This window comes from Staurois parvus, unplaced genomic scaffold (genome assembly GCF_062004578.1).
Source record: "Staurois parvus isolate SC_StPar_1 unplaced genomic scaffold, SC_StPar_1.0 ptg000423l, whole genome shotgun sequence".
Classification (NCBI taxonomy): domain Eukaryota; kingdom Metazoa; phylum Chordata; class Amphibia; order Anura; family Ranidae; genus Staurois; species Staurois parvus.
Window position 1 is genome coordinate 3,619,110 of NW_028318219.1, and position 288,331 is coordinate 3,907,440.

General features: G+C 41.8%; 1 protein-coding gene across 2 annotated transcripts; it reads right to left on the reverse strand.

Annotated features, from left to right (window-relative positions):
• Positions 1-25,052: 25,052 nt before the first annotated feature.
• POU2F2 (POU class 2 homeobox 2) lies at positions 25,053-210,147 on the reverse strand. Of its 2 annotated transcripts, XM_089687331.1 has the most exons (18): positions 209,683-210,147; positions 165,560-165,579; positions 77,389-77,416; positions 60,429-60,488; positions 55,638-55,672; positions 55,513-55,557; positions 52,403-52,561; positions 49,756-49,950; positions 48,290-48,395; positions 47,917-48,008; positions 47,531-47,677; positions 45,066-45,207; positions 44,834-44,982; positions 40,956-41,135; positions 36,962-37,025; positions 33,819-33,981; positions 28,662-28,735; positions 25,053-26,163 (listed from the first exon to the last, which is right to left on the reverse strand). In XM_089687331.1, the coding sequence occupies exons 1-18, from the start codon at positions 209,777-209,779 to the stop codon at positions 25,880-25,882; spliced, it is 2,040 nt and encodes a 679-aa protein (XP_089543457.1). In that variant the 5' UTR covers positions 209,780-210,147; the 3' UTR covers positions 25,053-25,879. The 2 variants fall into 2 exon arrangements, with proteins under 2 accessions (XP_089543457.1, XP_089543458.1); XM_089687332.1 differs by lacking the exons at positions 77,389-77,416; positions 165,560-165,579 and having other exon boundaries at positions 209,683-209,808.
• Between the last annotated feature and the right edge of the window lie 78,184 nt (positions 210,148-288,331).

The window sequence follows — 288,331 nt, forward strand, 5'->3', positions numbered from 1 at the left end:
ACTTGTTTCCTCTCCTAGAAGCCCTTAGGACAGGGTGACAACATAAAAGATTGAAAACAATTTTTGAGATTAAAAAAGTTATGGGTATTGTTACCATGAGTTTGATGTGCTTCTCAAACATCTAAAATGGAGTTCAACAAATTTATCTGAGTGGTACAAACTTCTGGGGCTGTGTTTAACCGGCTTTGCATTGCCATTGCCTTTTTCTGGGCACACCATGTCCATACCCAGAACTTTCTGGACTTGACACAGTGCTGGAATTTTGATCTGACCCAGGTCATTACCAGAACCAGTAACGGGTAACTAAAGCACAGCATGCATGGTGACATTTCTCTGCATGCTGTGCTTTCAGTCAATGTTACCACAGAGAGAGAGAGAGGAGGAGTACACCATTATGTGCAGACCTTTGTAAAAATACGGGCTGTGCATTTGACATCATTCTTGTCAGTCACGCATGCTGTGATCTGAAATGACTGGAAACCTGGAGAGAATGAAGAATACTGTGTCAGAGCACAACAGTCCAGCACACAGTGGGGTTGGTTGGAGGTCTCTGAGAGTGTGGCCACCAGTGGCCATTCCTGATCTGGGTACCGCGAGCAACAAAGTAAGATCTCAGTGGATGGGAGGCCTGCTGTAGTTCAAGGGGTGGTCATAGTGGGCAAGTAGAGGGTCAGGGTTGGCCATCAAGGCAATGGGTCACTTACCGGGTGCAGCCATATACACTAGTAGTTTCACCCTAATGATGGGATGGTAGGTAGGTGCACCATATATGTTGTTGGAATGGTCCACACATAGTGTACCTGGCTCTCACCTATTCGTCACTTGCAGTGGTAGCTGTAGGTTTCAGGTGGGTATATTATCAGTGCAATGTGCATTGTTATACCTGAACTTCTTTGAGGTAGAATTGCGAGCCTTTGGCCCCGTAGATTTTAATGGAAGCATCTGAAAACAGCAAATGTACAGACATTTGTTAAAAGTCTCTAGATTGCCTGGTTATGCTCACACTCAAGTGTGAATAAGGTCTAAGGAGAACTAAGTGTGTTGCAATACCATTCGTTTTTTTATAGAAATCCAAGGCACCTAGCAAACAGACCACAACGCACTTATCTAAACAATTTGAGGACTAGGTTCAGGCAACATAGATATGCTGTCTTAACAAATTACAAACAAGGTTCATTTAGAATGGGCTGCCAGTGCCCAGCAACCTAAGAAAATCTGGATCTGCACCTTTTTATTTTCAATGCATTGTGATGGTTTTCAGTGCCAGTCCATTGGCACACACTGTACCTCTGCTATGGGTTGCCATGCTAAATTAAAGCAGAACTGAAACATTAATAACATGAACTATTTTAATCCTTATGCTGCTAGTATTAGTACATAGATAGGAAGATATATTTCCTTCTTTTAAACTTTTTTTTTTTTACTGTTCTTCAGTTGCTTCCTGGTACAGTATTTGGCCTAGGCCAAAACTATGTAATGCATCCAAGGAGTCTTCATGGGCATTTTTTAAATTTCACACGGAAGAGGGTAGGAGGGGCTTTCTCAGTTTAGCACACCCTCCTGCCTACATATCTGAGCAAGGCAGATGGATTCCAGGAAGTAAATGCCACATGAATTATCTGCCCTTACTCAAGATGGCCGCAGCAAGAACTGCTAAGGGAGTGTTTTTTCAATAAATGAAAGCATAGCAACATGATGGATGGACAAGTGAATTTGCTTTGAATATTAAAAAATTAATTAAATAGTGTTTTCAGTGTGTGGTGCTCAGCTACTGTTCGGTTCTGCCTTACAGGATAAATTCACCTTTTGTAACGTTACAACTATTTATTTATTTATTTCAGGTACTTATATAGCGCCGTCAATTTACACAGCGCTTTACACATATATATTGAACATTCACATCGGTCCCTAACCCTCAAGGGGCGTACAATCTAAGGTCCCTAACTTACATTCATACATATACATATTAGGGCCAATTTAGACAGGATCCAATTAACCTACCAGCATGTCTTTGGAGTGTGGGAGGAAACCAGAGCACCCGGAGGAAACCCACGCAAGCACAGGGAGAACATGCAAACTCCATGCAGGAGGCGCCATGGTCGGGAATCAAACCCATGACCCATTTACTGCAAGGCAGACGTGCTAACCACTAAGCGACTGTGCCGCCCAACTATATATAACACAACTATATTCAGGGTGTAACATGTAATATGTTACTATTGCAGCAGCCCCTGCACCCCCTTGATCCCTAGTTATGACAGTGACCTGGGGATCTTCTCCCTCCACCCGCCATCAAAATGTAAAAAATGTGGCTGTGCGTGGCTCCACCCACCTGGCATCATCATTCATTCACAGAGTTCTGTAAATGGGATAACTACAAGTACCAACAGCCTTTGGGGCTAACAGGTTGTATCTCTCAGTGCTCTAGGTAGTTAATTGATGCTTCCTTTGATTCAGTAACTGCTTGCCTGAACGAGCAGATATACTAAGTATGCAGGGGCCTCACATTGCACCCGCGGTCTGCTGATAGCATTTTTTTACCTGCAAAAAGATGTGCATTTTTGTTTTTTTTGCTTTACAGAAAGTGAACTTATCCTTTAACAGCACCACAAATATGAGTCCCATGTGTTAGGCCTCTTTCTCATGGGGCAGAATCTGATTTGCTTAGCAGGGGATTTGTCCGCTGATTCCTGGCTGATAAGAGCAAAGCAGGCAAATGACAGGTTAATGCCCGCTCAGTTTATACAGAGCGGATATGGACAGAGCTCACCACAATGCACAGTGAGCCCCGGTTCACATATATGCGGCCGTGCGGGCCGCGTTTTGCGCGGACACGAGAGCTCATTCATTTGAATGTACTCCCGTGCCCCGTGACACGCAAGGAAGAAGTCCGTGCACTTCCGAAAATGCCCGGTTCCCAGTATGGTTGCTTTTCCAGTGCGGGTGGAGTGCCATCAGAACTAATGGTACCCACCCGCGGGTCCACATTTCTCTGTGCGGATGGTGTGGCTGCATGGATTTTCGTGCAGATCCGCAGCAGCACCACCTGCACATATGTGAACCTAACCTAAGGCCCCTTTTACAGAAGTGTTCCAATCAGCTCTACCTGTCAGTTTTCCATTCACCCCTATTAACCTGCGGGTGTAAACAAACAGACTCGTGTCTGTTTACTCCTGCCTACCTCCAATCCAGTCCACTTAAACAGAAGGGGATCTGTTCTCCTCCGACTAGGCAAATCAGATCAGAGGGCAGTCAGATGTAAACAGACAGCTGGTCGGTTTACATCCAACTGCCCTCTGATCTGATCCACCTAGTCGGAGGGGAACAGATCTCCTTCTGTTTATTTTTAGCGGACCGGATTTGATTGGAGGTAGGTGGGTGTAAACAAATACAAGCCCATTTACACCCACCAGTCCAAAGGGATGAATAGAAAACTGGCAGGCGGATCTGATCAGAATGGTTGTGTGAAAGGAACCTTACTGTGCGTCACTACAATGCAATAGTGTGAAGCAAGCCTTAAAGATTTTTTTTTTTTTTTTACACAAAGGCCAAAATGGCTTCCTCAACTGTTGATGGGTTACAGTTTTGTTGACAGATTTTTCCAACAGCGAAGTGGTAGTATATATTAAATCTGTCACCGAAAATGGATCTTTAAATCTGTATTGTTTTCAAAATAATATTTTAGCACAATGTCTTACTGTAAGTGCAATAAAATACTATCACCTCATCTTAATGTTCCCCAGCTTTGGCGCTTTGCAGAAACACGACTCTGTATTCAGTCAGCAAGTCATTTGTGAGATTACACGAGTAAATTTTCTCAGCTGGTGATAAATTTAGATCTTTGTTAACAGTATTAGCAATTTTGAGGCAGCAAGGTCAAGCAGTTAGCGTATTTCATCTCTTATCCCCACTCATTCCAGTTTCCACAGACACAATAAAGGACTCGAGTCAAGAGGCAGCTTGCGGCTGGAGATTGACCTCCCGTTTCATGATTTAAGATATGTTTAATAACTTTTTCAAATGTAGGCCACACAGGCCTAACTCATAACAGAACAACGACAAATACCACAGAATATACAATACACATTGCTTTCTTTAGGGGCTAGAACATTCACTGAGGAACAGGTGCTGCGTCGATTTCCTTGGCATGGCAACCAGGATCGTGATGGCAAGAAGCAGCTCTTGGGTTATAAAAAGGAAAAAAAAAAAAAACAACCCTTTTTTTTTTTAATTTACCCCCACCCCAAAAAACTGAAAAAAAAGTTTTGTTGTTTTTTTAAACCTAGAAAAAAAATGAAGACAATTTTTTTCAATTAAGTCAAGAGAAGGTATTTATACAAAAACAGACAGAGGTCAGGCAGCACCATTAAAGTGTACATGAGGCCAATATCCAGTGGAGGCTGCCATGTTGGGGGTCAAAGTAATTCTCTGCCAGCTGAGGGGATGGCTGCCTTTGCTGTGTTTGGCCTACAAGCACACTTTAACCTTGCCTCCACCACCAAGGCTGTGCTTTGAAAAGTGCGACAGGACTCGGGAGCAGAAAGTCAAGAGTTCATTTGGCAAGTAACTACATTTATTTGTTGACTTTGGTACAACTGAACACTGTGGTCCATCGGCAGATCTTGTTAAATATTGCCTCATAAACAACCCTTTGCAGTAATCTGTTCATTTGTCCATTCGGAGTCATTTGTTTGGTCTAAATTCGGCACTTTCCTCCATTTCATAATACTGGAATGCACCTTAAAACAGTCAACGGGCTAAGGCAAAGTTTGTAGAATAAAATAAAGGCATTATACTGCCAGTGTATATATACCCCAAATCTGTTTGTTTACTGTTTGGCATCATGTAAGTACAGTTTTCAGGCTTAGTTCACCTTTGGGACCCGGTTTCATGTTATAGCCAAAATTAAAGTGGATCTTCACCCTCGATTTTAAAAAACTTCTTGTGCAGACATTTCCCCCCCTGCACATCACCTACCTAGTGCTCCCACTGTGCCTCCTGGGATATGCATGTCTTATATCCCAGGAGGCATAGTTCTTCACTAAGGATGGGGGGGGGTCTAGAAGCACATCATTGGGAGAGCCACCAGCTGAAACCAGAAGAATCAGCAGCTTCCCAATAATGTCGTGCAAGAAGATGGCAGCACGTGGCTAAGCAGGGAGGCAGAAAAGAAGCGCTCAGCAAGACAACGCTGTATCTGCTGGGTGGATGAGTATCTTAACTGTGCAGAACCTGTAACCAGGTAAGCAGTGGTTAAAGAAAATAGGGGAAGGGTGAAGATCCACTTTAAAAAAAAGGTAATATTTTCTAGTCCCCACACCCTTAAACACCTTCTCCCACACTTACCTGAATCGTGGGGTGCTTGTGCCTGCAACCCTCTGTACTTGAGTTTGGCATGGCTGAGTGTAGCTCTGCCAAAACAGCCATGTTATCTATTCAAAGGGATTTGTGAATGGAAAGAACTCAAGTCCCATGCGTCTCCTTAGCAGGAAGACTCATAGATCTCAACGGAGAACAAGTCTGATGATGCCACCACACTTATATATAACTATATATATATATATATATATATATATATATACAGTCAGGTCCATAAATATTGGGACATCGACACAATTCTAACATTTTTGGCTCTATACACCACCACAATGGATTTGAAATGAAACGAACAAGATGTGCTTTAACTGCAGACTGTCAGCTTTAATTTGAGGGTATTTACATCCAAATCAGGTGAACGGTGTAGGAATTACAACGGTTTGCATATGTGCCTCCCACTTGCTAAGGGACCAAAAATAATGGGACAGAATAATAATCATAAATCAAACTTTCACTTTTTAATACTTGGTTGTAAATCCTTTGCAGTCAATTACAGCCTGAAGTCTGGAACGCATAGACATCACCAGACGCTGGGTTTCATCCCTGGTGATGCTCTGCCAGGCCTCTACTGCAACTGTCTTCAGTTCCTGCTTGTTCTTGGGGCATTTTCCCTTCAGTTTTGTCTCCAGCAAGTGAAATGCATGCTCAATCGGATTCAGGTCAGGTGATTGACTTGGCCATTGCATAACACTCCACTTCTTTCCCTTAAAAAACTCTTTGGTTGCTTTTGCAGTCTGCTTTGGGTCATTGTCCATCTGCACTGTGAAGTGGCGTCCAATGAGTTCTGAAGCATTTGGCTGAATATGAGCAGATAATATTGCCCGAAACACTTCAGAATTCATCCTGCTGCTTTTGTCAGCAGTCACATCATCAATAAATACAAGAGAACCAGTTCCATTGGCAGCCATACATGCCCACGCCATGACACTACCACCACCATGCTTCACTGATGAGGTGGTATGCTTAGGATCATGAGCAGTTCCTTTCCTTCTCCATACTCTTCTCTTCCCATCACTCTGGTACAAGTTGATCTCGGTCTCATCTGTCCATAGGATGTTGTTCCAGAACTGTGAAGGCTTTTTTAGATGTTGTTTGGCAAACTCTAATCTGGCCTTCCTGTTTTTGAGGCTCACCAATGGTTTACATCTTGTGGTGAACCCTCTGTATTCACTCTGGTGAAGTCTTCTCTTGATTGTTGACTTTGACACACATACACCTACCTCCTGGAGAGTGTTCTTGATCTGGCCAACTGTTGTGAAGGGTGTTTTCTTCACCAGGGAAAGAATTCTTCGCTCATCCACCACAGTTGTTTTCCGTGGTCTTCCGGGTCTTTTGGTGTTGCTGAGCTCACCGGTGTGTTCCTTCTTTTTAAGAATGTTTCAAACAGTTGTTTTGGCCACGCCTAATGTTTTTGCTATCTCTCTGATGGGTTTGTTTTGTTTTTTCAGCCTAATGATGGCTTGCTTCACTGATAGTGACAGCTCTTTGGATCTCATCCTGAGAGTTGACAGCAACAGATTCCAAATGCAAATAGCACACTTGAAATGAACTCTGGACCTTTTATCTGCTCATTGTAATTGGGATAATGAGGGAATAACACACACCTGGCCATGGAACAGCTGAGAAGCCAATTGTCCCATTACTTTTGGTCCCTTAAAACGTGGGAAGCACATATGCAAATTGTTGTAATTCCTACACCGTTCACCTGATTTGGATGTAAATACCCTCAAATTAAAGCTGACAGTCTGCAGTTAAAGCACATCTTGTTCGTTTCATTTCAAATCCATTGTGGTGGTGTATAGAGCCAAAAATGTTAGAATTGTGTCGATGTCCCAATATTTATGGACCTGACTGTATATCCAGTGCAGGAGCCTGTGCATTGCACCTACTGCTCAGATTGTGATTTTAATGAGCTGCAGGCCTCAATACAAAAAAAAAATCAATAAATTAATATTTTTTCTTTCATTAATGTGGGTGCATTTAATGATTTTTTTCAAAAGCTGTATTTGTGTCTTTAAAGCTGAACTCCAATTCAGTCACTTCTAAAATGTGCAAAATTATTATAGGTTAAGTCCAAACAGGTACATAATATCTTTTCTTTACAATTTACATTTTTACTGCATGCTATTGCTATAGTTACAAACACCCAGATGCTAGACCTTCTGGTCTCAGCTACAGCAGGTGCAGAGTCGTATGCAGCTGCTCTGCATGTCCTTGCCCTCCTTCTGCGCAATCACAGAGCACTTTGTATCTAGTGAATAGGTTCACCTAATAAAACGTCTTCTGTGAATGGACATTTCAGGGGAGGGAGGTGAGTAGAGCTGCTGCTGTGTGAGTAATGCAGTGTTTCTCAACTCCAGTCCTCATGGACCCCCAACAGGTCATGTTTTCAGGATTTCCCTCAGATGAAACAGCTGTGGTAATTACTAAGGCAGTGAAACTGATCAAATCACCTGTGCAAAATAATGGAAATCCTGAAAACATGACCTGTTGGGGGTCCATGAGGACTGGAGTTGAGAAACACTGGAGTAATGAAACACAAAATATGCCACAGGCATAGGTAAAAACCTAAATATTAGTTCTCTGACTCACCATAGATAGTGGTGTGGGTTTAAACCGAAAAACTAGACTAAAGTGAAAAACAGCTGTAAAGAACAGACTGTATATAGTCGGTAATATTAATTCCCCAAGTAGAGTAACATTTAAATTAATTGCAAAAATACTTTATTATTATGTATAATCAAGGAGATTATTTGAAGAAAATTGCTCTTGCAAGGTGAACATACAAACGACAGCCAAAAACAATAAAAACCAGTGTATTAAAAACATGCGTCCGTACTGAGAATGTGTCCGGTAATCAATATTGCATCAAATTGGCTAGGAAGTCAAGATATAATCACATGCATAGCTTGACTGTGGGGACTATGCGTTGCAGTGGCTGAGGTACATCGATGATATCCTAATGCTATGGGGTGGACCTGTGGATCAACTTAAGAAATTTTTGACTTAATTGAATAAAAATGACAGGAATATTAAATTGACATTCTGTTATGACCATAATGAAATTTCCTTTTTGGACCTGTTTCAATCAAGGAAAATCAATTGATCACTAGAACCTTTAGAAAAGAGACCACAGCAAACACCTTGTTACATGCCAGCATCCATCACCCTGAATCTCTCAAACAGGGAATATCTGTGGGTCAGTTTCTCTGGATTCGGAGAAACTGTATGGAACAAACCCAATTTTTCTCAGAAGCCACACATACGTATCAAAGATTCAGGGAAAGAGGCTACTCACAAAGAACATTAAGAAAGGCTAAATTTAGAGCTTTAAAAATAGAAAGACTAGATCTCTTAAAAGACAACACCAAGAAACAAATGAGACCAGTCAGGTTTATTACTAAATGTGGTCAAAAATGGCATGATGTCAGGAATGTTCTACAAACTCATTGGCATATTTTAACTTCTAATCCCATCATTGCAGATCTAGTTTGTACCAGACCTCAAATGGTGTCCAAAAGGACCTCTAACTTAAAATGATTTACTAGTGAGGTCTGAATTTAAAGAGTATCCAAAAAATAATTGGTTAACAAAAAAATAACGAAAGTGACAGGTATGTACACCTGTGGCCATTGCCAAGTCTGTCCTTTTGTAGAGAAGTGTCAACAGTTCACCAATGTGGACAAAACAAGGACCTTTGAAATTAAGAATTTTATCAATTGCTCAAGTAGCAGGGTTATATATATGCTGGAATGTCCATGTGGGAAATACTATATAGAAAAACAAAAATGTCCCTGAGGGTTCGCATTGGTGAACATATAAGAGATATTAGGAATGGCCAAGTAGAATTGAGGAAAGAGAAAATCCTTTGACACAACATTTCAAGGCGGTACATCATGGACGGACAGAAGGGTTAAAAGTAAAAGGGATTTTTCTTTTAAATTTATCATCTAGGAGAGGAGATTTTGATAAAGTTCTACTACAAAAAGAAAAATACTGGATTTACACCACTAGGGATGTTAATACCCAAGGGATTAAACACTGAATTAAACTTTAAAGTTTTTCTTAATTAATTTCCCTTCTTCTCAGAGTAATTAAATTTGGTCCTCCTTGAGAAGTTTAAAATGAACACCTAACCACAGCATATGATTTTCCTCTCTTGAGTGCCTTCCTTTCTTGACAATTGGAAGGGTCTTGCCATCTTTTTTAAAATGAATTACATTGTAATGATGACATCTCAACACAAGATGGTGTAATGACAGATCCATTACGTAAGAGATAGGGTATATAAGGAAACAGGACTGTCCCCTCCCCAGGGGATGAAACGCGTCAACAAAGTGATGTCATCATGTCCGGAAATGACGTATACCGGTGTCTCCAGGCTGGAATTCAAATGGCTGGTTGGAAGCCAAGTCACATGGCATATTGCCTTGTTATTAGCCCTGCTAAGCATCAAAAAGGTACAACATTAGCAGCGATCAGTGGCAATGGGAAACAGCTCTACGTAGGAAAGCGAAGCATCCATACCCTCAAGTGGATTTATGCAGTGACCAGAGGTGGCAGTAAGTGACTATTTCAATTGAACTGATATATTCGGCTGTGGTTTCCTGCTACCTTGTTCAATACACACTGCATTGGACTTCCTTCCTACTATATATATGCTTATCCTTTCCCTAATGAGCTGTTTAAATTCATCAAATCTGAGTGGATATCTTGAATCTTCATCATTGCTAAAACAACCTTGTGCTTCTATCCATATACTGCCTACTTTGCACGTTCTGATCGATTTGTGTATATCACTGCCTTGCTCTTTATAATACCTCATTATCCATGATTGGAGAATGTTATTAGCAGTGGGGACTATAATTGAAACTTCTATATTCACTAATTCTTGCTATTTCACATTGCAGCAACTGGATGCAGGTGCCTTGAAGATATTTACATCTATATGTCATTGATTGCATGGGAACTTGATTGATATGTTTTGATGGGGATTTACTCATGCTATACCATCCACCATCAAGTTCTATGCTCTGGGACTTTAGTAGGATATTACTCTTCACTGTTTTACCAACGACTACTTATGTCATGTAGTCCCCACGTTCAAGCTATGCACGTGATTATATCTTGATTTCCTAGCCAATTTGATGCAATATTGATTACTGGACGCATGTTTTTAATACACTGGTTTTTATTGTTTTTGACTGTCGTTTGTATGTTCACCTTGTTAGAGCAATGTTCTTCAAATGATTTCTTTGATTATACATAGTAAAGTATTTTTGAAATTAATTTAAATGTTACTCTGCTTGGGGAATTAGTATTACTGACTATATCTTTACAGCTGTTTTTTCACTTAGTGCTGTGTGAGTAAGCAGCATCTTTCCTGTCAGAGCAACCAGAATATAGGGAAAGGTATACTCACGGCACTCGGTAACACGGGCAGTTGTAAATAAAAGAGATAAGTCCATACGGTTGCATGTATCTTGCTGGACTTAACCCATAGTAACCCAGCACATTTTAGAAACTGAACTGGAGTTCAGCTATAAGCAATTTTTTTTTTGTTGCAAAATTTCTTACCTGGAGATCCTGCCAGTAACAACACTTCCTGCTGCAGGCTGGCAGGCTATGCGACTCCTGTGCAATTAGTAGCAGCCCAATGGGCAACTAACAGAGCATACATGTTAGGCTGACAACACTGCCACTAAATGCAAGGCAGTGGCTTAGCGTGGTCAGTCCTCTACAGAAGATGCTGGTAATGGCATGTTCTCTAGGTAAGAAAATTTGCAACAGATTCATAAAAACTTTGCAAACTACAGTGAGGTATGATGCCATACATATTGAAAGAGATTTTGAGTATACATACACTTTAACATGGATGTGTGAAGCATCATTCACTTTGTATATAGATAGTATACTATGAAATTCATACATCCTTGGATTTAGTTAAAATCTTAGGCCTCGCATACAAAAATATGAAAAAAAAAAAAAAAGATATCTTTGCCTATAGCAACCAACAAGCCAAATTCAAGTGCAGCTTTGAAAAGGAAAGTAGACTTTTAAACGTTTACTATCTTAACACTTCCTATTCCCTTCCTTTCAGATTGAGGCCCCTGATTAAATTAAACAATCTCTGGATTTTTCCTGCGATTTGCTTGACATTTAGCAATGGTGGCAAATTCACAGTGGTGTTTCGTATTCGCACAATTTACAGCGACAAACAGTTATTTGTTCATTTTCATTACTATTAAGCAAAATGTATACATTTAGCACAGGTGGTCTCCTGCAGGATTATTTGTAAATCCCATAACTGCTGGTGGAGCATTATTGTACAATCATCATTGCTCTACGGCACCACTTGACGGAGTTATCTCAATAGTCTGGTGCCAGTTTCAGAACAAAGCTTGGCTTTCTGGGATACCGATCCTTATACAGAACAAAAAACCGGCTTACAAATTATGGCCAAGAGGAACGTACAAATGCATCAACCCAAAGACGCCTATCAGCAACGATCTTTAACTGAAGCGACTTCAGTAAATTAAAATCTGATTGGTTATTGAAGTCTGAACACTTGTACATAATTTTGTAATTATTTGGGCTACCCATACAAGTATAATAGAGCGGTCTTTAATCCTGTGCTCTGCAACCCATATGGCATCGGTTCACATGAAAGTTTCTTTAGAAGACAGTACTGCACAGAATTAATTGGTTGCTATGGATGATAATGCAGCACAATTCTGTAGACCAGGCAAAGACAAACTAAAATGTCATGGCTGTAGAAACAGGCATACAAAAAGCTTACAATTTAACAGTCATAAATGACCCAACACACAATACTTTATGGTTTTGGCATTTTTGCATTATGTTTTTTAGGTTTTAGAACTGCCTCGTTATATACATTCTAACATAGACCGTTATACAACTGTGCTTGCGTCAATTAAATAACTGGCCACCTGCTACCAATATTCCATGATTTAATATTTGAGAGGTGCCTTGATTTAAATGTTTGTTCAAATGGTCAAATGCAAGGAAGCTCTGAACTAAGCTCACTGGCTTTGGTAAGGCAGCTCCCAAACCAAAGAGGCCTCTCACGATGGGTACCAGGGTGTGACGCAAAATGTAAACACACAAAAATAGGTGCCAAACCATAAGGAGAAAAAGCTCATAAAGATTTTTTATTGTACACATTGCAGCCATATTAAAAACAGCCAACATGTTTTGGGAGCAAAAACACTACTTCAGTAGGCATCAACAGCGAGGCTCTTTCTGTCCATACATCATACATCAGCATCAGAGGTTGGTCATCAGCTCTGAGGAAAGGGATTCGTCCCCGAAATGCGTCAGCCATTTGACCGCACTGACAGTGAGAACACCTTGCCCGCCGCTGTGGCCATTGTCATTTTTCTATGCTTTTTAGATACATGCTTCGTCTGTGAGTATGTTTTTATTATGTCATTCCTACAATAAACCTTGGATAATGCACTAGGTGTGTGCGCCACCTGTTTTCTCTCTAACTACTTCAGTAGGGCCTAGAAAAAATCATTGAGGACTTCAAACAACTCAGAACATCAGAGGAAACTGTTAGGTCCCGTGCAGATATCGCTTTGCAGGAACAAGCATTCACGCTTGAGATTCTGAAATCACAATTTAAACATGTTTCCGTGTGTTGCATATAGGGCAGCCCATTCATTTCAGTAGGCTGCCCTATGCGTGTTTGTTGCCCAAAAAAAGCTCATGTTCCTTTTTTTTTAATCAACAAGCTTAGCACATATTTTAAACACACGTTTTGCCGTGATTGCTGTGCAATTCTGTCATGCGACAATCACAACAGACTCGCACTGCGTTTGGAGTGCTGTTAAGAATAAGGGTTCCCAAACACGTATTGCACGTTTGGTATGATTTAGAATCGCTGGCAGAATCGGGGCGATTCTTCCTATAATTACAAATAGCTTAATGTGAATGGACCCTTAAAAGGAGAATGAGAGCAAATATAAATCCCTTAACACTGCGGATATACACTGGGGTCAGCTGCTGACCACATTGTACAGTATATCCACAGCAGGACTAAAATAAAAAAGCAAACACCTCCACTCCAACAATCTGATATCTGCATGCTCCCTCACTGGTGCCAACATGTCCCTGGATTTTTCCCAGTGGCCAGTCTTTAGCTGTCCTGATTGGCCAGTACAGGTTGACAACTTCTGCACATGCACAAGCATCAATCCTGGTACCAGGGAACCATACCAAGAATGTACAATTTGATGTGCATGTGCAGCTCAGTGTACATCCTAAGGGAAACACTGAACAAGCAGGTAGGAGTGTTCTATTGCAAGAGACATAGCAGGTCTCTTCTGCAAAAAAAGATCTAGACTGGGTGCAATTTGTTTAGATTTTACCTTTAGTTCTGCTTTAAAATTAGAATCAGAGTTGATCATTCTCATTGCGATATGTTACTACCTCTTGTTAATTTTTATTTACTTGACATCATAAGTTGTGCTGCATTGTTTTCTTGACTCTTTCTCTCCTCCACTATATAAGGACATCGACATTGTACATATTTTTCCCCTGTATCTTGCTGTCAATATAATGTCCAATGCCTACTGTTAATGTCTCTCTCCCTATGTTATAATGCCAATAAAATGTTTGAACAAGAAAATTAGAATCAGAGCAAATATAGATCCCAAATTCATTGAATTTTAATTTGATGTTCTGAGTCCTTTAAAGTGTTACTAAACATGCTTGTTATACTCACTGTGGAACATAAGGGGTTAATCCTCTCCACTGTGTAAAAATACAGTTTGATCCTGTATTCTCTGATCCTCCCCTCTTTCAGTGCCCCCCTCATTTCCTGATAAGATAATATCGTGTGGAGACACTGCACATGCTCAGTTTGGTGTGTATTGCTAGAGAGGTTGTTTTTGTTTTCTAGGGAGTGTGCATGTGATCAGCACAGGGCCAATCAGCACTGTCCAGACAGAGGTCAGGGTTTCTATATCCTCCTAGAGCAGAAATAAAACTTCTCCAAGCTTTAACCAGTGCTCTGCTGGACACTGATAGAAGTCAAAAGACTGCTCTAACTGCTGATGGAAAAGGTATTTAGAAGTTTATATTTACTACAATAATTGCATTTCCATGTTGTAGGTACTGTGGGAGACCAGATATAGTGAATGCAGGGTCCTGGGTTTTGTAACACTTCAAGTCTTCATTCCAAGCCCTGATGAAGAGAGAGTGCTGTTGCCACCAAAATGCATTGAATATTTTTTTATATTGTTGAATTGTGAACAAATAAAATCTTCTTGAACTCTTTCACCTAATTGTTTGGCACCTATTTATTTGTTTACATTTTGGCCCAATATCGGTATTTCAGTTCTGGGTAGATGCTGGTGGGGTCACACACTATTCACTATTTGGGACTCCAGTAGTTAGATCATCAGAGCTCCTCCAGTCACCCTGCATAGCCACTATAGGGTATCATTCTTTCTGCAGAAGCTAGTGGGGTATATCAGCCTTCAAACAAACATCAACTGGAAATTTCAGTTTGGGGTGAACTAACCAATAAAGAGTGTGTCACTTTTATACCATAAAGGCAGATATTCTATAGGCTGACCCATCATTTAACCAATACATTCACTAGTATCTGAGGGATGGATAGGCTGCTTTTTCGAAAACAATTTTCTCTTGATTGTTTGCTTTTACCATGTAAGGTTGACAGGTCCCCTTTAATACTGGTTTGGCACAAGTTATATAGACGGATGCTGTAGTAGGCATCACAATATGTACAATCTGACACAATACCATAACAGGGCTTATATTCATATACATGTCTACAGAAACAGCAAAGGTGCACTGGATAATGTGAAGGTTGTTACATTCCACAACCATCATGAAGTTGTACTCCCAACAACTAAATCCATTTTTGGCTTGATAGGCACTGAACAAAAGTATTTGGCAAAGTGGGCAGGTCATATCTGAATAACTATATCTGGGGTTAAAGCTTAAAATGAGGCCATTTTAGCTTTTCTGATAATAGAAACTAAGCCTGTAAGGGTGGATAACCAAGCTGGGCTGTAACCGCGTCTTAATCAATACCTGCCAATTACCCGTAGTTGGACATGAAAACTGAGCTGTGACTGAGGTCACTGCACCAAGCTAATAAAACAAAACGCCAAATTACTGTGTTCCGGACATGTATAGAAATGGCATCGCTAATAACACAAGATACATCGATTTTTCTAAAGCACAAATGAACATTCAGTCTAAATCAGAAAAATGCATTTCACGTACATCTAAACAAAAAGTGTGCAAAGTTTTACCATTTGTTCTCTTTAGGAAATAGCCAAAGCCTAAGTAGCCGTGTCCCCTGCCAGCACGCTGTAGAAAAGGACATTTACTCTCTGTGTAGAATCAGTGGCTTCTCTGCAGAGGTTCAACACGCCTCTGCTGAATTAGAGCTCAACAGTCAGGTGGAAACAAGAGCTTTGCTGATTGGTGGTGTGTTGAGACCACTGCTTCCATGCAGAGCAAGGGTCCTACTCTAGAACACAGCCACAGTCTGGGTAGAAAAGCATGCTATTAAGAATGAACTGTAAGACTTTTGAGACCACTGCTTTCACGCAGAGCAAGGGTCCTACTCTATAGCATGCTATTCTACCCAGACTGTGGCTGTGTTCTAAAGAATGAACTGTAAGACTTTGGACACCTGGGGGTTTATTTACTAAAGCTGGAGAGTACAAAATCAGACTCCCTTCTGCATAGAAACCAATCAGCGTCTAACCTCAGCTTGTTCAATGAAGCTTTGGCAATGAAACCTGGAAGCTGATTGGTTTCTATGCAGAAGGGAGTCTGATTTTGGACTCTCCAGCTTTAGTAAATAAACCCCCTGTTGTCTGGATGCTCCTTAAATACATATAGCTTGGTCTTTAGGATCTAATTGGCACAGTTTACATTGTGGCACCCAGCCTAAAGCAATACAAGCACAGAAAGCTTCAATCAGCCCATGTGATTTGCTGCATTTAAATTAGATGGTGAAAACTCAATTGTCATCTGCTGCTACGTTACCATGCAAAACCAATTGGTATATATATACCAATATGGTTGATCACATAAGCATTTTTTGCTTTCGTTGACACATTCACAGTTACAATCAATGTGTCCATAGAACATTGTCCCCATTCAGTTATCAAATGACAACATGTGTTCCATATGTAATAGAACCAACCTTTGCTCTGCAGCAGAAAGATTACAAATAGATTTAAACAGTTTAGAGCTCATTCTATAGAACTTTCAGTAGAAGTGAACAACATTCACTGTGGCCAGCATTTATTATCCAGACTGAAAACTGGATATCTAGAAACAATGCCCAATCATTTACACAATGCTAGATGTTAGAATTACTTCTCTTATCTCCAGAATTATCTTCACACCAGCTAAGTTGTCCTATGAAACAGTGTAATTCCAGCCACACATATGTAGATTTCTACCCCCATGGACTAAACGAGAGAAATCAATTGATTCAGCCATCCATGCTAAACAGCATGGATGGAAGAATCTCCCCTGCTGGCTGTTGCATCAGAAAGCAGCAGTACTGCCAGCCGCCTGACTACCTGCTGGCAAGACCACCCAGGGTTCAATTTTGGCCGATTTAGCAGAATTTGACAGAAATTCAAGCCATGTATAACTAGTTTAAGTTGTTCATGAAAGCTGTTCAGTATCAACCCTTCCACCGATAACATTCCTCTGTCCTGACTCTTTGATGACCGACTTCTTTAAAGAGCAATTTCCAAAATGAATATATTTGAGGCAGATTGGTGCATGGTTCCATCCACCATCTGGGTCTTTACAGGAATCCAGGACACCAGTACAGTGGTCTCTTCTCACTTCCAGAGAGGCTTAACAGTCTAAGGTTGTCTTTTCAGCCAAAGTACTTATGCCACTACTTCACCTGGGATATCCATAGAGTTCAAGGAGCATGAAAATCATGTATCATACACCCTAGTGAAATCTACATCGAACGGTATAGAAAACATACAAGCTAGTGGCACAATTAAGTCTGCTAAAAAGAACAACCTAAAACAGAAATCGATTTTTGGGTAGCATTAATCTATAACTGCCAGCTGTAAGAGGAGCTGTCAGCTGATGAGGCCAGTCATAAAACAGTTATAGAAACTGTACCATGTTAATGGCGCAAGAAACCGCTTGGCATGTCTACATTCACACAGCAATGCTTGTGTTCACACTTGTTGCATTGAAGTACATTGGCATGCATTTAAAGCATATTGCATCACAATTTCCTTTTTAATTTACTTTGGTGACAAATTACAAGTCAATGCATCATGCACAACTTCTTCCCAAGGCACTGCAACATTAACAGGTCCTATAGAAGACAATATATTTTCTGCCTGTGCATTGTGGAAATGCAGCTAGATAAAAGGCAACTTATCCAGTGTGAAGAAGCCCTCAATTTAGCTAGAAGCAAGAAAATTGGCTGCTGGGCAGAGAAACCATTTATAGTGTGTCTTCGCGCATGACATTACACGAGTGTGTTAAGTGGTGGTTGTAGAGGCCTAACTACGATGGTGACAACTGATTATGAAATCCCTGTGATACATCACGACATATTAAACAAGCTGATCCCAAAGTGGCAGCAATGTATAGTCTCAAGTCTTTAGTAAATCATCCCCAATATTGGCAATGTGTAGATACAATTAGTGAATGTGTTGAAGCTTCACTTTGTAAAGATCACCTAATAAGATGCAAGAAAAAAAAATAATAATTTTTGCTTGCACATGATTGGTGATGGAAGTCAGCAGAGCTTCACCACATTCACTGAAACCAGCCATAGACGGATTGAATTTCGATCCGTCTATGGGCAGGCTGGTTGTACTGAGCTACCAATTGACTTCAGTACAACAAGCCTGTCAGGTCTTTTTCGTACAATCACTGCCAATGGCTATAGCTGCCAGCAGTGATCATTTTGGGAAACCTCCCACTGTCAGAATACAATAGCGCAGTGGGAGGGATTTCCCCATTAACACGGAATGTGTTGATGGGGGAATTGAGCAATTTTCTTTTCTTCAACTCATAGTTGAAGGAAAGAAAATTGCATCAACTATGGCCAGCCTAAATTCTGGGGAAAATTAATGCAACTGCACTTGCAAAGTGCACAGTCAATTTGCCTTTAGTAAATCAACCCCATTGTCTCCTACCTTCAATCTTATAAGTGGCAATCAGGGCCAAAACACATGGTTTTATAATTGCTATATCTATACATTCCATTGGCTTATTCAGTAAAGTCAGGCGAGGAGCTGTGAGCAAATGTAATCTTTAAAAAAACAATCACGATCTCTTAAGGCCTAACTTTTGGCATTGAAGAAATTTTTAAATGATTTAAAAAAAATGATGTAATGTTTGTTTTCTATGGAATTGGTAACATATCCCCTAATGCTTATGGTAACCCAAAGTCTGGCACTCCAACGCAAAATGAGCGCTAAATAATACTTCAACAGTAATGGAGGGGCTTTTTCATTATTTCTCAACTGCCCAGGATAAAGCTGGCCATGCACTATTCAAATTTTGGCCAGTTCCTGACTAACCAGCCAAAAATTCACTTAGTGGGTAGTCTTGTTTGCCACATCCCACCTGACATCCTTTGATGAAAATTCGAAGAAGCCAGGCAGAAGGCTGTCAGCCAAACAGGCCTTGCATCTAATGAGATGCAGATACTGTTAGTATATTCTGGTAGTCACTACTTACTGGTGGCTGTCAGAATACAACATATACAGCCAGCTTTGGGCTTCAAAGCCTAAACTCCAGTCAAACTTTTTGCAGTTTTGGATAGCGTAGAAGAGTTTGAGCCTCTGCCAGTTACTATTAGTGCCCTGTTTGGGAGATTTTCCATCATTTCCTGTCTATTTGAGGCAGGATATGATGGAGAATCTCCATAAACTTGGACACAGGCAGCAATAAAACTGACTTGCAGATAAGAATTAGGACTTTTAGCAAGTTGCTACTGCTGTCCATGCCCTCAGATTTCCCCTCACTTCCTAATTGACTATTTTGTATACAACAGGAAGTCAGGAAAAATATCCTCAATGGGAAGAACAGCAGCAATACAAATTTTTCAGTTGAGATTGGAAGGATTAAAACATCAGGTTGTTATTGTGTCCCAATTTTCTAGATTCCCCTTCACTTCCTGTGCAGTTGATGGGTGTCAGACAAAACGGCAAGTGAGAAAATCTCCTTAAATGTGGTCACATGCAGCATTTAAAACTTAAAAAAGGTCCTAACCCTTCTCTACTCTATGCAAATCTAAAGGAAAGTTACACTTTTACTGATCTGACTTACAGTGAAACTGTTAGTCATGGTAAACATTAGTAAATGTGCTGCCTAAAAAAAAAAAGACAAAAGTTGCTGTTGTCACAATATTTTGCCAGAAAAGCTCTCATGTGCACCCTCTGATTTTGTTACCAAGAATGAACTTTCTTGACTTTTGCCTCCATAACCTCAGCCCTACCTACCCATCATACTCCCTCGATCAATAGAAAATGCACTTATTCACCATGGAGGTGCTCTTAGAAGACAGTGGGTGGGGGCAGGTCAGCTTAGTGGTCAGGGAAGTTAGGCCTTTTAAGTTGGCCGTACAGAATTAGAATTTTGTCTGAATCCCACAGGGCTAACCAAAAAACAGAGTATGACCAAGCTAAGTGATTTTAAACACTTTCAGCAGCTGATTTTATCATGTTTGAAGTATGCAGCTGTGTTAGCTTTTTAATCCTTGCCTATGTTCCTTTTTAGGCTGGTGGCATGACTGCTGTCTCAGGTTTCGTTTTTCAGGGTGGCTCCTTTCTCTTGCAGTGTACTATGGTGTCCGTTTATGAACCAGCGGTAATAGATCGCTGCTCAGTTCTCCGGCATTCTCGGAGAACACAGTTCTCCTGTGAATTCCTTTTATGAAGCAGTTCTCCAAACGAAGGGAGAACTGTCTCCAAACGCTAGAGAACGGCTGATTTTACTATAATCTCGCGAGATTACAGTAAAAGATCAGTTTACTAAGCAGAGGTAAATTATCGCTGCTTAGTTTGCGGTCCCTCCGATTCTCCAGCTCTGGGCTGGAGAATCTGGAGGGAGAACACAGATCTCCAGTGAAGGGCTGAACATGTTCTCCGCTGATCTCCTGAGTGTCATAAACTGTGAATGACCAGAGAATAGCTGCGATCCTCTGAATCGCAGTTATTATCATAAACGGACACCTATGTAGCCACCGTTACATGCAGGGACTACAAATTTTCTCTAAGTTTGTTCCGTTAAGTTTTGTTCATTATCCGTGCTTTGTACTGCAATAAATGTTTTGTAATTTTCTATTAAGAAGCTGCAGTTTGTCCTCATTTGGACCCCCTTAACCTATGGGTTCTTTACCCTTGGTTTTTGTCCTTTTCTGTCTATTGGGACTACAGTTGTGTCTCCCCACACTGTGTGCATCAATAGAAACACACAGCCCATAACCCAGGGTGGCTAGGCACTCCCATACTCCTCCGAATTCCTCCCTTCTCCGAGCTATCAGTTAACTATTCACAGGAAATACCAGAAGTTCATGGAAGCAGCACAGAGAGCAAAAGCCAGCAGCACAGAATGTTGTAAACTTTAAAGTAGTTGTAAACCCTTACATGCTTCCAGTGAAGTGAGTGGCCTCAGGTGATACACAGAGAATAAACAAATCCTCCTACACAAGTTCTACCTGATTATCTGAAGTCTTCTCTTCTCTACATCCATTAAGCGTTATAAGTTCAGCACTTTTTGTCTGAGCTGTAAAAAAAAGGGTGTGGAGAGCTGAAAAACACTCTGCAGAGCTCAGTGAGGAGAACTCTGAGAGCTGATTGGAGAGGAGGGACACACCACCCTTCACAGGAACAGAGCCAAGGCTGTCAATCTGCTGGAGGTCCCTCTCGTCAACATTTTTTTCTGGTTGTTGGGAAAACTTGTCAGAAGTGATTCATATGGATAGCAGAGAAACAAAGCAGCAGACACTTAGTGCTCTTGATTGAGACAAGTACACACTATAGAGGGATATGCTTTGTTCATATTTCATGTGTATGGTTTACAACCACTTTAAGCGCTGGGGTAAGAAACGTAACAAATATTTACTGGGGAATGTTTATGTTATTGTGTTCAATATGTTAGGTTAAAATACGCTGAGGATTTAGTATGACTTTAGGCACAAACCGCCTGCTCTCCACTGCCTCTTTGCTCAGTAGGAGCACTCTAAATGGACAGAAAGATGGGTAAGTGAGCCTTAGTTCATAAGGGAGGTCAACCACTTGGTAACAAAGTTCACCAGATACAGAGAGGCGCAGAGCAAAGAGTTTTCTGGCACAGAGAGACATCAGGTTCCTTGCAATGCCTGCCCTTAGACAAAACGAATCACAACTTTGCCATTATGTGCTACTAGATATTAACCCTCAAAAAAAAAAATTTGCTATGAAATATAAAATAATATATTAGTATCCACATATAGTATAAAAGTAATAGATTCAAAGACCAAATATATTAAAGTGGTAGTAAACTTTGGAAATGCAAAATCTGCTGAAAGGCAATGCTTTTATAACAGAAGATACCCTACAGGAGGTTTCTTCTGTCATAAACTCCCCTCTGCCTGTCAGCGGGTAATGTGATCTGAGCTGCACATGCGCAATTCAGACCACATTTACAGCCTGCTCTACATGCTTCAGCAATGTGACCTCACCTCTGCCCGGCCATTCAAGCGGCCTTATATTCTGAACCCGGAAGGAAGACCAGGTGAAGATGGAAGCGTCGGGGAGCCATGACAGCGCAACCCTGGAGGGCTCAGTTTGTAGGCAAGTCTATCATAATGTACTATTGTGCAATGCATACTAGTACATTGCAGCTCAAACCTGCACAGGGGATCCATTGTTTTACATTGTAGAAGACTTTACTACTGCTTTAAGACTAAGGCATAACTAGAGGGTAAGCAGTCCTTGCAACTGCTCCCAAATCCATGACATCCTGCAACCCAAATATGTCAATTTATCAGCTCTATAAAAGTAGAGGTTCCCTTTCAATTTATATATGTGCTGTTTGAGCTGGTAGTAGGTTAAGTGATGGTTAGAGATTTTTATATGTGATATGAGAGGCCTGTGCTCAGATTTTCTACTCAAGCTCCATAACTGTTAGATTTGAGATAATGTTCTAATTCTAAAAGGATACATCTTTCAGCACTGCCTTGCTGTCAGCAATCAGGACACGCGGTCAGCCGCTCCTGCTATAAAGTTAAAAGGTCAGTTCCATTAGCTCAAGTTCTCTATAAGGGTAGCCATAGACCGAAAGGCCTTCCAGATGTTATCTGTCCCTAGAAACAAACATGGAACACCAGTAGCATGTTGGAAATTCTCTTCTACTGAACCAAGGTGGATCCGGTTAGTCACACCATACTCTATGTATGGCGCAGTTATCACAAGGGCTGCATATATCAGACACACTGACAAGGGAAAGGTATGGCAAGTCTGACATATATAACTGTGAATGGAATGAACAGCTCTTGCCTGTAAGGAAACTTTTAAAAATGTTTTAAAAATTGACATGTCCACAGCTGAAAACACGATCAGCTGAATTATCCACTCTAGAGTTTTTACAGCAGATCTCAACCAAAACTAAATTTTTCTGTATCTAGAAGATGCTGGACAACACATAATGTCTAGCGACTCCATTGGTGAGATCTCCAGATTTGGTTCCCCAGGTCTGTACATCTGCATCACTCTGAGGAGTATGGGGTTGTACCTTCACTTATATATTATTTTGTATTATCAGGAATGCAAAAGGAGGAATGGAAACATTGTAGGTTGTAACAAAGCCAAACCAGTGACAAAGATTTCACCGCTGGAGTCCCCAAATGATATACAAAATCAGGAAATGACTCAGCTGGGCAGACCCAAACTAAGACCTGGAATATCATTTTTGGGCGAACTGACCCTTTAACATTTACTTGTTCTTTAAATGTGAGCATGCGCTATATGGTTTTAAAAGAGAGGTAATGGTTTACACAGCAGGTTGTGGTATTAGACAAGTTTCTAGATTTAACAATAACTGTACCAAGCCACCAATATTTAAACCGACTGCTGCCACATGGGAGTAGACACAAAATTAGACCTGCATACAGTCCAGTATTTGGTTAAACTACCCCATTGGTTTTACTCTTACTGCCCTTCTCAAAAACAGTTAAAGAGATGAAGCAAAGAAAAAAAAAAAAGCAAACTAATTAACCCATTCACTGAAAGCAATTCTGCAAGACATTTCAAGGCAATCTTCCTTGGCAGCTAACGGGCCAAACAACATAATTTGGTAAGCATCCCCTTTCACAGTATCATCTTTCTTTTAACCCCTGATTACAAATCTTTACTTTTTTTTTTTCCATCACGTCTAAAGCTAAAGCTAGAATGAGGCCCATGTCCCTTTAAGAAAGTTCCAAGTTCACTTTTCAAAAATCAAATAAAAAAACAGCTAAAAAAAAAAAAGTTAAAAAAGGATAAAGAACAAGGAAAAAGAGTGTTTCTTTTTTGGTCTTATTTGATTCCTCTTTTTTCTTTAATCCATCTTTCTGATAAGTCCTCCACCCATCGTGGAAATTTTTGGTATTCGGTTTGTTCCCCCTCTCTTTACATGGCGCTTTCTCTGAAGGTTCGATAAGTCTATAGGTTTTTTTTTTTTTTTCAAAAACACTTTGGCACAGAGAAAAACAAGAGAAGAACTTTCTTTGTAAAACCCACAAATAAAAATTAAATGGAAAAATAAAATGAGAAGTCTTTAAAGAGGCCGTTAAAGCTTTTGTTGACGTGGATGCAGGAGGGACAATCTTAGCTCCTCGCACCTCACCGAAATTTTAAGTTTTTTTTGGTTTCAACAACATTCCCTCCTTGAGTTTCATTTCAATAAGATCGGCTTCTTCAGATGAGGTATATAAGACAGAGAAAGACGCACCCCTGCAGCCCTCACCCTTTGACCCCCATTTTATCATCATTCACGGGTGTCAGGGCACAGAAGGAGGGGGAACGTAAAAATTTTTGGTAACACTATTTCTTGGTATATATCCTCACTCTGCCAACACTCAAGAGTCTGTACTTTGGCACAGCGTCAGCAAAGATCAAGTTCTTGTTTGGTTGTTTTTTTGGTATCTTGGTTGTGTTTATTTTGGTTTCGTTTTTGGTTTGCTTTGTATGTTTTTTTTTTTGGTATTTTTTTTGTCCATCCGCGGAAACGTGATCCTGGATTTTTATCCCATGAGACACAGGTTAAAAAAAAAAAAACCTAAAATTTGGCATCATTATAAATAAATAAATATGAATAAAAGAGCAAAAAGATGGGGGCAAAAAGCAATGCTGCTAGAATACATCAAGCTTAAAATGCTATTGTGCACAGAGAGGGTTAAAATACATAAATAGATTTTTCTTTAAAAAAAAGGACTATTTAGCAGGGAAGTAAGGAATTAATACAACGGAGAAGAACGTAAAGTAGTCGTTTTTACAAAAGTAGTCATTAAAAAAAAAAAATCTCAATGGAAAATAACTAGGGGAAAAAAAAAGGGACAAGCTATTTAGGTTTGATCTGTAAAATTCTAATAGCAGTCGTCGTCTTCTTGCTACCAAAAAATTTGGATAGTTTTTGTTGGGAAGGATTTTCTGTATAAATAAATTAAATTACAAATGGGTTGGGAAAGGGAAGAGGTTTCAGTGCTGGCTAAACATAAAGAGTTATAAATAAATCTATGTGTGTCTTTTTGAATATGGACAATCACACATATACACAGAGTTACTCTGAGGTTCTAGGTACGTTAGGCTTTGGATAAAGCTGTCGTTTTGGTATTTGGTGTAGAAAGGGGGGCAGTGGTGGCCATTTTGAAAAGGGTGCAGTTCACCCTGGCCCATGTCACCCATTCACCCCACCTCATTGAGTGGACACTCTCATGTTGAGGCTTCAGCCGCTCCCTCCTAAAATTTATAACATTCATTCCCCACAATAAGAGAATGTAGAGGATGAGGAGGAAGGTGGATGGAGATACTTCCTGCCCCCTGTTATTAGCTCATACTTATCTGTAAATGAAAAACAAAATGGCACAAAGCTCAACATGACAAACAAGATAGAGCAGAGGGGTTAAGTCTTTGGGAATTCCTTTGGTCGGGGAGCTCTGTACACCCCCGCTGGGGGTGCAGAATATTTTTGGTTTCTCTGAAGTATTTCCGAGGTTTGGGTTTTTGGTTCTTATTTGGTTTAGGTTTCTGGGCTTGTTTGGTTTTTTTTTTTTTTTGGTTGTTCTGTTGGAGTTCCAATCCCCCCCTCCACGCATATCACTTCTTTGCTGGGAGGAATAAGGGGCCAGAGGCAGCGCCTTCTGAAACACGCTCGTGCCTCTAACCCCTTGTGGTATCCAGGAGCCCCCAGGTACGTAGAGACTCAGCATGGGTGCTGGTGGAGGTTAAAGGGGGGAGAGAGTGCTCCTCTCTCAGTCGCTCTCCCCACTGTGTTGGGAGCCCCCTGGGCTGTGCTGGAAGGAGGTCATGGCAGCGTCTCCAGAGGAAGTGGAGGAGGCCGGGGAGAGGCTTGGGGTACCACCAGCAGATGCAATGCGTCCCATGCCAGGGCAGATGAGGGGGAGACCTCCAGGGTTCAGGAAGAGCGGAGGACTCACCAAGCTAGGCGAGTTGGAAATGCTGGAACCGCTGGCAAGGATGAGGTTACCGCTGGCATCAAGACCGGAGATTGGCAGAGAGCCACCACTGGTCAGAGCTAAAAGAAAAGAGAGGTGAATTAGCGCAGAAGAATATAGCAAAGTGTACAAATTAGGAGATGGTATTCTATAAAAGCCTCTGCAACAAAAATGTGTAGGAACATGTGGTTCTTAAAATGTCCTATTCGAAAAATCATGCATACAAAATAAGTTTTCTTACTGTGGGCACTGGAATGTCCTACATGGTTAAATTTGAGCTTGTACTGCCATCTTTTCAAGTGTTTGGCACAGCTTCTTTTTTTTTTTTTTTTTTAAATGGTCTTTCTTTGTAAGCTGACCATCCCATTCTGCCAATTTTGCTAGCCTTTTTGATTTTTGAAGGGTAACTTAAGAAGTGCATCAAAATAATACAAATGCAGTGGCCTACAAGAATAGTTGCAACACACCAGAATAAAGTCTACAACTTTTATAGAATACACACTCATCATGAAGTGAAAGAGAAACTACACACACAGAAAAACACAAGACACAATTTGGTTGAAATATGGATGAGTAGAACTACCTAGGACTCTACAGAAATGACTGTCAACTTTTCAACACCCCATTTGTAACTTAAAACCCCATAGTAATATGGTACAGTTGTATGCCATGAGCAGGGGCGGACTGACCATTTGGAAACTCGGGCACTGCACAAGGGCCCAGGGTCAGTAGGTGGCCCCATTAGATGCCCCTGGTACCTCTTTCATAGGCTTTTTTGAGTTTGGGCAAGGACACAGGGGCCCCATGATCCCCTATTGCCCGGGGGCCCCATGAGTTGTCAGTCCGCCCCTGGCCATGAAAAATTATTTTTATCCCCTATTGTAGATGACATTTTTGAAATCCAAGTCCTGGAATTGGTTCCCTGCAACACAGGTCTTTTGTGGAGACACCAAAAGAACCAGTAATTAGAGATCTGATGGTAGATCTATGGATCAAGGGTGTCGTTGAAAATGCTTGTTGCTGTGTGGTTAGGCTTCTGGACCACTGAGCTAAAATGTGCAGATCTGACAGTTCAAACTTATTGCAGATCAGTTATAAATTGCTGAAAAGGACATTTTATATATATATATATTTTTTTTTTTTTTTGTTTTAATTATTATTATAAAGAGAACTCAAAATGACATACTACATATTTCCTCTTCAGAGAGTTCCTTTAAATTACCTACAGTTGACACTAGAGGGCATTAAAAGCATGTTATTTGATAGATGAACAGTACATTACAAACCTTGAATAAAATTCAGACTATGTGCCCTTGTACACTATCATGTATCACTATCCTTGTACACATCACACCACTGCAATAAGCCACAGCACATTTTAGTGTGGAGAGTCGTGGTGCCACTCATTCTGAATGACACCCTACAGCACTTACCTAGTGCACCACAACTGCAATGGAAAGACATGAGCCATCTTTGTGTTGTACTGCCCTGCGTTAAATAAAATAGTGCATGTCTCTGTTAATGTGCACTGGTAGCCCATTCAAAAAGAGCATCTTGCCTTGATGCAGCTCACCTTAACATGTGTTAAAGCAACACACTGGGATTGATTTACTATATCTGGAGAGTGCCAAATCTGGTGCAGCTTTACATGGTAGCCAATTGGCTTCTAACTTCAGCCTGTTCAAATAAGCTTTGACAAAAAAAAAAAAGGGAAGACTATTGGTTTCTATGCAGAGCTGCACCATATTACTCTCCAGTTTTAGAAAATCAACCCGTTTGTGAATGGGTGCACAAAAAGTATCAACATCATTGGAAACACTTATTCAGTTTTCCATTGTTTAGGCAGACTTGGCGAAAAAACACAAATGGATACGTGCAGTGGACAGTTATTTATCAGCCTCTGCTTTTTGCCTTTGGGTGCAGCGTTTGAAAGAAAAATGTACTGCACCCTAAAGGGATTGTACCAGGAAATAAAGTTAAACATAGCCTGAGATGTATTAGTCATGTTGGCAGTCAATGCACATACTGGCAACCTTTAGCGGATTGAATAATCTACAGATGTGTGTACAGATTTATGTGTATTTGTTTTTCTTGTTTTCTCGTGCAAGCTCCACAAATTGTTTGCACAAAAGTTTGGCACTCCTGCACTTCCAGCCCTCAGAGTCTACTCTTGGGTCAGATCACATTGACTAATGGCAGCATTGACTACAGTCTTACATATCTTTGATGGAAACCACTAGCAGGCCAAAATCAGATGTAGATGATTAGCTTTGCTGACAATCTATGCAACTCTAATCTATTTTATGGCTACCTTTCTTAGTTTGCTGTTATCCCTGCAGTTCTATTTTAAGGCCCCCTGACTTCTAATTTCAGTTAAGTTTCCCAAAGCCCCAGCTAAGAATTAGGGGTTTTATAGTCAAGACAACTTGTGGCAACTGCCAAACAGCTGAATGTTTGGTAAACGGTAATGTGTCCACAGTGACATGTAATATGGTGGCAATGTCACAGACATCATGACAATGGTTAATGAGATGAAGCATGCCATGATTCATCATGGGACTCGTCGTTTCCTACAAACCTTGTATGGTGGCCAGTGGGTTTCCAGCCATGAGGGCCGGGTTCAACCCCGGACTGACCCCGAGCACTGTGCCCCTGTAAAACCAAGAATACGGAGAAGATGGGAAGGTTTGAAAACTAAAAAAAAAAATTAACTTTTAATTTGCCATGTAATTCAACACAGGCTTTTATGTTCTCACATTGCAATGAACAATGTTGTGCTGTAACTCATAACAACCAAGGATTAAGAAGTGTATTCTTTCAGTTGCTGTGCAGTTGGTTGTTCTGAATTACAGGACGCTAGTGATCTTTGAGCAAGTTATCAAGTCACACTTGTAGAATGTTGCAAACCTACCTTCCACTCGTCAGTTATGTGTACAACCATCATTTGCAGACACAGTTTTTTGTGGCACATACAGCCTACCTAGCGATATGCAAATGGTTTCTTCTGTGGTGAGGTCTCCTTCAGTAAAAGATTGTCAGGTCTAATGTATCCTAATTTAAATGGCAGGGTGGTCTTAGGGTGACCATTAAGTTATAAGGATTGGCATGTTTCACTATGAACAATGTATGGTCAGACAAGTCCCAATAACCTTCCAAGACCAGGCAATCATGTGTGCAACTCAACTGACATGAACAGCAGTGCTATGGTTGATGTGACCATCCTTAACCCCTTCACGCCTAAGGGTAAAACAAATCTAAATGCCTAAGCACAATTTTGCAGTGTTGACATGTGTCAGTAAAAACGTACATATCATCACAACTACTTTGTACATTCAGGTGAATTATACCTTGTTTTTTTCAGGACAAATTGGGCTTTCTTTTGGTGGTAAATGGTAATGGATATCTCCTGATTTTTTTTTTTATTATCAAAAGGAATACTGGCCCAAAATAGTAAAAAAAAATATTTTTTTTTTATTTAGCTGTGTGTTTCTTGTTACTACCTTAACCTACCACCAAAGAACAACCCAAAATAAATTCTCCAGCTCTTGACGATCGCAGAGATACCATATATGTGTATGTTATTTGTACCCGTAGTACAGCCCAGAAACAATAGTGCACATTTTGTTTTTGTCTTTTTTTTTCCTAAAACACACTGACACTAACTGACACTGATACCAATTTTTTTTTTAATCCTGAGCTTTGACCCTGACCTTTTTTACCTTGAACTTTGACCCTAACCTTGACCCAAACACTTACCCTGGCACTGAACTAGATCAAACTTTGATCTAGGTACTTTTTCTTTTATTTTTCAATATTTATTTATCTTTTTTGTTTTTGCCAGGAGTTAGAGAGATACAATGTATCTTTCTCCTCCATTCATAGAGAGAGAGAAAAAAAAAAAAAAAAAAGGGGGGCCGGGCTGTACAGTGATGGATCACTGTGATAGCCAATCAGAGGCTATCACAGCGATCACGTGATCCGGAATCGGGAGTCCAGGGTCCCAATCGTTAGAACGGGACCCGGTGCTCTCAGTGACACCGCGGTCTTTGTGCTGGGAGAGAGCTGTGCAGCCCCACAGAAAAAAGCCCAGTTCTGTGAGGACGCATATTTGTGTTACACTTTGGTGTCAAGGGGTTAAAGTAGTTCTAAAGTCTAAGTGTTTTTATCTTAATGCATTCTCTGCATCAAGGTAAAAAAACTCCTCACTAACTTGTTCTTCCTCCACCCCAATCCTTAAACACTTACCTGCCTCCTCTCTCAATCCAGTGCTGTCCCAGCTGCAGCATCGCTCACCTCTCTTCCTGGTCTCACAGGAGACACAGAGGGCAGCGAGAGCTATAGGCTCCTGCTGCTGTCAGTCAAACTCCTGTGAGAAGTGAGAAGGGGAAGATCTTTCTGGTGTTGTGTGAGTCTACAGACAAACACAGCGTGGATTGGGAGCGTGCTTACAGAGTTGCCCACTCAGCATCTTGCTTGCTGAGGGAGCACCCGGAGGAGAAAGGGAGTGAGTAGCACTGGCAGGGGACCGCCGAAGGCGAGGTAAGGGACTGCTCTGTACAATATCGTTGCACAGAGCAGACAAGTATAACTGACTGCTAAAGAAATATCGAAACAGAACCCAGATTTGGAATGAAGCCAATAATGTACAGTATCCTGTTTAGATCAATATGATGGCTGGACCAGCAAGTACAGACTTTAAATTAAAACATGCACATATGATAAAGAGATCTCTGTGGTAAATGTAACATTTTATATATTTTTCTTTCCATATTAATGGAATCACCTTTTAGCAAACCTGTCCATTTAGCTGCTAAATCTGTCTTTACCCTCACTGCCCAGTAATTTCCAACAAAACCTGGAAAAAAATCCCTATATAATTTCTGGGTGGAAGCTTCCCTGCAGCAATATTTGGGCCTGGTGATTGGCATCTATAGTGGTGCATCATGGTAAGAAGAGAAGCTATTTAATGGGGCATTGGGAGAATGAAAAATTATTGGCACTGAAGGGCGTGTGCTAGCAAGTGAGTCTGTTACTTTGTCATGAATATGCAAAGTAGAGGTTCGATTTAAAGCCCAACAGGAAAAAAAAAAGATTTTTTTTTTTTTAAAGGAGCACCAGCCAGTATTTATAATTAAAGAATGTCTCTGGTTGCATTACCCACCTCCTTTCTAGTGCTGTTCCTTGCAATACCTTTTCAACTCAGTCTTCCAGAATGAATGATGCTTGGCCTCATTCAGCTCAAACTAAGGACATGCTATGAGTACAGAGCATTATGGATCCTCCCCCTAAGGGGTTGTGATCATGGTAGCCTGCACTCAGCCTGTTCCTTGATATGTATTACACTCTAAAGGGTACGCAAAAGAGGCAGTCACCTTGGGTTCTTCAGAAGGAGTGGGATGTAAAAAGTGCAGGACCGGCAACTTATGTTACCAAAGTAGTTCACAGCTCATGGAAGGGGGAGAGTGGGGCGCCCAACCCAAAGCAATAAATTCCTCTTTCGTCTTTTCGCCTTCAGTGCTGAAGGACCTTGTCTGGACACTGAGTATATCTCTGTGCTATCGAAGACCACCCACCACTGGAGAAGATTAGAAGTGGAGTAGGACCCACATGTCGTGCGACCAGCCCAAAGGCTTTGGAAAGAGATGAAATATAAAAAAAATTACTTTCTGGGGATGGGGTGCCACTGGGAAGGAGAGCTGGGAGCCCATAATTGGGCTATAAGCTAGTTATATGCTAGAGGATCTCATTGCTTCATCAGACTGCAGAAATCCTAGACTTTTTTTTTTTTTTTTACTTCTGGATGATGTATACGCTTCACCATATCTGAAAGGACATTTTGACCGTTGTAAAGGATTGATGGGACAAGCAGTCCCTTTTGTACCAGAAGGAACAGCTATTAAACCTGCTGTAGAACTTTATTTTTTCTAACTTGTACATGCTTTAAAAAATCCTCTCGTTTGCAGAGGCTGCTCCATGTAGTGAAGTGAAGCAGCTGTCTAAGGTGATTATGTAGCAGTACTATGACATGCCACTAATAAGATCACCGCTCGCAGCTACCCATGCTGTCAGACACATTACAAGGCATCTATGTGATCCTCTCCAGCTGCTGCCAGCATCATGTAATGCAAACTGAGAAGCAGCGTGGCACAGAGTGAAGGTTCTTTCTTATATGAACAATACAAATGTGTCTTCTGTTCCATCTTAAACAAACATTACTATAGAACAGAAAATATATAACATTTAAAATAAACTTGATACAGAGGTCAATGTACCAAATCCGTGTTTCTGGTTTAATAAAAAGTTGCGGTTTTTGGTATATTTATCATATAGTTCTACACATAAATAATTGTTAAATGCCACCTTCAGTTCTCCAGTTCAGAATAGAAAAATAAAAGAAAACCATCACTGTCATTAATTTAACGTATTTCAGGTATGGTATATTTTTACATAGCTACATTGGTCCAAGGTAGATACCATAGCAACCTGTATAAACCTTCATGGAGCGCTGATAAGAGTTGCTTGGGTGATCCACCGAAATGGGTTCTGGCACCTAAATTGCTCATCCCAGCAGCCTAATGAAGTATCTATGTATACTACGCAGTAAACTATGCATTATACCAAGATACTATGGGGGTTTTTAATTACTAAAGGAAAATAGACTATGCACTCTGCAACTGCAATTACTATAGAGCTTAGTAAATGAGCAGAAGCTTTGTTGACTTCCATCATCCAATCATGTGCAAGCAAAAATGCTGTTTATTTTATTTTCCTTGCATGTGATTGGGTATACTCTGCAAAATGAAGTTGTACCTCATTTACTAAGCTCTGGAGCTACTCCACTTGCAGAGTGCACCTGCACTTTGCAAAGAGCACAGTCTATTTGCCTTTAGTAAATCAACCCTATGTATATACCAGAGGAAGATGTCCCAGAAAGGTGGAAATCACTGTAATAGAAAACACAACTCCTGTAATTTCCACTTGCTTCGGGGTCCCATGCTGAGCAGGAATACAGGAGGCCGGATGCACAGCACAAGTACCATTCATAAACTGCTTTGAATTTTCTGAATGGATGCAAAGCATTCTCTGATTGGACATCTCAGCTTTGTCCAGTCAGAGAAAAACAAACAAACAAACAAACAAACATTCTCTGAATGGCTCCTGTGCTAAGCAGCTGACCTCCTGTATTCACAATGCATCAGGATGGCCACTCAACACAGGACCTAAAGCAAAAAGGAGATCATTAGAGTAGAGGTGTCTACCTCAGTGATTTCCACTTTCCCAGAGCATCAGTCATGCATGGTATACACATGGATACATTGGTCCAAGCTGAACTATGTACAAATATTCCATGCCTGGAATTCTTTACTGAAAATGCTGTAACATGAAAGAAGGATTGGAAATGGGATACGCTGAGAAGTTTTTTCTTGTTGCCTATAGCAATCAGAATCATTATTTAATTTTTAAATCTGGCCGTTGGAAGGGTACTGGCTACTATGAGCAACAAAAGACATCCATTCCAAAGTGTAGTAAGAGGTCAGCCTGCCATAAACTGGATTCCTCAAAGGCTCCTTGTATCTTTTGCCAGCATAATCCCTGCACCCAGTTCCCAGCTCCACCCACTTTCTGCGGACATTACGACAGAGTCTTATTTTCCATTAAAGCAAAAAAACAAAATTAAAAGCATCTTGTGGTTGTTGCAAGCATATCTGTCCCCATCCGGTTTGCCATCACTTACCCTGTACTGGGGCTAAGTCCTGTCAGGCTAAGCCCAGAATGAGTGCTGCTTTGGGGGCTGGTGCTTGTGCTGTTGCTCGGTGGGGGTGTGGCAGAGGGGGGTGCTGTGTTGGAAGGTGGACGAGGATGGACAAGAGACCCCAAAGCGGAAGGTAAGGTAGTCACTGAAACACAGAGAAAGCGAGTGAGGCACAGACCCTTTGATTGGGTTACAACAGGGTACAATAAATCAAGAGCTCATCATTAAAAGGGAAGTGATAATGGTTTTAGAAATGTTTTCATGTTTATTAGTATTTGTATAAAATTCTTTATTTTGAACACCAATCTACCAATAAGGACATTACTGTCTCTACTAGCAGAGGGAAGGGTCCTCTTCTAACTCATTCAGGTCTCTGTACAGCACAACAGCTGCTATGTAAAACTTCAGATGCTTTTTAGACTTTCTTAGAGCTCTGCCTGCTAGCTGCAAGAAGTAAAGAATACATTTTTAACTGTCCATATTTGCATTATTAAACAAAATGCATACCTTTTTGTATTTGTGTTAAAAATACAAATACAATACATAAATAGATTTTCACGAAGAATCTAAATATTAAAGTCTGGTTCTGAAGTTGAACCATTTTTTTTACCTTAATGCATTCCCCGCATTAAGGTAAAAATGTTAAGGTAACAGCATCACCCTCTCCCATACTTACCTTAGACCTCACTCGATCCAGCACTGTGCCCATATGTAGTTGCTCTCCCAGCTCTCACAGGCCTTCCTGAAGCAGCAGGAGCCATTGGCTCCCACTGCGGTCAATCAAATCCTGTGATATGGTAATGCAAGGTGGGGCAGAGTTGCGCTGTCTGTGGGCGCAGTCAGCGCGGTTCAGGATGGAGCCTGAATGTGTGAGACCACAAGAAGCGGATTCCTATGGTGGCACACAAAGAGGAGAAGGAGCCAGGGGCACTGGCATGGGACCCCAGAAGAGGAGGTTTGGGGTCACTTGTGCAATTCATATGCCTTTTGTTTTATTTTTTAAATTAACTTTATGATCATTTTAAATAGTTTTTCATATATATATTATACATGAAGTGCCTGAATTTGACTTGGTATCAGCCTCTTGTACAGCACAGCACAGAATGAAAGCAGCACAAGGAACTAATCAGGTGTGCTGCAGTGAAAGAAGCATGCCGATAGGAGGAGGGAGCAGAGTGACAGATGCGCTCATCAGTGTGCTGCTTCTCCTTGCACGGTCCAGAAAAAGGGTGGGGGAGAGAAGCTGTTCGTGAAAGTTAAACTGCAATAAACAAAATCAGGTCCCCTCTCCTGCTAGACTAGTCTGTGCTGTGGGGCAGAGCTGTGTACATTTCATGGCTGGATGGACAGAAATATGAATCCTTTGGAAGGTAAAACAGCTTCTATGTATTTATTTTATGTGTGTATTTAGCTGTTTGCCTGGAATTCAGAATAAAACATTTAAAGTGGTTGTAAAGGCTCAGGTGTAAAACCTTCTGTGTGCAGCACTGCCCCCCAGCCCCTTCAAAACTTACCTGAGCCCCATCGCGATCCATCAATGTGCACAACAGCTTCGGCTGTCCTGGGTCTCTGCCTCCTCATTGGCTGAGACAGCGAGTAGGAACCATTGGCTCCCACTGCTGTCAATCACAGCCAGTCAGCCAATGAGTAGAGGGGGGGGGCAGAGCCAACCCGCAGATCGGTGTGCAAATGGACACACGGAGCAGCGGCTTGGGAACACATCTGCTCAGGTGCCCCCATAGCAAGCTGTTTGCTATGGGGTCACTCGACAGAAAGGAGGAGCTGGGAGTACCGGCAGGGGGCCTGAGAAGAAGAGGATCCAGGCTGCACTGTGCTAAACCATTGCACAGAGCAGGTAAGTATAATAGGTTTGTTATTTTACAAAAAAAAATGAACCTTTAGTATACTTTTAGTGGACAACAAGTTCATTTAATTCATTCATATAGACCAAATGGAAAACAATTAAAAAAAGAGGATTCATCACACCTCCCAATCAAACTACTCTGCTTGAGAAACAATTTAGTCATCAATGCTTTCTGTGACCACAATTAGATCTTGAGCTACAGTGCTCAAAGTAATGCCATGTTAATTAACACCACCCTGTACAATTAAGGCTGAATTCCAGCCTACCTTTCCTTTTCACAGTTGCACAGGCTCCTCTCCTGGACTGAAATTGCTTCCTCTGATTTCACTGCACACTGTGAGCTTCCCACTGCACACTGTGAGCTTCCCGCTGCACACTGTGAGCTTCCCATAACGGGCTTTAAAAGCTGCAGCAAGTCAGGAGTCTGCCTCATTACCTGGCTGGAGGACCTTCATCATTTAGCCCTTTCCTTCTCCACCTGACTGTCCCTGGTTGGCCCCTTTTATTCAACGGATTTGAGTTCTGTCAATCGTGAAGCCTCCATGTCCTACTTGGGTGTCATCTAGGGCAGTCTGTATGCAAATACAGTCTGCCTAAGAATACCCACCCCTCCAGACTGACATCCATCCATCAAGGCAATTTGATATTTGCATTATTTCTCCCAAGCCCATTGCCTGAAAGAGGGCTAAGGGTATTGGAAGAAGTACTGAGGCAGGTCGATGTGATGTTTTCAAGAAGCTGTATACAGCACCTTTCCAGCTAAACCCACCAGTCGTGATCTGCCTGCATTGCATAGAAAAGCACATCACTGGGTGTATAATATGGTATGCAATGAAAACCGGAAAGGTTTTTAGTTAAAATTTTCATTAGCTTGTTGATGTGGGGGTAAAGGAGGAACTAGGAAAGGCATAAAATAAGCAGATTAAACTTCAACTTTAAAAGGTCACTTCCACCCAAAAATGAAAATGTACAAGTATGGATGGAAAGCTAAATCATATACTGGAATCTTACATCTCTCCAAATGGATTCCTTAACATTTAGAACAAGCATATTTCTGCAGAATCCAGTTGAACGTGACACTTTGTGGGGAAATCCCACCACTGGAGAGTCTGAGAAGCCAGGGGATAGTTCAAACTTTAGATGCCTACCCAAAACCCAGACATATCAGATTTGGGTGGAACTAACCTTTAAATAAAAAACAGCAGAAAATGAAGTGAGCATGGAGGGTTATACGGTGCAAAGAGAATGGGTGGCTGGTTACCTGTTGTGCTGAGAATACTGGAAGCCTGGGAAGTGAGCGTGGGGGCAGACACCGGGGGGGGCACCTGGAGCAGATCAAGGAAAGGAGGAAATATGAGACTGACGGGTGGATGAGGAAAACAGAGGAGAGACAGGAGGTAAAAATTGGGGTAACTGTATGGTGCAGGACATGTGGATCATTGGCAGCGTCTGTACTGTGCATGTCCATGCCTAGCATTAATGCACACATAACCGTCAAGTGGAATTTTTTATAAAATAAAACCCCAAATTTTCTTCTTCCCCTTCAGTACTAATAAATATATGTACAAATATATACAATGTAGAATGCATCTGCCTAACATTAAAGTGTATGTAACCCTAAATTCTATCAGTACTTCCTGTCACAGACTAAGAACACTAGCACACTTTTCAATTAACAGTGCACTGCCAGCCTGCCATGCATGCTCCTTCAGACAGCCATTGGCCTGTCTACCTGACAGACCTGGTACAGTTGCAAGAAAAAGTATGTGAACCCCTTGGGATTACGTGGAGTTTTGCATGAATTGGGCATAAAATGTGCTCTGAACGTCATCTAAGTCACAACAATAGAAGAACACAGTCTGCTGAACATAATACTACACAAACTTTAGATGTTGCCATGGTTTAATTGCACATAACATGTAAACATTCACAGTGCAGGGAGGAAAAAGTATGTGAGGCCCTAGCTTAATGACTTCTCCCAGAGCTATTGGAGCCAGGAGTGAGCCAACCTTGACTCCAATCAGTGTGATGATATTGGATGTGTTGCTGACAGCTGTCCTGCCCTTAAAAAACACACACCTGTTTTGGGTTTACTGGTTTCAAGAAGCACTGTCTGATGTGAACCATGCCTTGCAGAAAAGAGCTCTCAGAAGACCTACGATCAAGAATTGTTGACTTGCATGAAGCTGGAAAGGGTTACAAAAGTATCTCCAAAAGCCTTGATGTTCATGTGTCCACGGTAAGACAGATTGTCTACAAATGGAGAAAGTTTAGCACTGTTGCTACTCTCCCTAGGCGTGGTCATCCTGTAAAAATGACTGCAAGAGCACAGCGCAAAATGCTGCATGAGGTAAAGAAGAATCCCAGAGTGTCAGCTAAAGACCTACAGAAATCTCTAGCACATGCTAACATTTTTGTTGACACATCTACAATAAGGAAAACATTAAACAAGAATGGAGTACATGGGAGGACACCACGGAGGAAGCCATTGCTGTCCAAAAAGAATATTGCAGCACGTTTGAAGTTTTCAAAAGAGCACCTGGATGTTCCACAGCACTACTGGCAAAATATACTGTGGACAGATGAAACCAAGATTGAGTTGTTTGGGAAGAACACACAACACTATGTGTGGAGAAAAAAAGGCACAGCACACCAACATCAAAACCTCATCCCCACTGTAAAACATGGCGGAGGGAGCATCATGGTTTGGGGCTGCTTTGCTGTCTCAGGGCCTGGACGGATTGTTGTCATTGATGGGAAAATGAATTCCAGAGTTTATCAAGACATTTTGCAGGAAAACGTACGACCATCTGTCCACCAACTAAAGTTCCACAGAGGATGAATGATGCAACAGGACAATGACCCAAAGCATACAAGTAATTCAACAAAACAACGGCTGCAACAGCACAGAATACGCCTTCTGGAGTGGCCCAGTCAGAGTCCTGACCTCAACCCGATTGAAATGCTGTGGCATGACCTTAAGAGAGCGATTCACACCAGACATCCCAAGAATATTGCTACACTGAAACAGTTTTGTGAAGAGGAGTGGTCCAAAATTACTCCAGATCGTTGTGCAGGTCTGATCTGCAACTACAGGAAACGTTTGGTTGAGGTTATTTCTGCCAAAGGAGGGTCAACCAGTTAAGTCCAAAGGTTCACATACTTTTTCCTCCCTGCACTGTGAATGTTTACATGTTATGTGCAATTAAACCATGGCAACATCTAATGTTTGTGTAGTATTATGTTCAGCAGACTGTGTTCTTCTATTGTGACTTAGATGACGTTCAGAGCACATTTTATGCCCAATTCATGCAAAACTCCACGTAATCCCAAGGGCTTCACATACTTTTTCTTGCAACTGTAGATCAAGTGCTCATCGCAAGCTGACAACAATGCTCCTAGTGCCTTAGCGTTTTCAGTCTGAAACAGGAAGTGCTGTTACTTTCAAGATCTCCAGATAAGAAACTATATGCAATATAGTCATAGAAAAATATTTATTTACGAAAATTGTATACAGTGAGGCATGATGCCAAACATACTGAAAAAAAATAGATTTAGGGTTTACATACATATTAAGGCAGCTGTCACTTAAAAACAAAAAGTTTTAAAAGTTGTTTTTAAGAAAAAAATTAAAAAAGGCTCTAAGGGGTCTATTTATAAATGTTTTTCAGGATTTATAGAACATTCACCCAGGATTTACACATTTATCCAATTAGAAAAAATGTGTACAACAAAACATTTATAAACAGTCTTCTACTTCTGCTTAATAATTAGCTCTTTGGCCACGGGTCTCCAACAAAATCTTTAGGCTAGGTTCACATATGTGCGGGAGGTGCCGCTGCGGATCCACACAAAAATCCCACAAAAAGGAATGCGGACCAGCGGCGGGTGCCATTAATTCTGCGTTTTCAGAAGAAGTGCAGGGACTTCTTCTCCACGCGTCCCGGGGCACGGGAGTCCATTCAAATGAATGGGCTCTCATGCCCACGCAAAACGCGGACCGCAGGAACGTGGATATGTGAACCAGTGGTTAGTATCTGTGCCACAGAAGTGCTGGTTGCCTACATTCCCCCCTCTGCACGGTGTGGTTCCAATCTCCAGCCCTCATCTTACAAGACACAGAAGGGAAATAGTGACCAGTGGGTGGAACCACAGCACCCAGCGGTGGGGACCAATTATCTGACACTCTCTGAAGTGTGTCAAATGCAAAAGATTCTTTGGGTGTTTTACAGGTACTGGAAGTATTCAGCATATTTTTTTGCAGGATACATTGAAAGGCAAGAGTTACTTTAAATCCCAACTCTGAGAAACTTGGAAATTACCCCTTACAGTGGGGCTGTGCCTGCACTACAAGGGTTATATACTTGTTTATGTCTAGTGGGCAGAGAAAATGTCCTTATCTGATCCTCTGCACTGCTAGACCAGACTGTTCAGCATCTTCTCCTCTGTGCTCCAGAGGTCTAAGGTCTTGATGTCATTGAGACCAGTATAGGGTCCAAAGCCCTGCACTGGACGTGAGGACAATGTAGGACAGACAATTCAATGCATCGGAAGCACCGTCTGCTGGGGGTGTGGAGGATCAGACAAGAAAATTGTTTTTGCTCACCCGTAGACTAATGAGCAGTTAATCCTTGCAGTGCATGCACAGCCCCACTGCAAAAAGGATTTTTCAGAGTTAGGCTTTAAGAGAGAAAACAATCTCGTCCAATCTCCAATAAGGTTTAGAACACTGCCCAGTTACAACAGAAATTTATGTCCAAATCGGCACTTTCGTGGAACAGGACAGTGTATAGAGATCACCCACATATAAACGATGGAAATCAGTCCCGAGGGCTGGCTAGAAGACCTAGGCTTTATCCAGCTATGAACTCAGTATGCCAGTCAAAATATTCCATCAATAATTTCTCATGACCTTAGATGGACAAAAATAAAAACTCCTGTGTTCAGTACCGGGAAGTGGGGTGATTTTATTTCTCTTACTTCCAACCCTCTCCACGCAATCCAAATGAAGATAAAAAGTTTCGCCTGCAGTTGGGTTACAAACAAGGTGTAGAAGTGGAGTTAGTGTGGCATGTCTTGATTTACAAAAAAATTTAACATGCAGCTGGACATGGTGAGCCCACTTCTGCTGCAGGAGTTAGAGATCTATTTTTCTGGCCACTATGTATCCTAGTGTTTGAACTAAGATTGTGGTCACCACATGTGCCCCATACAGCTTCCCTGTGTCATGCGGAGAAGACAGGACATCTCATTACCATATGCGTCCCATATAGCTGCCCTTTGCCGTGGTTGGAGGGGATAAGTGGCATACTGCTACATGGGTTGATGCGCTTCTCCTTCTGCCGACGGTTACAGAACCACACACGGATCACTTCCTTTTCCATGTTCAGCTGCTCAGCAATCACAAGGATCTCCTCGGAGGTAGGTTTCTGGTTCTGGACGGCACAATGAAGAAGAGATGACACAGAGGAATGCAACAAGAGTACAGCAAGAAGAGTGAGGGAAAACACTAACTGAGAAATGATCATCAAAACCTACATTTTAATACATTGCCTAATGCAAACCTGGCCGTTGCCCATGCAGGACAAAGTAATATGCATTTTTTTTCTTCACACATGGTGTACACTTCACTGGCAGTATATTAGGGTCCATTCACACCAGATGCAGTTGGATGCATTTTTGACTGCACTCCAAATACATAGACAGTCCAAAATCAATGTTATCCTATGGGCATAGTTCACACTATTGCAGTGCAGTGAAACAAAGTGCAGCAATCTGCATTTTCTGCACTGTAACAAATGTGCACAAATGCATGTAAATGCGGTGCAATGCAGTGTAGTGCACATAAAAGCCCAAAGAAAAAAAAAGACAGACATGACCTCAAAAGGAAATGTAAGCGTGTGTCAAATGCATGTCATTGTGCATGCAAAAACACACAGTAAACATTCAGTTTCTGGTGAGAAAGGTCCCTTATTGTCCCCCTTCTCAGCAGCGCACTCTCATCTTCACACGCTGCCATACCAGCCAGTCTCCAGGAGTACCCAATACTTCCAAATACGGTGGAGCATGTGACTTAGGCTTGGTTCACACTGATGCTCTGTGGAAACACACTGTGTTCATGCGATCTGCTGCGGGTGTCAATTAATCAGAGTTTGCCTGAATCAGATCACATGGGTATGAACACTCATGCGGATGGATTCCTGTGTGGCTACAAAAAAGGTACCTGCACCTTTTTCGTGCAGATTCAGTGCGATTTGAGCCATACAAAAATGATGGGCTCAAATTGCACCGCACAATATTGCATGTGATTTGCACAGGAATGCACTGCGATTCCTTTGCAAATCACATGTGATCCGACAGTGTGAACCGGGGCTTACTGTCTGCCAGGAGCGGACTGACAACTCATGGGGCCCCCAGGCAATAGGGGATCATGGGGCCCCTGTGTCCTTGCCCAAACTCAAAAAAGCCTTTGAAAAAGGTACCAGGGGCATCTCATGGGGCCTATACTAAGATAATTATTTAAGAGGTTATTGGATAAATTAGCGTGTCACCCAATGTATGGTCTCCATTCAGTAGCCAAAAGAGGCATACAAAAAAAGAGGGTTGTGAAAAGAGATTCACAGAAAAGCGGCTACATAATGAACAGAACGTGACACTCAGGAAATAATTTCCAAAAATTATGCTTTATTACACATATATAGATATGACATATGGGCATTTGCCCTGGTTTACCATCACCTCAGTATGAGACAATACACACAGACCTAAAACCATTTAAAATGGTTTTAGGTCTGTGTGTATTGTCTCATACTGAGGTGATGGTAAACCAGGGCAAATGCCCATATGTCATATCTATATATGTGTAATAAAGCATAATTTTTGGAAATTATTTCCTGAGTGTCACGTTCTGTTCATTATGTAGCCGCTTTTCTGTGAATCTCTTTTCACAACCCTCTTTTTTTGTATGCATCTCATGGGGCCCCCTACTGACCACGGCCCTCGGGCAGTGCCCGAGTTTCCAAATGGTCAGTCCGCCCCTGCTGTCTTCTTTCTCCCATAATAATTAAAAAAATGCCCTTGGTGTCAAACACTATATATTAATTATTTTTAATGAGAGACCTTTGGCTTTCATCATTTTAGTTACTGGTGTGATTATAAACCTTGAATATTCTTTAGGTGGGCATAAAGCGTTTCCAGAGAATGCTGCGAGCTGCACTGTGAATAAAAGTATCAGACTAAAGTATCTGTACAAAATCACAGATGGCAGCTAGTAAACTGAGAAACTGTGGAAACGTGGCAAGATAAAGATTTATGTGAAGGGGAAGGAAGGTTTACAAACTTAACCTGTAGAATTTATTAGGCGCAGCAATCATGGTGCAGAAAAAAAACTCAAAAACAAAAAATATGAGGTTTAGTGAATGCACCTGAACAATGATTCGATAACCACAACAAAGCATGCTCAGTTGTAGCATTCGTAGTTATATATATTATTAATGAAGGATGACTGGCTCTCCCAGTTAACCCGCTTTGTTGTTAACCGTATTATACTCTCACCAGGAAGTGAAAGTAAGCACCTGCTGGTGGCTGCACACATCGCTAGTCAGCTGCTCAATGTCAGGGGAAAAAGTCAAAAAACTTTGGACCGCCCTCTTTCACCTCCAGCATCCCACTACTGGGCATCAAGACTGCCCATCACTCTATAGGACAAATAGTGAGATGCTGGGGGATGAAGGAGGCCTGGCAGATCTTAACTTTTTCCACCAATGTCCCAATTACCATATTGAAGTCCTCCAGTTTTCAGATACCCCGGGAGCTTGAGCATATATTTCCGGACATGCAGCTGCCTACTATTTGTTCCTGCCAACAGTTTAAAGAGCATATATGTATAGCCAAAACTACTTTTTTTTTAAGCTTTGGATTTAATAATAATAATAATAATTTAAGGGTTAAAACATCTTCCTAATTTTTGCTGGCTGTGTACTATTGGTTGCCATATATATCACCTTGCATTTATGACAGCTGTAAAAATTGCAACTGCAGATTGAGATGAAAAAGCAATTTTTTGGAACTTTAAAAATCACAAAAATGGCTGGTGTAGCAATTTTATATGCTATATTTTTTGTGCTTGATGTTCCCTTTTAACACACCAAAACAGATTTTCATTATTATGATTCTTAATACGCTTTAAAACAGTAAAAGAGTAGACTAGTTAATTTTTATGTACAGGGAAATGGGCATCTTGACAGGATATATGTAATATTATACCATATAAATACAGGCAGGTTTTTATCTGATGCCTATGTTGCAAATACAGGAAGTGCCGAGAGTACAACTATCCCGAGATCGTGCCACATGCTGGCAGGACAAGCTGAACTTATAGTCCAGCAGCAGCTGGCACAAAGGCTTGTCCTAAAAACAGATGGTTTCTCTTGGGTCCGTCATCCTTCTCTACATCTGCTCCACTATTTACAGGCTAAGTCCATCTTTTAAAAAAAATAATAAATGCACTTTTTTTTTTCCCTGCAAAAATAAGTGCTTTTACTATTTAATTATTTTAGAGGAGCCTACAGAACATTACGTCAGGCTCCTGCAGACACTGCCACCAGCTGTAACATGGTTCATAAGGTGAACTTAGGTTTTAAAGCTCTCATTAGATGCATTTGCATTTTGCTACATTTCCCAAAGATGCATGGTCAAGAGCAGGGGCGGACTGACAACTCATGGGGCCCCCGGGCAATAGGGGATCATGGGGCCCCTGTGTCCTTGCCCAAACTAAAAAAAGCCTATGAAAAAGGCACCAGGGGCATCTCATGGGGCCCCCTACTGACCCCGGGCCTTCGGGCAGTGCCCGAGTTTCCAAATGGTAAGTTCGCCCCTGGTCAAGAGAAAAACGATTATTTTCAAAAGGACAGGATCATACACATTACACCACAAAAAGTCCTGCATACTTGTTTTGATGCATTGACCAGTACTCTGTCACTCCTGTCAGCTGAAAAAATGATACAATGCATCACATCTAAAATGCATATCAACTCAATCTGTACTGATGCATGTGTATTGCAGTGGCCAAGTCCTCACACCATCTCTTTACAGTATGCATGTAAGCCATTATTGTTAATTACGTCTGTCTCACCGCAATAAAACTTTTCTCCAGTGCAAAGCGCACGTTGGTCTCAATGCTGGTGCGTTTCTTGCGTCTGCGGCCAGGGAGTCCTTCATATCCTCCCCCGGGGCTGCTCAGTGGGTTGGGGCTAGGCAGAGTGCTATCCACAGACATGGATTCTACGCAAAGAGAAAGATAATTAGTAGCCGTAAACAGGGCTATAAAATATAACAGCTGTGCATCAAAGACAGATCTGCTTTACCTGCATCGCTCAGCCACTTCTGTAACAGCGGTTTAAGTTTGCACATGTTTTTGAAACTTAAGTTAAGTGCCTCAAATCGGGAAATGGTTGTCTGAGAGAAATCGTTGCCATACAGTTTGCCCATAGCCAAGCCGACATCCCCCTGCAAATTAACAAAATTATCATGATCCTCGGTTAAAGCTCATTGGAACATAGCACTCCCTACATCACATCATAGTGATGCATAACACCAACCACCTACATTACAGTACCCCCTACATCATACTAAAGTACTGCAGGGAAGCACAAATCATAGCATCTTTTTTGGAAAACACCCCCTACATCATATAAACAGAAACTGAGAACTACATCTTTCATAATAAAAACAGGACAGCGATGGGGACTTAGACAAGCTATACCAGAGAATACAAAGATATATATAAGTAAGCAAGCAAAGAAGGGGCGCACTCTCCTCGTGCATTACCGTGATAAAAAAGGAATTTATTTGATAATGACAAAAAAATGTATACTCACAAACCAAGATTCATAAAACCAGCTAGAAACCAATGTGAAAGTCCAAGCAAACGGTATTCTAACAGCAGAGTGTGCTAATGCGTTTCGGGAGATGTACTCCCTTCTTCAGACCTAAAGCAACTATATAAAGAGCAAACTTATATAGAGGAGTACGATAAAATGGGAGACCACTAGAGCAGATCATAGATCTAGTGGCCTCCCATTTTATTGTACTCCTCTATAGAAGTCTGCTCTTTGTATAGTTTGCTCGGACTGTCACATTGGTTCCTAGCTTGTTTTATGAATCTTGGTTTGTGAGTATACATTTTTGGTCATTTTCAAATAAATTCCTTTTTATCACGGTAATACACGAGGAGAGTGCGCTCCTTCTTTGCTCTCTTCCAGTAATATCAAGATTCCCTGATCTTTAGAGGGCTGCACCTAAGCGAGTGACTGTTCCTGTGGTCCTGGGATGCTCACGGACTTGAGCGCTTGTGTTGTGTTTTTTCTTTTGATAAAAAATAAAAGTGCAGCGCTAACAATTGTGAATAATATATAATATCTTAGTTGATAAATTGTTCCTTTTTTTGATTTATCAACTAAGATATTATATAATTCTCACATTTTTTTAGAGCTGCGCTTTTATATATAGAAGCATAATTATGGCTGGTGGTAGGGGCTGACGGGCTGCTGTACATAGCAGGGGCGGACTGACCATTTGGAAACTCGGGCAGTGCCCGAGGGCCCGGGGTCAGTAGGGGGCCCCATGAGATGCCCCTAGTACCTTTTTCATAGGCTTTTTTGAGTTTGGGCAAGGACACAGGGGCCCCATGATCCCTTTTTGCCAGGGGGCCCCATGAGTTGTCAGTCCACCCCTGGTACATAGCCTCCTGAAACCATCACAGCACCCTACCTCAGTACTGCTCTCAAGAGCCCTCAGCCCTGATGTAAGCAGTGGACTGTCCTTTGGGAGGAGTTATGCAATATCTACATCCCTTGAAGGGTGGATGTCAGTCTGGAGGAGTGGGAGTTCCTAGACAGACTGTATTTGCATATAAAGCACACTAGGTAATGCCCACATGTGATGCAGAGCATCATCATTGAAAGAACTGAAATCCAATGGATGAAAGGAGCTGGTCAGGAAGGGGCTAAATGATTACAGATAAACAAAGTGCAGCACTTAATAAATATACATAGTTAAAAAAGTGTGGTAATATGTATATCCAATAAATTAAAATAGTTTGTGGTATATTAAATGAATGATCCACTTCAGCAGCAGATTTCAAAACAGGCTAAATGATGCTGGATGCCCTCCAACCAGGTAACCCGGCAGGCTGTATCTGATTTGCTGCAGCTTCTAAAGCACACTGTCAGAAACTGAGTGTGCAGTGAAACCAGAGTAAGTAATTACTAGCCTGTACAACTGCGCTGGAGCGAATGAATGCTGGAGTTCAGATTTAATTATTCTCCTCCTTAACAATACATACTCACCATTCCCTCACTGTTCTGCTACTCTGTTAAGCTGACAGGTAGGTGTGAGCTCTGAGACGCGCTAGTTGGGGCTTATACAGAGCTGTGGACTGCACCCCCCCCCCCCCTCCGCACATACCCACGTGACAGCATGACAGCAGGGGGCCAATCAACAAGCACAAGCATTGGTAAATGGGAAAAAGGGAATGAGTCAGATGCTCCTCCATTCTGCCCTTCCTTTCTTCTAGCAGCTAAACCCAGAAATGGGAGAGTGAAGGAAAGGTGAACATGTACCGCCGGGGAAGAGCTAACTTTTTAGTGAACCAATTCCTTTGCTCTGGAAGTGCAAACCACAACTTTGCAATAAGTCTATTAGCTCCTGTAATTGTCACATTACTCCTCAAGTAACACAAAAATAAGAAATTGTACTAAATACACATTGAAACAAACCAAATACAATTTTGTGTTGCAATACAAGATTACATTCACATGCCGTCTCCTACCTGAGTGAATCCCAGCTTGATCCTACGCTGCTTGAAGGTTCGAGCAAACTGCTCCAGCTCCTCCAGATCACTGGGCTCCTCGGGATGAGATGCTGGCTCTGTGTGTGACAGTATGGGGGGATCCTGGGGCCCTGGACGGGGCACAGCCTGAAAAAGTGAAATGGCTTCCTAAAAAGGGGCATGCACTCAGAGAAAAACAGGGCTGTCATTGAAGAACTCATGCTGAGAATACTAGTTACCTGGTTGCCTCTGGATTTGGAAGACATGCAACTAACATTTTCAATAGAAGTCAGCAATGGCAACCCCAATCATTTCCTAGAACATGTTCACTTACAGGGACAAATTCTTGCAGTTAAATATTTGCTTCGACTATAACATTCCCTCACCTGAGTGGGAAGTCCAGGCCTTGGCTGACCCGAAATGAGATTCCCCTGGCCTTGTTGAGGTAGCTGGAAGAGATTTGGTGCAGATAGGAGGCCTGGAGATGACAAAAATATGTCCAGTAAAGGAGCAGCATCAAATATGTTATTTCCAGAACTGCTCATGTACACCAGTCTGGTCTACTAAGGTGGGTTAAAAGCATGCACATTGCATTTTAAATTTATTTTCAATAAAGAGTGGAGAGGAACTTGTGATGGCTGGCACCCAGGTTGTCTATGTGCAGGAGAGGCCAGTCCTGAACAGAGCTATGGATCTATGAAGGTTTTATGTTCATTTGTGATAGAAACAGTTCAAGTTTAATAACTGACTTTCACTCACCTTGCTGGCCCTGTCCTGCCTGGGGTAGCAGGAACTGTGTGGGGGACTGGAGATGATGCCCAGGAACAAGAACAAGCTGCTGGAGTTGTAACAACTGCTGAATATCCTGAACAGTGAACAGGAAAAAAAGATATCATTAGAAGTGACAGTAAGAGCCTGTGTCACCGAGGTTTGGGCTTGTGTTGATGAACAAATGTGAAACACTTCTGAAATCAAACAGATTACATAGATAGGTGCATTGGCCTGTAGTTGACCTCCTAACCTGCATTTGTTTTGCTTCAGGCTACTTTTGCAACCTCATAGGCCTGTATGGGATAAAGGGTGGGGAGCAGTTCTTAAGTGAATAAAGCTAGTCAATACAGACCCTATAAACTGACAAGTCAATAACCAGGACAGACTTAGGATGGCCGCACATGGAGTGCATTTCAGGCCACCAGTGACCCTGTCAGCAAGCTCCTGCCTGACATCCCTCAATCTGAAAAATGAAGGAGCCTGGTGCAAAGTTGTCAGCTAAACAGAGGCTGCATCCAATACAATAACTGGTAGTGGAGATTCATCCAACCTCGTTGAGTGTGGATGGAGAAATCAAGAAAGACTTACACTGTATGGCCAGCTTGAGGCAGACATTTGATGAGATAAATAGTAGACAATTTTTTTTCATTGGATAGATCAGAAGGTAGCCGTTTGTTGGACAAACAGTAGACTGTCATATTGAATAATAAACATTGGACCCATATGTGGTAGGGTGGATTGTATGAATTTTGGTGGAACGAACTCTAGAAAGCCATTTTGTGGGATAACCAAAAGGGAGCCAATAAATAATTTTAGGAAAGACCAGAAGAGATGGGAAATTTCTCCAATAAGGATGTAAATTTTTAAAAATCTGCGGTAGAGTGAGAAAGGATTAAAACTTCCCAATGACAACCAAAGCCCTTATATCTTGTATGACTATTATAGGGACTGGAAGTGAGGGGTTAAAAATAGGTCACAGACCAAAATATAGACCTGTCAGAAATCTGAACTTTTCCAACTCTTTCCAAAGCTTCAAATTTTGGCTGCCGTTGGGCTTCAAGCATTATTAAATATTATGAGTCACTGACCCACGGCAGGTATAGAGATGAAGAATTCTGATTTCACTAACTGCATGCTTGTTCTAGCTCAGCAACTCCAAAAATACTGATAACAGAGAGACAGCTGACTAGAATTTTTCAGTAGAAGGTTGGCAATGACAGCTTCTCTCAGCAGAGGATTCCTTGGAGTGCTACTTAGAGTGTAAATGCGCATTTAGCAGTGCCTGTACTAGAAATACACAGAGGTCAGTCTTTTTTGCCCATAGGAACCAACCCAAGGATCAACAGAAAAGTAACAAAACCTGTCTGCCATCGGCAAAACCTCCAATGTTGGCTTGACCGAATACAGAACCTGATAAACAGCGCTGTGTGCCATGGCAGTCCAGAAGTGCTCACCTGTGCAGTAAGGTGGATAGGCTGGGATAAAGCAAGTTGGGGGGGTTGCTGTTGGCTGCTGGGGGTAGTCTGGGCATCAGACCCTGACTGGGAGGCGCTGGCGGCAGCTGCAACATTGGACTGCTGGACAGCGGCGGCAAGGAGCTGAGCTTGCTGGAGGAGCAGCTGCTGCTGTGCAGGGAGGAGGGCAGTGAGCTGTAGCCAGTAGGATGGAAGGGGCAAGGTGGGAGGGTTTGGAAAAGGATGGAGGGGTAAATGCAGGAGACAAAAAAAAAGTAAAGAGTTTTAGGAGCAGGTAAAAAGGTACAAAAAGGGAAAAAGGTCAGTAAAAGGCAATTAGAAAAGTAAGTCATTAACAAAAGCAAAGCAGACAGCATTAAATATAAAACAAAGCCAAGCATATCATACAGATTCATGCAGAATCCTACAGTGATAAAATGATATCTGTTTATACTCTAACATTGGATAAGGGTGTCTGTACTGTCTTGAGAAAAAAGAAAGAAGAACAAAAATCTATCTGGTTGATAGATTCTAAGAGATAGAACCCTAATTCTAGGCTATGATCTTCCTTTAAAGGGGCTGCCAATACTGCTGAGATGCAGCACCCTGTGATGCAGTTATGTCACTCTGATAACCTACTATTCAACGAACCTTGACTTCTGTCCAAGTCAGCACAAATGCTACCCTCTTCCATCACTAAGCCTCACCTATGCCATTTAACAGTCTAGTTCACAGAGGCATATAAAAACAGTGCTGGGACTTCAGGTTTTTTTTTTTTGTTAGATATTAAAGTGGAACTTTAGTCAGAAACTTAAGTCCTGCTAGATCACTTCAGGCTGGTCCCTTTGTAAATGTAAAACATTAAAAATAAGTGCATATACTGTTTAAAATACAGTAACACAGTCTCACCCTGCTCTGCACATGCTCAGTTGCTCTCTATTTATGGTATTGTGCTGAAAATCAATCTGATCTGCCAACAGACTAAAGATTTACAGCTGTTTAGGGACTCTGGGCGTCAGAAAAATAGCGGCCTCCAGCAAGAAGAAACAGGAGCAATGCTGAAGGCAAGTTACAGCAACATTAATTTTGGTAGCATAATTATTAATGTGGAATGGATGTTTCTTACTAAAGAACAGTTTTTAGCAAGTTGTTATGGGTAAAGTTCAACTTTAAGGAGATAGAAAATTTCAATGAGCTCACTGGCCCCAACTAGGCTGCTCCTCTCCAATGGGTACCAAGGCAGTGGTTCAAAGTAGCAATACACCAGGTGTGCCAAGACAAAATATGCATTCCAAAATACTTTAATTCTTTCAGCAGTTCTCTAGCTAAAGAACTGGTAAAGTATTTTGTTTTTTTGTGACTTGGCACCCTTGGTGTATGACATATGATTTAACAGCCTAGTGTCATAAACCCTACTGGCCGCTGAAGTTCTGGGAATGGGAATTAGTGCCAACTTCATCAGAGGTCTAAGCCCAGTATACAGCCTGAACCAGAAATCTAGAGGTCCCAACAGGAGTGAATTGAAGATCTTAACCGGGGGGGGGGGGGGGGGGGGCTGGAAGGCACTACAGGCTGCTACATTTCAGTAGAATTGTTGGCTCAGCTGGTTTGTGGGTCCAGATAAGATCATTAATTTAAACATCTATAGTGCTATTGTTAATTCTTCACAGCCACCAAACATATTCAGGACAGGCTTGCAATGGAGGATATAGAAAAGTAACTCAGATTCTTAGTAATGACACATCAGGACTTGCTTGTTCTCTACATGCAGTGACCCATATCACCAAATAGTTTGCCTCCACTACCAATACACTAAAGTGCCAGTTGTAGATTTCTGAACTCTTGCTATAGGTCAATTCACACCCAATAAGTTATTAAATAAAGTCAAAAGGTGCAAATTTATATTGCAGATTTGCACTCTGGGGCCAATTAAACTGAACTGCATCCATTAGATTCTCCCCCCTCCCACGCTGGTCTGAACTCCCACTGGGCTATAAGAAAGTGTTCCCGGGCACACTTTTCTGCTAACCAGCCTAGTGATCCGTGCTTCAATACATTGCCATCTATGGAGAGTTCTGTGCTTTGGCATGGTGTGATCTCAAAGTGAAGCAACCCACACTGGACCACAAGGGAACCATGCCTGGGGCCACCACTTCCAAGTAGTCCTAGGCACGGTACGCTTAACAGATTTCAGGTGTGGTTCGGAGTACTCACACAAATGAACCAACCCAAGGGGATGAACCATGCTCGGGACCAGTTAAAAGATTTAGTTTGAGGGCACTTTAAAAAGTTTGAGTAAAATAAGTAATATGCTTTAAAAATGTCTGCTACATATAACAGATAAAAGTGCAATAATGCTGTTATAGCAAAAAAATGACATTTTCCTGAATTGCAGATAATCAGTTTGGCATCATGGGAATACTGGCATAGTATTTGCCACAGGGCAATCCTATAAAACAGTTGGGAATATAATTATATAGTATGACAGTAGACATGGCTATTATGTGTACCAGACATGAAACTGATCATTTATATCTGTGGTCCAGCGGGACTAAATAAATGTATTGTGTGGTCAGCTGATGTGATACTAGGCTCCCCGTAAATGCGAAATGAAGAACAGCATGGAGAAAAAGGGACAAGTACTTACCCCAGCAAGCTGGCTGCCAGCAAGGAGAAGCTGTGTCTGTGGAAGGGAGGTAGGCGGTTGCTGTGGGGCAGAAGGAGCCTGTGGGGTAGGTGGGGCAGTTGGGGGAACTGGAGTGCCAGGGAGAGACGGGGATCTTTCCCCACATTCTTCATCTGTAATCTACACAGAGACAAAATAACTCAGAATGGATACTGTCCATCACAGATACTAACTGGGATAACTGCAGATGTGTATTCAATGCCAGTTTTGAGACTTACTGCCAAGCAGTACTAAAGAATAAACATCAAGAAGTCTATTTGCAAATGATCAAGGCCTATAAAAGCTGGTCAAATTCTATTCTCCGTGAAGATTGCAAATCTTTTGTTGGTGAAGGTGACAGGTTTAGCACAGTATCTTGACAATTAATATTCTAACATTGCTTTCAATGCCACGTAGGGAATTATTTGCATGGAGTTTGTATATTCTACCTGTGATTATGCGAGTTTTCCCCACTGTCCAAACACATAGACACAGCCAAGCTTGGGAGTAGACCCACAAGGGTGCTCTCATAGCACGAGGCTTGCTATGAGTGCCCCACACACAGGAAGAAAGAGCGGACAGAGCTGGCAGGGGACTCAGAAGAGGAGGTAAGGGGATGCTCTATGCAATATAGCTGCACAGAGCAGGTAAGTATAAGAAAAAAAACAACACACATAAAAAGCATATTTTTGCTGAAAAAAAAAGTGCGCTATTTACTTCTTCCTGCAGGAGCCTGGAAACCATTGCACTGCAGATCAGTAGATCATGGGTGAAATGTGGGTTCCTGCAGACATTCACCAGCTTTCAGCTTATACCTCTATACAGGCTGTCTGTTTGAAAGCCAAAGAACATGACAGTGCCCCCGCAGCCCATTGAAACTACAAATCTGTCTGTTGCGTGGCAGTTAGCCTTTTATGTCACTTTAATACCTGTGGTTTTAAAGTGAGATATTCAGCAAGCTCATATAGATATGATGGTCAGATGTTCACAAACTTTAGGCCATATAATGTTGTTCTCTCTCTTACTTTCACATTCATCTATATTAAAAGAGGCCTTTGAAATTAGGTTTAAATGAATCCCCCCAAAACAGATCATTTTCCCTGTTAAATGCTATTTGGAATGTTTTTCCCTCAACTCCCCACCCACCCACCTTTGGAAGCACTGTTACGATACACTAACTTTCAATACTCTGCTTTGCTCTTTCAGGCTCCAACTGTAAATTCAGAGGATTGTTTTATCAATATATGAGCGGTCGATAAAAAAACAAGACTTTAAAACTGAAGCTGGATGTAAACTTATTGAGACAGAAATTTTTAACTTCACATCTCGTTTATTGCAGTGTATGAGATACGAACAAGGTGTTCCGGGTTCACCACAAACACATTTAATATTTCATTTTCTGATGTTTTCCAGTATAGATTAGAACCAGACTGGTTGCCAAGAGGAGACACCGACCATTCTTATTTTAGATTCTGTAATAAAAGTGAATCTTAATTTTTTTGAGTTTGGTTGCATTTTATTAAATAGTTACCGGTATATAGGAAAGAAAAATGCAATGAAAGGGTTCAGAACTATCACAATGTTTCATAAATGTTATAATCTTAAATAGAAAAAATTACAACTGGAATCCCATTGGTTGTTACAGTCAAGAAAAATTTTTATACATCTTGCCTCATTTTGGCAGGGGCCACAAAACTGATTTTTTTTTTTTGTGGTTATGGTACTTTTTGTCCTATAGAATCCTTTGAATTATACTTTAATGACTTTAAAATAAACTTAGAATGTTGACTCATTTGTGAAAAAAGAAAAATTAGACAATGTGTTCAGAATCATGGTCTGGGGGAAGATATACCGTAAAATTGGTGTATGGGGAAGTAAAAGAGAGAAGTCAGAAAACGAGTTTGAGACTGTGACAGAACCGGGGTTTCCCCTCTTATGTCCCAGGCTACACTGAACCACACACAGCTCCCAGTGCTCCCATCATGCACTCACAAGCAATATGGCTGACCGGTGCATCTATACATCTGTGTCGGTATACAGAAAATCATGCAAAGGTGCTGCTTTAAAGGCTACTTTTTAAGTCAATAAATAAAGCATGTGAAGGACTGTCCTTACGTCTGTAGCAGTGCAGTCATTGAGTGCTGTATTTTAAAATCAGGCAGCTGGCCAAAGATCTTTCATAAGCAGGCTTTGCTTGGAATGCTCTAGTTTGCATTTTTATGACAATGAGGGGGAAGGGAGAAAAGTAGATGGACATTGCTGGTGCAACTTATCTCATGGAAATCAAAATATATAGTCAAACCTTTTTATTTAATCTTGCAAAGCATAAGCAAGGGTTAAAACTGTTTTTTTTTTCCCCCTTGTATGCCCCATTGCAGAGATTTCCCTTCACCTCTGGCCCCACAGACAACAGAAATGAGGAAATCTCTCCACCGTGAGAATACTTCTTAGAAAGGTGTTCCCATCAGACGATTTCATTTCTATTCCTGTTTCGGTGACAGTTTAAAATTTGGGTTTTTCCATCATTTTCATTCTCAGGGCAAACAGAAAATGGTGATTGGACAAGGTTTATAGGCTCAAAGGGCATGAATATAGTCAATATTACATACATGTCACATGTATTAATAAAAGTCCTCCCCTTGAAGCCTGCATCACCACTGGCTTACAGTTTACTTTTGATGTAGACAATAAGAGATTGAGAGTTTAATTAGTTAGTTGTATGTGGTTTGTGGACTGTAGCTCTGATGAGCAGGCAGTGCCAGAACCGTCCAAAACGCATTGAATGCGTATCGTAGTCCTGATGAAGGCACAGGTCCTGAACTGTCTGAAGCGTGTTACATGTGTATTATAGTCCTGATAATGGGGCAGTGCCTGAACCCCTCTTAAACACGTTGGATGGTTATTGTAGTCCTGACGAAGGGGCAATTCCTGATCCCAAAACACGTTGGTGTTTTGTTACCCCAATATAAAATACACCTTGGACTCTACAACCATCAGTACGAAGCCTAGTGTTGGATGAAATAACTGCTGGAGATTTTGTCTTCGAACTATGAATATTTTTGTGTTATAGTGAAAACTCTTGCTCTACATACCTTTGGAGAGAGGGAGAAGGGAGACGATCCCTTGTTTTGTTGCACCTGAAATACACAAACAACATGTCTAACAAGCAATTCTAAAGATGATTATTAGTAAAACAGAACAGAGAAAGATGGTTTACCTCATGTAGGGCATCTGCGCCATTCCTTTCATTGTCTGCAAGAAAATAATAAGATATAAATCAGACTTTGATATCTGAGGCTAGTAAAACCTGGGGCAGTCCACTATCTGACACACTCTACATGACTGCTACAGAATGTCAATGAGAACCAGCTACAGCTTGACATCATACTGGTAAACCATCTACTTTGCACCAAGATAACCATTCATGTGGTCCGTCTTCTCAAACCCACAGAAATATGTACAACTTTGTAGAAAACGGCATTAGCAGTGAAAAAGTTGCTTTCAGTTTCCTGGAAACTTCCTCAAATTAAATAGCTCAAGAGGGCATTACCTGAGCACCTTTAAAAAAAAAAAAATAAAAAAATAATTGTAAAATAAAAAATAAAAAAAATAACCTGAACAAATGAAAAATAAAATTATCCAAAATACCTTTACACAAAAGTTTTTAAAAGATCTATAATTATCATCTTCATTATTATGTTTAATGGTATTCAAATAATAAATAAATAATAATCTGAATGCCATTAATCATAATGATAAAAAATAAGAAACTTTTTTTTTCTTTTAAGGTTTTCTTGCTGTTAATGATAATAATAATAACATTAATATTATTATCAACAACAGCAAGAAATCCTTTAAAAAAAAAAAAGATCTTATTCTTACTTTTTATCATTATGATTAATGGTGTTCAGATTATTATTAAAGAATGTAGCATTAACCCCCGTAGGAGTTATTTGTACCTTGCCCAGACCCCCCCCCCCCTGCAGCCAAGCAAACCGCATTTCCTATAGCCAGGTGCATAAAACTGCCGCTCATTACTCCAATGATCAGTCTAGGGGTTGTAGTTTTTGTTGTTTTTATTTAGTTTTGGAACTGGGATTGGGAAGTGTTATGTTGGGATACTCCAAATCCCTGGGAAGGGCTGGCATGGTTGCTATACATAGATTCCAAAAAACATCATAGCACCCTTCCTCGGTAATCCTGTCAAGAGCCCTAAGCTCTTTTGCGAGCAGTGGGCTGGCTCTTGAAAGGAGCTATGCAAACTTCTAAATGCCTGGATGGGTGTCAGTCCGGAGAAGTGGGCCTTCTTAGGCAGGCTGCGTTTGCATGCACACCGACATGAGATACTGAGCCCCCAGTGTTAAAAGATTTGAAATCCAAGAATGAAAGGGGCTCATCAGAAAGAGTCAGGCTAAAGTGGAAAGGGGTAGAGAAGGCTGAATGTCCTCCAGTCAGGAAGTTAGGTGGTCTCTGACTTGCAGAAGCTTCTAATGCACATTATGAGAAGCTCACAGTGTGCAGTGAAATCAGAGTAAGCAAATTCAGTAGTGGAGAGGGGCCTGTACAAATGTGCATGTGCAAGACAGAAGGGAAGGCTGGAGTCAGGGGCGGACTGACCATTTGGAAACTCTGGCACTGCCCGAGGGCCCGGGGTCAGTAGGGGGCCCCATGAAATGCCCCGGTACCTTTTTCATAGGCTTTTTTGAGTTTGGGCAAGGACACAGGGGCCCCATGATCCCCTATTGCCCGGGTGCCCCATAAGTTGTCAGTCCTCCCCTGGCTGGAGTTCAGCTTTTAAGTGCAGCTAAACCCTAAATGGATGACATTTAGTTTGACAATACACTGTGTATCATACACAATTGTCTTTACTGCAATCAGTGCCCACTTTATCAAAAACACGCACTCTCTCTTTTAGACACTTCCTGCCTCCATGCTCCATCGTCAATGGCACATCATTGCTTTGGACTGACTTCCTGATAGTAACGATAGTGGACTGTGCCAGTATCATGTGTGTTTACGTGGCCACTGGTAGTTTCCATTAAGGGAAATGTGACATCCTCTATCAGGAGGTGTTTGAAGAAGGACCTTTGGGGCAGGACCACCAGGAATTATTCTAACTTAAGATGCAATTTTTTTTTTCTTTTTTGTTAGACAACCTGTGCTTTCACAAACTATTGGAGCCAGTTATTTGGAATGACTGATATTGTGAAAGAAGCTCGGGTATTTTTTTTCTAAGATCAAAATGTTTGAAATTTTTCCCAACGTGTGTTCTTATATAACCTTTTATTAGTATGCAGAAAGAAATTGGCTGTTTTTCAATACCTTTTAAACTATATACTGTATAAAACTTTCATATTTAATTTGCAACTAGCAAACGTGTGGCATTAGAAAATACGAGGGCTGTACTGAATGGAATACAAACTCTATTCACTTACATAGGTTGTTCAAATTTTTTTATTTTTCAACTTACATACAGTAGATTGTTAAAATTTCTCATGTTGGTAGAGTAACTCTTCCTCTATAGTAATTCTTTTCACAACAGATAAATATGAATTCCAAAGAAGAAGCAACATGCCCTCATTGAATTCTTGATGAAGGAGGGGTGCAGGCTGTCTAACATCGACAGAAGGCTACAGAATGTTTACAGAGATTACACCATTGGCAAGAGCACGTGTGTCATCTCTATAAACATTATGTAGCCTTCTGAGGATGTTAGACAGCCTGCACCTCCTTCATCAACAACTCAATGACAGAACGTTGCTTCTGCTTTGGAATCCATTATTTATCTGAAAGAAGAAAAAGACGATTAAAAAGAAGAAAATTAAGAAGAAAAAGAAGAATTAATCTACCAACATGAGAAATTTGAACAACTTATGTAAAAAAAAAAAATACAAAATAAAAAAAAGGAAGTATGTCCACTTTTGCATTACTTGGTACAGCAACCCTCATAAAACACTGCTAAATACAAAAAAAACCCAAATTTTAAAAAATTAAACAAAATGGAAGTATGTGTGAGAAATGTTGACTGACAGATTGCAGCAGCTGAGATCAGCAGAATTGTAGCACACACTGGAGGAGACTTCCTCATCGGGTCACCGAGAAGGGAGGGGGGGATTCCAGAATGATGAACAGGACTTCCCTTGCAATAAAACTGTCACATTTTACAGTAATGGGGTTTCCTCAGTGTGTGAAGAAGGATTTGGCAATGCATTAGCAATACAGGCAAATGGAGGAAGTGGATCCCGCTGTCACACAGAAGCCAAGGAGTCACCATAAGGTGCTCTTATGTCAGTTATATCACACTAGCTTTATGTTGTGGTTTAAAAGCCAAGTTCACCTTCTGGAACAAAAAAAAAAAAAAAAAAGGAAGACACTGCCTGACTGGCAACCTGTTACATCCACAAATCTTATGCTGTTATGTGCACAATTTTTTGTCCAGTTTTAATTTTTGTCCAGTTTTATTTGGAATTTTGAGCCAAGATGAAGGGGGAGCTTTGAGCCCCGAAACACGTTGGGTTATTTTTATGTACAAGAAAAATTGACTGGACTTTATTTAGTGTAGTGGGGCTCTCATCCCTTCTACATTCAGTAAACTAATCTTGAGGACATCCCTGGTAACAGAAGGTTGATTTGGAATCACAGCCTCACATTTGGTCCAGGGCTCTGCTATTATAATTTGGTGATTTGATATTTTAGCTACTGAGCAGAGAATAAGGCCTCGTTCACACCAAACGTGTATAAAACCGCACAGATTTCACTTGCAGAGACACAAGTTTACTTCAGTTTTCATGTACACTTCAATTAGTTTCAGACACGTTGCAGATTCCTGCGCAGAAGTCCTTGCAGAACCCATGCAGAAAAACTTGTCTCTGCATTGCTGTGAATGAGGCCCTAGGGCCAGTTCACACCATAGAAATGCAGTCCAGATGCGTTTCTGTATGCATGTTTTTGATGCATTCCAGTGCATTTTTTCCTCTTTTTTTCTTCAACTTAAATAAAAGGACATCTACGTTCTGGTGCATTCTGGATGTGTTTTACTGCATTCCAGTACAGTTCAGTGTAGAGAAAATGCAGCATGTTCTACTTTTTTTTCTGAAACTGGAACTGACCACACTGGTATGAACTGTGAAGCCTGACCACAACCCCAAATTTTAACTGCCATCAAGCTATCCCACAACTTTCGATTCTAACAAAACATTCATCATACTGCTGTGAGCTGTACAGTCTGGCAATTTCTGGAATATGTTCTCCATATACTCCTACAGACAGTGCACTAGAGCGGTGGTTCTCAACCTTCTTGAGACCAGGGCCCAGTAACTTCTTTCAAAAAACCATTCATGTCCCAGCAGTTAAAAAAAACACAAACCTTTATACTAACAAAATAAAAATATATGAATACAAAATATGTATTGAAATTAGAGAGGGCTTTGCATGGGGACTGGGGGTCAATGTGGAGGGAGTGAAGGTCCTGAAGACATTTAGGGGACTCTGCAGTAGACTTCGTGGCCTTTTAGGGGATGTGATTTCTGAAGGGAGCTGAGGGCAACTGCAAGGGATGGGGGACTCTGGAGAGGGGTAGGGGAGCTTTACAGGGGCAAGGTGAGAGACTAGGGCACTGTGGGAGGTTAGTAAGCACTGTGGGGACTGAGGGCTTTTAGGGAGATTGAGGGTAATGGGAGGCTGGGTGGCACTATGGGAGGTTAATGGATCTGCAGCTAACTGAAGGCCACAGAGAGCATGGTTGAAACCTACTGCAAAAGGAGGCTAGTGACACCATAATGGTAGGAGGTTTGGTAATCCCAGTAGATTTCCCTATAGGTGTATCCAAAAGGAAATCTAAGCCAATTATGAGTGTCTGCTTGCCTGAGGGTGAGGAAAAATGCTATGCTGCATGCTACAACAAACAATATACTGTGTCCTTCCAAAACTCAAACTCATGAGGAGTTCTGGGTGTAAACACACTTTAAAGAAAAATAAATAAATATTTTCATTTATTCAATCACATTACCTGTGACACCCCCTTCTGTGTGCAATTTCCCGAGATGTCCCGGTTTAGACATTCTTATTTCTATGGATAAAAGAGAGCAAATCCATCAGAACATTGTGTAAAGTATACTGAATATTGCATGAGCATACCTTAACTCAGTAAACATATGTGTTTAATCAGGTGCCCACTGACCAGGGAATACGAAGTTAGAATGCTAAAAACCTAAAGAGCAATTTCAGCTAAACAACAATATTAGTGAGTTAAAGAACCTTTTCTTTGTCATTTTCAGCTGTGGTAATGTAATTTGATATCCTGTTAAAGAGGCTAATTCAGGCTATTCACAGCATAGCAGTAAAATGGGTTTAAGAAACCTTGGAGAAATAGTCTTGTGCTCAACACCTACTATATTCAAGTGGTAAAAAGAAAACAAAACATTGTGTTTTTTTTGTCCTACACACAAATGAAAAGCTAAAAAGGAAAATGCATTATAAAAACAGTGTTTGGTTAATTGTTATATAAACATCCAATGACAAAAAACATAGCCAGCATACTGTATGTACAAATATAATCAGTTGAGGAATGTGACCATAACATGGGCATCCTATTGTTGGGTATTAGGGATGGCCATTTAATGGCCACCGCATGGTCTTGTTTTTAGTATTAATTGAGCATATGCTGTGTGTAGGTTTATGTAGCCCTGATAAAGGGAAGTCCCCTCTGCATCCTGAAATGGAACGACTTCTCTTCTCTTGGCAGAATACTTTATCAAACTTAAATCAGACTTTCAACATCTGTTGAACACTCCATTTCCAACTAATGTTAGAAGAGAGATAGCAATAAAGACCCAACAGAGATTCTAATCCTTCCAGGTGAAAATAAAGGGGAAAAAAGACACATCTTTTGGTGGTCATACATGCTCTGATTTTTTCTCCCGATCCAATCCTATTTCAAACTGACCACGTTGGCCATAGAAGCACATCCTTAACAGCATGGTCATTTTTCTGGCTGTGCTGGGAGCTCAGCCTGCCTGTCCTCCAACAGCCAAGACTTGTGCTGACACCCCACACACTTTGCACAGCCATTCACTGGGAAGATCAGTGTACTGCTGTTTCTCCTCCCAAGCTCTGAGCCTCTTATGCAAGAATAAAGAATATGTGATTTAAAAAAAAAAAAAAAAAAAAAAAAAAAAAAAAAAGGGGGGGGGGGGGCAGAAGATTTTCATATATACACATGCACACACACAGTATCTCACAGCAGTGAGTACACCCTTGATATTTTTGTAAATATTTTATTCTATCTTTTCATGTGACAACACTGAAGAAATGACACTTTGCTACAATGTGACGTAGTCAGTGTACAGCTTGTATAACATGTAAATTTGCTGTCCCCTCAAAATAACTCAACACACAACCATTAATGTCTAAACCACTGGCAACAAAACTGAGTCCCCCCCTAAGTAACAAGGTCCAAATTGGGCCCAAAGGTGTCAATATTTTGTGTGGCCACCATTATTTTCCAGCACTGCCGTAACCCTCTTGGGCATGGAGTTCACCAGAGCTTCACAGGTTGCCACTGGAGTCCTCTTCCACTCCTCCATGATGACATCACGGAGCTGGTGGATGTTAGAGACCTTGCGCTCCTCCACCTTCTGTTTGAGGATGCCCCACAGATGCTCAATAGGGTTTAGGTCTGGAGACATGCTTGGCCAGTCCATCACCTTTACTCTCAGCTTCTTTAGCAAGGCAGTGGTCATCTTGGAGGTGTGTTTGGGGTCGTTATCATGTTGGAATACTGCCCTGCGGCCTAGTCTCCGAAGGGAGGGGATCATGCTCTGCTTCAGTATATCACAGTACATGTTGGCATTCATGGTTCCCTCAATGAACTGTAGCTCCCCAGTGCTGGCAGCACTCATGCAGCCCCAGACCATGACACTCCCACCACCATGCTTGACTGTAGGCAAGACACACTTGTGTTTGTACCCCTCACCTGATTGCCGCCACACATGCTTGACACCATCTGAACCAAATCAGTTTATCTTGGTGTCATCAGACCACAGGACATGGTTTCAATAATCCATGTCCTTAGTCTGCTTGTCTTCAGCAAACTGCGGGCTTTCTTGTGCATCATCTTTAGAAAAGGCTTCCTTCTGGGATGACAACCATGCAGACCAATTTGATGCACCTCCCAAGAGCCAGCCCACTACTTGCATCAAGACTGATCATGAAGTATTGATGCAGGGTGCTGTGATGTTTTCAAGAAGCTATGTAGGGTGCTTGGATGGCCCCTCCCACCAACAATAATCTGCCTGCATTGCATAGAGAAGCACAGAGACCCAGTGATATTACCACAGGGTCTAAAATATGGTATGTAATGAAAAAAAAAAATTAATTAGAATGCTCTAAGTCGGCTGGAAAAATAACCAGGGATAGCAATAAGTACTGTAGATAAAACTTTAAATGTGTTAAGTGTTGTTGTGAGACGTGTTATTTTGTCCAACCTTTTTTATCCCCTTGCATCCAGCAACAGTTGCTGAGTGGCCGGCTGCACGGCACTGTGTATGAAAGGGAGCAATGTGAGAGGTGATGGGATAACCAGTCTAGTGAGAAGGTTAGTCAGGGGAGACTCTCACTTCTGCTTCTGGTTTCCCTGCTGAACAGACTAATTACCGAAATCAACTAAAAATACACACAGCATGCACTGAGAGTTCCACACATGTCCTATCCACAGATACATATAGCTTTAGTCCTCATGCACACGGGACGTTTTTACAGCAGCTGTTTCTGGCTTTTACATTTTTTCTACAGCCAGTAAACCCCCCAGCATGTTATCCTATGTGTCCATGCACACAGACTGTAATCAACGTTTTTTTGACTGGGACGTTTTTTGGCTGGAAAAAAAACTCAGAACTAGTGGGTTTCTAGAGTTTTTTAGCTGTGAAAACGCTCTAACGCTGAAAGACGCGGCAAAACCCAGCAAACCGGCGTTTTGCTACTTTTTTGGACCAAAAAAAATTATTTATTATCTGGTAAAAAAAAACACTAAAAAACGCAAACGTGAAAAAACGGGGCAAAACGCCACTAATCGCGGCTAAACGCGAATGCAAAAACGCTAAAAAACTCACGTTTTTAACGTGACTTTACACAGCTATTGTTACCAGCGATATCAAAGCGCCCCGTGTGCAGGGAGTCTCAGGCTTACAACACCAAGAGAACCTACAAAGCTCCTACACAGAAATGTTGTTCTACCCCATCCTCTCAGGGATCATTGATGGTGCCAGAGGGATAAACAATAGCATTCAAAATAACAATTTTATGGCACGATTAATACTAGAAGGTAATAGTAAATAGTATTCATCTTCCATCTTGTTCTAGTATTCCTGTACTGGCTCTTGAAGTCTCCACTGTGCCAATTGGAACCTCTGAAATTTTTGCTGTAGACAGGCCCAAGCTTTGGCCTGTGCATATGTTCCATTGTCACTAATAGGTAAAGTAAAACTTCAATCTTTTTTTTTTTTTTAAATTGAGGACCTTCGCCTCCCTTGTATTAAAAAAAATACATATAGAATAATATTGGCAATATCTACTTCTCAATATTCCAGAGCTTTCCCAAATTACTCCTTGGTCTCATGTTCCTTTTCTGGCAAAAGAACATTCGTATCACTCTGCTCACTTCTGTGAACCAAGCCTGTCATTTACACCCCACCCCCCATGATGCAGGCTGGGTTCACAGTACTCCAGGACTAAGGGGCACTCACACATCATGACATAGGCTGGACTCTTGATACTCCAGGACTGAGGGGCACTCCACATCATGATATAGACTCGGTTCTTGACACTCCGGGACTAAAGGGCACCCCCACGTCATGACATAGGCTGGGCTCTCGATACTCCAGGACTGAGGGGCACTCCCACATCATGATATAGGCTTGACTCTCTATAATCCAGGACTGAATGGCACTCCCAAATCATATCACAGGCTGGGCTCTTGATACTCCAGGACTGAGGGGCACTCCCATATCATGACATAGGCTGGGCTCTCGATACTCCAGGACTGAGGGAAACTCCCACAAGACATAGACTGGGCTCCCGATACTCCAGGACTGAGGGGCACTCCCACATCATGACATAGGCTTGACTCCCGATACTCCAGGACTGAATGGCACACCTAAATCATAACATAGACTGGGCTCTCGATACTCCAGGACATAAGCTGGGCTCTCGATACTCCAGGATTCAGATACCGATGTCACCAGACCAATCATTCCATTGACAGTTCCAAAAACTTCCATATCATGACAAACTGGACTCTTGATACTCCAGGACTGAGGAACACTCACATGTCATAACCAGGGGTGGACTGACAACTCATGGGGCCCCTGGGCAATAGGGGATCATGGGTCCCCTGTGTCCTTGCCCAAACTCAAAAAAGCCTATGAAAAAGGTACCAAGGGCATCTCATGGGGCCCCCTACTGACCCCAGGCCCTCGGGCAGTGCCCGAGTTTCCAAATGGTCAGTCCGCCCCTGGTCATAACTGGGCTCAAGCTACACTAGGACTGAGGGGCACTTCAAAAGCCGGCATACAGCCAAAGCAGAGCAGGACAGAGGACAAATAAAATCCATTTGTCTTGCCACTTTGTTGTTCAGTCATGAGGCTGCCACAGGTGACTTGAATGTCCAATTCGTGCCGACATTCCAGCCAGCTGGTGCTGACAGGGGCACCCAATGCACCCCTGTAAGCACCACCTGGCTTGACCAAATGTGATTGTTTAGTCGATTTTTGCAGAAGGATCTGGATGTAAAATTGTTGGGCCAAGCTGTCGTCACTGGTCAGAGTCAGCTGTGAGAATACAATAGCTTGCTGAGGAGTTTCTTCCATCTTGGCTATATAGCATGGATGGAGGAAGCTGTTAAAGATCTTTTGTTCAGTCCACAGTTTGAATGAAATAAAGATGTGTGTATGGCCAGCTTTAAAGCATAGTTTCCTTTTATATTATTTTCTATATCGAATATATTTGCTGTGTATTTTTTAATTCACCCTTTTTATCAATTGCCACCCCACCCCCAATTTTTTCCCCCCACATTTTGGCAGTTACTATCGGCTGATCACAGTGCAATCCTGCACTGAGGGAAATTAGCTGCAGGAATCACACTACTGACTATATCTGCCAGGAGTGCACAATGCAGCTTATAGCAGCCTCCGGAGAGCATCAGTAAATGATTTCCCATATTTACGGCTGACTGCGCTGTGCAGGGATCATGGGTAGATGATCTAATCTAACACAACGCATTAATGTAATAGCGCTAGGTAAAACCTTTCAAAACAGACATTTCCGAAACCTCCCACACAAGCGCACAATACTCTCACAATGCATTTTTATCATAACATATAATCACTTTATACTTTTCACTCCTAACAGACCGGGGCAGAATGTTTCTCTCACTTTCATTTCCCATTGTTCAGGTACAGCAGCACTCTCAATCTGCTTCTCTACATACAAGGAACCTGTGTCATTCAGGGAGAATTTAAAGCAGACTTGCTATTAAAATTCATTCTTTGCCTGAATCATTAGGGTGCATGGAATCCTTAGTAAATCAATTATTTGAGTCACAGCTGAACTCTGCGCACAAAAATTGTCATTGAAATAGATTCCTTAAAGTGGCAGTAAAGTCGTTTTGTGTATTTTTACCTACAGGTAAGATTTATTATATCTCCTAAACCTGCACCGTTTAGGAGATATTTGCTCTTTTTGAGAGCCGGCGCATGCGCTCTGAAGGAAAAGCATATCTGTGCCCAGTAGCGGACTGACAACTCATGGGGCCCCCGGGCAATAAGGGATCATGGGGCCCCTGTGTCCTTGCCCAAACTCAAAAAAGCCTATGAAAAAGGTACCGGGGGTATTTCATGGGGCCCCCTACTGACCCCGGGCCCTCGGGCAGTGCCAGAGTTTCCAAATGGTCAGTCCACCCCTGACTCCAGCCTTCCCTTCAGTCTTGCACATGCACATTTGTACAGGCCCCTCTCCACTACTGAAATTGCTTACTCTGATTTCACTGCACACTGTGAGCTTCTCATAATGTGTATTAGAAGCTGCTGCAAGTCAGAGACCACCTAACTTCCTGACTGGAGGACATTCAGCCTTCTCTACCCCTTTCCACTTTAGCCTGACTCTTTCTGATGAGCCCCTTTCATTCTTGGATTTCAAATCTTTTAACACTGGGGGCTCAGTATCGCATGTTGGTGTGCATGCAAACGCAGCCTGCCTAAGAAGGCCCACTTCTCCGGACTGACACTTCTCCGGACTGACACCCATCCGGGCATTTAGAAATCTGCATAACTCCTTTCAAGAGCCAGCCCACTGCTCGCAAAAGAGCTGAGGGCTCTTGACAGGATTACCGAGGAAGGGTGCTATGTTTTTTGGAATCTATGTATAGCAACCATGCCAGCCCTTCCCAGGGATTTGGAGTATCCCAACATAACCCTTCCCAATCCCAGTTCCAAAACAAAATAAAAACAACAAAAACTACAACCCCTAGACTGATCATTGGAGTAACGAGCGGCAGTTTTATGCACCTGGCTATAGGAAATGTGGTTTGCCTATGAAAAAGGTACCAGGGGCATCTCATGGGGCCCCCTACTGACCCCGGGCCCTTGGTCAGTGTCCAAATTTTCCAAATGGTCAGTCCGCCCCTGTCTGTGCCGGTCCTTGAGAGCACTGTGCTGTGGCCCAGGACACCCGTGCGCATGACGTCACCACGGCCTGTGCGGTCAGCCTGAAGGAAGGGATCCTCTGCAGCGATGACAGGGCACCATTTTAGTTGGTGCAATGCATACTAGCACATCATGACATTACCTTGCAGAGGATTATTTTTTCCTAATTGTTTACTACCGCTTAAATAGCCACAGAGGATAGCAATCTACTTTGTGTGCACTAAAAGCCTTTACAAACCAAGATATTACCCTCTATAAGTAGCAGTGAGATAGGCTGTGCAGAATGCAGAGCTGTGGGAGGGGCCCAGCAGGCTCCACCTACTAAAGGCTGCCTACCGAAAACTACAAGATGGGGCGGAGAAAAGACCAGTCACCCGGCACAAGGAGAGAGAGCAGCAGTGAGCGGTCTTCATTACAGGAAGGAAAAGTCTCACACTGGATTACTGCAAAGATCTTGAAGAAATACACAAAGCTCACCGGGATTCAGGAAAGAATATATGTACGCTTTAGGTGCCGTGTGTTAAAAAAATCCTGCTGGCTGCATCTTTCCTGCACGTTCATCAAAACGCGTGTTATAAAGAGCTCAATGGTAAATGCACATAAAGCACATGAAAAACGTACCTAAACACACTGCACAGATGTCACTAGAAATGTGAAAAGCACAATCATTATACAAACGCTGTACAACTTCTGAACACCGAAATACTTTCTGTGCCAGAAAACGATGTGGTCATTGCTTACATCCACCAAATGCATTGGTGTCCATTTGAATTCTAGTGTGTGTCCTCCAATCATAGCTGAGAAAGTCCTAACTAGGATAATAAAGGATCTTCAGGTGGACAAGTCTTCAGTGCCTGTGTTTAGCATAGAAGGCCTCATTCACATTGACATACCGATCTGTATACCTGTGGGAAGGACCTGGGGGGTTCCCACAGGACACACAGGGGTTCCATGCAGGCAGCCTGTTGAAATCAACTGAAGGTGAATGGCTGCACATACTTCCATGTGCATTCCAGAGGACACAATTGTGCAGGTCCAATGATTGGATCAGAACCCAGCCTGTCTGTGTCATGATCCATGCATGGAATCCATACAGGTGTGTGCTCCAGTATGCACGGGGAGGTCCATGCAGCCAAACGCCTGTCACTGATTTCAACAGGCTGCCTGCAAGGACTACCTGTGAATCTCAGGCAGCAGAAGAGTGCTCTACATACGAGCATACAGATTGGTACACCCAAGCAGGGTGGCTGTTAGAAACCACGGGGCCCCTTACAGCCAACCTAACAGGGACCCCCCACCCCCACAAAAAAACACAGTTTATTATGTTTCAGTTCTGAATGAACACAGTGAGTTATCGGTACTGATCACTCAATTGTGTTCGTTCGGGAAAGAAAGGGGATGTTAAATTACTGGAACTGATCCCCTGTATGTCTCTCTCTGCATCAGCTGAAAGGCAGCTGAGGGGGTAAAGGAGAATAAGACAGCTTTCAGCTGCTGCAGAGAGAGACATACAGGGGATAGGGTCCAGTAATTGTCCCCTCCCCCCCCCCCTGCCGTGCCACTCACACTCCCTGCCCACATCTGATTCACCCAGCTGCCTGGGCCCCCCTGCTGGCCTGGGCCCGGTACAGGAGGACTGATGGTACCCCCTTATCCACGGCCCTGGGCAGCAGGGGGAAACGTATGGTGCACAGGGACGGTGATGGGTGTGGTGGGAGAGGAGAAGGATCCAGCTTTCAGCTCTTGCAGGGAGAGCCATACAGGGGATCGGTTCCAGTAACCCCCGCCAATCACCCTCCCTGCCCACATCCGATTTAATAAACTGCCAGGGCCCCCCTGCTGGCTTGAGGACAGGTGGTACCCCCTCATCCACAGCCCTGCACCCGAGTGAATGCTTACAAGAATTTTGTTTATGCTTAATGGCCCAAAAATCATGAATTGGTCATGATATGACTTTAATGTAATCTGAGACTCACCACACACATTGCAATCTGACTGTACAATCTCCTTTAGAGCTACCAACTACAATGTAGTAAAAGGACCTACCCAACTGAACAGGAATTGAATGGATATATTAAGTAAGCTAGGATAACATAGCTTTGGTAAATCTAAAGTGGATTTTAAAAGATTGTACAGTGTATGGTGTCCATTAGAGCAGCTAAGCCAATACAGTTTGGTTAAGGTCTGTAAATTCAGTGTATCGGCTGAAGTTTAGAAGCTTTGTGCAATTTTCTCCTACTTCTTAGTATGCCGTAGTTGAATAGGTTTGGGGCCCATTCACTCTTCTGTGTTGAGGTAATGCATTATCCCTGCAACACACAGTCAAGCACGCAACATGTGTTCTTGCGTTGAGGTGCTATTCATTTTGACGGGCACCTCAATGCACTAAGGCAAGGCAGCTACACTGTGGTGTGTTGTGTTACAAAAAAAGGGTCTTTTTTTTTTTAACCATATTAGGATGCGTTGGAAGCAGGGGCGGACTTACCATTTGGAAACTCGTGCACTGCCCGAGGGCCCGGGGTCAGTAGGGGGCCCCATGAGATGCCCCTGGTACCTTTTTCATAGGCTTTTTTGAGTTTGGGCAAGGACACAGGGGCCCCATGATCCCCTATTGCCCGGGGGGCCCCATGAGTTGTCAGTCCGCCCCTGGTTGGAAGGCCTTTCATTTTCAATGAGCCGCCAAAGTGCATAAATGCACTGCAAAGACGTACATGGGTCCTTACTAAGGGCTTCCTGTTAAGGGGTGGTAATACCCCACAGTTCAGCCACGTTTTTACTGCTTGCCTGTCAGCTGCAGAGGCAGCAGCCAGGAGTGAACACATGCTTTGCTTTGTGGTAGGAATTATACCCCCTTTTGCTTTTGGAGGATGTGTCGCCTGCCAAGTGCGATTTTTCCAAGTGAATGGGGTTGTTCAGCAAACACCACGCAATTGTGTGCCATTCAGCTCCACACCTATGCAGTTTGCGTTTGATCAGTTTCTGCAGTGCTTTCTGCGGTCAGTTTTGCACATGCGTTTGACGCATTTTTGATGTGTTTTGCTTTTATTTTTTTTTCTTGTTGCTAGGCAGATTAAAACGCATCAAAAATGCACTACATGCTTTTCTGCAGCGTTTCCATTGAAGTCTATAGAACCAAAAACAAACTTTCCACAAAAAAGGAAGGGAAGATGTGAACATGCCCCATAGGAAATCATGTTAAATAGACTTTAGTGCGTTTCTGCAAAACGCTGCAGAAAATGCTTAGTTGTTAACCTAGGCTAAAAAAGAAAAGTTTTCTCTGCTCAGTTCTTGCATATGCTTTACCGATGCAATGGAGGGGGTAGGCACTGTGCACAGCTAGGGTCAGGGTCTCGATTTGTCTTTTTCTTACTCTGACTTAGAAGCAAAAACAGTAAAATGCATCAGTTATTACAGCTCCAAATGTTAAGATCTTACTTAAGGCCTCATGCACATTGGACGTTTTGTTATCTCTACTGAACGCCTTTCCTCCTGCCAGCAGCGTTTTGTTAGAAAAAATGCTTGATGCTTATAAATAGGATGCTTATAAATATGTGTAACGTGTAGGTGAGTCAAGCGATAGGACGTTAATTAGTTTAATTGGTCACAATAATAAATTTACTCTGACCACTGAAATGAGTTAACGCTCAAGCGCTAAATGTGCCTAACATTACCGCACGTTTAGGCACGTCAACTGCTTGCCAAAACACTGCTGCTCCTGGATGTGTTTATTTTTTCTGTTTCTAAACGCCCCTACCTTCAAATGCCTATGTGTGCAAGGACACATAGACTAACGTGCAGGGGCATTTAGAGGCAGAAAAAAAAATGCCAGATGCCCATATGAGCAGCATTAAAAATGTCTAGTGTGCAGGAGGCATTAAAAGTCAACTGGAGTCATTTATTTAAAAACCTTCTGAAAACGTCAAGCCTCTAATAATTCTAACCAATGAGATGACTGCATTCATTAAACTAGAAGCCGATTGGTTGCTGTGCATAAAATACAACCTGCCGTACTGGTTGCTCAGGCTGACCTAGATCAGGCACAAAGTTCTCCCCTAGCTGTAAAGCAATCACCATTGAACAGGTACCCTGCGAAGACGATGTAGCTGTGCTTCCCCCAGCATCACTCATCTAACCGCAGCATCCCAACATGCTGAAAATGCAATGCAGTGCCCGCCACCCCCTCCACCACTTTGCTCACCTGTTGCCCAATGATTAGAGATCACCATGATGGGAGCTGCGAGCCAGTACAGATCACACAGATCACACTGAATATGAGAGTGATGAGGCAGAGACCGGCTGTAGGAACTAACCCACCCACACCCAGCATTAACCCCAATCCTGCCACAGTCACTGTATTAACCCTTGAGGGAGTGGACTGAAACTGCTGACAGTCAGCTGAACTGCATTGCTGTCTGTGTACAATCATTCTCACTGGTGCGCTCTTTATTCTTCCTCTACATCTGTATAGTCTTCTAGTGCAGTAACATTATCATAGAGTCTTCCCCTTTAATAAAGCATTCCCAGCATTACAAATTACCAAAATTACAAAAATGACCCCTTCCTCATTATGCAGTGCTTGTTAAAGTGCCATTAAAAGTAAATATTTTTTTTAAATAACAAAACACATCATACTTACCTGTTCTGTGCAATGGTTGTGCACAGAGAAGCCCTGATCCTCCTCTTCTCTGGTCCCTTGCAGGCGCTCCTGACTCCTCCTCTTTTCTGAGTGCCCCCATAGCAAGCTGCTTGCTCTGGGGTCACTCGTGCATGCTCACTCCTGAGTTCTGCTCTGTGTGTTCATAAGACATACAGAACGGGGCTTGGCCCAACTCCTCACTGGCTGTGAACAATATATCATATAGGCATGCGCTAAATATATATATCACCAAATAAATAAGTGTCCATATTAAATCTGTGCAAGTCCAAAAAATCAGTCAAAAAATCCTTTGTGAACTGTGAATAATCCACCACCAAATGAATTAAATAAACTCACCAGAGCTAAATGCTGATCAAATTATAGACCAGCAATAGCACTTGTGCTCTGGGAGCGATGGGTGAAACGATATCCAGGTATTAGATGTAATAAATAATCAAATCCTGATGATCAATAGTGGCAGTCGGCATAGAGAACAGCATATCACTACCAGAAGCAATACTCTGCAGCCAAAGATCTCATAATATATCTCTCCATTCAAATCCATCCCTCCATAATGCATAAGGTGCACTCAGGGACAAAAGAAAAAACATAATGGTGCAATACGTTTTTTAAAAAAAAATATGTTTAATAAATTTTCCAAGGAACTCACAAAAAAGGTGTCCAGACAGACACCAGCTTAATCAGCGTTACACAGCAACTGAGCAAACGAAGATCCCCGCTCACCGCGGATCACCTCCAACACACATTGGGAACAGAACGTCCTGACGTCAGCATCGAGTAGGCCACGCCCAAATGCGTTTCGTTACCACGACGTCATCAAGGGGCGGTACACTCCTCACTGGCTGTGGTTGACAGCAGCAGGAGCCAATGGCTCAGTGTCTCAGTGTTAGGACAGAGCGACCCGTTGGAGCCGAGGCTCCCTTACACTGGATCATGATCGGGTTCAGGTAAGTATTACATACATGGAATGCATGAAGATATAACACCTTAAGCCTTTAGATCCACTTTAAGACCAGGGGTATAGGAATAAGGTATATACTAAGGAATAGATAATCCACCAATCGTTCCTCGTAAGGAAATTTTACTATGAGTTTCTTATGACATGTATGAGCTATAAGGTGCTCGAGCTGGCAGTATGCTGATGCCATCAAATACAATGCAGGGTCAGCAGCCCAGCATTGTATATGAAGAAGGCTAGGAACCACCCAAAGCCTGGATCACAGAGAAAAGAGGAGAGCGCAGAAGCACAACAATGAGGAATAAGATAAGTCAGCCTTTCTCAACCAGGGTGCCCAAGCACCCTGGGGTGCCATGAGCTTTCTTCAGGGGTGCCTTGGCAAAATGTCTAAAAATTGCCCAAAATGTGTATACAAGCCTGCCTTTTAGTTACACAAAGCCACAGGTTTCCATTGTGCTCCATTATGAGCTTCTAGCTGCCGGTGCCCTGACAACCAATGATATCATCAGTAGATAAGGAGGATGTTGGTTGCCTGTGCAGCATCCTAGTTTTCTCAGTGATGGAGAAAAACTGAAGGAGAAGAGAAACAATGGAATACTACTCAGTACCAGTGTGCAAAAGTGTATTTGCTTTGGAAGAATAAATCGCCTTTTAATATTGGGGGTCCTACATGTGTGGTCGTTATTGCATTTATATAAAACTTTTCACATTTAGAATGGTGTGCCTCAAGACTTTCCATAATTTTAAAGGGTGCCTCGGGACTGTGTATAATTTTTAAGGGTGCCTTGACTGAAAAAAGGTTGAGAAACACTGAGATAAGTATAAGGCTGCATTTGCACAGTCGTTTAGCCACGGTGCAAATCCCAGAGGCAGGAATCTGCTGATTCCGGGATCGACAGCTGCCTGCGCACAGCAGCAGACGCCAAACCAAAGCACCGCAATGACAGGCTGTCGGCGGCTGCAGATATTCATGCGTGTTTGCAAAGCCAGCGATTGCAGCCAGACGCACACAATAAAAGCAGTGCAAGCAGGCAAGAATGGCTGCAGTCACTGACAGCCTATCATTGCAATGTCCAGGCTCGGCAGCCACTGCTATCCACGTGCAATTGTAAATCCCAGCAGCAGGAATAAGTAGATTCTTGTCGATGGGATTCGCACCATGGCTAAATGCCCAATGCGAAAGCAGCCTTATAGCTTATTCCTTTATTACTAGACTTAACAAACATTTAACCCTTACAGTGTGGGTGGTGGGGGGGGGAGCAATGCAAGGGTGAATCTTGTGTAATTCCTGGAGCTGTGAAGCACCCCTTGATAAGGGTCCGCTTATAGTAAAGAGTATGTCAAGACAGACTTTTTTTTTTTTTTTCGAATGGATGAAAAACATGCACATCATTTTTTTCAAGATCTAACACAGCACAATGCACAATATGTGTTGTGGTGCACTGCAATGTGTTAGGCTCTGTTGTACAATGCTCTGGACTGCCATTCACAACGAATGGCACCAAAATGTACTGTAGACAGAGCAGGTGTAGTGCTTTGAATTGGGATACATGTGTATATTAAAGTTACTCTATCCAGCCAATATCGGTCAAATTGGTAAGTAGCCATAGGTCTACAAGCTAGCCCTGACCTGGGAAGATACCCCACAGTCAACCATTATTGCTGGAGAAATTAATTAACCAGGATGGACTTGCCTGGCTGATCACTACATATAAACATGCCAAGCACATTCTATAGAACAGGGGTGTCAAAATGGCGGCCCTCCAGCCATTGCGAAACTACAAGTCCCATCATGCCTCTGCCTTTGGGAGTCATGCTTGTAACTGTCAATTTTGCAATACCACATGGGACTTGTAGTTTGGCAACAGCTGGAGGGCGGCCAGTTTGACACCCATGCTATGGAATGATCACGCAGCTCTTTTGATGCTGTCCAATGTCTATTTTCCTCTACAGAGGTGGCTTCCTGCCCAGTGATCACAATGCAGGACAACACCGACAACTTCAGTGAAAGACCAGAAGGCACTTTTTTGCGCTCCATCTTTTCTATGACGTCTTTTCTGACGTTTGTGCTACAAAGTAATTAAACTGGCTGGCACGTTGTCAGCAGGTCACGTTAGAGGATCATTTTTAGAAAGACATTTTGTGGCCATCTATCACACGTTATTGAATAGAAATCCCCCTGGTCCTGTCACGTAGAACGTGTGAAACGCTCATAACAGGGCCTGAGGAAGCTCTAGTGAAATGCTTTTTAAGGTTTCCAATAGTGTTTAACCTGTCAGATGGCGCATAAAACCAACCACCTGACCGCACTCCTAGGGCACAATGCTTTCCGCTGCCAGCTATTATTGCAATCCTCTAATCTGAAAGAAACACAGACAAGAAAGTGCAGGTACACACAGCAGTCACGTGACCCCAGCCTTAAGCAGAATATGTAGTTTGCCTAGGTAGTGATAGGTTTGCTTGATATCAGGTGCCACTATAAATCAAAGCTGAAGTTTAATCTGCTTATATTTTGCCTTCCCTATGTCCCCCACCCATCAAGAAAAAACTTTCCATTCTCATTACAGACCTTATTTTAGACCTGCCAATATCATCACTGGGTCTCCATACTTCTCTGTGCGATGCAGGGAGATCATGGCTCATGGGAGGGGCCAGCAGGGTGCTGTACATAGCCTCCTGATAACATTGCAGCACCCTGTCCTAGTACTTTCCTCAAGAGCCATCAGTCCTGATGCAAGCATTGGGCTGGCTCTTGAGAGAAGTTATGCAAATATCAATAGGCCCAGCGAGGTGGGTGACAGTGTGGAGGAGTGGGTGTTCCTGGGAGCTTTACTGAGCTGTAATGCTTATTCAATCAAGTGAAAGAGCTTTAATACATTGATATGGTCCAAAACATTGCTATGAGCTTTAATATGTTGATATGGTCAAAAACATTGCTATGTGAAATTGGAGCCTTACTGATCTGTACCACCATGCTTATTCAATCAAAGAGCTTATAATATAGAGAAAGACCTGTGTGCACATGTGCTACATTTTTACATTTCTGAGGTTCTTCCAAGTAGCCAAAGGAGGTTCCATCCTGGCCTTCAGAAGTGGATTAAGGTGTGTGCTGAGGAAGTACAATGTATATGGTTTGATGCAGGGGCGGACTGACAACTCATGGGGCCCCCAGGCAGTAGGGGATCATGGGGCCCTTGTGTCCTTGCCCAAACTAAAAAAAGCCTATGAAAAAGGTACCAGGGGCATCTCATGGGGCCCCCTTCTAACCTCGGGCTCTCGGGCAGTGCCCGAGTTTCCAAATGGTCAGTCCGCCCCTGGTTTGATGATGATGTGTCTAGACTGGTTAACTATCAAGGTACCATATCCCTCAGTTATTTTCAAAAAATACTAATACCAATATTGGGACTTTAAATAGCAGAGCAGAACTTTTTTTTATTATTAAAAAAATATTGACCAATGAAAGAGCCCTTACTTGCCACTGAGTTTTATTGGACAGTGAAACAGCATTTGGCAGGACCTAGACATGATGCCCAAAAAGGTCAGGACCCACAAACAATGTGAAACTAAATCAAAGCGGTGCAAAGGCAAAAGCCAGCATCTTGTGATTTCTGTACTTAGACAGGACTACAAGTTCAATATAAATGAAGCTCATAAAGGATTGCTCTAGGTACAGGTTACCTTTAGAATAGTCATAGATAAACAAAGAAGGTTCATCGTACAGGCACAATCCAATTTCCCAGAGGCATATCCACAGGCCAACAGCCAACTAATTATGTATGGTCAGTTGAACATAAAGTATATCAACAAAATTTGTGAATACCAGACCATGGTGATGGTCAGGTGTTCACAATCACTTAGTCATATGATTGGGTGACCTGAGCTTGTTGAACATACCATTGCAAAACCATGGGCATTAATAGAGTTCCCAACCCCACCTTTTTCCTATTGCTACTCTTCTGGGGAAGGCATGTCTAAGGGTATCTGCACCCATTCAGCCAAAATAACATTTGTGAGCTTAGATACTAATATAAAGAAAAAGCCCAGGCCTTTCACTGTTCCAACTCATCCCAAAGGTGTTCAGTAGGGTTGGGGTCAGGGCTCTGTCCAGGCTACTCAATTTCCTCTACAGCAAACTCATAAAACCATGTCTTTATGGAATTTTTTTGTGCTCAGGGACACAGTTGTGATGTAGTTAGAAAGAGCCTTTCCCAAACTGTTGTCAATAAGTTGGAAGTGCACAATTGCCTAAAATATCTTTATATGGTGTAGCACTGATCATACCCTTTACTGGAAACACCTGAGGTGTATCCTCATACTTGGGCCATAATATACATGTCTAGAGGAATAAGGAATGAAGTAGGGAAGAGAAATTGCTAATTTCTGGAGGAAAAAAACAGCCATTGGGTAAGGCTTTCAAACTTTTCAACCAATCTTTTCCTCCTTTTCAATTCTTCAAGAGCCCACTGCTCTTTCACATATGTCCAACTGATCTTTCCCAAGAGCCCATTACTCTTTCATACTTGTTCAAAGGAATATTTCTCCTCACTTCCCAAAAAGGCTATTGCACTTTTAAAGATGCCCAACTGATCTGTTCTCTGCACTTCCCGCAAGAGTCCACTGCTCTTTCAAACTTGGCCAACCAATGTATTCTCCCCACTTCCCCAAGTGCCTATTGCTCTTTCATACTTGTCCAACCAACTTTTTCCCCAGTTCCCCGACAGCCTATTGCACTTTTAAAGATGTCCAACCAATCTTTTCTCCCCACTTCCCCAAGAGTCAATTTTTCTGTCAGACTTATCCAGTCGATCTTTTCTCATTTCCCCTACAGCAAGTTATTTGAAAGGAGTTCTCTGCTGCCATAAACATGACATCATCATATAATCTGGTCAAAAAGATAGTTGATAATGATAGTCTACACTTACTTCATAGCACTTGAAGTTCTGAACAGTTATTAAATGGAAACATGTATACCTATATTTGTAAATGATATCACTCTTTTACATGAAGGTGACTTGTACATTGGTCTTACCAGGCATTCAATAACACAGTGCAAAGTGATGCGACTGAAAAGCTGAATTGTGATTAACTGCATAAAAGAAACACACTTTGTGCTGTTATCAGATAAAGCCCATTGTCTCCCTGCATTATCTTGCTTCCCTACAGTATAAATCTCTACATACTACATTTACATTATAAAACCAAATTCCCAGGAGCTCAGTTCTGTTGTACTCATTGATAGATATGCTGCATAATTTATACCCCCTATACATTTATGAATAACTAGCATGTCACTTTATTGCAATGTATTCACTGTGACAGGCCTACAAGGTTAACTCTTACCTGCCTCTTAATACAATTCATTCACCCAATGCCTTCCACAGATTGGCAGGCGCCTACACTACGAGCAGGGGCGGACTGACAACTCATAGGGCCCCCGGGCAATAGGGGATCATGGGGCCCCTGTGTCCTTGCCCATGAAAAAGGTACCAGGGGCATCTCATGGGGCCCCCTACTGACCCCGGGCCCTCGGGCAGTGCCCGAGTTTCCAAATGGTCAGTCCGCCCCTGACTACGAGTCAACTTAAAAGGGATCTTTGGGCAAACTACAAAGTACAAAAGCATTATTAACACTTCCCAAACAGATTTAGTCACAAAGTTTTATTTTCTTTTTGTGTCGTCTTGTGGGACCCTAGTGAGTAATATGCAAATTCGGTGCACCAGTCTTCTGGCACTTGGTTGCCATGTGTGTTGATAGCGTGGGAAAAGGATCAGAATTTTTTTCTGTTTTTTACTGGCATCTGTGTCCCCATTAAAGAGATTTGCCTTCACTTCCTAGCCCAGTGACAATGGGGTTAGTAAGACAGGAAATTATGGAAAGCCTGTACAATGGACAACACATTTTCTAGCAGTGGGGGAAAAGCTTTGAAGCTCTATATGGTTTTAACTGCTGTCTGTAATTTCCTGTCCCTGTAGCCCTTTGCCTCTCCACTTTCCCTCTTTTCTTATTCTGATGTCACAGGGACACAAAGTAAGGGGTCAATCTCAGAAACTGAGTCACAGGCGGCAATAAAAACCTGCCAGGGGTTCTAACTCTTCCCCACTCTTTAAAAAAAAACATGTGGCTACAGTTGCATTTTAAATTAGAACACCTACAAGTAAAGTCACAGGTCATGAAGGATGACACAGAGCACACAATCAACCAACCAAAAGGAGAAGATTAAATGACATAACCTTTTCTGTCCTCTGGTTCCCACAGCGTTGTGGGATCTGAGTTGTCTCCTAATATAATGTGCTGAGGGAGAACGCAAGCTGCGTTCAAAGGGAAGGTTTGAATGGTCTCCAGCTGTAGAAGCAGTAAGGAACATGGGCAACTTCGGAGAAATCTTCAATAGGTGAGTTGCGTTAAGTCTACTTACCATCTTCAGTGATTGTGGGTTACTGTTATGTTCTCTTGGACAGTAGAAGCATTCTACGACTGCAGAGTCTCTTATGGCAGAAACCTATTATCATCAATACAAGTGAATGAGAGAATGTTGCGTAACTAGCTGTTCAACACTTCCCCAATCACCCAAGAAGCTTGAGACGACTCTGACCTCAACTCTGACCGTAGGGTGCAACAAGTTCCAGCATTATCTGTCAGCCTAAGGTAGACAAGTATTCAACAGTATTTATAGATTTATATTATGGGCTTATGATATGTAAAGGTCTGCACCTACACCCTGTTTTGATAAATATTCAACACAGGGAAACCCACTATATCTTAAGCCATCACCTCAATAAGCAAAAGCCCTGGTGCCCAATCTGCGGCCCAAGGGCCACATGCGGCCCTTTGTTTATTGCAGTGTGGCCCTCAGAACACAGCAGTCAGACTTTGGTTTGTAAGGGGGCTGTGATCACAGCCGTTTCCCCAATCACCAACTGTCTACTACAGCATGACTAGTCTCCAACCATTTGGTTAGCGAAGCCTCTGAACATCTCACCTAGCAAGTCTTCAGTCTTTGACAGTCTTTTGTAGCGTTACATACACAGTAATAAATATTATATGCAGCCCTGGTGTTATCAGGGGCCGCATACCTTGTATACCACCGGCTTAGAGCAACCTATCTCAGCAGAGGAACCCTTAAAATAATTTTCAGGTCTTGGGGAACCCCTGCTAAAATTAATTCATTGGTGGTCAGAGGCAAAAAATGCACCTTACATAGATGGTCAGTTGGTCATAAAGCAACCCTTACAGACAGTTAATAAGATGAATGGTGTCATGTCTCTGGCTCTGCCAAAAGATGATGCATCCAGAAAGAAGGAAGACCCTTGCAACTTTTGGAGAAACCCTAAGCCCTGGTTCACACTGGATGCGACTTGGCATGCGACTTGCAAATTGCATGCCAAGTCGCACCCTATTGTCTGCAGTTGGAGCGGTCATATAATTGTGATTCTGACTTGGTCGGAGCCGCATCGATTTCAAAAGTAGTACATGCACTACTTTTGGTACGATTTGCATAGATATCTGTATCAGATGTCTTGCAAATCGCACCTGAAATCAGCAAGTCCCCCAACTTTGAAATTGTGCAACTTCACTGTAAGTCGCACGATTTCAAAGTCGGGCTTGATGTGAACAGAGGGTAAATGAGAATGACTGGGCTAAAGTTACACAGAAGATTTCAGTAACTCAGTCGTGCTGCTGAAATTACTAGGAGTAGAAACTGGTTACTAAACAGAAGGAATAATTGGCTCCTTATCGAGTATCTGTCCATTTTACAGCTGGGATATGCAGAGATATGCGCTGTATTGTTCAGGCTTGTGGTAAAAAATAATTGGCATGACATAGCCCACCTCCCCATATCTCAGTCGAAGCCGGAGCTCCGGTAAGCCCTCATTTTGATAACGCTGGCAACGTTAGCTGCATAAACGCACATTAAAAACGTGAGTTTTTCAGCTTTTTTTTAGTGTTTTTGCATTGGGTTCAGCAGTGTTTTGCCGCGTTTAGCGGCATTTTTCCACATTTGCATGTTTTTTTATCAAAAATAATTTTTTTTGGTCAAAAAAAGTCCATAATCGCTGGTTTGCGGTGTTTTTCAGCGTTAAAGCGTTTTTACAGCTAAAAAACACTAGTCCTGGGTTTTTTTTTCAGTCAAAAAACATTGATTACAGTCTATGTGTGCATGGACACATAGGAGAACATGCTGGAGGGTTTATCGGCTGTAGAAAAAAAATGTCAAAAGCCAAAAACAGCCGCTGTAAAAACGTCCAGTGTGCATGAGGGCAAAATGAGGAGATGCAGAGCAAGGAACACAGGACAGGGAGACAAATATAGGTCAAACCATCTTTTTTTTTGTTTTGGCACAGAAAAAAAAAAAGATATAAAACATGACTTACCAAATTGCTCTAAATAATTTATTTTATGGCCTCCATCACTGACACCACCGCACTTAACTCTTTAACGTACAGATTCTCAGAACAAAGCTTTAGTCCTTACCTTGCGATATTAAACCATAGTCACTCTTACAATGACATTAAATGCTCTTGCGGCTTTTCATTTCAGAATAAGCAAAACTTTATTTTGTGTGTTTACTAAAGTAAATACTTTAGATGTGCTTTCAGTTACAGAAAGTGAAGTAGGGTGCGATATGACTGCATGTTCTAACGCTAAGGAAAGAGTCACAGTGCGATCGTTGGAGCGTGGGACTGTCCCGTAAACCACATCCTGCAATAACACAGCGACTTGGAACAGGTCCCTCCTAGATCTCGGTGGCATGCTGACACAGACGGCACCTGTTATACTGTGACGTACGTAGCGCAGGGCTTTCGCTGTACACTGCCATACAGAGAGGTAAACAGGATGTATTGCCTCCACTGCAGGATTTGTGTTGCTATCAAAGCCGAACTTCAGCCTTGAACTTTTGTACTGGCTCCTCTCATGTACTCAATTTGCTTACTCTGATTTCACTGCACACTGCAATCTCACAATGTGAATTAAAAACTGCAGAAAGATACCGTAGAGCCCGCTTATTTCCTGACTTGAGGATGTTCAGTATCATCTAGCTCTTTTCTCCCCAGCTTGATTGTCCCTGGCCCATCCCTTGCATTCACTGGATGTCATTTCTTTCAGTCATGGGGGCTCAGCATCAAGGTGGTCTGCATGCAGAAAAGCTATTAGGTTCCATTCACACCAGAATGCAGTTCAAGAAACCAGCATTCTATGCGTGTTTTCTGCATCATGTTCAAAACACACTGCAGCTGCGATTTGCTGCTGGTGCAAATGTTAACGTCACTTTAAACATAGGCCACAAATGCAGTGCATTTGTCTAGAATGGTACAGACGTTCCATGCGATCCGGTTACAGTGAGATTCCAAAAGTAGTACAAGCAAATCGCTCAAATCGCACTGCAGTGAACTGTATGTGAATCACACAGCAACAAGATCGTCGGTGTGAACCAGCCCATGGCCCCTTTCACACGGGACAGAATCTGCCTGCAATCCGCTTGCTTAACAGGGGATCTGTCTGCTGATCCTCGCTGAGCAGGCGGATCACAGGTCCATGTCCGCACCGCTTGTGCAGAGTGGGCACAAACACAGCCTGCTTTCCTCCATGGGTGGTCGGATGTAAATGGTCCACCTGTCCGTTTACAGCCTACTGCCATTCTATCCAAGCCGCTGGACAGAAGGGGAACGGATCCACATCTGTCTGTTTTTGGCGGATTGGATTGGATGTACATGGGTGTAAATTGACACACCCTGTGCTCCACAGAAGATTATGGAAATTCCAGTTGGGTCCTCCTGAAAAGCAGAACGGATGGGAATGTGAAACAGGCCTTAAAGTAACATACCGGTCTAACAGCTTTTCCAAAAAGGACACAAAAAGCATGAAATGGTAACATAAAAAATTGTTGATAGTCTTTTGATTGGCTGAGCCTCCTCTTTAGCAGAGATCATGCGTCCAAATGCCTAGGCTTCTAGACATGTGGTGAACAAAGAAAGGAACTTGGATTTGTATATTCTCCATGAAAGGTAAGTAGATCAGTCTTTCTATTACTTTATCCATCCTATAGCTTGCTCACGTTTGAGCATAAATCTGCTTTAGGTAACTTCCTGATCACTCCAGTAGCAACCCAAGCCCAGGAACTCTCAGTAATGGTAGCTTCAGCAGCAGATGAGCTTTGACATACAAATTAAACTGAACTTTCCCATTCCCCAGACATATGCAGAAATCTTAGTGGTACATTTGTAATCTGCTCTATCTGCTGTTTGATAAAAGCAGCTACAAAAACTGTAGCTGCTGACTTTTAACCACCTCCCGCCCGCCATATAGTAATATGACAGACGCAAGGTGGTTCTCTCGTTCTGGGATGACGTCATATGACGTCCTCCCATTCTAACCGCGAATGCGCGCCTCCCAGAGCGCGCAGTGTGGCGATCGGTGGTGTGCTGTGTCCCTCGGACACAGCGGATCACCGATCCACGGAAAGAGCCGAAGATTTCGGCTCGGTCATGTGATCAGCTGTGTCCAATCACAGCTGATCACATAAAACAGGGAAATGCCGGTTGTCGGCATTTCTCTCCCCATGAGCTGTCACGCTGACAGCTCGTGAGGAGAGGAGAGCCAGTAATCGGCATTCCTCGGAGGGGACATGTACACTGATCATCAGAGCACTGATGATCAGTGTGCCGTGATGATCTGTGTAGCCCCAGCAGCGCCACCTGTCAGTGTCCATCAGTGCCAGCTCTCAGTGCTCATCCATGCCACCTGCCAGTGCCCATCAGTGCCACATCAGTGCCCATCAGTGCCCATCAGTGCCACATCAATCCCATATATCAGTGCCCATCTGAGCTGCCTTTCAGTATCACCCATCAGTGCCAGTCAGTGCCACCTATCAATGCCAGTCAGTGCCACCTATCAGTGCTGCCAATCAGTGCTGCCTATCAGTGCCAGTCAGTGCCGCCTATGAGTGTGCATCAGTGCCGCCTATCAGTGCTGCCTATCAGTGCCAGTCAGTGCCGCCTATGAGTGTGCATCAGTGCCGCCTATCAGTGCTGCCTATCAGTGCCGCCTAACAGTGCCAGTCAGTGGCGCCTATCAGTGCCATATATGAGTGCTGCCTTTCAGTGCCCATCAGTGATGCCTGTCAATGCCCACCAGTGCCACCTACCAGTGCCTCCTCATCAGTGCCACCTATCAGTGTCCATCAGTGCAGCCTATCAGTGCCCATCACTGCAGCCTCATTGCCTCATTGCCAATGCAGCCTGTGACAGCTCTATCTGTCACAAAATAATTATAAAAATTTCATATGGGTACAGTGTTGCATGACCGCGCAATTGTCATTCAAAGTGCAACAGCGCTGAAAGCTGGAAATTGGCCTGGGCAGGAAGGGGGTATAAGTGCCCTGTAGGCTAGTGGTTAAAATACAGTCACTTACCTATCCCTCAGTCCGGCGGTGTCTTCACCACCGCTGATTTCACCGGCCGTCTTCTCTCCCTGGCACCGGCATCTTCAGTTTGGGCACCCGGCTGTGACAGCTGGGTGCCCACTGCGCATGCGCGAGAAGCGCTGTGTTTTGTGAATGTCCCCGTAGTCTTCTGGGACCTGTCATGTGTCCCAGAAGACTACAGGGAGGGAGGGGGGAGGACAACTTCCGCTTCTGATCGCCTAGGCGATCGCAGCAGAAGTGGGAGTGGGTACCTGTCAAATTCGGGTACCTGCTCCCCAAAGGTGTCAACCCTTAATGGGGAGCGGGGGACAAAGGCTTAAAGTGGAACTTCCCCTTTTGGGTAGAGCTCCACTTTAAGCTGGCCATGCATTATACAATTTTCCTTCAGATTTACCAAAGCCATATAATATGAGGTAAAACCTAAACACTTTCAATTTGTATGCAGTCAGGCAGGCCCTTGCATTACATAGTTGAAGGTAAATCTAAAGTAAATTGAAAAAGAAAATTGTATAATGCATCGCCAGCCTAAGCAGCATTGTTACTGATATTCAAATATTGAATTATTGTTAAAAGTCAACAAATCGTCATCTCCATTTTAAACTTCTGCCTCTGGACAGTGCTACCCGCCTTCTGCCCTACAGAAGCATGGCTGTCACAGGAAGGGCAGCATTGGCCTAGACACATGTGATTACTAACTTTGCTTGACTTTTTCTATGTTGTGTGAGAGTCAAGATAGTATTGACCAATCAGGTGAATAACTGGTTCTCAGTGGAAAGAGGTTTTGGTTACTGTTAGATGATACTTCAAATTTGGCAATGTTTTTCAGAAACACTGGAAAAAGAAAGGCTTGCTTTAAAGAAGGACATCAGCCAAAAATAACAAGATAAAATGTATTAACCCATTAAAGGATAAAACAAAAAACAATTTTGCTGCAATATTCACCTTTGATTCAGAGATATCCCCCGCAGTTCATTTTTTTCGGCCACTATGCCCACTTCCTCTGAGCCCTGGTCATCCATTCCTATGTATACTCATGTGCTCTGTTCTGTGGGCCTACAGTTGGAATATGACAAATAATTTGATATTTTCTTTTTTTGGCACAATTACAGAGATTCTGTAATATTAAAGCATAATATAACAGATAACAGATACCGCTCTGGAATTGTGTCTGGTTCCTCCTCTTGATACACAGCACTTAGGGTGGGTATGTGTTCTGCCTATGTTCCATAATACTAGCTGCTTCCAATAGCTTGCCATTGGCAACAGAGGACAATGCTGACTGTGTGTCTTATCTTGTCTTAGATATTATCAATAAAAACATTGTGAAAGAAAGCTGCACAGTGATACCTCTTTGTCACCCTGCTTTCTCTCCCTATCAGCAGGCACCTTTCATTCCTATCATTGGCTCCTTGTGCTTCTCCTTCCTCTCATACTCCAGCCCTGCTGTACAGGGACTGCAATGGGCTGATAACAGGTCAAGTTCGGGTACTTACACTACTTGTGTTTAAAATAATGAATGCAATGATGTATTAATCATTACCAATCTGCATTAATTTGTGTCTTTTATGTCCAAGTAGAGTTTAGTTTTAAAGTGTTACTAAACCCACAAAAGTAAAATCAGTCTGTATATGCAGTAAAGCATGCTTGTTATACTCACTGTGGAACCTACGGGGTTAATCCTCCGCATTGTGTAAAAAGGCTGTTTGATAATTTTTTCCTTGCCCCTCTTGTTGAAATGACCACCTGATACAGACTGAACCCTTGGTCACATGCACATGCTCAGTTTAGTTTGTATTGATAGAGAGGTTTTTTTTTTCTTGGGAAGGTGCTTGTGATCAGCACAGGGCCAATCAGCACTGTCCAGACAGAGGGTCAAAGGTTTCACATCCTCCTAGAGCAGAAAGAAAACTCCCCCTGCAAGCTTTTACCAGTGCTCTGCTGCAGTCACAAGACTGCTCTAACTGCTGATGAGAAAATGTATTTAGCGGTTTATATTTACTAAAATAATTGCATTTCCATGTTCTGTGTACTGAGGGAGACCAGATATAGTGAATGCAGGGTCCTGGGTTTAGTATCACTTTAAGTTTTTTTCTGTATATTTTTTTAATTATATTTTAAAAAGTTAAGAATTAAAGTAAAATAAAATTCAAAGTGTAGCTAGATGGAAATCAAGTATGCAAACAATGCTACCAATATCTCCAATTACAGAAACTAGAGCAATAGTAATCATATGCAAGATAAAGAGATGGGTTGGGGAAACCCCTGTTTGTTGTAGATGCATTTATATAGATATTACAGATAAAGAACGTGTGACGAGCACAGTGGGGTGAGTTTAAGCTTTTTGAGAAGAAACAGCAAGGAGATATGGGGGGGGAATGATAGGGTAGAGGAAAAAGAAAGAGGGTCTAATAAGGAGAAGCATGGACAAGAGTGAAGCATAGGTAGACGGAATGTGATGGGAAGGTACCTAAATAGGAAGATAAGGGGAGAGTAGGAGAGATAAAGGGGTTTGGAGAGATGGAGAGGGAACCTCCGTCAGAACCCACCAGAACTAAAGCCACTGAGTTTTATTTATTAGGATTTTAAAGCCTCTATTTGAATATTAGTTTGCCCTCCTCTGAGGGACCAAGAAGTGTACAGGAAAAGACTGTCAAGAAAAGTCTGTGCCAAACTTTGCAGTGCCTGTCTTTGGCCAGTTATGATACAATGATATGGTTAATTCTATCGTTTTATTCTAGGTACACCATGCCACATTACTGTATACAGTTCTCCAATTCAATTTAATTAGCCCAGTGTTCAGGGAACACCCAATACTGATCTCAAGATTCTACAGTCTACAAATTTCTAACTCCACTGATCTCTGATCCCATTCCAACACACAAATATCTACTGGAAGCACTGAGTGCAAAGATGTGTCAATTTAAACCTGGTTCACATATCTGCGTTCCTGCGGTCTGCGTTTTGCATGGGCACAAGAGCCCATTCATTTGAATGGACTCCTGTGCCCCGAAACATGCAGGGAAGAAGTCCCTGCACTTCTTCGGAAAACACAGCCCGCACAGGAACCTCAGTTCCCAGTACGGTTGTGATTTCGAGTGCGGGCGGCGTGCCATTAGAATTAATGGCACCCGCCCGCGGGTCCGCATTCCTCTGTGTGGGTGGTGCGGCTGCAAGGATTTTTGTGCGGATCCACAGCGGCACCACCCGCACCTATGTGAACCTAGCCTTAAGGTAGTTTGCTTGCCTGCTACTGATTAGTAAGAGGCTAAGGGGGAAATATTACTAAAACTGCAGCACTCAGAATCTGGTGCAGCTGTGCATGGAAACCAATCAGTTTCTAACTTCAGCCTGTTAAATTAAGCTTTGACAATAAAACCCAGAAGCTGATTGGTTTCTATGAAGAGCTGCACCAGATTTTGCACCATGCAGTTTTAGTAAATAACCCCCTAAGTGTTAGTTTATAGATATGTCAAGAAGTGGCGCTTGGAAAGGTTTTTAGCTTCTGTCAAGCAAACCCCAGCAAACAGGCCTGATAGGGTATACTGAGCGCCTCTTCATGTTGCACCAACCCAAACATAGCTAACTGCTGCTGATCTTGTTGGCACACCAATAATCTATCAGTAGGTTCTAGTTAGACGTATTACAGATCTGCCTGGCCACTAGCCCCTTTGAGTCCACAGATATCATTATTTTGTCATTTAAGTTCTGATAAAGAGGGACTTTTTTGGCCGTATTACATTGAATTTTACAGAAAATTACAGCGCTGCAGACTGAAAAGGAAATGTAATTTGTAATAACACTCAATTTCAATATGGCTTGCGTAACAATTGTAAAAGCTATATATTTTTTTTTGCTATTTTTTCCCCACAAAAGTGGAGCTACCCCTTAAGAAATCACAGCTGAAAGCTGATTGTTTGCTATGTGCAGCATATTTATTTCCTCTAAAATGTACTGTGTGAGTTCCAGAGCTCTAAGGGCTGCTTTACATCATGTATATTACGGGTTTCACATATTTTGATTTTAGTGGTCGTTTAAACATCTCTATATATAACTTCCTGTACGGGAGACAAGAATCCCACCACAGAAACCAGAATTTCACCACATGAATCACAATCTGTCAACTTTGACAGTCTACACAAAGCCTAACTGAAAAGGAGAGGCTTCAGCTACAAAGTAAGAACTATTGTGACACTGTTTGGTTTATTCAATGATGAATGTTATTATTCATGAAGAAAGACTGCATTGACCTATAACAACTAATGAAGGCCATGATTCTCTGATCTGACCAGTAACTGAAATCTGATTGGATGATATAGGTGGATGTCTTTGTGCTTTGACAGTATGCTGGCTTTGCAGCTTGAGCTGTTGATCTGTGCCTCTGACTCAGAAAGAAGTAGCCCCTAGCTGGAACCAGCAATGAGTAAGGCTCCATGCCTATGGTCATATACTATTCACGCAGCGTGTTGCTGGTAGCTGGATTCTGTGTACAAAATGGTCTGTACCGTATTTCAATTCATCCAGACATACATACACTTATGTATGAATCAAAACATTCTGCACACTCTACTACATTCTTCACGTGTCACCAGGGCCTGCACACTGTTGATATTTGCATCGCACCCCGAGTCATTTACGTAGCAAAGCTGCAGAATGACCCCAGTCTAGAATGGCTGAAAAATGATGTAATTCTGCATCTGTGCCACCATCCCATGAATGATTTGAGATGTGTGCATCAACAATTTGTAGGCAGCACATGAATAAATGACCCTGGCCTTCATTCAGAACAAATGAAGGCCAAGGTCATTCGGTGCCTGTGCTGTCACTGCTGTCTACACATTGTTTTTTCACATTTTGACCCCAGCAGTGGGGGCCGGCATGTATGGTCCATTTACGCAGTATACATATAAACACTGAAGAGCTTACTAGCTGGCAAAAGAAATACTGTATCCTGTGACCTCTAATAGCTCCTTGAAACCTAAAGTGGTTGTAAAGCCTGAAGGTTTTTTACCTTCATGCATTTTCTCCCCCCTCAGCCCACCTAAAATTTACCTGAGCTCGATCCAGTGATGTTCACAAGAGCGGCTTCTGTCCTGGCTCTTTGCTTCCTCATTGGCTCAGGGACAGCAGCGGGAGCCATTGGCTTCCACTGCTGTCAATTACAGCCTGTGAGGAGGGAGCAGAGGCGGGGCCGAACCCCTTTCTGTGTATTTTATGGACGCACAGTGTTGAGCTCGGGAAAGAGCATGCACGAGCGCCCCCATAGCAAGCGGATTTCTACATGGGCACTCAGCAGGGGGAAGGAGCCCAGAGTGCTGGTGGGGGATCTGAAAAGAGGAGGATCGGGACTGCTCTGTGTAAAACCCTTTCATAGAGCAGGTTTGCATAACATGTTTTTTTTTTTAAATTCAAACCTTTAGTATCACTTTAACTGTACCTGAGCACCACAAACTGTGCTGTTGCATTCATTTTTAATTATCAAAGCAAATTCACCCATCCCTCCATTTCTCCATGCCTTATGTTTTTGACAAACCACTTTGAAAAACAAATCCCTAGTATCTCTAGCCATGATTGATGTGGTTGATGTGTTTCTACATGATTCATATGGGTTTTACTTCCTGGAATTCATCTTCCCTTAGCTCAGGCAAGAAAGCAGGAAAGTGTGCTTAGCTGAGAATGCCCCTCCTCCCCTCCTTCAGATAAAAGAAAAAAATGCCCATGAAGACCTCTGGGATGTATGACATCATGTTGACCTAGGCCAGAAACCAGGAAGCACCTGAAGAAATGTAAAAAAAAGTTTAAAACAAGTAAATATAATATACCTTCCAATCTATTTAAAAATGCTAGCAGCATAAGGATTACAAATCGTTATTGATGATTGAGAGAGTTTAGTTCCACTTTAATAGGGATACAGTATATGGAGAACTCATGGACCAGTGACAAAAGTAGCTTGGCTTTTATCAAACTTCTCAGACTGTCATTGCCTTATAGGAGGTGGGGGAAGATAACCCTGTTATAGTCCTGGACAGCAGTGAAGACCCAGCAGGGTATTTAATCCCACCCCAGCCTACCTATGATGTATTTTATGTAAGTTGATAGATGTACCCAACTGTTACTATTACTGTAAACCCAACCCGCCAATATGTTCAGTAATTACAAACCAGTCAATTAAGTATACAGTATGCAGTTAATCTCAATAATTTCATTACGCACTTCGAGCATCGAAACAGCCGCTTGTCATATTAACCGCAAGACAGCCGCTGGATTTGTAAACAAGGCTATATTGCTCTAAACCTGTCCTTCTGCTGTATTGCCTGAGTGGGCGAATCAATGAAAGGCTGACATATTCGATCTGCTTATACAATTTTTACTGTTCTAATTTATGGAGATTGCTAGTTAAGCTGCTGGATGTCCGTATTGAAAGAGAAACCCTTTGTGGTTCCCAAATATGAGCAGCTGCCTGAACTTCCACAAAACAAATCACAGTTAATGATTAAGAGGGCGAAGGGGATGTGATATTATTTTTTATTTATTAGCATGCGATGTGAGCTGAATGTTGGTAAATAGCACAGCAGGAGGTTACAGATGAAGCAGAAAGCCCCATCCAGAGCTGTGAAGACCATTTGTTAATCACTAAGTTAATCCAAAACAACAGCATTCACACTGATATGTGAAAATTTAGGCAAGCCACATTTCTGGGCATAATTTAGATATAATTGCTTAACCATTAGCCGCCCGGTCAATGGCCGTTTGGCGGCTTCAAATGTGTCCCTGCATTCCGGGTGCACGCCATTTGGCGTGCTCCCGCACATGCGCCGTTTGCGCTAATGCAGAGCGGTGCAGCAGTGCGATCTGTCACCGGCCGTGCACCTCGGACACAGCCGATGACAGATCCGAGTACCGGCTCCCGTTGCTGGTACCATGTGACCTGTTGTGACCAATCACAGCAGGTCACATGACAGTTGTATACAATGGATGGCTTCATTCATGATGCCATCCATTGTATACTAGTGCCTAGCTGTGAATGGTCACAGCTAATCACATGCACATGTCATGTGATTAGCTGTGACCAAATCACAGCTAAGCACAAAAAAAAAAAAAAACCTGAATGAATCGATTTCATTCAGCTAAATGCTTGCTTATAGCAAAGTAATTCTTTGCTATAAGCAAATTGTGTAAAAAAAAAAAAAAACAAATACTGATCACTTCCCCAAAGTAGTACAATGTTACTATGGTAACATTGTACTACTTTGGTCATAGTAAAATATGAAAAAAAAAATCTTAAAAAAAATAAAAAAAATGTAATAAAAAATTAAATATAATAAAAAAATTTTAAAAAATTTTAAAAAAATATATATATATATTTTTTTCATACTGTCACCAGTCAGTGTCCCTGTTCACCGCCATGCCAGTTATATGATGACGCTGTACTGCACTGGTGACAGTGTGTAAAAAAAAAAATAGTGAAAATAATTTTTTTAATTTTTTCATTTTCAGAAAAATTATGACAAAAAAATACAACTTCAAAAAACTCGCCATGCCTCTTATGAAGTACGTCGGACTGTCTACTCTGCAAAAAGGGGTCATTTGGGGATATCTGTACTGATCTGACATTCTTGGACCTCAAGAAATTAGATTGGCTGTCAGTACTTCAGGATTGATCAATAATCAGATCTATACCATAGTTTGTGAACTCTATAACTTTCCTACAAACTAAAAAATACATCCTAATTTGGGTTATTTTCACCAAAGACATGTAGCAGAATACATCTCGGCCTAAATTTATGAAGAACAATTATTTATTTGTAAACTTTTATAACAGAAACAAAGAAAAATGTGTTTTTTTTTCAAAATTTTTGGTCTTTTTTTGTTAATTTAGCAAAAAATAAAAACCCCAGCGGTGATTAAATACCACCAAAAGAAAGCTCTGGTTGTGTGACGAAAATGATAAAATTTTAGTTTGGGTACAGTGTTGTATGACCGCGCAATTGTCATTCAAAGTGTGAGAGCGCTGAAACCTGAAAAATGGCCTGGGCAGGAAGGTGTAAAATTGCACGGTATTGAAATGGTTAAAGAGACTCTGTTACCTTGTCCATGCAAGGCAAAGTGGCAGGGTCTCTTTAAATGGCATCCCCTGGTCCTCTGATATCATTCCTTTGAAGTTCCTTGCTCTTCTAGAGCCAGTGACACTACCAGGCACTTCCAGGTACTGAGAATCATGTAGACTGCTTCCCTTCGATGGTGCCAATCTCTAGGCTTGAGCACTATCTTTTGACCAGGGTCCTGGTAGGTTTATAGTAGCGCTGGACCACTTGAGAATTGGTTTTGCTGTAAATCCAGAAGGGGGGGATACTGCACGGAGGAGGTAATACTGTTATCCTAGTGGAGTTTGTGTAGGCCTGGTTAAGGTCCTAGATTGCTACTTCCCTGATTATCCTAGATTGTAAGCTCGAAAGAGCAGGGCCCTTGAACCCCTCGTGTTTTGTTCTGTTACTGTATTGTCTCATGTTCTGTCCCCCACTATAATGTACAGCGCTGAGCAAACCTTTTAGCGCTATATAAATACTGTATAATAATTATGATGGTGAAATGACTCATCAGAAGAGCCAATACTGGATACGTGGTTGGGATCCCTTGAAAGTTTGTTTACTGCTTGAACCAAATACAGCCATCACATTTCAGGGGAAAGGGCTCTTCTATAGGGCTTGAACAATTTTATGGGGGGGATTTACTAAGACTGGTAAACTCAGAATCTGGTGCAGCTGTGCATGGTAGCCAATCAGCTTTCAACATCAGCTTGTTCAATTAGGCTTTGACAATAAAACCTGGAAGCTGATTGGTTTCTATGCAGATCTGCACCAAAATATTGTACTCTCCAGTTTTAGTAAATAAACCCCTATATAACTGGATCAGAATGAAATGTTCTCTATTGGCCGAATTATAATAAACTTATAATAATACTAATAAACTTTATTTTATATAGCACCTTTAAAAGGTAGCTTCCCAAAGCACTTTACAAAGAAAACACAAGAAATACACAGGATAAAACAAAGGAAAAAAGGGACAATTACATGAAAGCTTGTCTAAAGAAAAAAGTTATTAGATTTGATTTGAATGAGTTTAGAGAAGATGACTCTCTGATGTTCTTTGGAAGTGAATTCCAGAGTTTTGGAGCATAGCAGGAGAAAGCCATCGAGTGTAGATGAGTAGAGGACACACACAGAAGACCAGAATTTGAGGAGCAGAGGTTACAAGAAAGGGGGGGGGGGGGAGTAAGTTGATAAAAGTTTAGAGAGATAATGGGATGCCAAGCCATGAAGAGCCTTATAGGCAAGTAAGAGGAAACCTGGTGGGTAGCCAGTGCAAGAACTCCAGGATAGGAGTAATATGGTCACTTGTACAATGCCTAGTCAGGATTCTTACTGCAGAATTTTGTACATATTGAAGTCAACTAATTATGGATTTAAGTACAGCATTAAGTAGAGCATTGCAGCAGTCAAGTCGAGAGAACACAAATGTATGGATCAGCTTTTCAGCTACAGTGTATGATAGCATAGGACGCAGCTGAGCAATGTTTCTCAAGAGGAAAAAAGATGTTCTGACAACATTTTGTACATGTGCATCAAAGGATAAACTAGCATCAAATATCACCCCTATATTTTTCAATTTAGACTGGGGCTCAAGCACATTGCCATCATTAGATAAGCTATCAGGACTGGCCTTACATAATTGAAGGGGGGTGCCAATAAGCATGACTTCAGTCTTGTCACAGTTTAATTGAAGGAAACTGTGTGCCATCCAATTTTGTATATCACAAATACAGTTCGATAGGAGAGAAGCAGCAAAAATAGAATCAGGTTTAGTGTGGATGTATATCTGAGTGTCATCAGCAGAGAAGTGATAATCAAGACCATGTGATCTAAGCAGTTGGCCAAGTGGAAACATGTAAATGCTAAAAAGTAAGGGGTCCAAGACTGAGCCCTGAGGAACACCATACTTGACAAGACTAACATCAGACTGAAATCCACCACAAGAGAAACAAAGTGACAGCAATCGGTGAGATATGACTTAAAGCGATAGTAATCCGCAGGAGGGAAGAAAAAAAAACCCACTAAGGCAATGTCAACGGATAACTCATCAGCTGTCAGTGGGTGTCCCACTGACAGCTGAATGAAAACAAAACATGCCAGCAATTACAAATGATGAAAAAAACTGTGGGGCTCCTCCCTTTGGGTCTGGTATGGATTTTAAGGAAAACTCCACCAAAAAATTTTAAAAAAACACAACGTCCCTTAGGTCTGGTATGGATTTTAGGGAAACCCCACACCAAAAAATAAAAAATGGCGTGTGGGTCCCCTCACAATCCTTGGTCTGGTTTTGGGTGTGGTATGCATCTGGGGGAGACCCCATGTGGTTTTTTAAAAAATGTTGCCATGGGGTTCCCCTTAAAATCCTTACCAGACCCTTAGGGGTTGGGGGGACCCCCTTGCTGCATCTGAAAAAATACTGCATGTGATACCGCCAGCAAAACCTTGGTGATAAATATCGTCTTTTTTTACTTTCTGTTGTGTTTGTGAATTTTTGCGGCATTTACCGACACATTTTTAATTTTACGTTAAATACCGCAGAATCGGTTTTTTTTTGTGTGTGAATTAGACATTTTATTACCGCATGCAATCGTTTATGCAAATGAATCACATGACAGTGTAATCGCATGCGGTAACCTTTAGTGAAATGACCCCATAATGTTGTTTAAGCCCTGAAAGGGCATGTTTCTCACTGGAACTCTCAATCACATATTCAGGAGATGACAAGGGGAATGACCTCACTTTTCCCCAGGTTGCCACCACAGTACTGGCTGCAAGGATGCAATGAGAAGGGAGTACAGGTAAGGAGAGTATATCGTGGTTTGGAGATGCAATTTCCAGAGATGCTGTAATTTTCTTTGCATGAGCATGGTCACAGTGCCTATTTATAGTGAACCTTTGAAAGGAAAAGCAACAGGTTGACTTCAATGTAGAACAGCATTACATTCAGCTGTCAGGAGTAAAGAAGACCAAGATGGCTATCATAGTTTACACAGGGCTATGGACACCTCATGTGACACTTGCTCATTGGCTCAGTGATGTCATATGTAGTGTCACATGAGCCTTCATACTCAAAAGTACTAGGTATTTCTTCCGCCTTCTGGCACTGAACAGAGAAATATAGGAGGCAAAGGAAAGTTGAGTATATGCTGCTGGGAACAGAGCTATTAAAACAAACCTGTTATTTATGCCTCAATGAGCAAATTAATGGATTGCTGTAAAGAAAACCTGGTAAAAAAAACTGATATGCAAGGTGATCATTACTAAATTTTCTCTAAAAATGCAAATTTCCTGGTTTTCATTAAGAACCTCTGACTGTAATAACTTCTACATCACTCACCCGGAACATGTATACCAGAATATGCTTGTTCTGGGTAAATGATACAGAATGTATGAAGTTCCGATGGTCTTTTATCACAGCCAGGAACCTACCAATTTAAGGAGGTAAGCAACAGCATCTAATGTACCTCTGTTGTGACAGGTTTCTGTTAGTCCTCATGCACACTGGACGTTTTTACAACTGCTGTTTTTGGCTTTTGGCGTTTTTTTCTACAGCCAGTAAACTCCCCAGCATGATATCCTATGTGTCCATGCACACAGACTGTAATCAGCATTATTTGGCTGGAAAACAAACCCAGAACTAGTGGGTTTCTAGAGGAGTTTTTTAGCAGTAAAAACGCTCTAAGCGCTCGTTCACACTAGGCTGTTTTGCCAACGCTTGCCAAACGCCCCTATAGCGTTTGGCAAGCGTTGGTCCGGTGTTTGCGGAGCGTTTTTAACGCTCGGCAAACGCTCCGCAAACGCCGCATGCGCGGTTTAGCGGAGGTTGCTAGGCGTTTGCCGAGCGTTAATAACGCCCCACAAACGCCTATAATGCATTTGAGTGGTGTTATCGCTCCGCAAACACCCCGCAACCGCGTCGCAACCGCACCGCAAACGCCGGCCGGGCGTTTGCGGAGCGGCACCATAGACGAGAATAGGAGGCTTCAAAGCCTCCTGACTCGACCAGAGGCGTCCGTTTTGCCGCGACGCGACGCAAACGCTCCTGTTAGAACAGCACCATGTGCTGTAATGTGCAGAATTGGCAGAGGCGTTTGGGAAGCGGTAAAAACGCTTCCCAAACGCCTCTCTGCCGCCTGCACACAAGGCTAGTGTGAACGTAGCCTAAGACTCCATGCACACGGGGCATTTTGATAACGCTGGTAACGTTAGCTGTGTAAAGTCACATTGAGTTGAGTTTTTCAGCTTTTTTTAGCATTTTTGCATTAGCGTTTAGCGGCGTTTTGCAGTGTTCTTCCACATTTGCGGTTTTTAGTGTTTTTCTTACCAAAAACTAATTTTTTGGGGGTAAAAAAAAATCCAAAAACACCGGTTTGCGGCATTTAACCACAACTTCTCTAGTCCTGGGTTTTTTTTTCACCCAAAAAAGATCCCTGCTAAAAAATGTTGATTACAGTCTATGTGTGCATGGACACATAGGATAACATGCTGGGGGGTTTACTGGCTGTAGAAAATATGTCAAAAGCCAAAAACAGCTGCTGTAAAAACATCCCGTGTGCATGAGGACTGGCAAGCCTGGAAAAATGTGGCATAAAGCAGCAAACGTTTGGGCGTTTTTTTGAGCGAAATTTGTATTTTTTGTGTAAAAAACGCTAAAAATGCAGCTAAAGGCTAATGTAAAAATGCTAAAAGATGCTGAAAAATGCACATTTTTATTGTGACTTTATATAGCGAACACTACTGGCGTTTTTAAAACACCCAGTGTGCATGAGGACTTATAGAAAACCTGTGCTGCAGAAACACATAGGCTACTGTAGCTGAACTCCTGAAAATGCTAGTGGCCTGGCTGTGCAGCTGATCTTCTGACCTCAATACTTTATGAGTCCCTGACCTTATAAATATGCAAATATGCTGCAAGTGAAGTCACAATTGTTCACCTGCATAAAAGTTCTGCGTCCGTGTCTCAGAAAATATTCCATTCAAAGGTATCAGCTTGACAGACCAATACCTGGCAATGACAGCCTATTTAGTTCTCTCATCAATGACTCCTTTTAAAAGAATACTTCAATCAGAACAATAATCGACAGTTATCAAGGTATGTCTGTTTGATATTTGTTTTAAAAGGGCAACCCCAGCTGAACAGCTATAAGTGCAACTTATACAGATATGAATGACCTATTTAGCTACATCATTTATTAGTAAAGAATATTGCATATTTCTTTCTGTGAGCCCACCCCCTTCCCTATGTGCTATATGGCTGCGGTTATGCATGTTCTGTGTCACTGCCCCACCTCCCTCTTGCTCTCTGAACCACTAGGACAGGGGTCTCCAAACTTTCTAAACAAAGGGCCAGTTTACTGTCCTTCAGACTTTAGGGGGGCCAGACTGTGGCCATTGGGATTAGAAATTGTTCTGGTGTCAGTTAGAGTAAACAATGCATCTTTGACATTGGGGGAAGAATAGTGCCCCATCATTGATGTTAGTGGGAGGAACAGTGCCCCATCATTGGTGTCAGTGGGTGGAACAGTGCCCCATCATTGGTGGCAGTGGGAGGAATAGTTTCCATTGTTGGTGTCAGTGGGAGGAATAGTGCCCCATCATTGTTGTCAGTGGGAGGAATAGTGCCCCATCATTGTTGTCAGTGGGAGGAATAGTGCCCCATCATTGATGTTAGTGGGAGGAACAGTGCCCCATCATTGGTGTCAGTGGGAGGAATAGTTTCCATTGTTGGTGTCAGTGGGAGGAATAGTGCCCCATCATTGTTGTCAGTGGGAGGAATAGTGCCCCATTACTGGTGTCAGTGGGAGGAATAGTGCCCCATCATTGTTGTCAGTGGGCGGAATAGTGTACCCATCATTGGTGTCAGTGGGAGGAATAGTGCCCCATCATTGTTGTCAGTGGGAGGAATAGTGCCCCATCATTGTTGTCAGTGGGAGGAATAGTGCCCCATCATTGTTGTCAGTGGGCGGAATAGTGTACCCATCATTGGTGTCAGTGGGAGGAATAGTGCCCCATCATTGTTGTCAGTGGGAGGAATAGTGTCCCAGCATTGGTATCAGTGGGAGGAACAGTGCCCCATCATTGGGTTAGAGGGAGGAATAGTGCCCATCATTGGTGTCAGTGGGATGAGTAGTGCCCCATCACTGGTGTGAGTGGGAGGAACAGTGCCCCATCATTGGGTTAGAGGGAGGAATAGTGCCCATCATTGGTATCAGTGGGAGGAATAGTGCCCCATCATTGTTGTCAGTGGGAGGAATAGTTCCCCACCATTGGTGTCAGTGGGAGGAATAGCGCCCCATTGTTGGTGTCAGTGGGAGGAACAGTGCCCCGTTGTTTATGTCTGTAACAGGAATTATACCTCATTGCTGGTGTTAGTGAGAGGCATAGTGCCCCATCATTGGTGTCATTAGAAGGAATAGTGCCTCATCAGTGGTGTCATTAGGAGGAATAGTGCCCCATCAGTGGTGTCATTAGGAAGAATGTTGATGTCAGTAACAGGAATTATATCCAATTTTTGGTGCCAGTGGGAGAAATAGTGTCTTGCATTAGTAGAACGAAAAGTGCCCCAAAAGCCAGATAAAGGCAAGCAAAGGGCCGGATCCAGCCCCTGCACCGTAGTTTGGGGACCACTGCACTAGGGAATGTTTTTGAACCAAAGACACCAACTCACTCCTTAGCATAAGTGTATCAACATTTTTCCCCCTTCTCATCCATCAGTGTACAGAACCGGGATGTCTTCAGCTGGCATATGTTAAGCCAATATAGAGCAGACACATGATTCAATATACATGCAATGAAAACATATTGCATGATATTTGATTGGGTAGTAAATTAAAGGCTATTTCTTTATATATGCCAAAATGCCAACGCACAATTAAGATCCTGATATCAGCAGATTGCCACATGGTTACCTCTTCTACTTTTTCTATACAAACTGCCAAAATCCTTTCTGGTGTCCTAACTGGAATACTAGTTACTGGAATCTAGGAGTCCTTTGACCTATGCAATGAAATGGAACATGGCATCCACAGATGCAAGCCACCTATCAACTATGGGGTGCTGTGAAAGGTACTGGGGTCAATCTGGTCAATTTTACATGACACATGGCAGTCGTCATCAATACAGTACAGAAGTGAGGTCTTCATTTTTCTGATAATTAAATGGGACATATTCATGAAAAGATATTATCTAGGCGTGCTTACTTTCCAGGACATGTCTGTATTCCTCCTCATTTTTTTCTACAGCTAGTAATGTTTTTTTTAAACATTTTTTTAAACAGTTTCACTTTCTGATTTTTCTGACACAAAATATTTGTTTTTTCAAATGCATACTGAATACAGGGTACTAACATGGCAAGGAGTTCACAGAGCACTATGGGTTTTCTAAAGAGACAGGACAATAGAAGCTATTTGCCCTCAGATTCCATCTCTCTGATTAAAGTGTTTCTGAGCACCACAAACTGACATGCTATTCAATTCACTTTTAATTTTCAAAGCAAATTCACCCATCCATCCATGTTTCCATGCTTTATTTTGTTGAGAAGCATTTCTAGCCGTGGTCATTTTGAGTAAGGGCAGATGATTCATGTAGCATTTGCTCCCTGGAATCCATCTGCCCTTAGTTCAGGCATGCAGGCAGAAGGGTGTGCTTAGCTGAGAAGTTCCTCCTTCCCCTCTTTCAGATGAAAGAAAAAAAATGTCCATGAAAACTCATGCCCATTAATCAGGGAAGATTGTGGAATGCTCTGATTGTGGGTATAGCTTGCTGGTATCAACGACTGCTCTTTTTAAAAGCAAAATCTGCCTGTGTATTGTGTTCACACCGTTGTACTGCTGGAATGCGCACATTAGGGCAATACACAAAAACATGTATGTTGCACATTAGGGTGCTGTGGTGCCATCCATTCATATTGACACCCCAACTACCGTGCGATGTGGTGTGCTGCCTTTGAAAAATGCGTTTGCGCACCTTTTTTTGGCGCATTTAAATGCATAATAAAGTGGGTTGCCCAAAGACAGCACACATTTACATGCAAAGTAACATTTGTCAACGCGCTTTGTGTTAACGCACAAATTGTAAACCCAGCCCAAAACTCCATCTACAGATCCCAGAACAATCATTTTTATGTCCAGAGAGGCAGGTTAATAATATGGATTTCTGTAAACCTTCTGGCTACTGAGAAGTCGTACAAAACATTTGAGGGATTTTGCAACCCTCCACCACCACCCCCCCTTCCCCGACCAGGTCAAATAGGCTGTTTCCAATTTAAACTCACTTATGTGTTGGCAACATCATGTGACTTGATGTCCGCACAGGTCCTCTTCTATTGAAGATGTTACAGAAAAGCCAGTGACTACATCCTGGTGGTTTCCATAGAGACACTGCTGGCCAATCGCACAAGAGCGGCTGACCCTTCAAATACGCACACAATGACAAATACAGCCAGGAGATATGACACTCGGAGACTTGGACGTATTTGCTGGCATGTAGACCTACTCTTACACATAATCACTACTCTATAGATTAACACCTGACTACCTAGTTCTCCATGGGAAATCATATCTAAAGCCATTGCATTGGGTACATCAAGTATACACTACTTCCCGAAAAAATTATCTTCTAGCCCCATCATCATCATCCTCATCAATATTTAGAGCCTAGATACATTATTAATTAATATCAGGGCAGGTGTGGAAACTGGGAACCAGTATGACACTGGAAGGACTCGACTGCATATAAAAATAGGACAGTATGAGAAGTACAAAGAGTACCAGCCAACAGCAATCAGGAATCACCTTTCATTGATCTGCCTACACTATACTGGAAACAATTTGCTATGGGTTATTGGAGCCACACACGGTGTTCAATTAAAGTGGAACTAAACCTACATTTTCGAAAACAGCAGTAAGTTTTTTATTGCAGAAGAGACATTCTATGTTTATTCTGCAATAACACAAACATACCTACTTGCAGTTTTCTACCAAATGTACACTGAGCTGTGCGTTCACATCTCAGCGCGCACTACTGATACACTTCAGCTGTGCTGGAATAACTGACTCCTGTGCACATGCGCAGGATGACATCATCCCCCACTGCTGAAAACCTGGCACTGCTTCCTAACCGGTCGCTGACATCTTTGGACTGCCGGATTCTGGGTCTCAATTGCTGGCCGCTGTCACTGGCTAGACGGGAATGATGTCACTCCTGCGCAGGAGGGGGAGTTCAATCAAATTTGGTATTGCAGAATGCTGAATTTTTACAGTGAACTGTGCATGCGCAGCTCACTGTGTAGGGGTGGACAGGCAAGTAAGTAACTTTAGTGCAGAAGACACAAAGTATGTCTCTTCTGTTTTAAAATTCCTGCCAGTTCACCATTTCTTTTTTAATCTAAAGTTTAATTTTAAGTGGCTAGCATTACATGCTGTAGGAGCCCCAAGGGGCCCACTGTGCGCTCTCTGCACATACTGGGGATTGATTTGGGTCACGGCACCATACTTTCAGTTTCGGCCATACCTGTCACTTCCAGCTGCAGCTCAAAGGAGATCTACATAGGACGGCACTGTACCTGCCCACTGCAATGTCGACAATAAACTTGGTCAAGTATGCACACAAAATGAGCGTGGACCTCTCACATCTAGACTAGTGGATGCACAGGCCAGGCTTTACCTCACCAGTCCCTACAAACGATTCAAAATAATAAAAGTTTCTTTTTATTCAATAAAACCAAGCAATAGGCTGCATCGGTTTCCACCGGGTACTCCGGTTTCCTCCCACACTCCAAAGACATGCTGGTAGGTTATTCGGCTCTTGTCTAAATTGGCCCTAGTATGTGTATGTATGAATGTAAGTTTTAGATTGTAAGCTCCTTGAGGGCAGGGACTGATGTGAATGTACAATATATATATGTAAAGTGATGCATAAATTGACAGCTTTATATAGGTACCTGTGAATAATAAATATAATAAATAATAGTATGCAGTCTAAAGGTCTGAGAGGTATGAGAGGCACAGGTGTTTTTGTGGGCAAGTCAATGGCTGATGTTGGCACATGAGTGGTTACTTGTGATTGGAACCTCTGTTCAAGCCTGAACACAAATAATTTGCCCAAAGGATTGCATTCACTAGCCACATACATGGTGGATACTGCTAAGTACTCATAGCATAGAGTGCAGTATTTTGAGGACCCAAGCTATGATCTTGCACAGAGCCCCCTCAGCATTCAGAATACATGCCTGACTCCTGTGTTGCAACACTAGCCTCCTGAATTAATTTCCCACCACTGACAGTATCTGCATGGAGTTTGTATGGTTGGTTTTGGTTTTCCCCTACAACCCAGAAAAATAAGGACATCATAAAACTGACCTCAGTGTGTAAAGGTGAGAGTGTACATGTACTACGTCCCTTAGACTCTAAGCTCCTTCAGAGTCAGAGGCTGATGTGAATGGATCCATGTAGTCCATAAAGTACAGCGAAATATGTCAGCGCTGTACAAACACAGGAAATAAATCATTGCTCTTTGTATTGCTTTACAAAATAAGAAAGGGAGGAAATACCAGCACTGACCAGCAGAGGGCACTATAAGACTAGTAAAAGCCTCTGACATCTGCACACAGAGGAGGATGGAGATTGTGGTACCCAGTAGTAGTCACCATCACCATTGCTGGATGTGCCAGTATTTGTCTTCACCTTCCTTTCCCTTCCCTTCCCTCAATTATATTGTACTCCTTTTTATTGATTCTTTACCACACTATCTGCTTCATTTACTTTACAGCACACTTTTTTTGTATGTACAGCTTAAAGTAACTAGCAGAGACATACAACTAACGTGCAGACTCACAAGAGTGGATACAATCTAACGAGCTGGATCTGGTACAGACAGCGGGGGATAAGACGAGTGGATAGACACAATGTCGATATGTGGATTCTGTAGACACAATGTAATATTGAGCAGACACATACAACATTGATGTGGACCCAGACAAGCACAGACCTCTTGAATAACCCAATGTGAAAGACCACACTATGAAATGTATGAATTCTAGAATATACTACCCCTGTAGTCACGGTAACACTAGAATGCACCAATATATATATATATATATATATAAAACAAGAAACATCCACAATAATTCATACATTGTAACCCTTGGAGCACAGTCTTCATGTACAATGGAAGTCGCGTGTGATACAATTTAAAGGACACGTCCGCCCAAAAGTTATATTCCAGTTGTACGTAAACACCAGCATGATAAATCAGTGATAAGCACCTTTTATCTCTAAGGGCCCTTTCACATCTATGGTATGCACATACTAATGCACATATCAATGGGCCTTTGTAGTTCCCCTTTTAGTGCCGGTCATACCAGCACAATTTCAGGTGCAATTAGGGAATTGAAATTGCACCTAAAATCACATTTAATGAATGTGAATGTCGGGGTCTTAACATTTGCGATTTGCTGCAGCGTGATTTCTAAAGTAGTTCTTGCATTACTTTTTCTGCAGTTTTGTTGCGATTTCACATACATAGAATATAATGGAAATCGCACTGCAAATTGCATGAAATTGTTGAAAATCTTCACAAATAGCAAAAAAATCTTCAGAAATCGCACCTAAAATCGCACAATTTTAAATCACTGGCTGTGATTGACAGCAGCGGGAACCAATGGCTCCTGCCTCTAAGCAAATGAAGAGGCACACACCCGGGAGAACAACTGCTCTTGTGCACATCACTGGATCTTGATCACGCTAAGGTAAGCATTAGGGGAGCTGAGGGGGAATCTGCACATAGAATGCATGAATGTAAAAACATTCAGCTACTTTAGATTCCCTGAGACTGAATAGTTCTCTTCCTATGCTAGAATCAGCATTGAGATCTTTGTATATCGCTAACATATTCCCTCTTAAGAGTCTTTTCTCCAGGGAGAATAAGAGCACATATTAATGTAACATAAATAGAAAAAGCATAAGTGAGCAATTTATATGAGGCAATGAGATGTACAGTAGAGATAGATAGATAGATAGATAGATAGATAGATAGGAATTTCACCCCTTCCATGTTAATTTTTTAAAACACCTATTACCTTGTCCTGCTGCAATATGCCTCTGCATGCCAGGCCCCACATCTCCATCTTCTTTAGTTAGCATATTAGGGGGTGTTGTCTCCTCCAGGATCTTGCAGTTGGCCCTCAGATGATCCGCATGTACCATGGCACGTCATTAGGGGGCTGCAAGAACCAGGAAGAGACGTTTGCCCCCCACCCGATGACACCCATGCAGTACAGTCAATCGAGGCCTCCTAGGATGCATTTCAGTGTTCCAGTATCTGTGGGCAACTGGGATGTCATTCTTACCTAGGCAAGAATATCCAGTTGTGGTGGTGGTTTGGGGGGCAATGGTGTAAAATGGGTCGGAAGGGACAATATCCAATTTAATAAAACCTATAAAATCATATAGTTAAACATCATAAAAAAACAGATGAAAATAAAAATGTATCAAAGAAGGATTATTTGTTTTTTTCCATTTCTATTTACAAATGCCAAATCAAACATGGCATGTCCTCTATCTACCATACCTATGGCATATGTCACTTGTTACAACTTATCTCTGATGGTATGACAACAAAAGTCTTGCAAACTGCAGCTTGTCGATCTTTGTGACAAAAAAACATGTCTAACCGCAATGACTGGGAATCACTGGACTATGTCCTATAGATTATCTCATGATAGCATCCATCCCGACACAGGAAAATCTCTTTCGCTCCTTAAGACACTTAATCCGGGACTTCAGTCTTAGAAACAGTCTGCAGCCTAGTGCCTGCAGCTAAAATATTTGGTGCACCTACAAATGTGAATCAATGGGCTTTTCAGGATGCCGCAGAACAAAGAACAATGTAACAATACCCAGCAACCAATCAAAAATCAGCTTCAAAGGCAGTTTAGAACCATTGCTCTAATTAAGACAATGAACCTGAAAGCAATGTGGTTATGCTGCCATCGTTCTAAAGAAAGTTTTAAAATGAAAGCAGATATTTGGTTGCTTTTGATCCTTTTCAATGTCTTCCTTCTTTAGGACTTGTACACACGGAAAGTTGTACATGTGCCCACATGCTTTGATGTAATTTGGGGTTGTCATTTATTATTGCCCCCAGTCAGTGTAAAAACAAAAATCTGCAGCACTTATCTTTAATACGGCGCTGTCTCCTGCAGTACCTCTTCTTCCCCATTAGATGTCCTCAGTCTTTTAGGATGAATGATGCCCCAATGTCACTCAACCCAAAAGACTGAGCACATATTGTAAGTGCAGGGCACCATGCCCCCCCCCCTCCCCCCACTGAGAGGGCATCACCACAGCGTCATCATTCGCAGCGTAATGGTGCACAGAGCAGAACTGATGTCATCACTTCTGTGGTGTAAATGGCTGCTATGGGAAGTTGAAAGTGGAGTGTTCTCTTTGCTTGCTCTTTGTATATGCCAATGCCATTTTTTCTTAAGGTGAAACTTAAGTATGAATTTAAAAAGCTTTTTATTGCAGAAGAGACGCATATGCTTTTTTCTACCATAAAGGACTCAAGCTGCCCATGTATTGATGCTGACATGTGCAGGAGGTACAACATCCAGCTCAGCCAATTAGGAAGGGCGAAAATCCTATACCCGGATAAAGAGCGGGAGAAGTTGTCAGTGATGGAAAAGTTTCTTGCAGACGTTGCATCACGGGGGAGGTGAGTATATTTCCACTTTAATGGCACCGCAGCATCATGCACATACACACCAGTATTGCAAAACAAATATGTGAATGGGCCCTTACAGTTTTAACATTTTCCGTGTAGAGAATGTAAGTTTATGTTTAAATGAAAGTATCTATATATCTTAAAAGTACATTACAGGACACGGGACTTATACTCCTAAACCATTATTCCTAAACCATGTTATATGGCTATGCCATGGTCTAAGAATACAAATCCTCTGTCCTTTACTGTATTCCAGGATAAGTGATTTACAGGTACAGTATGTCCAAATTCCTAGTTTTCTTATTAGATGTGTAGTCTCTGCTTTGTGTTTGTAGAGAGATGCCTGTAGCGAAAAGGAAGAAAAAGAAAAATAGCGCAGGGCAGACATGAATAGGTTAAGAGGGGGGTAGGAAAGACAAGAAAGGGTTAAAGAAAAAAAGGTGGGAGTTAGAATATGGGCAAGTTAGCTGATTGGTGATGGGTGTGCAGGGTGGGATATCGTTTTTTTGTTTGGTGCCTTCGAAGACCAACAACTTCTCCTGTATGTTTCTGTTTTAAGGAATGTTTTGAGTATTGAAGTTGAATTGTTAATAAAAGGCCGTGTTGGCCATTTTAATCCAATCGGTGTTATGTTTTTCCTTTAATGGTATGTTAAGGGGGTATGTGAGAGAGTGAGACGGTGGTGTAGGGGGTCTTAAGTAGCATAACTCTTATGCACTAGTCATGTCTTTGAAAGCTATGGCTGCTGAAAAACTTTCAGCATCGGACACTTCCCAGTGTGTCGGATGCTTGGACCCGTTTCCCATTGTGATTACACCCAATGACTCCTACATCCATGCTGTCTTCTGTAGTAATGTACAGACGTTCGGATGGACCCACAGTAAACAACTGGGACACAGCCATCCGACACATCCAGAAGTGTCAGAGGATGTAGCTCTTCAAAATCCCTGAACAACCAAAGTAGGGGTGGCAAGATAGGTAAGTATAAATAACACTTCTGCAGGGAGCACTGGATCACATGACAGCCAGAATTCTAGCAATTTCAGAAGGGAGGTCCTTCAAAATCCAAGATCCTCATCAAAAATTACTTTCAAGTAAGCGTTATATTAATGACTCAAAATGTGCACTAAAAACCTGCTCCAGCTTCCCTTAAACAGTGCACAGAACCATCTGAGCATAATTCAGACGTGTCCCTGAGCTCTAACCTCCCAATTCTGTACATAGAATAAAAATAGCTGCCAAACAAATGTTTATACAGTAACATCTCCCCACAGAAGGTGTTACTGTCACTGAGGAACACACAGTGCTTTGTGTATTGACGCGGAATGAAAGCACATTGTACGATCATGATAGTCATTTATCTGTGTATTGATTGCACTTTATACTTAAAGGATACCTATCACCGAGCGGCAAGGCTTAATGTGCTGTGTCAAATTAAATACATGTCATTAGAGAAAAAAATAACTTGACTTGCTTTAATCATATTCTGCCATTTACTCCAGAATCACTAATGTAATTCATATTATTTCCAGCGGAAGGCTTTTTGACAGGGGCGTAACTAGAAATCACAGGGCCCAAACAGCAAAATTTTTATTGGGCCCCAACAGCAAGTATTCATGGTGTAGAAATAAATGGTTATAGTTCATACTCTTAAACAGAGAGGAAATGCAAAAAGGCAGCAGTCAGTAGATGGAAAAAATGCATCATTGTCAGTGGTCAGTAGGCAATAAAAAAGCCATAATGTCAGTAGGGAAGAGAAGAACAGCCCCCACATTGGTGGTCAGTAGAAGCAAAAATGTCCTATTGGTGGCCAGTTGAAGAAAAAATTGCCCTGACATTGGTGTTCAGAGAGGAGAGAAAATACCCTGGCTCTGGTGTTCAGAGAAAGGGGAAAATACCCCTACTTTGGTGTTTCGAGAGAAGAAAACATGTCTCAACATTAGTGTTCAGAGAGAAGTAAAAATGCCCCAGCACTAGTGTTCAGAAAGAAAAAATGCCTCAGCATTGGTGTTCAGAAAGAAGTGAAAATACCCAAGCTTTGGTGTTCAGAGAGAGGGGAAAATGCCTCAGCATTGGTGTTCAGAAAGAAGTGAAAATACCCAAGCTTTGGTGTTCAGAAAGAGGGGAAAATGCCTCTGCATTGGTGTTCAAAAAGAAGTGAAAATACCCAAGCTTTGGTGTTCAGAGAGAGGGGAAAATGCCTCAGCATTGGTGTTCAGAAAGAAGTGAAAATACCCAAGCTTTGGTGTTCAGAAAGAGGGGAAAATGCCTCTGCATTGGTGTTCAAAAAGAAGTGAAAATACCCAAGCTTTGGTGTTCAGAGAGAGGGGAAAATGCCTCAGCATTGGTGTTCAGAATGGAGAGAAAACTCCCCAGCACTGGTGTTCAAATAGAAGAGAAAGTACCCCAGCATTGGTGTCCAGAGAGAAGAGAAAATGCCCTGGTGTTGGTATTCAAAGAGAAGAGAAAATTCCCCAGCAATGGTGTAGGAAGAGAGAAGAGAAAATGCACTGGCATTGATGTTCTGAGAGAAGAGAAAATGCACTGGCATTGGTGTTCAGAGAGAAGAGAAAATGCATTGGCATCGGTGTTCTGAGAGAAGAGAAAATGCACTGGCATTGGTGTTCAGAGAGAAGAGAAAATGCATTGGCATTGGTGTCCAGAAATGGGACAAATGCCAAACCATTGGTGGCCAGTAGGTAGAATAAAATCCCCCGGCCTTAGTGATCAGTAGGAGGAATAAATGTCACTAGGAGAAAGAATGGCTGCTGACAAGGTGGTCTGTGGGAGAGAAAATATTAGGGGCACTGTGGGGGATTCTGTGAGGGAGGCTCAAGGTCTCTGTGGGTGGCTGATGGGCAGTGTGGGGAGCTGAAGATTCTGTAGATGCTCTGCTTCAGGAGAGGCATTGCTCTACAATGCCGTATAGAGCAGTGCTTTGTGCTGCAACAATCAGTGTTCCAATACTGGGCTTTTGCAGCTGCTTTGCAGAGTGTCCTGGACACTTGTCATGCTCTGCCCCACCAATGGGTGCTTTCTTTAGCCCACCATCCTCATCTCATGGGCCCTGACTGGGCCCTCTCCAACTCTCCTCCTATCAGCCATGATCCAACTGCATTCTATAGACATACATAGAAACCCAATAAGGGCATCACTGGGACTAAAATAAGGTATGTAATGAAATTGGAAAGGCTTTCGTTAGCATATTAGTAAAAGGGAGATAGAAAGAATTAGGAAAGGTAAAATATAAGTAGAATAGCTGTAAATTTCATTCATTAATAGAATTATTAGAATTATAAAGCCTGCTTTGCTAACCTCTGTTTTTGAGAATGCTAGTTTTCTGGCTGTCATGCTGATGCTTTGGCTTCAACACTTCCAGATTTAGTGACTTGGAACATGATTCGGAATTATCACAATTCTTTAACACTCATTGACAGCATGTTCTGTGCCTGTGCATTGTTGTTCCCTGTAGCTCGTATGTAAGACAATACAGATAAATGTACACATAACTAGACAGAATGTGAGTTGATCGGTGATATTTGCTTCATTAAATGTCTCCAATAATGGCTGACCTTAACTTCTTATCTACAAGGTCTGCTCCATAGAAACCATTGTTTTTTATATCTTCAATAAGTGCACTTTAAATCGGAGCGCATGATGATCGGAGCAAGTCCCATAGAAGTATAGGGGCTGTAATGCGCAGGTGTGGCAAGGACAGTGAAGACTGGCGGCACTGGATGTAAACAAACAGCAGAACTGCAGCCATCGGACTGAGGTAAGTATGTATTTGTGGAGGGAGGTTAGGTTACGTTAGGTCAGAGGAATGGAACAAAATGGAATAATGCACTTTGTGCACTTATCTTTTACATTGATGAGTACTCACAAGCTAAGAAAAAAGCAGCCGTACGAAGACTGGAAAAAGAGCTCTATAGGAGGGGCTGTATCTGTTATAAAACCAGTAGACCTGGATACAAGTTGGCCAGGCGACATAAAACAATAAAAATCAAGAGCTGACCCTTTCCTGAAGTTTCAATGAAAATCTAGAAATTTTAGCAAAATTTCTCTATCTTCTTGAATTGCATTGAAGTCAATAGGGAAGACCCAGCACAGTGCAGGGGCATCTTCTTGCAAGATTTGGGATACTCAGCATTCCCCTAGATCTCGCTGGATGGGTGGAGATGTTTTCCTCATCTAGGCACCTCAGGCAGAATGGGGAAAAGTAACTTTTTTATTCACGTTTTATTTCTATTTATGATGGGGGGAGGGGCCAGATTTATTAAGCAGGCCTTGTTTTTGTAAAGCAAAATCTGCTTTAGGAAAAAAAAAATATATAGGGTAGTAGGGACTTTAAGGGCACCAAAAAATGCACTTGTACATAATATAACCAAACTTCATTGGGTAAAACAGACACAGGCCTAAAATGGTATATCTCCCATAATATATATCAGATGGCAACAAGACAAAGAATCTTAGTTTCATCAAAGTCACACATCATAACACTCACTGCCTCCCATCATGGCAGAAGGTGAGCAGGAGAGGTGTAGATAATGATTGAATGTAGTAGTAGTGTCCAACTGTCCAACATGTTTTGAGACTTATGCTCTTCCTCAGGGACAATCCAAAGGACAACACCCCAGGATGTGACAAACGTATTGAAGTATATGTGGGGATGTGGCCTTTGGTTTTTTTTTCTTGAGAGGGTGCATGTGATCAGCACAAGGCCAATCAGCACTGTCCAGACAGAGAGTCAGGGGTTCTGAAGTCTCATAGGACAGTGAAAAGAGAACAAAAACTCCTCCTACACGTTTTAACCAGTGCTCTGCTGGACACTGATAGAAGTCACAAGACTGCTCTAACTGCTGATCAGAAAAAGTGTTTAGCAGTTTATATTTACTAAAATTATAGCATTACCATGTTCTGTGTGCTGTGGGAGACCAGATATAGTGAATGCAGGGTCCTGGGTTTAGTAACACTTTAAAACCTTAAAAATTACCATTGACTATAGCAACTGGAAGGAATTTTAATTCATGCTTCTTCTGCTGCATAGCAAAAAGAGAGAATCTGATTACTTTCAAGGAACCACAAGAACAACTCTAGACACTTCCTGTTATGAGGCCCACTGTTCTATAGGGAGGTTACAGCTCCCAGGAAACTTGCACTTCGTGAATGTACATCATACCTACTGCCTTTGGACCATCTGTAGTTTCAAGTGAATTTTGAGAGTCCTTTATCTTGAATATTGGTAAACAACACTACAAAATGAATTGCTAAAAGCCACAGAGCCCCAATGCAAAAAATATATGGGACCCTCTTCATATACATTTCTCTCCAGGGCCCCATTTAATGCCTTCAAAAATGTGGCCTATGTTTTCCGCCTTAGGAAGAAAAACCCAGCTGGAGGCTGATTGGTTGTTATAGGCACCAGCTTCAATTTCCTTGACTAAAGTTTTTATACATAAGGCCCACTGTGTATGGATTCTTTATATTCAATTTTATTCATGGGCATTACTTCCACCATTCAGCACTATATCCCTGCAGCTCTAAATATTAATACCTCAATCTATATGTCATTATATCAGCCTACATGTCGAGAAATAGCTTTGCCATTATATTTTTCCCAGAATGCTGCATGTTAATGCATCGACCTGTGTTTTAAAGGTAGTACCTCTAGCTCACTCATCTTATTATTGTGTCATTGTTCATGCCATTCAGTGTTTCTGCATTTTCTCATATCACTATGCATGTTCTTATGTTACGCTGTATTGTACTGTATCGCTGCTGGTGTTATTATACTGCGCTGCATGCTATTATATTTCTCTGCATGCTGTCTGGATAGCGTTCTGTGTTTCGACATATAGACTGCTTTGCAATGCATTGCTGGTAATCTGTCTGTGAAAAGGTAGAGAACTGGGGCATACAGGAAAGGAATAATTATTATTTAACTCACTCCATCGAACCCTGCTCGTCAGTCTCTGCTTTCTATCTATAGTCGTGCCTCTGACTTTCCCATATTCAATTACTGGCTCTTAAATAGCCAAATCCACTTAGGTTTAGGAAAGGAAATTTATTAATTTATGAATTTAAAGAAGGGATCTGGACTAATTAAAAAGCACTACGCTATTTGTTTAATGCTGTTGAAATGTCCTGCAATGCTAAAGCATACCAGTAAGTTAAAGTAGATCTAATCCCAGTCATTAAATCTAATATGAGCTTTAACTTGTTAATGTCATTTCAAAAGGTGTTTATACTTTTTTGCTGCTGTAGGCTGGAACACGGGAACCACAGGACCCAAACTGCAGTCCCCACAGTTTAAAGTAAATTCAATTGAAATGAATTAATTTTAAATTTACATTATTATTCATATATTATAAAATATTTAAAATAATGAATTACATTGTAATGCAGTTTAATTAGTCTAATTTAAACTAAATTAGTCTAAAGTGTATCTAAACCCTCAAAACAAGGAGGGGGGTACTTGGAAGGCAGGAAGAGCCAGGAGTTAAAATGGGGGCCCCCAGAAGAAGAGGATCGGGGCTGCTGTGTGCAAAACCTTTACACAGTGCAGGTAAGTATAACATGTTTGTTATTTTTAAAAATATGTAAAGGTTTAAAAAGGTTTAGAATCACTTTAATTTGTCACCTGGTGATTCTGTCAGTAATGATCTTCATATCCTCAGGTGGCAACATTCACTCACCCTTCTGTATTAGCACAATAAAAGCTCCAAGGAGCAGGGCCCTCCTAACCCTCTTGTATTGAACTGTATTGTTGCTGTATTGTCTCCCGTTATTTTGTAAAATGCTGATCAAACTGTTGGCGCTATATAAATCCTGTATAATAATAATAAAAGTAGATAGGACTATAGAACCCCATCCCTCTCCTATTGTCCATAATATAGAGGGGTGTGGTTGTGTTGTCCTCAGAGAGCAATTGAGATTGATAACAGTCAGCAGAGGTAGAGAGTAAAGAACATTATTAGCTTACAGGATTTATGGCAGGATCAACAGGTATTATTCTGAACATATTAAAGAGACATAACAAAATGCTCCCAATGGTATATTTAGTAAACCAAAAGGAGAGATCAAAAAAGTGAAGTTTTTGTTAGGATTTACATATACGTTTAACATGATCCAAAACCCTAAAAAAGAGAGAGTCCCAATCCCCCGAAATGCGTTGGTCGTAAGTAACAAAGTCTTCAGCTAAATCACTAAATTGCACTGTATTGTGGACTAGAACATTTGGTCTTTTCTTTTGTATGCTTGACCTTTGTCTCAATAAACCATTTCTTGAAAAAAAAGAAAATCACTAAATTGTATAACTCGGTATACAAGACACTCCTTACCTTGCATACACTGATGGCACAGGTCTGACGAACCAGCGCTCTGACTGATATTCGAGTAGTTGAGCAGCCAGGGACCAGTCTACAGTCCCGACACAAAACCACCGTCATACCCTTAATCTGAAATCCATATAACTTGAACAACCATTATAGAGATCCATCCAGTACAACCCACATGCCATGTACACATTTTATCTAGACTGCTATTCAGTAATGGTTCTTTCAGAGCCTAACTTGTATTGAATCCTATACCTGTCTGTCTGTGGTATTTGCCTCCACTACACCAACTAAGTGTGCAGCTCACACAGGACCAGAACATGGCATGCTCATACTCCATTGTAGGAGATGAGCCTCTGCATGCTGCAGAGCAGGGCCAGAGACAAAATATCGGCAAACAGAAACTAAAATGTAAATATCTGCACCTGGGTGTAATTACCATACAGTAAAAGTGTCTATCAAGACAAGGACTGTAAATCTGAGTTTCTGCTTTCCAACATTCCTACTCTGCTCACATATTTTTCATTGAAAAAAACATTTAAGTAGCAGAAAAAAAGTGAATTATGCCATGATCATACCAAATTGAGATAACCCCGATCTAGGCTGTATTGGTCATACCTTATGCACAGATTCTTAATCATCTTGGTTCTGCAGAGGATGCTTTAAACATTAATCAGCTCGGCTCAAATTACGTCAAGATTAGGCGGCTAATGCCTGCCTTAACTCTTTCTGCAGAAGATGGGTACGGTGTTAATGATCATCAATTTACAGGAGAGACCAAGCAGTTTACACACTTCCATGACAGCAAACACAAGCCAGAACAGAGGATACATTTCAGCACTGGGATTTCACGGACAGCACAGTTGAGTCATGTTAGGCAGTGGTGAAGGGTGGAACAAGACATGCCAGAAGGGTGAGCGCAATGTACAGCTTTTAGCTTTTCAGGAACTACAAGTCACAGCACGCCTTGCCAAATATGAAGTGGGAAGGCAATGCTGGGACTGGGTATTCTGTGCAGAATTGGGGAAAAGCAAAAAAATCTGCTCACAGGAAGGGTTGAAGTGACACTAAATGATATCCTTATACTCCAAAATTAAACTATACTCATCCACTACGTAAAGTGTTACTAAACCCACACCAGTAAAATCAGTCTGTATATGCAGTAAAGTATGCTTGTTATACTCACTGTGGAATATAAGGAATCCTCTGCATTGTGTAAAAACCCTGTTTGATCCTGATTTCTCTGATCCTCCCCTTCTTTCACTGTCCCCCTCTTATCGCCTAATAAGACATATTGTGTGGAGACCCTCTGCACATGCTCAGTTTGGTATGTATTGCTATAGAGGTTTTTTTCTTCTTGGGAGAGTGTATGTGATCAGCACAGGGTCAATAAACACTGTCCAGACAGAGAGTCAGGGGTCCTCCATCCTCCTAGAGCAGAAAGAAAACTCCTCTTACAAACTTTAACCAGTGAGGAAAGAACAAAGAGAGGGCGCACAGGCCTAGTGCATTACCATAAAAAATGTTTAATAAGAAATAAAATAGGTGTTGTACTCACAAACGACAATAAAGTCAAGGCACATCATAAAAGAACAGCTGGGTCAACACCGCGCTGAGTAACAGGACTTGCGGCTCTGAGGAAGAGGCAAGTCCTCGAAACGCGTCAGTATATTGGATGTCTACACTCCCTATTACGGACTGTTACTCAGCGCGGTGTTGATCCAGCTGTTCTTTTATGATGTGCCTTGACTTTATTGTCGTTTGTGAGTACAACACATACTTTATTTCTTATTAAACATTTTTTATGGTAATGCACTAGGCCTGTGCGCCCTCTCTTTGTTCTTTCCTCATTCAGTATATTTGGATTCCCCCGGTCTGTTGAGGCCAGCAAGGTGTGCATGTTCCAGGACATTCTTAATGTGGTTGTAGCCTGCATCGAGTCCATCCCCAAGCGCAGGAGCATTTGTGATTGCTGGTTCAAACTTTAACCAGTGCTCTGTGGAACACTGATAGAAGTCACAAGACTGCTCTAACTGCTGATGTGAAAAGGTATTTAGCAGTTTATATTTACAAAAATAAATGCATTTCTATGTTCTGTGTACTGTGGGAGACCAGATATAGTGAATGCATGGTCCTTGGTCTAGTAACACTTTAATGGCCCTGTAATCTATTTTTCATGAAATTGTTCTTACAGTGTTTTTCTTTTTCTGCATCCGTGTAACATCCTTCATGAGCTCCTGAACCTCTCCTTTTCCTCATGCTTCTGTTTGTAAAAAGCAGTACACATTAGTTGCAGTCATGTGCACTGCTCTATGCACACTACACATTCCATAGTCCATCTCAGGAGTGAGCAAGAGAGGGTGGCTACATTCCTACATATAGTGGGACCATGGAGAATAAATGTAGCCATCCTCTAATAGGAAGACAGATCACAGCAGCAAAAAAATGTAGAGATTTGAAGGAGGCTGAGAGCAATAGAAGAAACTTTTTTAAACAGAATACATGCTTGCAGAGAATATTTTTATAGAACAGAGTTTAGTGTCACTTCAAGTAATCTCTAAAATCTACTATAAACTTGAAAATGTTAGTCAAATTTCAAAAGTAATCCTCAATCCTTTTAATTTTTTTTACTACTGTAGGTTGGATCAGGAGTACCATTCAAACCCAAATGATCTTGACACCTAGTCCAGTCCCTACAGTTCACAGTTAAAAATTATCTAAAGCCCTAAAGAAAAGAGAGCCCCTATTCCTTGAAATGCGTTGGTTGTATAATTTTGTAAACAGCAATAATGACATGGACTTAATCGCTAAGTTGTACAACTCTCTATATAGGGTGCTCCTTACTCTAATGTCAGGACCTGGATCTGAACCTGCAACCTCTGCTGAGCCTGACAGTATCACTTCTTGCTGAGCCACCTGAGATGCTGCACAGCTCCCTGGTCAATTCCTTGGACAATCTGGTGTGGGACCTTGTTTCTGGCGAACCTCAAACTCTATGCTCCTCCCATGAACCTATTTAAGTCATGCCTTTGCACTTCCTGTTTGCCAGATTACTGTGCTCTCTTGAGCCAGTCTCTCAGTATTGTAACTGATGTCATCTGTACCTTTTCCACCACTTATTGCCGACCTTTGTCCTGTTCCTCAACTTCGCTTCCATTTAATCTCATTCTGCAACCATTTGTTACCATTCTTTAGCTTGTTTACTGACTACACCTCTGCTTGATCACTACCTGCTATATCTGCTACTGGACCCCTTTAGCTGAACTTTATTTAGCTGGGGTCAAAAAATGTTGCCCCTGCAAAGAAGACATGTATATAATACTCACCTCTCTGGCTACCTGTTCCAGTGATGAAGTATTGAAGAAAAACAATCAGCTGAAGATCCTACAGAATTCAATACTTCTGGGAGTGACGCATTCACGGTCCCCTGCAGCGCTTAATGGTTTTAACAGCTTGTCTCTATGTCATTACTGGGTCCACTGACATAGGGGGCTATGAGAGGAACCACAACACACATAGGGGGATCAGGTACCCAACATTCCTGAAGGCGTACAATTCTTCAGGACCTTCAGCAGCATTTTATTTTTATTTTTTTAATTCTTGCAGTGATTGAAGATGCGTGAAGCAGGTGAGAGAGATGTCTTTTTGCAAGGGCAACATTATTGTAGGGCTTTATTTTCGTGACAGATTTGCTTTAAATCACATTAAAAAAGTCACATATAAGAATTACCAATTTTAACAGTTGTCTTTAATTACATTTTTATTAAAAAATACCTGGTTAATCCTACCATAAAGGTCCTTGCTCAGGCGCTTCCTGTTATTAGGTGACAACATTTCATCTCTGTTGCCCTGTCACATGTGTGCCCGGTTGAGGCTACCTGTGACCGTGTTGACATATGTTACTATCAGGAAGTCGGTCCAGTGCAATGACATGCAGCCAAATATGGAGTTAGTGCATGTAGACAGGAAGTGGCTAAAACAGGCTGGAGGACATCAGTGGCACTGGGATGCAAAAGGAGGATGACAGTATTTTATGAAAAAAATGGCAATTTTTGTTAAGCTAAAGACAGGCTTTAACAAACTAGATGTCATCCAGTTAGGGTTTAAACCTAAGCACTGCATTTTTTATGAAAAGACTGGAAAATTGGCAAGCAATTATAGACAATTAGCACAGACGTTAACTAAGATAATCTACTGACTCGCTAAACCACCCTCTAAATATAATACCAAAGAAGAATATCTAGGTTTAGTTATATATGCTTCGGCAAAGTGTCTAAGATATGTTAGTAAAATTACAGCCAGAACCTGATTGGCTGTAATAACCAAGACCTCTGATTACCTTTCAATAATGTTGATGAACCAGTTACAGTAAAATACTGACAACATGTTTCAGTCATTTTTACAATTCAGTTAGTAAAGGAGACAATAGACTTCTGCACAACGTCCCTTCCAGCAGGACTGCCGCATGCGTCTGTGCAGTGGGGCTTTGAAATGCAATTTGTTCACCAATGGCAGGTTGTAATACTGCTGTTAATGTGACTGTGGAATATATACGGCAATGGGAGGGTGTTATATAGCTGCAAAAAACTTGGGGGGGGGGGGGGCGTGTGCAACCTCAATATAAAATATCCATCATCTGTGGTAATAAAAGATATAAAGTACAAACAGAACATCCCAAACACCTAAAACAAATACAGTGCAATCATCTAAGAGTCTGCTTAAAGGGAACCTGGAAGGATATAGTTACCACTGCTGACTTGATTTAAAAGCTGCAAGTTCTGGTGCTGTTGTTTTCCTTAAACATAATGTACTACAAAGGAGTCTACTTGCCTTTTGAAAATTGAGTTACTGACTTGGAACAAGCATGCAGTCAGTAAAGTCAGATCAGTGACTCACTAAGCAAGGATGAGAAAGAAAGCCCTGGGGCATGCACCTTTAAAGGTGATCTCCAGGCATATATAAAAGAGACAAATGGATCTGTGGCCAATAATATGAGTGGCACAGTGGCTTAGTGGTTAGCCCTTATGCCTTGCAGCACTGGGGTCATTGGTTTGAATCTGCATGGACTTTGCATGGGTTTGCTCCCACACTCCCAAGCCTATTAGGTCTATTGATTTCTGTGCAAGTTGACCCTACTATGTGTGTACAAATTGACTGTGCACATATGATATTACATTCTGCATGCCAGTCCAAACCCAAGCAACTGGGGAGGATTTACGGAAGACCTGGTGACCTACCTTGTAAAATAATCACCAAGAGAATTCTATGGAAAAGGCGAGCTTTCATATACATCAGGTATGGTGCCCAGACAGCTAGTCCATAGTACTGTCTAGAGTCAGATACAACAGTACATAAATACATTATTAAATATATTATTACACATATACTTTTTTACTTCAAGCAGTGTAAGCACTTGAACTTGACCTGTTATCAGCTACGTGTAATCCCTGTACAGCAGAGCTTAGACTTTGAGGTTGAGAAGCAGTACAAGGAGCCAATCAGTTGTGCGGCAGTGCTCATGTGCTAACAAGGGACCTACTAATAGGAGATGCCCCTTAACATCATTCCACAGCTGTGACAGATGTCAGGACAGGACATATGGCTTATTTAGCAATTTAGTAAAAAGAACAAGAATGATGTGCAAATTGCAGCAATCTAGAGTAACCAATCAGGGGAGGTTACAAAAATCAATGTGATTATCTGTAGCTGATCAGGATATTTTGCATTGTACTCTTTGCTTTGTCGAATAAGCGCGATACAGCGTATAGCTGATGTCAGACTTTCATGGTTCAAGAATTGGTACTAGTAAACAGTTCTAGAGACTGTAAAACAAAATGGGGACTCCCCTCAGGAACAGGGAGAGGACCCAACATTGAGAATCCACATATATACATTGTATATATACACATACTGTATATAGCCTGCAAAGTTTGCAACTTACCTGAACTTTAGTTTTCTCTCACAACAAGAGATGAGACACAAAGAAATGAATGCTGCATTTTTTAAGGCACACTATCTCCTTGACTCCAAGGATTTCTCCTTTCAGTATTGACTGATTTGTAACAAGTATGCAGTCAGTGAATTTAGGTCTCCTTATCTGCAAGACTGTTCTGGGACAGTCATTCAAAAAGCAATGAAGCCTCAGGATTATTGTGATAGCTATGCAATTAGCATTTTCAGAAGGAGCAATCAGCATATCATTGTAAAAGAGTTGAAGAGGGCAAATTTCATCTTGGTCAAGCAGGGCTTAAAGCTGAACCAAGGGAAAAATTCCAAAACTCCCCTTGTTTTTTGCTAGGTAAACATTAAAAAGCATTTTTACATACCTTATCCCTCCCTCCCCAAACAGCCATCATTCTCCTCTGGTTGCCAATTTTCTAGGTTGTGGGTGGGCCTCAGCGTCCTCACTTATACTGCAGGACTAGTGGTCCTGCATTGTACCTGATGAAGTCAAAGTGCAACCAATGGAGTGCCAAAAGGAAGAGGTTTTAAGGGATGAGTCGCATGGAGAGGATGAAGCCTACTTGAGCAAGGGATAAAGAAAGAAAAACCACTTTTTTAAATGTACCCTCGACAAAACAAGCAGCTAACCCTTGCAGTGGGGGGCACTTCAAGGGTAGCTTTGAACTTTCCCTGGAGTTCAGCAGTTGTATACAATCAGTTTCTTCCTTTCATTCTCTAAACTGCCATGGAAATAGGACACAAAAGAGATATTTAAATGAAGACAACTTCCCCTCTCATGTTGTTTGCTGCAACATTTTGTCCAAGTCATCCGGGGTTATACTGCTGCACTGTGATAAAAGACCGATTCCCTTTCTTAACACCTATGGGCACATTTAGAAAATGCTGGCCAGACTCTAGCATGTAAAATGTATATAACTGTAATGGTTTACTATAATACGTTTCTTATTATACTTTTATTACTATATTATATACTTTTAAATAGACGTGTGACTGTCCAGAGCAGCTATTCTCAACCAGGGTTCCTCCAGAGGTTGCTAGGGGTTCCCCGAGATGTGGCTCATTGACCTAGCATTTGATGGTGCCTGCATGGTTCCAGGACCTGACATCAGTTATCTCATAACCTGTCTGTAAGGGTGGTATTCTGGCCACCACTAAAAGGGTTGCATTCTTCCTACTGACCACCAATACAAAGGGTATTTTGCCATTGACCACCAATAACTGGTTTAAGTAACGGTTCCCCAAGACCTGAAAATTATTTTAGGGGTTCTTCTGGGTTAAAAAGGTTGGTCCAGATGATAGCAAGTCAACGCTTCAAGGCACAGGAAATGCAAACATGTATTTCATATGATTGTTCGATCACGTTAAGGTGGCCAAACAGATCACTCGTCTAAAAAAGGTAAAAAAAAGACAGCAACACAGAACAATCTTCTGGCAATGATTATCTAATTATCTAATGGTGGACCTACATGTATTGATATGATCATTCAATTGCCCAAGCAATGTGACTAACTGGATTCGATTAAGTAAATATCACAAATTAGAGATTCTCCATTCCATGGATGTTGATAGCTCTCAATTTAGACCCTGCTGTGGAAATTTGTCGTTCTTTGTGTGAGCCACAGAATGGATCATAATGAAAATCAATTAAAAGATCAGTTTATCATCAATAACAATACTGTGTGTGTTGCATTGCTTGATATTTTAGTTGACGGTAAAACACTAGTTTATTGTCGCTCATTCCTAGATCGATCCCAAATCGCTACAAGTATGGCCACCCTGAGAACATTTTTTTTTTTTTTTTAAGGTATGATCTTTCGAGAACTGGAAATCGCACGTTCCTTCAGACCGCAACGTCTATGGCTAGTTTAAATTGCAATAATGAGAGAGAACATAAAACATCTGTAACATAAAGAGCACAAAGAGAGCACAGATGAGAGAGCGGACAAAAAGATGAGACTGCAGGTGATGACAGTGCAGGGGTGACCGGATTAAATTGGCTGTTCGCAGGCCGCTCTCATTCTTTGTTTGCTTTCTCTGACTTTCTCTGTTTGAGCCTGTGTATTTTGCTCTCTCTCGCTCTGGCTCCTTCTCTCGCTCTCTCCCCCGGGTCTCTGCTGATTGTAACTGACACACTGACTCCATTTCACACACTCATATTTCTCGTAAGATCAATACTTTTGACTCCCTACAAGACAATAATCGTGCGCTCGCCGCCACCAGTCGATCAAACACATTATTAGAGCTATGTCCCGAGGGAAAGAGGCACAAGGGGGGGAAATGAAGAGAAGAGAGGGGGCTCAGAGCCGCAAGATGCCCCCACGGTGGCACACGCTGCCCCGTACTCCCATGTCCTGCTCCTCTCTTATATTTTCAGATACATCCCAACGCTGATTAATGTTGCTAAATGTTACATAAGCCGCACAGACAATTGCAGTTTAAAGCTAAACTCTCAAAGGCTTATTCAGGAAGGCAGTGTAAAGAATGACAATGATATATAGAAAAAACGGTTAAAAAAGGACTCAAGGATGAAAAGACCTTTGGATGGGGTGGGGTAAGTCTAATGATGTGCATTACGCTTACCTAGGAGCCAGCGATCCGGAGATCTTTCAGGTGTAAAGTTCGAGAGCCGGCTTCCGTTCCCAGCGTGCCGCTCAGCAGGCAGCCAGAATTACTTGTTGACCCCATAAGAAGTCTGTGGGGATTTTCCCAACAAGCGGGCAGCTGGAAGGCAGCACACTGGGAGTGTAATCGTGTTGCCTCCCGAACTTTACACCTGTAGGACTGGTGAAATGGAGGTAAGTGTAATACGTATCATTACAGCTGCCGCGCACTTTCTTGCGTTTTCTAAAGCAGACTAAATGCATGGAAGTATATTGTCTACATTAGGACCCATTCCCACCAATGCATTGATTTGAGAAAAAGTCATGCATGCTGCATTTTGGATATGCAAGTAGTTTTAAAGTCACCAGAGTCCCTAACATGACTTGAGGATCAATGGTGACCTTATAGGTAAGGCCATATTAAGTCACCAATGTGCTTAAGGCTTTGCCCGTTGTGTCATGAGATTACCGGTATATTAGTGACAACTTATGCTACAAAGCACTGATCAAGGGATCATTAAATAGAACTACAGGCAAAGCTCTTTTTTTTAATCTTGGATAGAATAAGGGAGGGTTATACCCCTGTAGTTTATTTTTGGGGAGATTTACCTTCACTTCCTGTTCCATAGCCAAAACAGGAAGTGAGAAGAAATCCCTGAAAATTAAGGGAATTCCTTGGAGACCCCCAGGTCACCATAACTACAGTCCCCATTGGAAAATTTCCCCTGAATTATTTTTTCTGGGGACAACCCAAAGTTTCGGACTTTCTTTTACTTTCACTGATAATGGTAAACAGGACAAATAGAGAGGGGGAATCTCCCTAACGGGGGCACAGACAGCAATAAAAGCTGACAGGTTATCCAATCCTTCTCCACTCTATCCAAAACCAAAAAAAAGGTTTACCTTTAGTTATACTCTTAGTCTAGTTTGTATGCTCAACTGTAGAACCACGTAACAAGAAAAAGCAGAAACGGTCTCATGTCTCTCATGAAAAAAGACTTCTGAACACCCCCTGCACTCTACAGTTCTCTTGCCGAATTTAGTCACAAATGTCCAGAGGTGGTCAGAAGAGGAAAACAAAATAAGGAAAAAGTTATCACAATCTGTACATTTTAAATCTTGGTGAGGCCCATCTAACTCTACTGCCCAAGGCACTAGGCTACAGGTGCCACTGTGGTAAATATGACCCCAGTAATAGAGTTGACTTACTAACAAGTAGTGAATGCTCACTTAGTGAAGCAGAAAATAAAACAAAAAACTGTTTTATTCCATATGGCCAAATAACTACTGTGAGTGCAGTTTCACTGTATTCATTAAGTGAACACAACATTTACATGTGTAATAGTGGGACCATATATGGTAAATATAAAAGGAACCTTTCAAATTAGAAATATGGGAGCTGTAACCGACTTGTTTCTGAAGGTGCATGGTCCAAAGCTGTCATCCTGATCTGTCTTCACTACTTGGTGAGTCATTGACCAGAACAAGCATGAATATATCATTGCATCTTGTTGCAGGACTTTTGAGATGAACATGGTTGATGTGGATCAATGACCTGCTAAGCAGTAAAACAAGGATAAGTATGACAGCCCTGGAGCATTCAGCTGAACTTCCAGATTCACCTCTTTGAAGTGGATTCTCCTACTATGCCTGTGAAGAAAAAGAAAAAGAGCTAGCCCATATTTAGCCAAGAGTGCGGGTCACTACGCTGTATCAGAAAACATCGCTCTGCTAGACCTGCCAAAACAAGAATGTTCTACCAAAAGAAGGTAAGCAAGGTCTCAGCCTGAATATATCCACAACTGCTCTGTTTAGCTACTAGTTCCCAAAAAAGGTATTATTGACATATATATTTCAGCAATCCCCTTTGATAGTTACATCGAAGTCTGAAAATCCAATCCTCCAGAGGTGTTCTACATTGTGAAGATTATCCGGGATGTAGGCAAATGGGAAGAGTCCTCCATGTATTTATGTCTTCCAGCTTCTACAGCCAGGCTACAATTTTCAATAACATTTCCAATCTCAGATCTCCTCATTCACACCTTGTGTCTGCTAACAAGAATTGTCATATGACACTGCAACATTCAGAACATCCCAGAATCAAACCCTGTATGGATCCATGAATTTCTATTCACATCACACAAATGAATTTCTCTCTGTGGCTGCTCTTCAAGCTTAGCCATGGTGGGATTAAAACCACTAGAGCTCATGAGTCTCATGACATAAAGCAGAACTACACTGCATCTGAGCACTGCAAACCAAAAACACTATTTTATTAATTTTTAATATTCAAAGAAAACCCCCCCATCCATCCATGTTTTCATTATTTTTTTCTTTGAACCCCCCCCCCCCAGCATTTTTGGCCATGGCCATCTTGCGTAAGAGTAGATGATTCATGTAGCATTTACTTCCTGCAAGTTAATATCTACAGAAGACTTACAACACAGGTCGGTGATGAGACACTCAGTCGCAGTAAGACAATTGAATGGTGTAAACGTTTCAAAGATGGTTGTATGTCCATCAAATGCAATTCCAGCTGTGGTGGTACCCAGCCCACAGCAGTCATTCCTGTGAACATTCAGCGTTTGGGATGTCTGATCCTGGATAGGTGACGCATAACCTATCGTGAAACTGCATAAGAGATCATCTTTCTGTGGTCAGCATTTCAGTGCTTCACAAAGTAGGATGGTTCAGGCGTACGGACAAGTCTTTCTATGCCGAAGCTTTCCAGACATTAAACAGAATAGCACTCACTTACCTTTCCCAACAACCCAAACAAATCACTTAACAGTCCTTCCCCTGATGAAAAAGTCTGGATGTGAAGAAACGCGTCCGGGGCACGTGACGTGGTGACGTATTGACGTTTTTTCCGGAAGTATCGTGGCGGCCATTTTTGGGTTCCGGGACACACCGCTGTTCTCACCCTGGAAACTTCCATCTACTACCCGGCTCTCCTTCAGAGTGGTATGGATTTGACAATATAGCTACCGCTGAGGAATCATGACATGTTGTGCTCATTATATGGAAGCTGTTCTCATTGAATTTTAATGTAAGTTGCTACAATAAAAATTATTGGTTATTTAATATATACATTGATCCCTGGTCTATCCATTGAGGTCTATGGGAAGTCTTTGGAGAAGATGGTAGACTAAAGTTTGGAAGCCATTTCATCTGTATTATGGACCCTATGCTGATTTTGTCTATATTAGGGTAATTATGCACTTCTTATATTGTGTGCAGTGGATTCATGAATCGAGTTGTTGGAGTTCTGACATTTCACGATTGCTGTAGCACTTTAGTTTGTTGCATGTGACACGTGTGGCACTATATCATAATACCTTGGATAATACACGTCGAGAATTTTTTGTTTTTGAGGTATATGAAGATTTTCTGGAGTATACCATCAATCTTATTCGGGGATATCAATGATTGTAAAATCACCTGAAAGAATTTTTCTTTGGACTTAAATTGACTTTAATTTGATTGCAGGTGTATTGATACTGTATATGGGTTTGTTTCAATTAAGTCTACTTATCACTATGTTTGTAACATTTTTGTGTACTTCAGGGGAAGGACTGTTAAGTGATTTGTTTGGGTTGTTGGGAAAGGTAGGTGAGTGCTATTCTGTTTATTTTCCAGACATTAGTTAAATGCTGGGATGTGTGTAAATGTAGCAGAGGAGTATGTTGAAAAAATAAATGCAGTTTCCACTCCTTGAAATATGTTCTTTTACTATATAAACTCAAAAGTCCCGGTTTGACGTGAACGCCCCTCGTTCCTTCCTATCCATTTACTAGGGCTAACACCATAAGGATCAAAAATAGTCAATGCTGATTGAGAGAGTGAAGTTCCACTTTAAGGAACTGTAAGTCTAACTGCTTCGGCCCAGACCATTACGCATTGGTAACTTCAGTCTTCCCTCTAATTCCTGCAGCTACAATGGCCATTTTAAACCATCCTGACCTCTTTCTATCCAAGATGTTTTTAGGAAATACAAATATCTGCAAGCCTGTGTTGTAATTTCTTAGCAGCTAAAGAAAAATATTTTTCCCTCATCTGCTCTATCACTATTTTTTTTTTAATTTGGTGTAGTTTAACTTTCACATATCAGATACTCCATACTAGGCTTACCATAGCAAATTTGAATATTTAGGTTGCTGTCGAAACAGAAGTGCAAATGGTATGTCTATATACAGTTGTGTCCAAAATTATTCAACCCCCAATGCTGTAAAGGGGTTTAGGGACTATAGTGTACATTTGGAATTGTATTCAGAATCAAATCCTACAAGGACGTTGTAACTACCCAAATGCAACTAAAATGACATCAATTGTTTATGTAATACAGTAGTAAATGGTTCTTATGTGGTTTCTTCATTGCCACAATTATTCAACCCCTTAAAGACTACCACTCTGAAGAACAGAGGTTCATACAGGTGCTTTCCATCAGGTATTGAAAACACCTGTGGATGTCACCGAGCAGCAATCAAGCATAATAAGCACCAATTAGGCAGCTTTAAAATGACTGTGATACTCAGCTCCTTCTAGACATTTACTGGTGTGGTTACAAACATGGTGAAGGCAAGAGAATGGTCCAGGAAGACAAGAGAAGAGGTGATTTCTCTTCACAGGAAGGGCAATGGCTATAAGAAGATTGCAAAGATGTTAAACATACCAAGAGACACCTTAGGAAGCATCATTCGCAAATTCAAGGCAAAGGGCACTGTTGAAACGCTACCTGGTCGTGGCAGAAAGAAGATGCTGACTTCGACTGCTGTGCGCTACCTGAAGCGTAGAGTGGAGAGAAGTCCCCGTGTGACTGCTGAGGAACTGAGAAAAGATTTGTCAGATGTGGGTACAGAAGTTTCAGCCCAGACAATAAGACGCACACTGCGTAATGAAGGCCTCCGTGCCAGAACTCCCAGGCGTACCCCCTTGCTGTCTCCAAAGAATAAGAAGAGTCGACTGCAGTATGCCAAAAGCCATGTGGACAAACCACAAAAGTTGTGGGATAGTGTTCTGTGGACTGATGAAACAAAATTAGAACTGTTTGGGCCCATGGATCAACGCTATGTTTGGAGGAGGAAGAACAAGGCCTATGATGAAAAGAACACCTTGCCTACTGTGAAGCATGGTGGAGGGTCAATCATGCTTTGGGGCTGTTTTGCTTCTGCAGGTACAGGGAAGCTTCAGCGTGTGCAAGGTACCATGAATTCTCTTCAGTACCAGGAGATATTGGATGGAAACGTGATGCAGTCCGTCACACACCTGAGGCTTGGGAGACGTTGGACCTTTCAACAGGACAATGATCCCAAGCATACCTCCAAGTCCACTAGAGCATGGTTGCAGAGGAAAGGCTGGAACATTTTGGAGTGGCCATCGCAGTCACCAGACTTAAATCCGATTGAGAACCTCTGGTGGGACTTAAAGAAAGCAGTTGCAGTGCGCAAGCCTAAGAATGTGACTGAACTGGAGGCCTTTGCCCATGAAGAATGGGCGAAGATACCCGTAGATCGCTGCAAGACACTTGTGTCAAGCTATGCTTCACGTTTAAAAGCTGTTATAACTGTAAAAGGATGCTGTACTAAGTACTAAGATTGAATGTCACTTGGGGGTTGAATAAAACTGATAATGCTGTGAGCACAGAAAAGACATTTGTGGTTATTTCATTATAACTGTTATGTTATATTTGTCTGACCTACAAGTGCCTCTTTAATGTAAATGTAAGCAAGATGACTGAATGATCAAAAGCAATGTCAAACTGGCCAAAACACTCAATTTCAGTGGGGGTTGAATAATTTTGGACACAACTGTATAGTCAAAATTTGTTGACACCCGGCCATCACACCTATATGAACTTGTTGGACATCCCATTCCAAAACAATGGGCATTAATATGAAGTTTACCCCATCTGTACTGCCATATCAGCCTCTACTCTACTAAGAGGGCTTTTCACAAGATCTTTCAATGTCTTTGTGGGAATTTGTTACCATACAGCCAAAAGATAATTTTAGTGGTCAGATGTATATGTTGATCTAGAAGACCTGGCTTGCAATCAGAATTTCAAATCATCAAGAAGATATTCTGTAGAGTTAAGGTTGGTACTTTCTGCATGCCACTAAATTCCTCAAACTCAAACTACGGCAGGGGTATTGAATTACAATTCACCAAGGTCCGGGCAGTAAAATTTGCATGCATCAGAGGTCCGAATCTCATGTAGGCCCCTGTGGTGCATCTTCGTGTGCGCCAAACCATGTGTTGCTGCGGTGCGATTTTGAAAAAAAAAAGGGTCGGGGACTTCTTCAGGTTTCTAGCAAGTACTGCTGAACTACCCACAATGTGTGCACCAAATGCACATGTACAGATCTGAACCTGTTCTCACATCAGTGTCCTCAATCCCCACTGCACATTACAGTCCACTCGTCATTCACAGCAAGATCCCTCTTGTTGAGTGTCCTCCATTCCCCCTTTACATCACACCCCTCCACCCCTTTCACAGTAGTGTTCTCACACTTCCTTGACATCACCTCCCCCCCAACAGTACTGTCCTCCACCCCCTTCACTGAAGAATACTCTGCTCCTTTTTACATCGTCCCCCCACAGTACTGTCCCCAGACACCCCCATGTTACTGTCCTCAGCCCCCTTCCATGTTACTGTCCTTAGACCCCACATTACCGTCCTCAGCCCCCCCACGTTACTGTCCTCAGCCCCCACATTACAGTTCTCAGCCCCTCCCACTTTAATGTCCTCAGCTGCCACACACCACAGTCCTCAGCCCCCCATATTACTGTCCTCAGCCCCCCTTCACACTAAAGTCCTTAGCCTTTTTAACTTTGCCCCCCCCCCCCGTCCTACCTTACACAGATAATGATTGATTGCTAGGACTGCCCTTCATTCTAGCAATCAATCACCTGCTTGTTAACCTGGGGCAGCTCCCACGCTCCATTCAGAACTGTCCTGCCTCCCGCTGTCAGTTCTGGGAGGATGACCGCAAGACAGCTGGGGGAAGAAAAGGCTCTTAAATGGCAGGACTGCATGGGTCCAGATGGGACAGTTAACTGGTCCGCATCCAGACCACGGTCTGCCATTTAGTGATGCCTGAACTACAGAATACCTTTATGGAGCTGATTTTGTGCCTAGTGCTGAACAAAAAATCTTCTCCAAACTATTACCACAAAGTTGAAAGAGCACAACTATTCGTACACTTAAATTCAATCATTTGGAGAGATGCCTTCATACTTCTGGCTATATAGTGTTTGTGACAAACTGTATAAATGGCACTATGTGTGAAAATCAATACGCACAACTTTTTACAGATTATTACACGTCATGAATGCTGTAACGGATGCCAGAATGTTTTCACCATGTCATTAAAACAAAAAAGGACCTATTGCAATCCCTAAACTCAACCTGTCAAAACAACTTCTTGAAAGTTTCTACCTTCAAGAAATATGACAATTAGAAGTGTCACAAGCCTGGGCGTTAAAGACTGACTACATGATGAAAAACGCACAAGCAGAGTTAACCAAATTTAACTGTCAAACTGATCAGTAGACTCTGGGATATAAGATGCTGAAGTCATAATGTATGTAAAACTCAACTATTCCTGTTAAAGTTAAGTTGAATCCACTACCTTTCATGCCTCCTACAGCAATGCCCTCCCCCCTCTCTCTTTCCACCATACTTATACTCATCTTCATTTTGCTTCCCTCTCCCTGCTTTGTTCAACAATTAGCCATTCAGGTACAAATAATTGTATTGAAGAAGGAATAGGTTAGACCCACCTGCTTCCCACAGCCAGAGCAGAGGTCCATTTTAAAGGGAATGTGTAATGTTTTTGCATGTTCAATTTTCTTCCCTTCAGGGCTAAAACTAAATTTAACACAAATTTTTTCTCTTTAATTCAGGTACATAGGAAACACTGCATCAGGAAATTCATACTTGTCGCTTGCAGCCAGCTGCTGGCAAAGCGAGACTAGTACTCCAGATTTTAGAAGGCACATTTACCATTATAACTAGGTGATGAGAATACACACAAAATGAATGACAAGCCCTCTCCCTCTTTGCTTCTACAGCCAAAACCCATCTGGATTTAAAATCTTCAGCAGCAGTCAACAAGTGCAAAGGCGGTGCTTGGCTTTCTCACTGGAAAGCCCAGCATGGACTGAAAACACTGTAACGTGGAAGCTCACTGTATTAAATATTTATTTATAAAATAATAGTTTATATAAAAATAAAAGCATAAATATTAAACAACAAAAATTTTAATAATTGCAAACTTTCCAAAAGAAAAGTAAAATAAAACTGACCCCAAAAGATTATAGCCTCTTTTTAAATGTGACCTAAACAGGTGACTTAACTGTGACTTAAAGGCTAGAAATACAATGTAGCCTAAGTATTTATGTGTAGAACTATATACAAAAATAGTCAAAACAGCATTTACTCAGCAGGGTAGTGAAAGGCTGGCTGTTATAAATAATGGAAAGACACATAATGAAGAACATGCTATATGGTACGCTGCTTCTTATCCACATTTAATGGGGGAAGGAATACAGGTCTGCTTTTTTCTTTGCATACTAACCTAGTCACAGGAACCAGGCCATAGGTCACTGCATATGCTGTTGGGCACAGCTTATGCAGTGACCTATGGCCTGGTTCCTGTGACTAGGTTAGTTTGTATTTTTAATTCAAGCAAGTGTGCAATATTAAAGTATCTAGATATGTATCTGTGAATGAGGATGGATATTCTAAGAAAACAAAACTAGTCACATTTTAGAAACTCAAAAGCAACAAAGACTGGAGGTTCTTAAGGTTTATCTCTATGTAAAGGCTTACTAACTGGATGTGAGGGCTATATGGTACGTAGAAACTCTGTAGAAGGGAAGACTAGATATCCTGAATACATGCTACTCAAAAGCAATGCAAGCCAGGGGACCTAAAGCCTAGTTGTGTAAGGACTCAAGCTGACTCAATTTCAAGCATCATTTGCAATATTCAACCATTTTTGGACTGCTGCAGGGCAATACCGACCATTGTTGGTGGTCAGTGGTGCTCTTCATTGCACAGGAAGATTCTCCAGCTTGCTGGAAAATTGCCCTGTGAGTGAGCCCGATCCTTAACTCTCCTATGTAGAAAAGAGAATAATCAAAGTAACGCTCATGTTAAACTGTCATTATTGGGAAATAATTGTGTTGGCTACCATACTCCAACATCTCACTTAATGATGGCCAATCTTCCTTGGAGAGATATCTGCAAACTACAGCTGCTCTTAGTCTTCTGAACCACCAGCCTTTTCTCTGTGACTATGTTCTATGTGGAGGCTCAAGGATGGAAGAACCTGAAGGATCTGAAGGCAAGGTTCTGGGTGAAGGCTCAGAGGTTTACAAGAAAAAAAGTTCTGAAGATCAGGTTTTGTGTGAAAGCTCGGTGATGGAGTGGGTAGAAGCTCTGAAGGCTAGGTTCAGTGTGAAAACTCAGAGACAGAGGAAGGTGGAGGATCTGAATACCAGAAAATATGTAGAGGCATAGTGATAGAGGAGGTTGGACTAGATTATGTGTGGAGGCTCAGTGGTAAAGGAGAGTGCAGGCTATGAAGGCTAGGTTCTCTGTGAAGGCTTAGTGGTGAAGGTTTTGAAGACTTAATTCTGTGTAAGAACTTTGTGACAGGAGAGAATAGATTTTCAGAAGGCTACATTTTGTGTGGAGGCTCAGTTATGGGGGCAGTGGGAGTTTCTGAAAGCTAGCTTCTGTGTGGAGGCTTAGTGATGGAGGTTCTCTAGGTTCTGTGTGGAGGCTTAATGAGTAAGGAAGGTAGAGGTTTTGCAGGTAGGTTCTGTGTAAAGTGATGCGAGTGGAGGATCTGAAGGTTGGATAATGTTTGAGGGCTCAGTGATGGAGGACACTGGAGGGTCTGATGGCTTTGTTCTGTTTGAAGGCTCAGGATTTTATGATCATTACAGAAAGAAGAACTTTTCTTGTTGTACACAGAAATAAATTAGATTCCCCCTTTTATCTTTCTAGTGTAGCATGAAAGAATGCCAGTGAATGCCTAGTTGGTTGCTCTGGGCAACAAGAACAATTTTCTCTTCAGACACTTTCCATCTTCAGGCCCTCAGTCACAGAAGAGGTTGAAGGTGCTGACACATTTAATCACAGACAAATCTTCCAGCTGCACCACATAAGAAGCCCATTTCAATGATTAATCCCGCCATTAATTAGATAATTCATCAGCTACCTTGCATGTGACACAGGCCATTTACAGCTCAACCAAAACCACATAAAACTGAATACAATTAATTATTGCTATACCCACATACAAGCAATACATCCCTTCCTGGGTTTAATTAACCTCCCTTTAAACCCGGGATCCTGTGCAAAACTCGCTCCTTAAATTGTACCACATAAAAGCTCTTTCCAGTATCTATTCCAGTTTGTCCTCTACACCATTTCTGTGCCATCTACTTACAAAAATCAAGATAGGACTATAATAGAACGTGGCAAATGCTTGTTTTGTCCCACCATGACTTCTGTAATTTATTTTCTTATATAAGGTAAAAAAGACGCATTCCCTATTAAGCATCTTACTGCACCATAAATTCTTCCCACAGCACTGTGCAGAATTTCCCAATAATCCTTCCATTGCTCTATATAAATTCCTCTTATAAATTCCCCCATCTCCTCCACATAAGAGCTGCCCGCATCTCCACTAATAGCTCTATTAATTGTTCCTAGTAAAATCTACTCGTCCCTATAATGGACATTATTGTCAAATGTTGCTTTCCTCCTATTCCTTAATATAACTCAAACCGCTCTATAGAATTTTTATAATCTTCCATAAGAGTTACTGGAGCTTTTTAAAAACTGATGAAAAGGAGAATTAACTGTTGCCTGCAGCAACCTATCATTTGTAATAATAGTCTGTAGCAGTCAGGTATAGATTAGTGTGGAAAGCTCAAACTCTATGCAAATACCTGCAACAATTAAATATTTAAAGTACAGCTCCACCAAAAAAAAAAAAAAAAAAAAAAAAAAAAAGAGCATGCGCTCTCTCCCTGCTCTATCATTGCCCCTTACATCCTTTCTACTAGTCCATTGCTGCTGCTTGCATCGCAAGAGTTCATTGCTGCTCCTTGCATTTTCCTACTAGTCCATCGCTGCCCCTTGCATCCTCCTGCTAGTCCATTGCTGCTCCTTGCAGCCTCCTACTAATCCATCGCTGCACATTGCATCCTCACTAATCCATCGCTGCACCTTGCATCCTCCTACTAATTCATTACTGTTCCTTGCGTCCTCCTACTAGTTCATTGCTGCCCCTTGCATCATCATTCTAGTACATCGCTGCTCCTTGCGTCCTCCTACTAGTCCATCACTGCTCCTTGCACCCTCCTATGAGTCCATCGCTGCCCCTTGCATCCTCCTACTAGTCTATTGCTGCTCCTTGTATCCTCCTACTAGTCCATCGCTGCTCCTTGACTCCTCATACAAGTCCATTGCTGCCCCTTATGTCTTCCTACTAGTCCTTTACTACCCCTTGCATCCTCCTACGAGTCCATCACTGCCCCTTGCATCCTTCTACTAGTCCATCGCTGCCCCTTGCATCTTCCTACTAGTCCATCACTGCTCCTTGCATCTTCCTTCTAGTCCATTGCGGATTCTTGCATCCTCCTACTAATCCATTGCTGCCCCTTGCATCCTTCTACTAGTCCATCGCTGCTCTTTGAGTCCTCCTATTAGTCCATCACTGCTCCTTGCATCCTTCTACTAGTACATTGCTACTAGTCCAGTACCAGTCCCTTTCCCCACTGAATGATGTTCAATGCTATTCAGCACAGTTCCTGAAGGCCCAGGGCTTCAAGGAACCACCCCCAGGGGGGCACATCATTAAACCTATTTGAACTCAAAGGAGAATACTTCAGAGAGCTTCTGTAGTATTCTGGACCCGCCAACCACTGGAGAAAGAAGAGGACCTATGATGTCATATGACTGGACCAAAGATTACTGGATATCTTTATTTTTGTAAATCAAATGTGCAAAGTACTCCAAGGCAGAGGCAAAAACTGTGAGGATGTGCACAAATTGGAGTTAGGCTTTAATTAGAAGGTTCCAAAGCCACTGTTTTTCCACTGGTGATTACACAGCAATGGCAGAATGAAAAGTCATTTCTGTGTTGTTCCAATTTTTGTTCGGCACCACTGTGATCTTAGTTAGTATGTGTTATATCAGCTTTAAAGGAATCCTGTATTGAGGACATATGGAGTCACTAAATGGGAACAAGAATGTTGAGTTCATATTTCCAGTTCTGGCTCAGTGACTCATGAAGTACCTAAATCAGAGGCAGCCAGACAATTAGCACTGCCATTCCAGGTTTCCTTTAAACCTTTTCTGTTGTACTATGCATGTATCCATATCATAGCTAAGCTAAAGCTGGGTATATACTAGTAGATTTTCAAATGATTTTAGTTTTAAGGACCTTTGTTCAGTTTTCTAATCATTAGTGGGGTGAAATTGAGTGCAGTGACAAGAAAATTAAAAGGAACGGGGTGGAAATTTTTCTCAAATGAATGCAATTCTAAGAGTGAAATTGTGCAGTAAAGTCCATTCACTCCAAAATTTAAGGTTAACAGCAAATTAAATTTTGAACTACTGTTGAACGACATTCATCAAGCCTTTAAATGTACTTAAAATTTTCTTTTCAAAAATCTGCTAGTGCATACCCAGCTTAAAGCATTCATTCACCTTTACTGAAAAAATATAAAGGTGAACTAACCCTAGGTTCACACTTATGTGAATCTCAGTGTGTTTTCCAGTTTGCAGAAATGCACTGCAGTCCATTTAACATGATTTCCTAGATCTAGTTCACATCTGTGCGTTTTAAGCCAGTGCAGATTATTTAAAGGGTCAGGGACTTTGTTTCCCACAGCAGATTGTGTTTTGTATGTAATAGACTTCAATGGAACCAAATCAAAAATGCCTGCAAAAATGCATGTACATGCATTTTTGGTGCGTTTCCTGCATGGCAACAGACATCTCCCCTAGCAACAGTAAACACATCCCAAAAAATGCAAAACGCATTAAAAACATGTCAAAAACACATGTGAAGAAAATGCAAAACACACCGGGAAAATGCATCACCTGCAACCTGCATAAGTGTGATCCTAGCCTTATAATGTACCCTCTTGGTCCCTGTTGTAGTTACCTCTGGGGATGCAGAGCTGTCAGTGCCCATGCAGCAGGTCGAGGGGATCTGAAATCCCCGGTCTTCTCCTTTTTCTCTGTGCAGCAATTCTGGGACACACCAGAGCGATTCTGATTGGAATTTCTCTGGTCAGTCCCGAAAGTGCTGCAGAGAGAAGAGCACAGATTTCAAATTCCTTTATTGGAGGACCGGCTGCAAAAGAAGAGACAGCATCTTCGGAGGTAAGTACAGTGGGTGTCAGGGGGGTGGGGAGGGTATACAGTGTTAGTTCACATTTGTTCTGTAACGGTTAACTAACACTTTAAGTTCCTAAAGATTCTCTTCCAAGCTTTCATTTTCCATACAGTGTTTCTACATAGATCAAAAGAAGGCCGAAGACCATATCTAGACAACCAGTGGTCACACAGCTGCCGAGTAACTATTACTCCTGGTTCACATATCCGCGTTCCTGTGGTCCGCGTTTTGCGCAGGGACGAGAGCCCATTCATTTTAATGGACTCCCGTGCCCCGGCACACGCAGGGAAGAAGTCCCTGCACTTCTTCAGAGAACACAGCCCGCACGGGAACCTCGGTTCCTAGTATGGCTGCGATTTCCAGTGCGGGCGGTGTGCAATTAGAATTAATGGCACCCACCCACGGGTCCGCCTTCCTCTGTGCGGATCCGCAGCGGCACCATCCGCACGTATGTGAACCTCGCCTAAGGCCTCAGTAACACAGGGCGTTTTTGCAGCCACTTTTAGGGATATCAGGCATTATTTTTTTTCTGCTTCCAATTTCCTCTCCATGTTATTCTATGAGTTCATGCACACAGATTTTTAGAAGCTTTTAGTGACAGCAGCATTTACAGGCAGGGAAAAAACCCACGGCCAATGTATCCAGAAGCAGCAGCGTTTTTTGCAGAAAAAATGCTTGACACCTGTATAGTGCTTGAGCATTAATTCACTTCAATGGCCAGAATAAATTATTATTCTGGCCAATGAAATGAACTGAAGCCCAAGTGCTTGACACCTGTAAACGCACCTAAACGCTTGTAAAGGTTTTCTGCCAAAACGCTCCTGCCAAGAGGAGGAACATTTTTAAAACGTCCTGTGTTCATGAGGCCTTAGTCCCAGCATGCTCAATTTCCAAACACACTGGGTCCCATAGTTCCAAGATAGCTAGAGATTGGCAGGCTGCAAATCCTGGTTTAATCTTTAAATTAAGGGAGTTTATATATTTTGACTTCCATTCTTTTTTTCATTTGTTTTAAAGCCCTGCCACAGATCTCAGTGCCTTGCAGAATGTTCAGACACCGCAAAGATTAAGCAGCATCAAGCTTTCGAAAGCCAGAAAAAAAAAAAAAATAAGTGGCATCTGTCCAAAATGTTTTCGCAGACTGAAAATGTCTGTATAATCCATTCACAAAACACAGGTTTGAAAAAAGGACTGTTCGAGCTGAGATTAGGACTCACTGGCTGAACGGTCGTCGCGATTCATTGTTACACGCTCAGGCTTTTCTGTGTTTGAAGCACACTTTAATCGCAAGTCTGCAGATTTCCATTTAAAATGTGTAGTGTGGATGACCATTCTGAGGCTGTGTTTGACCTGCTTTGTGTGTCTTTGGATGCAGCAGGTCCTACTGGGATCCATTCGTGCTCTCGGCAAAGCAGGTCAGGCACAGCCCGCCTGCTGTATTCTCTGTTCAAACGCATGCGCTGGAGTAGCACGCCAATGCCGGCACAAACAGCAGTGATGAGGAACTCTGCAAAGTGCAGTAATCCATACCAACCAATGAAATGTCAAATTAATAAAAGATTATATCTGGACTCTGGAATAAGCAAATATTATCCAAATACTTTCATCATGTGTGTTCTCCTTTGAATCTTGGTGTGCTCTGTGTATTTCTTCAGATCTGTGCAGTAATTCAGTGTGAAACCTAAACTTTTCCTCCCCGAAATAAAGACCGGTCACTTCTGCTCTCTCTCTCTTGTGCAGGGTGACTGGTCTGGTCTCCCCCCCCCCCCCCCTCCTCTGTAATTTTCTGCAAGCAGCCTGTAGTAGGTGGAGTCTGCTGGGTCCCTCCCACAGCTCTGCTCTCTGACAAGGTTACAGTATGTACAGCACAATGATGAAGTCCATGTTACATTTACATGGCAATATCTGGGATTGCAAAGACAGTAGGTAAACAAAGTGCATTTATATCCTTTAAAAGCTATTGAGGAACATATTTGGATAAAGGTTTTAGTTCCTGCAGTTCAGCTTTAATCCTGATTGGCTGACTTAGTTTACCACACTTTTTTGTTTGACCTACTGAACAGATTCAGGTAACAGATCTTTCAACCTCCTGCTGATTCATAAACAACCAACTTTTATGTAGCCATGGATGGTTTTTAATTTCAGAGATTGCCAATATTCCTTACAGGCAAAAACATAATTTAACGCTACTGCAAAAAAATGTTTGGAGATCTAGAGATCTAGCAGGGGTAAGCATAAAAGAAGAGACAAATGCATATCAGATTCATAAAAGATCAATTGTTCAAAGTTTAAAGTGATTGTAAAGTTATTTTATTTTTAAATAACAAACCTGTCATACCTGCTCTGTGAAATGGTTTTGCACATAACATCCCTGTTCCTCCTCTTTTTGGGTCTCTCTCCGGTGCTTTCTGCTCCTCCTCTTTTCCATGTGCCAATATAGGAAGCTACTTGCTATGGAGGCACATATACAGGCTCAATCCGGCAATGCACTGTGTGCATCTATTGACACACATAGTGTGGCTCAGCCCCACCCCCCTTACTGGATTTGACTGACAGCAAGTCACTTAGTCCAGTGAGGAGGGAGAGGTCATTGATGCTGCTTTGGGGAGCTGGGGGTGGGGGGAGCTGACCACAGAAGATTTTTTTTTTTTTTTTACAGAGAATGCATGTACGGATAATGTAAAAAAAAAAAAAACCTTCATCCTTTACAACCACTTTAATATACTACTCTAGTTCTGTTGCGGGAGAGAAAATTGATTGCAAATACTAAGTAGAACTATGGCCTCCTATTAGCTACTAAGGCTGTACGGACTTGTAGTTCATTAATTCACAGAACTCTGGCATGGCCATGTGGGTGGAGGGGTACTCCCAGTACTGCTGTCATGGGGGAGGGGATTGGGCAGCGGCTGCAGTATTGGGAATGTTACATGTTCCACCCTAAAAACAGGTGAAACTTAACATGTTCCCAAAGGTGAACTTATCTTTTAATTATAGGTGTACAAGGTCCCACAAATCCCTATTGATCCTGCCAGTGAAGTCCACCTAATGTCGCATCCTGTGATGGTATGACAAAGCTGCTGTGCTGCTCCTGAATTCAGAGCAGAGTTGTCACTCTCATATAGGCTGTACCTGCTTGCACTACAATGGGATGAATGAGAAGATGTTGTAGGGGATGTGGCTATCAACATTGGCACTGCTGATTCACAAGCCTATAGCTTGTCACACCTACCCACATCCACTGCTCTTTGGATTGACAGCTCTGCCTCTGTTGCTGAAAACCTTCCACTGTGAGCTGCAGTGCTTGGAAGGGGAAGTGTTTGAAACACAAATGAAGGCAAATTTGCCTCAGTTTGAGAAGGTAAAGTAGGTTTGTCTATCGAGTGATGCAACATAACTGTGGCCTTGTGTGATTGTAGGAGATTGTCCAACTGTGCAGCTCCAAGGTCCTTGTGTATTGCCTCCCATTAAATGTGATGCAAACAATTGGACAGACCACAGGATATTTAAAGAGCTTAAAGAGCACATGTTTAGTCCTACCCTCCCTGTACATATGTGGTCTCATCACCATGGCAGTTAGTAAGAAAGATGTCCTTCATCCACCATATCGTGCACATCCCAAGGCTTCTGTTGGCTGATACATGGACATGGATGGTAAACTAGAATGGATAGTGGTCAGTCTGGAGCTTTAAAGGTGTAAAAATGAAAAGATGAAATGAGTTCCAATCTTTGCGAGCGATAATGAGTACTTTCGATGACTGCGCTTTATCACTTGTGAGTTAACCCTTCGATTTGGTTGCCTCGCTTGCAGGTATTGGGCCGCACAGAACCATCGTTATCTTGCGTACTCCCTATATATTCAGCTCAGCAGGGGCTACAATTACTCACTGTAACCAGCTCCAAATTAAAGCTTCACCTGCTCGTATCTGACAGTTTATTGACAAGACATGGAAATTTATCTGTGAACATCCAGAAGCAGTTTGCGAAGGACAGGGAAAAAAGAGGAAGCGTCTTAATAGGCGAACAATAAATAAGGGTAGCAGAAAAAAAAGGAAGAGAAATAAAAACTACAATGTATTTTGTGACAAAAGAAAATGAAAGAGTCGGTTATAGGAAACTGGGGGACAAGAAAGAGAACGAGTCGGCCAGGCTAAAATTAAAAAAATACATTTGGGGGGTTTATAAAGGTATAAAATAAAATGGGGGGAGGCGGAAAGGAGCCTTTCCACAGTGTAATAAAAAGGTGCTAGCTGTGAATTATTGAAGAGTCGGAAGGTGGAGGCTCTAGGGGTGGGGGATGGGGGGGTACAATTCTGGGTGGGGGGCGAGCTAGGCCTTGAGGGGGGTGTTGAAGCTGCAGAGCATCTCCAGCTCAGATTAGGTGGAAAAGGGGGGGAGAGCAAGGCGCTCTCACACCAGTCACTATATGCAGGGCATCTGACAATGAAAATGCTTTATTGCTTAGTCTTGTATCGATCGGTGACGAGGGGGCTCAAGGGGGGGGGGGGGAGTTCTCTGCTGCACTGCACAATCCACTACTGCTTCCCTGAGCCTCCTCCACTCCCCCCACACCTCTGCGGCTCTCTCCTCCTTACAGCCCCCGCTGCTTTCCATCCTTTCCCTCTTCTTCTATTCACACTCCTTCTCCATCCTCACTCCAACTCAGTGAGGCTCTGCTCAGCCTTGCTCCCTGCCTCCTGTCAGTTTGTTTTCTGACTTTTTTTCTCTTCCTGCATCTCTTCCAATTACTCTTCATCCTTTTATCACAGTATTAAAGGAAATGTATTTCACTCCCCCCCCCCCCTTCCCTATCCACCCCAGCTGGCTTCACCTATTTTATCTCACACTTCCCAATGTGTCACTAATACCTAGCTCAACATCTGTGGCTCTCTCCTCTTGGGTGAATCTCTCTCTCTCTCTCTCTCTTTCTCCTGTGCTATATCCTGTTATTTGTCTTTCCTTCCATCCTTTCCACTGTTTCTATCTCTATTCTTTCCACTGTTCCTATCTCTCTCTATCTCATTGCTTTTATTTCTCTTTCTGTTCTCTTTGTCATACACTTTTTTATTTTATTTTCACCAGTTTCTCTCTCTCTTTCTTTCTTTTAATTAGCTCATTGCTTCCTTTTCTATCATTCCATTCTCACTTTCTATCTCAAGTGAAATTTCACTCTTTCCTCCCTTCTTTCTTTATTTCTTCCTACTCTCCCTCCCTTCTTTGTTTCTTTCTTCCATCTTTCTTTCTCTCTTTTCCCCCTCTCTCCGTTTCGCTTGCTCTCCCTCCTTATGTCTATTTTTTTTTAGTTATTTTTCTATCTCTCTCTCCCCTCCTCCTCTATTTCCCCACTTCCACCTCTCTCTTTGTTTCTTTTTTCTTATTTCTCTCTCTGCACTTTTTTTTAATCTCTTACTCTCTTGCCTCCTTCTCCCATGCACTCCTCTCTTTCTTTATGTCTCCTTCCTTAGTTCTTTTTCTCTATTTCTCTCTCACCCTATTTTTCTACCTCCACCTCTCTATTTCTTTCTCTCTGTACTTTATCTCTTACTCGTTCTCTCTCTCACCTCCTTCTGTCTTTCTCCCGCTGTAAATATCTTTGTCTCTCAGCCGCTAGCTTCATCGAACAATCAATGTACAGTTAATGGCTTCCTAATCACTGCTCATTAAACTAATACAACCGCCAAACACTCCTGTCTTCTTCATCATTGCTACCTTTGCCGTTCTACCTGTATACAGCTGCCTTTCTTCAGCTTTTTCCCCTTCTGTAATCCCCTGATCCCATTTCATACTCTTTAATCCTGTTTTACTCTCAAGCTTTCTTTCCTGAATTCTTCCCTCTTCTCTCATTTAATTTTCTCTAGATTGTAAGCTTCTGCAGTCAAGGCCTTACACTGCATTGTTACACGCTCTGGCTGTATTTTATAAAGGTGATGTGCAAAGCCAAGTATAGCAAAGTAACCAATCCAATTTCTGAGTATCAAGGCTGGTTTGCTGAAATTCCTGTTGGGTTGCTACACTTAGGCGTCATTCTTTAAATGATCAGATAAGACCAGAAGTGTAATGTTGGCCACTCAAATCTGCATCTTTTTTTTTTGCAGCTGAGATTTGAATTTTTGATTTCATGGGGCAGTATTGACACATCACACACATTTCCTGCTGTTTAAATAAAAAATACAGTTCTAATTATGATCTGTTCCAATAGTTTCAATAATGTTTTTTTTACCAAGTTTCTGGGCATGCTGTAAGGCTGAATTAAAATAACTGATCATATTGCACATATGCTGCAATTCCATGCAAACAGCTAAAAAATGTTCCATCCTGTTTGTTACCATTTCAAGAAGACCCAAAAAATATCTATTGGAAATGTTTGATAAATGCATGGTTCTTTTTTTCATAGAAAATACAATATATCAAAATTATTAGTTATCTAATGATTGGATTTAAATATGTTTACAGCCTCATTGTAACATCATTAGATGTTACATAAGATGTGTCTGCATTACACAAAGCTACAGAATATACTGCCATGCTATTACTAAAGTCATTTTAGTTTACATGCTATACAACAAAATTTAATGAAATGTATTTGTTCAAAGGATCACCAAAGTAAGGCTAACAATTATTAAATATGTGAGTAATAGTATTATAGTATCGTGGTGGTTCAATTATTTATTTTTTCATAAGTGTTATATATATATATATATATATAAGCAGTGCCTGGTGTGTTTTCAAACAGCATAAAATGGACTGGGTCTGCCATGAAAAGACCATTTAGATTGACTATCATACTATCATACCCTATTGGCCAGCCTATAGACTGACTGGATAGATTGGCCATCATATCCTATGAGCCATCCTATGTACTGGGTCTGCCTTAAAAAGGCCATCATTTTTTATGCACCACCCCCAAGTAGACCCTGACCACTTTTTTTAATCAGGCCTTGGGCACTAGGCTGAGTCCGCTTTAGATTAGCCATCATACCCTATGGGCCAGCCTATGGACTGGCTGGATAGATTGCCCATCATATCCTATGAGCCAATCTATGGACTAGGTCTGGCTTGAAAAGGCCATCATTCTTTATGAACCAACCCCAAATAGACCCCGACCACTTCTGTTTCAGGCCTTGAGCTCTTATTTAGATTGGTCATCGTACCTTTTGACCCAGCCTATGGACTGGGTCTGCCTTGAAAAGTCCATCATTCTTTGTGAACCAACCCCAAGTACAGCTTGTCCACTTATCTGCCTAAGGCCTTGGGCACTAGGCTGGCCATCACACTCTATGGGCCAGCCTATGGACTGGGTCTTTCTTGAAAAGGCTATCATTGTTTAAGAACCGACCCAAGTAGACCCCGTCCAGTTATCTATCTCAGGTATCTAGCAATAGCCAGAGTCCTATTTAGACTGGCCATCATACCCTGTGAGCCAGCCTAAGGAAGACTCCCCATCCACCTATTTCCAGCTTGCATTCACAGCCAGGCAGAGATTATGAGTGCATTCAAAACTGGAGTGCCACACTGTGATATTGAAATCTGAATACAAGTTTATTCCAGTGACGGACTGTTTAAAAATCCAAGGCATTTCGTCTGTTGTAACAGATACAGCCCCCGCCATACATTGGCACAATGAATAGTCTCTCATTGGAAAGAACCTGGTCTTAATTATCTGAGCATGGTGCTCCAATTTTAGATTTACTCATCGCTATCAAATCCCAAGGTGAAACCCATGAAAATCCCAGATATTCATATTTTCTATATCTACATCACCACCATACTATTGGATGATAATAATAATATAAAATAAGCACACAAAGAAAGCCCAGGGGTTACAGCACCATTTATCTATTTTCCCCAGGCAAAAATTATGTCAGGGCCACTGTAGGAACAATACCCTGCATGTAGTTTGCACCATGGACAAGTCTTGTTCCCAGAGTGAGAAGCAGCTTATTTTTTGTTAGAAAGACAGGACAAATAAATCCAGATAGGGGAAAAATGCCTCTTTGGAAGTCAGAAATGCTGGTTATTCTTAACAGCAAATGTAGCGCAAATTCTTAGTAAGTCTTCCGCCCTACACAGATAGACTCCTAAGGAGCAACAGCAGCCAGGCATTTAAAAGATCTTAGGTGTTTGTTGCACTGGCTGCAAACAACTTGTCTGTCTGTGGTCAACTTTTACTGCTACCATTTTAATGACAATTTGTTGTCCTGATGCTAGACTTGTACCTGACAAAAAGAACAGGCAGTAATAGAAGACACCGCAAGAATGGAATTTCCATTACAAAAACATGTAACTTATGGCTTGCTTGTGGATCTAGAAGTAGTCTGCAGAAAACTACATGGCTACTGGAAATCTGGAAGCTGTAGTTTTATAATCGTTACCAAACCACAGTTTAAACGTAGCCCATATGAAGGGAGATGGTGATGTCTACTTGTTTTTTAAAGTTCCAAAACCTTTATTTTTCTTCTCACTTCTCTACTTGGTGGGTCACTGACCCGCAACAAAGTCTGTTGACATCATGGGGAGTCCAGATACCAGATATGCGCATGCTTTTTCCAGTTTAGAGTTAGCAGTTAACTACAACAACACTAGATCAAACAATTATTTGTATCATCTGACATTTAAAGCAGTAGTAGGCCAAAAGTAGACTTTTTTTTATTATGGGTTCCAATGGCCTAGTTCACACCAGTGCGGTCAGTTGCAGTGCGTTCCAGTGCAGAAAAAAAGTCAAACATGCTGCATTTTTTTCTGCCCTGAACTATACTGGAACGCAGCAAAACTCATCAAAAACGCACTGTAATGCACCTAAACACATCAAAGACGCCTCAGAAAGCACATGTTCCTGTTTAAGATGAAGAAAAAAAGGTGAAAAAACACTGGAATGCATCAAAAACACATCCGTTCTGCGTTTCTGTAGTTCTTTCTTTTATTTTCACCTGGTGATCCAGCTGGTAAATATTTTGTTTTTCAACAGAACAAGCTGTCCTGCAAATGTAGCAGTTAGAGTTTTGAGACAAACCATTTATCACTGACAGGGGTATTAACAAAGATCAACTTTTATTTATTCATGTAAAACCTTTATCCCAAAAGAAAAAAAAAACTGTTGCTGTAACTGATTATAAAGTGTTAGCTGGAGTTCAGCCTCAATTTGTTAGTATATTTAAATCTGCTAATACATATAACACTCCCCTCCCCCAGACTGACAATGCAGTACCCCTGTGCTCCTTCATCCAGAGTGGAGGCACTCCAACACAGGAGGTATGTTACTGGCCAGATCACCAGGTGAAAACAGAGGGGACAAAAGCCAAAGAAAATAAAAAGAAATGTAGACACCACATCTAATGATTGGTAAGCTGTAATACATTATATTTTTTGTTTTGGGTTTAATACCGCTTTAAACAAGTGGCTTTGTCATGAATCTTCTGGGGTGGCATTGTTCAAGCCTTGCTTAGGCATTGTGTTTTTAAGACAGCCATGATGAAAAGATCTCGGTAGGTCCTAGTAATTCACAATAAGACCATGATGGACAGATCTCTCAGGACCCGTTGTTTACAGCAGTGTGACTGTGTTATGGCTGCCATAGAGACCTACATTTGGTAAACTGTGACCCAGGACTGCAAGAATCATTTATATGCCAATATTTCAAACAATCAACAAAGGATAATAGTCATTCAAATTTCAAGTATTATTTGTATTGGTTACATGAGGATAACAGGCCTCTGATTGGGTAAGGCTTGTGTCGCTGACAGCAATAAGCATGTGACACATCTGCTTTGACTCTTATTTGCTTACTGAGTACCAACACTCATCCTGATCCTCTTTCTTTGGATGGAGTGGAGTATTGGTGAACATGCGGTGATATTTGTTCCTTTTTCTCAGTAATAAAGAAGGATTGGCACTTATAGAGGGATTTTTTGTTAACAAAGGCGATTGCGTAGAATGCAGAATGCCATAACAAGTTCCTTTTCACAGTAGTAAGTGCTAATTATCACCCCATACAAAAGACCTAAACAGCCTTATCCTTCCCAATCGCTGCAATCGATTCTTGAATCGGGAGCACCTCTCAGGCTCTCTGTGGCCGATCTAATGCCTCTGTGTCTCCTTTGTTCCAGTTTGTATGATTCACAAAAAAAGAAAAAAAAAAAAAAAACAGAGGGTTTAATAGAATAGTAATAGGAAGATACATACAAGGTGGTTTCATCGAGGAAATAAAATGCAGCGAGAGTGACAAAACGGAATACAATACAGATTCAAGAACAGGTGCTCGAGAGATTAAAAAACATTGGGATTGAGGAGAGACAGCTAAACCGGAGACAATACAGGAGATACCGTGATGGCAAAAGGCAGAGACCAGGCAGGAGAGTAAGAGGACTGGTTTCTCCCACTGAGTAGTAAGCGTGTAACATACAAACATGTTACACACAAACGGAAAGCTGAGCTGTCTTCAGCACTTTGAAGAATGATGGACACTTTCAAATCACGGCATGAAACTGCCTTTCAAGGCAAGAAACTGCTTACCAATGAGAAAGGCACTGCCGGATAGAAGAAGAAGAAGACAGTACCTTTTCAAAAAAGGAAGATGGCGCTTTTAAAAAGAGAGAGCCTATTTCAAACCCCCAAAACTGCTTTTTATAAGATAAGACAGAGAAAGGAGAGAGACTACTTCAAAGAAAAGAGAATCGCTTTCAATCATAGCTGAATTCCAGGCATATATAAAAGACACAAATTAGTGCAGCTCTGTACTCATTACAGAGTATCTATAGTCAAAATGTAAACAATCATTTTCAAAAGTGTAAATAATAATTTTCAAATTGTATTTCAATTTTTTCTACCCTACTCCTATTAGTTCCGGTTTAAACTAATGTGACATCTGATGCAACCCGAACCAAACAGAATGGCATGACAAGGGAAATCTGACTGTTTTCAATGGTGCCCATTCTAATCAATTCCACCTTTGGAAAAGGTTCCTGCACTACTTTGGTACGATTTACAGTGCTGCTTGGCTCCACAGAATATGCAAAGTCGCGCTGTAAATAGCATTAAAGTTGCATTGCAGTAGTGTGAGCTTTAATCTGAACAATCTTGAAGTTTGAAAACGTACTTTGTGAAGATCCCCACATATATTCACTATGTCCTGTTGATAGGCACTGCTGTGTCACATATTTCATAGAGTCTGCCTCCTGAAGTACAGTGGTGCTGGGAGGATGAGTTTTAAGAGAGGAGGCAGAGTCAGTACAGGAATCACTGCTTGCAGGCAGCAAGGTACTATAGGACATGTAGTCCTTAGAAATTTATTTCAGGTACTTACATAGCGCCGTCCATTTACGCAGCGCTTTACATATATATTGTACATTCACATCAGTCCCTAACCCTCAAGGGGTATACAATCTAAGGTCCCTAACTCACCTTCATACATACACATACTAGGAACAATTTAGACAGGATTTAGTTAACCTACCGGCATGTCTTTGGAGTGTGGGAGGAAAGAGGAGTACCCGGAGGAAACCCATGCAGGCACAGAAAGAACATGCAAACTCCAGGCAGGTGATGCCGTGGCTGGGATTCGAACTCACGACCCTAGTACTGCCAGCGGAAGTGCAAACCATTTAGCCACTGTGCTGCCCATTGAACGTAAACAGCACAAGAGATGCTGCAAAGCATGCTGGAAATCCAGGAATTTCTGGAAAGAGACCGGCCAGCAGACAGGCAGCACTCACAACAAGAAAAAATATTTTTCAAGTAAGCTTATATTGGATTGTCAAAAAAAATTGTATTGTTATTACAATGCTAATTTTTTTTTAGGTTTATACTGTGACTATATACTTCCTTTAATACATAAATAAAGGAGAAGTATAGCCAAAGCTTGTTTGGCCCTACTTCTCCTGGGGATCACTTCGTTCGGCACTCCTGTGGCCCAGATTCAGCTGACAGCGGGCTTTAGCTAATGTCACAGAACTGGTCCAGGCTCTGCAGTGATTCCAACAATAATGTTGGGATCTGCCCAAGATGCCTGACCAGCAGTTAGCTGAGCATCTCAGTGGGCCGCTGAGCCAGTCAGCCCTGCACAGCCCTGCACTCCAGTAAGTGCTGGAGGGGCAAAGCAGAGAGCTGAGAGTCACAACTCTCTGCTCATTGAAGACCAAGAACTGAGCAATCAGTGGTCTGATCATCGATTGCTCAGTTCCCAATGTACTGCTGGTAGGTGACAGCTGCAGCATCTAGGGAAGTTGTATGTTTTGTTTTTTTGTGAACTCACGTTACTCTTTTAAATGCATTTTTAGGCAATTAGTGTAAAAACCTAAATTTTTCTTGGTATCATCATCCTCTTGCAGTCCCTGTACAAGAAAGCTCAGAGAGGGGGAGAGAGAAGCAGCTGAGAAGTAGCATGCTGATAGGAATAGAAAACAGAGTGATGGAAAGATCATCCCATCACTGTATAACTTCATTTACTGTCCAGTCACAGGTTGGGGAGGGTATAGGATTACCCTGGGCTAAGAGGAAGTGGGTTTGAACGATGCTGGCCAACAGACTGAGGACATCTAGTGACAAAAAATGTACAGGGGGGGGGGGAATCTCTGCATTGAAGGTTTTGTTTATTTTTTTATTTTCTTTTAACGTTATGCTTTTTATTTACATGAAAACTAAGGATCAGAAAAAATACAAAATCATTTTTGAATTAGACAAATTTAATACACCACACACAAATCTTCAATGCACCCAGAACACACACAAACAGAGAGGCTGCACATTTTTGGTATATGAGCATTTTTACCCATACACCAAAAATGGCAAAACTGTCAAAAAAGATGACATTTTCTGAATTCTTCGGGCTTGTGAATCAGTGCTCCTATCTCTACCAATAATCAGGCTCTTTTCATCTTCCAGTTTGGAGTACCAGTACAGTAGCTCTAAAATTGCATTTTTGTGGAAAATATGAGAAAGCTGTCATTTTAAATCGAACCTTTCCATCCATAAAATGTTGTAAAGCAGCAATAGTAATAAAAAGTAGGTATCTTCAAGTTCCTATAAATGCCTGCCAATGATATGCAAATGTTGACTTTCTCACTAAAAGCCAGAGCATTGTCCTTTTCCTCCTTCACCTTGCTATTGTTGATTGAGTCCATTCTTTTCTAAAATTAAAGTAAGTCTCCCCATCTGTTTAACAGGCACCTTCTAGTGTCACATCTTACCATTAACTTGCCGTCCTGTTCGCTCTATAGACACTATAGCCCCACTAAAGTTCATATGCCAATGGTGACTGAAAGGCGGTGATTAAATATGGCACGTTTGAACCCCAAGTGACAGTACTCAGGCCTGGAAATAGCAATGCACTTTGTACTTTTGTGTTTACTGCATGACACAATAAATTATCATTTCAAAGGAAAGGTTTGCTAGTAACCTGCTGCATGCTGATGGATGGCGCCTTCTGTGAGTTGTTCCACCACCCATCCATAAAGAGTCCAGTCCTGTATGGTGTGTGATGGAGATATATATATATATATATATATATATATATATAGTAATATTCAGGCTTGGTGATAGGTTGCTCAGGCACCAAGCAATGCAGGTTCTGAGGCTTGGCTAGGAGGCATTTTCTTTCCAAATGCAGAAGTAGCGATGTTCTCTAAGGCTAGGTTCACATCTATGCAGGTTGTGGTTGATGCATTTTTCTAGTGCATTTTGTGTTTTTCATGCATTTTTCTGGTGCATTTTGTGTTTTTCATGCATTTTTGATGAGTTTTGCATTTTTAATTTTGGCTAAAAGGAAAATATGACCGTTCTATTCATGTAGTGCGACTTTGATGCGACTTTACATTATCTGACTCTCAAGTAGCATCAAAGTCACATCTAAGTAGTGCAGAAACCTTTGTTTGTCCAAAGTCGCATGTTAGGGTTAGTGGTAATCATTAGGGTTAGCAGTAAATGTTAAGGAAAGCAGTCCAACCCTAACAATTACCACTAACCCTAACCCCAACTCTAACATTTAACCCTAACCCTAGTCCTTAACTCTAACCCTAACATGAAACTTTGGACTCATAAAAGGTTCCTGCACTTCTTTGATGCGACTAGGTGTGAACCAAGAGTAAAGCAGCGCATGGAGGGCAGGAAGACAAGGTGAAGATAAAAGCCACTGGAAGGTGCCTGTTATACAGCTGAGAGCTCTTGACAACACAGACATCCTCTATGAATAAACAGCTCTGCATGGGAGTTAAAGTAGGGAAAGCCAGCCTTTTGTCAAGATTTGCAGTGCACAAAAAAGATATTCCTCAATACCCATAAAGGATATAAATCCACTTTATGTGTACCAAATACCCCTGTAAACCCAGATACTACCATATACCACGCTGCACGTACTGTAGCCTGTGCTGACAGCAGAGCAATGGCAGGTACCACCCTCTACAGGTTGTCTGTAGTAAACTACAGGAGGGGGCGGGGACAAGACTAATCATCCTGATCAAAGAGAGAGAGCAGCAGTGACCAGTCTATTAGCGGAAAGAAAAGACTCATACTGGATTACTGCACAGATCTGAAAGGAATACACAAAGCACACCAAGATTCAAGTATGAACAAAGTTCACTTTTATACTTAGACAATATTCCCTTATCCTGGAGTTTGACTTTAAGAGATACATGGAGGCACCTAAAGGTGCCTGTTCTTTATTACTGTTGCTTCCTCTGTGGACGACAAGTTTCACTTTAATATAGCTGTTCTCTCCAGCTACAGGAAAGCATAAAATCCCTGCCCACCTAATGACTGACAGACAAGATTTCATATCTACAACAGATTGACCAATGCAAGCAGTTTGTTTTACCTGTATATCTATGATTCATCAAAGGTTGTCTCCCTTTTCTCTACAGAAAAGGTAATGGTCACCACCAGACACCACAACTGAGCACTTAAAGTGTTACTAAACCCAGGACCCTGCATTCTAGTCTCACACAGTGCACAGAACATGAAAATGCAATTATTTTGGTAAATATAAACTGCTAAATACCTTTTCTCATCAGCAGTGCATATCAGTCTTGTGACTTCTACCAGTGTCCAGCAGAGCACTGAATAAAGCTTGTAGGAGGAGTTTTCATTCTGCCCTGACTGTCCTATGAAGCTGCAGGACCCCTGACCCTCTATCTGGACAGCACTGATTGGCCCTGTGCTGATCATATGCACTCTCCCAAGAAGAAAAAAACTCTCTAGCAATACGCACCAAGCTGAGCATGTGCAGCTTGACCTCAAGGCTCTGTTCTATCAGAAGATGGATGGGGGACAATAGAAGAAGGGGAGCATCAGAGAAGACAAGATCAAACATCCTTTTTACACAGTGCAGAGGATTTAACCCCTTAGGTTCCACAGAAAATATAACAAGCAGGGGCGGACTGACCATTTGGAAACTGAGGCAATGCCCGAGGGCCTGGGGTCAGTAGGGGGCCCCATGAGATGCCCCTTGTACCTTTTGCATAGGCTTTTTTGAGTTTGGGCAAGGACACAGGGGCCCCATGATCCCCTATTGCCCGGGGCCCCATGAGTTGTCAGTCCGCCCCTGATAACAAGTATGCTTTACTGCATATACAGACTGATTCTACTGTTGTGGGTTTAGTAACACTTTAACATGTGTTCCAACCGACTGCTGAGGGCTCCACTGCTGCCAGGGCTGAAAATGTTGGTCCCTCCCATGCCCAAGCCTTGCTATTGACCAATAAGGTCACTAAACATATTAGAGAACCAGTAGGGTTTTATGTCTCTTGTTAAACGAGAAACTTACCAATAGGAAGTCTCAGGAGACTTGGCCAAATCTAGCATTTAGAATTCATTCACACAGGCATACTGATCCATACTGACTGTGTTGATGGGGGAATAGAGTGATTTTCTTTCCCTCCATTCAAAGTGGAAGGAAAGAAAATGTAATAATCTATGGGCTTTAGGGCTCATTCACACTAGCAGTTGTGGAGCAGGATTGGGGCAGTAAAACTCTTCAGTTGAGCCACAATTTTACCTCTGCCAACCACTCCCCCTTTAGCTGCAGGCATCGGCTGGGTGTGTACGCCACAATGCTTTGCTTCGGGACACAGCAGGAAATATACCCCGTCACTTTCGGTGGGTAATACCACCTATTAAATGTCCCCAAGTAAATGGGACCGCACTGTAACCACTTGCAGTGACCGCAGTTGAGGTCTGTTAATGTGGGCTTCCTCACTGTTTTTCGAATGCTCTCTGAAGATTGATCTAAACGTGAATTGCTCTTTACAGAGCAAAGCTAATGTGAACATGCTGTTATACTCACCATTATTTTGCTCCCTCGCTATTCCCATGCAAGTGAAGAGAAGGAGCTCTGCGTAGGCTCCAAGCGGCTCTGGTTAGAGCTCACACAGTGCTAAGGATCCCATTCCCACTACTACATGACAGTGCTTGGGCCTGGGGATTGGCTGCTCAGATACCCCAGAAGAGGACGGAAATGGAGTATACACTGGGATGGGACCAGGCATCAAAGTCAACCTATTACTTTGCCCTAATGGCCAAAACACAGGATCTCTATAATTCCAAAAAAGAAAATGACTACAGCACTTTGTTGATAGTCTTTTGATAATAAACTGAAACATTTACTACAAATTTTATCAATGATAACTGCCAAAAGCATTCTCTGAAGTATTCAGCTACAAGATGATGAAAGGAAGCAGAGTTTTTATAAGAAATGCAATGGCCTGGGGCTTCATTCACTTATAATTTGGGCTAGGCGTAGATATAAGATATCTTTCTGATAAAGGGGGTGATTTTAAGTCAGAAAGATTGTTTGTACTAAATAATCTTCTTAGGCTGGCCACAGAATGGAGCAATTTGGGAAAAACATGTATTGTATTTAGACTATATTTGCTTATCCTGAGTTTAGCTTTAGGCTTCCTACAAATATTTGTCTAATTCTGTTTCGACCACATTCTGGTTCTTTCCTCTGTCCTCCCCTACGTCACCACAAGACTCAGTAGTAATGAATAATTTGAAAGAATATACCAACTCATGGTAGAGACTGGCATCTGACACTTCTGGAAGTTTCAAATACTGAAGAGGCTGATGGAGGCAGTGGCACTAGAACGGGGGGGGGAGGGGGGGCTGGGGCCTAGGAGACACAGATTGCCAGCCATCCAGCCAAAAATCTTGTAAACTGATAACGTCCTGTACACTGTGCCTCTGGACTCAGTTATCATTGTTTCCTGCTGTCTCTGTGGACTATAAAACACCTTCCCTCTTGTGGAGACATTATGTAGTCCTAACATACTCTGTCCTATGGTGACAAAGCTGCTGAGTACGGTTGACACCCTGGGACAGGAAATGTGTGAATGGCAGGTATACCAGATTAAAGAAAGGGAAAAAAGCAAGGAAAAAACAAAAAACTAATGCAGCCACTATATCTAAGGACAGGTAAGCTGCAATACTATTAATTTTTGTTCTTGGGTTAGGATAAGCTTTAAAATAAATGTGTCATAAGATAACTATGAGCAACTATGAGCAGCACAGTGGCTAAGTGGTTAGCACTCCTGCCTGGCAACACTAGGGTCTGGTTAGCACTTCTGCCTGGCAACACTAGGGTCATCAGTTGGAATCCCAGTCATGGCATTATTTGCCTGGAGTTTGCATGTTCTCTCTCTGCCTGCGTGAGTTTTCTCTGGGTACTTTGGTCTCTTCCAGCATTCCACAGACATGGTATGATAATTGGCTTCTGTCTAAATTGGACCTAGTATGTGTATGTATGAATGCGAGTTAGGGAACTTAGACTGCGAGATCCTTGACAGCAAGGAATATATAATAAATATGTAAGGTGTTGCATAAACGAACGGTGCTGTATAGGTACTTGTAATAAATAAATATGTAGGCCTTGTAGACTCCAAAGACATGCTGGTAGTTTAAATGGCTCCTGTCTAAATTGTCCCTAGTATGTGTATGTATGAATGTGAGTTAGGGACCTTAGATTGTACGCCCCTTGAGGGTTAGGGACTGATGTGAATGTACAATATATATGTAAAGTGCTGCGTAAATTGACGGCGCTATATAAGTACCTGTAATAATAATAAATAATAATACCATTTATATCCCATGATGTTAGTTGCCTGGATGATTTGGCATTAATACTTTCTGAATCAGTGGGGCTGATTTACGGAATAGAGACTATTCACTTTGTAAGGTAAATGTTCAATGAGCTTTGTAAATAAGATGAAATTGTGTTTCCTAAAATCAACCAATCGTGCTAGCAAAAATCCTTTTTTTGAATTTCCTTCCACATAAATGAGCATTTAAAGTGAACATAAGTTCACATTACAAAGTGAACATATATGATAACTGTGAACAGCCTGTACTCTTTTAGTAAATCACCCCACTGACTTGGAACAAGCAGAGAGATTATGAAGCCAGACTCTTCTCTGTCTTTCATTTGCAGCGTGCTTGTTCTGGGCCTGTGATCCAAAAGCTAGAAACAGCTAAGGAACTAGCATTTTCAGAGAGAGATCAACAATGGCAGCCCCATATTTTTCTCATGACAGTTGTACGTTAAATCGATGTGTTGCTGAGCTGTAGGAGTTTCAATCCCCTTGTACTGTATTCCCTGTAATGTAAAATAAAGGGAAACATCCAAGCGGGAGAGTCAGCCTCTGCATAAAGGTTTTAACTGATGGAGCCCCTGAAAGATAGAAAAGGCTGGTGGGTGATGGATGATTGAACCTGAGAGCATTTACCTAAAATGAAATGTCAGTATGGGATGGGCTGCCCTATCCATTACTGTCTCTAATGATGACCACATCCCCCATCAAACAATGGCGGAACCTCAAGAGTTGACTGCCAGGGAACCCCTGTGTCATTAGCAAAGAAGAGAACCACAGCCTGAGTCAGGGAAACTCAGTTCCAGTTAGATGCATGGGCTCTATTGAAGAGCGATGTTGGGTTACACAGCAAATAATGTCAATGTTTATAGGCAGCTTTGTAAAATCTTCTACTAGAATTCATGGACTACTCCTGCAATTAACTAGAAAGCATTCCAATGACTTTGGCACCATCGGATTCCAGCCTTAAGTACATTGCCTGATCTCAACAAATAAAAAGGATGTCTAATAATATTTCTAATCTATGGGAAATCTAGTATCTCTTCCTCCCCCTTCCCCTATCTATCCTGCCTAACCTGTATAAATAAGATGTGTGTACTTACCTATTTTTAGCCCGCAGCGGTCCAGTCACATGATCCCGCAGCTTCCGGCAGTGCTTGACAACAGCTGGGAATTCCAGGAGCCGTGATGTAACCTATAGGAACCCAAAACCCAGCCTTTCAGTGCTCCATCTTCTCCCCTGCAGCAGCCGCACACTGACATGGGGCAGATGGAGCTGTGGGATCACGTGACTGGACCAGATTAAAACATTTACAGTGTATGCAGGATAATTAAGAGGGGTGGGGAGGGAAAGGTTTTAAGAATAGTTAAACGTAGATGTTTCTTCCACTTTAAAGCTCAACTCTAACCACATCTCCCTTCTTTTGAAGCTTTAGATAAAGTTGGGAAGGGTTAGAACACTTTTCATGCTTTCTGTGACTCCGTTGGGGAGACTGGGTGTCACAGGGACAGAAAGTGATTAAAAATCCCTCTAATGGGGACAGAGCAAAAAAAAAAAATATATATTTATATATATATATATATATATGTGTATATATATAATGTATATAGCCATCAGAAGCTACAGCATATAGCATTTTAATTTGAATCACGGTTGATCTTTATTGCCTTCCCGCCAGCCGCACGCATATATGCAGCCTCTCGGTGGATGGGTCTTCATGCCAAGAGGATGCATATATGCGTACCCAAAGAAAAACAGATCTGTGCTGAGAGCATACACTGTGTGCGCTCCTGGCACAGATACTGGCAGCTAACGGAAAGCTCCTGATCTCTAGCTCCTGATCAGAAGCTTACCGATCATGTGACTGTTGTAATAGCCAATCACGGCGGTCACATGATCACAAACCCCACCTCCCGGCATCTGAAACCCCTTAAAGGTCCCGAGGCACCGGTGCCAAAGTGTTAAAGTATATGTGAACCCTCAACTTGTAAAACAACACATTCAGTTTCAAATAGAAATGCAAAGAAAAACATAAGATAAAAAAACACTATAAATACCTTTTTATGTTTTATAAGTGATCACATAATTTCTGTTTTCAGCTGCATAAGGAGCTTAGAGAGGTGGGGGTGGAGAAGCAACAGTACACTGATCTTCCCAGTGAATGACTGTGTAAGGGGGGGGGCATGTCAGCACAACACTTATTGGAGGACAAGCAGGCTGGTCTCTCAGCACAACCAGAAAACTGACCAACTGGGAAGGATGTGCTCTCATGGCTATTGTGGTCAAATTGAAATATGAAGGCAGGGAGACTGGCAGGAACACCAGATTTTTCACACAAAGGAAGCAATACAAAGAGAACAGGATACTTTTTCATACAAGTACATAGTACAGCAAGCACATGTCAGGAATATGAAATGTTAGGTTTACATATTCTTTAACAAGGGAAGTCAGATAAATCATTGGTGTTGCTGTGTCCTGTTTATATTTACTTATTTTAGGTACTTATATAGCGCCGTCAATTTACACAGCACTTTACATATATATTGTACATTCACATCAGTCCTGAACCCTCAAGGGGTGTACAATCTAAGGTCCCTAACTTACATTCATACATACACATACTAGGGCCAATTTAGACAGGAACCAATTAACCTACCAGCATGTCTTTGGAGTGTGGAAGGAAACCGGAGTACCCGGAGGAAACCCACGCAGGCACAGGGAGAACATGCAAACTCCAGGCAGGTGGTGCCGTGGTTGGGATTCGAATCAACGACCCTAGTACAGCCAGGCGGAAGTGCTAACCATTTAGCCACTGTGCTGCCCATATATTCACATGTATCTGACTTAGGAAGACGTATTCTGCAGTTTCTATCCTCTAACATGACTAGCGGTCCTGGCTAACCCTGTGGGCATCATGTATTAAAAGTGAAATAAAGTATCTGTGCAGCCTTTAGCAACCAGACATGTTCTATCATTTACCAACATGTGCGGGAAAATTGACAGCTGGAAACAAACTGGTTACTACAAGCAACACAGACACCGATCCTTTAAAATATATTTCATACATAAGATCCACAGTTCACAAACTCCTGCAGGCATTTGCTCCAAGGCAAATATAGTATGGAGAAAACTTCCACAGCATACTTCTTCTGACCCCGACGTTATCACTAGTGGTTTGGCATAACAATATGCTACAGTGATGTCATATTAGGAAATCCCTTGTTTCAGGAGGCTTTGGGGCCTTAGGCTGGATACACATGTACGTTCCAATCCAGTGTTTTGCGTGGATCAACAGTTCAGCCAGAGAGAAAAGTGCTAACTGTCAGTGTTGACCACTGGCCTGATACCCAGACTAGCAGCTAAGATGTGTTCATAAGAAGGTCTGGCCAATAAATGAAATCCTTCAGTGCACTTCTATGTTATCAATCAAGCACTGCAAATGTGCTAAAGTTCAGCGTTTTTTCAATTCTCCTTAAAGCTGAACTCCAGGCAGATAAACATATATATTGAAAAAATATTGATATTTGTTCACAAAGAGAGAACGCACAAAAGTCAACGCGTTTCAGGGTTTCAAAAATCTCCCCCTTCTTTGGGCTTACTAATGATAGAAGGATCTGAGTACTTTAAAGTGGCATAATCATCAGGGTTTATAGAATATATAAAACCCACATTTTATATTCCTAATATGTGCCTGCTATATGATGTACTTGTATGAAAAAGTATCCTGTTCTCTTTGTATTGAAATCCCTGGTGTTCCTTCCAGCCCTTCTGCTTTCCTATTAAAAACTAACCACACTAGGCAGGAGAGCACACTGTGGTAAGTTCTCCGGCTGTGGTGGGAACTCAGCCTGCTCACCTCCAATAATTGGACTTCTGCTCACATGCTACCCCTGCACAACCATTCACTGAGAAGATCAGTGTGATGCTGTTTCTCCTCCCCACCGCTCTAAGATCCTTTTGCAGCTGAGAACAGAAGGTATGGGATCACTTATAAAAAAGGGGGAAAAGGTATTAATAATGTTTTTTAATATATGTGCATACATGTTTTGCTTTTAAACTGTTTTTATTTTAAACTGAATGGGTTGTTTTACAAGGTGAGGGTTTACATATACTTTAATTGTTTGTTGCACGAAAGATCAAATAAGACAAAGAATAAGTGGTCTATGCTGATTCATTTATCCACGGATCTTTGTCAAATCTAATTTTTCATGCAACAAACAATTAAACTCTGGTGAGTATGCCGCTTTGGAGTCCTCAAATTTTTCCATCATCTTTGAAGCGGTATTAAACCCAAAAATAAAAATGTGATTTATTTCAGCTTACCAATCAGTAAATGTGTAGCTGCATTGCTTGTCTTGTATAGGCTTTTTTTCCTTTATCTTCACCTGATGATCCATCCAGTAACACGCTTACTGGTTTGGGGTGTCTCCACTGGATAGAAGGGAAATGGAGACACCTTTGTACAGCAGCATTGCCAATCTGGAAGAGCGTAGTGTTTTAGGCACTAGCAGAGTTAGATGGCTTTGACTGACATTTAAAGTAGAACCCCAACTTACACTTTTTAAGCAGGTACAGCAACAGTTTCTTTTTCCTTTGAAATAAACGTTTTACCGAAAAAGAGATATAAGTTGACCATTATAACCCCACACCCCATTCCCCGTCAGAGTTAATTGGTTTGTCTCAACCCTACAATTGTCACTTTTGCTGGACAGCTTGGTCTGTTAAAGGAAGTTGATAAATAACTTTTTTATAATTTTTTTTTCCTCTTCTTTTTTCTCTCTCTACTCTCCCTCCACCTCACCCTCCTTCCTTGGATAGGGTTGATATACTGAAATTGGAGAGTGCAAAATCTGGTGCAGCTGTACATGGTAGCCAATCAGCTTCTAACCTCATCTTGTTCAATTAAGCTTTGACAATAAAAGCTGGAGCTGATTGGTTTCTATGCAGAGCTGTGCAAGATTTTGTAATGCGTTAGTAAATCAACCCCAATGTGTGGCACATGTTTGTTCTATTATTATTTTCATTGTATTAATTTCTCCTATGGGATAATATAATCTAATGTTCATATTGTGATGTTTGTTTATTGTAGACATTTGTTAGCCATGTCTTAAGATCATACAAGCAAGTGAATGCAGGTTCATATATATGCGGATTGGATGCGGTTTGAACCGCATTCAATCCGCATGACATGTGAAATAGCACTGATTCCTATGGTGCCTGTTCACATAGGTCTGGTGCACTGGCAGTGAGGATTCAGTGTGGATTGAAAAAGAGTGCTGTCCTCCTCCACTCTTTCTCCCTTCCTTACCTCCCCCATCCCCCCCCCCTTTTTTTCTCTTACTGTGTGTTTTGTCCTTTTTGTCCCCCTTTCCTTACTTGACCACCTCCCCTACACTCAGGAGGAGGGATGCTCACCCCCTCCACTTTATTAAGCCCTTGATTGTACGCTGCCGCTTCCAGTATCAGCCGCTGGATGTTATTGCTCCCTTATGGTGGGATTCCTTTGTAATGGGCTTGTCTGTTTGCACTTGTGTTCCTTTTTGTTTCTGCAACTGTCCCCTGCATTGGTCTTTATTGTTTAATCTGTACCCTGTTATTGTTACTTAATAAAAATTATTGTGCCAGAAAAAGAGTGATGTCTGCTTTCTGAGCAGTGCGGTCCGGTTCAGGTGCGGATTACAGGCTGTTGACTTCTATGGGAACCCTTTCTAAACTGGACGTGTGAATAGGATAAAATTCTGACCCAAACCTGTCCTGAACCACTGACCAACTACTGTGTCAATTAGCTGTGAAACCTAAGCTTCATTTTGCACCGCACATGTGTGAATCAGCTCTAAGGAAGCAATCCTTATGTGAAACGCGTCAATCCATCCAGCTTTATATAATGTGTAACATACAATTGTTCTGGTGACATTACTGATATGGAGTTTAATTGGATTTTGATTTACAAAAAAACTGTTAATTATGTTTAATATTTGGTTATTGCCACAAATAAAGTCTCTATATTCCAGTTTTCCTGAGGGTCGCATGGAAACCCTTTTCTTTTGTGAAATAACAGACTTCCTTGCAAATAAAGGAAAAAGGCCAAAAAAGAAAACAAATTTAGCCATCCTAATTATGAAACTGGTAAGCTGCAATAAAATAATTTCTTGTTTAAAGGTTCAATAAAGCGTTAAGCCTTCAAGAAACAGGAGATCTTTGAATCCCTTAAACATATTGCATGTTTTGTTTAATCTCTTTGTGAACAAATATCAATATTAAAAGCTTATGGACTCTGGGGCCTTTTGTTTGGCGCTCTCGTTGGACTTTGGGCACGTGAGTAATTAAGCAGGTTTGGGAATAGCACTCCAAATGTGGTTCCCAGATCACCAACAAAAGGAAGGACTGGAGCACTGAACACAGGTAGGAGACATTCTCTGTATGCGTTTCAATCCTTAACTTTCTATTTTAACTAGAGTGTACTTTTAAACCAAAATGCTATGTTCTGTTTCCTGGTTGCCAACCACTCATAAACACTTGTAACAGGAACAAACATCTTCAACTGTAGGACACGTCTGCCGGTTTTAAGTGTTCAAATTTCTCTCCAAGAAAAAAACATTTTCAACTCTTTTTCTATGTAAAAAGCTTTACAATATTACATATTACCTAGACTTGTTAAAATAATGGTACATGGGGAACATACAGTAAATAAAGAATAAACCAAGAGCTGAAATACCTTTTGGAAACAGATACTGTTCCATAATCCTTTTGGTAATGGCCACATATCTGAAGGACTAAAGGCTGCAAAACATGGTTCAAATATTGGATGAATCATGCCAAATCAACCAAAATTCTTTCCATGGGTACTCCTGTCAGCTTGACAAACATTGCTTAAACAATCAACTTTTGCCAAAGAAGCTGGGTTGTAAATTACTGGCCAAATAACACCTGTCTCCAGTCATTGACAGGCACTGTTTGGGTATTCTGACAGCTGATGGATCTGGCTGTCAGAATACAATCTGCCCTGTTTATCATGGATAGAGGAACCTGTTAGATTTCTTTCATTCAGCGCACAGGTGTACGGCTAGCCTAAGGCAGACCGTAGATGATGCAATTTTCTTTCCTGCAACCATTCAGATGATTGATGGGATGATGGAACTCCCCCATCAACAGTCAGTGTTGATGGGGGAGTCCCATCATTCCATCAATAATTGCATGTTGGAAATCCAGCATGCTGGGTTTACCCAAGTTGATCGATGGATTGACTTTGGTACAATCAACCTGCCCATAAATGGATCAAATCTTGGCCATCCCTGCTGAATCGGCTGAGATTCAAACCATCTATGGCCGGCTTTAGCATTTGATCACATGATCTCTGCTAAAATCCAATCTGGATTTCAGCAAAGATCATATGTGGCCAGCAATGAAAGGATCCAGCAGTATTTTCTCCAAGAATTTTTTTTTGACCTGTCACCCTTTTTTAATCCATCCCAGCAATTCAGTTAATTCTGCTTTTTGTTAACATTCGAGGATAAGTCTATTTTAAGAGCAACAGGTGTTGAGAAGAACTGTCTCAGTCCATCTGGCTTCTTCCTCATCAACCAAGCTGATTCATTCTTGCACTAGGGAATGGTAGTTTGAATTTGACCTGAATGCTATGAAGCAACACAGATTATCTAGAGATGACCATAGACCTTATGGTGGTAAATGCTTCGGTAAATGATCAGTTTTTTTCCAATCTACCTCTCCAGAAAGGAATAATCGATTTAAGTATTCAATCGATATGACACACATGGGGACATGGATTTCAATTGATAGGTTGTAGATTCATAAGTTATTGAAGGCACCTTTGTTTTTACCATGCTATCTCACAATCTGATTGATTGCAATAGGATCAAATTCATGAACAAAACATCTCAGTGCTTCTGGTCAATGCAACACAATTCATAGTTTCCACCCTGACCAGTTGTCTCAATTTGACTGAATCCAATCTAATTCAAGTCTAAATTGACCGGAAGCGAAATTATTTCTATTCGATTATTTGCTAAATCGTTCATTTTTATTGAATTGAGCATCTATCAAAATCAAAACAGGTTTGGCTACCATTACAATTTAATTGTACAATTTCCTTCATATTTAAGAACCATGTAGTGCAATGGCCTACCTGATTGGATAGGAATAGAATGAATTGCTTAGATACACTATATTGCCAAAAGTATTAGGACACCCCTCCAAATCATTAGATTTCCATGGCTACAGGTATAAAAAAATCAAGCACCTGTGCATGTAGACTGTTTCTACAAACATTTGTTAAAGAATGGGTTGCTCTCAGGATCTCAGTGAATTCAAGCGTGGTACCGTGATAGATTGCCACCTGTGCAATAAGTCCATCCGTGACATTTCCTTGCTATTAAATATTCCACGGTCAACTGTTAGTGGTATTATAACAAAGTGGAAGCAACTGGGAACATCAGCAACTCAGCCATGAAGTGGTAGGCCACGTAAAATGACTGTGCAGGGTCAGCGCATGCTGAAGCACACAGTGTGCAGAAGTCGCCAACTGTCTGCAGAGTCTGCTTTAGATGTGGTGGTGTAAAGCACACCGCCACTTGACTCTAGAGCAGTGGAGATGTGTTCTCGGGAGTTACGAATCATGTTTCTCTGTCTGGAAATCTGATGGACATGTCTGGGTTTGGCAGTTACCAGGAGAACAGTACTTGCCTGACTGCATTGTGCCAAGTGTAAACTTTGGTGGAGGGGGGATTATGATGTGGGTTTTTTTTTTTCAGGGGTTGGGCTTAGTCCCTTAGTTCCAGGGAAGGGAATTCTTAAGGTATCAGCATACCAAGACGTGTTGGACAATTTCATGCTCCCAACTTTGTGGGAACAGTTTGGGGATGGCCCCTTCCTGTTCCAACATGACTGCACACCAGTGCACAAAGCAAGGTCCATAAAGACATGGAGGAGCCAGTTTAGGGTGGAGGAACTTGACTGGCCTGCACAGAGTCCTGACCTCAACCCAATAGAACACCTTTGGAATGAATTAGAGCGGAGACTGTGTAGCCAGGCCTTCTCATTTGACATCAGTGCCTGACCTCACGAATGTGCTTCTGGAAGAATGGTCAAACCTTCCCATAGACACCCTCCTAAACCTTGTGGATAGCCTTGCCAGAAGGGTGAAGCTGTTATAGCTGCAAAGGGTGGGCCAATTCAAAATTGAACCCTACGGACAAAGACTGGTATGCCATTAAAGTTCATGTGTGTGTAAAGGCAGGCGTCCCAGTACTTATAGAGTAGCTCCTCGCATGACAGTTTGGTACAGAGATTGTGATGTGCGTGGCCAGCTCTTGGTATTCTTTCCCTGATACACAAGGACAAGGAAGACCAACACATTTTGCTAATAAAATTACAAATCATTCTTTAAATGTCATTTTTGGGTGCAAGTCTGAATCTGATCAGTTGCTACAAGGAAGCACATAGACTTTGATAAATGAGGCCTCATGATGTAACTCAAAGCAACCAATCAAAAATCAGCTCTGGCTTTATCGCACTTGGCTCTTAAAAGATTTCTGATTGACTGCTATAGGTACTTGGGAAGATTGCTTTTGGTATGTATAAAGATGACTTGTTATACCTACACATCTGTATTATCCCTTTACTGGGGCCACTAGCCGAACAGATATAAATTAATTTGGCCTGAAAAAGATCTATGCCCCCACCCCCCTAGCACAGTGCTTCTCAAGGGATGCCCTGTAATAGGCTGTATTTCTGGTAGACCCACATGCTGCAAGCACTGCATCTGTTTAGCTTTGAGGTACTGCTGATCAGTTAAGCCTTTCATACAGTGTATCACCGAGAAGACCATTAGCACTGTGTAATTCTCGGTTTCCAGTCAGCTTGCTGCATGAGTGCATTATCCTATGGTGTCACTATCACAGCAAAGGAAAAACATCCAGCGTCAAACCACAAGCTTGTCTTTTTCTATGTTATTTGGAATCACCTCTCATTTTTGGCTACAAGATCTTATTGTGGGAAATCGTTAAAAAATATATTTTAATGGATGAGTGATTGAAAAAAATGCAAGCTTTAAAGACAGCTAAGGTTTCTTTTTTCAGGCATGGTGTAGTCTCTATAGTCTCCTTCTAACAATGACTAACACAATGCAACAGTCCTAAGCAAAAGATCTTTTTTTTGTCTGACTGCCATTCGCCTCCTATAACTCTGAACAGCTTCTAAGTTCTGCCAACAGTAGATCTGCACCTGGATGAACTTTGTTTTCACGGCAACAGGTTGTAGATCTACTCTGACAATTAGCCCCTTCACTGGCCTATGTCTACATTGCACTCTTTCCATTTTTGCACCCTTGAAAAGTATATTATGGGTTTCTGTAGTCCCTAGAACAGCCTTTTTCAACTAGGATTCCACCAGAGGTTGTAAGAGGTTCCCTGAGCAGTGAGTAACTTCTGCCTCTCAGATGAGCAACCATTATGAAGATTGATCTTTGGCTTTGATTTAGGTTTGTGTGCTCCAGCAGAACAACTTTGTGGTGCAGAATAAGGGGGTTAATATATACACCGTCTGTTATGGTTGTGCCCTGAATTGTTGTCGTCATAGCTAGTCATGGTCACCCCTTTTGAGGTGGCAGGATCCTGTGGTTCGCATGACATGGTTAATAAGGTATATATGGGGCAAGGCTTAGTTCCTATACATTTGGCTCTGATGAAGAGGGTTCACCCTCAAAATGCGTACGCCGGTTTTTGGATCCCAGACGGCGTCTCCTGGTCGTTGGATCACCCTGGGTCCCCTTAACTACTATCCACTGTGCCATGAGAGGGTAGCTTGATATGCTGTAAATCTGCACTGTTTGCAAGTATGTTTTTAACTTACATACATTAAAGTATCCTTGGGATAATGCAATAAGCTGGTGCACCCTCTGTTGTTTGTTCTTTTGCAGCTGTTAGGCTACGTTCACACTAGCGTTGTGAGCAGGTGGCAGAGAGGCGTTTGGGAAGCGTTTTTACCGCTTCCCAAACGCCTCTGCCAATTCTGCACATTACAGCACATGGTGCTGTTCTAACGGGAGCGTTTGCGTCGTGTTGTGTAGCCGCAAAACGGATGCCACTGGTCGAGTCAGGAGGCGTTGAAGCCTCCTATTCTAGTCTATGGTGCTGCTCCGCAAATGCCTGGCCGGCGTTTGCGGTGCGGTTGCGAGGCGTTTGCGGAGCGGTAACACCATTCAAACTGCATTATAGGCGTTTGTGGGGCATTTTTAACGCTCGGCAAACGCCTAGCAAACACCGCTAAACTGCGCATGCGGCGTTTGCCGAGCGTTAAAAACCGCTCCGAAAACGCCGGGCCAAAGCTTGCCAAACGCTATAGGGGCATTTGGCAAGCCTTGGTAAAACAGCGAAGTGTGAACGAGCCCTTAGTCTGACTACCCCAGATGTTAGAGGGCAGCAAGGCCTTGATCATTCCCTGATTTTTGATTGAAAGGAGGACATGTGAGCATTGACCCTAGTCCACCACGCTCATGCACAGGAGGTGTTAAACTATTTCACTTGTGGAACAATGATCTTTTTAACTATCTGTAAAGCAGGGAATCCTCCCAATAACCACAAACGTGATCATCACACTAATGTACTTTGATCTTTTGTTATTGTAAATTCTAGAAGGGGTTTCCTGAACCTGGAAAGTTATTTCAGGGGTTCCTCCATGTTAAAAAGATTGAGAATGGCTGCCCTAGAATCCTGGAGCCCAACCTGCTGTACTTTGGCACTTGTGGCAAACCTCAGGGCCCTTGAAGATTGTAGTCTGTGTTCTAGTACTTACTCGAGCCAAGAAAGAAAACAAAATCTTTAGACTGGCCCCTAGTAGGTACATGCTTTGGTTTATTTATTTCATAATATCTTAACCATTTACTGTGATATCTATGCATTTTCTTTTTTTATGTTTTTCCCTCTAATCTTTTATAATTAGTCATAACCTGTATCAGTCTCATATAATGGGTCTCCAGGCTATGATGCTCTCATGCAACATGGCCCCAGTTTCCAACAGCTTGTATATCATATTTGCAGATGTTTAGCCATCTCTTGAGACATGTCCATGGTCACTGACCATCTCCTGTTACTTGTGTGTTTTTATATCTTATTACAATTCTTGTAATTTATTTTCCTACAGTCCCAATGGGTTCAGACATGCCCCCAAATAGAAAATACATTCACCACCTTCAGATAGCCTTGCAGCTCTCACATAATTAACTGCCAGGGTGGGATAATCTTCATCCATCCAGTGCACCACTGCAACCTCCTTTCCATCATTGGTGGAGTAGATTTTTTTTTACAACTGTGAAGCCATGGATTCCTGTTCAGCCCACTCAGAGCACTGTAACTCTAACCTTAAACCCTGATGTCCTGAGTACTTCCAGGTTCATTTAAAGCAGGTTCATGGGTGAGTGGCCATCTGTCATAGCAACTGCTTTGTCCAGTGAGTTCACGTTAAAGCTTCTCAGAGGGATTGCATATTTCCATGGCTAATGAGTAGATGGCCTATGTATGACGTCTGTATATCTGCATACTCCAGATCAGGTGCACAAAGACAATGTCAAGCACCAACATAAGCATGCACACAAGCATGTCCTCGCAGGGAAGAAATATGAGAATGTGAAAGTAATTGTGCACATTCGTAATGCACTGTAGCTCTGTTGTGATCAGGATCACTGGTTCCCAGATGGTGATCATTGTCAGCTGACAGTGTTTGTCTGAAAACGCAGTGTTCGCAAAGCATTGCTTCCAAAAATATGTCCCCCCTATTCCTGATGGTCAAGAAGCAAAGGTAAAGACACAGATAATAGGTATACCTTGTGATTTGTGCTATGTTCATTTTTACCTTATATCACGGACATATTTTTCAGTGCTTTACAGAGTACATAGATCCATTCATGTCAGCCCTAACCATAGATTTAAACCTGTATTCCTAACTCATTCATACAAAAACTTACCTCTGATCTTTAACCCTAAATCCTAGACTTCCACCTAAACCGCAAGCAAATTTTAACATTAAACCTAAACTTCACTCCAGCCGCTGTCAAGACCTAACCCTACCTGTAATTCTGAAGTCCAGGCAAGCAATTAAACACACTGTATGTGAATGTCCTACCTACCAAAGGATAAGTGATTCTGTCAAGTCACTTCTGTAAATTCATAAACATCTTCCAGACAGCATAGTTGGGAGGGTAACACCACTTTTCCAACTTTTTAAGGAATACAGTGGTGTCAGCTCCCTGACCACAGCTTGCTGAATGGACAATGAAAAGGCAGCAACATGCTGATAAGTCATTGGTCTGGCTCATTTTACTTTCAGCATGTTCCCTGTTACCACATGTGCATGCAACACAGCCTGATTGGCTGCTTGTGTGTCCCTATTTCTAACAGTCTCAGGGTTGCTTTACAAGAAATGACAGGAGGATGACACCAAGAAAGACTAAATTACTTATACAATTTGTACGTAAAATGTTTAGGTATTTGAAATGCACAAATGCAATAAATGGTGATGTTATATTTACCCAAAGTTCTGCTTTAACACTTACTAGCTAACTCTAAACATAAACTGCTAAACCCTAACTTTTAAAGTGGAATTTTAGTCAGAAAATTAAGTCCTGCTAGATCATTTCAGGTTGGCCCCTTTTGCAGGTAGAGCTATGAAAAGCATTAAAAATAAGTGCCTATACTGTTTAAAATCCAGCATTACACTCTCACCCTGCTCTGCACATGCTCAGTTGCGCTCTATTTTTAGGCATCTGTGCTGAAAATGTAGAGGCCGATCTGCAGGCATCCTAAAGATTTACTGCTGCTCAGGGGCTCTGGGATTCAGCAAAATGGCATCCTCCAGCAAGAAGAAACAGGAATAATGCTGGAGGCAATTTACAGCACACACTAATTTCGGTAGTGCAGTATCAATAATAATGTGGAATGCATGTTCCTTGCTAAAGAACATTATTTTTACTAAGTTTTTATGGGTAAAGTTCTGCTTTAATTCCCAAACATAACCCTTAAAATCTGCACCAAATCATCTGCGTTGAATACAACCGATTCCCTTATTCTGCTGTCTTTGTAAAAATAACTGCCTCTTTAACCTGAAATACACTCCTCTTTTTATCGCCTTGCTCCTCTTTTTAATTTGATAGCTATCACTGTAAACATTTGTCACCTAACGTTTAATCCACACATCGTCTTCCAAAGCTATATTCATTTTGCTCCTTTTTTTTTTTTACCGTCCTCCTCTAAGGACGCGCTGACTTCTCCGGAGTTACATTGTCCCCTTTACCCCCTCCCCTGTCACCTCCTTTGGGACTTCTCCCCTCCACCTTGTCCTCATTCCTCCCCTGGGGTTCCAGTCTCGCTCAACCTCCCCCCACCTTTCCTCTTCCCTGCCCTTGTGCAATTTGAGCGATGGGCGAAGCTGTCCGTCACACTGCGTCTGGCAGAGGGACACAAGCTGCGAGCCTGGGACACAACGTGTCATTTATAGTATGGAGAGCTCAGGAGGGGTCACAGGTCAGAGGAACCCCCCTGGGTAACAAAGGAGGGACCATGGAGGAGGAGGAAAAGATGTCAACAGATATAGCAGAGCAGCAGAGGATACAGGCAGCGGGATGAGGTGTGTGGGTGAGACAGGCAGCCATACAAAGAAGACGTCGGTCATTATTTGCCAACGAGTATACAGAACAAGTTTTAATTGTGCACGAACGCAATTTTTTTTCGATCGATAGATCGTCGTTCATGTAGCCAACATTATTTTGCCTGGCTGGAGATGGATGTACATTGTAGTCTAAGATCAATTTTTGTGTCACAGGATACCTTCGTTTAGTGGATTCATACAACTGATATAATACAATACAATTATTAGTGAATCAACCTAATCAATCAATTTTATGCATGACTGTTCTGTCTAAAGCATTTCTTCTACACCGGTTTCTAATATCAACATACGGCTGTTATTGAAAAACGATATGGAAGAGTCATGTAAAGTGTTCTTATTAATGGAGTATCTAAAATGTCTTTTTATGGTTATTTGTACATGGCTAAGAATCATGGACTGGTAGTTCAGTTCACATGTGTCAAAACATCCACATACAGCCTGTTAATCCACATTATGATAAAGTCAATACACCTACCAATCGGGATTAAAATCAGGTTACTCCATCTATCAATCAACTTTAAAATCAAGTTACTCTATCTACCAAACTAAATTAAAAAAAGGTAATCCCACCTACCAAGCCATATTAAAGTTAGATCATTCTGCCTACCAAACCACATTGAGATCAATTCACTCCATCTACCAATCCAGATTAAAAATTGAAAAATTCCACCTACCAAGCCAGAATAGGATTAGGTCATTCCACCACCCAATCCAGATTAAGATCAGGCCAGACATCCCCATCTAACAATCCATATTGAGATCAGGTCAATCCCCAATTCATGTTTTCGTTAGGTCACTCCACCTACCAATCCATATTAGGATCAGGGCAGTCCACCTACCAATGGACTAAATGCAATTTCTCCTGCGCTCCGGGACCCAGGCCGGTGGTGAGTAGATCAAATCCCAAAAAAACAACCACCGGGGCATACAAGGTCGTGCAGCTCCAAACCAAGGCTGGGGAAGCCCGAACAGAACTGTGAAGTAAAACAAGAAGAAGCGCACCAACCTTGCGCATTACCTCAGTAACCAAATTTATTTAGTAAAAGAATGGTACTCACAAACAGCGAATAAAAACAGGCATGTAAGTCCTCCCAGGGACTTCAAAGGCAAAAGGCCAGCACAAATTCCATCATGGGGGTGGACACTCAGTACAGCTGACGCGTTTCGAAGGTCATGCCTTCTTCCTCAGAGCTGACGAAGAGGAAGAAGGCATGACATTCGAAACGTGTCAGCTGTACTGAGTGTCCACCCCCATGATGGGATTCGTGCTGGCCTCTTGCCTTTGAAGTCCCTGGGAGGACTTACATGCCTGTTTTTATTCGCTGTTTGTGAGTACCATTCTTTTACTATATAAATTTGGTTACTGAGGTAATGCGCAAGGTTGATGCGCTTCTTCTTGTTTTACTTCACAGTCCACCTACTAAACCACATGAAAGCATAATTATATGAAAAATGTTTTGTAGATTTGGATAGAGTTTTAGCAATTGTTATTGCTGTGTCCTCTTTAAAAAGATTCACTCTCTCTAATTTTCTGATCTCCAGTGTCACCATGAATGAAATAGATGTAAATCCAAAATATTGAGTTGCCACCTGAACAGCAACAGAAGGGATATTTTACGATGAGGACACTTGTTCCCATGACAACTGTCCAAGAAGTGATATCCTTCAAATTGAAAAGCTATTCTCCCACTTCCTGTTGAGTCTACAGGACAGGAATTGAAGGGAAACTTCCCTAATAAGACACAGATGGAAAAAAAACTGACTGCCGTTTTAACCCTCCCCTCAGGTCACTTCACTTGTCAATCCACATAAAGATCAGGTTATTTTGACTATCAATCCACATTACTATTATTATACAGGATTTATATAGCGGCAATAGTTTGTGCAGTGCTTTACAATGTAAAAGGATACAGTACAGTAACAATAAAATTCAATACAGGATGGTTAGGAGCACCCTGTTCCTGAGAGCTTACAATCTAATAGGGTTGCAATCTAATAGGTTTCGGCTGTTAAGTAAAAGCAGGGCAGGCTTCAATGAAGAGATGAGATTCAAGGGAACACCTAAAAGTGAACAGAGTAGAAGATAGCCAGACAGATTGGGGTAGAGTTTTCCAGAGGATGGGAGAAGTCCTGGAGACAAGCATGGGAGGAGGAGACAAGGGAGGGGGAGACAAGGGAGCTAGAGAGCAGGAGGTCTTGGGAGGAGAAGATAGGCTGGTTTGGTGATATATTGAGACAATATTAGTGATGTAACGTGGGTAAGAGTTGTAAATTGCTGCAGTAGGTTGTTAGTATTCTGAATTTTTTAAAATAAAGAACAAAGTTTGACATTTTGCAAGGTTTACACAAAATGAATACAAGCAAGGTGAGAAGGAGCAATCAGTAACAAATACAAATTGCACTTATGGAAGGACATAGTGTGCATTTAATAGACATATCATCATAACCAAAAATAATGGACAGCTGGTGAAGGCTTGAATTTCTGGGATTCAACAATCTGGTGCAAATCAATATAAGCTAAGTTGAAGAAAAAGAAAAGAGGACCAACCCAAGAGAGGGGGGGGGGGGTAAAAAAAATATAAGAGAAGGACAAGAGAAGGTGTAGAGATAAAAGAGAAGACAGGAGAAAAGTAAGCTGAGCGGAGTAAGGGGAGGTCCTTGTCTGGCTGAGGGTCCCAGTGCTGTCCATCCGCAAATTTGGTTTGAATATCACAAAAAAGACCGGAGTGTGTTAGAGCTCTAGAACTCAATCCAGGTATACCAGAGTTCCACAAATTTGGGTTACCGTTCCTGCAGGTTCATGGTGAGTTCCTCCATACTCATGATAAGGTTAGGTTCGCCCCCCCATTCTGGGGAATGTAAGTGTCTGAGTATTGGGGCTCATGCTGCAGAAAGGAAGTATAGTAGGCCCTTTTTAACCAGCAGCTCATAGCCACTTCTGGTAGTTCCTGGTATGTCCTACCCGTGATGTGGGGGGCACAGTTTAAAAATAGCTTCCCAAAATGACTTGATCTGGGGAGAAGACCACCACATGTGAAATATAGTTCCTGAGGCGCCCACAGCACCAACAGTGGTCAGGTTGCGATGGCAACATTCTATGCAGTCCAGCAGGGCATCTATACCACCTAGATAATATTTTGTAATTTCTCGTGTTTGGGAGGGTGGACTGAATTTGAACATTGAATAAAAAGATTTCTCCCAGTCCTCTGTGGAGAGCAGATAGCCCAAATCTCTCTCCCAGTACCTGAAATGCTCAGAAAAAAAGGAGTATTTTGAATTTTGTTGGGCCATCAGAAGCCAGTGGAGGAATCGGCATAGAGGGGTGGATGACACTGAACGGTTGGTAAGGTGGAGAAGTCTGGCAACAGCATGCATGATAGGTTGAAGGACGGATAACCTGCGGACAGGTAGGCCTATGAGAAAGAAGGTGCAATAGTCAAGGCATGAGGTAACAAGGGAGTGAATGAATTGCTTAGTGGTTTAATTGGTTAAAAAGGGGTGTATTTTTGGAGATAGTTACATAATTACATAGTTAGTCTGGCTGAAAAAAGGACAAAACTCAATCTAGTTCAACCACAAACACCCCCCCCCCCCCCACCACCATCAAAAAAAAAAAAGTTATAATCCTATCCTCCACAGTTGATACTTCCTGATCCCCCGAGAGGCAATCCGATATTCCCTGGATCAACTTTACGTATAAATGTTAGTATCCAGTTATATTTTGTGTATCTAGGAAATATTCCAGGCCTTTTTTAAAGCAATCCACTGAGCTGGCCAGAAACAACTCTTGAGGGAGTCTATTCCACATTTTCACGGCTCTTACTGTGAAGAAACCTTTCTGTATTTGGAGATTAAATCTTTTCCTCCAGACATAAGGAGTGCCTCCCTTGTCCACTGTGAATAACTGTACACCGAGTTCACTATATGAACCACTGATGTATTTATACATGTTAATCATATCCCCCCCCCCCCCTTAATCTCATCTTCTTATCAGTTTAGTTGCCCTGCTCTGCACTTTCTCCAGTTCCCCAATGTTTTTTTTGTGAATTGGTGCCCAAAGCTGAACTGCATATTCCAGATGAGGTCTTACTGATTATTTGTACAGGGGTATTCTCTCTCTCTCTCTGGAGTCTATACCTCTTATAATACAAACGAGGATTTTGCTCACTTTAGAAACTGCAGCTTGGGATTGCATGCCATTATTAAGCTTGTGATCTACCAGAACTCCTAGATCCTTCTCCACCATTGATTCCCCCAGTTGTACCCCCCCCTAGTATGTATGATGCATGCATATTCTTAGCCTCAAAGTGCATAACTTTACATTTATCAACATTAAACCTCATTTGCCACATAGTTGCCCAATTAAACAGAGCATTGAGGTCAGCTTGTAAATTGGAGACATCCTGTGAGGACGTTATTCCACTGAAAAGCTTGGTGTCCTCTGCAAAGACTGAACCGGTATTTATAATCCCAGACCCTATATCATTTATAAATATATTAAAAAGTAAGAGTCCCAACACTGGACCTTGGGGTACTCCACTGATAACCCTAGATCATTCAGAGTATGAATCATTAACCACTACTCTCTGAATACAATTTTTTATCCAGTTTTCTATCCATTTACAAACTGAATTTTCCAAGCCTGTAGACTTTACCTTACACATTAGCTATGTGTGGGGAATTGTATCAAACGCTTTTGCAAAATCCAAGTAAACCACGTCCACCACCACCCCTCTTTCCAAGTATACCACATCCACCGCCACCCCTCTGTCCAAGTATACCACGTCCACTGCCACCCCTCATTCCAAGTATACCACGTCCACCACCACCCCTCTGTCCAAGGTTTTACTTACCTACTCATAAAAAGAAATCTGATTTCTTTGACAACTTCTGTCTTTCATGAATCCATGCTGTCTGTTGCTTAAAATATTATTTTCCAGCAAGAACTCATCTATGTGATCTTTTATTAAACTCTCCACTATAGAAGTTAAACTAACAGGTCTATAATTACTTGGTAAGATTTTGATCCCTTTTTAAATCTAGGCACCACATTGGTCTTATGCCAATCCAGTGGTACAATGCAATCATTAAAGAGTCCATAAAAATGAGAAACAATGGCTTTGAAATGACAGAGCTCAACTCTTTAAGGACCCGTGGGTGTATGCCATCCGGTCTAGGTGCTTTATTCACCTTTATTCTGTCTAAATATTTCCAGACCATATCAGTTGTAAGCCAATGTGGATCATCTGGGGCTGTGTCAATACCATGCCAATTATGGAGAAGAGCTCCCCCATGCTCGTTTGTATACACAGAGCTGAAAAATCCTCCAGAGGATTTACCCCCCTTCCTGACCAGGCCATTTTTTGCGTTGCAGCGCTGCGTTACTTTAACTGATAATTGCGCAGTCTTGCAACACTGCACCCAACTGAAATTTATGTCCTTATTTTCCTACAAACAGAGCTTTCTTTTGTTGGTATTTGATCGGCTGTGTGGTTTTTATTTTTGGTGCTATAAAAAAAAAAGACCAACAATTTTGAGAAAAAAACAATATTTTTGACTTTTTGCTATTAAACATGTCCAATCAAATTTCACCATAAATTTAGGCCAAAATGTATTCTGCTACGTCTTTGTTAAAAAAAATCCCAATATTTGTAAATTATTTTGTTTACGTGCAAGTTATAGCGTTTACAAATGGTGGTATATATACTAGGCTTTTTTAAAAAAAAATTAATTTTTACTAGTAATGGCAGCGATCAGCGACTTATGGACTATGGGACTGCGGCGGGCATTCTGACACTGGGGGTAACTGACATCCCCAGTGACACCAATACAGTGATCAGTGCTAATAAAAAGCACTGACACTGTACTAATGGCACTGGGCATGAAGGGGTTAACATCTGGGGCAATCAAAGGGTTAACTGTGTGCTGTTTTACATGATGTTCTGTATTTGTACTTCACTGTAAGCACACTGCTTTGCATGGCTGTGCATGGCCGCACCCCCTACCCGGAAATTAAAAATCACGTATACAGTAAATAAGTGATTTTGCTCACAGCTGCCGCCCTGTAGCAGTATTTCTTCTATGAGGCGGAGCTGAAGCAGCTAATAATTTTGCCTTGTTTTTGTCCCCAGTCACCCACTCTAGATTATTTTGTAAAGGGCCTACATGCTTGAACCGGACCTTTTTACTATTAATATATTTGAAGAATTTTTTTAGGGTTCGTCCTGCTATCTTTTGCAATCTGTCGTTCGTTTTCACTTTTTTGCGACCTTGATTTCCTTTTTACATATTCTGATATATTCTTTGTAATGTTTAAATGATGAAAGCGTTCCTTCATTTTTATATTTAATAAAAGCTCTTTTCTTACTATTTATAGCTTTGGTCGTAAGCCATATAGGTTTGATTTTTAGCCTTTTAAACTTGTTGCCCATGGGAATATATTTTGCAGTGTATTCACATACATTCTTTTTGACGAATTCCCCTTTCTGTGTTGTGTTCATCGATGCCAATATTCCCTCCCAGTCTAAGTCTTGGAGAGCAGTTGTCAGTTTTGGAAAATTAGCTTTCTTAACGTTGAGCATTTTTATTTTTCCTGTATGTGCTTGTTGTTTACAGCGAACAATAAATTAACCACTTGCCTACCGGGCACTTATACCCCCTTCCTTACCAGGCCAATTTTCAGTTTTCAGCGCTGTCGCACTTTGAATGACAATTGCGCGGTCAAGCAACACTGTACCCATATGAAATTTTTATCATTTTTTCACACAAATAAAGCTTTCTTTTGGTGGTATTTACTTGCTGCTGGCTGTTTTATTTTTTGCGCTATAAACAAAAAAAGAGCAAAATATTTGAAAAAAAAGGTTTTCTATTATAAAATTTTGCAAACAGGTAATTTTTCTCCTTCACTGATGTGCGTTGATGAGGCTGCACTGATGGGCACTGATGGGCAGCACTGATAAGCGACACTGATGAGGTGGCATGGATAGGCGGCACTGATGAGCTGGCAGTGATGATGGGCACTCATTGGCGGCACTGCTGGGCACTGACTGGTAGCACTGCTGGGCACTGACTGGCAACACTGCTGGGCACTGATGGGTGGCATTGACTGACGGCACTGACTGGTGGCACTGCTGGGCACTGACTGGCAGATCTGCTGGTACTCACTGGAGGCACTGCTGGGCATTGATGGGTGGCACTGCTGGGCAGCACTGATGGATGGTACTGCTGGGCTGCACTGGTGGGCACAGGTGGGTGGCACTGCTGGGCACAGGTGGGTGGCACTGCTGGGCACTGATGGGCACAGGTGGGCAGCACTGCTGGGCACTTGTGAGCAGCACTGGTGGGTGGCACTGCTGGGCACCGATCACCAGGGCACTAATCATCAGTGCCCTGATGATCGGTGCCGATCCCTCCTCTGACAACTGCTGCTTTTCGGCAGCCGATAACCGGCAATTGCATTTCCCGATGATCAGTGTGTCATTGGATATGGCTGATCACGTGGTAAAAGGCCGCTGTGATTGGCCTTTTACCATATCACGTGATCAGCTGTGTCTGTAGGACACAGTGATCATGGAGATCGCCGGATGCTCACCCCCGGGGGCGCGCAGGAGAGCCCGTTCTGTGAGGACGTCATATGACGTCCACCCAGAACTGGCCGGCTGCAGTGAAGCCGTCATTCGGCTATCTGCGGTCGGCTAGAGGTTAAATCATGTTATGATCACTGCTACCCAGATGTTCTTTTATATGGACATTAGTAATAACCTCTGCATGGTTTAAAATTGCCAGGTCCAGCAGAGCATCATTCCTAGTTGGGGGCCTCTATAAACTGTACCATAAAATTGGCCTGTAGCAGGTTTATAAATTTTTGTCCTTTAACTGTTCCTGCAGTACCATTACTCCAGTCAATTTCTGGGTAGTTAAAATCCCCCATTATTATCACTGTCCCAGCCCTTGCAGCCCTTTCAATCTGTGCAAGGAGCTGAGTCTCCACCTCCTCATTAACACTGAGTGGCCTATAACAAACTCCAATGTTTACTTTTGTAGTACATACCCCAAGGTGCAATACCACCCATAATTCTTCAGCCTCATCGCACTCTCCATCAACTAGGTCCTCTTTCACGTTCACTCTGAGATTACTTCTCACATACATACACCATCACCTTTCCTTTTTACCCTGTCGCTCTGAAAGGAAACATAGCCAGGAGTATTAATGGCCCAGCCATGTGAAGAATGATGCCAAGATTCAGCAATACCAATTAAATCATAGTTCTCTTCATGCACCAAAGCTTCCAACTCAACTATTTTGCTTGGCAGACTTCTGACATTGGTGAACAAACACTTATGTTATGTTATGAGATGTCATGGAGGTGAAGTTTACCAGACAGTGATTGGACTTGGGGCTGAAAGGACAGGACAGAGTCCAGAATTACACCTAGCACCCTGGCAGGGTCTGACAGTACTATTGATGTTCATGGAGAAATCAGGGGAGGGGGTACAGGCGGGGGGGGGGGGGGGGAATATTCTGAGCATTAAGATCAGGTCACTACAACCTACCTGTCCAAATTAAGACAAGGTCACTACACCTATCACCCCACCTACCAATCCACATTAAGGTCAGGTCACCTCATCTACCAATTTGCTTTAGATTAGGAAAGCTCATCCTCCTGCAAGCTGGTTTAGGCTTAATTAGATTCTTTCATTTTGCCCTGCATTTTGCCATATCTGTAAATTTAGAAGGTTATTTAGAAGGTTCGGCACCATACTTGGAAGTCATGAGGCCAACGTTCATACTATGACAAGGGCATATACAAGACAGATGATATCCTAAAGCGACTGAGTTTTCCATCCAACCTAATCAGGAGGAGGAAATGTTGATCTGTTAATGAATTCAGTTTAAAGTAGCCTGCATGCAGCCACCATAATGGGTCAGCATTTTTCCAGCATTTCCCAGAAAAAAAAAAAAATAAGATTACATGGAGTGACCCCTTAACTCAGTTCTTTCCAGTGGATAGGTGTGTTTTAAAGTTCTACAAACCACTTGCATACAATTGTTGAACTGTGGCAAAAGTGGGAGTTGTTGAATCATGCAAGGTGTGTCACAGCATACAGGGCCTCAGTGTTAAAATCGTAAAAGAATATTCTAAAATACAATAGTGCAGAGTTCCAGTAACCGTCTAATCTGACGAGCACACAGGATACATCATACTATACTTGTAGTGTCAGTTCAGTTACATTCACCCTGGGGCAAACACAGCTTGCTGCCAAGGGATCAGGTCATTCTTTTTTAAAGACCCAAAGCATGCCTGCCTATCTACACCTCTGCTCAGTGTTTGTGGGTATGTAACTTTTTTAATTGGGTGTTAGAATAATGACTATGGTATGTATCTATTGTTTGGCATTTCATTGACAATTTTTTCATATACCGTTAAACTTTAGGCCTGAAAAATATAACAATTTGCTTAAAGAAGACCCCTGTTTTAAAGTGTATCTAAACCCATAAACAAAAACATAAGGTATTGCAGCTTACCAGTTCTTAGATGCGGATGCTGCGGAGAGCACAGGAAGTTATCAGCTGTCAAGATTTCTGGCAAGGTCAACAGGTTTTTTTGCACTTATCAAACAGATATAAAAACACTTTAAATAGTATCATTAAGATCCCTTTTAACCACACTACCTCAGAAGGTCAGTACACTCAAAAGCTTTATTCCAATTACAGATTGAGGCTGGACAGCCAGGTCATAGGAAGTGAGATTGTCTCATCATAGTTCATTGTTTCATTTCTGCCCCCTTGAAGCTTTGGGTATTACTGCCCATCTTTGGATGTCCCAAAACTCCTACTCTTTTTTCCATATTGTAAAATAAATCAAATATCCAAGAGAGAAATTGGAAACCCTTTACCAAGGCTGCAGCTGGAGTTCAAAGCTAGAAACCCAAGTGCAAAGCACTCAGCACCAGCAATCCCAGAGAGATATAAGAAATCATTAGGTGGAATACCTTATCTAGTATGCAATAAATACAAAAAAAAAAAATAAGCTGTGAGTGAATTAACCCATTAAATGTCTAAAGACAGAATGGTTGTGGTTGGTCAAAGCAGTACAGCATGGAAGAATGAATGGCCGAATTGCATGTCTGCAATTCCAAGTTGATTGGCAGACAGTTATAACGGTACTGTCCCTAATGTTATTGCTACAGTACTTAGAACTGATCCACACAGGGACTGTCACAGAAAAGTCTTGATGATTATGTACGCGCATAAGCCTTTATCAAATTCTGGGTCTCTAGTTCACTGATAATGCATCCTATACCAGCATTGTCCCTCATTAAATATAGGGGGTATAGACTTGATCAACTTGAAAATCTGATATGATGCATGTATGACTATACTAGATGTTCTCAGGCTATGTGAGGCATCATTTTCAAGTGTTCCATACATTATTTTTGGATGGCCGACCAGCTCACATGGCGAGAAAAAAAAAAAAAAAGGAAAAAGTCTTAAAGGTAGTCTTAGAAGTTCATACTGTTCTTTGTTTAGCTTTAACCAATATTGGATATAGCCAGTCAACATTTATTATGTGGTCTAGCTCTTTCCCCACCAAATGATGATTAAACCTTTTGTAAAAGATTGTTCTCTCTTATCTGTGGCCACAGGATGGTCCTTAGAGCTTCTCTGCTGATAACTGTTTTACATAAAGTCTATTTTTATTTCAGTTATGCAAAGGAATTGAACTCAGCAGTATATGGGTGTTAGACACCTACATTTAATGTTAACACCTGTCCACCGCTATGGACAACTGAGCCGAGGTGTTAGGTAGGCCCAATCAGACTGTGAACATGCAGTTTAATCATCTCACTTTATAAAGAGATATGCTGATAATTTCAGAGAGCTCCAATTTTACATACGAAAGATAAAAACATCTCCATGTATTTTAAAGCAACTGAAACAAAATCTCTATGAGACTAGTCATCACTGTGAAACCAGGAACACTTTCATCATGCAAACTTTTCCATGAGCTACTCTTGGCGAGACAATAACAGCTATTCCTCATAATCTGTCATTGTGACAAAAATGGAACAATAAAGTTGATTGTATGAACTGCGCAAGACGTCTCTAGTCCCTGAAGCTTGGTATAATGCACCAATAAAAAAAAAAAATAGTCTACAAAATCTATCAACGTACAACACATTCAATTTCCAGCTACACTTACAATTTGTATTCATCTCTGTAACTGCAACCAATTATGGGTGACAGCCAGCATCTAATTGCAACTACCAATGTAGCTAAAGCAAACAGTCAGTGTAGTCATTTGGCTGATGTTTTTGCTTTGCCATGGGCTAAATATGACCTTTAAACAAATTTCCGTGGCATAGCATCGCATGAAACCATAAATCCCCTGTATTCGTTTGCCAATTTTTATTAAAGGGCACCGGTTATCTTCACCAGCCATGGCCAACCAGCAGTTCAATGGCTGAGATAAAAACCCCAGCACTGACAAGCCGCAAGACAAACTGTATCCAGTCCGGGCTCAAACTCAACATCAGAAGACATATAGTGATCCAAACAACCACAATGAGCAGTCGATTCACAAGCAAGCATTGACTACAGTTCCTCTCAGCTCTGTAAGGTGCTTTAATAAACAGGATGTAGAAAAAATGTAACATCAGATCAGGGCAAATCAAAGGAGCAAAGCAGCCAACGGCCTAAAAATTTCATCTGGTGTCTGAACTGTTTTAGCAGTTTTTTTCTGCAGTGGCTGAGCATGTTATTTGGGTCCTTAAAGGGGAAGACATCAGGGTGTGAATGCTGTCATTGCTGACTTGTTTCTGATGGTAAATCTCCAGGGCTCATACTTCCTTCCCTACTGTGCATATCATATCAACCAGCATGTTGCCTTGGCATCAGGATCTGTGACTTCTTGAAGCTAGATTGGTGCCATGATCCCTAAAAGAACTGAGATGTAGGATTTCAACAAGTATCCGCATACCTCCCAACTTTCAAATGAAAAAGATGGCTGTCTTTTGGTGCAAACTATTTAGGCAAAGGATGCACCCCTACCACACCACACCACGAGTCACCAGGATCCTGAAGAATAAATGAGCAAAATGTAATCCGCTCAGCAATGTTTTTTGTAACTGTATTGTTTATATTAACTTTTAAAAATAACAAAAAAGTGTAGTACAACATAAGTACCTTTGATCCTTAATTTGATTCTGATTTATTATGAAGGGTTAAAAGAGGTGAAACCTCAACAATAGGTGCCCCTTATAGGTAATTTTTGTCTCTTCCCAAAATTCAAAAACACATTGGCTTCCAAAAATATCCCTGTGGGAGCCTGTGACAGGGACATTACACTGTAAAGCACAGAAATTGATGCGAATGGTTTTGTGTTCTACATCAGGACTATGTAAATTAATAAGATAAATGAAAAAAATAAAAAGTGATGAGAATATATCACAGTGCTATTTGTCAAAACATTGTTAAACCTGAACAACGATCTACCCTTGTACACCCTGTATAACAAATGACAAAATAAATGTCATGCCCATGCAAAAGGCATGCTTAATATATGTGTTAATGAATGGGACATATGCTAAACAATCAAAAGCAAGTAGTGCCAAGCACTTCAGGTCATAAAATGTAAATAAGACTATGGAACACTAATAATGACCATTAGGAGCCATAAACCTGTTTTTCCATTACTAACCATTACAGACCTTCTTGTAATGACAATCAGGGTCACAAAATGGTGCTGTAAACTTAGGGGCCACTCCATCTATCCAGTGGATCTGATGCTGTAATAAGGTAGGAAAATAACCCCCTTTGTGAAGTTGGGCATTGAGATAAGTCACCATTTTTGGACACATCCAGCAAAAGTCTAATGTCTATTAAGGCATAAAGACAACCACCTGTCCACTGATATAAACAGGAGCCAGAAGAATGTATCTATGTAAGCACAAATCTTATTTTTAGGTCCATATCTATTTATTTTTTGTGTAGGAAATGGCCTACCAATGTGCATGATGTCTGTCTGATTTTCTACCATGCAGCAATTCTTCTGTAATGTTTCCTTTCAAGTAATGGCATGCCTGGACTTCCTCTGAAAGACCAGTCCCTTGCCTGTACTCTTTGTGTTGGGTCACCAGTCTCCTCAACGCCTACATTAAGGTTTGATTCATTGGAAAGGTCTATTCTGAATTATTGTACCTCTGCCCACCCGCTGAACCCACCTCTTGTCAACCCCATAGAACAGAGAGTTCAGTCCTTTTAGTTACTGGTGCTGTCACCAGACCTTAATTTATGATTTACACAGCAGTGAAGCAAGGTAGGTATAAGGTCCTTTTTAAAGGATGATGTGGTGGGACAGACGGAGGTTTTGTGTTTGTGTGTGTGTTTGGGGGGGGGGGTGTAGTCTGAAAGCTTTAAGGCAGTTTATAATGGCACCTTAAGGGTTATTTATTACCGGTCTTGCTCCCTATACAGGATCCTATACAATTCAATGTGCCCAAATAGAAAAGATGACATTTTACTTGGTTAAAAAGCATGTGACTCAAAAACTTAATCCAAATGGACAGCCAATTGTGGCACATATTGGTAGCTATGACAAGCTTTTCTAAAGCAAGAATGTACCTGAAGTATAACAAACAAAAGAACCATAAATATTTTGACCACTGAGGTAAATGGTTAGCAACTTTGCTTTGAAGCATGAAATCATACGTTCATTTCCTACCAAGAATTTCATCTGAATGTAATTTGTATATTTAAATATTTATGATAGTCTTGTTTCTGCAGGTTCCCCTGTGCATGCAACCAGTCCTCCATAGCCTCGTATTTTTTGGCACTTCAGCTCTGAAATCATCACGTACAAAGCAAGACTGTCAGTCCTGCACTGTCAGTGAAGACACCGACGGCCCACCCAGAGTCCCATAGAGAAGAGGTGAGCACTGGTTTTTTAGCTTTAAGAATTTGGTGTATGATATAAAGAGTAATACTGACATTTTTGCAGATGACCCAACATTATGTGGAATAGATAAAATAATTCCACACAGATCATGATAGCATGCGGGTTGCTCTGAGAGACCCCTTATAGACTCCCTTTAAAATGTTTGAAATATATATATACACACATACACTATATAAACAATCACAAAGAGGGTGCAGGTCAGAATGCAGAATAAGCAGCTGCCTCCCTTCCCATTAGGAAAATTACCAACCATTCACTTTCTTAATGACAAATAAAAAAAAGTTTCTATTGCCAGGCTGCTCTGTAAGGTCAGATTCCATAGCAAACTGCACCTCCACCAATACAAGTAACATATTATATTTGAAAATGTGACGGTCTAATCATTTTTTTTAACATTGTGTTTAGAACGACATATTTTCATTATGTATGACAATGTATAAGCCTCTCATGGCTTTTTACGAGACCTCAGTATAGATCAAACACAAACAGCCTTGACACTAAAGTCATTCCCATTTAGTCTAAAAAAGGGAACTTTTTTTTCATAATGCATGAAAAAATTTCTTCATTTTGATCAATGTTATCTTTTGTCCACAGAGAACAATCCAAACATTGTGTGCAATGCCAAAACAAGTGGGAAAAAAAGGAGACAATCCATGGTCGCTCAACGTTTACCGCCGTTACTGAAAAGAATCATTTCTACAATTGGCAGTGAATGTTTTTTCCCTGATGTTAAGTGGATGGTTGTTTATGCAGCTTTCACAGGCCTTGAACTATAACAATATAATATACTGCAAGCAAGCCATACAACACATGGGATTTTAAAGGTAGCAAAAATCTGAGGTTATCAATAACAAGAGAAAATTCTTTAAAAATCCACAGACTTTTATCTCTGTTCACAATATTGTGTGCCATTACAGAGTTCTCTTTATCTTTATGCATTTTAAAGGACAATAACCTCCACCTGACTCATAACCTCCCATTCAGCAAATATAAGTTGTATCTACTGGTTTATATCAGACATTCAATTATCATTCAATCTTTGCGGAGAGATGAGACCACTTCTCAACTCATTTTTTAGATATTAAGGTGTTTGTGAATACAGTACAAAGAAAACACAATGTATACGGCAAATAATATGTTGTTAATCTAAGCACATTTTATGGTTTAAAAAAAATAAAGGTTATTTACATTATTTAGGGTACATTCACATGGACCTTAAAATTTTACTGATCTCATTGCGCATGATTTTTTTTTTTAGCGCATAATGATCAGTAAATCCTTGCATAAAATTGTCCAAAAAATTGGTTTGTTTTTTTTCAATACCTGCATCTAGCATAGGTGTATATGTATGTCCTCAGATACAAGTTTTGAGATTTGGTTATGGGTCTGAATGCAATGCATGTTTATGCCCCTGTGTGAATGTCTTCATTGAAAACAGTGCAGCTGCGTCCATATCCGTAAATGAAAAACTATTGTACATTTTTTTCATGGTCATGTGAATGAACCCTTGAAGTTTTATTTGGAGTTCAAGTGACCATACAGCCTCACACAGCTCCATCTTACTCATGGGGGGCTGAGCATTATGTAGCTCGAAGCTCGGAAACGCACAGCATCCAGAATACCATGGTTTTCAATTGTACCTGTTCAGACCTGAGCGTAGTGTTGCTTGAAGCTCAAAGTCTGTAGCCCTAAAAAGTAGATGAGCTTTTTTTGAACTTCAAGCTTCAAGCATTTTTGGACTCATTAGACTTTAACAGGAGCACCTGAAAAATGTGAAAAACGTGAAAAACACAATTGTTTACCCTAGTAACAACTTTCCATTGGCGAACGCATTGACTGTGAGGAAGACTCACACCAAGTTTGACGAGGGCAACTGCTGAAAAGTCATGTCCCCTTCTGTCAATGTCCCCTTCTGTCAATCCACACAGCAGTGTTCGGTAGGAAGCATGGCTTCAAAACTGGTTACGAGACATACAGATACGTTGTTGTCCTGTAACTCCTAGCAATGATCCCTGGGATGCAAGTTGACCATGTCAGAATGGATATGCTTCCATACTTGGCGTGGCAACTGGCAGGATCGCCAGGAATTTAGCAACAACAAACAAAATAAAAATGTTACAGTCTATATTTATTAAACTGTAAATGAATAACCCAACACATATATTGATTGTTAATTTTTCGAACAAAAACTTTAAATCTGCTTCTTCAAGATAAAAGAGGAGGTAGCAGGTTTTTGTTTTTGCATACAGCCAACCCAACACCCAATCCAACCATGTCCCATACAAGGGGAAAAGGGTGAACAGTAGGGGATATGATGATCTTCAAAAACCAAACTAAGTACCCAAAGGTTAGAGTATCAATAAATTTCCACAGAAAGTTATTCCTTAACTGGTTATAAAGCTGCCCAAATTGGCTAAAGATGGTTCAAACATAAGGTCATTATTGATGTAATAGAGTAAACGTAGTAAAACTAACCAATACATATCTAATACACTGACCACAATGGAAGCTGCACAGCTTCCCGCCAACAAAAAAATTGTGTACCCCTCCCTATAATAAAACTAACAGCAGACACTTTGTAGTATCCGTTGCTAGTTTTATTATATGGAGGGGGACCCTTTGCCCCTATTTTTTTGCCGTGCTCCTGTGGAGGCAGGACCTTTCCGACACACAATGTGCTAGAAATTTTGTCATGACCTAATTTCATGTAATCCAATCAGAGCACAGATATTAGACCACAAGAACATTAAATACGGAGTTGCCCCCTTTTGCAGTTATAACAGCTTCCACTCTTCTGGGAATGCTTTCCACAATATTCTGGAGCGTGCCTGGGCGAATTTGTGCATATTCAGCCATAGGAGCATTTGCGAAGTCAAGTACTGATGTTGGATAAGAAGATCTGACTTGACTTGAGTGATCTCAGAGCGAGTGGGAAGAGGACCTAGTTGATGGAGAGTGTGATGAAGCTGAAGTATTATGGGTGGAACTGCACATGGGGGTGCGTACTACAAAGGTAATCACTGGAGTTTGTTATAGGCCTCCCACTGTTAATGAGGAGGTGGAGACTCAGCTCCTTGCACAGATCGAAAGGGCTGCAAGGGCTGGGACAGTGATAATAATGGGGGATTTTAACTACCCGGAAATTGACTGGAGTAATGGTACTGCAGGAACAGTTAAAGGGCAAACATTTTTAAACCTACTACAGGCCAATTTTATGGTACAGTTCATAGAGACCCCAACTAGGAATGATGCTCTGCTGGACCTGGTAATCTCAAACCATGCAGAGCTTATTACAAATGTCCATATAAAAGAACATCTGGGTAGCAGTGACCATAACATGATTTAATTTATTGTTCGCTGTAAACAGCAAGCACATATGGGAAAAATAAAAATGCTCAATTTTAAGAGAGCTAAATTTCCAAGGCTGAGAGCTGCTCTCCAAGACTTAGACTGAGAGGGAATATTGGCATCGATGAACACAACACAGAAATGGGAGTTCTACAAAAAGACTGTATGTGAACACACTGCAATATATATTCCCATGGGCAAAAAGCTTAAAAGCCTAAAAATCTAACCTATGTGGCTTACGGCCGAAGTTAAAAAAGCCATAGGTAATAAGAAAAGAGCTTTTATTAAATAAAAAAATGAAGGAACGCTATCATCGTTTAAACATTACAAAGAATATAACAGAATATGCAAAAAGGAAATAAAGGCCGCAAAAATTGAAAACGAACGACATATTGCAAAAGATAGCAGGACCACCACAAGAAAATTCTTCAAATATATTAATAGTAAAAAGGTCCAGTCCGAGCATGTTGCCCCTTTACAAAATAATCTAGCGTGGGTGACTGGGGACAAAGAAAAGGCAAGTTTATTAAATACCTTCTTCAGCTCTGTGTATAGAAAGGAGCATGAGGGAGCTCTTGTCCATAATGGGCATGGTATTGAAAGCTCCAGATGATCCACATTGGCTCACAATTGATATACAAAAATATTTAGAGAGAATAAAAGGTGAATAAAGCACCTGGACCAGATGGCATACACCCACGGGTCCTTAAAGAATTGAGCTCTGTCATTTCAAAGCCATCGTTTCTAATTTTTAGAGACTCTTTAATGACTGGCATAGTACCACTGGATTGGCGTAAGGCCAATGTGGTGCCAATATTTAAAAAGGGGTCAAAATCTTTACCAAGTAATTATAGACCTGTTAGTTTAACTTCTATAGTTGGGAAGATAATGGAGAGTTTAATAAAAGACCACATAGATGAGTTCTTGCTGGAAAATAATATTTTAAGCAGCAGACAGCATGGATTTATGAAAGACAGAAGTTGTCAAACAAATCTGATTTCTTTTTATGAGGAGGCGAGCAAAACTTTTAATAGAGGGGTGGCGGTGGATGTGGTATACTTGGACTTGGAAACTGAATTTATTCTCTCTTCAGAAGAGAAGAGTAAGGGGGGATATGATCTCCATGTATAATACATAACGAGAGATATGATCTCAATGTATAAAACATAAGGGGGGATATGATCTCCATGTATAATACATAAGGGGGGATATGATCTCCATGTATAATACATAAGGGGGGGATATGATCTCCATGTATTAATACATCAGTGGTTCATATAATGAACTCAGTGTAGAGGTATTCACCCTGAGGTCATCACAGAGGACAAGGGGGCACTCTTTACGTCTGGAGGAAAAGAAATGTAATCTCCAAACACGGAAAGGTTTCTCCACAGTGAGAGCTGTGAAAATGTGGAATAGACTCCCTCAAGAGTTGGTTCTGGCCAGCTCAGTGGATTGCTTTAAAAAAGGTAAAGTTGATCCAGGGAATATCCAATTGCCTCTCGGGGGATCAGGAAGGTAAAGCTGACCCAGGGAATATCCGATTGCCTCTCGGGGGATCAGGAAGGAATTTTGTTCCCCTGCAGCATCAAATTGGATCATGCTTTGCTGGGGGTTTTTTGCCTTCATCTGGATCAACTGTGGGTATAGGATTATAACTTTTTTTTTTTTTTAATGGTTGAACTGGATGGACTTTTTTCAGCCAGACTAACTATGTAACTATGTAACTATGTAACATGCAATTGGTGTTTCAACTCATCTCTATTCAGGCCACTTGAGTTCTTACAGCCAAACTCATCAAACTATGGGGTTGATTTTCTAAAACTGGAGAGTATCTGGTGCATCTGTGCATGGTAGTCAATCAGCTTCCAACTGCAGCTTGTTCAATTAAGCTTTCAGGGAAAAAAATGGAAGCTGGTTTCTATGCAGAGATGCACCAGATATTTCACTCTCCAGTTTTATTAAATCAACCTCTATGTCTTAATGGAGCTTGCTTTGTATCGGGGGCACAGTCATAGTAAAACAGAAAACGGCCTTCCTCAAACTGTTACCACAAGGTTAGAAGCACACAATTGTCAAAAATGTCATTGTACACTTCACTGTACCCTTTGCTCTATACAAACCTGTAGCCAATCACAAAATTGAAAAAGTCATAGGATTTGATTTGAAAAGAACTGTGGCAATCTGGATTCAAAGAAACTAGAACATACAAATTGCAAGAATAATGCTCATCCACTCATCACTTTTTTAATTCACCTAACTACACTATAATGTATAATCAGAATCTCACTATCTACAAGGACTAAACTGACTTTACAAAAACAATTACAGATAAGTCTGGCTTGATAATTGTTTATTTTGCAAAGGCAGATCCTCATTGGCTCATTGGTGAAACATATGCAAGTTCATGTTAAAGTTTCCTATGAAAAATAAAGTCCCATAAAGCAGAAAACATTCTGCAAGAGAAATAAATGTAGGGAACAAGACTAACTCTGAGACTTTTGTTTCAGTCTTGAAATTGCTCATAGGAGAAGTGAGGGAATGTAAAATAAATAAACATACGGTACATACCTACCTGTCCCCCACCAGCTCTAAGTTTGAAAACTAAGCAATCACGTCTGCTGCTCACTCAATTCTCGGGTCCACTCTGAACAGAGAGTGGTTACTATCTCCAGCTCTTTGCTCTGCCCATCCAGAGCTCAATGGAGTGCCAGGCTTTGGAGGGGGTAGAAACGTCCTGCTCTGGCTCTCAGCGCAACACTGTGAGGCTGAGCCCAATACCTGTAGGGCATCTGGGTGGATCTGGACATTATTATCAGGATCCCTCCAGAGTATGGAGCGGCTCTGAGATGTCAGCTGATAGCAGGCTTTAGTTAGCTGTTGGATGGTTCTCGGTCACAAGTAAGTGCACAACTGTGACCCACATGAGAAGTATGGCCAAAAAAGCATTGGCCATACAGTACTTCTCTATTAAAGTAGAACTATTGGTAGGTAATAAAATACCCCAATTTGACCCACTTATTTCATATTTTTAAGCAATACTTAAAGTTGGCCATACACTAGTAGAATTTTGTTCTAAAACTTTCATTTTAACAACACTCGTTCAATCTCCTAATCATTAGTGGAGCCAAATCATTGTTCGTTGTGGAGCACAGTAATGGGAAAATTCGAAGAAGCAGGATGGAAACTTTGTCTTGAACAAATGAATTTCTAACAGTGAATGTGGTTTTCGTTCAAGAAAGTCCATTATTTCCAAAATCAAATGTTAAAAGCAAACAAAACTTTTAAGTGCTTTTGAATGACATTTGTCAAGTACGATTGTTAGTTCTAAAATGTACTGTGAATGGCCAGCTTTTCTCTATTTTTTTTTAGCCTCCTGTAGTATGGTTCAGATTGGGAGAAGAAGGGATAGTACTGTAAATCAAACAGAATTTCATACTTTTCATAGTACACATTGAGCTGAAAAAGAGACTAAGGTTTATCAAATCAGCATGTTGCTGCTCCTTCACTATCCAATCACAGGCTGAGGTTGTACTTGACCAACTTGTATTGCTTTAATTACAATAGAGAAATGTGTTAGATCCTTGCTTTGCCATCAGATAGGAATGTATGGAGATTTCTCCTTGTTCCTGTCTTGGTGATAATGGATGAGATGGACAGAGAGAAATTAGATGTTTGTCTAAAGGGGATGGAGAGAGCATTAAAGTGGTTGTAAGCCTCAGACATGAAATCTGAACAAAGCATATCCCTCTATAGTGTGTACTCGTCTCAATCCAGAGCACTAAGTGTCAATTCTGTCTGCTGCTTCATTTATCTGCCAACAGCATGACTCCCTTTTGACAAGTTTTTCTGACACCAAGAGAAAACTGGTGACAGGCGAGGGAGCTCCAGCAGTGCATCGGCTCTGTTCCTGTGTGCTGTGTGAAGGGGGGGGGGCTGTCTCTTCCCTCCAATCAGCTCTCAGAATTTTCCTCATTGAGCTATGATGTGTGTACCTTTAACTCTCCTTCCCCTGTTTTCTGACAACTCAGACAAGCTGTATAAATTCAGCACTTTGAACGGATGTAGAGAAGAGAAGACTGCAGATAAACAGGTTCAACCTATATAGGAGGATTTGTTTCATGTCTGTGTATCACATGAGGCCAGTCACTTCACTGGGTATATGTAAGGGTTTACAACCACTTCAAAGATATTTTAGAAGAATTGGAAAGAATTATTTATTTTATTTATTATTTATTTCAGGTACTTATTTAGCGCCGTCAATTTACGCATCGCTTTACATATATATATATTGTACATTCACATCAGTCCCTAACCCTCAAGGGGCGTACAATCTAAAGTCCCTAACTCACATTCATACATACACATACTAGGGCCAATGTAGACAGGAGCCAATTCACCTACCAGCATGTCTTTGGAGTGTGGGAGGAAACCCACGCAGGCACAGGGAGAACATGCAAACTCCAGGCAGGTGGTGCCGTGGTTGGGATTCGAACCAACGACCCTAGTACTGCCCGCGGAAGTGCTAACCATTTAGCCAATTAGAATTAGAACCTCTGTGAGGTATTTATTACCATCTATGCCTTCCTGTCCTAATGACACCCATACATATTTCTTGTTCTAATGTCACAGAAATAAAGCAGAAAGGGGAATATCCCTATTGGAGTCACAACAGCAAAAAAACCCCAAAAAACTAACATTTTCCTACTCTATTAAAAGTCCGAAAAGTTTGGGCCAAGGCTTGATTTAATATGAAATCTATATTGAAATAAAATATGGCGGCTTGCTTGCTAAAATGCTAGCTTCCTGGCTGTGCAAACCAATAAAGTCACAGCTCTTAATCTGCATATTTGTTCCAAGTCACTGATTAAAGAACAGGACCTGTTGGTTTACACGGTTATACACTCTGGATCATACTGGATTACACATCTCTGCCACATTAAACAGCCCTGTTTGGCAGGGGAGTGGACCTGATCTTTCTCTGCCTCAGTTTTGCTTTTGCTTACAGGTCTTCTCTTCACCCCCAGCTTTGGACTAGAAAATAAAAAAAGAAGCAGCAGACAAATGAGCTCACTCTCGCCAGCTATCAGCATGCTCTTTGCACAGCAGGTCACCTAACTGGCTGCTTGTGCTGCTTTTCCCTCTTCCATTCTGAGCTCTGCTGTACAGGGATAGAAACACGTGATATCAGATTCAATTCAGGTACTTACACCGCTTGCATTTAAAGAAGAGACTACATTTATGCTGATGTAGTACTGAGAACACAGCTGAATTCTTTTGTGTCCTTTATATCTGCCTGAAGTTTATCTTTCAAGTGCAACTATAGTCAGGATTACTCACCTCTACTCCAACTGTCCAACACCCATGAGGTCCCTCACAAGAACCGGCATCTTATCCCTAGCCTATTCCGGGGTGTCAGTCTTTGCCCATCTTGATTGACTGACCTCAGATGATGTCACTCCCACGCATCCCACTCACCCCGGCGCACTTGCATTGTGACGGAAATGTAAACTGAACTGTGAACAGGTAGGTAAGTTTATTTTATTGCAGAGACTTTTTTTTTATTTTAGTTCCCTTTAAGTGTATCATATTCAGATATATCTAAAAAACAAAACTATAGCTTGAAAAACAACTGTGGTATCTCTTTCATCTAAACAAGGCTGCGGAAAGAGTTTCATACGGATAAACTAGAAGGCTCAGCAATTAAAAAAGCACATTTGTTAAAGCAAACCTTGGCATTAATCACATCTCAGATGAAAAATTCACCCGGATTCTATAAATCTGCCGATTTCACCTTAATGAAGTCCCTTGCTCCCGTATAACATCCAGCACCATCATCATTCTGTATTCATCGTGAGCTATAAAAACCGCAGTCATGTAACTGTTTTTAAAAATGTATCACAACAAAAATTAAAGCCCATCTCCCTGAACAACAAAAGCAGGAGAAAAAGAATTGATATTGGATTTCTTCTGAGGCAAAAGAAGAAGAGATAAACCAATAAGGTTTAGGAAGCTTCCACGGCAGCATTTTAGGATTAAAGCAAACCTATTATTAAAATTCACACTTCACATGGATCAATAAGGCACGTGTCAGCATTAACCAAATCACATTATTATTCTGAGAGAAAAAAAAAAGAACCTTATATCTGTCCAGAATACTAAAAAATGCAGCTCAGCTAATGTGACCTAAAGCCTAGGCAAAAGACCACATGGTCTGTGGGTGGCTCATAACATTAGAAACTGCATACAGTCTACTGGGAGAACAGTGGCTTAATGGATTAAACTTCTGCCTTGAAGCACTGGGGTCCATGGTTGGAATCTCAGCAGGGACACTATCTGCATGGAATTGGTGTAGTCTCCCTGTGTCTGCATGAGTTTTCGTCTACACTCCAAAGACAGGCTGGTGGGTTAAAGTGGTTTCAAAGGCTTGATTGATTTTTTTTCTCTTTAAAATAATATACACATCATACTTACCTGCTCTGTGTAATGGTTTTGCAAGGAGCAGCCCTGATCCTTGTTTTCTAGGGTCCCCTCTGGCCCCTCCCCCTTGCTGGATGCAATTGTGCGTGCTTGCTCCTGAGCCGCCTGTGTGTGTCTATGGTATTATTATTATACAGTATTTATATAGCACCAACAGTTTGCTCAGCGCTGTACATTATAGTGGGAGACAGTACACGAGACAGTACAGTAACAATACAATACACGAGGGGTTCGAGGGCCCTACTCCTTGGAGCTTACAATCTAGGAGGGAGAGGATAGTGGTACAGGAGGAAATGGCTGTGGGGGATGGAGTGGTGGGAAGAGTGGAGGAGATCGGCAATTAGGTGAGGGCGGGGTAGGCTTCCCTGAAGAGATGAATTTTCAGGGTGTGCCTATATGGTACACACGTACCATGACTCATTCCTGCACCCTGCTCCCTCCTCACTGAATGGCTCCTGCTGCCATTGGCTCCTGCTGCTGTGTCTCAGCCAATAAGGAGAGAGAGACCCAGGAGAGCTGCTGCCTCCATGTACATTGCTGGATCGAGATTTGGCTCAGACAAGTATTAGGGGGGGCTGCAGAGGGAGCTGCACACTGCAGGTTTTTTCCCTTCATGCACAGAATACATGACGGTAAACAATTTCAGCCTTTGGAACCATTTTAATTGGCTCCTGTTTAAATTGTACCTAGTAAGTTTATAATAATTGGCTATGCACATGTGTATCACATTCTGCATGCTTGTCTCAAGCTGGGCAGTTCGGGAGGGTTGAGGAGAGTCCAGGCAAATTATCTTTTAAAAACCTTATCAAACTTTTATGGAAAAGACTCACAAGTGTATAAGACATGGTGCCCAAAGAGCTGGCCAATGGAATCGCCAAGAGTCAGATATGACTGAACCCATACATACTGTACATACAGCCAGACAAACCCTGTATAGTAGACTTGCAGTGAGAGAACAAAATCATCAAGACACGCAGCATGCAGAACAATTGAGAAGAAGCAAAACTAGGGATGGGCTGGAATTTTTCGACCTTGGGGAAAGCACAAGCAACTGGCCATTTATTGGCAGAGACAGATTTCTGTGGGCTAAAGAAAGTGTGCCATGGTGACTGGTAAATGTTGAAGAGTGGTTAATAAAAGAAAACTAATGCAGCACCCACATCTAACAACTTGTAAGCTATAACATATCACATTTTTGGTTTTAGTTTTAGATATACTTTAACTTCCTGTTTCTAATTTGCAGAGTACATTCTTCATATGCCTCTGGAGAATCCTTTAAGGGCTGGGGGGGCAGTGTGATGTTATCCCTGCACATAGGGAGGAGTGAAATGGGAATCTCACTTCACAGCAATGACTAAGACAGGAAATGATAGGAAACCTCCCCCAATGTGCACACTCCCTAATAGGGACACCCACATCAACAAACACCTGTAGCCTTCCCCAACACTATCCAAAACCTTGACAGAAAAGATCATTCAAACTGAGCAAACAATAAAAAGGAAGTGGTTACGATAAGTGAAAATGGCATGTCAAAATGATCAGTGAGGCAGCACTTCCACTTAGTAGCACCAGGGTAGTTGGTTCGAATCCCAACTACAGCACCATCTGCACAGTGTTTTCATGTTCTCCCTGTGTCTGTGTGGGTTTCCTCCCACATTCCAAATACATGCTGGTAAGTTAATGGTCTCCTGTCTAAATAGGCCCTACTATGTGTATGTATGAATGTGAGTTAAGGACTTTAGGTTGTAAGCTCCTTGAGGGCAGGGACTGATGTGAATGTATATTAACCACTTGGTAACCGTGCTATAGCCGAATGATGGCTACAGTGCAGTTACCCAGTTCTGGGAGGGCGTCATAGATTGTGCTCCCAGAACACGCCCTCCTGCGCACCCCTACGAGGGCATACCCGGCGATCTCCATGATCACTGTGTCCGAAGGTAAAAGGCCAGTCGCAGCTGCCTATTACCACGTGATTAGCTGTGTCCAATGACACAGCAGATCACGGGGTAAATACAGTTACCTGTTATCAGCAGCACTTTCCTCACTTGGTATTTGAAATGCATGTACAGTATATAACAACCTAACCTCACAATTTACTTGGGTTCCACAGCCTATCACCTTCCAAGTCTTCTAATTAGTCAGTGGGACAACTCTTCACAATAAAGGCGCAAAAATGTGTGCAAGGGGTGTGTCAAGCTTGGCTTTTAAAAGTCTAGGTTTGCACATGACTTCAGCTGCCTGTATATCTGGATCTTCTGATTGTTTTTTGTTGAACATCTAGATTTTTCATCTTAATTTTAGTTGAAATTGTCAAGGTTTGTGACACATTAACTTTAAAAGATAAATCGAACACAGATTCACTGGTGTCAGAGCTCACACAGATCTGTGGACTTCCTGTGTGAGAACTTCTGCCCTGTCACATGGAATAAGTCACATGATCCCAAATACTCAAACGTACCAAGGATTTGAATGAATCAGCAGAAGAGTAAAGAAAAAGAACTACAATAATGTGAAAAAGTAAGTATACCCCATGGAAATTGTTGACTTTTTCAGCCTATTTGAACAGGAAAGCTTTAGATATTGAAATCATCAGGAAGATACCGCTATTATTTACACTATTATGCAACCAACAAAAAAATATTTTAGGGTGCTTAAACCCCTCAACAGTGTATCACCCTGCTAGTACATTCATTTTAACTTAAGATAATTCTAAATTAAAATTATTGTTCTAGCAGGTTGATACTCTGTGGAAGAGTTTAGGCACCCTAAAATCATTAGATCTGATCCAAATAGTGCCTACAGATAAAGGTGAAAAAAACAGCAAATAACATTCACACGGTGTATTCATTCTCATATTCTGAATGACTGAAAATGCAAATTCGACATATGGAAAAAGTCATTATACCCCTAGGTTTATTAGCACGTTAAATCTGTAAAAGTAGAATTGGATGTTCCAGATTAGGTACCAATAATTGAACCTCCTTATAAAGTATGCAGGTGAAAGCTTATTTAAACCTCACACTTCTAGGGTCCGGTGTTCTCTATGCAATTGACATGTGTGGTGTTATCACACCAAGATCAATAGAGCTCTCTAAGGCCCTCCGAAAGGAGGTTGTGTATGCTGGAAAGGGATTTAAAAAGATTGCCAAATAATTGAACTCGTCCATTCCACTTTAAGGAATACTCTACAACTGGCGTAGATTTCAAGTGACTGCTAATTTGTCTAGGACTGACCAGCCCCATAAATTCAGCCCAAGAGCTGACAGTTTGAATCTAAAATAGGTTTTCACGAGCCTCAAAATTATTTCATGGGATCTGCAGGTACATTTTGCAACAGTTTGTGTCAAAGTGCATGTATCTACAACCTGAATGAGACTGTGCTTATTAAAACTGCATCACAGTTGTTCCAGAAAAAGCTTTTTTCTGTTCAAAAAGAACAATGTAGTAAAACCATAGTTTGCTGTTGAATATATAGGCAGAGACCAGTACTTCTGAAACTATGCAAGACTGTTCAATCAAAGATAGATTTGTTTGGTCGTAGTAACAATAGGCATGTTGGGAGCAAACCAAAGACAGCATTTCAAGAGAAGAACCCCATACCAACTGTGAAATATGGTGGTGGAAATGCTATGGTCTGGAGGTGCTTTGTTGCTTCTGGGCCTGGACAGCGTGCAATGATCAAGTCAACTATGCATTCAGTATATCAAAGTGTGCTTGATGAAAATATATGGGCATCTGTTCAAAAGTTAACATGGAAACACAATACTAATTTTACACAATCTAGCAAATACACCCAGAAATGGCTTAAAAAGAGGTAATGGAGGGTTTTGGACTGGTCTAGTCAAAGCCATAATTTGAATGCCATGGAAATATTGTGGGGGGCAGTTCATGAAAGGAAACCCACAGACATCTTGCAGCCAAAGGAATTTTGCAAGTTGAAGTGGTCGGAAATTTCAGAGACTGGTGGGCAGTTATGCAAAATGCCTACAAGAAATCATTGTTGCTAAAGGGGGCAATACCAACTTCTGGGGCAATGGCTGAATTTACTTTTTTCACAGCACACAATTACAGCTATTAATATTTTTATTTTGCTAAATCAGTGGTCTCCAAACTGGGGCTGAATGCAGCCCTTTGCTTTCTTTCATCTAGCCCTTGGGGGACTATTCTTCAGGCTGATATGAGGCACTATTCTTGCCACTGACACCAATAAAGAGGCACCATTCCTTACACTGACACCAACAGTGGGGCATAATCCTCTCACTGACACAATGATGGGGCACTATTCCTCTGACTGACATCAATGATAAGGGACCATTCCTTTTACTCTTCCACTGACACCAACAACGGGGCACTATTTCTCCAATTTATACCAATGATGAGGCATTATTCCTACTCCTATTGACAAAATGCACTATGTAATTGTTTTACTCCCACTTACCACCAAGCCTGGGGCATTGTTTAATCCCACTGATGCTGAGCCATTTTCTACTCCCACTGGCCACAGTCTGCCCTCCCAAGTCTAAAGGACAGTAAACTGTCCCTTCACTTGGAAAGTTTGGAGACCCCCGGAGTAAATGAGCAGGGCATATTTTCCTTGTGTTTTTTTCAAGTATATCACTTGTATTTGTAGGCACTGTTTTAATGACTATATTATATTATACTGTATAAACTGTATTATTGCATGTTTAAATACAATGAAAAAGGTCAACAACTGGAATAGGGTGTACTTACTTTTTCACTTGGCTGTATATGATGGGGAGGATTAAAGGAAACCTGTTATTTTGACATGAATTGGCAAAGTACGGGTTTACTTTAAGCCTACACGCATATAATTAGACTGATGGCTAACTGTGCAGCAAGGCTCTCACTTCATTATTACACATATAATTAGATGTATATTTTTAGCTGCCTGGTAAGTGTTGGCGAGCCGCGCGGTGTCTGCTTCACACGCAACAGCCTTGCCTTGTCAATGCCTCTCGATTTACATAGCGCTAGATTTCCATAATGATTAAATGTTAGGATATGATTAAGGAAGGTGATAACGCTGATCGCTTGTGTCGTTTGAAAAATGAGCTGCGTTTTGTCAGGAGTTCAATACATCCCGCATGATTTTCGTACCCGTTCTATTTTATAGCGCTACAGAAAGAAGCTTTAGAAGCTATATTAAAGAGGTTTATTAGTTTACAGAAAGGGAAGGCGATTGTGAAAGGGGAGCGGAGGGCTGAAGGCTGAGATTTGTGAGGCCCAAACGGGAAGCGCCAGGAAGATTAAGCGCTGAATAACTTATAAGTGAAATAGGAGATAACTGTATAGTTATGTTTTACAACCCGAGCTAGCAGACTTATTGAAGATAAGCTGGAGGGATAACTAATTGCTTATATAGTATAAATGGGGGAAAATGTATAGCATATTTGGGCTGCTATCGCGATGCCCAGAGGTGTGGGATAATGTGTTGGTAATGTGTGTAGATTCCTAGTGAAGGATTGTATTTTGCAGCTTACGGTTGTCCAAAAGGGCTGATTTATGAAAAGGAGAGTGAATGAAACAAAAAGTACTGTTGCCCATAGCAACAAATCCTGTTTTAGCTTGCATTCCCTAACCTGCAGCAAAGACATGAGATCTGAGTGATTCCATAACCTACAGCAGAAAAAAACACCACAAGAGTGGCTGCTATGGATACAGAGCCATTTTTCTTGGTCTACATTTCACTGGTCAGGCTCATAAAATTTGTGTTTGAACAATGAAGAAGGATTTTGAAGTGTGTTATGAAATGAATGATGGTTGCCATAAAGGAAATTATGTTTCTATGTCTCCATCTATGTAGTGGAACCTCCCGCCACAAAATATAAAGGGGACAGTTGTAGGGATCAGTTTTCCTGTAAAGTCCCTGTTCTGGGCCTGTCTTGGGAACTTACCGAGATTTAGATGTGAAGAGATTAGGGCTTTAAGAGACAAATGTACTGGTCATCTAAAAAGTTTCATGACATGACAAAATGTCATGTTCTATGACCTATGGTAAGCTTTAGTAATCGTGTCCAATAATATTTTTGTATGGAAAGTGATTTTTTTTTATTTTTGCTCAAGAAAGGCATACTGGGTCACATGTATAAATCAGCACTCTTAACCACTTTAGTACTAGCCTGTATGTACTCCTTCATTACCAATTCAGCTTTCAGTTTTCAGTGCTGTGATGGTTTGACTGACAATTGCTCCATCATATAATACTGTACCCACATTATTTTTTTCAGACAAATACAGCTTTCTTTTGGTAGTATTTCATATGCATAGTTTATTTATTTTTACTATATATTTTTTTAAAAATGACGTTCTTTCTATCTATTGCATCCTTGAACCCATATAATGCCAGGACAGTAGACACACCACCCCACAATGCTTTACTTCAGTTTAAAACATAGCTTAAACAATGTAGCAATCACATTGCAGGGGTCAGGAGCCTTTCTCAGGTTTCTATTGCCATCTGTGTCCCAGTTGGGGAGATTTCCGTTCACTTCCTGTAAGGACAGGAAATGAGGGGAAAGCCCTCCAACTAGAACACGAACAACAATAGAAACACATTTTAAGTAAGAGGGGAAGGCCTATAACTTCTTCTGATAATATTTTATTGCTGTACTTGTCCTGGTGACAATCGCACACCCACACCCCTGTTTTTTGAAAAGCGTTAAAGAAAATAAAATGAGAGAAAATCTTTCCACTGGAAAGAAATAACCTTAATAGAAACCTGTACCTGACAGAAATATAACTCATCCCCTTAGAATGTGTGCCATAGAAAACACCAGACATGCAAGAAGTGTTGCACAATGCTTTATTCGTGCTATACCATCCTAGGGTACACCCAGAGGTTGCTAAGGGTTCCTTGAGCAAGGAGCAATTTCTGCCTTTCAGATAAGTTCCTACTGACACCAATGATCTTTTTACCTATCTGTAAGAAAGGGATTCTTCGCAATGACCACAATTAAAATGAACATTCCTCTCAATGACCATCACACTAATGTACCATGAGCTGTAGATATAGTAATAATTAACAGGGGTTCCCTGAGACTGAAAAGTCATTACATGGGTTCCTCCATGATAACAAGGTTGAGAAAGACTGTGTTACAACGTACCAAAGATTTAGGCCTCAAACCTTGATATATGATAGCAGCAGTAAATGAATATTAGGCCTTGTTCACATGGGCGTACTACAGCGTACGCCCATGCGTCGGCTGTGTCTACCCACACGAGAATGTACAAGTATTCCTTGCATACCTGTGCAGGCAGTCCCATTCATGTCAATTGGGACGCAGTGGGTGCATGTAAATGCGCCTAATTTGATATCAGCGTGGGTGCGGGTCCCCGAACACAGACAGTGTGCATTCGGGGCCATGCTACCGCACTCACACGTATGTCAAATTGGGAGCAGTGGCTGTGTCTGTGCACCTGCTGCATCCCAATTGACATGAACTGGACTACCTGCATAGGGATGCACAGAACCCCTGGGCACCCTTGTGAGGGTAAACACAGCCCTTCACCCTGTAGTCAACTCTGTGAATGGGGCCTTACATAATATAGCTCAGCATACCAGGCCAGAGTATAATATTACAAGTATTTATATAACGCCAACAATTTTATGCATCACTTTACAAACAAGTCAGTTCCTGCCAACAAGGTGCTTACAATCTAAGGTTCCTATCTGCATACATACACATACTAGGGTCAATGTAGGCAGTAGCCAATTAACCTACCAGCATGTCTTAGGAGGGTGGGTGGAAGGTGGAGAACCTCAAGGAAATTCATGAAAGCACAGGAAGAAAATACAAACTTTAAGCAGGCAGTTTACCGGTTGGGATTTGGACTGATGACCCCAGGACTGTAAGTGCTAACCACTAAGCCATTGTGTTGCCTGTACAAATACAATTCTGGAATTTTTTTTATAGTCCACTATTCAAATTGGTGGCTATGAGCAAGCGGTCATTAAAAAAACTGTCCGTGGCACGAAAAAGGAAGTCAGCAGTCACCTATCTTTCCAGAATGTGGAAAACTTCTTAAAAAAATATTCTCACATTTCCCACAGGCGCTTTTATAGATTAAACCTCAAGGAAAGCAGAAATGACGTTTACAAATGGAAGAGACAAACGTTATATATGCGCTGTAACAATGCTATCAGTACTGACTGAAAGCAGAGCCTCTATTAACACGGGGCTGCGAGATTTCTAGAGCTGCAAATTTTTCATCACGATCGCAAAACACAAGTGATACTCAAGAAAAAAAAACAAGGATACCTTTAAACATTCAGTTGTGTCAAATATGAAAATCCGCTAAATGCTCCATTACAATAATCTGCATCTATTCACTTATTCTAGGTGTATGGGGAAGAGCAAGTCAGTTACATACTGCGATATCAATGCAACTGGAAATGAGAAATGAAAAAAACATGACAACACAAGGAACTAATACCAACACAACCCATTCATGAGGCTTATACATAAAGAACATTAACAGTGTCATTTATCCGCAGGAGGAGTGTATGGATGGGTATTGAAACAATATCAAAGATCCTTTTTTACATGCTTTTATTTATGGCCTTTGCGTTAACTAATAGGGCTCATTCACACTAGCAATGTTGGGATGTGTTGACCAGTGCTGTCCAACACAGTTGCAACATATCGACAAGGCAATTTTCTTTATGTCCTATTGCTTCAGTTCACACCAACAAGCTGTGCTGATTTGCAGTGAAAAAAATAGGACATGTTGCATTTTTGCACAATGCATTCCGACGGGCTACAAAACATCACATCGCACTACCACACACACAGTGGAATAGTTGACTAAAGCTTTTAAAAAGAGAGGGGGGGCCACAATGAGTTGTAACAACACACTGCAGCACGCAAACACAACGCACACCAGCACATGCGCATTATGAGCACCATAACGTTTGCCAACTGGGCTGAACAAACCTTAAAGGCCAGCTTGCTGCTATTGGTCAGCAAAGAAAATGTAACAGGTCATTCACACGTGTGGCTAACATAGTGGCATCTCTAAAAAGCTGTCTCTGATGGATCACTTTTCAGAGGGCATTTAACATGCAGTGAGGAGGTGGTTGGTTGTCTGTTCTAACTGACAAAATGCTACACCACTGCCTGTATTAACACTCAAAATGTGGCACCACTGCGCCTCAATTGCTTGCATAGCCCAAGGTTGCAGGGCGGCTGAGGAGCTACCTATTCACCTGAATGGTATTCAGTGGCGGTACCGCCTGCCAAATGCAACATGGCATTTAACTTTTGCCTTGGCTGCAATGCCACAGCATGGGTGCAATCCTGAGTGGCTGCATTGCTTTGTTTAAGTAAATAGTCGGGGGCAGAAAACTGCCTAATTTTATCGGCCACCCGAGTGAACCTGCGCTAAATTCTCCATTTTACTATTTTTCGGCTATTTTTGTAGCTTTTCTTTTGTTTATTGTTTATTTGTAAAGCAGCAAATTATGTGAGAAAAAAATACCAAAATAAGATTACCACTATAAAAGTGGCCTTTTCCAGAGTTGCCAACCTAAAATTGAGAGTAATTGGTACACACCGTCACTGAGTTTTGCACTACCTTATTACCCCATGTAGTATATAACACTTGTAGGTCTGAGGTCCGATCAGTGTATGGAACAATATGTTGAAGGCGAAATGTAAAGGAACTAAAAGCCAAATTCGTAGTTTTTGTGTTATACAGCAACCAATCAGACCCCAGCTGTTATTTTTCCAGGTATGATAGTAAAAGTATGAAAGGATATAATTGGTTGCCATATTGCCAATGCCATGTAGCCAATGAAAAATCATTTCTTCCAGAGTTTCGATACACAAGACCCTTTATCACTTTTTTTACATCTGTAATCCAACCCATAGAGGGCCTTGTGTGTAAAATCTTCAAGGATGGACTTTTGGGGGTTCATTTACTAAAGCTGGAGAGTCCAAAATCAGACTCCCTTCTGCATAGAAACCAATCAGCTTCTATCCTCAGCTTGTTCAATGAAGCTTTGGCAATGAAACCTGGAAGCTGATTGGTTTCTATGCAGAAGGGAGTCTGATTTTGGACTCGCCAGCTTTAGTAAATAAACCCCTTGGTGTCCCCCAACAACAAAAATCCAATTTATAATTTTTACAGCAAGTTTAACAATGTAATCCTTTCTTTTTTATGGAATCTCTCTGTTAGGGTATAATTTTTGTGCGTTTTTAATTTTTACCCTACCCTGTTCACACCATACGCATTGGGTTGCACTGGGCAGCCTTAAGCAACACAATCCCAACACATAGATGAGGCAATTCACTTTGTGTCCTATGAGTTTAGTAGTTTGCACTGTAAAAAAAAAGTAAGAAATGCTGTACTTATTTGTAGCTCACCATCTTGTGGTGCACTGTACCATGTTGCAATGTGCTTTGGTGCATAAAGGTGAATGTCATTTTGTGAAATTTCAATAAAATGTTAAAAATAAACTGTGTAATTACAACGCATCCATGCTGCTCCCTTCACAATGCATGCTAGAGGTGTGAACAAGCCCTAATACTGACATTGTGGGTGGGATTTGCTAAAATTGCTGCACTCAGAATCTGGTGCAGCTGTACATGGTAGCCAATCAGCTTCTAAATTCAGCTTGTTCATTTAAGCTTTGGCAATAAAACCTGGAAGACGATTCATTTCTATGCAACTACACCAGATTTTGCACCATGCAGTTTTAGTAAATAACCCCCTTAATGCTTAGCAAATTAGAGTATAATATCTCTACCACTCTGACCTAACCACATACACGTTGGGGTAGATTTACTAAAATTGGTGCACACAAAATCTGGTGCAGCTCCGCATAGAAGCTAAGCAGCTTCCAGATTTTCTTGTCAAAGCGTAATTGAACAAGCTGAAGTTAGAAACTGATTGGTTACTATGCACAGCTGCACCAGTTTTAGTAAATCTCCCCCAAAATATGGTCAGATGGGGGGGGGGGGGGAGCTGCCAATTACCTAATCATTTTTGGATTGTGGGTGAAAACTGGAACACCTAGGAGAAACTCATGTAGACATAGGAAGAACAAACAAACTCCATGCAAGACAGTATCCCTAATGGGAATTCAAATCTGAACCCTCCAGCAGGGCCTTTCAGCCCAAAAACGACTTCCAATGTTTTATTATATGTCTGAGTACTAAATTAATATCTATTAAAATTTCAGAGCATTCTGTTTTTTCTGCTATAGTTGGGCCTTTTCTGTGCTGCAATCACATTTCATATATAGAAATGCAAATGTATATAAATGCAGTGATGTCTGAAAACTGCACTAAGGGAGCCAAGTTGTGTCCTGTAACTTTAAGCACATGAATAAAGTCTATAGGAAAAACACAGAACACACACGTGTTATATGCTATTCAATGATTTACATGCTTCCTAGGACATTGTCCATGGTGCTGAATTTCTTGCACTGCAGCAACGCCAATAGAACTGTATATTTTATAATATACAGTTTTAGTTCTGCTTCATAGCTCTTTTTATCTCTTATAGGCTAATTGAAGATCACAGTGCTAAAATACTTAATGTGTATAATTGGAAAACATGATCATATAATATTACACGGGTACTAGTTAAGAAAACAGGTAGGTTTATTTTTTTAGAAAATCTATATTTTCTACTTCTAGAACAATCTAGAGATCAATCCAGTCTAACAACATTCACACTACCCTTAAACTAAAATCGAGTCATCATTAACACCCCAATCTCATCAGTTCTGTTTTGTGCATGATTTATTTAAATTAGGTGGCTGAATTATCTATGACATCAGCATGGAACTCTGTGTAAGTAAGAGGAATGTACTGCATTATAAGTCATATATGAACTGTGTGATAAAAAGCTAGAAATACTATTTGCACAATGCAGATGAAGTCAAACGCAAAAGTAAGTTCATCTTTTGCTTTCAATAGAATATATGTCTATTGTTTGTTTATCTATCTATCTATCTATCTATCTATCTATCTATCTAGTGTGTGTATTAATTATTTTAAGTCTCTTCTACATGCTATTCCCCTAATACCATACACTGTATTGTAACTTGTTTTACAATTCATACTACAGTGTGTGTGTGTGTATATATATATATATATATATATATATATATATATATATATATATATATATATATAGATAGATAGATAGATATAGAGAGAATGAAAATACAAATTTGTATCTTCATAGATAGGAATAGAGACTATTTTCAATAATGTATTTCAAAAACTGCCAATTTTTTTTGCAACGAAAATGTCACAATTCATACAACATAGACAACAAGGTGACTAAAGTACTAAAAACTATACATTATTATATTACAAGTATACTGTAACAGATTACCAGTAGAATGTATACTGTACAGGTTCCTTATATTAATAAGGATATAATATATATAATAATATATACTGTATTTATATCCTGAATCACATACAGTCAATGTCACTGTAGATTCATTAATTCTGTATCCAAATTAAATTAAAATAGAAGATGCACGTGACATGGTAAAAGCTAATGCTATTATGTGCATATGTGCAATGTATGTGTGACATAGTATTAACTAATAGCTACATATACAATGTACATGTGATGTAGTGTAAGCGAACAACTACATATACAGGGTGCATGTGATGTAGTATGAACTGAAACCTATATATACACAACGTACATGAGATATAGTAAAAACTAAAACCTATTCATGCAATGTACATATGATATAGTATATGCAAATACTTATATGTGTAATGTACATGCAAAATAGTGTATACTAATACTTATATATGCAAAGTACATGTACTGTAGTATATACTAATACTAATATACCAACACTTATATATGCACTGAACATGAGATGTAGTATAAACTAAAACCTATGTATAATGCATATATATACTAATACTTATATATGCAATGTACATGAGGTGTAGTATATACTAATACTAATACCTTTATATGATATGTAGATGTGCTGTAGTATAAACTAATACTTATGTATCTGTGATATTGTATATACTAATACTCATATATTCAACATACATCTGATATAGTATATGCTAATACTTATATATGCAATGTAATTGAGGTGTAGTATATACGAATACCTTTATATGATATGTAGATGTGCTGTAGTATAAACTAATACTTATGTATACTGTATCTGTGATATTGTATATACTAATACCTATATGTGCAATGTACATGAGGTGTAGGATATACTAATACCTTTATATGATATGCAGATGTGCTGTAGTATAAACTAATACTTATGTAGACTGTATCTGTGATATTGTATATACTAATACCTATATGTGCAATGTACATGTGATATAGTATATATTAATAGTATATATTAATACTTATATAGACAGTGCATGTGCGGCATAGGATAAACAAATACCTATATATATAATGCACGTATGTTGTAGTATATACTAATAATTATATATACAATGTACATGTGATGTATTATAAAATAATACTTATGTATAATGTATCTGTGATATAGTATATACTAATGTTCATATATATGCTATGTAAATGGAATATTGTATATACTAACACTTATATAAGCAATGTGCATGAACTGTAGTATATACTGTACTAATACCCATATATGCAATGTACACGAGATGTAGTATAAACTAAAACTTAAGTATAATTCATCTGTGATATAGCATATACCAATACTCATATATGCAATGTATATGTGATATAGTATTTATGAACACTCATATATGTCATGTACATGTGATGTAATATATACTAATACTCATATGTATAATGTATGTATGGCATAGGATAAACTAAGGAATGAATATATATATATATATATAATGCACATATGACGACAACCATATCCCGCAGTCCTGTAATATGCCTGTGCCAACATCTCCTCAGTCTATATAGTTAACACGTCTTCCACATAAATATAATTTATTGGGCAGCTGTTAAAATCACTTAATAAACATTCTAAGTATGTCTTAGAATCCCACAACTGTAACTTGATGATAACGGAGATTTAAATTGGCCATAATGAGGAACAACTTTATAGAATCTAAAACTAATATTTGCTGAGCGTACAATGGCTTTGGTTCTATAGGTATCCTGCTTTGTAGGTATTAATGTTGAATATTCTGACTATGCGTGTGTACATATGCAGACATGTATATGAAGTTACAGGGCACTGTTGTCAAATGACTCCCATGTGAACGAATATCTGATTGGATATTCAGTCATAAACCCAATGATTGGATAGAGTCTACATACTGTATTTTATATCAGCTATCAATTAATTAAACTTCATGTAAAATGTACAGATTTACTGTCCCACAGTAGTTTGACATTTTCACAGCTGTGTTTTTAAGTGACCGGGCCAATATTACATGTACCAGACTCGAACCCTAACGTCCACCACAGACGGTATAAAAATATATGTGTTTATTGATTGGTTAGCAGCCTCGGGATGAAAAATTCTACCTCAGCGAATTCTTCCGACTTGACGTGGGCCCAAAAAATTTAACAGATTCCCTAGAGATCTCCACCACATTCTCGGGGTCGACTACAAGGTGTGAACACCGATCGCAGGTTCAGTTCTGGCGTGCTAAGAAGCCATTTTGTGTCTGCGCTGGAGAAACCTTTTTCAAACCAACACAGTGGCTTCACAATCTATAGGTTGATCTGCTGCCCTTCGTATCCTATTTTTACCAAAATTCAAATAGTATAAAACACGTTTTTAAGTCGGGAATCAACTGAAATGCCCTTTGGTGGAAAATTTTATGTCAGAGTTTGATGTTCTACGTCTCATTTGCCTACATGCACTAGTCATGGTGGCCATTGACTTGCTAAACTTATTTCCTCCCGATAGAAGCTGACTAAAAAGTGGCACTGAGATCATGAAGTAAAATTTTAGCTTTATTAAAGAATTAATAAGGACCAATTGTCCGTTAGACTGACAAAATATATAAAATAAGAAAAAAAAATTAAATAAAATTTCTATACACACACATATGTGTGTGTGTGATAAAATGTTCACAGTAGGCTACAGGATTGTTGCCACAAAGAACTGCTGTCATAAAAGCTTAATATTCCCAAACTTTTTTATGTCTTAGGGGCACGACAGCATATGGCCGAAGGCTGAGAAAATGGCGGTTTTGACTGAAAATTCGCAGTATTATTAAAAGGATTTTTCAGTCAGGTCTCTTCGGTGGCAGCTTTAAACCTTATCAAACATTCTATGGTATGTGATAGTGACAGCATGGCTTCCAATATGATATTTTTCTATATTTACCACAACGACTTGTTTATCATCCTTGGCACACAGAAAACGCTTAACGACCGCTATTTAAGAAATAAACGTAATCAATAAAAGTATAACTCGCCCCAAGAGAAGGCATCGTGAATAAAAAGCGCTTCATAACAAGTATTTTCTCACGGTTATAAACCAAAGTAGAATCTTCGTCGAAAAGCAGTAGAGCAGTTCGCTCCCAAGAGCTGACAATCCACTGCATCAAAACGAGAGTATCGATCTGTACTCTAAAAACAGAACTGACCTCCATTAAAAAAAAGGTTCGCCTTTTACTTTCTAAACATTACGCTGCTGTCACTGGCACAAAATCGCTGTACGGTGAACTCTCACAAAACGCCATCTTAATACCTTGAAAATCCCTCAAACGCAAGAAATGGAAAGAGGAAACTTTGATCTCTAATCAAACGGTATTTTTTTTTTTTTCTAAAGAGCATATTTTATTTGTCTAAACCCTGGACACTGACGAAGATTTGATCTGGGTATAAACTGGGGTTAAAAACAGCCTTTTCACTAAACCCCCTTGAATGGAAAGGCCCTATCCTGAAAGCACTCTTAAATGAAATGTAATTAGTCTATTAAAAAGCCATTCTGAGATGCTCGTGTGCAGATAGGAAGCTTGCTGTATAGGGTCAGAACCCCAATTCTTAATGACTTCACTTTCAGCCCAAAACGAAAACGTTCCTGACCCAGGAAATGCTTCTATTTGCATGTGTACGTCCAAACAATGTCATGTCTCTATGAATAGGCATGTATGGAGATAGTGATAGGCAGACTGCAGAAAGATACACTAATATAGATAGATAGATATATAGATAGATAGATAGATAGATAGATAGATAGATAGATAGATAGATAGATAGATAGATAGACTGATCACTAAGCCAGTGCAATATACATGCAAATACATACCGGTACTTACAATCTATTTATCCATTCAGTAGGGGCCTAATATACCCAAGCCAGGAAATTCCGTAACGTGGCCAAAATTCCCCCCCCAAATACAATAATGTCTCATAGCGATGTAACAGCATAACTGAGTGTTGACAATGTTATAACATCATATAAATACAGACCGGCATGTAGATATAAAGAAAAGGGAAAATAAAAAGTCATAAAGTTGTTACATTTCTTTGTCGGCATCTTGAAGCTTATTGGTACTTAAGAATGCAAAAATTAAAATGTGGTGCTACAGTAATTATTATGACAGCAATTGCAGATATATGCATGTCTGTTTGTATATATATATATATATATATATATCTATATATCTATATTACAATACACAATTACTTATATACTGTGTATCTATAAATACTGTGTGCGTGTGTGTATATATATATATATACTATTTTTTTTTTTTTTTTAATAATACGCAAATACATATATACTGTGGATATGCATAAAACAATACACAAATACCTATATACTGTACATACATATATATATATATATATATACATACACATACACACACTTATAATTAGCCCCTGACCCATTATATGTAATACCCATTCCAATAACAATAATTTAGGGTAACTATTAAGGGTCCTCACTAGATTTTGGCTCATTCAGTATTAATACATAAAAATAAAAAAAAAAAGATACATTACACCTTAATATTTCATTTAGTAATAATATACACATAAAGACATAATGCATTGACAATAACATATGAAACACATTGCATATAGTACGTCTGATAGCATAATGGCATAACTTCCACCATGCAATTTGACAGTTCAATAATTGAGGGGGCTTCTGCTGTTACCCCACAACTAGAGGATCCCGTGGGCACCATTCTAGAAATGTATCAACCCTCTTCCCTTCTATAAGGTGTATCCCCTGAACTGCCCCCTGGAAGTTGGGGTATCATCAAACTTTAAGTCAGGCTGCCGCTGAGAGAGGCATTGGTTGGGCAATCACGGAGCCAATATCGTTACCAGAACGGTTGGTATTTGCTCCCTTTTTTTGTGATTAAACATGAGATTATTTCACCTATTGCTTCTCTCCAACCAAATGCCATTCTGAGCGTGCCCCTCCTGTCCTCCCACCCATGTCTCTCCCAATTAAACTAATAAGCCTTAATTATTCTAAAAGCATGGAACTCCCACATCAGAAGATGAGAAAGGGGGGAGACACCTTCAATCTGAACCTAATTGCCAAATCTCTTTTTTTGGAGGGGGGGCAGGAGGAAAGAGGGGGGTGTGATCTGATAAGAAGGAAACAACTGGAACAGGTAAGTGTGGGGTTGCTATTTTTTTTGGGATACCCCCCTAAAGAGAAAAAAAAATCTTTCCCTGTATTTTGTAAGCATTCCAGTGTCTCCAAATCGGAGCTCTCGTCTCTCTGACTCTCCCTCTCCCTCTCTCTTTTTTTTTTCCCTGTCTATCGACCAGAGGAGCTGAATCCGCTGCCTCTGACAGCCAGAGATCAATACAAACATGAATAAAAGGCAGCAGCGGGGTTTGGCAGCGAGGCACACTCTGCCTGCCTCTCCTGCTTGCTAGCAGTGGACCGCGCCGATGTAGCTTACCGTCAGCACCTGCCAGGGACAGAGGCGACTTAAAGGGCCATGTGTGTTCGGAGCCGGCTCGCTGAAACAGAAAGGGGACGGAGAGCGGAACAAACATAGCAGCGTGCAGGCAGCTTTCATAACCCGATGAATTAGGCCAGGGTGCGTTGTGAGATGCAAAGAGTGAGTGAGGGAGGGTGTGCGTGTGTGTATGTGTGTTTGAGTTGGAGGGGGGGGGGGGAGAAATGATGGAGAGGAGAGATTCAGGCTATGAAAAAAAAAAAAATCTGTTGGTGTGTATGGTGCGGGGGAGAGGTGAGGGTATGAGTGTGTCGCACAAGCACGGATCGTGGCTAAGGGGGATAGTGTTTTGTGTGGAGTGTGTGTGGGGGGTTAGGATTACAGGCAGAGCATCAGTCCGGGAAAGGATGCTCTGCAGGGCACCGATGTCTTCTTCACCTCTCGGATATTCATTCACCGGCTAAAGTCTTTTTTGTTGGTATATTCTCTTTGCCTCTCCTCCTCTTTCTCTCTGGAGCCGGTTAATTTTACAATATGGCCCCCACGCATCCGAAGGCCCCCCCCTCTTTTGCACAGCAGCACACACTGCCTGCGAGTCCCCGGCTATTCCATCTTACACTTCACAATATCTCCTCCTCTCCCTCTTCTCTCCCTCCCCTCTTCCTTGTCTGATGACAGCTGTATAAGCGACCCCTTCGTCCCTCATAGACCTCCCCCCTGATGCCCAGTTTCCCCCCTCCCCTTCTGGCCACCTCTCGCTCCCCCCTTTATCCCCCCTCCACCCTGTCCACTGTTCGCCCCCCCCCTCTTCCTCCCTGAGGTCCATTCCATGCACACAAAAGGAATTATTTCCCTTGGAATAATGGAGATCTCCAGGAGAGAACAGGGACAGAGCACAGGCTAAATGGAGGGGCTCCTCCCCCAGCCATTGGGCACCCATTCAATGCCAGAGGGTGTACTCTATGGCTGCATACCCCTTCTTGAAGGGGTTAATATAACCCCTCCCGGGGGCGCACAGGAACATGGTGTAAGGTGACAGGTGACACTCACGGGGGTCCTACACTGTCTTGCTGTCTCACACCGGGTCCTGCTGTCTCACATTGTACCCTGCTGTCTCAAACTGTTACGCACGGTGTCACGCTGCTTACGCCTTGTCCCATGCTGTCTCTGGCTGTCACGCACTGTCTCACGCATTGTCCCGTGCCAACTCACACCGGCTAATACTTTGCTGTCTCAGTGCTGTTCTGTAACTAGTGCCCATCGGCCACCCTTGCCGCCTTCCTTTAATTATTCACTACGTTCAAAACTTGACTCTTTCTTTTACTTTTTGCAAAATCTTAGCCCTGCCTACCAGGTTCCTGTTCAAACTTCTCCCATATGCCCTCCAAGGCTGTGCGCATTTTTCCCTTGGTATTACTGGAAAGCAGGGCCTAAGAAGCTTGCTACAATGTCCTGCAGCAGATATTTTGAAATTGTACAAAGTGAACAGCTGTACCAAGCAGCAGCAACTGGATTTTATGTCACCACATGTTTTCATCCTCAGTTCCTTCACTCAGCATCCCACTCACCTTTCTGGCAAGGCAGCTGTCACTCACATGCCAATCTCTCCAGATACACTGTCCCTTTTCCTGCCTTGAACTGTGTGCTTTTATTCTGCTACTATCTTTTCTCTGCTTTCCTTTACACTTTCCTTTCTCCCTTCTATCCATTATTTGTTTGTTAGTTTTCTCTTTCTTTCTTTCTTTCTCTTTCTTTTTTGCTAACCGGTTCTTTTTTTCTCTGTTTTCTTTTCCTCTCTGTCCTTCCCTCCTATCTTCTTTCCTCCCTTCTTATTTTCTTTTTTTCACCTTGGATTTTCTTTTCTTCTTCCTTCATTTCTTCCCTCCCTTCTTTTATTTTTATCTTCCCCTTCTCTCTTCCTTTTTTGATTATCTTTACATTGTATTTTCTTTTTTCATTTTATTTCTTCCTTCCTTGCTTTTTTCCTTCCTTCTTTCTCTCCTTTCTTTCTCCCTTCCTTAGACTTCTCTATTTCCCTTTCCTACTTCTTTTCCATCTTCTTTCTTTACTTCTTCCTTCCATCTTTCCCTCCCTCCTTCCTTCCCTTTCTTCTTTCTTCGTTCACATCCTTTTACTTTTCGGTTTCTTTTTCTTCTTTCTTTCCTCCCTGCTTTCTTACTTTACTTTTTCCTTCTCTCTCTTTCTTTCTCTACATTTCTCTTGAACTTTTTACTTCACTTGCTCTTGAGTCATTTTTACTGGTTGCCATGACACCTTTCCCTTATTCTTTCTCACCACCTGTACATAGCTGACACCCAACCACCCCTCTTCATCCTCACTTACATACCTTTAATGTTAAGCGTCTTTTCTGTTTAAACCCATTTATCCAATTTTGTTGTACCCATGTTCTTTTACCATAGCTCCCCGACTTCCAATTTCTGCTTTCTCCCCTCCTTCTCTTCCATTCCCTTCATCTCTCCTTTATTTTCTTCCTTATTTTGTCCCTCACCTGCCCCCCTTTCCCTCTGGCTTCCCTCTTATTAGCTCTCCCTAGCTCTCCTCTCTTTGCTGCCTTTTTCCCTCGTTCCGCAGCGTGCAGGGACGGGAGTTAATTCATTACAAAGTACATTTGAGTTGCTAAAAAGAAAATCAATTCTTTCATCGAGCGGCTGGTACGGAGTGATTGAGGGGGCGCGTTGGGGTGGGGGGGGAGAAAGAGAGTGAGAAAGAGCTGGAAGGGAAGGAGTTAAAGGGCCCTCAGCCCATCTGACATTCTGTGTCACGAAATGATGGAAGCCGCATGGATCGATATTGCATCCCCTCCCCCCAGACACGGCTCTCTGGCTCTCTCTTACCCTCTGTCTCTTTTTCCATCCCTCTTTCGATGCCTTTTTAGTTTACCTGTCTGCTGCTATACCCCTCTCTTTCAATACATCTGTCTTTTTTTTTACTTCAGTGTTCCTATCTGTTGCATTTCTCATAGGTATGCACAATGCGCACAATACCCCCCATCGCTCATGTGTCGTCCAATTTTCATATTTTTACTTACCTTCTTTAATAATTTTTCCTTAAAATACCTTATGTTGTCTTTTTGGTTATTATTTATTAGGATCTATTGCCTAAAATGTGTTCCAATTTCGAATAATGACAGTTGGTCCAGTTTTTTTAACCTGCCTCTCCATTTGCACCCACCTGCTTTCTGTACCTACAATAATCCTATCTTTCCCTCTTATCCGTATTCACTCCTTTATTCTTCTACAGAGGTCCCTCACTTTTTCAGCACTATCTCCTTTTTTTCGCCACCACCCGACATCTGTCACTGTTATACCTTGTCCTCATTTTCTCAATTTTTTCCCGGAAATCTTACCTTTGAAATACACTCTTGCTTTCAGCTCAACCCAATTTCTGCAACTAAGAATACATAGTATTTCAGAACTTAAAAGGCTGGTCACCGCAATAAGGTATTGATGGGAGAGAACTGCTATTAGCCCTTTGCCAGCGACAGAACAAGTCTTCTAAAATATCTTCCATTTTGAGGTTCTTGTAAAATATCCTTCATTTAGTTCTTGTGCCGCGAAAAGATATTGTGAAAATACAATTATTAACACAAGACTCTTACATAAGCGCTCTGAATATATGAAACCCAAGGAAAAAAAAAAAAGTTTCCTTTAAATGTTCAAATATATATATTATTAAAAGGATGGGAAAAGTAAAAATGTAATATAAGCATTAAAAAAAAAGAAACAAAAACAGTGATAAATTTAAACAGATTTCATGTATTCCTACACGATTATTATTAAATTAACATATCTTAGAATTCAGCGTATGCAAATAAATATTTTCTTTCAACTTAATGACGTATTAATTTATTTTCATATTAACTGAAAAAATGCAATATGTAAAAGCATAAATTTGAATTAATTTAGCCAAGCTTTTAGTAAAAGAGAAGACTTATTTCTGATTTAAAAAAAAGAGAATCAAACAGTAGTTTGGAAAAAAATAGCTAATGTTTAACCTATAGACTGCAAGTGAGGTTGAAACACATCATAAAATAACAGAAAAATGAATACGCAAGTAAGAATGAAAACATGCATATACCAAGCAAAGCAATTAATGCAATAAATAGGAACAGGGGATAAAACATAAAAATAACAGAAGTAAAAATGAAATAACAGCCTTAGGGCCTCTTCCATAAAATAAATACCCCCTTTCACAAAAAAAAAAAAAAAAAATGAAAGACCTTTATAGTTTTGTAAAAAAGCATCTATGAAGTCAGTGTGGAATGGCGCACATTTACTCACGTATCAGATGTAAAAGGCAATTACAAAAAAAAAAAAAAAAAGAGGACGAGAAAAAAAATATCTTTTTTTGTTCAACCACACACATATATATAGGAGCTTTTTATGATATATATAAAGCATCAGGGACAGCAGGAGAGGGGGGAGGGGGATGACCTCAGTGTCAAAAGATTTTAATAACGTGGGCACTTCTATCTAGTCTCCCATTGTAACCAAACAGAGAGATGGTGCCGCAGAATCTAAGGGGGTTTAAATGTAAATCTGTATGCACGTGTATGGATGCATTTGCATGCGCAGCAATTTGTCCTTGTGCACTAATAATCATAAATATAAATAACTAAATAAATAATTTATATTGGTATTGAGATATATTTAGGTGTAAGTCTATGTGTGGGTAGATAAGATAAATAGATAGATAGATAGATAGATAGATAGATAGATAGATAGATAGATACCGTGTATATGTATAGATATACACACAGACATGTAGCCAACTTTTGGGATAAGTGCCTTTATGTATTTGCTCACATATCTTACACATGCTCACACCTTCATAGACAAGCATTCTATAGGCATATTCCAATAAAATCATGATATAGACAAGTATTAAATGGTAAAGTCAAACTGCTGCAGGATAATACCCCTTAAAGTGTTTTACATCATGCCCTGTTATATAAAATAAGGATAATCGATAGTCATATATTTGATACTTTGTATATCAGAGTTATGCATACATGACTCGATTACACACTCATAAGAAACTTTGCATATTTGTGCATATTATATATGTGCTTAAAGGGTATTGCCAACCTGCCCTTAATTACTTACTTACATAGCATATGGATACAGTATGTATGCATGGAAAGTTTCTATACTTCTGTCAAGGTTTTAATTTTGTCTATTGCATAACTGTATATACATTTTTTGGTATTAGCTGGTGACTTTGCTCTTTCTAATATGTGTATCTGAGCACTGATAGATAGATAGATAGATAGATAGATAGATAGATAGATAGATAGATAGATAGATAGATATGGCAATATATAAATGTTTTAGTTGTTCTATTATTCTTCTACAAATGTAAAAAAAGGGGAGGAAAGCAGTTTAATCTGAACACAGAAGATTACATAGTGGCACTCGTGCCTTCAATGTGAAAAGTCAAAACGAACAATTAAAAGTTGCATTCATGGAGGCAAAGGACAAGAGGCAAAAGGGGAGGGTGGAGTGATGGACACAAGGGCGGCTGAAGCCATCTCGCCTGTCACCAAGCAAACTGTCCAGTCTATTCAAATTGTTTTTTCTATTAAAAAAAAGAAGAAAAAAAAGCCATGAAAAAGGGGGCGAAAATAAAGACGTGCTTTTGGCCCCCCAAGCTGGCTGCCGCGTATAGAAAAACCATTGAAGGGGTCTGTGCGCGTGGTGAGTGCGTGTACACACAATGACCTAACACTAATTTTCACAAGTCGCTGCGTGCAGTCCCTGCAGACACAATGAGGGGTGAGCAGTAATCATTAACACACAGACCAACGCTCTGCAAGGGGCTGCTGGATGCATCCCATTGTGTGGGGTCTAATGCTTTTCTGATCCCGTCACCCCGGCGTGTACACACACAAAGGACAGAAACCTAGAGCAGCCTCCGCACCGCCACACTAATGCCCGGCAGGGGATGGCCAGCACTCAACGGGTTAACCCCTTCTCTGCCAGAGGGGCCAGTCTCCTAACAGAGAAAAGGTTAATTGAGGGGTAACCGCTGGTCTTTCTGCAACCTCTGAGCTGGAAAACGGTATACAGCATATAACCTCATCGCGTAATTGTTCTTGACCAATACCTCTTCTCTAGACCACTAAGGGAAAATGTGTGGTTGTGTATATATATATATATATATATATATATATATTCCTGGTGCAACTCCGGAATTTTGAAACATTTTTGGAAGCCTCAAAGTTGAGCCAATGGCATATATATAATATCTACACATGAATTTATTATTAACAATAAGTGACTTTCTTATGCGAGACCATGCTAATGGCTTGTGACTACATGTATTATTGCACTGAAATGTTTAGACTCATATGGAGCACATGGAAAAGAGAGAGAGAGAGAAATTATATATATATATATATATATATATATATATATATATATATATAAATAAAAAGAGAGAGAGTGCAAATCATGTTGGAGGAGGTAGAATTCAGATTTGCCTTTAACCTTATATAATGTTTCTGTAGGTCTTTCTAGTCTTATATCTACATTTATCATTATCTATCTATCTATCTATCCATCCATCCATCCATCTATCTAATCAATCTATCTATCTAATCTATCCTCATACACACGCACGCACACACACACAGACACAGCAATATAGAAATACAAATGTTAAGTAAAATATCTCAGACATACAAAACTTCAAAGACCAGACATCCCTAGCCAGCCACAAAAAGGCCTCTAATGGGCTTGCTTATTAAGACAGGGCAAAGGTGGGTGATAATGTGCCGAGTGGATGAAGAGGTACCATCCAATCATTGTTCAGTTTACTGTAGAAATGTCAGGTAATATGTTTTACTACACCTTGGCCAAAACTCTTAAGAATGCTTGTCCCTAGCTCTAAATAGTCATTTTGCTCTTGTGCATATTTTAACCAGTATTCCTGGTCTAGGGGGAGAGTCCAGGCCCCTGCAATCCCCAACACACAAACAAACACGCAATCAAAAATTAACAGCCGACTGTGCCCATGTAACAAAGCAACAGATAAATGGAATGTAATGCTAACACAAAGCTTTAAAGCGGCAGGAAGATAGATTCTGATATTTACCGTACAACAGAGAGATTATTATCAGTTACGGGAACATACGGAAACACAGAGATTATACTACAACCCCATCTATTCAGGAATTTAGTACCAGCAAAGATAGGAGAGCATTATTGCAATAACACATTCAGACTTTATGACACCTAAAATTATTAGTGAAAGATTAATTAGCATTAACAGCACCTATTATTTTTCATGTTAAACTTATATAAAGCTACCAACAAGCAATGTATATGAGATTTTATATATATATATATATATATATATATATATATATATATATAGATTATTGATGATATTATTATTATTATACACCAGCAGGCCTATTTAGAATTTCTAATTATATCCAGGAAACATTAAAGTTGTGCTAAAGGCCACCGATCAAATTAAATGATCATTAACTGAATTTATACTTGCAGTCTGATTCCACTGACTTATTCACACTGTTTCTGTAATATGACTGGACGTTCCTGACAATTGATTTTGATACCCTTTCATGATATTCTGTGTTCAGGTGAAGAACACCTAGGTAAGGCAATGCTTTAGCTGCTTTTTCAGACATAAAGCAAATGTTAATGCAGGACCAGCCTTTTTCAACGAGGGTTCCTAAAAGGTGGCTAGGAGTTCCCTGACCAATGGACAGTGGTGGACTCTTCTCCTGTCTGAGGTGCCTTATGAGTTATGGCACCAACCTCACTTGGCATGGGACAAGTAGATCCTTTCCTCTAATCTTTTTTTGGGCAAGTAACTGATACCAATGTTTTTACTTGTCTTTAATGGGCCTTCTACCACTAACCACCAATCAAAGGAATTTATTATCCCACTGACCACCAAAATAAGAGGCTCTTCTTCACTTACCACCAACATACAAATTACTGCTCATACTAATGTACAGTGAGTTGGAGATATAATTTAAGAACGGCTTCCAAAAGTCCTGAAACTTATTCCAAGGGTCCCTCACTGGTAAAAGGGTTGAGAAAGGCTGAGTTAAACTATATGTATTGACAGTAGGCATCACCTCGTACCTTCAGGCCACAGTTCCTAGATTCAGAGTGTCTCTGCTGTACCTCAGGAGTCCCTAAATCTTTCTAGACAGCTTCTGAATTGTTACTAGATACCAAATACCTTGGCAACTAATTCACAGACACATACAGTGCATTGTAAAGTGGGACATTTGCATAGCACTTCTTGGAGCTCCTAGGGGCAACAGAGGCACATTTAAATACACTAAGGGGGGATTTACTATAACTGGTGCACTCAGAATCTGGTGCAGCTGTGCATGGTAGCCAGTCAGCTTCTAAATTCAGCTTGTGCAGTTAAGCTTTGACAATAAAACCTGGCAGCTGATAAGTTTCTATGCAGAGCTTCACCAGATTTTGCACCATGTAGTTTTAGTAACTAATCCCCTAAGGGTGTGAATAAGTTTTAGGAGGGCAGTATTTTCAATATGAAACTGAAATAAAGGGCATAGTGGCATAATTTCGAACTAGTATAAGGAGACTTCAAGAGTAACAATATGAAATATTACTTACCGCAAAAGTGATGGATGCTTGGAACAGACTTCCAGCAGAGGTAGTAAGTCAGTCAACTGTAAGTAAATATAAACATACTTGGGATGGCACACTTTATGGACCACTTGGTCTTTTATCAGCCCTCGATATCAATGCTTATGGTTAGTTTACCTTTTTTTTTTTATAGTACAGGTACACTTTAAGGTAACAAATGAAAAATACTGTATATATCTTCCTGCGTTGTGATGGTTGGGCATATATATGGCAATTTGTGTTCAAATCAACAGAGCACCAGAAGCCACCAGGACACTGGCCATAAGGTGATAGCAATGCTCATGCAGTATTCTGATCAGTTCCTCTACTCCATAATAAAGGAAAGGCTCAGAACTGCATTCAGTGAGAGTTTGAAAAATCTCTGTGTGCAAAAACAAATGTCGGTCAGCAACAGCCAAATAATGAAAAGTGATGCTTGAAATTCGGAGCACCGCCTTGCACTTCTTGGCCTGTGGATAGCCCCCTTTAGAGTCTGGTAATTTAGAAAATTACAATACTTCTGAGAGATGGGCTGCCAGGTGTGGAATAAAAATTAGAGCCCTTCAGGGGGTAGGATCTGTCATTTAGATTGGTTTAAAGTGAACATGTGGTTTGCTCTCACAGGGCAGACAAAAGGGTTCATTTTATTTAGCCTTACTTTCTTTCACTACCATGTTACTCCACATAAGTTTCACTACTCCTGAACCCTCTCTAAGCACGGCAGGGTCATAGCTTACACAGGGATAAATATTACCCATGTAACAGTGCTGATTAGTCCAGCTCTGTTACATGGAATGAGTCACATGCTCCTCCATACCTGGAAGTTCTGGGTATAACTAACTATGCACTAAGGTACACACCTGAGTTGTAGCACAAGGCAGTGGTGTATTACAGAACATGGTCATGTGTGATTTTAGGCACATTAACCCATTAATTTTTAATCAGTTTCTTTAAGCTTGACATAACACATGTTAATGAATGTGCGTTAACACACTGCATACATATACTTGGGCCATGGGCAAGAGTACTCAAAAAGTCTTCAAACATACCCCTTAAAGGAACCACAACCCAAATAATGGGGAAACATACCTGCCTTCCAGGACCCATCCTTTGTGTCTGGTACAATAGGAAAGTGAAGAACACAAGAAACACATTTTTGTCAATAGTGGTCCTTTAGAAGAAAGATACAGGAGGCTGACTCAGAATTTGTAATAAAGATGACATACAGAATATGGCTTTAATAATAACATAGCAACATAAGATATTTAAGCGTCTAAAAATTTCTTCATTGGCACTAGTAAACAGCTTCTCTTTGTCATTCTCTAATCTGCTCTAGAAACAGCAGTAAGCAAAAGAGTTGCCAGAGGAAAAACTAATGTTGGCCATACATGCATTGATCGTTCATGCAATCAACTGTTCCATCCTGTTGCTTTAACTAACTGGATGTCTGAAATAATAATGCAAAACAAACCAGGTTTGTTCAAATCTTCCTTCCTACTTTTCTGCTGCTCCTTCGCCACTCCACTCAACTGCCAGAGGCATAAAAATACCCAGTACCTCCAGGTATGCAGGAGCATGTGACTCACTGACCTTCCACCCATGTGACAGTGCTGGTGATTGGTCCAGCACTGCCATATGGTTCAACAGAAAAAGTGATAGTGGAGCAAAGGACTAGAGGTTTGAAAACAAGTAGAGCTTGAGATCAAAACTCAAGAGGTAGCTCTCTATACACAGGTATCCTCAAGAGTTTCCAGAACAGTCTGAGAAATATAGAAAGGATAACAGCACCAGGGAACTAGTATGAGCCAGTAGGTTTTTACTGAACATAATGGCAGAGTAAAGCTAATGTGCCCACACTGCAAGGGTTGACTGCTCATGAAGGCCTAGAAGGTATAGCAAAGACCAAATCCTCCGCTCCTTCCTGCTGCTAGACCAGCCCCCACAGTGTCTTCCTCCCTATGCTTCTATGGCCTAAGATCTTGAAGTCCAATCCAGGGTCCACAGCCCTGCATTTGACGTGATGACACCAAGAGATAGTCCACTGCCAGAGCATGAGCAGTAGAAGTGCTCCTCTAGAATAAACCATCAGTTAACCATTGCAGTGTGGGTGCAGTCCCACTGTAAGCCAGAATTTTCAAATGTTTTGGAGTTGGTCTTTGAAGAAAACAGGACAGGGCTTTCTTTACAAACAAAAGCATACGTATATGAGCTATTCCAGGTTGCAAGTCAGGCAGCGTCATATGCGGTGGGGTCTGCCCTGTTTAAGCCCAGACTGTAATGATTCAGAACTGGGCTTCCTTTCCTTACTTCCTTTAGCTGAACAGAGCATCAGGAAGTGAAAAAAAAGGTGGCTACAGTATGTGCTGATGGGGATGAGGACTTTACATGAAACCTGCTGTGCATAAGAAATACATGGGTACATAGCATGGGTAACATTAATTAAAGCCAAAAAGTTGCCACGGATTACTGTACCATTTTGCTTTCGGCATTAGTTGCTATATATACAGCAAGGCTAGTCTTACATCTAAGCATGTGCAGTTGGTGTATTTATTAGTTTTGGGGTTTTTTTCATTTACGTTTTTGATGCGTTTTAGGATTTTCGGATGTGTTAATCTTGCCTGGGGAGGTGTCTGTTGTCATGCAGGAAATGCACCAAAAATGCATATTTCTGCGTTCTGGATGAGATTCCATTGAAGTCTATGTGGCCAAAAATGCACCATGCTGCATGTAAAAAAAAAAAAAAAAGAGTACCTGCACCTTTCCAAAAAACACACCAGTGGAAACTGCATAGATGTGAACACAACCCATAGGAACTAATGTTAAATGGATTGTAGTGTGTTTCTTCAAATAAGCAAACACACTAAAAAAATGTTGTGCCTCTGTAAGCCGTGTCTGGTCATTTTTTATTTTTTTGCTTTCCACAAAGTTTATGGCCAGTGTTGTAGTAATACGTCTGTCTCTTTGCCCAGTGACAGTAAGTAATACAGACTTTTGTAGCAGAGTTTAGCAGGCATGGTGATCACCAAGTGTTCAGTTTCCAGCTTATTCATTGTGATCAGAGTTGTGACGGCTTGGTCACAGCATAGAGCAAGTGAATTCATGCCCACTTATCTGATACCCTAGTTGCACAGGTTCAGTAAAGGACACTAAAGTCTTAAATAAATACTGGAAATAATTAGGCTAACGTAAATGTAAAGCCTAAAAATGCTGTTTCCTAAAGCACTGTGCAAAACAAACAATTACCATTTCCATTTATGTTTCTATTTTTAATATAATACTGTTTTCAACTTTTTTTCATTCTTTGTTAAATTTCTGAGTTGTTGATCTCCCACAGCATATTTGCAGATACTTCCTATCTACCTGCAATCCAACGATGGCTAAATGACAATTGTCAAAGAAGGTGTCCTTATAGTGACAACAGTGGGCCATGCCCATGTAATGTGCGTTAGTATAGCCATTTGAGGTCTTCATCAGCAGTGCACATGACACGGTGACAATGCAGGAGCATGGGACAGAGCCCTATAAAAGAAAGTACCTGAACAATACACCTTCATGTTAGGGCCACCAGCAAGGCCAGGACAAGGGAAGGGCTGGAGGGGAAGCTGCCGCAGGCGCTGTGATGAGTTGTGAGGTGGGGGGGCGCATCAAGGAGAGTTCCTGCTACAACAAGCTGACAGGACAAGTGATTTGTGCCAGGAAAGGCATTTTTTTTGGCGGGAAGGGGGTTGGGAATTTGTGCTGAGGGGATTGGGGGACAGAGGATTTGAGCTGGAAGGTAGGATGGGTGGGGGGGTGTCAAATATTTGTGCTGGGAAGGGAGATTTCAGTGGGGGGTTGGTTAAGCATACGGATTAGTGCCCATGTAATGTGTGTTAGTATAGCCATTTGAGGTCTTCATCAGCAGTGCACATGACACGGTGACAATGCAGGAGCATGGGACAGAGCCCTAGAAAAGAAAGTACCTGAACAATACACCTTCATGTTAGGGCCACCAGCAAGGCCAGGACAAGGGAAGGGCTGGAGGGGAAGCTGCCGCAGGCGCTGTGATGAGTTGTGAGGTGGGGGGGCGCATCAAGGAGAGTTCCTGCTACAACAAGCTGACAGGACAAGTGATTTGTGCCAGGAAAGGCATTTTTTTTGGCGGGAAGGGGGTTGGGAATTTGTGCTGAGGGGATTGGGGGACAGAGGATTTGAGCTGGAAGGTAGGATGGGTGGGGGGGTGTCAAATATTTGTGCTGGGAAGGGAGATTTCAGTGGGGGGTTGGTTAAGCATACGGATTAGTGCCCATGTAATGTGTGTTAGTATAGCCATTTGAGGTCTTCATCAGCAGTGCACATGACACGGTGACAATGCAGGAGCATGGGACAGAGCCCTAGAAAAGAAAGTACCTGAACAATACACCTTCATGTTAGGCCCACCAGCAAGGCCAGGACAAGGGAAGGGCTGGAGGGGAAGCTGCCGCAGGCGCTGTGATGAGTTGTGAGGTGGGGGGGCACCACAAGGAGAGTTCCTGCCACAACAAGCTGACAGGACAAGTGATTTGTGCCAGGAAAGGCATTTTTTTGGCGGGACGGGGGTTGGGATTAGTGCTTGATTTTTTTGGAGGGCGGGGGCGATTTTTGCTGACACATAATGCTCATACATCTTGAGGGGGGTGCAATTTAGCATGTTTGCCTTTAGCTGCAGTTTTAAAACATTAACATGTTAAAGCCTATAGGTTTTAGTAATTGGTTTTATATACGCTTTATATATCTGTGCTAATTTTGAATAGTTTGTTAGAGGATAACTGCCTAAGGGGGCAATCGACTAGGAGAGGAAGTGGGGTCATGTGTATCAGATGGAACCACATATAGCTAAAGGGCCATCTGTTTCCTATGCCGATATTCTTCGTTTACAGTATTACTTAACCCAGGGCCCTGCATTTACTATATCTGGTCTCCCACAGAACAAACAACATGGAAATGCAATTATTTTAGAAAATATAAACTGCTAAATACCTTTTCTAATCAGCAGTTAGAGCAGTCTTGTGACTTCTATTAGTGTCCAGCAGAGCACTGGTTAAAGCTTGTAGGAGGAGATTACATTCTCCCCTGATTGTCTGATGAGGCTGCAGAACCCCTGATCCTCTGATTGGCCCTGTACTGACCACATGCATTCTCCCAAATAAAAAAGAAAACTCTCTAGCATTACACACTAAACTGAGCATGTGCAGCTTGCCCTCAAGGCTCTGTTCTTCAGATGGATTAGGGATTGTGGAAGAAGGGGAGGATCAGAGAAGACAGGATCAAACATCCTTTTTACACAATGCAGAGAATTAACCCCTTAGGTTCCAAAACTTATTATAAGTGAACAAATAATAATGACATACTTTGCATTTGTTTTATATGACTAATGTGATATTTGAGGTTATTGGTCATTTTTCCTAATGATTTGTACTTCGTAGGGAAGCCTTAAGAGCAGGTGGCAACCATCCCCTATGCTAAACACAAGGCCCTTCAGCACCCAAGGTAAAAAGGCCAGAGTGCTCCCCACTATCCACCGCCCCATGAGCTGCGAACTACCTCAGTAGCACAGGTTGCAGGTCCTGTCCTTTTTGAGCTTCCAACACTTGCTAAAGTGTACAAGGTAACTGCCTTTGCTGCTTACCCCTCCTCTTGGCTTGAACTGTCATTTCTAATAAAGTTTTTTTTTAATTGTTTGTCGAGAAAAAATGTTCAGCAATCTGAAAAATTATTGTGTGCAATATTGCCGAATAAATCAATTGTTAGCAAAAGTTTTTGTATGGAATATGCAGCATTGTCATCCATGTTCATTGAAAAAAAGAGTGGCTGCATACAATGCAATCCCAATATAAGGGCCTAATATGATGCTCAGGTATGGATTATACTGTTTTAATCTTCCCTAGGAGGCAAGTGTTTGGTAAAATTCCAATTCAGCATGGTAGACCCCTTCCCTTTTCTCATTTAAAAGAGTAGAAGATGGTATCAACTATGTAAATGCATTTCTGTCGATCAGGTGGGTTGCACAAAGACAACAGAAGGCCCCTTCTCTACAGACGATATTCTGATGTCTCCCCACCATTGAGGAGCTATTTGGCTGTTTATTGCTATGATAGTGTAGTAGGAACCTTAGACCTAACCCTCCAGGGAAGCAGGTGGCACAGTGGCTAAGCAGTTAGCACTTGTGCCTTGCACCACTAGGGTCCTTGGTTTGAATCTTGGCCAGGGCACTATTTGCATGGTGTTTGTATGTTTTCCCTGTGTTAGGATGGGTTTCTTCCTACACTGCATAGATATATTGGTTGGTTAACTGGCTCCTGTCTAAAAATTGCCTCTACTACAGATTTTCTGTGCACATATGTGATCACATTCTGCAGGCTAATCCCAACTAAAGAAGGTTGAAGAAAGACTTGGTGACCTACATTGTAAACAAATTGCCAAGAAAATTCTATGGAAAAAGGCTTTGATGTGTATAGGCATGGTGCCCATAAAACTGCAGAGCTAGATACAACCAAACAGGTATACAGTATATAGTACAACTGCGTTATGGAAATCCTAAAATAAATGCATAATAAATGCAGTGTACTCCTTTTATATTTATCATTTGTTGCCCGCACACAGGCAGCTCGTCAGAAGGGGCACTTAAAAAATTAAAGGCAGTGGGATCATGTTTGCCAAAATGGACCATATATAGCAAATGTAGGATCCAGTCAGAAAACATAGTGCTATAGATGGCCTGGACCACACTGGATAACTAACACCAGTGCCAAAATTCATAGATATCCCTAAACAACCCACTGCTTTCAGAGACGTGCTGCAAAGTGCCATCATTGTACTGCACCACGGCAGTAGCTGCTCCATTCTCCCTATGTCTGGTAAGACCCGTGGCGCAACGTAGAACTGCTCTGCGCAACGGCGGTGAAAGGGTTAACGGCTGTGGGCTCTGTGGGCTCTCGGGCTAATCAGATCTTGTCATCTCCCGAGTGAGGACTTGTTTAAACAGAGATTTAGAGCGGGAATCAATAGGAAATTTAAAAATCAATGTGGTAAGTATGAGAAAATCAATGCTCTTTAATCGCCTTGCCGATTCCAAGTCAAAACAATTAGAAGCGAGGAAGTGTTCCACGTGTTCCCGGGGCTTGGAGTTTCCATGCTGCGAACCCCAAAAACACGCAAGGAGAGGGGGTTAACCTTAGTGGAGTTGGGGGGGGGGCTTTCTCTGCAGCAAGGAAGGAAAGGTGGAGGAAGAAGAAAGCAGAAAAAGATGGAAGGAGATTTATTAATGTGGATGTCATGTTGGATCGAGCAACATCACCCGGCATCACAACAGTCTACAGGAGGTGAACGGCGAAGAATGCCAGCAGGGAATGTACAGGGGTTGTTGTATGATGTGGCAGAAAAGTACGTAATGATACAGATAGCAAAAGGGGAAATCAAAGAAGCTGTTTTTTTACAGTAACGTAGGGCAAAAAGCAGCAAAGTAACTCACAGGAACTAATCAGATATTGTTCTACTGTGTTCAGATCAGAGGCAGATGGTTTATGCCTGGTTTCTATTGGTTGCTGAAGAATACAACCAGATAAATGAAAACCCTTTATAACAACCACAAAACAAGAATTAATAGGTGCCATGTGTTAAAGGAGACATGTGTTGAAAGAATATGGAGGCTGCTGTTGATGGCCTTTCCTCAGGGCTATGTCGCCCCTGAGGGCAAACTGAGCGGTCACTTTAGGCAGCACTGAGGACGACATATCCATACCAAACACTCCTTCAGTGCATGTTCAGCCCCCGGGCTACACAATGCCCTTAGCAGTTGTCTGCACTATAACAACCAATGATGCAGTACTGCCTAACTGCCTGCATACTAGCAACCAATGATGCTGTGCTCTGCCAGCATCCTAGCAACCAATGCTGGGGGTGGCATAAATGGCCACCTCAAGTAGCATGCCTCTCCTGAAAATAGAATTTTCTAGTTGTCTGGCATCGCACAGTATCATGGGTTGTTAGGGCACAGGCCATCGTACAGAACAGTATCTCTGGTTTTTATGGTGCAGGTGGCCACCGTGACCTGCACCATAACTACCGATGATACTGTGCAGCCCGGAGGTTGAGCATACGCAAGACTGAATATGCACTGAAGAAGGAGTGTCCATTAGGACTGCATTTTCAGTCTGCGTATGCTCAGTCTCCGGGCTACACAGTGTCATTGGTAGTTATGGTGCAGGTCACGGTGGCCACCTGCACCATAAAAACCAGATATACTGTTCTGTACAATGGCCTGTGCCCTAACAACCCATGATACTGTGCGATGCCAGCATCTGAACAAATGCTGGCGTGGAAAAAATGTCCACTTCAAGCAGTATCTACCCAAAAAGAATAGCCCTGTCTCTCCTAAAATGCTAGTTGCCTGGTTGCCATGCTGGGCCAAAGGCAAAGACCTGAAACATGTAAGAGCATCACAAATTCTAACCATGGTTTTCTGATCTAGGACTATTATTATTATTATACAGGATTTATATACAATACAATTCAATACAACCTCTGATCTACAACCCCTGTCACGTGACCTGTGCTCTGTAATTAGCTTTGCATGTTGCTGTGGGCTCAGTGCTAGAACCAGGTCATTCAGAATATAAAATATCGGCAAATATAATTTAATATTTGGGCAAGCCATTGACATATGATTAATGCCAGAATGAAGTTTAGAATCACACAGGCGCCAAAAAGGGCACCTAACACAGGCTTCCTGCCCCTAAACACTGCATTGGGTTAAGCAATTCAATACAAACAAAACTCAGCCTTCCCTTCCCTTCCCTGCAAGGTGAAAGAAATGTAAACCAGAACTCCAAGCAAACAGCTAAGTACACAGATAAAACTACATACCTGGGTGCAGGGGCGGACTGACAACTCATGGGGCCCCCAGGCAATAGGGGATCATAGGGCCCCTGTGTCCTTGCCCAAACTCAAAAATGCCTGTGAAAAAGGTACCAGGGGCATCTCATAGGGCCCCCTACTGACCCCGGGCCCTCGGGCAGTGCCCGAGTTTCCGAATGGTCAGTCCGCCCCTGCCTGGGAGATGTTTTACCTGCTATATGAGTTGTATTTCAGTCCATATAGTCGTTACACATCTTTGCCACACAACAATGTCCTGCCTTCCATGTCCCAGTCTGCAACTGCACAGTAAAAGAAGAAGCAGCAGACTAATGAGCTCTTCCGTCACTCTGCTGTATCCTCCTACCAGCATTCTCCCTTCACTGCAGCATATCTAATAGGCTCATGTGCTGCTTCCCCACCCCTCCTCTCTGAGCTCTGCAAGAGATGTATGTACCTTCAAGTAGGCAGCTCTGCATAAAAACCCACTTTGATTTGTGTTCATGTAAGTGGCAGCTGGACAATCATATTGCTAAGAAACAATTATGTTATAAAATGCATAAACATGTGGTATGTTTATATGCTCTGGAACCAGACATATCTAGCCCCTACAAGGTAAAATCTGCCCCGAGAAACTTTGCCTCTGTGCAAGAGCTTCACATGATAAAGACTGGTCACTGCTGCTCTGGTCTGGTCTCCGCTCCCTCCTGTAGTGGGCAGTGCTGCTGGGCCCCTCCCACAGCTCTGCCTAAGGCACAGGTTACATAAAGCATAGCCATATCATCACTACAACTTTTGCAAGGCAATATCTGGATTTGCAAAGACATTTGGTTCACACAAAGTGAATTTATATTGTTTATGGCTATTAAAGACTATATTTAAATGAAAGATTTTTGTGCCTGGAGTTCACTTTTAAGCTAATATGCAGCTATTCCACACAACATCTACACTCTTGCCTTGCTGCCTCTCTTCTCTCTCATAGGACTGACCCACCTGGCACCAGAGGGGATAACACCACTTAACCAAAAGCCCCTTAGTAGGCAAATCACCAGGAAAAATGTGCACAGGCCAGCAATTTCTGGTAAATACTCTACGGCTCCCAGCGGAAAATGCAGGCAATTGACGAATCTGCTCTGTAGTGTCAGCCATATAAGAAATACGCAGGGAGATGTACTGAATCCCAGAATGGTTTGCGAAGTGGAAGAGGAGCTGCCGTCGTTTTCCGCACCCTGAGCTGATGCTTGATGCTTCATATCTCAGCCATTACACTTGCTCACTTAATCTACCCTCATACAAATAGTCATAGTTTAACCAAAAAATAAAAAATAACAGATTAAAATTAAGGTGAGACCTTCTGGTAGGGGGAAAAATATGGATGAGATAAATGATCCTTTTAAGAAATGCTGACTTTTTTTTTTAAATCAGAAAAATGCTTGATGCACTTGTCAACCTTATAAAAAAAAGGCCTTATATATCAAAGAGTGGAAAGGAATAATTATGGTGGGTACACACGGGCTGAAAATTGTCCGTAAACGGTCAGATCGGCAGGAACCAGCTCTGTCCAACAGAAGTTGGTCTTAGAAACGGCTTCGGTCGAACAGACATGCTGGAAAACCAGCCCCTGATCAGCGATGGCAGCCAATGCCGACAGTGCTGCTCAGTGCGTTCTGGCAGGGGGACAGTCCCCCCATCACAACACAGAGGTACAGAGGAGCAGATTGCCGCACTTATTTCGCTTGTGTTAGGACACAATGGGGTTTATTTACTAAAGCTGGAGAGTCCAAAATCAGACTCCCTTCTGCATAGAAACCAATCAGCTTCTAACCTCAGCTTGTTCAATGAAGCTTTGGCAATGAAACCTGGAAGCTGATTGGTTTCTATGCAGAAGGGAGTCTGATTTTGCACTCTCCAGCTTTAGTAAATAAACCCCAATCTGTCAGGTTTTTTTTGTTCAGCCCACTGGGTTGAATGAAAAAAAAAAAAAACTGAACGTGTGTACCCCGCATTAGTGTGCCTTCCAACAGCAGCCAATCAGATGCTCCCTTTTATACTGGTATAACATGGGAGAAAGAAAAGAGGAATTGTGTTGGCTGTAACAGTAACCTTTTTATAAATCTTCATACATAATAGTCAGAGGTCCATGGTCAAAGGAAGTGATTCTGCTTGCCAACAGAAACTGGATTTTTCCATTCACTTTATATTCATTTTATATTGCAGGAAATAATTAAAAGTGAGACTCTGAATGGTGGCTATGGGTTAAAGGAAAACTTTATTTATTCAGGAACATAGAAAAGTGCACAAAGTCACTCACAGTAACCAATCAGATGCTTCTTTTCATCCCCTATATTAATGCCCAATACAATCAGGTTGTTTGCTGTGGCCAGTATGGAAAACTGAGGTGCGGATATATAGAAGAAGAGAGAAGTTGTATAAGTGGAACTCTAGCCAGATGATTTAATGGTTGAAATTTGAATTTGAAAACTGTATCACCTGCCAAAAGATTTTATATAGAAGTACAGCCAAAGCTCATTTAGCTATACTTGTTCTATGGATCACAGGAGTGCAGTTTGTTTTCAGCCGACAGTAAGCTAAAGTCCTCTGTTGGCTGACATCACTCAGCTGGTCCCGGCTCGGGAAAGATCCCAACTGTATAGTCGGGATCCACCCAGATGTCTGGACTGGCAGCGAGCTCAGACTCTCAGCATGCCACTGAGCGCCTGAGCCAGCCCCTCCAGATCCAGCACTCCAGTGAGCACTGGGGGGCAGAACAGAGAGCCAGTGTCTGACAGCCACCGGTCTCTGCTTAGAGCGGAGGGGAGAACTGAGTAATCAGCATTGTTTGATTGCTCAGTTCTGAAGGTAGAGCTGGCGGGGGGCAGATGCAGCTGGTATCAGTGCTGCAACCATCTAGGGGAGTATGAATTTTTTTTTTTGCCACTCCGGGCACAAAAAATTTCATTGTAATAATTGAAATAAAAAAAATTTAAATATTTTGTCAGCAGCAAATGCCTTTGTTGTTATGTTGTAAAAAGAGCATCACTGTGCTGTACATAGCTTGTACAGAGAGCAGAGCTATGGAAGGAGCCCAGAATGTTGAACCCACTACTGGCTGCCTGCAGATAACTAAAGGAGGGGCAGAGACAAGACCAGTCACCCTGCACAAGGAGAGAGAGCAGCAGTGACTGGTCTTTTTTTTTTTACAGGAAGCTCCTGCACAGAGAGAAAGTCTCAAACTGGATTACTGCACAGTTCTGGAAGAAATACACAAAGAACACCAAGATTCAATGAAGAATACAGATGACACTTGTATTTAGATAATATTTACTGATCCCAGAGTTTATGTAAGCAAACTTATTTGCCTACTAGAGGATTAAAGCAGGCCATACAATGTGCAATTTTCTTTCCATCAACCATGGGTTGAAGGAAAGAAAATTTTTAGATTCCCCTATCAACAGGAATCCCTCCGGCAGCACTGCTGTGTTCTGCCAGAGGTTTCCCCACCTGCAAAATACAATGATCACTGCTACTGACTGTAGTCGCCAGCAGTGATCGGGTAAAAAAAAAACCCGACAGACAGTACTGAAGTCAAACGATGGATCGACTTCATTACAACCAGTTTGCTCATAGACGGATTGAATTCCTACTGAACCGGACACAATCCATCTATGGCTGGCATAAGAATTCTGTTTGGCCAGATTTAAAAACCCCTGCACACTGTCAGGACAGTGACATCACTATTGCCTAGTTTAGATGTATAGATTTCAGGTTACTTTCCTGCTTATTGTACACAGGTGACATACTGACATAATGATTCATGATCCAATGATTAGGATGGAGCAGGGAGGAGACACAGAAAGCAAAAGGCTGAACCAGCCTAAATGGACAGTGTGTGAATCATAGGACTATCTGAACAGAATAAAAAAATGTAACTGGTAAAACTGATTACTTATATTGTATCTGTTTGGCTAGAGGTCTGCTTTAATAAACAATCTCTTCTCTCAATCATGCTGTTGTTTGCATTTCAGTGAATGGCTGCATGTTGTGTGTTAATACTGCCATACATCATCCAAGTCTGATGAACAAATAAAGAAATTTGCCTTAAAAAAATCAATAATTTGGCTGATTGTCATTTATTTATTTCAGGTACTTATATAGCGCTGTCAATGTACGCAGCGCTTTTACATATATATTGTACATTCACATCAGTCCCTAACCCTCAAGGGGTGTACAATCTAAGGTCCCCAACTCACATTCATACATACACATACTAGGGCCAATTTAGACAGGAGCCAATTCACCTACCAGCATGTCTTTGGAGTGTGGGAGGAAACCAGAGCACCCGGAGGAAACCCACGCAGGCACAGGGAGAACATGCAAACTCTAGGCAGGTGGTGCCGTGGTTGGGATTCAACCAATGACCCCAGTACTGCCAGGCGGAAGTGCTAACCATTTAGCCACTGTGCTGCCCATTTATGCTCTGTTCTGTATCCACATAGAGTCAGTAGACTTATTGGGAATTATTCATAGCAAACATTTTTTCTACCAGTCTCTGGGTACCTTGGTACTTTAATGAAGAATTCCAGATATGGATATTTTTACATTGGTCCACCTTGGTCACATTGAGCACAATGAAATAGGCATTCCAAGGTAAACTGTTAGTTACAATTCTTACCCCATCACTTGCAGTTTGCAACTTTCAGTGCTGCTGGCTCCTGCTCTCTCAGCGCTGTTTCCCTGAACCTCCGGCCTTCACAAAAAAAAAAAACAGTAATAGTGCACAGCTGAAGTCAGTCTGTTAGCTTGGAGATGGGATAGGGAAGAGGAGGGAGGAGAAGGGAAGTGCCTTGCCCTCCTAGGCTATGGGGCTGAGTGTTTCTATTGATGCACACAGTGTAGCAAGACACAACTCTAGTCAAGGGTAGCTCCAAAGGGCACTGCAAGAGAAAGGAGCCACCCTAAAACAGGAAACCTGGGGCTGACATTATGGCACCAGCCTAAACTGGAACATAGGCATAGGCAAGGAATAAAGGATAAAGAAGCTGCATACTCAGTGAGTTACTAAAGTGGCTGTACATGCTAAAGATTTCTTACCTTCATGCATTCTATAAAAAAACAAAAACCTCCAGTGTGCAGCTCCTCCTGCAGCCCCCCCCCCTCCCTTGAGTCTGATCCAGCAGATGTGCATGAGAACCAAGGCTCTCTCTTCTCATTGGCTGAGACACAGCAGTGGGAGTCACTGGAGCAATTACAGCCAGTGAGGAGGGAGCAGGGGGCGGGACTGAACCATGCTCTGTGTTTCTCATAGACACACAGATGGCTCAGGAGTGAATACAAAATGAGTGCCCCCAAAGTAAGCAGCTTGCTCTGGGGGCACTCAGCAAGAGGGAGGGGCCAGAAGCGCTGGGGGGGACCAGAGAAGAGGAGTATCGGGGCTGCTCTGTGCAAAACCACTGCACAGAGCAGGTAAGTATGACATGGTTGTTATTTTAAAGAAAACAAACATGAACTCTTATAACAACTTTAAATAAGCTGCAGAAATTTGCCTAAAAAAACTGAGATTGCAATATCATTTTAAGGGTCATGTCAGACAACAATTTTTTGTAGTGATGCTTTTTTTTCCAATCAATTTCCCATTAATGAAATATAATTATTTTCTATGGAATCGCTAACTCACTAATGATACAACATTTTGTAAATCAGTCACTCAGCAACTGAGTTTGAGCAGCGTTTCATGTCAGCGACAAGATCGCCAGCGACAATCACTCTTCATTCACCTCTATGGCTTAGCTAGAAATCACTGAAGGAGAGCAATTTGTAGCAGAGCACACCAACTGAATGCTGTAGCACTGGTTTGGTTTGCAGCAGCGACAGATTGCTTTGTAGTGAGAAAACGCCAATGACTCTGGCGATTAAATCACTAGTTACAAATTGCTGTTAATCACTGACATTAGAAAATTGCAGCAGCAATTGCTCCCAGCTACAAAATCGACCCTCTGACATGGCCATAAAGCTGGACTCACACGTTACAGTCTGTGCAATCTCTGTCCAATCCCCTTTACATTTTTCTAAAGCTGTGAGGTGTAAAGCTGACCATACATACTTTAGTTTTTTTTCATTCAGTTGGCAGGCTTTACGAAAAAAACTGAACCAATACCCACATCCACGCATTTGATGTGGATTGGGGGAATCCTCGCCGCTGCGCCTTTGTATGCTGATAGTGGGGAGAATCCCTCGCTGTCAGAATAAACAGATCAGCACTGGAGCCACTGATCAAGCGACTTTTAATCTGACAGGGTGGTTGAAGAAAAGAGCAACTTATGTTCAACTGCAGTGGCCGCACATGGATGGAAATTGGTCGGTTGCTGCTGAACAGGCCAAATTTCATTCCATCTGTGGCCACCTTAAAGTGGCTGTAAACCTCAGACATGAAATATGAAGAAAGCACATCCTTCTAAATGGTGTACTTGTCTCCATCCAGAGCACTAAGTGTCATTTGTGTCTGCTGCCTCCTTCCTCTGCTATCAACATGAATCACATCTGACAAGTTTCCTGACACCAAGAGTGACAGGGAAAGGAGCTCTACCACACAGCCCCTGACTGACTGTCTCAGCTCTGTTCCTGTGTGCTATGTGAAGGGGGGTGTCCCTTCCTTTTAGTCAGCTCTCACAGCTTTCCCTCACTGAACTCTGCAGTAAAAAATATACCTGGAATTCAGCTTTAACATCTTGATGTAACATCAAAAGTTGTTCTTATAAATTTTAAATCTGCAGCCTTCTTTAAAATAAACCCAGGTGATCCTGCCATGAAGGTCTTTGTTCAAATACTTCCTGTTATAAAGTAAAAACACTCAGCCCCTGTCCCTGTTTTTATGCACATGTAGCTATTGCATGTAGCTGTACATTAGTTGTATGGCCGTACAGAGTAAAAAATGCTTTTATGGTGCCTGGGAGCCCCAGCTGCAGCGTATTTTTTCCCTTTAAGATTCATAACAGAAAAGGCCATGCGTGTTTATACATACATCAGCATGGATGTCACTCCACTTCCTCAAACTAAATCTTTCTAAAACTGAGCTCATACTATCCCCCCCAGCCCGCGTCCCCTCCCCTGACTTCATCAAGATCAATAACACAACCATCAGTCCCTCCCCTCATGCCAGGGTACTAGGTGTAATCCTGGACTCCCATCTGTCCTTTCAGCCCCAAATCCAATCGCTGTCCAAATCTTGTACACTTCACCTTTGCAACATCTCCAAGATATGACCGTTCCTAACCTCGGGAACCACTAAGCAACTCATTCACTCCCTTGTTATCTCTCGCCTTGACTATTGTAACTCCCTCCTCATTGCCCTACCTCATCGCAGGCTATCCCCTCTTTAGTCTATCATGAATGCTACTGCCAGACTTATCCATCTTACCAACCATTCCATATCAGCCACCCCTCTCTGCCAATCCCTCCACTGGCTTCCCATTGCCCAATGAATAAAATTCAAAACATTAACAATAACATATAAAGCCATTTATAACTCTGCCCCAAATTACATCACCAATCTTGTCTCCAAATATCACCCAAACCATACTCTCCACTCCTCCTTAAACCTCCTGCTCTCTTGTCCCTTGTCTCCTCCTCCCATGCTAATCTACAGGACTTCTCCAGAGCCTCTCCCATCCTCTGGAACTCTCTACCCCAATCTATCCGTCTATCGCCTACTCTGCCCACTTTAAGGGAATCTCTGAACACCTATCTCTTCAGGGAAGCCTATCCTGCCTTCAGCTAATAATGGAATCTTCTATTCCTCCTACCAGTCCATCCCCCACAGTTATTACCTTTTGTACCACTAGCCCCTCCCTCTTAGATTGTAAGCTCCAAGGAGCAGGGCCCTCCTAACCCTCTTGTATTAAACTGTATTGTTGCTGTATTGTTTCCCTTTATATTGTAAAGCACTGAGCAAACTGCTGGTGCTATATAAATCCTGTATAATAATAATATTAATAATAATAATCACCGACACTTATATTTAGGCCTCATTCACGAAGGGGCGTACTAAAGTGTACACCTGTGGAGGACCGTATTTATTCCTGTGCAGGCAGTCCCAGTTATGTCAATTGGGATGCAGCAGCTGAACAGAAACAGCTGCTGCTCCCAATCTGACATACTTGTAGGTGCACAAGCATGTCCCCAAACACAGTTCAGGGACACACACTCACATCCACACATACTGTACGTGAAATCGGGAGCAGCAGCTGTGTCCGTGTAGCCACTGTATCCCAACTGACAGCAATGGGACTGCTTGCACGGGATGCACTGGACACCTGTGCAGCCACATGTGGGTACACATGGCCCTCCACGGGCATACAATTTGGTACACTCCATGTTAAGTAGGCCTTACATGTGCACATATTTTTAAAAATAAAGCTTTAGGTCTTAAAAAATATATCCATATGCCTGCGAATATGTCCTGGTGGTCATGCACGTATAGCCGCATACTGCGATTTCTGTAATGCAACTCAATGAGCAAAAATTATACTGCAGCTGTGGCTCCCAGGTGCCACAACAACAGACGAATTATACTCTGTATGGCTATGCGTCTAAAATGCGGTGGCGTGCAACAGCCCTAACATGGATGACCTATAATCAATGATCGTCTGCGTAGAATCATAACTAATAACTGCCCGTGTATAATTCACTGGATTTCTATACAATATCCATAATGAAATAAACATGGAGATCTTATAGCTCCTGGGAGTGCTCTTTGAAACTGCACAGCGGCAGACACGGCGACTTTTAGTTCACACAAAGCCTGAGAGCCACAGGTTGCCTAGTGCTGGGTGAAAGCATGCAAACAGGTAGCACGGATTAATAGCACTGAGCCATGTTCCATTACAGTAACTGCTTGTAGCCGGGAAGGGTGCTGGGGAAAGCGCTCGCCCCTCCTTTCTCTCTCCAGGAAGGTGGATCAATGTCCTTCCACAGACATGTTAAACACACACAAAATCAATGGTGTTTATGTGTCCAGGGAGGGGCAGCTAAGGAGGAATTGATCTGACGGGGACCTAATCACTTTCTCAATAATCCTGACCTGCTGACCTCTGGATTAACCTATTGATAGGCTGCTGTCTGGGCTGCTGGAGAGGGAGAATTAGATGAACTTGGACGTGGCCCTGTGCTGGCAGTGAGCGCGGAGCTGTGCTCCAAAGGAGCCATATTGAAATATGTATATGCTGCTCAAATGACTACAACTGATCTTTTTCCAGATGGAGAGGACAGCTGGACACAAGGCATAGGCTTGGTTCACACCATACAGGTGCAACCGAGCATAGATGCGTATCCCCGTGTCGGGTGTAAGACAACCCATTCCATTGAATAGGCTACCCTATGAGCAAGAAACACAGAAAATAAGTTCCTGGCCCTTTTCAAAAAATGCTCCACACAGAACTACATGAATGCCTTTGCAGGTGAGTGGGGGTGCCATTAAAAATCAACAGCATCGCCGTGTGTCTACTTAAGGGCAGTGTGTTTCTGTGCTGTGCGTTGAGAAAGCACATGATTTTACTTTTGTTCCCAACACATAATAGATGTAAAAGTAGCCTCAGCCTGTAGCTGTTACATGAGCCAGTTGATATGGATGCACAGTCAACCTCCGGGGCATACAAGAAAACTGATCGCCTATTTGGGGGTCAAAGATAGCCAGGCAGCTAGCATTTTCCGAAGGAGGTCAACAAAATCAACCTGCATGTTTCTGTCTGGACAGGTGTTCTTTAAAGGCAGAACCCCTTGTCCTACATTGGCTGATAATGGGCTCAGACACGGGCAATTAGAGTCCATGTTGGGTCCATGCAGAAGAATTTGATTGCTTATTGGTTTCTCCTATGGCTTGGTGACTGTGAAAATAAGATACTTCACTTAAGTTCCCAGGTCTAACAACCAGTCCCAACCTTTATAAATAGGTCTAGGGCTTAAGTTACATTTGTGTTTGGGGGGTGCGGTAAAAATAGGCGGTTGAGCTGAGTCTTTAAGCCTTAAAGTGAAATTCAAGGCTAGTACTAACTAAGCTTAAAAAAAGCTCCCATTCCCTTCTAACTCTTATACTAACTACCCTGTAGAAGAAAGATACTTATACTTACCTATTCTCAGGGCACTCTGGTCATGTGATCGGCTCCCAGGGGCTGGCTTCAGGGGAGAGGAGGGACAGCCAACAACGGATGCCCCATATTAAACCTGTGGGTGACATCACCACTTAGGCATTCCATCCTTTGTTGGTGATCTCTCCTCTTCCCTAAAGCCAGTTGCTGGGGAAATCACATGACCAGACCAGAGCGCCCTGAAGTAAGTACATGCATCTTCCTTTTACAGGGTAGTTAGTATGGGGGTTAGAAGGTAAGTGGGAGCCGTTTCAAGCATAGTTAGTTCTAGCATTGAATTCCACTTTAAAGTGTTACTAAACCCAGGACCCTGCATTCGCTATATCAGGTCTCCCACAGTACACAGAACATGGAAGTGCAATTATTTTAGTAAATATAAACTGCTAAATACCTTTTCTTATCGGCAGTTAGAGTAGTCTTCTGGCTTCTATCAGTGTCCAGGTCAGCAGTAGCTAAAGCTTGTAGGAGTTTTCTAGGAGGATGCAAACCCCTGACCTCTGTCTGGACAGTGCTCCTTTGGCTCTCTGCTGATCACATGAACTCTCCCAAAAAAAAAAAACCTCTCTAGCAATACACACCAAACTGAGCATGTGAAAAATATCTACTGTTCAGTCTGCCTTACCAGGAGATAAGAGGTGGTCGCTTACACAAGGGCAGGAACAGAGCAATCAGGATCAAACAGCCTTTTTGCAGGATGCAGAGGATTAACTCCTTAGGTTCCACAGTGAGTATGTTAAGCAATCAAGCATACTTTGCTGCATACACAGAATGATTTTACTGTTGCGGGTTTAGTAACACTTTAAGCTGCAAAGGTAGCCAGATAGGGTTGTACATATGTGAAACACTAGCCTTGCTGTTGTGACATGGTATCTCCATTCAAAAAATCCTATTCAGCTGTTAAAAACAGGCATTCAGAGGGCAGAAGTATTCCCCCCCCCCCCCCCATCAGAAATACTGTCAGCTGCATGTACACCGCTTTGTGAAAAGGGATCCTCTGCGGATCTTCATGCAATGGAAAATGGCAAACCCAAATACTCCTGTGCTTGGGGATGGACTCGACATAGCTACGTCTCAAATGTCCTGGAAAGTGCACGCCTTGCTGCCCTCAAAGGACTGGGGAAGTCCTAGTGCATCACCTTAAAAAACATTTATTGATAGAAATAATAGGTGGTATTATACTCACAAATAATGTAAAAAAAATATTCCAACAGGCTAACCTAACCTAGGTTGGCTCTGAGGAAGACGGAAGTCCTCAAAACGCGTTAGTTGTTGAAAGTCCAGGGTTCCCATTGCAGACAGTCACGTAGTGCGGATTGGACAGTGCTGTTCTTTCATGATGTGCCTTTGACATTATTGTCATTTGTGAGTATAATAACTATTATTTCTATCAATAAATTTTTTTTACGGTAATGCACTAGGCCGGTGATCCCTCTGTTTGTTTTCTTTGGATCTTCATGCAATGCCCAGCACTAGGGGAGGAAAGGGCAACAAAACAAGCCTATTGGGCTCTACTACACTGCACAGTACTGTCAAGCTAACACTGGGACTTTGTTGACAGTAGGACCAGCAGAGAGATAGGAACTCCTCAGTGTGCTACCTGCTTAACAAGGTGGGGGTTAGTCAGTGACCAAGTAGTATAGGTAAATGCAGGTAACTTAATTAACCAGGCTTTACTATCCGACAGGGGTACCTGAATCACAAGACTGGCTAAACAAAATGACAAATCCTTTGGCAGGCAATGCACTTCACAAATATGTAATTCAACTGTGTGTTTAGCTGCTTTCTTATAGGTCAACTCTACGCGCAATGCCAATGAGTTGTATTCACCAGGCAGTGAACAAGGGCAGTGAAGCAGCAATAGAAGGGGCAGCTGTCCGCAGAGACAAAGAACACTGGCAGCTGTACTGTAACTTCCTGCTCCTGCAAGACGCAAGACATCCCGGAGTCCTGGTGTTAATAATTTTTCTCTTTCCCAAAAATGAGTGTCACTATGGCATAATTTACATGGGCTTCAATGCAGACAGACTCCACCATGACAGGGGGGCTAGCCTGCTATCCAACACTGTCCTAGCTGTGAGCAAGCAATGAAGGAAGCAATAAAAGTCAATGGGCCTACACTGTCTGTCTGACACAGGCCAAATATTGCAAGTGACACCGCAGGGCAAAGCAAAGCTAATACTTCATTGAGCACTCATGCATACAACCCTTTTCAGCTCAATGCATCCTTTTCTCAGAAGTCAGCAAGGCACTTGCTTGAGCAGAAGATAGGTCTGAAGAATGTTTTGTTTCAAAGTCTGTGTGAACGAGGCCTAAACAGATCACAGAAGCATGAGGGTCTTGAAACAGTGAGATTCATACATAGCTAGCTGGAGACACTTTAAAAGAAAATTGCACTTTAAAACAAAGTACATCCTCTGCAGCAAGTCTTTAGTATCCTGGCCACAGTCAGTGGTCTTCCAAGGGTAGAGACACTCAGGACATGGTCCCATTGAAGTCTTTTCAGGACTACTCCATAGACAGGGGCAGCACACTGAAGACTAGCAATGCAGGATGTAAACAAATTGAATCCCTGTTGCAGAGGCTGCTCCATTCTAGCAGCCAAGTTGCTAAACCTGCAAAGAATACAAATCAATTATAGGATTTTAAATTTTGTCCAGATATGTGCCTGTTCGAAAAACATTTCAAGCCCTGATGAAGAGGAGCCTCTAGAGTAGGGGTCTCCAAACTTTCTAAGCAAAGGGCCAGTTTACTGTTCTTCAAGCTTTGGGGGGGGGGGGGACAGGGACACTGTGGTCAGTGGGAGTAAACCATGCACCATCATTGGTTCTAATGGGAGGAATAGTGCCCCATTGTTGGTATCAATGGGAGGAATAGTGCCCCATTGTTGGTATCAATGGGAGGAATAGTGCCCCATTGTTGGTATCAACCGGAGGAATAGTGCCCCATTGTTGGTATCAACCGGAGGAATAGTGCTCCATTGTTGGTATCAACCGGAGGAATAGTGCTCCATTGTTGGTATCAAGGGGAGGAATAGTGCTCCATTGTTGGTATCAAGGGGAGGAATAGTGCTCCATTGTTGGTATCAAGAGGAGGAATAGTGCCCCATTGTTGGTATCAAGGGGAGGAATAGTGCTTCATTGTTGGTATCAAGGGGAGGAATAGTGCTCCATTGTTGGTATCAAGGGGTGGAATAGTGCCCCATTAACAGTGTTAGTGAGAGGAATGGTGGCTCAGCATTGGTGTCACTAGGAGGAATAATGCCCCATGGATAGAAGCAAAGGGCCCCATGGATAGAAGCAAAGGGCCACATCTGGCCCCTGTGCTGCAGTTTGTAGACCACTTCTCTAGAGCCCTGGTACCTAACCTGTGGCCCTCGGACCTCAGCAGTCTGTAGTGGGAACAATGATTAGGGTAAAAGGACTGGTCTCTACTACCCTCATGTAACATGTTCCCGGTTTAATACTATCTTCTGCAGCATTTCTCCAGGAAAATATGTAGCATGTCCACATTCTCTGACCCTCATATCCTCTAATAGGTCTGCAGTCTCTGACAGTCTTCTGAAGCATTACATACTGTATATTGAACATTATGTGCGGCCCTTTGCTGATGTCAAGGGCCGCATTTGAGGCCTCCTCTAGCTCACAGGAGAACAACCACTGCTGTAAAGCCACCAAAATGCATTGGAATTCTTTTTGTTGAACAAAACCATTAACCAACAAAACATTTCCAGGCCGTAAAAATGGTGTGTTGCTCTTTTTCAATATAATACTTCAAGCATCCTACCATGTGCCTTGTATTCCAGAGAGAACTGCCGCTGATAACAGTGCACAATTGCAGTTATAAAGAAGAGCTAAAGTGTTACTAAACCCACAACAGTAAAATACCCTACTATGTATAAATCATCAGGAAAAATGACCAAAAACCTCAAATGTCTTCTAGTCACATAAAAAAAGCTCAAAATATGTAATTATTATTTGTTCATTTATAATAATTTAATGTCACATCCAATCTAAATCTATTTAGAACTTTCCTTCAGTCCATACAAGTGCGCTTCCACTTTTTAAGCCCTGATGAAGGGGGAATATTAATGCCCTGAAACACATCCGATGTTTTCATGTGAATAAAAATAATTAAAAGTATCTTAGACTTTTTGGTTTTGGTGTATTCACACTTTGAGTAGCTTCCAGGTACCCATCAAGGGAGTCCTGTTTTGTTTTGAGAACCGCCTTACCAGAGTAAGTGAGCCTCATTGAAAAGTTCCTCGCTTTTGGCTTGAATAAGTATTGAAATCCCAGCAACTCTAATCATGTGTTTTCTGAAGGTCAGAAATTGGCAACCAATGCTGTCTCTGCACTATGGATACAATTTCAAATATAGGATATTAAGTTTTCTCTAGATACATGTCCTGAAAAAAAAAAATAATTTCAAACCTGGACGAAGAAGGTCCTGTACAGCTCCTGAAACACGCAGGCTTTTTTTGTTGAACAAAACTTTTGACTAATAAGCTGTTTCTGGACTGTAAAAACAGTGTGGTGCTCTTTGTTCTACATACTTCCAATATACGAGGGGTGTTCAAGTCAAACAGGGACTTTTAATTTGACAGGTTTAATAAAGGATGCTAGTGTGGTGCTACTTCACGCAGAAGTGGCAAGTGTGTCCTATTACTGATAGTCGGCGCACAGGTCGCGGGCCAGTCCAGAAACTGTTAACCAAGATGGCAGATAACAGTGTTAGTGTGAGCATGGAACAGTGTGTGGTGATGAAGTTCCTTGTGAACAAAGATGTAAAACCAACAGATATCTACAGAAGACTTCAAGCACGGCGAGGAGACGCTCAGCCGCAGTAAGACATTTGAATGGTGTAAACATTTCAAAGATGGTCGTCGTGCATCCGTCAGTGACGATCCGAGCCCTGGAGGTTCCCAGCCCACAGCAGTCATTCCTGTGAACATTCAGCACATGGAATGTCTCATCCTGGATAATTGATGCATAATCTGTTGTGAAATTGCACAACAGATGAATCTTTCACTTCACTTTCCAAAAATGTTTACTGATAAAAATATTTAAGGTATACATTTATAACTGCTGACATGTTTACAAACAGGCACATAATGTCAGAGACTAATCTTTCCATGGGAATGGTGAACAGAATGATGACAAAGTGAAGCAGACTGTCCTAGGATGGTTCAGGCATACTGACAAATCTTTCTATGCCAAAGCTTTCCAGGCATTAGTTAAAAGCTGGGATAAGTATATAAATGTAGCAGGGGAGTATGTAGAAAAATAAATGCAGTTTCCACGCCTTGAAATTTGTTCCTTTATTATATAAACTCAGAAGTCCTGGTTTGACTTCATCACCCCTCGTAATGCTCCTACCATAGATTTGCACTCCAGAGAGCTGCCAATTGAAAAACATCAGCTGAGGCAGCTGAGGCACCTAAGGCCTCTTGCACACTGCAGCTTGAAAAAAGGTCAACACAGTGTTTTTTATTTTTGTTTTATTTTTTTACTGATCTAAAATTCAGCCCATTGTTTACAATGTGTTTATACACACAGGAGTGTAAACAAGCGCTGCGTATTCTTAAAGTAAAAAAAATGAGGAAAATCTGCGTTCCCGGTCAGTATTTTGTACCGGTAGATGCAAATACAGTCAGGTCCATAAATATTGGGACATCGACACAATTCTAACATTTTTGGCTCTATACACCACCACAATGGATTTGAAATGAAACGAACAAGATGTGCTTTAACTGCAGACTGCCAGCTTTAATTTGATTTAATTTTAATTTGATTGGTATTTACATCCAAATCAGATGAACGGTGTAGGAATTACAACAGTTTGCATATGTGCCTCCCACTTGGTAAGGGACCAAAAGTAATGGGACAGAATAATAATCATAAATCAAAATTTCACTTTTTAATACTTGGTTGCAAATCCTTTGCAGTCAATTACAGCCTGAAGTCTGGAACGCATAGACATCACCAGACGCTGGGTTTCATCCCTGGTGATGCTCTGCCAGGCCTCTACTGCAACTGTCTTCAGTTCCTGCTTGTTCTTGGGGCATTTTCCCTTCAGTTTTGTCTTCAGCAAGTGAAATGCATGCTCAATCGGATTCAGGTCAGGTGGTTGACTTGGCCATTGCATAACATTCCACTTCTTTCCCTTAAAAAACTCTTTGGTTGCTTTTGCAGTCTGCTTTGGGTCATTGTCCATCTGCACTGTGAAGCGGCGTCCAATGAGTTCTGAAGCATTTGGCTGAATATGAGCAGATAAAATTGTCCGAAACACTTCAGAATTCATCCTGCTGCTTTTGTCAGCAATCACATCATCAATAAATACAAGAGAACCAGTTCCACTGGCAGCCATACATGCCCACGCCATGACACTACCACCACCATGCTTCACTGATGAGGTGGTATGCTTAGGATCATGAGCAGTTCCTTTCCTTTTCCATACTCTTCTCTTCCCATCACTCTGGTACAAGTTGATCTTGGTCTCATCTGTCCATAGGATGTTGTTCCAGAACTGTGAAGGCTTTTTTAGATGTCGTTTGGCAAACTCTAATCTGTTCTTCCTGTTTTTGAGGCTCACCAATGGTTTCCATCTTGTGGTGAACCCTCTGTATTCAGTCTGGTGAAGTCTTCTCTTGATTGTTGACTTTGACACACATACACCTACCTCCTGGAGAATGTTCTTGATCTGGCCAACTGTTGTGAAGGGTGTTTTCTTCACCAGGGAAAGAATTCTTCGGTCATCCACCACAGTTGTTTTCTGTGGTCTTCCGGGTCTTTTGGTGTTGCTGAGCTCACCGGTGCGTTCCTTCTTTTTAGGAATGTTCCAAACAGTTGTTTTGGCCACACCTAATGTTTTTGCTATCTCTCTGATGGGTTTGTTTTGTTTTTTCAGCCTAATGATGGCTTGCTTCACTGATAGTGACAGCTCTTTGGATCTCATCTTGAGAGCTGACAGCAACAGATTCCAAATGCATATAGCACACTTGAAATGAACTCTGGACCTTTTATCTGCTCATTGTAATTGGGATAATGAGGGAATAACATACACCTGGCCATAGAACAGCTGAGAAGCCAATTGTCCCATTACTTTTGGTCCCTTACCAAGTGGGAGGCACATATGCAAACTGTTGTAATTCCTACACCGTTCACCTGATTTGGATGTAAATACCCTCAAATTAAAGCTGACAGTCTGCAGTTAAAGCACATCTTGTTCGTTTCATTTCAAATCCATTTTGGTGGTGTATAGGGCAAAAAATGTTAGAATTGTGTCGATGTCCCAATATTTATGGACCTGACTGTAAGTGCATATGAGCATAAATATTAGTGGATTTTGCCTAGGAATATATTGTACACTCAAATGTGCATACACGCATAAATACGTGCAGATATGCACAACACAAATGCCTGAAATTACATCCAGAAATGCTGATGCTCAAACAACAGTATCGTGTACAAGAAGTCTAATCCAAGGATCCAGTGCTCCACCTCTCCACCTGAAACTTGTGATTCCAGCACCTCACTGCATAGAAAAAATGGTGACACCACTATTCTCTGTTGTAGCTCTGCCACTTCCTGTGTCACCTCATAGAGCTTCTTCTCTTCCTGTAGGCTGTTTAAATGTCTCCCAGTGTCTGAAAACATGTTTAACTGACAACAATGTGCACTTCAATTTACCATTATTGGCTCACAGTGCCTTAATTCACACTCTTAGACCAGGTTCACACTATTGCGGGTGGTTGCGGGTGCAGGAGTTGCAGTGATTCTTGCACCCACAACCACCCACAGTCAAAACGTATGGGACTGCCAATCATTCTTAACGGCACCCCAACACATCTAAAAACGCAGCAAGTTTGCGGGTGCAGGGACCTCAGGTGCCAAAGCACCATGTGATTTCCCAGCCACTGCATTTTTAAAATGTCGCATTAACCTTTTTCCTGCATGAACCGCAGGCACAGCAGCCCATTTTACCAGGCCTTAAGATGGCTATATATGGCGGGCTGAACCAAACAAAACAGAACAGATTCCCATCTTCACATTTGAGGTGGATGTGGGAATCCTCCCTGCTGTGTCATTGTATTCTGACCAGGGTCGGACTGACCATTCGAGCACTTGGGCACTGCCCGAGGGCCCGGGGTCAATAGAGGCCCCATGAGATGCCCCTGGTACCTTTCATTGGCTTTTTTTTGGGTGTGGACGAGGACACAGGGGCCCCATGATCCCCTATTGCCCGGGGGCCCCATGAGTTGTCAGTCCACCCCTGATTCTGACAGCGGAGGAACCAGCTGGATTCCTCTGCTGTCACGATACACTGATCAGCGCTGCAGCCTTTTAACTGCAGAGCTGATTGAAGGAAGCTCTTGAACAAGATCGGCCATAGATGGAAATTCCTAAAAGAGCACTTAACAAGTGATCAAGTAGCTCATAAACTCTTATCCCTGTGTAAAATGACAAATATATATGTAAATTAAAAAAGAATAAAATACAAAATTATATATATATATATATATATAAAAATAAGTGAGGTGTATAGTCCCAAAAAAGTCCAGATAATATTGATTTATCCACCAAAAAGTTCTTCAAGACCTTCTTAAAGGATGACCACCACATTAAAAAAATATATACAGGTGAAACTCGAAAAATTATAATATCGTGCAAAAGTTCATTTATTTCAGTAATGCAACTTAAAAGGTGAAACTAATATATAAGATAGACTCATTACATGCAAAGCAAGATAGTTCAAGCCGTGATTTGTCATAATTGTGATGATTATGGCTTACAGCTCATGAAAACCCCAAATCCACAATCTCAGAAAATGAGAATATTGTGAAAAGGTGCAATATTCTCGGCTCAAAGTGTCCCACTCTAATCAGCTAATTAAGCCATAACACCTGCAAAGGGTTCCTGAGCCTTTAAATGGTCTCTCGGTCTGGTTCAGTAGGAATCACAATCATGGGAAAGACTGCTGACCTGACAGTTGTGCAGAAAACCATCATTGACACCCTCCATAAGGAGGGAAAGCCTCAAAAGGTAATTGCAAAAGAAACTGGATGTTCCCAAAGTGCTGTATCAAAGCACATTAATAGAAAGTTATGTGGAAGGGAAAAGTGTGGAAGAAAAAGGTGCACAAGCAGCAGGGATGACCGCAGCCTGGAGAGGATTGTCAGGGAAAAGGGCCATTCAAAAGTGTTGGGGACTTTCACAAGGAGTGGACTGAGGCTGGAGTCAGTGCATCAAGAGCCACCACACACAGACGGATCCTGGACATGGGCTTCAAATGTCGTATTCCTCTTGTCAAGCCACTCCTGAACTACCTGGGCTAAAGAAAAACAGACCTGGTCTGTTGCTCAGTGGTCCAAAGTCCTCTTTTCATCTTTTGCATCTCATTTCGAAACCAAGGACCCAGAGTATGTAGAAAGAATGGAGAGGCACACACTGCAAGATGCTTGAAGTCCAGTGTGAAGTTTCCACAGTCTGTGTTGATTTGGGGAGCCATGTCATCTGTTGGTGTTGGTCCTCTGTGCTTCATTAAGTCCAGGGTCGACGCAGCCGTCTACCAGGAGATTTTGGAGCACTTCATGCTTCCTTCCGCAGACGAGCTTTATGGGGATGCTGACTTCATTTTCCAGCAGGACTTGGCACCTGCCCACACTGCCAAAAGCACCAAAACCTGGTTCAATGACCGTGGGATTACTGTGCTTGATTGGCCAGCAAACTTGCCTGACCTGAACCCCATAGAGAATCTATGGGGCATTGCCAAGAGAAAGATGAGAGACATGAGACCGAACAATGCAGAAGAGCTGAAGGCCGCTATTGAAGCATCCTGGTCTTCCATAACACCTCAGCAGTGCCACAGGCTGATAGCTTCCATGCCACGCCGCATTGAGGCAGTAATTGCTGCAAAAGGGGCCCAGACCAAGTACTGAGTACACATGCATGCTTATACTTTTCAGAGGTCCAATATTATTCTATGTACAATCCTTGTTTTATTGATTGCATGTAATATTCTAATTTTCTCTGATTGTGGATTTGGGGTTTTCATGAGCTGTAAGCCATAATCATCACAATTATGACAAATCACAGCTTGAACTATCTTGCTTTGCATGTAGTGAGTCTATCTCATATATTAGTTTCACCTTTTAAGTTGCATTACTGAAATAAATTAACTTTTGCACGATATTCAAATTTTTCGAGTTTCATCTGTATATTGTGAAAAATAAGGTGTGCCCCCCTCTCAGGTGTACACTCACCAGCAAGTATTGCCTCCTACTCTCATGATTGGCAAAACTGGCTTAATAGATATTCTTCAATGGAAACAAGAGATTAACTAGACTATGATATTCCAATTTCCTTCCCTTTCAAAACGACCAGGAACATATAACAGGTGCTCATGAATTCCAATATTTCAACCTTAGAAGTAATGATCAGGAACTCCTTTTTCCTCCCAGTACTTCACACTCAAATAATGACCATGTAAGAGAAAAGAAGAGAATGCCCCAATAGTGCAGTACAAAACAGAGCTCCTTTATTGCCAAAATGGACTGACACTTACAAGATAAAAGAAAATTAAAAGCCCAAATATGTTGCATAAGTGGGAATGTACAGGGGCGGACTAACCATTTGGAAAATTGGGCACTGCCTGAGGGCCGGGGGTCAGTAGGGGGCCCCATGAGATGCCCCTGATACCTTTTTCATAGGCTTTTTTGAGTTTGGGCAAGGACATCGGGGCCCCATGATCCCCTATTGCCCGGGAGTTGTCAGTCCGCCCCTGGGCATGTAGAAGATAAAGCCGAGCCAGTGTTCTCACCACGGCCAGACACTCAATCACTGACGCTCCTGCCTCGCTTCCGGTTCTGGTGAGTGTCACTTCCGGACGCCATAGATGGAAATTCATCCTGTCCCTGCTGAACTAGCCAAATTTCATTCCATCTACGGCCAGCTTTAAGTCTGATTTGTGCTGTGCAGGCGATTGCAAGAAGATAATATAAAGGCCAATTTCAGTTATACTAATAGTATTTTAGTATTGATTCCATGTCAACTGTTATCTACTCCTGGAGATAAGGACAGTGACAGTGTGTGAACAATCTTTGTACAGAGCAAGAACATGCATGTTAGAACACTGTGTGTAAGTTAAAAGGTAAACTCCAGCCTTCCCTTCAGTCTTGCACAGTTGTACAGGCTCCTCTCCTGAACTGAAATTGCTTACTCGGATTTCACTGCACACTGTGAGCTTCTCACAATGTGATTTAGAAGCTACAGAAAGTCAGATGGAATCTGCCTCATTTCCTGGCTGCAGGACATCTAGGATAATCTAGTTCTTTCCTCCCCCATCCTGTCTGTTCCCGATCCACCACTTTCATTCTGTGGATTTCAGTTCTTTCAGTCATGAAGGCTGAGCTGTGATAGTGGACATTACCTGGGTTGATCGACATGCAAATACAGCCTGCATAGAAAAACCCCTTCCCCTGAGTGACATCCACTCATTATACTTACCTACCGCCCTATAGCAGATATACTGCTACAGGACGGCCGCTCTGCGCAAAATCACGTAAATATATATGATTTCGCATTTCCGGGTAGAGGGCCTGCACGTGCACACCGCCCTACCTGTGCTGCAATTGGTCTTAATGGATGTAAATCCCGGCGTTTCTTGGCCGGCACTCAGTGATCGCCGCTAAAGCTGAGAGGGAAGAGATCGGTGTATAAACAACACAGCACAGCACGCACGTGCACACCGCCCTACCTGCGCTGCCATTGGTTGTAATGGATGTCAATCCCGGCGTTTCTTGGCCGGCACTCAGTGATCGCCGCTAAAGCTGAGAGGGAAGAGATCTGTGTGTAAATAACACAGATCTCTCTCCTGTCAGCATGGACATGCTGCTTTCTCTCTCTCTCAGCACAGCATGTCTCCCTAGTAAAACACACACAGTGTAAGAACACCACAACACACAGTTTAACCCTTTGATCGCCCCAGATGTTAGCCTCTTCATGCCCAGTGTCATTAGTACAGTGTGAGTGCTTTTTATTAGCACTGATCACTGTATTAGTGTCACTAGAGATGTCAGTGGCCGTTAGTCAGTTCCCACCCAGTGTCAGAATAAAATCATATATGGCGATCAGGTATAAATCGCTCATCGCCACCATTACTAGTATAAAAAAAAAAATTCAAGTATATATACCGCCAATGGTAGACGCTATAACTTTCACCTAAACCAATTAATTTACATGTATTGGGATTTTTTTTAGCAAAGACATGTAACAGAATACATTTTGGTCTAAATTTATGAAAATGTTTGTTTTCAATTTTTTTATTGGATATGTTTTAAAGCCAAAAGTCAAAAATATAGTTATTTTTTCAAAATTGAAGGTCTTTTTTTAGTTCATAAAAACCGCAGAGATGATCAAATACCACCGAAAGAAAGCTGTATTTGTGGAGAAAAAAAGGACATAAATTTCATTTATGTATAGTATTGCATGACCGTACAATTGTGAGTTAAAGTAACGCAGCGCCGTATCGCAAAAAATGGCCTGGTCAGGAAGGGGGGTAAAACCTCTGGAGGGCAAGTGGGTAAGGCCAGTCAGTATTTGCCTAACACCTTCCATGAGCCAACCCACTGCTTACATCTGAACTGAGCACTGAGACGGGGGGGGGGGGGGGGGTTGGGGGGGTTTTAGTAAGATATGTACAGCACCCTGCAGACCTCTCCCACCAGCAATGATCTGCCTGTACTGCATAGATAAGCACAGAGACCTAACGATGATGTCACTGAGACTAAAATGAAAAATGTAAAAAAAAAAAAAACACGTTTTCGGGGCCATCATTTGAGTCTGCCCCGGACCTGTTAGCCGGATCATCAAGTTTATTAAGTTGTAGTACGAGAATGTAAATACTGACAATGTAGCTCTGTCACCATTTATCCCCTGCGTGGGATCTGAATGCTACTTCTTATTTGTGTCTTCCTTATGTTATACCACAATAAAAATTATTGTACCAGAAGAAAAACAAAAAGTATAATTTTAAAAATTCCTTAGCATGTTCATGAGGGGGAAAGATGGAACCAGGGAAGGTAGAATATAAACAGATTAATCTTCAGCTTTAAACTACACAAACCAGGCCTGACTTTAAACAAGGAACAAAGAAAAGAGTTCATGTTGTCAATACCAGACAATACATGGTGCTGGACTTGGAAAATGCTGCACATATTATTGCTAAGAATATGGAAATACAATGCGCTGCTTACAATAATTATTTAGGCCATTCTCAACATATCAGCACAATGAGCTGCGACAATAGACCAGTGTGACTACGTAGCTAGCACTATTTCCTTGCAGCCCTGGGGGTCATGGGCTCAATTCTTACCAAAGACGCTGTATGTGTGGTGTTTATATGAATTCTCTGTTTATACACTATATTGCCAAAAGTATTAGTCGGCCTGCCTTTACACACACATGAATTTTAATAGCATCCCAGTCTTAGTCCGTAGGGTTTAATATTGAGTTGGCCCCACCCTTTGCAGCTATAACAGCTTCAACTCTTCTGGGAAGGCCGTCCACAAGGTTTAGAAGGGTGTCTATGGGAAGGTTTGACCATTCTTCCAGAAGCGCATTTGTGAGGTCAGGCACTGTTGTTGGAGGAGAACGCCTGGCTTGCAGTCTCTGCTCTAATTCATCCCAAAGGTGTTCTATGGGGTTGGGGTCAGGACTCTGTGCAGGCCAGTCAAGTTCCTCCACCCCAAACCCGCTCATCCATGTATTTATGGGCCTTGCTTTGTGTACTGGTGCGCAGTCATGTTGGAACAGGAAGGGTCCATCCCCAAACTCTTCCCACAAAGTCGGGAGCATGAAATTGTCTTGGTATGCTGACGCCTTAAGAGTTCCCTGGAACTAGGGGGCCAAGTCCAACCCCTGAAAAACAACCCCACACCACAATCCCCCCTCCACCAAACTTTACACTTGACACAACGCAGTCAGGCAAATACCGTTCTCCTGGCAACTGCCAAACCCAGACATGTCCATCGGACTGCAAAACAGACGCTTGATTCGTCACTCCAGAGAACACATCCCCACTGCTCAAGAGTCCAGTGGTGACATGCTTTACACCACGGCATCCAACACTTTGCATTGCACTTGGTGATGTAAAGCTTGGATGCAGCTGCTCCGCCATGGAAACCCATTCCATGAAGCTCTCTATGCACTGTTGTTGTGCTAATCTGAAGGCCACACCAAGTTTGGAGGTCTTTAGCTATTGAATCTGCAGACAGTTGGCGACTCCTGCGCACTGTGCGCTTCAGCATACACTGACTCCACTCAGTCATTTTACGTGGCCTACCATTTGGTGGCTGAGTTGCTGTTGTTCCCAGTTACTTCCACTTTGTTATAATCCCACTAACAGTTGACCGTGGAATATTTAGTAGCCAGGAAATGTCACTGATGGACATATTGCACAGGTGACAACCTATCACGGTACCACGCTTGAATTCACTGAGCCTCTGAGAGCGACCCATTCTTTCACAAATGTTTGTAGAAGCAGTCTGCATGCCTACGTGCTTGATTTTATACACCTGTGGCCATGGAGGTGATTGGAACAACTGAAACCAATGAATTGGAGGGGTGTCCCAATACTTTTGGCAATATAATATACATGGATTTGCTCTCAATAGTTGATTAAGTGTGGCCTTAGTGCAGGGGTCCTCAAACTTTTTAAACAGGGGGCCACTTCACTGACCTTCACATTGTTGGGGGGGCCGCACTATAGTTTGAAAAAAATATGAGCAAATTCCTATGCACACCGCACATATATCTTATTTGTAGTGCAAAAAAAACAGGAAAAAACAATACAATATTTAAAATGCACTGTACTCTGTAAGGCAATTGACGCCGCAATGCACAGTACACTAACGCACTGGACACTACAATGCACTGTACTCTAACGCACGTGAAACCGCAATGCACTGTACTCTGTAACGCACTGCACACCGCATGCACTGTACTCTGTAACGCACTGGACACCGCATGCACTGTACTCTGTAACACACTTGAAACCACAATGCACTGTACTCTGTAACGCACTGGACACCACAATGCACTGTACTCTGTAACGCACTGGACACCACAATGCACTGTACTCTGTAACGCACTGGACACCACAATGCACTGTACTCTGTAACGCACTGGACACCGCATGCACTGTACTCTGTAACGCACTGGACACCACAATGCACTGTACTCTGTAACGCACTGGACACCGCAATGCACTGTACTCTGTAACGCACTGGACACCGCAATGCACTGTACTCTGTAACGCAATGGACACCGCAATGCACTGTACTCTGTAACGCACTGGACACCGCATGCACTGTACTCTGTAACGCACTGGACACCACAATGCACTGTACTCTGTAACGCAATGGACACCGCATGCACTGTACTCTGTAACACACTTGAAACCGCAATGCACTGTACTCTGTAACGCACTGGACACCACAATGCACTGTACTCTGTAACGCACTGGACACCACAATGCACTGTACTCTGTAACGCACTGGACACCACAATGCACTGTACACTGATACATTGGACACCGCAATGCACTGTACCTGGTGCCTGGTGTGCTCTCCTCCTCTCCTGTTGCTCCTGTGGCTGCAGCAGGTGAAATCCAGGGCTTCCAGGCTGCCACTAACTAGCTATAGCTATTTGCCACCCGCCACCAGTTTTTTTTTTTTTTTTTGGATATCTTTGGCAGGCCGTAGTTTGACCACCCCTGCTCTAGTGCATGACTGTAAAAGAGTGGTAGGCACTTTACAAACAAGAGGGCGGCTGGAATTTGTATGTATTGCTTGGACTTCCTCCCAACAACATACTAGTGAATGGCCCTTGAGTACATGAGCAAGGGATATTAAACTATAATGTTCTTGTATGATAGGGACACATGTAAACGATCGTATGATCTCTGCAAAGCAGTACAGAATATTGCTATTGGGCCAAAACTGAATACATTTAACTTACAGGCCTAATCCCTTCCCGTCCATCCCCGGCGTACCTTTTATAGCAAAGGCAGCAACCTGTAGATCATGATCTACCAGTAGATTGTGGCCAGGTGACTGGTAGAGCATGTTCTGGGCTTGCTGACCTGCCATCCAAGAGCATCAGAGTGCAATGCAGAGGGACTACCTGTAAAGTTGGAGCTGTAGTAGGGTGCAAGAGCTGCATAAGCCGATGCCTCCTCTAGTGCCGGAGTGCACTCCACCTCTTATTTTGGCTAGCAGTCTCCAGAGTGATGCCAGGGGCAGGAAAGAAGAGATTTTCAGGTCAGTGTCAAGCAATATTATTATATTATACAGTATTTATAAAGCGCCAATAGTTCGCTCAGCGCTATACATTACAAAGGGGGACAGAACATGTGACAGAACAATACCAATACAGTGCAAAACATGAGGGGATTGAGGGCCCTGCTCTTTCGAGCTTACAATACACTGGGCAAAATAGTATAGAGCTGCTTTCACACTGATGGGCTGTGGCTTACCCACACCGTGGGTGCAGTGCAGTGTACCTGCAGCTTTCATGTGGGTTTGCTGTGCTTAGACATAAACGTCTATTATATCCTGCGGGTTCAGTGCACATTCTGAAAGCGCTTTCAGAAAGTGCACCACACCTGCATGATATAATAGAAGTCTATGGCAAAGCACAGCTAACCCAGGAAAGTCTCAGATGCACTGTGCTGCTCCCACGGTGCAGGTAAACCACAGCCCATCAGTGTGAAAGCAACCTTATAGGGGGCTCAGGACAGTAAGGGTTCATTCACATTTGCAGTTTTGGGGGTGGTAAAAACCCAGAGATAAAATGTGTTTTTAGCACCCCTGCCCCAACCACACCCCCTTTAGCTGCAGTTGCCAGGGGTGTATACATGTCGCAGCTGCAGCAGAAGTTATACGCCTTGTCATGGTTGGTGGGTGTAGCACCTGCCAAGCATGACCCATTCAAGTAAATGAAGCCACTCTGCAAGGGCCCTGCAACCTTGTGCAATAGAGCAAACAAAGGGAGCATTGTGTTGCTTTTTCACCACCTGCTTTAACCCCTTGGACCCCATAGAAGCATGCAGTTGCAGGGCGCTTGCAGAGTGGCCACATTTACTTGAATGGGTCTCAATTGGGAGGTGGTAGCACCCACCAAAAGCAACAGGGGGTTTACCTCCTGCTGCAGCATGTGTATACCTTTTGCTGCTGATAAGCAGCTAAAGAGGGTAGGGATTGGAGGCGGCAGAACCATGACTCAACCACAGGGTTTTACCACCCCCAGCTTTATGTGTGAACAAGCCCTAAGGGTGTCGCTGCCAAATGCAACTAAAGGCTCATTCACAAGTGCAGCAGGCACTGTTGCTCCTGTGAAAAGCGATCCGGTATGTTTGACAGGTGATAAGGAGGCGATATGTTGCTTCCTCACCACCTGATTTAATTCCATGATTCCCGTGCACTGCACACGATTGCGACACAGTAGTATTACAATTATAGGTTGAAATCAGGTGTGAGGAGGCGACGCTTTTCCGGTGAACTTTGACATTGTTCAGAAAGATCTCCACTTCATAAAGGATGCCTACCCCTGTTCTATTGGGTTTGTACACCGGTGGGGGGGGTCAAAGGATCAGTGATGAGGAGTCCACTGTTATTGAGTGTCAACGTGGTCACATGATCTCGAGCCAGTCCCGCTGGCTACTAATTGTTGGTGGTGACCGAGAGCTATCCTTGACAGCTCGGTCTCTGGCGAGAGCAAGCAGTGAGTGTGCTCCTAGCAGAGAAACATCAGCTGCCCAGTGACGCATATGTGCGGCATGTGGGTGTTAAAGCCCACCCTTTTGTGTTACCAACACTACAGGTTAATATATAAACTTACTACAATGATGGGTTTCAACCTTATTACATTATCGCTTTTCATATAAAGCCAGTGATGTAACGTACCATATCCTAAGAACCCCTCGATATGTGAACATTTATTATTTACTTTTATATTTTTCAACGTAATAATTGGGCTTTTATTACATTAAAATACTTTCTAGAGTCAGATATACAAACAGTTATGATATATTCCCCCCCCCCCCCCATTTGCCAAAATTCTCACGTGATCATTTTGATTTACAAAATATGAACACATTGGGGCAGCACAGTAGCTTAGTTGTTAGCAGTATTTGGATTAAAGTAATTCTAAAGGTTGGAATATTAAAAAACAAACAAAAATAAATATACTATAAATGACTTGCTCTGTGCAATGGTTTTGCACAGAGCAGCCCCGATCCTCCTCTTTTTGGGTCCTCTGTCAGCGATCCTGGCTCCTCTCCCCAGCCAAGTGCCCCCAATAGCAACCCTCTTGCTATGGTGGCACTCAAGCAGGCTTGCCCACAGTCATGTGAATGGACATTGTCCCTTGGCTTGGCCCCACCCCCCGCTCTCTCCTCATTGGCTCACTGGCTGTGATTGACAGCAGCAGGAGCCATTGGCTCCATCTGCTGTTTGAGCCAGTGAGGAGTGAGAGACTCGGGTAAGCCGTGGCTCTCTTCCACATTGCTGAAGCAAGATCGGCTCAGATAAGCATAAGGGTTGGTGAGGGGAGAGCTGCAGCCAGAAGGTTTTTTGCCTTAATGCATAGAATGCGTTAGGGTAAAAAGCTGCCTTTTGAGCCACTTTAAATCCTGGCCAGGACACTATCTGCATGGAGTCTGCATGCTCCTTTTAGGATAATTGGCTCCTCACAGGACCTCCTACTCTCTAGCTCCCTGGTCTCCTCCTCCAATGCCCGATTGCAGGACTTTTCTAGGACTTCCCCCATCCTCTGGAACTCCCTACCCCAATCCATCAGACTGTCACCTACCCTCCTCACCTTCAGGCGCACCCTGAAAACCCTCCTCTTCAGGGAAGCCTACCCCAACCTCACCTAACACCCGACCTCACCTAACAACTAACCTCCTCCACTCCTCCCACCACTCCATCCCCCACAGCCATCTCCTCCTGTACCACCTTCCCCTCCCTCCTAGATTGTAAGCTCGAAAGAGCAGGGCCCTCGAACCCCTCGTGTAGTGTATTGTTACTGTCTTGTCTCATGTTCTGTCCCCCTTGCTACTGTACAGCGCTGAGCATACCCTTTGGTGCTATATAAATACTGTATAATAATAATAATAGTTTGTATATATATGTAAGTTAGGAACCTAGGATTGAAATCTCCTTGACCACAGATAAATATGTGAATGTATAGTATGTAAAGAACTGTGTAAATCATTGTTGTTATATAAATACATGTAGAGACCTTGGATTGTAAGCTCCTTGAGGACAGGGACTTATGCGAACTTACAGTATGTAAAGCTCTGTATCAGGGGCGGACTGACCATTTGGAAACTCAGGCACTGCCCGAGGGCGCGGGGTCAGTAGGGGGCCCCATGAGATGCCCCTGGTACCTTTTTCATAGGCTTTTTTGAGTTTGGGCAAGGACACAGGGGCCCCATGATCCCCTTTGCCTGGGGGCCCCTTGAGTTGTCAGTCCGCCCCTGCTCTGTATAAATTATCATTGCTATGTAAATGCCTCTAGGGACCTTTGATTGTAAGCTTCATGAGGACAGGGACTGATGTGAATGTACACTATGAAAAACACTGTGTAAATTATCATTGTTATGTAAATGCATGTAGGGACCTTGGATTGTAAGCTCCTTGAGGACAGGTTATGATGTGAATGTATAGTATGTATAGCATTGCGTACATTATCATCCCTATGTAAATGCCTGTAGGGACCATTGATTGTAAGCATCTTGAGGACAGGGACTGATGTGAAGGTACAGTCTTGTAAAGCGTTGTGTAAATTGTTGGCATTATATAAATGCATGTAACAAAATTACACTGCTTGAGGACTAGTGCTTTACATATATACAGTACAAACTCATCCTACAACAGGATATACATTCTGTGAATGGGAAAAATACACACACACACACACTAGGATAAATCATTATTTTTTTAAACGTAAATGCTAGTATAGATTTAATACAAATCCCTGCCATATAAGCACAGTCTGTACACTTCAGCAGTTATCCTCAGTATACACACAGGGGGTGCTTGTTGTCTGGTTATAAGTTTGGCACCACCTGCAGGCCACTGGCAGTACTGCTGCTGTCACTCCTTTTTAGACAAAGGGACAGTTGCACCGTGGCCTTTGTCCTCTGCCTCCCCTTCCCCCTATAGTCCCGGGGGCCAAAGGGCTTCTGACCCAGCCCACCCCCCTCATGTCATTAGGAGGCATGGGGAGGAGAAACAGCAACGCTGGAAGACAGAAGGAATTAGGCACAGGAGGGATAAAAATGAATTGGATTTTGGATACAAGAAAGAAAATAAATAGAGGGGAAAATTAAAACAGGAGCATGTACTGACACAGATAAGAACCGTGATTGTGTGATAGGTGAAAAGGCCTTAATGACACCACTGTAGCTGTTTTCAGGCTTACAGGAATAAGTGAAGGTCAAAGTGCAGTAAACTGTGCCGGTGAAATGCTGATAGCTGTCCTATATATGGCCTGTATATGGATTGTGCCTAACTTCTGAGAAGGACACATTTCCACATGGACACTGAAAGGTCGTGATGGAAGATGTGGTCATTCAAATCATCAGATGATGTATGTGATTCCTGGACCGCTCTCATTGTCATCTGCACAATGTAACCATTCAGCAGCTACGTCTCCCGCATTACTCAGACTAGGTCCATCGTTGTGGATGACCACATCTGTCGTAAAGAAGACCTTTCAGACACCATGACCTGAACCCCCTAAGAATCAATCAGAATTCATTATTTACTGATACAGCTTCAATAAAATTGATTCTGAGTTATTTATTACAGGCATTAATATATCACCAACATTGTATACAGTGCTGTACATCAATTCACACCAGTTCCTGTCCTCAAGAAGGTTACAAGCTAAAGTATCTATCTAACTTGTCTGCAAGGTAGGACCAATAAACCTACTAGCATGTCTTTGGAGTGTGGGGCAAAACCTGAGTACCCAGAAGGAGAACATGCAAACTATAAAAGGGTAATGGCCAGGAGCGGAACCAAGGACCCCAGTGCTGCAAGTCAGAGGCGCTGATAACGAAGCCACTCTGCTGCCATGGATTGGTTGCTGTGGATTACTGCCTTTTGTGGACTACTGCCCTCTGAGCATGACAGTTGATCTTTGTTACTGAATAAGCCCATCTGTGTGTGAACCAGTAGGCCTAACCAAGCATCCTGTGGATTCAATAGGAACTAGTTATACTGCTGAGGCAGAATGCATGCTGTGCTCCTCACCAGGGCACAAAGCCAGTACTCTACAGAGAGTCTGCCGGGACTGTTGGTACAACAAATGAAATTGCCATAGGCAGACTGACTGCCTTCATTAAAATCCTTCAATGGTCAGATCTGCCTATCCCGACTGAGTCTCTTTAACCACGGTTTGCTCCACATCAGAGGAACTGAACAAATGCAAATTATTGTTTTATCTCAATATTTCCTTGAGGATCTGTCTGATGAGCAGAGAATCAAAGAATTTGAGAAACCACCTACAGTATGTTTTTTTTTTAAATGTGATTTGCAAAACACCTGATTCATAAATCTTTTTGCTTATCCCTATTTAGCGTTCATCCCCAAAATGGCCCACTGGTGTGGTCACTAGCAGCCAAGCACACAGTCTCAGTCACTCTGCTGGTTCAGTGATCAGTCTGGGGAGATCCTTTTTTGATGCTTTATGGAATTCTTGAACTTGAATGGGTGCAGGGTAACCACATGCTACTAAATCATGTACATGATTGGCTTCAAGTGGTTATACCGGGGTTATGGCTGTAACTGTATGCCAGAGGTGCCACAGGGTCAGGGACAGACTGACAATTCGAGCACTCGGGCACTGGGTCAGTAAGGGGCCCCATGAAATGCTCCTGGTACCTTTTTATAGGCTTTTTTTGAGTGTGGGCAAGGACACAGGGGCCCCATGATCCCCTATTGCCCGGGGGCCCCATGAGTTGTCAGTCCACCCCTGCACAGGGTTATCATAGAGCTCTATGTTCTAGGAGACCGGAAGCGATGGTATTACATCCCTTCCAGTTTTGTCAGATGTAAATACTGCCATTTTTTTCTGAAAAGCATGAGATCAATGGGGGTTTTTTTTTATCTGATGCTTTGCAGAGTAGGGAAGAGAAATGGGGTCTTACAGACCCCAGATGTCTCCATAAAGAGGAGCTGTCATGCCTTATTTTTATCACAAGAAATATTTACATTTCTTTTGATAGGAATAAAATTGATAAAAAGGGACAATGTAAAAATAATATATATATATATATATATATATATATATATATAATTCTTTATTTATTTAAAGAGCCCCCACCCTGTGCTTCCATGCAGTGGTGATGAACACATATGTAGTTTGTGAAAGCATCTGTACACAGTGTTTGCACAGCATTGGGTTATTTATTGTGTTTTTTGCATTAAAATTAATTACAGTGCAATTTTTCCCCAAAAAATTGCATTTGAAAAACCACTGCGTAAATACCATGTGACATAAAAATTGCAACAATCATTGTTTTATTCTCTAGGGCCTCTGCATAAAAATATATAATGTTTGGGGGTAATTTCCTAGCAAAAAAAAACCCTGATTCTTACACACAAAAAGTGTCAGAATAGGCATGGTCGTCAAGTTGGTAGCTGTGGGATACTCCAGTGATATTAGATAGCAGCTTGACGAAACCTATCTTCCTGCTAAAGGTTCTTAGCACAGTCCTTGCTGCAGCAAATGATGGGCTGAGGTACATAGGGACACCATGAGCAAAGTCCACTTTTAGTACAAGTGGACTCTGATGCAAGAGGGATAGTGGCAGCACACAGTCACTGGGATCTCACACACCGATCTGTACTCACTAATGTCTCTGGATAGTTGGATGCCTCCTTCTAATATCAGCCAGACGTTTTTCTCATAAACTCTTTAGACCAGTTTCCCAAAAGGAAATCCCTCAGTCAGCTTCAGCAAAGTTCAGTAGAATAGGTATCCCCAGCTAGCATAGCTGGGACTTCAATGAACAAATGAAGAAGCACAGCTGGACTGCCCAGAGGGGCAGCAGCCCTTCAGGCTCAGATCTTCTTCTCCTGGACAAGAACCCCTGTGCTCCAAGCCTCAACCTATTTTTGCTCCCTCCCAGCCACCTACTGGGGGCCCTCCCCCAGGGATTGGCTAGGACCACATAAATATTCATACTGTAGAGTTAACTCACCCAGCCCACTACTTTCCAGAATCATCCAGAAGGCAAGGGGAAGCAGACAACCCCACAGCCTGTGAAACTCAGAGCAGACAAGAGTAATCACAAGCAGCTCCATTGATTACAGGAGAGCTAAAGAATTAAATTTACCTAACATCGCACATATCTATAAGGGTGATACATCTACATCCAAACACGGTCTGATAAAAATCATGCCATTCAACCACTTGGAATACCTGGGAGAGGTACACCAATGAGACCTTAGACAAGAGATTTTTTATTACAAAATCATGCTAAAATATCCCTTTTCTATAGAGGAAAAGTAATGAAGCTGTTGCCTCCTAAATGCTACTAATACCCACTGACCACACTGCTCAGAAGACTATATTGAGTCCTGATGGTGCACAATTTGTTCCAGCAGTGAGTAGACCTTCAACCTCCTATCTTTCTTAATAAGACATCAGCCAATCCATGGGCACCCCATAAAGGTGCAGGTGGCTCTTCTGACCCAACCCAGGTTATTTAGGCCTAGTCTCTAACCATCTGCAGCAATGACTAAATTCAACCTTAATGCTTATTGCTTAAGACTGTTACTGAGCTCACACATTACACAGAGAACAGTAATACTGATCATATTAGAACTGTGTATATGTGATGATGCCACTCTACAATTCTGAGCATTCTATACAATGATATCAGTTTGCCTATAATGCTGGATGAAGGCCATATATGAGTAATAAGAAAAACCTGGTTAAGTAGCTGTCTACTTTAACGTAAAAGCATATTGTAAACATTAGTGGATAATGGAGTGGTATTTTTCAGGTAGAGGACCTTTTTCCCATTAACAATCTCCTTTCCCCATTAAGCTCAGCTTTGACCTATGCGGCTATCATATTAAAACTAAAGAAAATATGCAGGTAAAACTCATTTGTGACTCATTGTTATCAAGAACACAAAACTGGAAAAAAAAAGAAGAGAACCACAGCTCTTCAATGTAACAGCATAACACTTCACTATTCCTGAGATAGCATGGCAATGATTTATTAAAGAAGGTCAAGCCTGTTTTTTCTCTATATAGCCAGTAAGGTTAAGGGTTAGTCCACCCAACACTAATACTTCAGTTATAAGTAGATTCTACTAGGTTAAACCAGCTACTGTCTACAAATAATTTTCAAAAGGGTTCCAGTGACCAGGTCACCCCTGTGTCCATACTCTTATCACAAAGCTTCCTTCTCCATGGTGGAAAATACATTAAAAATACAACAGAGAAAGAAAGAGGGAGAATCCTCTTCATAACAACAGATGGGTGGAGCTGAGAACTCACATGTCAAAGTTTTAAAGCCGAATGTCATAACAAAGACAAGAAGATGTAGAGTTCTCCACAGGCATCTACATAGAATACATCAGATTTGATGGGACTGACCAAGTAAGAGGAAGTTGAAAATAATTGATTGGATGTTCATTATGGATAATTAAACAAGTCTCCAAACTGGAAAGGTATTGAAAAAAAAGCTTGTTACAACATAAGGGTGGACCCATAAAGGTGGTACTGTACCCAGTAGATATGTGCATGCCATAAATTTTCATTTCATTTTGGATGCATTCGTTCATTGAAGAATTTTGCTTCGTCATGTTCCTTATGTTGAACCAATTCATTTCCGGAATTCGTTTTGTTTCTTCCCCATTCATTTCCTGAATTCGTTTTGTTTCTTCCCCATTCATTTCTTGTATTCGTTGGTACGGGTGGATTTGAAAAATTTAGCAGTTTTTGCGTAAGATTGCTACATATTAGTGTTCAGTTTTGATATTTCGGGTGGATTCGATATTCATATACAATGGTGGCTTGCTTCACTGATAGTGACGGCTCTTTGGATCTCATCTTGAGAGCTGACAGCAACAGATTCCAAATGCAAATAGCACACTTGAAATGAACTCTGGACCTTTTATCTGCTCATTGTAATTGGGATAATGAGGGAATAACACACACCTGGCCATGGAAGAGCTGAGAAGCCAATTGTCCTATTACTTTTGGTCCTTTAACAAGTGGGAGGCACATATGCAAACTGTTGTAATTCCTACACCTTTCACCTGATTTGGATGTAAATACCCTCAAATTAAAGCTGACAGTCTACAGTTAAAGCACATCTTGTTTGTTTCATTTCAAATCCATTGTGGTGGTGTATAGAGCCAAAAACAATAGAATTTTGTCGATGTACCAATATTTATGGACCTGACTGTATCAAAACTATTTGATATTTTCGGACACAACGGAATAGTTCATGGATAATTCGGATAATAATTTTTCAAACGTAAGAATTGCATTGGATTGCTGAAGTGAACTGACTGACTGTGACAATTACAAATTCCATTTAAATCACTTTACTCAAAAATTAATTTCCCCATGGGCTTGAACTACTACCGAATCATGTGACGTCATCCGAATGAAACAAATGCATTCACTAATTTCGTTATAACTTTTTTTTCATTCATTGCCATTCCTTACTATGTCCATTTGTATACAACTATATCTCTGAAAATAACATTTTCGTCCAAAAATGTATTTTTTACGAAAAGCACATTTCTAATTCCCAATCTTATGTGTCATCATGATGTAAAGGCCTTACATGGACTATACAAAGTCCAAATATGAACCTTGTGAGTACAAGGTGAACCCATAAATTGTAAGAACGCACTGAGGCCCACTTACTGGTTCAAAACTGGCTCCCTGCTCCTCAGAGGGAACAGGGAAACCGTACCCCAGAATGGAATCTAGCACTGAACTTGTTATGGGTCTGAAGGTCCCTTTCACTCCAAGAATTGCAGATCAGTGAATAATATTCCTTTTAAAGCAGGTCACATGACCAGACTCTAGAAAATGTTTTTCTATTCTAGCCTCACCCCCTGCTGCCATTCTCGCCTAGGCAAGGATTACGTGTTCCTGCTCCCACAGTCTACTGGGATATTTCCATCTCTTTTACCAGGAGGCAGCAGGTAAAGGCGCATACAGCGGCAGGTGGGCAGACCTGGTGGGGCACCACTAGATGCAAGGTGCAAGAACCTCCTGATGACATCAGAGAATAACATGAGAGTGGGGATCCTAGGCTGTGGTAGCAGAGCGGTGGATCGCAGTAGAAGAATGCTGGATTCTCTAGGCGGGTGAGTAGTGAATTAAGTACAACTATGCATAACAGGTAAGAGGTTAAAAAAAAAAGCAGAGGTGGATAAAGTTCCTCTTTAACCAGTTTCCACTACGCCCTATAGCAGAGCAGACTCCCTGCACAAAATCATATATATATACATATATATATATATATATATATATATATATATTTATATGCTCACAGGCAGGGGGCACCAGCCTGGAGGTGCTGTGATTCGATACTACACTGTTTTCATGGAGCTCAGCTTTAACACCTGTGCCATTTTGAGGGAAAGATTGTTCAGCTTTTTATCCAAATGATTTTTGCAACATACAGATGCAGCCAGAAAAACTGAAATATTGAACAGGAATTTTTCAGCTGCTGCACAAACACTTTTTTCACATATCTAAGTTTCCATCTTAATATAACAGAATGGTTGTACAGAGAACACACCTTTTCTGCACCTGGAGATATGGTTTTGATATGATCTCGCACCTTTGCGGGTGTTTTCTTTGGATGTACAATTTTTACAGTAGACAAAAGTTGCTACTTTTAATCCAATCACAATTTATACAAAAGATTGTTCGACCAAAGAATCAGCCGTAGATCTGGCAGGCACAGCTCTGTGTCTATAGGTATATACCATTTTTTGATTAAAAATCTGATATAACTGTCATTTTTATACCAACGGAAAACACTGACCAATTAAAGGAGTCCGGTCACGATATTAATATCAATCTTTTTCTAATATAAGGTAGGTGCGCCCCTATTTCCTGCAACTTAGCCCAACGTTTAAACCCAAAATCAACATTACCAAACTAAATGCGCCAACAACGAATGAATAAAAAAATTACATTTATTAAATTTTTGTGTGCAAAGCATTGCAACAGTGACCAGCGTATTGTGGGTGCAATGCACAGGCTCCTGTATTGTTTACCCCTGGCTCCCAGTCCATACAGAGTAGAGATCGTTTGTAAGGTGCACAAAGTGCATCCAGCAGTGATCACTGTTGGATCATTGCCACTGGCCATTGCCAGGTTGCTGCTGACAACCTGTCTTTGAAGTGTACAGGCTTGATGACTAGCTACTCACACATGTCAAGAACAGCAGCAGGAATCAATAGATTCCTGGTGCTGCCATTCTCACTGTGGAAAAACACTCGTGTGATTAGGGCTGGAAGAAATAAACAATGGACTACAAATGCAGTGATCTCACCACCCTGCCGTTAACCGCCCTATGGCCCTATCCACCCTATAGCAGAAATACTGCTACAAGGCGGCATGGGTGCACAAAATCACACATATATACATGATTTTTCAGTTCCAGGCAAGGGGCGTGAGTCGCCATTTGTGGCCTTGGCTGTCAGTCACCGGGTCCCAGCCAGTGATTACTCGCTGGCACCCATAGATCGCCGAGTATTACCGATGGGGGAGAGAACTGTATGTAAACAATACAGTTCTCTCCCTTGTCAGCTCCTGCACACTGCATAGCAGAGCCATACCAAGCACTGTGCTTACAGTTGAAACAGCATACAGTTGTGAAACAGCACACAGTTAACCCTTTGATCACTCCACATGTTAACCCCTTCCTGCCCGGTGCCATTAGTACAGTGTCAGTGTTTTTTATTAGCACTGATCACTGTATTGGTGTCACTGGGGATGTCAGTGACACCAAGTCAGTTACCCCCAGTGTCAAAATGCCTGCCACAGTCCCGCTATAAGTCGCTGATCGCCGCCATTACTAGTAAAAAAAAATTTCTTAAATTCCAGTATATATACCTCCATTTGTAAATGCTATAACTGTCACGTAAACCAATTAATTTACACATATTGGGATTACATGTAGAAGTATACATTTTGGCCTAAATTTATGCCGAAATTTGATTTTTTTACATTTTTTTATTGGTCATGTTTAACCGGTTCCTGCCTGGCCTAGGGCCGAATGGAAGCCGGCAAAAACCCTCACTGCTCCGGGTGGACACCATATGGCGTCCTTTCGGGCATGCGCAGTTTGCATGCCCGCAGAGCCGCGATCTGTCACTGGCAGTGTACCTCGGACACAGCCGATGACAGATCTGAGTACCGGCCCCGTTGCCGGTACCATGTGACCTGCTGTGACCAATCACAGCAGGTCACATAACAGTTGTATACAATGGATGTCTTCCTATCATGCCATCCATTGTATACAAGTGTGGCTAGCTGTGAATGGTCACAGCGATCACATGCACAAGCTGGGCCAACCACAGCCCAGCTGTGTCATGTGATTAGCTGTGGCCAAATCACAGTTAAGAAAAAAAAAAATCCTGAATGAATCGATTTCATTCAGGTAAATGCTTGCTTATAGCAAAGTAATTCTTTGCTATAAGCAAATTGTGTAAAAAAATAAAAAAATAAAAAAAAAGATCACTTCCCCAAAGTAGTACAATGTTACTATGGTAACATTATACTACTTTGGTCATAGTGAAATATGAAAAAAAATGTAATAAAAATAAAAAAATTTAAAATTATAAATTTTTTTTTTCGTACTGTCACCAATCAGTGTCCCTGATCACCGCTATGCCAGTTATATGATGATGCCGTACTGCACTGGTGACAATATGTAAAAAAAAAAATAGTGAAAATCATTTTTTATTTCTTCATTTCCGAAAAATTATGACAAAAAAAATTACAACTTCAAAAAACTTGCCATGCCTGTTATGAAATACGTCGGACTGTCTACTCTGCAAAAAGGGGTCATTTTGGGGGATATCTGTACTGTTCTGACATTCTTGGACCTCATGAAATTATATTGACTGTCAGTACTTCAGGATTGATCAATTTTCAGATATATACCATAGTTTGTGAACTCTATAACTTTCCTACAGACTAAATAATAAATACTAATTTGGGTTATTTTCACCAAAGACATGTAGCAGAATACATCTTGGCCTAAATTTATAAACAACAAATTATTTATTTGCAAACTTTTATAACAAAAACAAAGAAAACGTGTTTTTGATCTTTTTTTGTTAACTTAGCAAAAAATAAAAACCCCAGCGATGATTAAATACCACCAAAAGAAAGCTCTGGTTGTGTGAAGAAAATTATAAAATTTAGTTCGAGTACAATGTTGTATGACTGCACAATTGTCATTCAAAGTGTGAGAAAGCTGAAACCTGAAAATTGTCCTGGGCAGGAAGGGGGTAAAAGTGCCTGGTATTGAAGTGGTTAATAGCAAAAAGTCAAAAATATTGGGGGGGGGGGTTTTCTCAAAATTGTAGGACGTAAATTTCATTTGGGTGCAGCGCTGCATGACTGCTCAATTGTCAGTTAAAATAGCGCAGCGCCGTAACGCAAAAAATGGCCTGGTCAGGAAGGGGGGTAAATCCTCTTGAGGGCAAGTGGTTAAATCAATCAATAAAGTAAAGCATTTAGATTGTAAGCTCCACGAATAGGGCCCTTCTATTCCTTCTGTACTGAAATGTATTGTAGTTGTACCGTCTCCTTTATATTGTAAAGCGCTCTGCAAACTGTTGGCGCTATATAAATCCTGTATAATAATAATAAAGCAATCCGTGAGTCCCTCTGTCCTGGTGGCAGATGGGATTTGTAGTCTTCTCATTCACAAATTCCCATGAATGGATGATGCAAAGCAGGTACAGCTGCGCTGAATTAAAAGATCAACAGGCAGGAGCAAGAAGCACCCCACAATTCAGATAAGTGGGGTCTAACATGAAACATGGATTTTATTAAAGGTGGACTATTCCTTTAAACCTACATGTATGCTATTTATTAATAATCTGTTTCATTATGTGTAAAATAATTGGTAATCCTTAAAGGAACCACGGCTTCCTGGAACCTCAACACAATGAGAAACCCAGGCTACTTCTTGCTGTCGAGCTGTCAAGCACTTATCAGCACACCGACGTACTGCATCCTGTACACTCTAGTAGTTAGCCTGTGATTATACAATGCACCTACATCCCCTGGTCCGTTCCTACCTCTAGATTGACAGCAGCTTCTTTAGGGAGTATCACTGTCAATATAGGTGGATTTTAAAGAGCAGCAGAGTCTCTAGAGTGGTGTGAGTGTGATTTTTAGACTCCTCCCCTACCCTCAGAGCTGGGGGGAATGAAGCAGACCGAAAAAAAAAAAAAAAAAAAAAAAAAAGTATTTACAGTCATTTTTGGAATGTTTCAACTAACAGAAATTTGTGGGTTAGCTTTGCCATTATGGGTTTTCTATATCTTGATTTTACAGATATTTTAATTTGAGTTCAATATGAGTGTTAATAAGGAGAGTAAGTTGATCTCCTGATGTGCAGAACTATTCACAATACACACAACTGACTGAATCAGAGGAATAACAAGCTTCCACCTGTCCCTGGTCTAGAAACTCTACATGGCGTAGCAATTAGAGAGAGACAGAACACAAGCAAGCAGCTGATGCAGGAAAGCTTTTGTAAGAAGTACAGAACAATATGTAAACACAGTGCCATGGAAACCCCGTGTTAAATATTTCTATACTAAAAATATGAATATATAAAAATGGGACATAAAAGAACAGTCTATAGGTTTGTAAACATAAAAACAAATAAATATAACTGATCAAGCGCCATTATAGTTTTCTTTTAAAGAACAGGTTCATCTTTAGTCTCCATTCACACTTGTGCGACTTCAAAATCATAAGATTTTCATTACGACTTTACAGTGCGACTTGATACAACTTTGACGTGACTTTGGATGAGTGCAACTTTGGCTCTGACAAAAGATGATTGTTTGTGCTCTACAAAGTCGCACAAGTGGCATGAATATCATTCAGGTGCGACTTTCATGCAACTTTAGAGGGCTAAAATTGAAGTCTAAGGCCCTCGAATCACATGAAAGTCAGACCAAAGTGGTGCAGGAACTACTTTCAAGTCGCTGCGACTTGAAGTAGCACAAATATAAATGGTACTCATTGGGAACATGGGGTGTGACTTGTCATGTGTCTTTGGACCCCAAAGTTGCATGACAAGGCGCACAAGTGTGAATAGAGCCTTAGGAGCATGTTACATGTTACACCCAAATTTAGGGTGTAACATGTAACATGCTCCTAATCATTTGCCTCCCTCTGCCACAGCCCCTCTCCTTGTAACAAGGGGTGGGGGTTTCCTTACCCATTGTCACATTTTGAAATTGCTCTGCCCGCACAGCCACATCATTCATTCACAGCAATTTGTGAATGAGAAAACTACAAGTCTTGTCTGCCACCAAGGCACATAACTTGTAGATCTCAATGAGCTGTGAGGGCGCTGAGCGCCCCCTTAGTTCATTCAAAAGCCCTGCAGCTTTCAAACTGACAGCCCACACATAGGTCTGGGCCTAAAGCTGTAGACTTTGTCTGCAGGAGCCTGACATTGTACCCAAGATCTACTGATCGCAAGTGAAATGCTCTGCAGGCTCTTGTTACAAAACTTAGTAAATGCACATTTTCTCCTCCAAAATTATGTACGTTTATTATTTTTTTCACAAAGGAACTCAGTCTTTACCTTCTAGGCCACAGTGTTCATAACACCACTGATTTAAATCAAACAAAGATCAGTAGGCCCCAACACTCTGCCACTTACCAGCACTTGCTGTCTTCCGTGATTTTAGGGGTAGATGCATATTTGAAAGAAGTCAGGTAAAGTCTTTATTTTCATATCAATGTTAGCCCTGAGTGTCAAAAGAAATATTTATCAATAGATCAAAGAAAAATACAGAAATCTTAAAGTTGATCTAAACTCGACATAGCAAAGATTTGCTGTGATATGGAACATCTAGAAGTATTATTTGCACCTGCGTAGCAGCCTGAAAATGTACCTTTGGTGTTGAATACCTTGAGCCTCAAAGCTGTATATATTCAATGAGATCTAAGGCAATGCTGCCTCTGGTTTAGTGATATCACTACTCTGCTGCTTACGGTTTTCCTTGCTGGAGAGAAAGCTGTACCTGAGGACCTATAGACAAGCATCTCCCTGCTTCTGCTTCATTCATTCTGTGGATCTTTCTGAACCTCTGTGCTTGATATATTAAAAATATTCTTCCCAAATATATTGCCATATATTTGAAATGCTACAATTTTGACCATATTCAATATATTTACAAAAAACAATTATTTATATATATATATATATATATATATATATATATATATATATATATATATATATATATATATATATATATATATATATACACACACACACATACATACATACATACATACCTACCTACCTACACACATACATACATACCTACACACACACACACACACACATTGCATGTTGAAATGCTTTTTTATTACAAAATATAGGAAAAATATTTTTAAAAATACATTTCAAATATACTGTATGTCTTTAAAAATACAAATTACATTTTTGGAATGCATTTACAAGTATATGTAAAATATATGTTAAAATGTCTTTTTTATATCTTAAAAAAATAAGTAGAATATATTTTAAAAAACTATATTTTGTTTAAATATATTCTTCAGATTTTTTTTAACATTTAAAAAAGTAATTGTATCATATATTGTAACATATATTTGTAAATGCATTCCAAAAATGTAGATTTGTATTTTTAAAGACATACAGTATATTTGATATGTATTTTTAAAAATATTTTTCATATATCTTGTAATAAAAACGTGTGTGTGTGTGCGTGCGTGCGCACATACAGCGAGGAACAGCAGTATTTGAACACCCTGCGATTTTGCAAGTTCTCCCACTTAGAAATCATGGAGGGGTCTGAAATTCACATTGTAGGTGCATTCCCACTCTGAGAGACAGAATTTAAAAAAATAATTCAGGAAATCACGTACCCATAAGATGATTCCACTGAACCATGGAGATGATACATGTTTCTATATGCATATTGGAATTATGCATCTGGTGAGTGTATAATTCGAATATTTGATCACTGGAAGACGCACAGTGGATCACATACGTCATTTATTTATATACAAACACTTTGACACTTTAGCACTAAGTGGTCACTTTATGTATATGCACTACTGTCACTTTTAGTTACCTTTTTCAGTATTAGTGGGATTACATGCTTATTAAGACTGTGCTATTGTGATTACACTGTTATTAATCAATTTTTTGGTATATCAGTATTTGCAATTCATATCTGATTATCATTAGTACAGCGCTGCGCCTTTGTTGTCAGTCTGTCATACTTCAAATATATTTTTCTTCCATGTGGTTCCACACAGTGATGCAATGTGAAACAAGGCACGCTAAAGTTAGCTATAGATAGTTCCATTTCTTTCAATCAGCCAGCGAGCTGAACGGATTCCCCCATTTGCACAAAGGAGATAGATGGGGGAAATCCTCCCTGCTCTGCTTTGTATTGTGAAAGCAGGGAATACACTGAATACACTGATCAGCGTTGCAGCTAATTGGCTGCAGCGCTGATTGAACAAAAATTTTCCAACAAGTCCATTCGTGAGATGTCAATCACCAGATCGACTTCTCACAAACAAGAACTGCCATTGATGGATCGAAATTCATCTCATCCTTGATTGAACAGGCTGAATTTTGATCCATTTATGGCCAGATTGTGTCAGTAATGGGGAAAGGATCAGTTACAGGGACCCTATAAGCAATTCTGGTGACTAGACCTTTGTCCTCTGCTTGTCTTTTTTTGGGAACAGCTTCCACTGACAGTACCTCTTTAACATACTTGTGAAGAAAATAGCAGTACAATCCTGGGAGTCTGAACCTGTCCAAACCTTCTAATTTAATATTCTAATCTAATCTTCCAATTGGGGTATCTAACCTGATGACAACCGTCCAAGAAGGATAAGTGGTTAGTACTTCTGCCTTGCAGCCCTAAGGTTGTCGGTTCAAATCCCAACCACACCAGTACCTGCATGGAGTTTGCATGTTCTCCCTGTGCCTGTGTGGGTTTCCTCCGGGTACTCCGGTTTCCTTCTACACTCCATAGACATGCTGGTAGGTTAATTGGCTCCTGTCTAAATTGGCCCTAGTATGGGCACATATGAATGTGAGTTAGGGATGTTAATTTGTAAGCTCCTTGAGGACAAGGACTGATGTGAATATATAATATATGGGTAGAGCATTGCGTAAATACATTCCCTGTTGTATCACTAGGGCAGAAGTTGAAGGAAAATCTCCAGAATGGAACATAGAAAGCATTAAAAGAATAAAACCTGTCAGATTTTAACCCTTCCCTACACTAGCTAAAACCACATCTGTATAGGCTTCTCTCCTGTACTGAAATTGCTTGCTCCGGTTTCATTGCGCACTCTCTGGCTGGAGGACACCCAGCAGCATCTAGCGCTTTCTTCCCTAGCCTGACTGTCCCTGGATCACCCCTCTCATTCACTGGATTTGTGTTCTTTCAATTGTGAAGCCTCAGCATTACAAGCAGGTGTTACCTAAGGCAGACTACAGTTTTCAAGAAGCTATGCACAGATTCTCCCACCAGCCATGATCTTCTTTCAGTGCATAGAGAAGCACTGATACCCACCGATGATGTCACTCGGTCTACAATAAGGTATGCAAGAAAAATGTTATTAGCATTTATAATATATAAACAGATTAAACTTTAAAGTATACATAAACGCCCACCTTGCAAAACAACCCATTCAGTTTAAATAAGAAATGAAAGGCAAAACGTGTGTATAGTTATAAACTAAATAGATAAATACATTTTTTTCCTTTTTTTTTTGATAAGTGATCTGTTCTCTCTTTATCAGAGCTCTGTTCTCAGCTGCAAATGGGGCTTAGAAAGCTTGGAGTGAAAACTACAGGGGGGCATGTCAGCAGGAGGCAGAGAAACAGCAGTACTCGCATCTTCCCAGTGCAGAGCTGTGCAGGGTGGGAGGTGTCAGCACAAGTCTAATCACTGGAGTACAAGCAGGCTATGCTCCTATATAGAATGCAAAGAAGAAAACTGACCACACTGGGATGAATGTGCTCTCATGACTAGCTTGGTCAGTTTGAAATAGGAAAGCAGAGGAACTGGCAGGACTAGAGTTGCCACTTCATCCCTTTATAACTGAACACATATCAATTATACAGGTTGTGTGGCTAATTTAACACAGATAAAGCAGTGATTTTAGTGTCCTTTCACACGGAGCGAACCCGTTCAGCGGATCCGCTTGCTCAGCAAGGGATCTCTCTGCTGATCCCCGTTGAGCAAGCGGATGACAGCTCTGTGTCTGCTTTGCTGCTACAGAGCAGAAACAGAGCTGCTTGCTCTTCTCAATTGGCGGTAGGATGAAAACGGACCGCCTTTCAATCCGACCCAATCCAATGGATGGAAGGGGAATTGGGATCCCCATCCTTCCCTTTTTGGCGGATCAGATCGGATGTAGGCGGGTGTAAACGGACACATGTCTGTTTATACCCGCCACTCCGTAGAGGAGAATGGAGGTTTCCAAACAGGTCCACCTGAAAAAAGGGCAGGCGGACCCGATCGGAACGTTTGTGTGAAAGAGCCCTTAATTACCACTTTAATCAGCCGCAGAACCTGTATAATTATTATTATTATACAGTATTTATATAGCGCCAAAGGGTATGCTCAGCGCTGTACAGTAGCAAGGGGGACATAACATGAGACAAGACAGTAACAATACACTACACGAGGGGTTCGAGGGCCCTGCTCTTTCAAGCTTACAATCTAGGAGGGAGGGGAGGGTGGCACAGGAGGAGATGGCTGTGGGGGATGGAGTGGTGGGTGGAGTGGAGGAGGTTAGTTGTTAGGTGAGGTCGGGTGTTAGGTGAGGTTGGGGTAGGCTTCCCTGAAGAGGAGGATTTTCAGGGTGCGCCTGAAGGTGAGGAGGGTAGGTGACAGTCTGATGGATTGGGGTAGGGAGTTCCAGAGGATGGGGGAAGTACTGGAGAAGTCCTGCAATCGGGCGTGGGAGGAGGAGACCAGGGAGCTAGAGAGCAGGAGGTCCTGTGAGGAGCGGAGGGCAAGGGTAGGGTACTATTTGGGTATCAGGTCAGTTAATATAATTAATATGTGTTCACTTTTAAAGGGATGAGGTGGCAACCCTAGGCAGGACCACCAAATATTTCACACAAAGGAAGCAATACAAAGAGAACAGGATACTTTTTCATACAATTACAGTAGGCACATAGCAGGAATATGAAATGCTGGGGTAAAAAGCACAATATGAGTATAGTTTCACCTTAAGAAGTCATCTTAAAAAAAAAAATAAAAAATGGAACGATGAAAACACCAGCAGTTCACATAGTACATGCCGCTACATGCTTTCAATAGTGCGCGGACTCAATGAGATATCAGCAGTCAAGCATCGGCAGATTTCATTCCTCAACGTCTCCGGCCTTAAGCTATCTCTGCTAAAGCAAGCATGATTCAATTAGTGAATCGGGTTAAGTCAATCCCAGTGATTGATTCACTAATTGAATCACCTGTGCTTTCACAGACGCATCCATAAATGCTGCTCGTCAAAGACCTGAGCATGTAATGCTGTTCCAGGCCACGCAAACCCCCTGGACCCTCCGCCGTGACCTTTCCACCGGGCTGTAATATGCTGTACTTCTTAACTCACGTACTAAAAAGAAAAAAAAAAAAGGACTCCTCTATTTAAAAGTAGAATGTTATTTTAAAGCGAGCATATGTTCCTCCATTCACCCCTCATCAACATGTTAGTGAAATGATTCAATAAAACCTTTCTGTTCTCATTAGATACCTCATTTCATATTATGTGATGCCCTCACTGGGTCTTTGTGCACCTCTATGCGATGCAGGCAGATCATGGCTGGTGGAAGGGGCCAGCGTAGCTTTCTGAAACCATCACAGCACCCTGCCTTAGTACTCCTTCCAAGGGCTCTCCGCCCAGATGTATGCAGTGTGCTAGATTTTGGAAGGAGTTAGACAAATATCAAATTGCCCTGATGGGTGAGTGAAAAATGCCTGGAGAAAGCCTATCAAAGCCCATGGCGGGATGCAGCTGACTGCTGTACTGAGTGGGCCCCCCATTTAGGGCCCTATGCGTTCCTGGGACAAATGCATGGAACTCTCCCTCCTATCTTTCACAACCATCACAAACCTGACGCTTAGGAGTTTAAATTGAACTCTCTTCCCCCTAATCGTTTCCCTTCTTACCTTCGATGGGTTCTACACAATGAAACATACTCACGTGGCCAGCGCACCCAGTGCCACGCCAACGCCACACACCGGGTCACACACCGCCATCTTCTTCTCTGACGTGACTGGGAGAAGGCTGTCTCTTCATGTGTTCTCCATGTGTCCTATTCACAGCATACATGTCCAATGGTGTGCATTGCATGCAACATGTCTGCATTTTTGTGCGGTGCAACTCACCTGCTGCACTGCATGGAGTTAAATGAAATGTCATTTCAATAAAGAGCAAAAATAAAAGTAAACAGTGCATTTGACTCCACCATAACGACCAATGACATTGTACAACCTATCCTTCTGTGTCCTAGCAACCAATGATGCTGTGCATCCCAGCCTGCCTTCTCCTAGCAACCAATGATGCTGTTCAGCCCAGACTCTTGCCTCCTTGCAACCAATGATGCTGTGCAACCCAGACTCTTGTCTCCAAGGCAACCATTGATGTTGTGCAGCACAGCCACCTGCGTACCAGCAACCAATGATGCTGTGCAGCACAGCCACCTGCGTCCCAGCAACCAAAGATGTTTTGTAGCCCAGTCTCCTGTCTCCTAGCAATTAATTACACCGTGCAGCCAATCCCCTTGTCTCCTAGCAATCAATTACACTGTGCATTCCAGCCTCCTAGCAACAAATGACCCTGTGCCACCCAGTCCCCTAGCAACCAATAACCATGTTGTGCAATCCAGCCACTTGCATCCTAGCAACCAATGATACAGTGCAGCCTAGCCGCCTGCATCCTAGCAACCAATGATGTTGCGCAACCCAGCTGCCTGCAACTTAGCAATCAATGAAGCTATGCAGCCCACCCTCCAGTCTGCTAGCAACCAATGATGTCGTGCAGCCCAGCTTATTATATATTAGAAACCAATGACACAGAGCAGCCTAGCCGCCTGCATCCTAGCAACCAATGATGTTGTGCAACCCAGCTGCCTGCATCTTAGAAATCAATAAAGCTATACAGCCCAGCCTCCAGTCTTCTAGCAATCAATGATGTTGTGCAGCCCAGCTAATTATATATTAGAAACCAATGACACTGTGCAGCCTAGCCGCCTGCATCCTAGCAACCAAAGATGTTGTGCAACCCAGCTGCCTGCATCTTAACAATCAATGAAGCTATGCAGCCCAGCTTCCAGTCTTCTAGCAACCAATGAAGTTGTGCAGCCCAGCTAATTATATATTAGAAACCAATGACACTGTGCAGCCTAGCTGCCTGCATCCTAGCAACCAATGATGTTGTGCAGCCCAGCCGCCTGTATGAGGCCTGGTTCACACTACATGTTTCAGTTGCGGTTTTTCTGCATCCAAAACGAACAGAAAGTAGGTTATATGGTTGTCAATGTCATAGTTCACATCAGCACTTGCAGTTCCAGTGTGTTCTGGGTACAGAAAAAAAAGTAGAGCAGGCTGCATTTTTTTTGCACAGAACTCTACTGGAACGCACCGGAATGAACAAAAAACGCACTGGAACGCACATGTCCCTATTTCAATTGAAAAAGAGAGAGGAAAAAATTAACTGAAATGCGTTAAAAAACCCGCACTGGAATGCGTCAAAAACGCTCATGCAAAAACCTATCCGGAACGCATCTGGACTGCGTTTCTATAGTGTGAACTGGCCCTTAGGATTGCCACCTCGTCCGTTTAAACCCCAACACATATTAATGACCCAGGTTCTGCGGATGATTAGGTAATTAAACTCACCTAGTGCCTGATCTGCGTTACATTAGCCTCAGAACCTGTGTAATCAATGTGTTTGGTTTTTTAGGGGATGAGGTGGCAAGCCTAGCCTGCATCCTAGCAACCAATCTTCTGGAGTCCAGTTGCTTATGTCCTAGCAACCAATGTTTAGCCCAGCCGTCAGCATCCTAGTTGCACAGCATCACTGGTTGCTAGGACACTGGTGGTTGGGCCACAGCGCCATTGGTTGTCAGTGTCCTAGCAAACAAAACAAACGCTCGCCGCAGGGTGCCCCCATTACCATGGCATCCCACAAAAGAAGCGTAAACCATTTTTGGTGGATTGTGGGTGGGCTTCCACAGTAATGGGGACACCAATCATAACTGTACAAATAGGGGGGTGGAGGGGGGGCAAAACTACTGCCTCTGGCAACAACGTACCTGACAACGCTCCTGCATATTACAGCCGGATACACAATGTAAGAACGTACTTACACCCGTACATTAGAAAAAGAAAACAATTTGTGTGTTTTTCAGTTTCCAGGAAAATGTACATTCCATAGGGAGGAACGGTGAGGTAAGGCGGCTAACACACATACATGGAGGTACATGTATCCTGAGGGCTGCTAATGCACAGACATGAGGAGTGGGGTGTGCTGGGAGCTCCCCATACACTCCCATTCACAAATCACCAGAATATCCCCCCCACACACCCCAATACAGGTTCTCTTCATCCTGTCCCTCCCCTCCCCCTCTCTCCTCAGGTGAGCGCGCTAATGGAGACCAACGAACCCCGCCCCCTTCTGTTATAACCAGGGGTAATTGCCGCTCCGCCTCCCCCAGCGCCGCGCTCTGATTGGTGCATATTATGCAGAGTATGCAGAGCGTACGTACTGGGCGGGGCGGGGAGGAGACGGGGAGCTGTATGAGGGACATTACCGGCTGCCTCCATCGGTGGGCGCTTCACAGCACAACCGCTGCGGGGCCGGGGGGAAGGGTTCCCATAGAAACCAAATGGAGGAGAGCCCAGGGGGGACCCCTACCAGTGAGCCGAAGAACTGCAGCGTAGTGGCAATGCTGTGCTGTGTGCAGGCTGCAAGGTGTCACCGTCACCCCTGCCAGGAACAAGGGGCATCCCTGTGGTGTGGAGGAAAGAGGGGGATCATCAGTGCAGGCTGAGGCTTTCTGCTCCTCATGCCTCAGTAATGTTAATGCCTCCTAGTCAGCCCTCTGTACCTTGCTGAAGGATGTGTCTGCAGCTGCATGATGTGTTCAGTAAAGTCCACCAAACACCAGGCATTGCGCACACAGGGGCAGCACAGGGGTGTGGGCTTTCAGGGGTTAAAACAAGCTCCTCTGAAAAGGGATCATACTTCAGAGGGCGACACTCATCAAGAATCACCCCTTGTCTCCACCCCTACCCACCTCCGAGCACTGTCCCTTGGCCCCACCCTCTACCCACCTCCAAGCACTGTCCCTTGGCCCCACCCTCTACCCACCTCCAAGCACTGTCCTTTGGCCCCACCCTCTACCCACCTCCAAGCACTGCCCCTTGGCTCCACCCTCTACCCACCTTCGAGCTTTGTTCCTTGGTTCCACCCCCTACCCACCATCGAGCTTTGTTCCTTGGTTCCACCCCCTACCCACCTCCGAGCTTTGTTCCTTAATTCCACCCCCACCCACCTCCGAGCTTTGTTCCTTAATTCCACCCCCCCCACCTCCGAGCTTTGTTCCTTAATTCCACCCACCTCCGAGCTTTGTTCCTTGGCTCTACTCCCTTCCCACCTCCGAGCTTTGTTCCTTAATTCCACCCCCACCCACCTCCAAGCTTTGTTCCTTGGCTCCACCCCTACCCACCTCCGAGCTTTGTTCCTTGGCTCCACCCCCTACCCACCTCCGAGCTTTGTTCCTTGGTTCCATCCACTACCCACCTCCAAGCTTTGTTCCTTAATTCCACCCCCACCCACATCTGAGCTTTGTTCCTTGGCTCCACCCCCTACCCACCTCCGAGCTTTGTTCCTTGGCTCCACCTCCTACCCACCTCCGAGCTTTGTTCCTTGGTTCCACCCCCTACCCTCCTCCGAGCTTTGTTCCTTAATTCCACCCCCACCCACCTCCAAGCTTTGTTCCTTAATTCCACCCCCACCCACATCCAAGCTTTGTTCCTTGGCTCCACCCCCTACCCACCTCCAAGCTTTGTTCCTTGGCTCCACCTCCTACCCACCTCCAAGCTTTGTTTCTTGGTTCCAGCCCCTACCCACCTCAGATCTTTGTTCCTTGGCTCTATCCCCTACCCACCTCCGAGCATTGTTCCTTGGCTCCACCTCCTATCCACCTCCAAGCTTTGTTCCTTGGCTCCACCCCCTGCGCACCTCCGAGTTTTGTTTGGCTCCACCCCCTACCCACCTCTGAGCTTTGTTCCTTAATTCCACCCCCACCCACCTTTGAGCTTTGTCCATTGGCTCCTACCCACCTCTGAGCACCATGCCTTGGTTTCACCCCCTACCCACATTCAAGCACCATCCCTTCACTCCACCCCTACCTACCTTCTAGCACTGTCCCTTGTTTCCACCCTTTCCCCACCTCCGAGCACCATCTATTGGTTCCACCCCCTACCCACCTCCATCTCCATGCAACATCCATTGGTTTCTCCATCTCCCCACCTCCAAGCATCATCCCTTGGTTCCACCCCCTACCCCCCTCCAAGCAACATCCATCGGTTCCTCCCTCTCCCCACCTCTGAGCACTGTCCCTTGGTTGCACCCCCTACCCACCTCCGAACACCATCACTTAGCTCCACCCACTACCCATCTGCAAGCATCATCCCTTGGTTCCACCCCCAACCCACTTCTGAACACTGTCCTTTGGTTCCACCCCCTACCTGCCTCTGAGCACCATCCCTTGGTTCCATCCCCTTCCTATCTCCAAGCACCATCCATTGGTTCCATCCCCTACCCATCTTCAAGCATCATCCCTTGGTTCCACCCCCTACCACTTTCAAGCACCGTCCCTTGGTTCCACCCCCTACCCATTTCCAAGCATCATCCCTTGGTTCCTCCTTTTCTCCACTTCCAATCACTGTCCCTTGGTTCCACCCCCTACCCACCCCTGAGCATCCTCATTTGGTTCCACCCCCTACCCACCCCTTATCCACCTCTGAGCACCATCTCTTTGTTCCACCCCTTACCCACCTCCAAGCACCACCCCTTGGTTCCACCTCCTACCCACCTCCAATCACCATCCCTTAATTCCACCCCCACCCACCTCCAAGCACCCAACTTAGTTCCAATCCCTACCCACCTGTGAGCACCATCCTTTGGTTCTACTAGCTACCCTGCGCTCTCAGCACATACACATCAGTTGCCCAGCAATGCATATGTGTGGTGTATGGGCATTAAAGCCAAGCCTTTTGCTGCCACACAGATGTCTTTGGCGTTTGTAAAGAGGTTACTGTTCATGGCAGAATTGCTGTGCTGGAAATTCAGCTGCATGCAATAATCACTGAAGTCCCAGACAGATGTAAAAAAAATAAATAAAGGGTAATTCAACTAGCCAGTTCATATACACTTGCATTTGGGGGGGGGGGGGGGGGCAGTAAAAATGCAGCGCACCCACCAGTTTTTACTGTCCCTTACCTTCCTTAGGCCCTATTCACACTTCACGTAGCAATTTTGTGTGGGCGATTTTCACTTGATTCCATATGTCACGCATATGGCAGTCGATTCAGTTCAGTGGGCTGCCTATGCGTGTTTGTCTCCCAAAAAACTCCTTTTTGGGCAAAAAGCTTTAGATTACTTTTAAAGTCCCGTCTGTAACACAATCCTGTTTCGCGAGAGTCGTGGCAAAATCGCACCGTGTTTGGGGTGCCATTTAGAATGAATGACACCCAAATGTGCCTTACCAGTTTTGTACCAATTGCTACGCATTGTAGCAGTGATTCCATACCAGGGGCGGACTGATCATTTAGCCACTCGGGCACTGCCCAAGGGCCCGGGGTCAGTAGGGGGCCCCATGAGACGCCCTTGGTACCTTTCATAGACCTTTTTGGGTATGGTTTGAGTGTGGGCGAGGACACAGGGGCCCCATGAGTGAGGGGCCCCCTACTGGGACACAGGGGCCCCAAGTGTGACGTGGTTGTACACATGCAGCAGCCAAAATTATCTGCACTTTGGCATTTGTGGGCAGTACACATTCACAGGAATAGGACCGTGCTGCGACTGTCCTGCAACACTAAGTAATGCACACAGTTGTGTCGCGGCATTTACAGGGTTAAGAAGGTGACATATTGCCTCTTCACTGCCGGTCAATTGGCTCTGAAAAGTGAAAATGATAGCCACAGGTGTTAACTTTGCCTTGCTCAGTCTAGGTTCACACTGTTGTGGTTTCCCTGCGACTGTGCTTGTATGGGCACAGCAGCCTATTCATTTGAATGAACTGCTGTACCTAAGGATAACACGGGGAAAAGGTCCCTGCACCCTTTCCAAAATCACTGCTGCCGGAAAATCGCATAGTGCGAGGAGTTTTATGAGAATTAACAAATTTGCTGCAGGTGCCGGAAAACATGCGATTTTTGCAGGTAGCATCTGCAAAAGTGTCAACTTTGCCTAAAATTTGATATAGTATATCACCTGTATAAGCTAAACATTTAGGGCCAGTTCACACTACATGCGTTTCAGTTGCTTTTTTTCTGCATCCAAAACACACAGAAAGTAGGTTATATGGTTGTCAATGTCATAGTTCACATCAGTGCTTGCAGTTCCAGTGCGTTTCGGTTGCAGAAAAAGAAAAGTAGAACAGGCTGCATCTTTCCTGCACAGAAATGTACTGGAATGCATTAAAACACATCAAAAACGCACCGGATTGCAATAATATCGCACTGGAATGCATGTCCCTATTTAAATTGAAGAAAAAGAGAGGGGAAAAAATGAACCCGAAAACATCAAGAACGCGCCAAAAACGCATCAAAAACACACATGCAGAAACGCATCTGGACTGCGTTTCTATAGTGTGAACCAGCCCTTTCACATGGGCGATGGATCGGTCCGTCTGTCAGTTTTCAGGATCCAGGACTAATTTCACTGTAAATTGTTTGGCCAAGCTGACCAAAACAAACTATTTTCATTGCAGAACAATGCGGCCGTTGTATGCGCTGTAATATACAGGTGAAACTCGAAAAATTTGAATATCGTGCAAAAGTTCATTTATTTCAGTAATGCAACTTAAAAGGTGAAACTAATATATGAGATAGACTCATTACATGCAAAACAAGATCAGAGGTTGTGACCTGGTCCGGGACTGTTTCAAGTCCATCCCCACCATCAGGGGCCCTGGTGAAAGCACAGCCCGGGCTTAGACCCCACGCTCTGGGTAGGTCTGTCAGTTGGCAGCCTGAGGCACCACCTGGCGGATCATAACAGCATGCTAATACTTTTCAGAGGTCCGATATTGTTCTATGTACAATCCTTGTTTTATTGATTGCATGTAATATTCTAATTTTCTGAGATTGTGGATTTGGGGTTTTCATGAGCTGTAAGCCATAATCATCACAATGATGACAAATCACGACTTGAACTATCTTGCTTTGCATATAATGAGTCTATCTCATATATTAGTTTCACCTTTTAAGTTGCATTACTGAAATAAATGACATTTTCCACCATATTCTAATTTTTTGAGTTTCACCTGTATATACATTTAAAGGACTACAGAACACCTCCACCATTTAGGTGGTTTTTGGACTTTTTTTAGTTAAATTTTTTTGGAGTTACATACACTTTATAAGTTGTCTATTTATTTATGTATACTTTTGGAGGTTTTTGATTTATTGATTGTGTCACGGATTCACGTGTACGCCACTTTTCTATCCCCGCAATTGGGGTCACGTATTATTTATTTTTTATAGGCGGTGCAGCCTATATATTTTTTCTCACTATATTGATTGTGTCATGGATTTAAGTGTACGCCACTTTTCTATCCCCGCTATTGGGGTCATGTATTATTAGTATTTTTTCTTCTTTTATATTTTATACCATATACAGTCTATATTGGTGTCACCATATTTCTCCTTATCCCCAATTTGGGATCACTGTTATATGGTTCACATTTTTTTCTTTAGTCATATATCAGTTAGTTTGTTTTGATTTATGCATAATATTCATTTGCAGTAAATTTGTGTTTTTTTTCACTTATAATCACCTCATTATTCACCTATGGGCACTTTGAGTGTCTTTTTTTGGTAGATTTTCGGATTATACCAGGTTGGCACCTAATATACCAGTGGATATATTCTCACATCACTTATTCATTTGTGCTATTCAGCACAACAGTGGGGGGATTCTATTTTATCACCAATTTTTTGGTTTCACTGATTTATATGGTTTATTATTTCACGTCTCTTTCTTCTTTCTGATTATATCAGTTTGGCACCTAATATACCTAAGGGTATTTGTCACAACAATTTAGCACAGGAGTGGGGAGTTGTATTCCTACCACTATTCTTTGGTTTTATTGGTATTTATGATTTGGTATTTCATGTGTTTTTTTTATTTATTTTGTGATTTATAGTCACATAAAAGTACATCCTAGATATTACATTTTTGGGGGGTTCCAGTATATATTAATTCATGTAGATATTATTTTGTACTCATATGTTCTTTCTGTGATGTTTTATGTGTAAGCACAGCACCACATTATTATACAGGTGAAACTCAAAAAATTAGAATATCGTGCAAAAGTTCATTTATTTCAGTAATGCAACTTAAAAGGTGAAACGAATATATGAGATAGACTCATTACATGCAAAGCAAGATAGTTCAAGCCGTGATTTGCAATATTTGTGATGACTATGGCTTACAGCTCATGAAAACCCCAAATCCACAATCTCAGAAAATGAGAATATTGTGAAAAGGTGCAATATTCTAGGCTCAAAGTGTCCCACTCTAATCAGCTAATTAAGCCATAACACCTGCAAAGGGTTCCCGAGCCTTTAAATGGTCTCTCGGTCTGGTTCAGTAGGAATCACAATCATGGGAAAGACTGCTGACCTGACAGTTGTACAGAAAACCATCATTGACACCCTCCATAAGGAGGGAAAGCCTCAAAAGGTAATTGCAAAAGAAGTTGGATGTTCCCAAAGTGCTGTATCAAAGCACATTAATAGAAAGTTATGTGGAAGGGAAAAGTGTGGAAGAAAAAGGTGCACAAGCAGCAGGGATGACCGCAGCCTGGAGAGGATTGTCAGGAAAAGGCCATTCAAAAGTGTTGGGGACTTTCACAAGGAGTGGACCGAGGTTGGAGTCAGTGCATCAAGAGCCACCACATACAGACGAATCCTGGACATGGGCTTCAAATGTCGTATTCCTCTTGTCAAGCGGCTCCTGAACAACAAACAACGTCAGAAGCGTCTTACCTGAGCTAAAGAAAAACAGACCTTGTCCTGAAGTTTCCAGAAGTTCCAGACCTGAAGTTTCCACAGTCTGTGTTGATTTGGGGAGCCATGTCATCTGCTGGTGTTGGTCCACTGTGCTTCCTTAAGTCCAGGGTCAACGCAGCCATCTACCAGGAGATTTTGGAGCACTTCATGCTTCCTTCCGCAGACGAGCTTTATGGGGATGCTGACTTCATTTTCCAGCAGGACTTGGCACCTGCCCACAATGCCAAAAGCACCAAAACCTGGTTCAATGACCGTGGGATTACTGTGCTTGACTGGCCAGCAAACTCACCTGACCTGAACCCCATAGAGAATCTATGGGGCATTGCCAAGAGAAAGATGAGAGACATGAGACCGAACAATGCAGAAGAGCTGAAGGCCGCTATTGAAGCATCCTGGTCTTCCATAACACCTCAGCAGTGCCACAGGCTGATAGCTTCCATGCCACGCCGCATTGAGGCAGTAATTGCTGCAAAAGGGCCCAAACCAAGTACTGAGTACATATGCATGCTTATACTTTTCAGAGGTCCGATATTGTTCTATGTACAATCCTTGTTTTATTGATTGCATGTAATATTCTAATTTTCTGAGATTGTGGATTTGGGGTTTTCATGAGCTGTAAGCCATAATCAAAACAATGATGACAAATCACGGCTTGAACTATCTTGCTTTGCATGTAATGAGTCTATCTCATATATTAGTTTCATCTTTTAAGTTGCATTACTGCAATAAATGAACTTTTGCACCATATTCTAATTTTTTGAGTTTCACTTGTATATTAGCTACATTGTAAGCTGTGCTGTGTTCCAGCAGCATTATGGGCAAGTCAGGCCAATTGCTTCTCCACCTGACAGGAAAAGTCTTGTATTTTTTCCAGGGCCCAGGTGGAAATTGCAATGTCATCCGTCTGCCTTTCCATAAGCAGTATTTTCCTACTTTGTGCTGTTCTTATTTAATTCTTTTTTTATTGGTACTTATATAGAGCCATCAATTTACACAGCACTTTACATATGCAGTGGATATAAACAGTCTGAACACAGCTACGTACCCAGTTATAAGAGGGTGTGCACACTTATGCAACCACATTATTTAATTTTTTATGTTTACCCCCCCCCTAAAAGATTTCAGTTTATAGGTCACATTAAAGGTAGAAAAAGTTCTGAAATTATTTATCTTTGTCTCATTATTTTACATCACAGAAACCAGACATTTTAACAGGGATGTGTAGACTTTTTATATCCACTGTATATTGTACATTCACATCAGTCCCTAACCCTCAAGGGGTGTACAATCTAAGGTCCCTAACTCACATTCATACATACACATACTATCACAAATTTAGATGGGAGCCAATCATCCTACCAGCATGTCTTCAGAGTGTGGGAGGAAATCGGAGTATCCATGCAGGCCATGGATTGGGATTCAAACCAACGGTTGGTTTGGGACAGTGCCATGGTTGGGATTTAAACAAACGACCCTAGTGCTACTAGGTGGTAGTGGTAGCCACTGTTCTGCCCAAAAATAACACCAAACCTGGAGAGAAAATAGCCTAGTAATATTCGATTTTGCTGACAGGTATCTGCAGTTTTACAGGCCAAAAATACACCTCTAAAGCATTGTGGAAGGCTGTGGAAGGCTAGGGAAGGCTAGGGATATTGTGGAGGCTGAAGGCTCTTAGGAGGCCTGGGGGCACTGCAGGCCACTATGGGAGGTTGATGGCACTGTGGAGCCTGAGGGTGTGGTATTGCTATGAACCTACATCATGCGTTAAAAAGGAGCTGTCCATGCAATTGAAACAGGCCATTGTAAGGCTTCACAAACTAAACAAATCCATCAGAGAGATAGCAGCAACATTAGGAGTGGCCAAATCAACAGTTTGGTACATTCTGAGGAAAGAAGAACGTATTGGTGAGCTCAGCAACATAAACAGGCATGGACGTCAACAGAAGACAACAGTGGTGGATGATTGCAGGATCCTCTCTATGGTAAAGTAAAGAAAAACCCATTCACAACATCCAGACAAGTGAAGGATACTCTCCAGGAGGTGGGCGTATCATTGTCAATGTCTGCAATCAAGAGAATACTTCAAGAGAGCAAATACAGAGGGTTCACCACAAGGTGCAAACCATTCATAAGCTTGAAGAATGTAAAAGCCAGATTAGACAAAAAAGTGTGGAGAAGGCTTGGTACAGCTCATGATCCAAAGCACACAACGTCATCTGTAAAACATGGTGGAGGCAGTGTGATGGCATGGGCATGCATGGCTTCCAGTGGCGCTGGGTCATTGGTGTTTATTGGTGGTGTGACAGAAGACAGAAGCAGCCGGATGAATTCTGCAATGTTTACAGATATACTGTCAGGCCAGATTCAGCCAAATGCAGCAAAGTTGATTAGACGGCTCTTCACAGTACAGATGGACAGTGATCCAAAACACCCTGCAAAAGGAACCCAGGAGCTTTTGAAGGAAAAGAAGTGGAATATTCTACAATAGTCGAGTCAATCACTTGATCTCCACCCAATTGAGCATGCATTTCACTTGCTGAAGGCAAAACTAAAGGCAGAAAGACCCTCAAACAAAGAACAAATGAAGACAACTGCAGTTAGAACCTGGAAAAGCATCACAAAAGAGGAAACCCAGTCTTTGGTAATGTCCATGGGTTTCAGACTTCAGGCAGCCATTGCCAGTAAAGGATTCTCAACAAAATATTAAAAATGAACATTTTATTTATGATTATATTTATTTGTCAAATTACATTTGAGCAACTGAAAATGAAGGGACTGTGTATAAAAATGGTTGCAGTTCCTAAAATTTGTACTTGGTATATGTTCAACCCCTTGCATTAAAGCTGAAAGTCTGCACTTCAAATATATGTGTCCAAATATATATGGACCTAACTGTAGATTCCACCAGAACAGGTTTTCCCGTTGGGACATTGGAAGATTTCTCCTTACCTTCTGTGCCTTTGACAGTAAAAAAATGATGGATTTTCCATTTCTTTCTATACTGGTGACAATAATCACCTGGACCAATAACACTGGGTGAATCTCCCCAATAGGGTCACAAACAGCAATAAAACTCAGAGGCAGAGGCTTTAACCCTTCCAAATTCTATCCAAGACTCAAAAAAAATAAATAAGTTTTGGCTTTATAGACACTTATAAGGTGGGTTATCATCTCTATTACTGCTATTATTTGCACAGCATATTATACTTGTATGTAGTAGACATTCAGCCAATGCTAAAGCTCTAATTTATTCGGCGTTGTGCCTGCTTATCCATGGAACATATTCCTCACAGGCAATGCTGCATGCTGCACTCTCTTCTTCCATCACCGCTGCTTTTTTGCTGTTATTTATTCTTGCTATCTGACTGGATATCCCATAATCCTCCTGTTGGTTTGGATCAGTGTGTTTTGTCATTTTGTGTAATTTTACCTGTTCTCTCGGCACACTGATCCTCTTTTATTTCTTTCCAAATCACACAATCCCCTGGGAGCTGGAGGTAAGTCTTCCGGCTTTTATTTATTTATTTTATTTACGGTTGTGTACAGATCGCACATTATATATGTCCATATGGTTATCACGCGGTGGAGGTTGGCGGCAATTCGGATAGAGAAAAAAAAAATGGCTGAAATTTATTTTTTCATGGGTAAAATCTCTTTAACGGGATTTGAGAATGGAGCAAATGCAGTGAGAATGTGTTTGGCATCGCTTTTTTCTTTAAAGTGGTAGGTCCCTTTCACACGGGCGTTCCGTATGTCCGTTTTTCATCTATCCAAAATCGGACACCCATGTATGTCTATGGACTAGTAGATGCAACAGGTGATCATCTGTTTACATCCGTTAACATCCTTTTTTTGAATGGAAGAAAACCCTATTTTTGTTCTGTTAAAAAAAACGGAACGGATGTAAAATGGATGTAAACAGATGAAAAACAGATATAAATGGACAAAAAAAGTATGTAAACAGTGGAAAACGGATGTAAATGGACGAAAAACAGATGAAAAACGGATGTGAACTGATCCATTTTTTCTTGGAAAAAATTGAACTGATGAAAAAACGGAACGCCCATGTGAACTAAACCCAGGACCCTGCATTCACTATATCTGGTCTCCCAGGACCCTGCATTCACTATATGTGGTCTCCCCGGACCCTGCATTCACTATATCTGGTCTCCCTGGACCCTGCATTCACTATATCTGGTCTCCACGGACCCTGCATTCACTATATCTGGTCTCCCCGGACCCTGCATTCACTATATCTGGTCTCCCACAGTACACACAACATGGAAATGCAATTATTTTAGTAAATATAAATGGCTAAATACCTTTTCTCATCAGCAG

What these genes read in the sequence shown, in the direction of transcription:
- POU2F2 (XM_089687331.1), bottom strand. Translation starts at nt 209,779, where the DNA reads ATGTTTGTTCCGCTCTCCGTCCCCTTTCTGTTTCAGCGAGCCGGCTCC. An exon ending in AGCAATAGGCACTTGGGGAA is followed by an intron (nt 60,489 to 77,388) that starts GTGGGGAGAATA and finishes TTTTATCCATAG; the next exon opens with AAATAAGAATGTCTAAACCG. An exon ending in TGGAGAAAAGTTTTATTGCG is followed by an intron (nt 41,136 to 44,833) that starts GTGAGACAGACG and finishes TGTGCCGTCCAG; the next exon opens with AACCAGAAACCTACCTCCGA.